At 42.2% G+C, this 241,485-nt stretch overlaps 3 protein-coding genes and 2 non-coding genes across 14 annotated transcripts; 1 reads left to right on the forward strand and 4 right to left on the reverse strand.

Moving 5' to 3' along the window:
* Positions 1 to 4,353: 4,353 nt before the first annotated feature.
* On the reverse strand, positions 4,354 to 4,462 carry LOC135270273 (U6 spliceosomal RNA). The gene has a single exon (XR_010338438.1). It is a non-coding gene; the product is annotated as a U6 spliceosomal RNA (small nuclear RNA).
* An 11,579-nt stretch (positions 4,463 to 16,041) lies between these two features.
* On the reverse strand, positions 16,042 to 89,845 carry ZNF143 (zinc finger protein 143). 8 transcript variants are annotated; one of them, XM_064365185.1, is made up of 17 exons: positions 89,772 to 89,816; positions 83,563 to 83,681; positions 74,411 to 74,529; positions 73,679 to 73,771; positions 72,424 to 72,507; positions 71,810 to 71,893; positions 67,906 to 68,102; positions 66,510 to 66,584; positions 53,383 to 53,502; positions 51,158 to 51,233; positions 49,082 to 49,207; positions 45,340 to 45,519; positions 38,087 to 38,314; positions 34,511 to 34,659; positions 31,972 to 32,133; positions 18,897 to 19,043; positions 16,042 to 17,022 (listed from the first exon to the last, which is right to left on the reverse strand). In XM_064365185.1, the coding sequence occupies exons 3-17, from the start codon at positions 74,520 to 74,522 to the stop codon at positions 16,939 to 16,941; spliced, it is 1,917 nt and encodes a 638-aa protein (XP_064221255.1). In that variant the 5' UTR covers positions 74,523 to 74,529; positions 83,563 to 83,681; positions 89,772 to 89,816; the 3' UTR covers positions 16,042 to 16,938. The 8 variants fall into 8 exon arrangements, with proteins under 8 accessions (XP_064221255.1, XP_064221256.1, XP_012312110.1 ...); XM_064365186.1 differs by lacking the exon at positions 89,772 to 89,816 and adding an exon at positions 88,008 to 89,264; XM_012456687.2 differs by lacking the exon at positions 83,563 to 83,681 and having other exon boundaries at positions 71,810 to 71,890; positions 89,772 to 89,845.
* A 10,876-nt stretch (positions 89,846 to 100,721) lies between these two features.
* Positions 100,722 to 162,203, reverse strand: IPO7 (importin 7). Its single transcript, XM_012456690.3, has 25 exons — positions 161,956 to 162,203; positions 142,787 to 142,868; positions 138,349 to 138,502; positions 135,017 to 135,175; positions 130,968 to 131,124; positions 128,847 to 128,936; positions 126,402 to 126,496; positions 126,208 to 126,292; positions 123,883 to 124,017; positions 123,139 to 123,238; positions 121,716 to 121,792; positions 121,446 to 121,562; positions 118,162 to 118,251; positions 117,596 to 117,761; positions 116,994 to 117,154; positions 115,690 to 115,818; positions 113,421 to 113,487; positions 113,215 to 113,340; positions 112,342 to 112,439; positions 111,107 to 111,202; positions 110,124 to 110,344; positions 109,821 to 110,026; positions 108,127 to 108,333; positions 104,814 to 104,930; positions 100,722 to 102,883 (listed from the first exon to the last, which is right to left on the reverse strand). Exons 1-25 carry the CDS (start codon positions 162,037 to 162,039, stop codon positions 102,786 to 102,788), a joined length of 3,117 nt encoding a protein of 1,038 aa, XP_012312113.1. The 5' UTR covers positions 162,040 to 162,203; the 3' UTR covers positions 100,722 to 102,785.
* On the reverse strand, positions 117,838 to 118,019 carry LOC135270311 (small nucleolar RNA SNORA23). Its single transcript, XR_010338471.1, has one exon. It is a non-coding gene; the product is annotated as a small nucleolar RNA SNORA23 (small nucleolar RNA).
* Positions 162,204 to 205,362: 43,159 nt separating the features above from the next.
* Positions 205,363 to 234,081, forward strand: TMEM41B (transmembrane protein 41B). Of its 3 annotated transcripts, XM_064365190.1 has the most exons (8): positions 205,363 to 205,452; positions 205,789 to 205,911; positions 217,764 to 217,881; positions 222,008 to 222,136; positions 226,924 to 227,017; positions 227,618 to 227,722; positions 228,520 to 228,658; positions 231,294 to 234,081. In XM_064365190.1, exons 2-8 carry the CDS (start codon positions 205,791 to 205,793, stop codon positions 231,461 to 231,463), a joined length of 876 nt encoding a protein of 291 aa, XP_064221260.1. In that variant the 5' UTR covers positions 205,363 to 205,452; positions 205,789 to 205,790; the 3' UTR covers positions 231,464 to 234,081. The 3 variants fall into 3 exon arrangements, with proteins under 3 accessions (XP_064221260.1, XP_064221259.1, XP_012312115.2); XM_064365189.1 differs by lacking the exon at positions 205,363 to 205,452 and having other exon boundaries at positions 205,600 to 205,911; XM_012456692.3 differs by lacking the exons at positions 205,363 to 205,452; positions 231,294 to 234,081 and having other exon boundaries at positions 205,600 to 205,911; positions 226,917 to 227,017; positions 228,520 to 228,607.
* Positions 234,082 to 241,485: the final 7,404 nt, after the last annotated feature.

The following is a 241,485-nucleotide window of genomic DNA, read 5'->3' on the forward strand; positions in this document are numbered from 1 at the left end:
CCCTTGGGCTTCCTCCTAATCCCTGACTTGGCCTCCCTACCAAGTGTAACCACTACTTGACTTCAAATGGCAGAGAATTGTTTAGTCTGTACCCTTGTGTCTAGTTTCTTTGCTCAGCATTATATTTGTGAGGCTCATTCATACTTTTACGTGGAGTTGAAGAACAAACATTCTCATTGCTATATAGTTTAAAATAGTCCGGCCGGTTGCCGTGGCTCATGCCTGTAATCCCAGCACTTTGAGAGGATGAGGCGGGCAGACTGCTTGATTTCAGGAGTTCAAGAACTGTCTGGCCAAGAGGGTGAAACCCCATCTCTGCTAAAAATACAAAATTAGCCGGCCATGGTGGCATACAACTGTAGTCCCAGCTAGTTGTGAGGCTGAGGCAGAGCCTGGGAGGCAGAGGGTGCAGTGAGCTGAGATCACACCATTGTACTCCAGCCTAGGCCACAGAGCTCGACTCTGTTCTGTTTAAAAAAAAAAAAAAAAAAAAAAAAAAAAAGTCTGTTATTCAGTTTAGTTTGTCACTGATTAAAGAGTTGTTTATAAGAACTTAAAAATTTCTCCAAGAGGTTGACTTCATCAGGCTAAGGACCAACTTCCTAGTTTCAGGGGTGGAGCTAGAAACAGATTGGTTTTCTTTAAATGAGTGGGTCTTTACTCATAGAATATACAGTATGAGTAAGAAACTAGCTAAGCTTTATTTTCTCCTCATGATCGTCTGATACTCAATGAGGAAGAAAAGAACCAGTGAGGGTAGTTAAGGGTAACAGGTTTTTCCTCTCCAGGCAACGTGTAATAGCACATGCCTTCTGTGGACATGGGGGCTGAAGCTGTTTTATCAGCCTGTGAGGTCTCAAGGAAGCTGGGAAGAAATTGGCTCCTTCGTTATCAAGTCAAGGGAGGCACAGCACTTCTGTCATGGATCTGAACAGGGGCAAGGTCCTTTTGCATGTCCATTACCTCACTGTCCTGGAGAAGTGGCCAGTGTGTCTTTTCCGTTTATGGGGGCAGCTGGGTGGAGTCCAGACATTGAGAATAGTTGGATATTCAGAGGATAAAGAGGATAAGTAGCCCAAACAAGTATCCATCCATCCTTAAATAATACATTGCTATAGAGTGAGACTCTGTCTCAAAAATATATATATATACATACATACATATGTGTGTGTGTATATATATATATGTTGCTAGAAACCAATCATACTTTTCCACTTCAAACCTAAGATTGGAGCCTAAATTCAAACTACTTTATTATAATCAACTTACGTGAATCTTTTTTTTTTTTTTTTTTTTTTGAGATGGAGTTTCACTCTTGTTATCCAGGCTGGAGTGCAACGGCGCGATCTTGGCTCACCGCAACCTCCGCCTCCTGGGTTCAGGCAATTCTCCTGCCTCAGCCTCCTGAGTAGCTGGGATTACAGGCATGCGCCACTATGCCCAGCTAATTTTTTGTATTTTTAGTAGAGACGGGGTTTCACCATGTTGACCAGGATGATCTCGATCTCTTGACCTCGCGATCCACCCGCCTCGGCCTCCCAAAGTGCTGGGATTACAGGTGTGAGCCACCGCGCCCGGCCCATGAGTCTTATTTAAGATCTGTAGTTCAAATTTGATGACCAAAAGATAGAAAATCTTTTTCAAAATGTTATTTGCTTGAGGTGGAAGGCCTGTCATTTTATTTGTTTCTTTAAAGCAAATAATAATTTTGTTTATTCAGAAATAGATCAGGCCAGGTGCAGTGGCTCATGCCTGTAGTCCCAACAATTTGGAAGGCTAAGATGGGAGGATCATTTGGACCCAGGAGTTCGAAACCAGTCTGAGCAACATGGTAAGACCTTGTCTCTACAAAAAATTTTAAAACTTAGCCTGTCATGGTGGCATGCACCTGTGGTCCCAGCTATTTGGGAGGCTGGGGGAGAATCACTTGAGCCCAGGAGGTTAAGGCTGCAGTGAGCCATGTTTGTGCCACTGCACTTCAGCCTGGGTGACAAAGTGAGACCCTGTGTCAAAAAATAGAAGTAAAAAATAAAATAAGTAAACATAGATCATAAAAAGCTTACAACACAGAACCCAAATGGCATAAAAAAGTATAGAGGTAAAAAGTAAATCTCCCTCTCACTCCTAGCTCCTATCCTATTCCCCAGAGACAATCCCAGGCTTCTTGTATATCCTTTCAGAAATGATCTGTGTAAATATATGTAATCTTTCAAATGCTTTTATCAGAAATTATAGCATATTATGCATACTGTTCTGCTCCCTTCTTTTCCACTTAATATGTATATGTATTTACTGGAGACTGTTTCATATTAATACATACAGAACTGCCTCATTTTTTTTTTGAGACTGAGTCTCGCTCTGTGACCAGGCTGGAATGCAGTGGCATGATTTTGGCTCACTGCAACCTCTGCCTCCCAGGTTCAAGCAATTCTCTTGCCTCAACCTCCCAAGTAGCTGGGATTACAGATGCCCACCCCTACACCTGGCTAATTTTTTGTATTTTTAGTAGAGATGAGGTTTCACTATGTTGGCTAGGTTTGTCTTGAACTTTTGACCTCGTGATCCACCCTCCTTGGCCTCCCAAAGTGCTGGGATTGCAGGTGTGAGCCACAGGGCCCAGCCAGAAAACTCCTTCATTCTTTTGAAAGGCTGCATAATATTCATAGTCTGGATGATGAACCATACTTTTTTTTTTTTTTAATTATTATTTTTTTTAAGATGGGGTTTCTCCATGATGGCCAGGCTGGTCTTGAACTCCTGACCTCAGGTAATCCACCCACCTCAGCCTCCCAAAGTGCTAGGATTACAGGTGTGAACCACTGCGCCCGGCCTTCGAACCATACTTTAAAAAAAAGGTTTTTCTTTTAACAGCCTTTTAGAGGTAAATTTACATACCATAAAATTCACCTACTGAAAATATACAGTTCAGTGAGTTTTAGTGAATTGATAGAGTTATGCAGCCACCACCACAATCAAGTTTTAGAACACTGCTCTCACCCCAGTTTTCTTCTTCCCATAATGTATCTTTTAATCGTTTAATCAAACTCTGTTTTTCCTTTCCAGAAAAAAATTTTCTGAGGTTGAGATTGTTTGTTTTGTAACATTAGGTAGATTTTGGAGTGGTAGAGATGTGTCAGGGGAGCACCTCAAACCTCATACAGTGCTGAGCCTCTCTATTAAACAGTAACTATTGTTCTTTTTATTCAAAGTTGCTACACATTTACAGATTGAGGTATAGCAGATCCTGAACATTCTGCCAGGGAGCTGCTTGCTCTCCCTCCTTCTTTTGCTCTGCATACTTTTTTTTTTCTGTTTTTCTTTTTTTTTTTTGAGACGGAGTTTCGCTCTTGTTACCCGGGCTGGAGTGCAATGGCAATGGCGTGATCTCGGCTCACCGCAACCTCCGCCTCCTGGGTTCAGGCAATTCTCCTGCCTCAGCCTCCTGAGTACCTGGGATTACAGGCACGCGCCACCATGCCCAGCTAAATTTTTTTTGTATTTTTAGTAGAGACGGGGTTTCACCATGTTGACCAGGATGGTCTCGATCTCTTGACCTCGTGATCCACCCGCCTCGGCCTCCCAAAGTGCTGGGATTACAGGTGTGAGCCACCGCGCCCGGCCTGCTCTGCATACTATGATAATCAAAGTAAGTAGAGTCTTTAAATGAGAGACAGGTTGGAGAAGATGAACAAATGTCTGTTTTCAGTCTCCTTCCAGAAGATGGCTGATTGTGATAAGCATTAGCTAAGTTACAATAGCTACAGACTTCCCTTGAGAAGCAGAGGCAAGTGACCTCCCCAAATTTGCTAGTACCCCATCTTGGACAGGCGCTTACCCTTCCTTTAGCAGATTACCCCAAGGCTAATGACAGAGTACGTGTGACTCCCTAGCCCATGGCCAGCGTACAGACCTGCAATGGAATAGGGGCACAGGAGACATACCTGCAGGAGAATAGGTGGTAGCAGTGCCATCACATGGTCTAGAATGTGAAATACGTTAATATCGTCCATTGCTGTGGTTTTTGCAATTCTTTGAATGGGTTCTCAGTTCTACTCACTACTTTCTTGCCTCAGATATAACGTTGTCCACAGTTAGTACTCCAGAACAGAAAATATCACACTAAAATAAATATATGAGGTAAATAAAAATTATTTTCTCCGATCTTGTTCTTCCAAAATTAGGACTTTTTTTGTTTTTCTCAGGCCATTTTTTCTCCTCAGTTCTAATATCAGAGTTACATACCTACCTGTTAGAGACATAACTATAGGTGCATGGTGGTGCGTGCCTAAAGTTATTCCCTACTATTAATCTACCGCCTTATTTATGTTTATTTTCTTCTTTTTTTTTTTTTTTTTTAGTATGGAAGGCGTCACGAATTTGCATGTCATCCTTGCACAGTGGCCATGCTAATCTTCTTTATATCATTTCAATTTTTTACTATATGTGCTGCTGAAGTGAGCACAGTTTTACCTTCCAAATGAGTAATTCTCCAATCAAAGATTAAGTAGATGAATCCTGTTCTCTTCTATCTCAACGGGAAAGAGAGGAGAGCAGATTGGCTGATCAAAACAGGGCTCTAGGGCAGGATGGAGGAAGGGCTCACTTGCTTTCCCTAGTCCTGGCTCCTAGCAGTTGTATCAGACACACCCAGGCTGAAGTCACTGCCTGGTCATCCCAAGTTCTCGCTGAGGGGGCGCTCCCCTCCTGCTGGGAAGGACTCCTGTGACTCAACTTGCAGAGAGATGACTGTCTAGCCAGCACATCTACCTGCTTAGAAATTTAAACTTAGGGGCCAGAAAGAAGAGGAGCCAGGGGAAATCTCTGTAGAAGGTTGAAATGGCAATGGGCCATTGGATACAAATGCCCTTGCTAGAGGTGCCATGTGAGGGAGGCCTCTGGGTGTCTTTCCATGAACTCATCTCTGAGAAGAGCCTGACCACTGTTTCCCAGGGGCCTGCATGTCTTTGCCTTGAAGGAGATCAAACTCTAACACCAGTGAATGTATGGGGGTGTGGAGAGCCAGAAAAGAGACTGGATTTCCCCTTCAGAGGCCTTCCTTGTCCCTGTGCCAGCCTGGGCTGGGCCAGGGACTCTGAGCTCTCAAGGCTAGGATGCCTGTGTCTTAGTTTCCTATTGCTGTCGCAAAAAATTACCACAAATTTGTAGTTTAAAACAAAAAATTATTACAGTTCTGGAGCTCCAAAATCAGAAATTAGTTGCACTGGATTGAAGTCAGGTGTTAGCTGGGCATAGGAGCATACCCCTGTAGTCCTAGGTACTTGTGAGGCTGAGCAGGAGGTTCACTGGAGCCCAGGAGTTGGAGTCCAGCCTGGGCAACATACTGACATGCCCCGTCTCTTAAAAAAAAAAAGAAAAAAAAAACAGAGAAAGTCAAGGTGTTGGTTCCTTCTGGAGACTCTGAGAGGAGGATCTGTTTCCTTGCCTTATTCAGCAACTAGTGGCCTCCTATATTCCTTAGCTTGTGGCCCCTTCCTCTATCTTCAAGGCACATCACTCCAACCTCTGCTGTATCACTGAACAGTTGTCTCCTTGTCTGCTACTGCCTCCTTCTTATACAGCCCATCATGATTACATTGAGTCCACCCAGATTATCCAGGATAGTCTCCCCATCTAAAGAGCCTTAATCAACATCTGCAAAGTCCTTTTTGCCATATAAAATAAGATTCAGCTGGCTGCAGTGACTCATGCCTGTAATCTCAGCACTTTGGGAGGCCAAGACAGGTGAATCCCTTGAAGACCAGGAGTTGGAGACCAGCCTGGGCAACATAGTGAGACCCTGTCTTTACAAAAGCTTTTTTAAAAAATTAGCTGGAGGCTGGACACAGTAGCTCATGCCTGTAATCCCAGCACTTTGGGAGGCCAAGGCAGGTGGATCACTTGAGGCCAGGAGTTTGAGATCAGCCTGGCAAACTGACAAAACCCCATCTCTATTAAAAATACAAAAACTAGCCAGGTGTGGTGGCATGTGCCTGTAGTCCCAGCTACTCATGGGGCTGAGGGAGGAGAATCACTTGAACCCAGGAGGCAGAGGTTGCAGTGAGCCGAGATCATGCCACTTCACTCCAGCCTGGGCAACAGAGCGAGACCCTGTCTCAAAAACAAACAAACAAACAAAAAATTAGCTGGGCATGTTGGTGTGCACCTATAGTCCCAGCTACTTAGGTGACTGAGGCAGGAGGATTACTTGAGCCCAGGAGGTCAAGGCTGCAGTGAGCTATGATCATGCCACTGTATACCAACCTGGGTTATAGAGCAAGAAGATACTGTCTCTAATCAAAAATAAAAATAAAACAAGATTCATAACTTCTGGGAATTAGAATATGAATATATTTGGTGGAGGCATTATTTAGCCTACTATACCTTACACCCAAGAGCAACCTACCCAGCAGCTTCCCACACAGTGCTGAGGTCTGGAAGAGCCTGGGGAAGCATGGCTTTCCCATGATTTATCTAAACAGCTCTCCATTAGGCTGTTTTCAAACTTTTGCTATAATGAGCAATGCTGTTCATATATCCTTAGGATACATTATTAGAAGAAGAATTACTAAATCAAAGGATATATGGACTTTACTTTTTTTTTTTTTTTTTTTGAGACGGTGTTTCGCACTTGTTACCCAGGCTGGAGTGCAATGGCGTGATCTCGGCTCACCGCAACCTCCGCCTCCCGGGTTCAGGCAATTCTCCTGCCTCAGCCTCCTGAGTAGCTGGGATTACAGGCACGCGCCACCATGCCCAGCTAATTTTTTGTATTTTTAGTAGAGACAGGGTTTCACCATGTTGACCGGGATGGTCTCGATCTCTTGACCTTGTAATCCACCCACCTCGGCCTCCCAAAGTGCTGGTATTACAGGCGTGAGCCACTGCGCCCGGCCTGATATATGGACTTTAAATCTATTTTTGGCTGGGCACAATGGCTCACACCTATGATTCCAGCACTTTGGGAGGACAAGGTGGGAGGATCGATTGAGCCCAGTTTTTGAGACCTGCTTGACCAACACGGTGAAACCCCGTGTCTGCCAAATATACAACAACAACAACAACAACAAACTAGCAGAGCATGGTGGCATATGCCAATAGTCCCAGCTACTCAGGAGGCTGAGATGGTTGGATGGTTTGAGCCCAGGAGGCAGAGGTTGCAGTGAGCCCAGATCACATCATTACACTGCAGCCTGGGCGACAGAGCCTGACCCTGCCTCAAAAAAACAAAAAACAAAACAATCATTTTCCTGGTCAGGCATGGTGGCTCAAGCCTGTGATCCCAGCACTTTGGGAAGCTGAGGCAGGAGGAAGGCTTGAGCCCAGGAGTTCAAGACCAACCTGGTCAACATGGTGAAACCCCGTCTCTACTAAAAACAAATACAAAAATTAGCTGGGCGTGATGGCAAACGCCTGTAATTCCAGCTACCTGGGAGGCTGAGGCAGGAGAATTTCTTGAACTGAGAGGTGGAGGTTGCAGTGAGTAGGGATCATGCCACTGTATTCCAGCCTGGGCAACAGAGTGAGATTCTGTCTCAAAAAAAGAAAAGACAAGAAAAGAAAATTTAAAAATTAGCTGGACGTGGTTGTGTGCACCTATAGTCCCAGCCACTCAGGAGGATGAGGTGGGAAAATCATTCGAACTTGGGAGGTTGAGGCTGCAGGGAGCCGTCATCGCCCCACTGCACTCCAACCTGAGCAGTAGACTGTCTTAAACAAAACAAAACAAAACAAAAACCTATTTTCCTGCATCTTTGCCAAGAACATTATCAACTTTTTTGATATTTACCAATTTTATGGGTGAAAAGTGGGATTTCAGTATAGGGTTTTTAAACTTTAAAAAACTTATTGAAATAATTTTGGTATCTTTTTAATGTTAATTTCACTTATTATAAGTGAGGTTATGCATTTTTTATATGTTTATAAACTGCCATTTCTATTTGTTTCCTGTGATTTATTAATCCCTCATGCAAAACCGTGTATCTGAAAGTATAGTCAACAGTGGCAGGCCAGGCATGGTGGCTCATGCTTGTAATCCCAACACTTTGAGAGGCCAAAGCAGGCAGATCACTTGAGTCTAGGAGTTTGAGGCCAGCCTGGCCAACATGGCAAAACCCTATCTCTGCTAAATATACAAAAATTAACTGAGCATGGTGGCACACGCCTATGGTTCCAGCTACTCGTGAGGTTGAGGCATGAGAATCACTTGAACCTGGGAGTCAGAGGTTGCAATGAGCAGAGATTGTACCACTGCACCCCAGCCTGTTTCGTCTCGGATTTTTTTTTTTTTTTTTTTTAGAACTCCTCTGAAGGGTAGAGAATTCAGAAGCAGGAGAAGAGAGGAGTCAGGGTAGTAATAAAACCCCCAGCTACCAGGCTGGATTTCAATGACTCTGAGTCCTTTGGGGTTTTGCTGGAATAAAAATAGCTACAGTTTAGCAAGTCTGGGGACCAGGAGAGATCAAGGCAGAGTCAATCCTCAAGAACAAGGTCAGAGCCCACTTGCTAGACTTGGGTCCAAGGGCAGAGCAGCAATGGGACTTCTATCCCAAGTTCTTGGACAGGAATTTGGCATTTATCCCAAAAGTTTGGTATTTATCCCAAAACTTCCTGTCCAAGAACTTGGGACCCTGTAAACCTTCTCTCTCTCGCTCTCTTTTTTTTTTTCCACAGAAAGGGCATTCAGATAGACCTTCTCTTGAGACTGTAGAAAGTCATGCAGAATGGCAAATACTACAGCAGCCTGGCCTCGCCTTAGGACTGGGTTTAACAGTGTGGAATGGGCCAGGCACAGTGTCTCATGCCTGTAATCCCAGGCATTTTGGGAGGCCAAGGTGGGTGGATCACCTGAGTTCAGGAGTTTGAGACCAGCCTGGCCAACATGGTGAAACTCTGTCTCTAATAAAACAAAATAAAAAATAAAAAAAAAATTATCTGGGCGTGATGATGTGCGCCTGTAGTCCCATCTACTCAGAAGGCTGAGGCAGAAGAATGGCTTGAACTTGGGAGGTGGAGGTTGCAGTGAGCCGAGATTGTGCCACTGCACTCCAGCATGGGCAACAAGAGCAAAACTCCATCTAAAAAAACCCAAAAACCCAGGCACAGTGGCTCGTGCCTGTAATCCCAGCACTTTGATTGGCTGAGGCGGGTGGATCACCTGAGGTCAGAAGAGTTCAAGATGAGTCTGGCCAGCATAGTGAAGCGCCATCTCTATGAATATTTTTGCCTCCACAAAAATTTGCCGGACGTGGTGGCATGTGCCTGTAATCACAGCTACTCAGGAGGCTGAAGCAGGAAGATTGCTGGAACCTGGGAGGCGGAGGTTACAGTGAGCCAAGATCGTGCCACTGCACTCTATCCTGGGCAACACAGCGAGACCCTGTCTCAAAAACAAAAGAGTGTGGATTGTTGCTAGGAATGAGTGGCTGGGGCCAGAGACTCCTTGGGCCTGGCAGAGATTTGCCCTGGAAGTGCCTGTGTGAGAATGATATTTAGTTCTCAGCACCTTCTTGTCACATGATTGCAACTGGCATCTCAGGAGGCCGAATCTGAGCTACTCCTGGAAGTATTAACTTGGTCAGCACTGGCTATAAAGCCAAAAGTGGCTGTCAGATTGTGCAAGGAGACAAAACTAGTCTTCCAGGTCTAGTGAGGGCATTTCCTCTTTTTTTAAAAAAAACTGAGACGGAGTTTCGCTCTTGTTAACCAGGCAGGAGTGCAGTGGCCCGATCTCCTCTCACCGCAACCTTCGCCTCCCAGGTTCAAGCAATTCTCCTGCCTCAGCCTCCTGAGTAGCTGGGACTACAGGCATGCAACACCATGCCCGGCTAATTTTTGTATTTTTAGTAGAGACGGGGTTTCACCATGTTGACCAGGATGGTCTCGATCTCTTGACCTCGTGACCCACCCGCCTCGGCCTCCCAAAGTGCTGGGATTACAGGCATGAGCCACCGAACCCGGCCTTTTTTTTTTTTTTTTTTAAGACGGGGTTTCACCATCTTGGTCAGGCTGGTCTTGAACTCCCGACCTCAGGTGATCCGCCTGCCTTGGCCTCTAAAGTGCTTGGATTACAGGCGTGAACCACCACGCCCGGCCTGAGGGCATTTCCTCTTTAGTGACGTCCGGTAACCTGAGGCAGTCAGGGTTCTTCTCATCACTTGCCTTGTTTTGACAGCCCCTCTCAAGGCACAGCTGGCTAGTATGTCCCAGAAGGAAATGGTGAAGCAAGCAGATGGATTGCTCCCTGAACCTCCACAGTGCCTCCTGCTGGTGGTCGACCCCAGGGCCCATCATCCTGCCTTTCATTCATTAACCAGCTCCTTTCTTTTTGGCTTTGAAATACCCAAAAGTTTTCGTGAAGCCCACCTTTGCAGAAAAAAAAAAAAAGTGCTCCCATTTTTCTGTCGCTCTGACTTTTTTGGTTAAAAGAACATGAAGCGATTTCAGGATATTAGAAAAGCCCTAAGGCAGTAGGGAAACTTGCCTAATGAGTTTTATCTGATAAAACATCAGGTGAGTGTGGGAGCTGCCCTCAAGCAGGACCTACTGCCCTCCCAGGGCCCTCATCAGCACGAAAGCCCTGTCACTAACTTGGAGTAAAGGTTTCCTATTTAAAAAGATAAGCCGTGAAACCCCGTCTCTACTAAAAATACAAAAAATTAGCTGGGCATGGTGGCGCGTGCCTGTAATCCCAGCTACTTAGGAGGCTGAGGCAGGAGAATTGCCTGAATCCGGGAGGCGGAGGTTGCGGTGAGCCGAGATCGCGCCATTGCACTCCAGCCTGGGTAACGAGCGAAACTCCGTCTCAAAAAAAAAAAAAGATAAGCCGGCCAGGCGCGGTGGCTCAAGCCTGTAATCCCAGCACTTTGGGAGGCCGAGGCGGGTGGATCACGAGGTCAAGTGATCGACACCATCCTGGTCAACATGGTGAAACCCCGTCTCTACTAAAAATACAAAAAATTAGCTGGGCACGGTGGCGCGTGCCTGTAATCCCAGCTACTCAGGAGGCTGAGGCAGGAGAATTGCCTGAACCCAGGAGGCGGAGGTTGCGGTGAGCCGCGATAGCGCCATTGCACTCCAGCCTGGGTAACAAGAGCGAAACTCCGTCTCAAAAAAAAAAAAAAAAAAAAAAGATAAGCCAAGCCCCTTAGGGCAGCAGAGATTTTTACCTCTTTGCGTTTTCTTTAGAATTTGCAGTATTTGTGTGGAGGACATTGGCACTAAGTCTGCAGTCCAGATTACAGCTGTTTCCCACAACCCTATCCTAGGCTGGGAGGCTTTGGGGCAGATTAGTGAAGGTGCTTAGGCTTTCGGGGAGCTTTTGTGTGCTGTGACCTGTCAGTGCCAGGGAACCCCTGCAGCAGTGAGGCGAAGTAGGAAGAAATTGAATAGGAGTGGATTTAGAATTGACATTAGAGCTGAAACCCCATTTTCTTTCATCTTGTAAAACAAAACGTGACCATGGCAGATCTCAACTGATTAGAGATTTATTTTGCCAAGGCTGAGGAACAAGAAACCCTGACCATAGCAGATCTCAATTGATTAGAGGTTTATTTTGCCAAGGCTGAGGAAAAAGAATCCCAAGTCACAATAGGATCTGTGACCTGTGCTTTTTCCAAAGAGGATTTGGGGAACTTCAATATTTCAAGAGTTGTAAACCAAAAAGTATCTGAGATAGGTCACAATTAATTTAGAAACTTATGTTGCCAACACTAAGGATGGGCACTTGGAAGACAGGTCTGTGCCTTTCTCCAAAGATGGTTTTGAGAGCTTCAATATTTAAAAGGGAAAAGCAGGCTGGAGGGGAAAGACACAGGGTATGGTCACATGACCAAATCCACATGCAGCAAGAGAAAAGGAGCAGGTAGGGGAAGAGTATCTTTACAGAAGCTAAGGTGAACATAGAGTAGCTACCTGTGGAGATATTTAACTTTTTATCTGTAGCCACCTGCTTAGGAACAAAAGGAAAGCAGCTTCTTGGATAATTCAGCTTTCAGCTTAATATTTTTCTTTTGGCATAGTGAAATTAGGGTCCCAGGTTTTTATTTTCCTTTCACAGAGGAAAGGGCAAGCATGAGGGGAGGAAAAAAAAGGAGGATGGGTAGACAGTGAGGCAAATGGTTACATTCTTGTGAGGCTCTGCCTAGAGTTCAGTGAGTCTACCTTTCACATATGAAAAGAAGGGTAACAGGAAAAGTCAATTGTGCATTAGTCTCATGCTCAGTCAATCTACATTTTTTTTTTTTTGAGACGGAGTTTCGCTCTTGTTACCCAGGCTGGAGTGCAATGGCGCGATCTCGGCTCACCGCAACCTCCGCCTCCTGGGTTCAGGCAATTCTCCTGCCTCAGCCTCCTGAGTAGCTGGGATTACAGGCACGCGCCACCGTGCCCAGCAAATTTTTTGTATTTTTAGTAGAGACGGGGTTTCACCATGTTGACCGGGATGGTGTCGATCTCTTGACCTCGTGATCCACCCGCCTCGGCCTCCCAAAGTGCTGGGATTACAGGCGTGAGCCACCGCGCCTGGCCGCACATTTTTTGTACTATATGGTAAGCATGTGAAATTACAGCTGTTTGGAAAGAAAAGAAAGACCATTTTTGTTTTGTTTTGTTTTGTGTTTGTTTGCTTGCATGACTCAGTTCCCAAGCTTAATTTTCCCTTTGGCATAGTAAATTTAAGTCCCAAGATTCAGTTTCTCTTTCACAATCTGAATGCAGAAAATTGAACAGAAAAAGCTTTCGCCAGGCAATTTTAACTATTCATGCAATTATCCTGAATTTTGAACATTCTTCATTCTCAGCAAGACTTTCTGTCCTTCCATTTTAGCCATGCTCTAGGAGCAAAATGAAACTCCTGGATGGAGAACGAGGAATCTCTCTGTATATCTCAAGCCACATGAGTTTGGAGCTGGAGGGAACAGCTAGAGGTGCCCTGCTACTCTGCAAGGCCTCCAGGAGTTACCACTTAAAGGAGCCCATCATCTAACAAGATGGGCTCCTTTAAGTGGTAACTCCTGGATGGGCCCATCGTCTAACAAGATGTCTTAAAGGAGCCCATTGTCTAACAAGAGATAATATATTCCCAAAACACAGGTCACACATCTGCAGCAAAAATAGAAGGATTAATAGAAGTGCATTCCTCAGCAGGACAGGCTATATAATCTGTGGGGCTCTGTGCAAAATGAAAATGTGTGAGACCTCTTGGTCAAAAGACAGGCCTGCCACCGCAGCCTACAGCAAATGGGCTACCAATGTCTTTAAAACTCAGAGCTGGGACACTGTCAGTAAAGGGCTGGACGAGAGGCTTGCCCCTTTCAAGGCTCAACTAAGGCTGGCTGTCCCCCAAGAGCACGGTGGTGCTGCCAGCCTGGAGTGGGGACGGCCACCACCACGCCCCAACCCTCCCTGCATTGGGATCAGACTCCCTCCAAGGGCACAGGGTGGCAGCAGTTGCAGGGTGAGGGCAAGGAGGGAGAGGCCAGTTGGGGAAGTGGTGGTGAGAGCCCTTCCAGGGAGGCAGGAGCAGGTAGAGCTCTGTGTAAGCTCAGGTGCTAAGCCCCCAGCACATGTTGATACAAGGGACTTCACTTACAAAACACACACAGATAGACATCAAGACTGCAGCTGGGCACAGTGGCTCATGCCTGTAATTCCAGACCTTTGGGAAGCTGGGGCGGGAAGATCTCCTGAGGTCAGGAATTTGAGACCAGCCTGGTCAACATGGTGAAACACCAGCTCTACCAAAAATACAAAAATTAGCTGGGCGTGGTGGAGAGTGCCTGTGGTCCCAGATACTTGGGAGGCTAAGGTAGGAGGATCTCTGGAGCCCAGAAGGAGGTTGTAGTGATCCCTGATTGTGCCACTGCACTCCAGCCTAGGTGACAGAGCAAGACCCTGTCTCAAAAATAACTAATAAAAAGAATTTCAAGACTGCAATCATGTTGCATTAAACCCCAAATGCAGAACCCTTCTGAGTGGAGGTTCTTGTTCAAGCTGTACTAGTCCCACACCCATGAAGCCAGTCCCGTTCCTCAGGCAAAAGAAGAGAGTATTTGGTTGGAGTGTTCCTTAAACACGTCCTGATCCAAAGGAAACCTAGGTATAGAAAGTGCTTATCATGGAGGAGGCTGAGGCAGCTTTTCTCCACTTCCCACCTGCTCCCTTTTCAACACTTAAGCTCTGCCCCCTTCCTTTTCACATCCCACTCCCCGATCACTGCTGAGGTCTCCCAATAATTGACTAGTCTATAATCTTACCTGAGCCAGGAAATACTGGATAGTAAATTCTGCGGGTTGATAAATGGAGTCGTCAGTTTCAGCACTGAGTCCACCATTTCCCAAGTTGCTTCCCTAGTCTCAGGGCTGTCGTGCGGGAAGGCAGGCAGCAAGCACGGGACACTGTACAAAGTTAGTTTGCCCCTGAAGGCCTGGGGGCGGGTAGGAGAGGAAGGAGAGAGCTGGCTCTCTGGGCAGCTGCCACCTGTAGAGAATTAAGAAAGCCATGTTCCTCCCTTACTCTAATTCTTAAGTTCTTACAAGGAGTGCAGACTGCAGGCAATGAACATTTTCTTTGTAGTGACCTTTGTAGTAGCTGTGTCTGGGGCAAAGTGGGGTGGTTTTTTTGGTTGGAGAGGTTTTCCTTGAGCACTGTCTGGATCAAATTGCAGAGAGTTATGCCCCGTCTGGCTCTGTTTGCCAGTGTTTACTCTTATTTCAAGTGCCTTTTCGGGATTTTTCAACCTTGGATGTTTCTGCGGCCTGTACTATGAAGAGACCCCACAGCAGCTTTCCTAGCAACTGTCAGCACACCAGCTGCAGCCTTCCTCCAGAGGAGGCAGGCCACCTCGCTAGGCTCCTGAGGCCCCACTCCCAAGAAGGCAGGTCAGGGAAAACCAGCAGTGCCCCTGGGCCCTTTTCTCTGGGTAGCAGTGGGAAGTCACTTTATTTTGAGCTGAGGGATATTCAGGCTCACCACAGTCCAGGTTGAGCCCTGCCCAATCCAACTGGCAAAAGTGCTGGGAGTAAAGAGAAACACCCTGGAATCTGAGCAAAGTCAGATCTAAGGGCCCATGGGAGGCAGACAGCTTGGTTTTTGGTCCTGGGAAGCACAGCAGCCTGGATGTGTTCAGCGGGTAGGCACTCCTGGCCAGCAGCCAGGACCAATACTGGGAGGCTGGGTGCCACCCTGCGATTTAGAAGATTCTGGTCTTCTATCCCAGCCCGTCAGCCCCTTTCTGAGTCTCAGTGGGCCTCAGGGGGGAGTTCTGTGTGTGTCTAAGTGTCTCTGTCAAGAATGAAGACTGGATCTGTGGGTGACTAGGACTTTTGCTAATGTTATATATCTATAAACGGTTATGAAGGAAAAGCTCTGTCTAGCCCTGAAGGGTTTCCTATTTCAAATGACTAAATCATGATCCTTTTTAGCAAGAGTTCAAAGAACCTGATCAAAGATAACATTTATGTTAAATAAAACAGCACAATGTTTCCCCCTTTCTACTGTAAAGCTTGAAATGAAAAAGCCACATTTCAGCTCTCTGCAAACAAACCACGGTGAACAACAGTACAGGAGGGGCTGCTGCAAAACAGACCTTTTTTTTTTGATCTTGGTGAATTTCCAACATTAGAAAATGGTTTTTCCACTGCTCAGTTCATTAGGCAATCAGAAATCACCAAAGTTCACCAAAGATCTTGATAATCCCTGCCACAAATGAGCATTTGAGGAGGTAACTGTGGTGTAGTGAAAACACATTGGATTTGCAGCCAGAAAGTCTAGGTTCTCACTTAGGTCCTGCCTCTCAAGGGCTGGTATGACAGTCAGCCTCCCTGGACTCTCAGTTTCCTCCTGTATAAAACAGAGCAGTAAATCCATGTCTTACAAAATTGTTGTGAATATATATATGGAAAAGCACTTATTCTGTACTTGACATAAAACATATTCTCAATATGTGTATTAGGTTACACTCCATTACATTTGTGGTATTTTCTGCACCGTTCCCCCAACAACTCCCAGCAATTTAACAAATAAATAAATATAAAAGTATAAAAGTAACATTTTAAAAATCGCTGTATTGAAAATTAATAATAAACTTTGGGGTAAATAAGCTTTAAAACAAAAGTACATAAGCGAAAATAAATAATTTACACCAACCTGCTAACCTAATTTTCAGAGTAAAGCCATTTCCAATTACAACACTGTTATCCTGGGCACCAGCATGTGGTTAAACTTTGATAGTTCTTTTTTTTTTTTAAACAGTTATAAAAACTGAATACTAAGCAAAATCTTTTAACAAAACCACTGGATTTAACTTCTTAAATAACCAAATTTTATGATTTTATACATAATCCAATGTAATGCCAATATAATTAGCATTTCAGCTTGAAGAGCTGCTTTTTAACAAGGATGGGAAGCTATAAATTATTCAAAGTCTGCAAACCAGAAGATACAAATAAAAATGGACAAATATATAGAACAAAATCCGCAGACACTCTACTAACTGGGGAAATATCTGAAGGCTTTACATCCTTTATTATCCATAATGGCTTTTGGAATTATGATTGTGTGACATATAGACCTTTTGACATTTTAGATACAGCCTTTATTTTTTTCATGGGAAGTTAAAAATCCATCATAAGATTCCCATAAGACTTTACTACTCTTGCATGTAGACTCTAGGAGTTTGTGATCTGATAAAAGAGTAACATGAAAATTTACTGTACTGCCCTAATTTCATACTTCCTTGTACACAATGAATCACTTTGAGAATCTATTCCAAAGGGTTATATACACAAAAGTGTCAAGAATAAAATCTTCTTCACTCTTGCATAAAAATGTGTACAGTGTATCAAGAATGGAAAACTTCTAATTTTCCTGGGCCCAGGCTTCATGGATTTCTGTTGCCAGAAAATTAAAGACTCCTGCTTTATTGCTCCATTGTTCTGGGGATTAATCATCCAACCCCGGTGTTTCTCCTTGTTGGATTCTAGACGCTATTCTGATGGCTTCTTCCAGAGATGGCTGTTCTCCAAGCTGAAACAGGAACACAAACATCAAACGCTAATAATTCAAAAACCACATTCAAGAAAATGCCAAAGAAATGTTATGAGAGCAGTAAAACTTCTCTTTGTAATTCTGACACTTGGGATTATTAAGATACTACTGCTAACCCAATCATTAAAAGCACAAAACAATTTCCTGAAGGGGATGATAATGCAATGCAATTTACTTTTCTTTTTTGAATTTAGAATCCTAGGTGCAGCTGAGCGTGGTGATATGAAGAAGTCTCGTCAGGGCATGGTGGCCCATGCCTGTAATCCATCATTTTGGGAGGTGGAGGCAGGCAGATTGCTTGAGCCCAGGAGTTCGCGACCAGCCTGAGCAACATGGTGAGACCCCATCTCTACTTACTTAAAAAAAATACAAAAATTAGCATGGCCACATGCACCTGTAGTCCCCGCTGCTAGGGAGGCTCAGGCGGGAGAATCACCTCAGCCCCCCGGCCGCCATGCCCAGCCTAAAATTTATTTTGAATTTTGATAAAATATTCATACAGTCCAGCCACGGTGGCTCATGACTGTAATCTTAGCACTTTGGGAGGCTGAGGCAGGAGGATCACTAGAGCCCAGGAGTTCAAGACCAGTCTGAGTAACACAGTGAGACCCTATCTCTATTTCTTTTTAAATAAATAAAAACTTAAAAAAAAAAATCTTCATGCATGCAAGAGACAAAAGACACTTATCTCAGTCAAGAAAGATAGAGGGCTTCCTGAGTCTTTAGCTCCTTCTATATCCATAAATTATGTAAAACCAATAGCCAAAATTTTCTGGAGTGTGTTCTAACTCATCAAGTAAACACACATGGGGGAAAAAAAAACTCTCCCTAAGGACAGGTAGTCTGCACCTAACCCCTAGGATTCTATTTTATTTTAAATTCTTACACTTTTGAGACAGGGTCTCACTCTGTCGCCCAGGATGGGGTACAGTGGTGTGATCCTAGGCTCACTGCAGTCTCAACTTCCCTGGCTCAAGGAATCCTCCCACCTCAGCCACCTGAGTAGCTGGGACTACAGGTGCACACCACCACACCTGGCTAATTTTTGTATTTATGTAGAGATGGCATTTCATCATGCTGCCCAGAATGGTCTCTCTTATTTTTTGAGATGGGGTCTCATTTATTACCCAGGCTGGAGTGCCGTGGCATGATCTTGGCTCACTGCAGCCTCAACCTCCTGAGTACAAGTAATCCTTCTGCCTCAGACTCCCCAAGTAGCTGGGCACTACAGACACCCACCACCACAATCGGCTAATTTTTGTGCTTTTTGTGGAGATGGGTTTTCATCATGTTGCCCAGGCTAATCTCAAACTCCTGAGCTTCAGCCATCTCCCTGCCTCAGCCACCCAAAATACTAGGATTATAGGGACGAGCCACAGTGCCTGGCTGCACCTAAGATTCTAAATTCTGTGCCTCCCAGAGAATGATTCCTTCTAAATCTTCTGACATTCCCCACTTTAAAATGGGGGCTGTGCAGGGATTCTCAGAGGAATTATTTAGGGTTTGTGTTTCCACCAGGTTTGAATACCTCTTAAGTGCTTTATAGTCTCCTGCATCATTAAACTTTTATTTTGAAAGTAAAGATGCCTGGCTGAGGGCACACATGGATATATACCTGGAAGGTTTTTTTTCTTGCTATAAATTCCTCTAGAATATGCAAAGACGGATAGAGAACAAAGTGCTGGTCTCTTTGAGTCCACCTCAAATACAGCAATTTTCTTAAAGTAGGCTAGGTGATAGGGGTTATTCTGCACCTTGCCTCCGGTGAAGGTTATACACAAAGCACAGGGTACAAAGTTAAGAGCTATGAGCAGCATTGCTGTCGACTGAGGACAGCCTGCCCTTGTACTCACCTGAACTGCAATCTGGGTGCCATTGGATGTTGCTACTAAGGTCAGAGGTCTGGTTTCTGTGGTTACTAAGTGATGGCTATGCTGCTGGTGCCCCATTTCTGATGAGGCAGTATGGAATGCTGCCAAGTCTTGAGCTACAATTGCAACCTTAAGCAAAACAAAACAAACCATGCACATGAAGGATTAAATCTGCGTTTTAAATAGGTTAAAGTCTACTTAATACAATGGATTGTCTTCAAATTGAAAACGAAAAACTCTTCCGACCATAGACTTTCAAAGCCTAACACAGAAAGGAAGTTTATTTGAGGAAGTTGAGGCTCATTATTTAAGGTTATGAACGGAGCCAATGGTAAAATAGGGTAGAGGACACTGGAGAAATGGATCTGCTATGGCAGGCCCCATGAGCCAGGGAGATATGGTTGTAACTAGGTTCTATTACCCCTAAATGGCTGCCTGGGAAGCTATGCATGTGGACTAATTTGCACCTCAAATGTCCATTTTTTTCCTGAGATTGGAGCATAGGAGAAAATAATTTTTTGCTGTTTACTTGTCATATTTAAAATTAGATATCCATTTAACTAGGAAAACTGAAAGGACCAGTGGTATTACTGACAAACAGCAACATCTCATCTCATTCTCATTTCCCATTTTGACTCCACGGAATCTTTCCATATTCTTCCTGCAGCATCCAGCCAGGAGGATTAAAAGTGCTTTTGTGGCTCTTACATTACAAATACAACTTTTTAAAAATGCAGATAACATGGAAAATGGCAATTAACTACTTCTGTTAGATGATATTCTAAAATTTTACTCAGCCAAATTCAGAGAAAAATAAAAATGAAAACTGCTGTTTTATTTGGCTATTAATCCACTAAAAATGCTACATTTTTTTTTTCTTTTGAGATGGAGTTTTGCTCTTGTTACCTAGGCTGGAGTGCAATGGCGCGATCTCGGCTCACCGCAACCTCCGCCTCCTGGGTTCAAGCAATTCTCCTGCCTCAGCCTCCCGAGTAGCTGGGACTATAGGCGTGCACCACCATGCCCAGCTCATTTTTGTATTTTTACAAAGACGGGGTTTCACCACGTTGACCAGGATGGTTTCCATCTCTTGACCTTGTGATCCACCCGCCTCAGCCTCCCAAACTGCTGGGATTATAGGCGTGAGCCACCACAACTGGCCAAAAAAAGGCTACATTTTAAGCTAATAGATATTTAGCTTGAATCATTCCCAGTAATGTTCCCTAATTCTATAAGAAAAACAGATTTCAGTCCAGCAATGTCTAAATAGCAATGTCTAAATAGCTTATATTGTGCTAACCTTTCTGCAGGTAACAACTAACAAACCCTTGACAAAAATATGAAAAAGCAACTATTTTAAGGTTTTGAGGAGCAATGAAAAGCAGGAAGAAACTAGAGGGGATTCTCGAAAGAAGAGAGTCACACTGTGTTACATCTGTGTTTAAACAGATTTCCCATTGAGGGTACTAACCAGTTTAAGCAGCATGGGGCAACTTATGGTTATGGAGTCCAGAGTTGACAGAATAGCAGTACATTGAGAAGGATAGCCCAGAAAGCAAAGAATATGAGTAGGGAGCCCCTCAACTGTATAAACTGTCCTCAAGTCCTTAAGACCCCTAAACACAATATTTGCAGTTTCCAATAACATTCCAATAAGACTAGCAGCAAGCAACATCTAGAAGGCTGATAAGCTAAGAAGAACCTTCAGTGCAACTCACCTAAGACCTAATGGCAACACTGAAACAGACCTGCCTTAATAAAGTTCAAAACCCAGCTTCAACATGTAACTTAACTAGCTAATAGGAAAAAAAAAATCAATATTCTCCAGAGAAAGGTAACAAAATTCAGAATCTCTATAATGTGTCATCCACAGGTCCAGAATATAATTTTAAAATTACAATTGCTTAGCCAGGCATGGTGGCTCATGCCTGTAATCCTAGCACTTTGGGAGGCCAAGGCGGGCTGGGAGGATCATCTGAGGTCAGGAGTTCAAGACAAGCCTGACCAACATGGTGAAACCCCGCCTTTACTAAAAACAAATACAAATATTAGCCAGGCATAGTGGCTGGCACCTGTAGCCCCAGCTACTCCGGAGGCTGAAACAGGAAAACTGCTTGAACCTGGGAAGCAGAGGTTGCAGTGAGCTGAGATTGCACCACGGCACTCCAACCTGGGCGACAGAACAAGATTCTGTCTGAAAAAAAAAATTACAATTGCTTCTCACAAGAGGGGATTTGAAGAAAAAAATTTTTAATTAAAAATTACAAAATGTGAGAAGAGAAAAATGTGACTCAGAGACAAGAGAAAATGAAGTCAGCAGAAACAGACCTTGAGATTACCAATATGCTGGAATTAGCAGACAATGGCTTTACAGAAGCTATTATAAATATGTTGAAGGGCTAAAAGGAAGAGATGGCCATAATGAATGAATACAAGGGAGATGTCTGCAGACAAATGAAAACTATAAGAAAAAGATATTCTACAATAGAAAATTACAATATCAAAAATAAAAATTATCTGACCCAGCCATAATGGCTTGCACCTGTAGTTTCAGCTACTTAGAGGGCTGAAGTGGGAGGATTGCTTGATCCCAGGAATTTGAGATCAGCTTGGGAAACACAGTGAGACCCCTGTCTCTTAAAAAAACAAACAACTATCTGAATGGGCATAACAGAAGGCAAGATGGCAAACGAATGAGTAAACTGGCTGGGCGCAGTGGCTCACGCCTATAATCTCAGCACTTTGGGAGGCTGAGGTGGGTGGATCATAAGGTCAAAAGATTGAGACCATCCTGGCCAACATGGTGAAACCCTATCTCTACTAAAAATACAAAAATTAGCTGGGTGTGGTGGCACGCGCCTGTAATCCCAGCTACTCGGGAGGCTGAGGCAGAAGAACTGCTTGAACCAGGGAGGCAGAGGTTGCAGTGCGCCGAGATCGAGCCGTTGCACTCCAGCCTGGCACCTGGCGACAGAGTGAGACTCTGTCTCAAAAAAAAAAAAAAAAAAAATGAGTAAATTAACTCAAAGACAAATTAATATACATTCTCCATCTGAAGAACCTTGAGAAAAAGATTGTTAAAAACCCCAAATAGGCTGGGGTCCCAACACTTTGGGAGGCTGGGGTGGGTGGATCACCAGGAGTTGGAGACCAGCCTGACTAACATATTGAAACCCCGTCGCTACTAAAAATTCAAAAATTAGCTGGGCGTGGTGGTGGGTGCTTGTAATCCCAGCTACTTGGGAGGCTGAGGCAGAAGAATCACTTGAACCCAGGAGGCAGAGGTTGCAGTGAGCCAAGATCGTGCCATTGCACTCCAGCTTGGGCAACAAGAGCGAGACTCTGTCTCAAAAAAAAAAAAAGTTTCCAATTTTGGACCATTTTAGACGTTGGATTAGGAATGCTCAACCTGTTTAAGAAGAAAAACAGAAAAAAAAATGATGCACTGTATACGGGGACACAAGAAAAATAAAAAACAAACAAAATATATGTACATTGTTTCACAATGTATCCCTGTATATATTTTTTCTGTGTATATATATTTATATATATATCTTCTGTGTGTGTGTGTGTGTGTGTATATATATATTTGTATTTTCAATAGAGACGGGGTTTCATCATGTTGCCCAGGCTGGTCTCAAATTCCTGACCTCAGGTGATCCACCTGCCTTAGCTTCCCAAAGTGCTATGATTACAGGCATAAGCCACCATGCCTGGCCTAGATATAGAATTTTTGGTTGGCAATTATTTTTTCTTTCAGCACTTTAAATTGTCTACGTCCTTCATTGTTTCTGATGAGACATCCCTGTTTATATATATGTATGCTCAGGAGGCTGAGGCAGGAGAATCGTTGCACCCGGGAGGCGGAGGTTGCAGTAAGCTGAGGTTGCAGTGAGCCAAGATCGCGCCACTGCACTCCAGCCTGGTGACAGAGCGAGACTCTGTTTCAAAAAAAAAATGCTTATATTGGAAAAGAAGGTTTAAATTCAAAGATCTTCTACCTTAAGAAGAAAAATTAAACAAAAGGTAAATGGAAGGAAATAAGGGCCAGGCACAGTGGCTCACACCTATAATCTGAGTACTTTAGGAGACCAAGGCAAGCAGATCACTTGAAGCCAGGAGCTGGAGACCAGCCTGGCCAGTAAATCTCCATCTCTACCAAAAAATAGGAAAACTAGCCAAAAAAAGGGTAGAAGTTTGTCCTGTAAAAGATTAACGCAATTTATAAAGCTCTAGAAAGAGATCAAGAACAAAAGAAAGAAAATGCAAATTATCGAGAATGGAAAAGGGACATTACTTCAGATCCTATGAATTTTTTTTTTTTTTTGAGACAGAGTCTTGCTCTTGTTGCCCATGCTGGAATGCAATGGTGCGATCCTGGCTCATTGCAACCTCTTCCTCTTGGATTCAAGTGAGTCTCCTGCCTCAGCCTCCCAAGTAGCTGGGATTACAGACGTGCACCACCACACCTGGCTAATTTTGTATTTTAAGTAGAGATGGGATTTCACCATGTTGGCTAGCCTGGTCTTGAACTCCTGACCTCAGGTGATCCTATGTTTATTAAAGGGATAATAAGGGCTGGGCGCAGTGGCTCACGCCTGTAATCCCAGCACTTTGGGAGGCCGAGGCGGGTGGATCACGAGGTCAAGAGATCGAGACCATCCTGGTCAACATGGTGAAACCCCGTCTCTACTAAAAATACAAAAATTAGCTGGGCATGGTGGTGCGCGCCTGTAGTCCCAGCTACTCGGGAGGCTGAGGCAGGAGAACTGCTTGAACCCAGGAGGCGGAGGTTGCGGTAAGCCGAGATCGCGCCATTGCACTCCAGCTTGGGCAACAAGAGCAAAACTCCTGCTCAAAAAAAAAAACTAAGAACTCCAAATGTTGGTGATAATATGAAACAAACAGAACTCTTATTTTTTTAGAAGACAGGGTTTTGCTGTCACCCAGGCTGTAGTATAATGAACAAGGCTCACTGAAGCCTCAACTTCCTGGGCTCAAGAGATCCTCCCACCTCAGCTTCAAGAATACCTTGGCCTCCCAAAGTGCTGAGATTACAGGTATGAGCCACTGTGCCCAGCCTATTTAAAAAAATTTTTTTAACCACAAGAAGCAGCACTGAACAAATGGAACTCTTTTTTTTTTTTTTAATTATTATTTTATTCTATGTTTTTTTAAAAGACGGGGTTTCATCATGTTGGTCAGGCTGGTCTTTTTTTTTTTTTTTTTTTTTTTTTTTTTTTTTTTTTTTTTTTTTTTTTTTGAGACGGAGTTTCGCTCTTGATACCCAGGCTGGAGCGCAATGGCGCGATCTCGGCTCACCGCAATCTCCGCCTCCTGGGTTCAGGCAATTCTCCTGCCTCAGCCTCCTGAGTAGCTGGGATTACAGGCACGCGCCACCGTGCCCAGCTAATTTTTTGTATTAGTAGAGACGGGGTTTCACTATGTTGACCAGGATGGTCTCGATCTCTTGACCTCGTGATCCACCCGCCTCGGCCTCCCAAAGTGCTGGGATTACAGGCTTGAGCCACCGCGCCCGGCCCTGTCAGGCTGGTCTTTAACTCCTGACCTCAGGTGATCCGCCTGCCTCAGCCTCCCAGAGTGCTGGGATTACAGGCGTGAGCCACTGCGCCCGGCCAACAAATGGAACTCTTATACATTCCTAGTTGAGTGTATGACAGCCCAACCACTTTTGAAAAATGTTTGGTACTATCGTAGAAAGGTAAATATGCCTCTATTCTATGACCCAGCAATTCCACAAATAGGTAATTATCCAAGACAAATGACAGTATATGTCTACAAGCACATTTTTATAGAATTTTTATTGCCATCTTATTAATAATAATAAAAATTTGGAAGCATTTCAAATGCTCACCAAGGAGAGAACAGATCAACAAACTGTGGTATATTCTTACAATAGAATACTGCTCAGCAATAAAAAAAAGAATAAACTGTTATTACACGCCAATATGAATATGAATATATTCATATATGAATAAATATTCAAAATGTTAAGCAGAAAAACCCAGACACAGGCCAGGCAAAGTAGCTCACACGTGTAATCCCAGCACTTTGGGAGGCTGAGGTGGGCGGATCACCTGAGGTCGGGACTTCGACCAGCCTGACCAACATGGAGAAAACCTGTCTCTACTAAAAATACAAAATTATCCGGGTGGTTGGCACACGCCTGTAATCCCAGCTACTCAGGAGGGTGAGGCAGAATTGCTTGAACCCAGGAGGCGAAGGTTGTGGTGAGCTGAGATAGCGCCATTGCACTCTAGCCTGGGCAACAACAGCAAAATTCTGTCTCAAAAAAAGAAAAACCCAGACATAAAAAGTTCATACTGTGGTTCCATTTATGTAATGTTCAAGAATAAGCGCCGGGTGCGATGGCTCACACCTGTAATCCCAGCACTTTGGTAGGCTGAGATGGGTGGACCACCTGAGGTCACGAGTTCAAGACCAGCTTGGTCAACATGGTGAAACCCTGTCTCTACTAGATATATAAAAATTAGGCGGGTATGGTGGTGGGTGCCTGTAATCCCAGCTACTCGGGAGGCTGAGGCAGGAGAATCGCTTGAACCCAGGAGGGAGAGGTTGCAGTGAGCCAAGATTTCGCCATTGCCCTCCGGCCTGGGCAACAGAGGGAAACCCTGTCTCAAAGAAAAAAAGGCAAAATTCAGCTGGGAGCAGTGGCTCACGCCTGTAATCCCAGCAATTTGGGAGGCTGAGTTGGGAAGATCACTTGAGGTCAGGAGTTCAAGACCAGCCTGGCCAACATGGTGGAACCCCGTCTCTACTAAAAATACAAAAAAATTAGCCAGGCGCGGGAGGTTACAGTGAGCTGAGAACGTGCCACTGCACGCCAGCCAGGGTGACAGAGTGAGATGAGAGGAATGCCCAAAACTAATTCAATCAGAACAGTTTTTGCCTAAGGGGGGTGAGGAATGACTAGAAAGGAATCACAAGGGACCTTTCTGGGGTGATAAAAATGTTCTACATTTGTTTAGGATGTTAGCTATATGGGTGGATATTTAACATAACTTATTGAATTGTAAATTTAAGGCCTGTGCATTTCATTGTCATGTAAATTTGACCTCAATTAAGAAAAAAAAGATTGCAGACAAATATGGAAAACAGGTTTAACTTCACTACTGGTCAAATGAAAATAAATAGAATTTAACTTTTGCCTGTTAATTCTGTAAATACAAAATAAAAATCCTCAATGATAGTAAGAGTACAGTGAAAAAGAAAGCTTTTAGATCCATAACATGATTATTAAACCTTTCTGAAAAATAATTTGGCAATATATAAACAAGCAGCTTAAAATAGCTTAAACCATTAATACAAGAATTTGTTTCCTATGAAAATAACCAGAAACTTTTACAATAATTTGTATAGGTGGAACGAATTAGTAAGTTTTGGTATATCTACTTGGTGGATCATTTTATAAATATTAAAATCATTTTAGATCTGTTTCCCTTCCCTCCCTGAAACCCTTGCAGTGAAAGGGAAAAAAAATTGTTTCAAAAGAGTATTTGATATGAGAAAGTGTGTTAGGTGGAAGACGAGCATTAAAAAACTGTATTATAATCCTAATTTTGTATACATTCACACACAAAAAAAATGAAATTAGGTAGTGCTAAGTTTTGATACTAGTTATTTTAATTTCAAGGGATTATAGTTTTTACTTTTAAAAAAATACTTCAAAAAAACTTTATTGAGGTATATAATTTATGTACCATAAAATTAACCTATTTTATGCATATAGTTTTTAGTAAACTTACAGTTGTTCAATCATTACCACAATCCAGATTTAGAACATTTCCATCACCCCAAAAAGATCTGTTGTGTCCATCTGAAATTAATCCCAGGTCCCATGATCCCAGGAAACCACTCATTTGTTTTTCTGTCTCCATAAAATTGCCTTTCCTGGACATTTTATATAAATTAGCATAATGTTTTAAAAGTTTGGCTGGGCATGGTGGCTCACGCCAGTAATCCAAGCACTTTGGGAGGCTGAGATGTGCAGATCACCTGAGGTCCAGAGTTCAAGACCAGCCTGGCAACACGGTGAAACCCCATCTCTACTAAAAATACAAAAATTAGCCAGGTGTGATGGCAGGCACCTGTAATCCCAACTACTCAGGAGGCTGAAGCAGGAGATTCATTCATTTATAATTTTTTAATTTACCAAATTTTCCATTAAGAAGCACATATATGATATTTTGGGCTGGATTAAAAAAACATATATAGCTAAATTTTTAAAAGTTATTTATTTATTTGAGACAGAGTCTCACTCTGTTACCCAGGCTGGAGTGCAGAGGCACAATGTCGATTGACTGCAACCTCTGCCCCCTGGGTTCACGCGATTCTCCTGTCTCAGCCTCTCTAGTAGCTGGGATTACAGGCGCCTGCCCCCAGGCCCAGCTAATTTTTGTATTTTTAGTAGAGATGGAGTTTCACTATGTTGGCCAGGCTGGTCTCGCAGGCATAAGCCACCATGCCTGGCTAGTTATTTATTTTTGAGACAGAGTCTTGCTCTGTCGCAAGGCTGGAGTGCAGTGACACAATCTCAGCTCACTGAAACCTCTGCCTCCCAGGTTCAAGTGATCCTCCTGCCTCAGCATCCCAAGTAGCTGGAATTACAGGCGTGCGCCACCACACCTGGCTAATTTTTTGTATTTTTTTTTTTAGTAGGACAGGATTTCACCATGTTGGCCAAAATGGTCTCGATATCTTGACCTCATGATCCACTCACCACTGCCTCCCAAAGTGCTAGGATTACAGGCGTGAGATACTGCACCCGGCCCAGTTATTCATTTTTTATTGTGGCAAAATACATATAACATATACCATTTAACCTTTTTTTTGAGACAGATTCTCACTCTGTTGCCCAGGCTCAAGTGCAGTGGCACGATCTCAGCTCACTTCAACCTCCACCTCCTGGGTTGAAGTAATCGTACCACTTCAGCCTGAGTAGCTGGGACTACAGGCGTGTGCCACCACGCCTAGCTAATGTTTGTATTTTTAGTAGAGATGGGGTTTTACCATGTTGGCCAGGCTAGTCTGGAACTCCTGGCCCCAACTGATCCGCTCACCTTGGCCTGGGATTACAGGCGTGAGCCACCATGCCTGGCCTCATTTAATCATTTTTAAGTGTACAATTCAGTAGTATTAAGTACCTTCACAATGCTGTGTAACCATCATCACTAGCTATTTTCTAGCACTTTTGCATCATCTCATTAAGAAACTATCTATTAAACAGTAACTCCCTATCACTCCTTTACCACAGCCCCCTTTTTTTTTTTTGAGACGGAGTTTTGCTCTGTCGCCAGGCTAGAGTGCAGTGGTGACATCTCGTATCTCGGCAACCTCTGCCTCCAAGGTTCAAGCGGTGCTCCTGCCTCAGCCTCCCGAGTAGCTGGGACCACAGGCGTGCACCACCACACCCAGCTCATTTTTGTATTTTTTCTTTTTGCAGCTCTCTACAAGCTACATTTTTGTATTTTTCGTAGAGATGAGGTTTCACCATGTTGGCCAGATAGTCTCAATTGCTTGACCTCATGATCCGCTCACCTCAGCCTCCCAAAGTGCTGGGATTACAGGTGTGAGCCACCATGCCCGGCCACCACAGCCTTTAGTAACCTCTATTCTACTTTCTGTTTCTATGAATTTGCCTACTCACGATACCTCATATACGCAGAATTTTACAATGTACGACAGTCCTTTTGTGTCAGGCTGCTTTGAATTAGCATGTTTTCAAGGTTCATCCATGTTGTACCATATTATCAATATTTTATTCTTTTTTATGGCTGAACAATATTCCATTGTATAGATATACCACATTTTGTTTAGCCACGCATCTGTTAATGGAAACCTGGGTTATTTCCACTTTTAAGCTATTGTGAGTAATGCTGCCACAAACATTGGTGTACAAGTACCTGTTTGAGTCTCTATTATCGATTCTTTTGGGTGTATACCTAGGAGAATTGCTGGATCACATGTAATTCTGTGTTCTGTTTTTTGAGGAACATACTGCTTTCTACACTGGCTGAACCATTTTACATTCTAACCTGCAATGTTCAAGATAATTTTTCCACATTTGCCAACACTTGATTTTTAATAATAGCCATCCTCGTGGGTGTAAAGTGGTATCTCATTATAGTTTTGGTTTGCATTTTCTTAATGACTAATGATGTTGAACATCTTTTCATATGCCTATTGGCCATTTACATCATTTTACACTCCCACTAGCAGCATATGAATGTTGCAGTTGCTCCACAACTTTGCCAGCATTTGGAGGTGGTGGTGGTGGTTGTTTCCTCACTAGTTTCTCAGGAGAAATCAACATTTGGTTTTGTTAGTCTTTGATTTTAGCCATTTTCTTGGGTCTGAAATGCTCTCTCATTGTGATGTTAATTTGCATGTCTTTGATGATAAAAGATGTGCACTTTTTGTGTTATGTATCTTTTGTGGGAGGTCTGTTCAATGAGAAACTAAATGATTTGTACATTTTAAAACACTTTTTTGGCTCATTTTTAATAGCTGTTCATCTTTCTATTGTTGATTTGTAGAAATTTGTTACATATTCTTTTCTTTCTTTTTTTTGAGACAAGAGTCTCCCTCTGTCACCCAGGCAGGAGTGTGGTGGCAAGATCTCAGCTAACTGCAACCTCTGCCTCCTGGGTTCAAGAGATTCTTCTGCCTCAACCTCCTGAGTAGCTGGGATTACAGGCATACACCACCATGCCAGCTAGTTTTTGTATTTTAGTAGAGATGGGGTTTCACCACCTTGGCCAGGCTGGTCTTGAACTCCTGACCTCGTGATCCGCCCACCTCAGTCGCCCAAAGTGCTGGGATTACGGGCATGAGCCACCGTGCCCAGCCTATTACATATTCATAATACAAGTCCATTTTTAGACTTGTATCGTGTCACTATAGTGTGTGTATATAGTATGAATATCTTTTCCTCAGTCTAGGGGTTGTCTGATGTTTTTCTTAACAGTGCCCTTTCGGTGAGCAGAATTAATTTTGATGAAGTCCAATTTATCAGTTTTTTTCTTTCATTGTTAGTACATTTTGAATACAGTCCAAGAAATCTTTACCCTAAGGCTGCAAAACGATTTGCCTCTCTTTTCTTCTAGAAGCTTTATGATTCTGAGTTTTACATTTCAGGGTGTATAAGACTACCAACTTCATTTATTTTTCAAGAGTGAGACTCAACATTGCCTTTAGCACAGTACAAGAACAGTTTTTTTTTTTTTTGGAGACAGCGATTCACTCTTGTTGCCCAGGCTGGAGTGCAATGGCACAATCTCGGCTCACCCCAACCTCCACCTCCTGGGTTCAAGCGATTCTCCTGCCTCATCCTCTCGAGTAGCTGGGATTACAGGCATGCGTCACCACGCCTGGCTAATTTTGTATTTTTAGTAGAGACGGGGTTTCTCCATGTTGATCAGGCTGGTCTCAAACTCCCGAACTTAGGCGATCTGCCCACCTCGGCCTCCCAAAGTGCTGGGATTATAGGTGTGAGGCACCGTGCCCGGCCAAGAACAGTTTTTAAATATATTACGTTATTTATTGGAAATGAAAATTAAAATTACAAAAAAAAATCAGATTGGTGGAAATGAAAATTAAAACTACAAAAAATACATCAGATTGGAAAAAATCCAAAAGTTTGATACTACCATGGTGACCATGCTGAAGGAGAACAGGCACTCTCTCTTTTTTTTTTTTTTTAATTTTTTTTTTTTAAGGACGGGGTTTCACCATGTTGGTCAGGCTGCTCATGAACTCCCGACCTCAGGTGATCCGCCTGCCTTGGCCTCCAAAGTGCTTGGATTACAGGAGTGAGCCACCATGCCCGGCCAGAATAGGCACTCTCAAACCCTGCAGGTGGGAATGGAGACTGGCACAACCCTAGAAGGGAAGTTTGGCAACACTGATAATAATTAACAAATGCACGTATCTTTGCACCAGCAATCCTGCTCTAGGAATTTATCTAGCATATCTACTCACACATGTGCAAAACCACATGTGCACCAGGTAATGTGCTATTTGAAATAGCAAAAGACTTAAAATAAATTACGGCATAGCCATACAGTGGAGTACAATGCAGCTTAAAAAAAGAGGAAGGAGAAAGCTCTCTATATAATGACATAGAAAGATTTTGAAAATGTATTGTTAAGTTTAAAAGACAACAACGAGATATAGAACAGACTAGTTTACTACCATTAAAAAAAAGGAGGCTGGGCATGGTGGCTCATGCCTGTAATCCCAGCACTTTGGGAGGCCAAGGCCTGGGCAACATAGTGAGACCTCATCTCTAAAAAAATAAATAAATAATTAGCCAGGCATGGTGGTGCACACCTGTAGTCCCAGCTACTTGGGAGGCTGAGGTGGGAGGATATTTGAGCCTGGGAGGTTGAGGCTGCAGTGAGCCGTGATCGTGCCACTGCACTCCAGCCTGTCTCAAAAACAGAAAGACAGCCATTATGTTAGCTGTGTGCTAGTTAACAAAAAAGGTAGGGGGAGATGACTATTTATTTGTTTGTATATGCTTAATGACTGGCAGAATACACAAAAAACTGATAAAAGTTGATTATCTGTGGAGGCAAGAACTGAGCTGATGAAGGCAGGGGTGGGATGAATACGTTTCTTTACATACCTGTATATATTTTTTTGAGTTCTGAACCATGTGAATATATGACATATTCAAAAAATTAAATAGTAAATTTTGCAATTATTTCCTAAGTATCTGATAATGATGGTAACAGGAATAGCTACCACTAATAAACACTTAATATATATGTGGGCTGAGTAACTTATATGCATTATCTCATTCAATCCTTCTATCAACCTTATGGGGTAGATGCAACTAACACCCTATATTACAAATGAGGAAAAACAGGCTCTGAGGGTTAAGTAGCTAAGAAGTTGCAAAATATTATTCACTCCAAAGTTTGTGTTTAACTGTTGTACCACATTGTTTATCTGTGTGACAGTTTTGGTACTGATATATGTACTGATTGATATAACAGAAAAAAGTAATTACCTGTTGCCCTTCTGTACCCTCAGCAGTAACCATAGCAACAGAGTGTGTTCCTGCTGAGGAAATGACTGCATCATGGGCAGGGACTGTGATGGGCGTGCCATCCTGCGTTACCATTGTGATGGTGTTGCCAATGGCCTGCATGTCAGCTTGAGATATGTTGACCTGCAATACAGTGAATTTTACAAAGCTGTCAATGTTTCTTCTTATAGCTGACAATCTTACATAAGGACTGGGACTAATCTTTGTATAAGTTTGCCCTGTGAATGTAAATAAGCCTTTTGGAATGAAATAAACACATTCAGTCATCAGAATAAGCAATACAGTATTTCTTTTAAAAATTCTTACTTTATAATTATTCTTTTCAGAAGAATACAAATAATGTTATTCTTCTAAAAAGAATAATAAAAATAATAATATCATATGGGCCGGGCGCAGTGGCTCACGCCTATAATCCCAGCACTTTTGGAGGCCGAGGTGCGTGGATCACGAGGTCAAGAGATCGAGACCACACTGGTCAACATGGTGAAACCCCGTCTCTACTAAAAATACAAAAAAATTAGCTGGGCATGGTGGTGCATGTCAGTAGTCCCAACTACTCGGGAAGCTGAGGCAGGAGAATTGCTTGAACCCAGGAGGCGGAGGTTGCAGTGAGCCGAGATTGCGCCATTGCACTCCAGCCTACGTAACAAGAGCGAACCTCTGTCTCAAAAATAATAATCAATAGGCCTCGCTCTGTTGCCCAGGCTGAAGTGCAGAGCCTAAAACTCCTGGGTTCGAGTGATCCTCCAGGCTTATCCTCCTGAGTAGCTGGGACTATAGGAGTAAGTCATTGCTCCAGGCTAATTTTTTATTTTTATTTTTGTAGAGATGGGTGTTCTCACCATGTTGCCCAGGCTGGTGTCAGACTCCTGGCCTCAAGTGATCCTCCCATCTCAGCCTCCCAAAGTGCTGGAATTACAGGTGTGAGCCACTGTGCCCGGCAGCACAGCATTTCTTAATTGCAGTTCCTCCTCTCCATTCCTATTGCTAACTTAGATCCTTATTTTTCTCCCATCTGAGTTTCCACAATAATCCAACTCTCTCCAGGTACCCAGTCTAACCCTTCCCTAACCATTCTCTACACTGACATCTTTCTAAAACAAAACAAAACAAAATCTTATTATGCTCTCTGCTGAAATCCCTTGTGACTTCCCCATCACCTACAGTTCAGACAACTTTTTTTTTTTTCCGAGATGGAGTTTCACTCTGTTGCCCAGGCTGGAGTGCAATGGCACAATCTTGGCTCACCATAACCTCTACCTCCTGGGTTCAAGTGATTCTCCTGCCTCAGCCTCCCAAGTAGCTGGGATTACAGGCATGTGCTACCACGCCCGGGTAATTTTCTATTTTTAGTAGAGACGGGGTTTCTCTATGTTGGTCAGGCTGGTCTGGAACTCCCGACCTTAGGTCATCTGCCTGCCTCGGCCTCCCAAAGTGCTGGGATTACAGGTGTGAGCCACTGTGCCCAGCCCCAGAATGGTAGCCCAGCCCACCAAATCCTATCAAGACAGAAACAGTCTAATCACTGGGGGTTTCTCAGTAGTAGCTATTTTTGAACTGTAGTGGGAATTTTTCCTGTATAGGGAAGCAGGAGGTTATATAAAACAAACCTCCAGAGGACCTCTGTATATCATGATCTAATTCAAGAAAAAGTGTTAACAGTGATGCAGAATTAAACTTGGTTAATAATCTTGCATGCCAGTCAGAGGACAGAGTATAGTGTGAAATTAGTAACATCAAAGTAAGGAGGGAGAAAAATGAGATGGCAGAAGAGCTTTATACTTTCTAATCCTGAGTATCAAAACAGGGCAGATGAATCATTAAGCTCTAAGAGAGATGGATAAGGAGAGCATTCTCCATGAAAGAGGCAGACACAGAAGGGTAAAGAACCACATTGTGTGTATTTCCACCAGGTATTAAAACAGCCTTAGCTAGAGCTTAAAAATGGAATCAAGGTGGAATTATTTTAGGCTAATGGCATCTAGAAAATAATAAAAAGTTTGGCTATCAGAGAACAACCATTATACTGTGCTTTGCCTGGGAGATACCTTTCTATGGCCTCTGTGAAGCTAGCTGAGTGAACTCTCATGATTCCTCATCTCTTAATGGTACCATAACATGCTGATCACCTCAGCCAAATCTCTGTTTTCTCAGTCTCACCTCCTGGATCTAATCAGCCACCAAATCCTATCCCTTTTCTGAGCTGTGTTTCACACAGATCCAGTACCTTTCAAGCACTTAACCTCTGTGTGGCTGACTTTTATCATCTCACTTTTGAGCTACACCAGTAACACCATTTGGATTCTATAGTCACAAACATTCTCTCTCTCCTAATATCTCTGCATGAGTCTCTTTATTAAGCAGACTACTGAAAAACCTTCAGGGTTTCCAAACTTTGAGCCCTGGTATTTCAAAGCTTTCCTCAATGGGGACCCAGCCTGCCTTTCAAACCCAGGTTCATGGAAATATTTCATTTGTTTGGCTTTTGGTGGATACTTACATGCTGAGTGCCATCTTGGGATATGAGTGTAACTTGTTGACTTAGCCCAGATTGAGTTACTGTGGCTACTTGTGTAGAAACAACATCGTCCCCTTCTACACCCGTAACATATGTAATCTGGGACCCTTTAAGAACATCTTCACCTTGACCTGTTTAAAATAAATGATTCAATTATTTGGCCAACCAACCAATTTATTAGGAAACAGGACATTTTAAACATTAAAAAGAAAATTACATAAATTAAAACGTACACGCATTATATTCTAAGTCACAAAAATGGCTTCCTCCTAGGACCTCCTTCCAATTCCTCTACCTCCACTTTTGCAAAGGCAAACCACATCAAAGCAGACCAAACAAAAAACCTTTCTGCAACAAAATTAAGTGTTCTGATTTTAAGGGACCTATTTTATCCTCTTAGATGGAGTAATTACTTGATACTGGTAGCAGGGAGGTGAGAAACTGCATGGAAAAACTAGCAAATAACCCTTCAAATACAGCACATATGCACTAAGTTCTTGAATTCACTTAAGAAGCTGTTAAAGGCAGGGTGCAGTGGCTCACATCTGTAATCCCAGCACTTTTGGAGGCGGAGGTGGGCGGATCACCTGAGGTCGGGAGTTGGAGACCAGCCTGACCAACATGGAGAAACCCCGTCTCTACTAAAAATAAAAAATTAGTCAGGCGTGGTGATGTATGCCTGTAATCCCAGCTACTTGGGAGGTTGAGGCACGAGAATCACTTGAAACTGGGAGGCAGAGGTTGTGGTGAGCTGAGATCGCACCATTGCACTGCAGCCTGGGCAACAAGAACAAAACTCCATTAAAAAAAAAAAAAAAAAAAAAAAGAAGCTGTTAAAAGTGGTAAGACTATTTTCATAAACATTAACCACAAAACCAGAATGGTTTGTAAACACACCTACTGATACTAAACTTGGTCTTTAGCACAACTGATTGATTGAAAGGCATAAGTACACAATGACCTCACTGTGTAAAGACAATGTATAGTGTGTTATCTGAGTTATGGTTAATAATTTAGTGACATAAAAGGAACCTCCATCTTTATTTCATAAAGAACCAGCAAATAAATGGCAATTTCAATAGTCCACTACTGTTTAATTGTCAACTGAGAAGATTCCTCGTCCTCCTTTCTTTCATCACTTTCCACCTCCCATGAAGTCAGAAAGAGAGGGAAAATATGTCAAAGGACTTGACATACTAATCTAAGAGTACTTCTCAAGTCAGTGGTTAATGCATGCACTCATATGGCTACAGTCATCAGTCATCAAGGTGTAATTTCCATGAGAGACATTACTTCATTTCTTTTTGTTCTGTTCCACAGCTATTTATATACCATTATTTCAATAGGTTACAAAACTCAGGGGATCATGAGAGAAAACAAAAATCTATCCCTATTCTTGGAAAAACAGTGTTCGTTTAGTTTTTTTTTAAAATAAAATATGTATTATTATATTATAGACTATTTTCTAAAATATAAGAACTTCTGATAATCTGAAATATCAACATTGAAGGAAGAGATCTGAGGAAGTTTAAAAAAAGAAGTGTCTTGCAAACTTAAGTTTGATGTCATTAAGACCTGCTTTCTAACTGAAAAGATTCAGCAGTTGTTGTATTATCTTATTTATTTCCTTTCTCTCAGCAATTGTCAAATATATGGTAAATTATTATTAACTGTAGTCACAAACTGTACAAATCTTCAGAACTCATTCCTCCTAACTGAAACTCTACTCTTTGACCAGTATCTCCCCAGTTGATGTAATATCTAACCATGCGCACTTAATAGCGTTTTGGCCAGAAAATAATCACCATCAAGACTGATGGAATTGCTATTTTCTTTTTTTTTTTTTTTAAGATGAGGTTTCACACCATGTTGGTCAGGCTGGTTTTGAACTCCTGACCTCAGGTGATCCGCCCGCCTTGGCCTCCAAAGTGCTTGGATTACAGGTGTGAGCCACCATGCCCGGCAGAATTGCTATTCTCATACCATCACCTAACAAATACCTGAAAAGACAAATCAGGACTACAAGGAATCATCTGAACAGATGATCTGTTCTTTCCCTTATTCTCCAACAAACTGTTTCTACCTGAATGCTTTTCAATGCTTCAATATCACTTGTTAAAAAGAAGAAAATATGTCTTCTCTTAATTTTCAAATTTACTTCATTTAGGAGGTACTCAATTAAACAGTAAGAAAACCTGCTTTGTTCTGTGATTTTTTTTTTTTTTTTGAGATGGAGTCTCACTCCTGTCATACAGGCTGGAGTGCGGTGGTGCAATCTTGGCTCACGATCACTGCAACCTCCACGTCCCGGGTTCAAGCAATTCTCCTGACTTAGCCTCCCAAGTAGTTGAGAGTACAGGCGTGAACCACTGTGCCCAGCTAATTTTTGCATTTTTAGTAGAGATGGGGTTTCGCCATGTTGGACAAGCTGGTCTCGAACTCCTGACCTCAAGTGATCCATCCGCCTCAGCCTCCCAAAGTGCTGGGATTACAGGAGTGAGCCACTGAGCCCACCCATGTTTTGTGTTTTAGAAAAACCTACCTCCAGCTGGGCGTGGTGGCTCACACCTGTAATCCCAGTACTTTGGCAGGCTGAGGTAGGCAGATCATCTGAGGTCAGGAGTTTGAGACCAGCTTGGCCAACATGGAGAAACTGTCTCTACTAAAAACACAAAATTAGCTGGGCATGGTGGCGCATGCCTGTAATCCCAGCTACTTGGGAAGCTAAGGCAGGAGAATCACTTAAAACTGGGAGGCGGAGGTTGAGGAGAATCTTGACTCTTGTGGTGAGCCGAGATTATACCACTGCACTCCAGCCTGGGCAACAAGAGCGAAACTTCATCTGGAAAAAAAAAAAAAAAAAAAAGAAAGGAAGAAAGAAAAACCTTCTCCTTTTACCTCTTTTACCTACTTACCTATGCTTAATAATTTACCTGAAATAATTCAATGTAATTCTCCAAAATATTTTTCCAAGTTTATTGAAATGAATAATTTTGTCTCTTACAATAACATACTTAATGGCACCTGAATCAATGAAGTTATTTGGGAGTACTTCTCTACTATTAAGATTAAGACCAACATTCTTAATGGACCCAAACATCTGGCTACCCCTGCCTTGCTCTCCAGCCTTGCTTCACACCACCTTCCCAGGCAGAACTGCCCTACTGGCCAGGATTCATTCAGCATCTACAATTTACTTTGATCTCTCCAACCTCCCGGCTTTCTGCATGTACCATTCTCTCTATTTGGAACATTTACCTGCCTTTGCTCCCTGCTTCCCTTCCCCACAACCCCGGCTTCTTCAACCAGTTAACCCCTATTCAACCTCTAGATCACTCCAAAAATCCCTTCCTTGACCTCCCAGACTAACATTCCCTTCTATACATCCCAGAGCACCACATACTTTTCTCAATAACACTTACCACAGTTGTAAATTTTGTTTGTGTGATTATACGAATGAAACATTTATGATTTGAGAAAATGCTATGAATCATAACTTATGTTCATAACTGTTGATTCTCAAACTCAGAAACAAAATATGGTAGACAAAACTCTCACCTGGGGGCGGCTCAAAGAAGGCTTCCTGCTCCTCTTCGATGGGCTCAGTGTCGTTGTGGGCTGTCCGTTTGTGCATGGCCAGCGTGGAGATCTGCTTGTATGTCTTCCCACAGTGGTTACAGTTGTAAGGTTTAGAATGAGTGTGGACAACATGATGTTTGTACAAACTGGAATATTCTGTAAACCTTTTGTCACAACCAGGAACTGTACAAACATATGGCTTTTCCCCTAAAGAACAGAACCAAAGAAAAGGTCAACTTGCCGGGTGCAGTGGCTCACGCCTGTAATCCCAGCACTTTGGGAGGCCAAGGTGGGCGGATCACGAGGTCAGGAGATCGAGACCACCCTGGCTAACACAGTGAAACCCCATCTCTACTAAAAAAAACAAAAATTAGCCAGGCGTAGTGGCACGCGCCTATAGTCCCAGCTACTCAGGAGGTTGAGGCAGGAGAATCACTTGAACTCAGGAGGCGGAGGTTGCAGTGAGCCAAGATCGAGCCATTGCACTCCAGCCTGGGTGACAAAGTGAGACTCTGTCTCAATAAAAATAAATAAATAAATAAATAAATAAAAAGGTGAACTTTTACATATGTAGGCATGATCATTCCACACTTCCCCTGCAGGAGGTAAAATACCTCTAAAAATAAATAGTTGCCAAATCCCTCCTCATCCCACCATGAGGCAGCACACAAGAAAAGATTCCCTTACTATGGTTTTGACTTGATTAAAAAGTTAGCATGCATCCTTAGTGTAGTCCCCATGCATCAACACCATGTTCCCCTTTATCTCAAGGAATGGGAAAAGAATGGAGATGTTACCCAGTTTAACTCTAACCTTGATGAAATTGTAATTTCTTGTTTCCCATAACTAGGTAATCTAGATACTGTTAGTGATACTCTACTAATAATGACAATAATAAATGCAAATATTATTGTAACTTATGCAGCTTATCCTAAGAATTTTATAAAGATAATAAAAAAGGATTTTCTTAAAAAGTCTATTAAACATTTGGCCAGGCGCAGTAGCTCACACCTATAATCCCAGTAATTTTAGAGGCTGAAGCAGGCAGATCGGCTGAGGTCAAGAGTTCGAGACCAGCCTGACCACCATGAAGAAACCCTGTCTCTACTAAAAATACAAAATCAGGCAGACGTGGTAGTGCATGCCTGTAATGCCAGCTACTCGGGAGGCTGTAGCAGGAGAAATGCTTGAACCCAGGAGGTGGAGGAGGTTGCAGTGAGCCGAGATTGTGCCACTGGACTCCAGCCTGGGCAACAAAAGTGAAACTCTGTCTCAAAAAAAAAAAAAAAAAGTCGGTAATCCCAGCACTTTGGGAAGCTGAGACAGGCAGATCACCTGAGGTCGGGAGTTCCAGACCAGCCTGACCAACATGGAGAAACCCTGCCTCTACCAAAAATACAAAATTAGCCAGGCATAGTGGCGCATGCCTGTAATCCCAGCTACTTGGGAGGCTGAGGCAGGAGAACTGCTTGAACCCAGAAGGTGGAGGAGGTTGCAGTGAGCCGAGATTGCGCCACTGCACCAGCCAGGGCAACAAGAGCAGAACTCCAACTCAAAAAAAAAAGTCTATTAAAATATATCTAAACAACGTTAGATATATCAATACACCTCAAAGGACAAATGTGTTTCATTTAACTGAACCTGATTTCTTGCATCCAATCAAAAGCTACTGAGTATTCACTAATAGCAAGCAGGCAATACACATGGAAGTAAGTATTTTTTTTCTATGAAAAAGCTTGAGAACATTATAGGCAGTACATATATTTTTAGAACTTTTTATTATAGAAAATTTGAAATATACACAAAAGTATAGAGAAATAGTGTAATAACCCCCATGTACCAATCATCCAGCTTCAACTATCAATTCATGACTAATATTGTTTCTTATATTTACTACCCATTTCCCCCATTCTTCCTCACCAGGACTATTCTGAAATAGTTCCAGATAACATTCCTTTTCTTTCAGACTGTGTATCTAAAAGATGGGTCCCAGTTAAAAAAAAATATGTTAACAAAACTAATAATAATTACTTAATATCACAAACTATCCAAACAGTGCTAACATATGGTGGTGTGCGGACCTAAAACTGAAAGTAAACTGGAACAAATTAACCTAATTGTTTAAGTAAATACTACCCTGAAGGTGAGGGAACAAATAAATTAATTAAAGTAACTCATTTATACAGTATTTGACTTATGCCCTCAGTCTTGGGCTCAGTGGCAAAGGTGAGGGGAAGAATTGCAAACAAATATTCAGCTCTTTTTTAGTAGGTTTGTTCACTGTAGTGTAAGGGTGAAGTGATTCTGAAACTATTTTAGATCAAATATTCAGCTCTTTTTTAGTAGGTCTGTTCACTGTAGTGTAAGGGTGAAGTGATTCTAAAACTATTTTAGATGGAATAAAAGACTGAGCAAATGAGTAAATATTTTCAAATGCTGCTGGAAGGCAGGTTTACTGCTGTGGAAAAAGGAGACTACAAATATGGAATAAGGGAAGGGAAAAAAAGAACCCTGTGGTGAAATGGAATTGGAGGCATTGGTATGAACTCAAACTTATCAAAGTATGTGTACATATACATGTCCTGGTTTATTCTCATTCGACACATTCCTTGAGTAACTGCACTGTTCCCAATGGTTCTAAACACTGAAAACCCATCTAAAAATAAGATATCACACTAACGTACTATAACACAAGTCTTACACATACAGTAATTGGTGTTTGCTTCCTGTACTCTGCCCAGTTCCCATTCTCAAAGCAGGCAGGTTAATGCCTTTGCCTTTGGGAAGCCGAGGCAGGCAGATCACCTGAGGAAAAATCAGTCCAGTTGATATTTAGGCTAGAGCAGAAATTGCCACTAGGTGACACCAAATCACAGCCAAGAGGCAAATGGATTTGGATTATGCTTTTGTGCTCCCTTACTGGCTAGTTGCATCCTCACGTGGGTCATCTGACTAGCCTTGCCAAAAAAAAAAAAAAAGAAAAAGAAAAAAAGGAGTGCATTTCACAGAGCTGAATCTTTACACTCTGCTGGATAGTGTGGGCATTTATTGTAGCAGTTACTTGATCATGAGCCAATCATTTCTTCTAAAGACCTGGGGAACTTTTAATATATCCTGATGCCTGGAACTCACCCCAGTACAATTATGTCAGAATCTTTGCAGACAGGATCTGGGGAATTAGTCTATTTTAAAGAGATATATCTAATATGCAGCCTCATTTGAGAGCACTGCTCTATCTAAATGTTCCAAAGACATCAATATGGCCAAACTTAACGTAGGCATCTCTCTTATTTTGCCTATAAAATGTGCTGAATGGCTAGCTTTCAGATAATTAGTCTGTATTCCATTACTTTTTTTTCTTTTTGAGATGTAATCTATTGCTCTGTCGCCCAGACTGGAGTGCAACGGCATGATGTCAGCTCACTGCAACCTCTGCTTCCCAGGTTCAAACAATTCTTCTGCCTCAGCCCTCCGAGTAGCTGGGATTACCAGGCACACACTACCACATCCAGCTAATTTTTTGTATTTTAGAGACGGGGTTTCACTGTGTTGCCCAGGCTGGTCTTGAACTCCTGAGCTCAGGCAATTCACCCGCCTCGACCTCCCAAAGTGCTGGGATTACAGGCATGAGCTACTGAGCCCAGCTCTATATTCCATTACTTTAAATGAGAAAAATAATATTTTCCCAGCCCATCCAAAAAGCCCCTGCCATTTTCTCCAATTATCACAATAAGGCTCTTAAGCACCTATATTATAATAAGAAGCACTGAAAACAGCAATTATTTATTTATTTAAGTCAGAGTCTCGCTCTGTTGCCAGGCTGGACTGCAGTGGTGCGATCTCGGCTCACTGCAATCTCCGCCTCCTGGGTTAAAGTGATTCTCCTGCCTTAGCCAGTCTCCTGCGTAGCTGGGACTACGGGTGCGTGCCACCACAACCAGTTAATTTTTTTGTCTTTTTAGTAGAGATGGGGTTTCACCATGTTGGCCAGGATGGTCTCGATCTCTTGACCTTCTGATCCATCCACATCAGCCTCCCCAAAAGTGCTGGGATTACAGGTGAGCCACCGCGCCCGGCTTATTTATTTTTTTGAGATGGAGTTTTCTCGTTTCCCAGGCTGGAGTGCAGTGGCGTGATCTCAGGTCATTGCAACCTCTACCTCCCGGGTTCAAGAGATTCTCCTGCCTCAGCCTCCCAAGTAGCTGAGATTACAGATGCCCACCACCACACCTAATTTTTATATTTTTTAGTAGAGATGGGGTTTTACCATATTGGCCAGGCTAGTCATAAACCCCTGACCTCAGGTGATCTGCCTGCCTTGGCCTCCCAAAGTGCTGGAACTACAGGTGTGAGCCAGCATGCCTGGCCATTATTATTTAACAGTAAGTGAACTCATTTGTAGGTACGTGTTTATGTGTAGTACAACAACTGAGTATCAGGGCTGGACGTGATGGCTAATTCCTGTAATCCCAGCACTTTGGGAGGTAGAAGCGGGTGGATCACCTGGGGTCAGGAGTTCAAGATCAGCCTGGCCAATATGGTGAAACCCTGTCTCTACTAAAAATACAAAAATCAGCCAGGTGTGATGGCACACACCTGTAATTCCAGCTACTCAGGAGGCTGAGGCAGAAGAATCGCTTGAACCCAGGAGGTGGAGGTTGCAGTGAGCCGAGATTACAACACTGCATTCCAGTCTGAACAACAGATGGAGACTCTGTCTCAAAAAAAAAAGGTCTTTTAATTTTGAATTAACACAAGATAAGATTACCCTTAATACCAGTAATAAAACTATATTAAAAATTTTCTGGCCAGGCGTGGTGGCTCACGCCTTTAATCCCAGCACTTTGGGAGGCTGAGGTGGGCGGATCACAAGGCCAAGAGTTTGAGACCAGCCTGGCCAATATGGTGAAACCCTTTCTCTACTAAAAATGTAAAAATTAGCCAGGCGTGGTAGTGGGTGCCTGTAGTCCCAGCTACTCAGGAGGCTGAGGCAGGACAGTTGCTTGAACCCAGGAGGCAGAGGTTGCAGTGAGCCAAGATTGTGCCACTGCCCTACAGCCTGGATGGCAGAGCGAGACTCTGTCTCAAAAAAAAAAAAAAAAGAATTTTTTAAATAAAACTAATGCACATCCTGTACTACTCTCACATTTGCCTTTCCATTCTCATCCACCAAAAATACATCCACAAAATGGAGCATCAAAATTAAAAGCTTCTATACTGCAAACAGTATCATCAAGAGAATTAAAAAACCAGCCACAGAATGGAAGAAAATATTTGTAAATTATACATCTGATAAGAGACTTGGATCTAGAATTAGAAAGTCATACAACTCAGTAATAGAGACAACCCAATTTTAAAAATGGGCAAAGGATCTGAATAGACATTTCTCCAAAGAAGATAAACATATGGCTAATAAATACATTAAAAAAATGTTTCAGCCAGGTGCGGTGGCTCACTCCTGTAATCCCAGCACTTTGGGAGGCCAAGGTGGGAGGATCACAAAGTCATGAGTTTGAGACGAAACTGGCCAACATGGTGAAACCTCGTTTCTATTAAAAATGCAAAATTCGTCCAGGCAGTGGCAGGCGCCTGTAATCCTAGCTACTTAGGAGGCTGAGGCAGGAGAATTGCTTGAACCTGGGAGGCAGAGGCTGCAGTAAGCCGAGATCGCACCACTGCGCTCCAGCCTGGGTGACAGAGAAAGACTCTGTCTTGGGGGGGAAAAAAAGATGCTTCACATCATTAGCCATCAGGAAAATGCAAATCAAAAGTCAGAATGATTTGTGCCCACCCAGGGATGCCAAAAAAAAAAAGTCAGAATGAGATATCAATTCATACCTACTAAGATGGCTATAATCGTAAAAGACAGATAATAACAACTGTTAGCTGGGATGTGGGGAACTGGAACCCATATATATTGCTGGTAAGATTGTAAAATGGTGCAGCCACTTCAGAGAACAGTTTGGAAGTTCCTAAAATGTCAAGCACTGAGTTAGCATATGACCTAGCAAGTCCACTCCTAAGCACACACAAGAGAAATGAAAACATGTCCACATAAAAACTTGTACATGAATACTCATAGCCTATAAAGAATACATAAGATATATGTCATCTATTATTATTCATAATAGCCAGAAAGTGAAAACAGCTGATGAATGAATAAACAAAATGTGGTATATCAATATAATGAAATACTATTAAATTACTGAAAAAGGAAATAATTTAAAAGATGCTACGATATGGCTGAACTTCAAAAACATTATGCTAAGAGAACAAAGTCAGACAAAAACCCCACATATTGCATGATTCCATTTATATGACCATGTCCAGCATGGGAAAACCCATAGGAGGGAAAGTAGATTCGTGATTGCTTATAGCTGGCAGGTGGAGTGGGGAAAGGATTCCTCCTAAGTATGGAGTTTCTTTTGGGGGAAATGAAAATATTCTAAAATTGAATTGTGATGATGGTTGTACAACCTTGTGAATATACTAAAAAACACTGAATTATATACTTTAAATGGATGAATTGTATAGTATATGAATTATATTTCAATAAAGCAGTTTACAAAAAAAAGAATATATCCATGGACCACCCTTCCACCTCTCAAGCTTCTCAAAGTCCAGTCTAAGAAACACCTTAACTAGGACAGCACAACACACAAGGCCTCTGGCTACCTCTCAGAACTCACTTTGTAGAAATCTTCTACATGTATTTGATGCTCCTGTCATATGGAACCACTGAGTATCATGCTTTTTCATACCTTTGTGCCTTTTCCCATGACATTTTCCCTGCCAGGAATACCCTTTTCTCATATGTGGCAAACTTCAGGGAAGTCTGTATGTCAAAATTCCCTCGAAAGCATTCCCAGAATGCTTCTCCCAATCCCACAGAAGTGACTGCTTCTTGCTCTGCTCCCATAGAATGTTGTCCACATAATGGGAGACACTCTGCAGCAACTGTGTGTCTACTCTCTCTTCCCAAGTAGCCTGCCCTTGATAATGTCTTATCTCTCTCTATTTGATGCCTGGCAGGAGATATTCAATAACTTGTCTCTTGAACAAATGAATGTATGAATGTTAAGGTGAAACTTTTTTAAGTTGCTTATATCTTTCCACCATGCCAAGTGATAGAAAGGAGGGAAGAGATTAGTTGGAAATGGTTTCTGGAAAAGGCATGAGTTAAACTGAGCCTTGGAAGATTTAAAAAAAAAAAAAAAATCAGAGATTGTTACCTGTGTGTATCCTCACATGGTTTTTATAATTGGTTGCACTGGCAAATGCCCTCCCACATCCTGGCTCTGTGCAGTAGTAAGGTCTTTCTCCTGTGTGTGTCCTAACATGCACTTTTCTGATATTTGATGTTGTAAAGGACCGTCCACAGCCTTCGAAGGGACACTTAAAGGGCCTTTCTCCTGAAAATATAAAGGGTAATAATACATTAAATGGTGCAAAAATATATAGAAGATTGAAACGTCTTATCCTTCAATCCTCCCTAAGATCATGCTCAAGACTCTAGCCTTCTTGTGCTGAGCTTCCCTTTCGAGCATTTTTTTTTTGGGGGGGAAACTGCATCTTTCATTCCAAACTTAAATTTATGTAAGAAACCAGGAATAGCATTCAAAACTAATCACTGATTACATGGCTCTCCAAGAAAGAATCATCCAGGTAGGCAAAAAAGCAAGAAGAAAACATAGGAAATACACAAGAAAAATACAGTCAAGAACATGGATTAAATTAGAACACAGAGTTCCCTAAAAGCTTATCTCCTACTTGATTTATTCTATAATATCTTGAAGGAAAATAGTTTTTGCTCTTTAAAAATATGGTGTTTTGCAGCCGGGCACAGTGGCTCATGCCTGCAATCCCAGCATTTTGAGAGGCCAAGATGGGCAGATCACAAGGTCAGGAGTTCGAGACCATCCTGACCAACACGGTGAAACACTATCTCTACTAATAATACAAAAATTAGGCATGGTGGTGTACATCTGTAATCCCAGCTACTTAGGAGGCTGAGGCAGAAGAATTGCTTGAACCTAGGAGAAGGAGGCTGCAGTGAGCTGACATTGCACCATGGTACTCCAGGCTGGGCGACAGAGTGAGACTCCATCTCCAAAACAACAACAACCAAAAAAAAGGTGTTTTGACCAGCCTGGCCAACATGGTGAAATCCTGTCTTTACTGAAAATACAAAAAATTAGTCGGGCATGGTAGCACACACCTATAATCCCAGCTACTTGGGAGGTTGAGGCAGGAGAACTGCTTGAACCCGGGAGGCGGAGGTTGCAGTGAGCCAATATCGTGCCACTGCACTCCAACCTGCACGACAAAATGAGACCCCATCTTAAGGAAAAAAAAATGGTGCTTTAACTAATATTCAGCAAGATAATGCCTAACATTAACTGTATTAGGAAACAATAGGTTCAACAAATACTTCTTATTGAACCAAAAGAGAAAAAAAAGAAAATCTAGGGCCTAGCATATAATATATGTCAAAAATATCTGCTGGACGTACTCCTCCTCCTCTCATAATCTAAGTTTATGAAAATGTCTGGCCAGGTATAGTAGTGCATGCCTGTATTCCCAGCACTTTGAGAGGTAAGGCAAGTGAATCACTTGAGCCCAGGAGTTCAACACCAGCCTGGGCAACATGGCAAAACCCCAGCTCTACAAAAAATTAGCCAGGCGTGGTGGTGCACACTGGTAGTCCCAGCTACTCCAGAGGGTGAGATGGGGGGGATCACCTGAGCCCAAGAAGTTGAGGCCATAGTGAGCCGTGACTGTGCCATTGTACACCAGCCTGGGCATCAAAGTAAGACACTGTCTCAAAAAAAAAAAAAAACCAAACTGCTTTACCAATTATGTTCCTTTCCTTCATATTTGCTTTATACAATCTTGGAACACGAAAGGTCTTTAAACTGTCAAGCAAGAAGTAGCCTTTGCTTTTAATTCCCATGTACCCTTTTCTAGGATGAGCTCAAATTATGCAAAGAACTCTGAGGAAGGAAAAAAAAAAACTCTCTCTATATAGACAGATACAGATATTTATCCATATATAGTAAGTTTGTTAAACTTTTTGACACGGAGCCTCACTATATTGCTCAGGCTGGAATGCAGTGGCTCTTCACAGGCATGATGGTTATACACTGCAGCCTCGAACTCCTGCCCTCAAGCAATCCTCCCACCCCAGCCTACTGGGTAGTTGGGACCACAGGCATATGCCACCATGCCTAACTAGTTTATTTTTCTTTTTGTCAAATGAAATTATGATTTCCCTATTGGTGGAACCATTCCAAAAGATTTCTTCCTGTTAAGTATGAAATCATTTTGGAATCTTTGATCCTATCTTTAGTAAGTTTTATTCACTATGTCAGCCTAAGGAGAGAACAAAGAGTTTATCTTGGGCAAGTCTCCTCTCTTGGATCGGGATGACCTCTAAAGTCTTCCCAGCTCAGACATGCTATGATAGGGAATCAACTGTTCTAGGATAATTTTCACTGTATTACTACTCTGATTCTGTAACATCGTGTTTTGTTTTTGCACTGAAATCTTCTGTGTTTGTTACAGAAGTCCCTATGCTCCTTACTCAATCCAACACTATACCAATGAAAATATCATGATTTTAAAGCTGTTATATGAACATGTGGTTTGACAAATGAATACTATGAAAGAAATAATAATCCTGACATTTTAAAACCAATATTTATAAAATTAGACTATTTGGTTTTATATAACAAGTTGGTTTTATTTGCAAATCAAACAGAATCTACAGTGGCTTGGAAATACTTGCCTCTGAAACAATAAATAAAAAGTGCATGAATGAGATGGAAGCAGAGACCTACAGCTCTGCTCTTCAATGTTGTAAAGTCAATTTGGGGTCATACTTGAGCTGCAGGTTAAACATTAACAGCTTTGAGAATCCTACATGGAAATTAGCTAAACTATTTCAGCTATTTCTGCACATGAGGATACAGTTATTATACCATGTTTATAACATCTATAGTAAAATCCCAAATTAAATTATCTTATGCTGTATTAGTCAACAGCTTATAAGACCATCTCTTATCAACAGCTTCTGAACTTTTTCTAGTTCCAATCCAAAGCAAATATTTACCTTATTAATACCAATTCCATAAGTAATCAAGTATAAGGAGGAGAGGAGATAGTCAGGGAGATAAGAATAAAGTATTATTGGCCGGGCGCGGTGGCTCATGACTATAATCCCAGCACTTTGGGAGGCCGAGGCGGGTGGATCACGAGGTCAAGAGATCGAGACCATCCTGGTCAACATGGTGAAACCCCGTCTCTACTAAACATAAAAAAAATTAGCCGAGCATGGTGGTGCGTGCCTGTAGTCCCAGCTACTCGGGAGGCTGAGGCAGGAGAATTGCTTGAACCCAGGAGGCGGAGGTTGCAGTGAGCCGAGATCGCGCCATTGCACTCCAGCCTGGGTAACAAGAGTGAAACTCTGCCTCAAAAAAAAAAAAAAAGAATAAAGTATTATTTAGGAAAAGAAGATAAAATTTAAAGAGAAGAAGAAATGATCCTAAAAAGAAATAAGTCTTTTCGTCTGTGGAGCTGTTGGGGTTCACACACTTTCTTTAGTAGCTGCTTAGTAAAGGAGAAACAATTGAATGCCTTAGGTTCTGTCTCAGCTTGGCTACTAATTAGATGTGTAATCCTAAGTAAATAAGCTTGTTGCCCAGACAGCTCCTAAAATCTGAGAGAGCTGGTGGTCTAGAGACACTGTTAATCTTTTCTGGGACATGGACCCTTTGAGAATCTAACAGAGCTATGGGCCCTCATCCTGAAAAGCAGCAGACATGCACAAACAGCAAGTCATGTGGAATTTCAGAGGTTTAAGAGAAGCCATTGATAGTGATTCCCTGAAACTCTTTCAGAGACTCCTTCCTCAAGTCCCCTCCCTGCAGACTAAGAATTTCTGGCCTAAATACGACACTCTGTTTCTACTAGTACCGGTATGAGTTCTGATATGTTTCTGTAGATCTCCTGAAGTTTTGAAAGATTTAGTACAATTATCTTCTGAACACCGATATGGCTTTTCTCCCGTATGAGTTCTGACATGACTTTTTAATCCATAACCTTTAAGAAAAAATTAAAAGAAATTTAATTACACAATACTCCTCTAAACATGCACATTGAGATTAAGCTACTGAAAAATACAGTCAATACCAAGTATAAAATATTAGGCATATACACAGAATACTTAAAATGTACAAAAAGGCTGGGTGCGGTGGCTCACACCTGTAACCCCAGCACTTTGGGAGGCAGAGGCGGGCGGATCACCTGAAGTCAGGAGTTTCAGACCAGCCTGGCCAACATGGTGAAACCCGTCTCTACTAAAAATACAAAAACTTATCCAGGTATGGTGGTGTGCGCCTGTAGTCCTCGCTACTCGGGAGACTGAGACAGGAGAATCACTTGAATCCAGGAGGTGGAGGTTGCGGTGAGCCGAGATCACGCAATTGCACTCCAGCCTGGGCGACAAAGTGAGACTTCATCTCAAAAAAAAATAAAAATAAAAATGTATCACAGCTCAGGACTGCCATGCTGAAAATTGAATAGTTTCATCTCTGTCTAGAAGAGGTTGTGTGTTTCTTTTTTTAAAGTGCCTCAATTTTATTAGATGTTCTCATACTCCAAAAGCTCAAAGTGGAATCAAGACATGGAATGAAGAATGGAAATCAGGAAGTCTGGTGCCAGTCCCGGCCCTGCTGGATGCATCTCTGGAGAGGCCCCATCCCACTACTTAGGTCTGTATTAATGTTAGAGTCTATGGCAGCCTTTAAAGCTTAGCTTTTGGCTGGGCGCAGTGGCTCATGCCTGTAATCCCAGAACTTTGGGAGGCTGAGGCAGGTGGATCACTGAGGTCAGGAGTTTGAGACCAGCCTGACCAAGGAGTAAAACCGACTCTACCAAAAATAAAAAAATTAGTTGGGTGTGGTGGCACATGCCTATAATCCCAGCTACTCTGGAGGTTGAAGCAGGAGAACTGCCTGAGTCTGGGAGGCAGAGATTGCGGTGAGTCAAGATTGCATCATTGCACCCTAGACTGGGCGACAAGAGTGAAACTCCATCTACAGTACAAAAAACAAATGAACAAAAAAGCTTGGCTTTTATTTTCCTGCTAAATATAAACAGATTGTGGAGTGAAAAGTATTAAACACAGCAGGCAGGTCAGGTGCACAGTAGCTCACACCTGTAATCCCAGCACTTTGGTAGGCTGAGGCGGATGGATCACTTGAGGCCAGGAGTTTGAGACCAGCCTGGCCAACATAGCAAAACACCACCTCTACTAAAAATAAAAAATATTAGCCCAGCTACTCAGGAGACTGTGGCACTAGAAATGCTTGAACCTGGGCCGGGCGCGGTGGCTCAAGCCTATAATCCCAGCACTTTGGGAGGCCGAGGCGGGTGGATCACAAGATCAAGAGATCGAGACCATCCTAGTCAACATGGTGAAACCCTGTCTCTACTAAAAATACAAAAAACTAGCTGGGCATGGTGGCACGTGCCTGTAGTCCCAGCTACTCGGGAGGCTGAGGCAGGAGAATTGCTTGAACCCAGGAGACGGAGGTTGCAGTGAGCCGAGATTGTGCCACTGCACTCCAGCCTGGCGCCTGGCAACAGAGTGAGACTCTGTTTCAAAAAATAAATAAATAAATAAATAAATAAATAAAAATAAAAATAAAAAAAGAAATGCTTGAACCTGGGAGGCGGTGTTTACAGTGAGCCAAGATCCTGCCGCTGCACTCCAACCTGAGTGACAGAGTGAAAATGTCTCAAAAAAAAAAAAAAAAAAAAAAGAGAGAAAGAAAAAGAAAAACACAGCAGGCAGAGACAGGTCAGTGGAGAAAAGAACAAAGAGGGGTGTAGAGCAAGCAGGACAAAAGGCAGTTATGAGAGAGACTGAAAAACTGATCATGTGCTTCTACAGATACAGATACAGCCAAAGGGTCAGTTCCTTCCACTGGGCTGTCTCTACTTGACCCCTAACTGGAACCAAGAAAAGAACAAAATTCGTATTTTTACCTGTTGCAAATGCCTTCCCACAGCCTGCATGCTCACACTGATAAGGCCGATCTCCTGTGTGTGACCTCTCATGGACCTGTGATTAAAATGCAGGCATAATTCTATTTCCTTTACATATTCCTCAGGAAGATGGTTGCAACACAGACCTATTTTTTCCCACACTGCTAAATGATTTTGTTGTATACTTTATTTAAAAAAAAAAAAAAAAAAAGGCCAGATTCGGTGGCTCACACCTGTAATCCCAGCACTTTGGGAGGCCAAAGTATGCGGATCATGGGCTCAGGAGTTCAAGACCAGCCTGGCCAACATAGTGAAACCCTGTCTCTACTAAAAATACAAAAAATTAACCGGGTGTGGTGGCAGGCACCTGTAATACCAGCTACTCAGGAGGCTGAGGCAGAAGAATTGCTAGAACCTGGGAGGTGGAGGCTGCAGTGAGCTGAGATCATGCCATTGTACTCCAGCCTCCAGCCTGGGCGACAGTGTGAGACTTTGTCTCAAAAAAAAAAAAAAAAAAAAAAAAAAAAAAACTTCACAAAACAGATAGCCCAATAGTCCTCAATACAGACCTAAATAATAAATATTAAGTTACTTACTAATATTTTAAGTAGGGAACAGCAATGTTCGAGGGCTGAGCTTTCTAGAGTGGTCAAAGGTATTTGCATGAAACATGCACATGATGAGAAACCAGAAGCAGGGGGCTGGGAGAGACTACACAATGTAAGGTTAAAAGTGTGGAGGCTGCCGCTAGAGGGGCCTGGATCTGAGGCAAGGATCCACCAACTGCCTAGTGGTGCTGTCATGGGCACTTACCTTCTCTAAGCCTGAAAGGTCTCTCTAAAAAGTGGGGACACAATAGTATCAACCATAGAGGGTTGCCATGACAAATGAGTAACAATGACAATGGCTAACATTTACTACATCAGGCCACTCTCTTTAGTACTTTATGTGTACCGTATAAACTCATTTAATTTTTACAACCACTCTGAGAGGGAGATAACTCTTAGAATCTAATTTTATAGATGAGGAAAATGAGGTACTAAGGTCAACTAACATGTCAAGGTTACTGATAAGTAATGAAGGTAAGCCCTAGGGCCACTACTCCAAATATGCTAAGCACACACTTCCTGACACATTGAAAGTTATTTAACAACTCTTTGCCAGGCGCGGTGGCTCATGCCTGTAATCCCAGCACTTTGGGAGGCTGAAGCGAGTGGATCACGAAGGTCAGGAGTTCAAGACCAGCCTGGCCAACATGGCGAAACCCTGTCTCTACTAAAAATACAAAAATTAGCTGAGCGTGATGGTGCGTGTCTGTAATCCCCGCTACTCAGGAGGCTGAGGCAGGAGAATCGCTTGAACCTGGGAGGCAAAGGTTGCAGTGAGCCAAGATCGTGGCACTGATCTCCAGCCTGAGTGACAGAGCAGGACTCCTTCTCAAAAAAGAAAAAACCCAAAAAAATAAATCTTAGCTATTATTGAGTCATGGTATGTTCTGTTATGTACAGCAGCAAGTAAAATAAAAATACTTAGCCTAAATATTTATTTTTTAATTTATTTTGTTTTGAGATGGAGTTTCCCTCTTTGTTGCCCAGGCTGGAGTACAGTGGCGCCATCTCAGTTCACTGCAACCTCCACCTCTCCTGTCTCAGCCTCTGGAGTAGCTGGGATTACAGGCACCTGCCACCACGCCTGGCTAATTTTTGTATTTTTAGTAGAGATGGGGTTTCACCATGTTGGCCAGGCTGGTCTTGAACTCTTTATCTCAGGTGATCCACCCGCCTTGGCCTCCCAAAGTGCTGTGATTACAGGCCTGAGCCACCAGGCCCAGCCTTAGCCAAACTATTTAAAAGACAAATTAATACCAACTTTTGCTAGATTTCAGAGAATTAACAGAGATGTGTGATTACACACATGTCTCCAATACAATTATATAAATTTCACACTTGACAACATATATTCAAATATGTAGAGAACCTACAATGTGCCAGGTAGTATGCTGGACATTAGGAATACAGAGATGAAAAAAACATAGTCCAAGCCCTCCAAAAACTGGCAGTCTCTAAAGTCTACATAGGTTTTTACGTATCTGTGTATGAGTGTGACCAAGTGTATCTTGGTAAGTGAGAGAAAACAGTGGCATTTGAATTACACAAAAATATGACCTTAGTATTTAATATCCTAGGTATTCTCATAACTAGATAGAACATTTCTTTTATATATACCTTAAGATGATGAGCTGTTGTATATAATTTTCCACATCCATCATATTCACATCGAAATGCCTTCTCTCCACTCTGTTGAGATTTAGCAGTTACTCTTGTTGCATGTCCTTGTAAAACAATCTAAATAAAATAAATAGTATTATTTAAATTACTTAAGCCAGGCACAGTGGCTCATGCCAGTAATCCTAGCACTTTGGGAGGCAGAGGTAGGCAGATCGTTTGAGCCCAGGAATTCAAGACTAGCCTGGGCAACATGGCAAAACCCTGTCTCTATACAAAAAAATATTAAAAATTTAGCCAGGTGTGGTGGTGCATCTGTGGTCCCAGGTACTTGGGAAGCTGAGGTGGGAGGGTCACCTGAGCCCAGGGAGGTCGAGGTCAAGGCTGCAGTGAGCTGTGATTGCACCACTGCATTCCAGCCTGGGTGATAGAGTAAGACCTGTCTCAATAAATAAACAAAAAATACAAGCTAGGCACTGTCACTCGCACCAGTAATCCCAGCACTTTGTGAGGCCGAAGAGGGTGGATCACCTGAGGTCAAGAGTTCAAGACCAGGGCCGGGCGCGGTGGCTCACGTCTGTAATCCCAGCACTTTGGGAGGCCGAGGCAGGTGGATCACAAGGTCAAGAGATCGAGACCACCCTGGTCAACATGGTGAAACCCCGTCTCTACTAAAAATACAAAAAATTAGCTGGGCATGGTGGCGCGTGCCTGTAATCCCAGCTACTCAAGAGGCTGAGGCAGGAGAATTGCCTGAACCCAGGAGGCAGAGGTTGCGGTGAGCCGAGATCACGCCATTGCACTTCAGCCTGGGTAACAAGAGCGAAACTCCATCTCAAAAAAAAAAAGAGTTCGAGACCAGCCTGGCCAACATTGTGAAACCCCATCTCTACTAAAAATATAAAAACTAGCTGCGCATGGTGGCATGTGCCTGTAATTCCAGCTACTCGGGAGGCAGAGACAAGAGAATTGCTTGAACCTGGGAGGCAGAGGTTGCAGTGAGCCAAGATCATGCCACTGCACTCCAGCCTGGACAACAGAGGAAGACTCAGTCTCAAAAAATTAAAATCGAATAGAAAATAATAATACAGAAATAAAATAAATTATGATTTTCAGAATAAAAAAGATAAAACTGTTATGTGGGTTTCCAATCTCAGGTCATTACTTTACTAGGACTCTCTCACCCTGAGTCAGTCAGGTTAATTCCATTGCATGGTTGAAGTTAGTGGCTCTGAAAGTATAGTAGTTAAAAAGAGAGTCACAAAAACGCACAGCTGGAGCTCACAGATCTGTTCCTACTCTAGAAAATCAACCCAAGTAGCATTTCCATTGTATGCAGGTTTTCCTTGATATACTCAAGTAATCTATCTGCCTGCTTTTTTTTAGAACACATGTCCTAAAAACATTGTCAAAAGTGTTTTCAATTTCAAAAGCAATGAGAAAGACGGGATTAGGTCATTTGAGTCACCTATAGGAAACATTACAATCCATATGATACTAGTCTGTACTTATATTCAATAGAAGATCATTTCTCTGGGATATAATACCATAAAAATCCAAACACTGATTTTTAAAGGCTTTATAAAATAGAAATCAAGATATCATAAAAATTGAAGAATGACTTTCTATTCTGTGGGCCATGTGGTGATCATGTTGTAATATCCTATCTCTGCAGATTGTCACACACGGCACATAATTCTGGGTAATGGCCTACTACAATTAGACACATGCCAGAATGGTAAGGAAAGAGAAAGGAGGAGTTACCGAGGCTAGAATAATGGTGTGGGAATTAAAAAGTACCCTGCATTAGATGACAAGAGTACAGAAAACTTTGACTTTCCCTTGTAATATAAATCAACTAAATAACAAGCAGTAGAGCTCTCAATATAATCATTAAATTACAAGCTATTTATTTTGTCATGCTTATACTGTGGTATGCCCATTAAATGTTGCAGACCATAATTTTCTTAATCAAGGTAGATCTGTGTTGATAAAATATTTGTATAAAAGTATGCATAATTCCCAGTGGGCAAAAGGAAAATGTTTATTATAAACTGAAAAGTGCCTATACAAAGAATGATATAATTCCACATCTTCTCTGCTTAGGAGATTCCATCTCCCTACTTCCATAAGGCCTGTTCTCACCATTCAAAACACAGTGATTCTTCAATTCCTCAGCATACCTGTAATATTTAATTTACATCACTGGTGTGAAACTTGAAACAACTATTGTAAAGATATTTATATTTCCTTCTCTTCCCTATTAGTCTATCAGCTACTTGAAATCAAGGACTGTGTCTTATATGCCTTCATAATTCACAGTGCTAGGTTCACCCTGAAAATGTCACAAGATTTATAAAAGAATTCATACCACTAAAATACAGGAACAGAATCACAAGGAATTTTTCTTTTTAGTGGTATTTTTAAAGTTCTAAAATTAAGATGGTGATAATTGTTCAACTCTTTGAATTTACTAAAAACCACTTAGCTGTACACTCTAAATGGGTATATTTAAACTATGTAGGTTGTGCCAGGCGTGGTGACACAGGCCTGTAATCCCAGTACTTTGGGAGGCTGACGTGGGTGGATCACCCACGTCAGGAGTTCAAGACCAGCCTGACATACATAGTGAAACCCCATCTCTACTAAAAATACAAAATTAGGGCTGGGAGCAGTGGTTCATGCCTGTAATCCCAGCACTTTGGGAGGCCGAGGTGGGTGGATCATCTGAGGTCAGGAGTTTGAGACCAGCCTGGCCAACATAGCAAAACTCCATCTCTACTAAAAATACAAAAATTAGCCAGGCGTTGTGGCGTGTGCTTGTAATCCCAGCTACTAGGGGCGCTGAGGCAGGAGAATCGCTTGAACCTGGGAGATGGAGGTTGCAGTGAGCTGAGATCACGCCACTGCACCTCTAACCTGGGCAACATAGCAAGACTCTGTCAAACAAAAAACCACACAAAATTGGCCAGTCATGGTGGCTCATGCCTGTAATCCCAGCTACTTAGGAGGTTGAGGCAGGAGAATGGCTTGAACCCAGAAGGTGGAGGTTGCAGTGAGCCAAGATGACGCCATTGCACTCCAGGCTGGGCGACAAGAGTGAAACACCATCTCAAAATGAATAAATAAATAAATAGCATGTAGGCTGGACACAGTGGCTCAAGCTCATAATCCCAGCACTTTTGGAGGCCAAGGAAGGTAGCTCATTTGAGCTCAGGAGTTCGAGACTAACCTGGGCAAATGGTGAAACCCCATCTCTACAAAAAAAATGCAAAAAAGTTAGCTGTGTATGGTGGCACCTGCCTATAGTTCCATCTATTCAGGGAACTGAGGTGAGAGGATTGCTTGAGTTCAGGAGGTTAGGCTGCAGCAAGCTGTGTTTGTGCCACTGCACTCCAGCCTGGGTGAGAGTGAAACACCTGTCTCAATAAATAAATAAATACTACAGAAATAAAATAGACAAAATTGTGGTGACAAAGTGAGATCCTATCTCAAAAAAAAAAAAAGTATGTAAAATATATATATATATTTTTTGAGAGAGATTCTTGCTCTGTCCCCCAGGCTGGAGTGTAGTGGCATGATCTCGGCTCACTGCAACCTCTGCCTCCCAAGTTCAAACGATTCTCCTGCCTCAGCCTGCTGAGTATCTGGGATTACAGGCAGGTGCCACCATGCCAATTTTTGTATTTTTAGTAGAGACGGGATTTCACCAAGTTGGCCAGGATGGTCTCCATCTCCTGACCTCATGATCCACCTGCCTCAGCCTCCCAAGTGCTGGGATTACAGGTGTGAGTCACTACGCCTGCTTTTTTTTTTTTTTTTTTTTTTGAGACTGGCATCTTGCTATGTTGTCCACACTAGACTCAAGTTCTTGGGCTCAAAGAATACTCCTGCCTCAGCTTCCTGAATAGCTGGGACTACAGGCATGTACCACTGTGCCCAGCTAGTATGTGAAATACATCTTAATAAAACTCTAAGAAATAGAAATAAAATATAATTGGAATAAAAAGTTTCTTTAGGCCAAACGCAGTGGTTCGTACCTATAATTCCAACACTTTGGGAGGGCAAGATGGGAGGATCACTTGAGCCTCAGGAGTTTGAGACCAGTATGGGAAACATGGGGGGACCCCTATTTCTATAAAAAGTTTTTAAAAACCAGGCCGGGCGCGGTGGCTCACGCCTGTAATCCCAGCACTTTGGGAGGCCGAGGCGGGTGGATCACGAGGTCAAGAGATCAAGACCATCCTGGTCAACATGGCGAAACCCCATCTCTACTAAAAATACAAAAAATTAGCTGGGCATGGTGGCGCGTGCCTGTAATCCCAGCTATTCAGGAGGCTGAGGCAGGAGAATTGCCTGAACCCAGGAGGCGGAGGTTGCGGTGAGCCGAGATCGCGCCATTGCACTCCAGCCTGGGTAACAAGTGCGAAACTCCGACTCAAAAAAAAAAAAAAAAAAAAAAAAAAATTAAAAAACCTAGCTAGGTGTGGTTGTGTGTACCTGTGGTTCCAGCTACTTGGGAGGCTGACGTCAGGAGGATCACCTGAGTCTGGGAGGTCAAGGCTGCAGTAAGCTATGATCACCCCACTACACTCCAGCTTGAGCGTCAGAATGAGACCCTGTCTCAAAAAAATCAGTTTCTGATTATTTCTCATGAAAACAGAAAAGCCTCTATGAACCCTTTAAAAATCAGCTATTATTTTAATAACTTTTTTTTTTCATGTATTATAACAGCAACAAATGTATACTCGAAAAATCTGGATACCACAGTAAAGAATAAAAAGTTCAGTCAGGCACGGTGGCTCACACCTGTAATCCCAGCACTTTGAGAGTCTGAGGCAGGTGGATGGATCACTTGAGCCCAGGAGTTGGAGACCAGCCTGGACAACATGGCAAAACCCCATCTCTACAAAAAAATATAAAAATTAGTTAGGCATGGTGGTACGTGCCTGTCATTTCATCTACTTGAGGGGCTGAGGCGGGAGGATTGCTTGAACTCAGGAGGTTGAGGCTTCAGTGAGCCAAGATTGTGCCATTGCGCTCCAGCCTGGGTAACAAATGAGACCTGTCTCAAAAAGAAAAAAAAAAAAAAAGTTCAAGTGTGCTATAATTCCACTATCCAGGAAAAATTACTGTTAACTTCTTGGTGTACTTCCATTCAGTATTTTTTATTTTTATTTATTTTAGAGACAAGGTCTTACTTTGTCACTGAGGCTAGAGTATAGTAGCATAATCATAGCTCACTGCACCCTCCAACTCCGGGGCTCAAGTGATCCTCTTGCCTCAGCCTCCCAAATAGTTAGGACAACAGGTGTGTACCACCACAATCAGCTAGTTTTTAACAAAAAATTTGTAGAGATGGAGTCTTATCACGTTGTCTAGGTTGTTCTTGAACTCCTGGCCTCAAGCAGTCCTCCTACCTTGGCCTCCCAAAGTGCTGGGATTACAAGTGTGAGCCACTGTGCCCAGCCCAGTTTTTTAAATATACATGTAAGTGTAGAGCTTTATTTTAGTAGAATTGGCATCAGGTTTTATATGATTTGTAAAGGTAGAATTCAATTGACTAGAGACTCCAAATTAAGAGAAAAGAACTCTTCTTGCTATTCTCTCCCCCTCCCTCCTCTCTAAAAGCACTATGAAATCAAAGTGCTTACCACCTTTCCTCATCTGCCAAACTAAGCCTGGCTGCTCACATCTTCAGACTAGGCAGTGGCAGCAAATAATTCCAGATAGACCCATACCTGAATCTTTTCTGTTCTTGTATTGCTTCCTCCTCAGCCAATTTATTAGGAGCTTTGATTCTGGTATGAAAAATATACCCGGAATTTGGCATGTAATTTAGTTAAGCCAATGAAACAATGTAGAATTCCCAAGTCTGTATAATGATAAATATTCAGGAAAGAAGTGATGAAAACAAGCCTAGGATAATCACTGTGGAATAGAAAGCAACAGCTGATTCTACAGATGTTTTAGGGGCAAAAATGGACAGAATCCAAAACTCAAAAGCTAAATTAAAAGGCCAAAACGGTAATATGTACTTCAGAGTTATGCAGCATCAGATATGTGCAATCTCTGTCAAAGAAACAGAAACCTAATATCATCACAAGGGAAAACTCTCAAGGGCTAATTTTGAAGCTAACACCAGAGAAATACTAATCAGCTTCCAAAACCATGTACAGAAAATGACTTCACAGCTACTTAAGCTTAACATATGTTCTGAGTTGGCAGATAAAATCTTACACAGCATTCTACTGTGTAAAACAGACAAAGGAACTAATGCTGCAGGCCTTGGCAGATGAGGGTGGACCAGAGCCCTACTAGTCCCGGACAGGACTCCTGATACCTCAAAAATCCTAATACCTCAAAAAACAGTTTGAAAATCCCATACTAGACAGATAACCGAAGTCCTTTCAGGCTTAAACATTGTAGGAGGGGCTAACCCCACTGGTAAATACAGGACCATTATATTCAAAGGAGGTACAAATCCCAAAGGTAGATACAGGACTAGATCTAAGATTAAATTCCAAGGTACCTCAATAATAGAGCAGTTGCATTTATGTGATGTACTGTGGTGGCTGCTTTACTTATGCTATCTAGTTGGCTCCCATGGCTACTCCCAATGAATTCAATATTATCTATGATTTACAAATAGAAAAAATTAGACTCAGAGTGCATTACGTAATGTAACTTGCCCATGGTCAAAGCTGGGAAGTGAGATTTGAAGGAGATTGGGTCTAGAGCTCAAGCTATTAGCCCACTGGGTATCAGGACGCTGTAGTCCAGTGGAACTTAACTGGCAGAGCTTCTGTAGTTATAAAGCGAGAGACTCAGTAGGGTTGAGGATAAACATTGCATTGTATTGTCTGGTTTAGTACTTATAATATCACTTACTATAATGGCCTAATGCACATGGCAGATATAACTTTTACAATTTGGTGCCTGTTAACATCTATGATGTAAATAATCTATACTCTTAGAAAAAAATAATAATAATCTATACTCTTGGGGGAGGATGAAATAAAAACAACTTGAATTTTTAAAACTGTGTTCTCTCTGAAGAAAGGAAACAATCCTTGAAGTGTGGCACCAGAGGAACTTTTAAGGAACCATAAGACACATCAGCACTGCCAGGAAGATTAAAAAACAAAAACAAGGCCAGGCACAGTGGCTCCTGCCTATGATCTTTAAGAGGCCAAGCCAGGTGGATCTCTTAAGACCAGGAATCCAGACTAGCCTGGCCAACATAGTGAAACCTCATTTCTACTAAAAATACAAAAATTAACTGGGCATGGTAGGGTGTGCCTGTAATCCCAGCTGCTCAGGAGGCTGAGGCATGAGAATCACTTGAACTCAGGAGGCAGAGGTTCCAGTGAGCCGAGATTGCACCACTGCACTCCAGCCTGGCGACAGAGCAAGACTCTGTCTCAAAAAAAAAAAAAAAAAAAAAAGACAGAGGGAAACAAAAACAAAGCAGATTCTAACAATAATTATTATCAAGCAGTAGATCCCTTATTTTTTATTTTTACTAATGTATATTATTTGAATTTTCTAAACATAAACATGATTACTTTTATCTTTAAAAATATATAAAATAGACCTGTGTAAAGATTATGGGTAATTTTGGGTTTTCTTCTTTGTACTTTATCTGAATCAAAAAAACTACTAGGCCAGGCAGGATGGCTCAAGCCTGTAATCCCAGCACTTTGGCAGGTCAAGGTGGGTGAATCACGAGATCAAGAGTTCAAGACAAGCCTGGCTAACATAGTGAAACAAGGTCTCTACTAAAAATACAAAAATCAGCCAGGCATGGTGCCATGTGCTGTGTCTGTAGTCCCAGCTACTCAGGAGGCTAAGGCAGGAGAATCGCCTGAACCCAGGAGGCAGAGGTTGTAGTGAGCCGAGATTGTGCCACTGAACTCCGGCCTGGGCAAGAAAGCAAGACTCCATCTCAAAATAAAAAAACCTACTAAAAATCTTATTTAAAAAAATCTTTTGGCTGGGTGCAGTGGCTCACACCTGTAATCCTAGCACTTCGGGGGCTGAGGTGGGTGGATCACTGGAGTTCAGGAGTTCAGCCCAGGAAGTGGAGGTTACAGTGAGCTGAGATTAGTTTACTGCACTCCAGTCTGGGCGGCAGAGTAAGACTCCATCTCAAAAAAAGATAAAAAAAAACTCTTTTGCCCCTAAGATAATAATCATGGATCTAGTTAATATCTTTCTTTTAGAGGTGAAAAAAGAGACTTAGAAAAGCAAGGTTCAGGCCGGGAACAGTGGCTCACACCTGTAATCCCAGCACTTTGGGAGGCTAAGGCAGGCAGATCCCTTGAGGTCAGAAGTTCGAGATCAGCCTGGCCAACATGGTGAAGGCCCGTCTCTACCAAAAACATAAACCATTAGTGGCACGCGTCTGTGATCCCAGTTACTCAGGAGGCTGAGGCAGGAGAATCGCTTGAACCCAGGAGGCGGAGGTTTCAGTGAGCCGAGATCACACCATCGCACTCCAGTCAGGACAACAAAGCAAGACCCTCTCTCCTAAAACAAAAACAACAAAAAACCAAGTATTGGGTTCTCAACCTCAAATATGGCACTTAATTGTTTTAGAGAATGGTGAAGTCATAACTGATCAAGCAATAATAAAGAGAAATATAATGAGTCACAAATGCAAGCCACATATGTAATTACAAATTTTCTGGCTGGGCACAGTGGCTCACGCCTGTAATCCCAGCACTTTGGGAGGCTGAGGTGGGCAGATCACTTGAGGTCAAGAGTTTGAGACCAGCCTGACCAACATGGAGAAACCCCGTCTCTACTAAAAATACAAAATTAGCCGGGCGTTGTGGTGCATGCCTGTAATCCCAGCTACTCAGGAGGTTGAGGCAGGAGAAAGGCTTGAACCCAGGAGGCGGAGGTTGTGGTGAGTGGAGATCGTGCCATTGCACTCCAGCCTGGGCAACAAGAGTGAAACTCCATCTCGAAAAAAAAAAAATTTTCTGGCCAGGCAAGGTAGCTCACATCTGTAACTCTAGGACTTTGGGAAATCAAGCCAGAAGGATCTCTCGAGCCCATGAGTTTGAGACTAGCCTGGGCAATGAAGCGAGACCCCATCTCTTAAAAAAAAAAAAAATGTAGGAGATCATGGGTGTAATGAGCCAACACCACACCACTGCACTCCAGCCTGAGCGACAGAGCAAGACCCTGTCTCAAAAAATAAATAAATAAATAAAATAGGCCAGGCATGGTGGCTCACACCTGTAATCCCAGCATTTTGGAAGGCCGAGGCGGGTGAACTGCTGGAGGTCAGGAGTTTGAGACCAGCCTGGCCAACATGGCGAAACCCTGTCTCTACTAAAAATACAAAAAGTAGGAGGGTATGAGAAAATACACTCCAAAAAAAAAAAAAAAGGAGCTGGGTGTGGTGGTGCATGCCTGTAATCCCAGCTACTTGGGAGGCTGAGGCAGGAGAATCATTTGATCCCAGGAGGTGGAGGTTGCAGTGAGCTGGTATCATGCCACTGCACTCCACCCTGGGCAACAGAGCAAGATTCCATCTCAAAATACATAAATAAATAAAATAAAACACAAAAATTTTCTAGGAACCAATTGACAATGTAAAAAGAAACAGGTGAAATTAATTTTAGTAATTATTTAACACCATATGTCCAAAATATTATCATTTCAATACATTATCAATATAAAAAGTTAGTATTTTACATTCTTTTTTTCATACTATGTCTTTAAAATCCACTTACAGCACATCTCAATTTGGACTAGCCACATTTCGAGTGCTCAACAGCTACATGTGGCTAGTGGCAACTGTATTGGACATTGCAGATCTAGTCTGTAAGGAACAGGTACAAAAGGCAAAGACGAAAAAGCTACAGTCAAAAAAAAAAATGAAGCGTATTCAACTGTCTCTATTTGTCTACTGGTACCAATACCAAATGGTAATATGTCTACAGATAAAGAGTAATGGGGCTTTTTATGACATTTGCCTCAGCAGTTCTGAATTCCTAGTTATGATATATATTTTTCTGAGACAGGAGTCTTGCTCTGTTGCCGAGGCTGGGGTGCAGTGGCACGATCTTGCCTCACTGTGACCCCCACCTCCCAGGTTCAAGCAAACCTCCTGCCTCAGTCTCCCAAGTAACTGGGATTACGGGTGTGTGCCACCATGCCCAGCTAATTTTTGTATTTTTAGTAGAGACAGGGTTTTGCCATGTTGGCCAGGCTGGTCTTAAACTCCCAACCTCAGATAATCTGCCTGCCTCAGCCTCCCAAAGTGCTAGGATTACAGGTGTGAGCCACTGCGCCCAGCCTACAACTGCTTTTCTTTAAAATATTCTATTATTGCCAGGCGCGGTGGCTCACGCCTGTAATCCCAGCAGTTTGGGAGGCCGAAGCGGGTGGATCACGAGGTCAAGAGATCGAGACCATCCTGGTCAACATGGTGAAACCCCGTCTCTACTAAAAATACAAAAAAAATAATAATAATAATAATTAGCTGGGCATGGTGGCACGTGCCTGTAATCCCAGCTACTCAGGAGGCTGAGGCAGGAGAATTGCCTGAACCCAGGAGGCGGAGGTTGCAGAGAGCGAAGATCGCACCATTGCACTCCAGCCTGGGTAACAAGAGCAAAACTCCGTCTCGAAAAAAAAAAAAAAATTCTATTATTTTAAAATGTAGTTGTCAGTTACCAATAAGACAGAGAACTTACTGGACCACTTCAATACTCCAAGTCACTGATCTATATCTCCTGCATATATTTACCCTGTGTTTGCATCTTAGTAGAATTTGACTTAGCTAGATTTGACATAGAACTGTATAAAAAATATTAAAGTCCGTTCTTCTCTTCCTTTATGAGAGTAAAAGGGAGAGTATACAGTCTGAGTGGTTCCTGTTTTCAAAATAAAATTAAAGTCAGGGGAAATAGAGTCTTGCTCTATTGGCCAGGCTGGAGTGAAGTGATGCAATCAGCTCACTGTAACTTCAAACTTCCGGGCTCAAGGGATCCTCCTGGCCCAGCCTCCCTAATAGCTGGGACAACAAATGTGTGCCACCACACCTTGCTAATTTTTTAATTTTTTGTAGAGACAGGGTCTCACTTTGTTCCTCTGGCTGGTCTCAAACTTCTGGGTTCAAGCAATCCTCCCACCTCAGCCTTTCAAAGTACTGAGATTACAGGCAGAGCCACCACACCTGCCTTAAAGTCTGATTTCATTCATAAAATATGAATATAAATTGAGACCTGAAAATCTGGCTAAGAATCACATACCATCAAAGCTGATGGGCTTAGTGAACTGCAAACTATTTATATTATTGCCACTTTGTGGCATCACTTCAGCTGGTAAACAGAAATATTAGCTATTCAGCAATGTTTAGAAGCATTATTTCTATTTCTTTTTCTTTTTTTTTTTTTGAGAAAGTCTCGTTGTTGTTGCCCAGGCTGTAGAGCAAGGGTGCAATCTCAGCTCTCTGCAACCTCCGCCTCCTGGGTTCAAGTGATCCTCCTGCCTAAGCCTCCTGAGTAGCTGGGATTACAGGCACTCACCACCAAGCCTGGCTAATTTTTTTGTATTTTAGTAGTGGCAGGGTTTTACCATGTTGGCCAGGCTGGTCTTGAACTCCTGATCTCAGGTGATTCACCTGCCTTGACCTCCCAAAGTGCTGGGATTACAGGTGTGAGGCACCGTGCCCAGCCAGGAGGATCATATTTCTACAAGTGATTTCAGTGATTCCTGTTATTTTATCACTTACTATTAGGATAAATGTAAAATCTTCTTGATAACCCCTAACAGTATCACTCATTGTCATTAAGTGATCATGTTAATGCTTGAGGTAATAAATGTGACCCTGAAGTAGTGACTTTAGGAGTTAAATATAATAAAACTCTGAAGAATGCGCCTATAATCCCAGCACTTTGGAAGGCCAAGATGGGCGGATCACAAGGTCCGGAGTTCAAGACTAGCCTGACCAACATGGTGGAATCCCATCTCTTAAAAAAAACAAAACTAAACTAAAAAACTCTGAAGAATGAAAGAAAAAATTACCATAAAGGAAGACAACAAAATATTAGAGATAAGGTCAGGTGCCACTGTACTCCAGCCTGGGCAATAAGAGTGAAACTCTGTCTCAAAAAAAAAAAAAAAAATAGAGATAACTGCTGGGAAAATAAAAAGCAGCAGTAGAGCAGGAATGTATTACAATCACTGTATAAGCTCCAAGAATACCCTCCACACAAACATCCCCCCAAACACAAAACAACAATTCTTGAATAATGTAAGTTTTGAAGATACTCAAGAATGCACCTGTGACTACGACGTACTTACTACAAAACTTTTAGAAGCACTGGTGGTTTAGGCTGTTACTTAGGTAAAGGGCAGCCACTGACTGGACCCAGGGTAAACACCTGAACCATGAGAAGCCAGCCCATAGGCCACCTGCAGACCAGGACACCATCTGGTAGAAAAAGTATAAACAAATTTGTCCAAGAAGAATAATGATAATTAGCTAGTCTGGACTTCCCCTTCAGAAGCTGAAAAGGAAAATATGGAGGGAATCAGTTGGAAGGAGAAGAAATTTAAAAATATAAAAAGCAAAGCAGTGAAGGTTATTTAGAAACAGTCACGATGAAGTCCCAGAAAAAGTATCCAAAAACTGCCATGGATGGGGGCAGTCAGGAAATCACCTGGTCTCCACAACTGCCTTGTCCAGAAAACTGCCTTTGAATTCAGGACACAAGCTCCACCCGGATTTCTGTGATTATTTCCATTTCTTTAGTGTAATTTTGCATCCATCAATGAACATTGGGACCTCAGGCAGTTTGAGAAAGCTGCTAATACATACATTGTTTTTCTGAATTGGTGAGATTTTCCTAGAGAGGTAGTGAGTTACCTATTCTTGTTTTCATCCACAGAAGAGCACAGAAATGCTAAGATAGATTTTTTTTTTCCTTTTTCTTTTTTCTTTTTAAATATAAAGACGGGGTTTCACCAGGTTGATAAGGCTGGTCTTGAACTCCCAACCTCAGGTGATCCGCCCACCTTGGCCTCCAAAGTGCTTGGATTACAGGCACGAGCCACCACGCCCGGCTAGATAGATTTTTATATTAAAAAGTAGCTTTACATACCTGCATTTTTTTCTCTTGCTCATTTTCTCCAATCATTCCAGTACCTGTTACACTTTCACTTCCATCAATGGACACCTAAAGGAATAAAATAAAGCTTTAAAAAGTTTTACATTTTAGCCAGGCGTGGTAGCTCATGCCTGTAATCCCAGCACTTTGGGAGGCTGAGGCAGGAGGATCATGATATCAGAAGATTGAGACCATCCTGGCCAACATAGTGAAACCCCATCTCTACAATTAGCTGGACATAGTGGTGTGTGCCTGTAGTACCAGCTACTTGGGAGGCTGAGGGAAGAGAACTGCTTGAACCAAGGAGGTACAGGCTGCAGTGAGTCCAGACTGTGTCTCTGCACTCCAGCCTGGCAACAGAGCAAGGCTCCATCTCAAAAAAAAAAAAAAAAAAAAAAAAAAAAAAGTTTTACGTTTGATAATGGCTTAGGCTGGGAAAGTACATGGTTCAGGGAGAAGCTTGCAAAAAGAATAAAAGGAAAGAAAGTACATGGGGTTTCATTATCATTTATTTTTGTGTATATTTGAAAATTTCCATAATAGGCTTGGCATAGTGACTCACATGAGTAATCCTAGCACTTTGGGAGGCTCAGGCAGGAGGATAATTTGAGCTCAGGAGTTCAAGACTAGCCTGGGCAAAAAAGCGAGACCTGTCTCATTTTGTTTGTAAAGAAAATAATAAAAGTGAAATAAAAAACCTTTTAAGTTATATGAGAGATACATGTTGAATGCAGGGGAAAAAAATTAACCCTTTTGATATAAAACTTAATTGAGACTTTCCTTTACTTTTCCTATAGTTTCCACTTTTTTTATATATATATAAAGATGGAGTTTCACCATCATGGCCAGGCTGGTCTTGAACTCCTGACTTCAGTTGATCCACCCACCTCAGCCTCCCAAAGTGCTACGATTACAGGTGTGAGCCACCACGCCCGGCCTATAGTTCCCACTTTTTAACTCATAAGCAGTTCCATTTATACTTGATTACTTCTTTTATAGCCCTTCATCCTTGTGTATCTTTTGGTGAATTACCTGCCACTCATTTCTCTTCCCTAAGCCTTTACCTCAACCCATTCCCTTATTATTTTTTCCAATATTTCTTTCTATACTTCACTTATTTTAAGATAAATGATGATCTCTTTGGATACTGATTTTGACTTTGAATTGCTAGTTTTTTGTTTTTTTTTTTAATTTTTGAAATTGAGACAGGGATCTGTGCTCAAACAATCCTCCCAAAGTGCTAGGATTAAAGGCATGAGCCACTGTGCCATGCCTGACTAAAACTGACCAGCTTGTTTTTTGATGAGGTGTACTTTTTTGTTTTCTTTTCTTTTCATGAAAAATAAAGAAGCTATACCTGGGACATTCTTGACACTGTGAAATGCTATACCTTTGCTGCATACTGTTCCAAAGCACTGATGGTGTCGGGGTCAATTGTAGCATCCCCAGTGTGCAGACCTGCTACTGTCCCATCTGCCTGAATTGCCAAGATGGTGTCAGACTGTGGGACTTGCACTGCATGGTGGATATAAGCTGTGGTGCCATCTTCCAGCTGAACCGCCTGTAATGCACTCTGGTCATAACTATCTGAGAGAGTGGAAGAGAATGGCATTAAATTAAAGGTAAAATCTGACATTTACATATTTAATGGAAGAGAGAAACGAGCTTTCACTGAGTGGTTACTCTGAGTAACCACTGGACCATGTATGTGTTATTTCACTAAATCCTCTCAACAATTCTGCAAGGCAGGTATATTTACCACCCTCATTGTATAAGTGGGAACTCAGGTCTGGAGAAGTAACATCACTTTCCTTTGGCATCAGAAAATTTAAAAAACACTAAAAGGCTGGTGCAGTGGCTCAAGCCTGTAATCCCAGCACTTTGGGAGGCTGAGGCAAGTGGATCACTTGAGCACAAGAGTTTGAAACCAGGCTGGGCAACATGATAAGACCCTATCCCTACTTTAAAAACTTTAGAAAATATAATTTAAAACAAAACAAAAACACTAACAATTAACAGTCAAAATCAGTATGTAGAGAAATCAGGATTTGAACTCATGTCAGTTTGACCCCACAGTTCCTCTATGGCGTTTTTTTTCCTTCTAAATATCCACACCAAGATATATCTGTGTCTATACTGGTATCAATATAAAATTGTGATTTTATATCGATATATAGATATGTAGTGAAATAATAAATCTAGCCAGTTACAATGAACCTGTGACTCTTACTGATAAAGAAAAAAGTACAGACTTTATTTTTTTCAACTGTAAACAAATTTATTCACAAATTTATAAATTATTATATATAAAATATATATTATATATAAAATAAATTATATATTATAAATATATTATATATTGTATGTAAAATAAAAAATATATAAATATATATAAATTATATATTATATATAACATATATGTATATACATGTATATGTACATATATGCATATATAATTTATATATATATACATATATATATATTTTTTGAGACAGAGTTTCACTCTTGTTGCCCAGGCTAGAGTGCAATGGCATAATAGCTCACTGTAACCTCTGTCTCCCAGGTTCAAGTGATTCTCCTGCCTCAGCCTCAAAAGTAGCTGGGATTACAGGCATGTGCCACCACATCCGGCTAATTTTTGTATTTTTAGTAGAGATAGGTTTTCTCCATGTTGGTCAGGCTGGTCTTGAACTCCTGACCTCAGGTGATCTGCCTGCCTCAGCCTCCCATAGTGCTGGGATTACACCACGCCTGGCCTTTTTTATTTTATTTTATTTTATTTATTTATTTATTTTTGAGACGGAGTTTCGCTCTTGTTACTCAGGCTGGAGTGCAATGGCGCGATCTCAGCTCACCGCAACCTCTGCCTCCTGGGTTCAGGCAATTCTCCTGCCTCAGCCTCCTGAGCAGCTGGGATTACAGACACGTGCCACCATGCCCAGCTAATTTTCTGCATTTTGAGTAGAGATGGGGTTTCACCATTTTGACCAGGATGGTCTCGATCTCTTGACCTCATGATCCACCCGCCTCCGCCTCCCAAAGTGCTAAGATTACAGGCATGAGCCACCGTGCCCGGCTGGCCTTTTTTATTTTTCAGACAGAGTCTCACTCTGTTGCCCAGGCTTGAGTGCAGTGGCATGATCTCAGCTACAATGCAACCTCCACCTCCTGGGTTCAAGCAATTCTCCTGCCTCAGCCTCCCGAGTAGCCAGGATTACAGGCATGCACCACCATACCCAGCTAATTTTTGTATTTTTTTTTTTTTTTTTGAGACGGAGTTTCGCTCTTGTTACTGAGGCTGGAGTGCAATGGCGCGATCTCGGCTCACCGCAACCCCCGCCTCCTGGGTTCAGGCAATTCTCCTGCCTCTGTCTCCTGAGTAGCTGGGATTACAGGCACGCGCCACCATGCCCAGCTAATTTTTTGTATTTTTAGTAGAGACGGGGTTTCACCATGTTGACCAGGATGGTCTTGATCTCTTGACCTCGTGATCCACCCGCCTCGGCCTCTCAAAGTGCTGGGATTACAGGCGTGAGCCACCACACCCGGCCCTTAATTTTTGTATTTTTACGTAGAGAGGGGTTTTCGTCATGATGGCCAGGCTGGTCTCAAACCCTTGACCCTCAGGTGATCTGCCTGCGTCAGCCTCCCAAAGTGCTAGAATTGCAGGCATGAGCCACGGTGCCTGGCCTAAAAATTGTATTTAAGAGGAAGAAATAGGTTAGGCACAGTAGCTCATGCCTGTGACCCCAGTGCTTTGGGAGGCCGGAGCAGGAGGATTGCTTGAGGCCAGGAGTGCAAGACAAGCCTGGACAACAAGAGCCTATATTTAACAAAAAAAATTAATCAGAAATTTAAAAATTAAAAAATCAGCTGGCTGTGGTGACACACACATGTAGTCCTAGGTGCTCAGGAGGCTGAGGCAGGAGGGTCTCTTGAGCCCAGGAATTCAAGGCTGCAGTGAGCTATGATTGTGCCACTGCACTGTAGTCTGACTGAGTGAGATCCTATCTCTAAAATACAGTAATAAGTAAAATATGAAGTTAACCATTTCAATGTTACCTTGTGATTTTATTTCTTAGTCTTTTTAAAAAGTAGCAAGGCGGCTGGGCGCGGTGGCTCACGTCTGTAATCCCAGCACTTTGGGAGGCCGAGGCGGGTGGATCACGAGGTCAAGAGATCAAGACCATCCTGGTCAACATGGTGAAACCCCGTCTCTACTAAAAATACAAAAAATTAGCTGGGCATGGTGGCGCGTGCCTGTAATCCCAGCTACTCAAGAGGCTGAGGCAGGAGAATTGCCTGAACCCAGGAGGTGGAGGTTGCGGTGAGCCGAGATCGCGCCATCGCACTCCAGCCTCGGTAACAAGAGCGAAACTCCGTCTCAAAAAAAAAAAAAAAAAAAAAAAAAAGTAGTAAGGCTGTTTTTAAAATATGAAATTAAGGCTGGGTGTGGTAGCTAATGCCTATAATCCCAGCACTTTGGGAGGCTGGCTTGAGGCCAGGAGTTAAAGATTACACTGGCAACACAGTGCGACCCTGTCTCTACAAAAAATGAAAAAATTAGCTGGGAATGGCAGTGTGCACCTGTAGTCCCAGCTATTCAGGAGGCTGAGGTGGGAAGATCCCTAAGCCCAAAAGTTTGAGGCTGCAGTGAGCTGTGATTGTGCCACAGCACCCCAGCCTGGCAACAGAGTGAGATTCTGTCTCTTAAAACAAAAGCCAACCAAAAAAACAAAAAGTGGCTTCTACTTTAAGTCTTCCAGGGACCAGTCATTTGGTTTGCTGTTACAACTTGTCACTGGACAGCTCAAATTGTAGGAAAGTTTTTCCTTAAATCATGCTTGAGGGTCAGGCACGGTGGCTCATGCCTGTAATCCCAGCATTTTGGGAGGCCGAGGTGGGTGGATCACGAGGTCAGGAGTTCAAGACCAGACTGGCCAAGATGGTGAAACTGCATCTCTTCTAAAAATACAAAAAATTAGCCGGGCATGTGGCACGCGCCTGTAATCCCAGCTACTCGGGTGGCTGAGGCAGAGAACTGTTTAAATCCGGGAGGCAGAGGTTGCAGAGAGCCGAGATAGTGCCACTGAATTCCAGCCTGGGCAACAGAGCAAGACTCTGTCTCAAAAAAAATAAAAAAAAAGCTTAAATCTGCCATGCTTAAATCTGTACTTCAATGAACAAATACAATTCTTTCCCATGACAACACTTCAGTAGCTAAACGCAGGTCTTCTTCCCCCCGCGAGTTCCACTTCTCCCTTATTTTATTCATACTTTCAAAGTTATTTTACCTTTGGAGGTATGGTGAATAAATGCTGTGGTACCATCTTCTAACTGCACTGCTTGACCATCCTCTAGACGCAAACTGTCCCCTGCTCAAGAACAAGGCTTACATTTAGATCTCATGTTTTCTAGCACATTCCAATTAACTCACTTAGCAACAAGAGTCAGTAAACCATTAACACATTATAACAATCTATACTTGCTTCATGAGTCTTTGAACATTTAAGTAAATTCAGCAAAGCATCTCTGAGTCAGTGCTGAAAGGTAAAAAGACATTAAAATATTGGTTTTAGGAATATATACCAGTGTTAAAGAGAGTTTAAAGAAGGTGAAAAATAAAGAAAATCAGAGACATGTAAGATTCAGCTCAAATAATAGAAGCATTCACTTAGGACTGTTACTCATTTATCTACACAATGCAGTCCATCCAATAACTTCTTTTCTATTATCTTTAAGAGAAAGTCTTGGTTAAGATCCACTTTGTGGCATCTATAATCTCCCTTTACAGAAGGAGGACTTGAGATCAAGACCAAGTTTAGGTAGTAAGAGGGAGCTGCAGGCAGCATATACTAAATGCTGAGAATCAGAAGGGTTTCCTGTGCTGTTGTCTTAAAATACTTACTACTTTTAGGTATGGGTACATGTTGAACATAGGCAGCAGAACCATCTTCCAACTGAATGACCTGGCCATCTATGAGTTTTCCATCTAGAAAAAAAGATTCAAGACAATAAATTAGCACAAACAAAAAATTTAAACTTTATACAATTGCAAAATGATATCAACTATAAAAACATACACAACTTAAGCTTGTGTTCATCTTGATTCTTCCCTCAAATGTTCTGAGGCAATTCAATTAACACATCCAGTGATCCTACAGAAAGCAAAAAATCCTCCCTCAGCCATCCTTCCTCCCCTGCAATTTTCAATCAGATGAGGTCAAGAGAAAGAGTGGCTCATCACAGCAGGCTACATGAGTTGGACTGCTATATACCTTTCAGAGTCACTTAGGATCAGTGACCCTGACAAGGGGGGAGCTGAAGCTGGGAAGACAGACAGATACCTCAGTGTACGTGAGGTCAGTTGTCATTCTCATCCCTGAGGGCTATAAGACCCTTGTTTATGTATACATGTGCTCAGTAGGTTTCCATAAAAACAAAGAGTTTGAGGACTGGGCTGTTTCCTGGAACAAAGCAAACACTAACCAGAGACAATGGGATATAAGCAAAACCAAATGTCCTTTTTTTTTTTAGATGGAGTTTCACTCTTGTTGCCCAGGCTGGAGTGCAACTGCACGATGTTGGCTCACCGCAACCTCTGCCTCCCAGGTTCAAGCGATTCCCCTGTCTCAGCCTCCCAAGTAGCTGGGATTACAGGCACGCACCACTATGCCCGGCTAATTTTGTATTTTCAGTAGAGATGGGGTTTCTCCATGTCAGTCAGGCTGGTCTCAAACTCCCGACCTCAGGTGATCTGCCCACCTCGGCCTCCCAAAGTGTTGGGATTACAAGTGTGAGCCACTACGCCCAGCCCCAAATGACTTTACTCTTATACATATTTGGTAAAAATATGAAATAATAACCTGAAGTAAAAAAGCAAGAAAGATCTTACTAGAAAATAGGTCTGAGACACTCCCTGCTCTCTTCTCTCCCACTAATTTTGATACCCCAGGGTTATCTTCCAAATATCCCAAAGGACGACCCCAAATTGTTAAAAAAAAAAAAAAAAAAAAGTGAGTTAAACTAAAATGACTTCAAATTATCATATGCAATACAGCATCTTTAGGAGAGATAGGAAAGGCGGTATAGCTTCTAGGTGCTCCAACTCAGAGGTTATAAATCACTGGTATTAACCAATCAGCCATATGGGAGGCACATACCTTTAGAATTGTGTTGTATGTAAGCAGTAGAACCATCTGCAAGTGTTACTGCTTGCAAGCTTACACCTTCCATATTTTCTAAGTTGTCACCATCTATTAGAAAAAAATCAGTATTTTCTTTAGACAGCTAGCATATGGACATGATGATTAATTTTAAAAAAAATAAGGATCAGGCAAAAGGTAGATTGCTTAACTTAGACTCAAAATGAGATATTTAGCATTTACCAAAAAAATAGGCTGGGAACAATGGGTCATGCCTGTAATCCCAGCACTTAGGGAGGCTGAGGTAGGTGTATGGCTTGAGCCCAGGAGTTCAAGACCAACCTGGGCAACATGGTGAAACCCCATCTCGACTAAAAATAAAATAATTAGCTGAGCACAGTGGTGCATGCTAATGCATGTAGTCTCAGCTACTCAGAAGGCTGAGGTGAGAGGATCTCTTAAGCCCAGGACGGTGAGGCTGTAGTAAGCCATGATAGCCGTGATCATATTACTGCATTCCAGCCTGGGTGACAAAGAGAGACCTTGCCTCGAGAAAAAAAAAAAAAAAAGAAAGAAAGAAAAATAAAAATTCCCCGCCCTACTGTACCCACACCAAGGTAAAAATACTCACAGAAAGGCCTAAATTTATATTGTTTTCTGCTATATCAGGAACTAGGAAGTTATAAATTTTCATTTTCCCTTAAGATAAATGATATTTCCAAACCCATCCCTTCAAACACAGTTGCTCACCTGCCACAGTAACTGCCTCTGTCAAGCACAGGGTAACATGCTGAGCCTCCATCCCTCCTCCAGGAAACTCTGTCATTCCCTGAGAATCTCGATTTATTTGGGCTAACAACATCTTCTACCTTGAAGAAAAATAAAGACACTTGAGAATAGAGAATGATACATATGAAATAAAAGTTACAAAGAATATTTATGAACCACAAAAAACTGCTGAGGATGTAATGGTGTTGGAAATAAGATGAAATTTCACTCAATATGTAGGGTAAGAACATTTACCCACGGCCGGGCGCAATGGCTCATGCCTGTAATCCCAGCACTTTGGGAAGCCGAGGTGGGTGGATCACTTGAGGTCAGGAGTTCGAAACCAGCCTGTCCAACATGGCAAAACCCCATCTTTACTTAAAATACAAAATTAGCCGGGCATGGTGGTACATGCCTGTAATCCCAGCTACTCGGGAGGCTGAGGCAGGAGAATCACTTGAACCTGGGAGGTGAAGGTTGTAGTGAGCCAAGATCGTGCCACTGCACTCCAGCCTGGGCAACAAGAGCAAAACTCCATCTCAGAAAAAAAAAAAAAAAGAATATTAGCCCAAAGTCCAAGGCATGCTTCTCATAATTCAACAATTCAAACAGATGGGCACAATTCATCAGTGTGCTTGGCAACTTAGCAGCTTTCTTAGAAGCAACTTAGAAGTTTCATATGATCTCTAAAATTCTCATAATTAAGAGTCCTTCGGGTTTGGCATTGTTGAGGATTTCCACTTACAACGTGTCAGCATATTTTGTTGACTTAATCTTCAGAAATCTATCCTGAATCTGGCTCTCTCACAACCTTCACCATCACTTCTCTGATCCAAGCCATAACCAGTCTCTCATCTGCATTAATGTAACAGCATCCTAACTTACTTCCCCGCTTTTTCATTAGCCTCCCTACACTCTCCTTTTGACACAACAGTCAGTGTCCTTTGAAGGGAAAAGTTAGCTCATGTACCTCTTCTGCTCAAACCTTCTGATGATTTCTCAACAGAGTAAAATCCCCAAGTCCTTACACTGACCAATGAGGCCAATGATTTTGCCCCTCATTTCCTACTACTCAGCATCTCATTCATTCCACTTCAGCCACACTGGCATCCCTGCTTTTCCTCAAACATACTGGGTGTTCTGCTGCCATAGGTTCTGTTCATTTGAGGTTCCTTCTGTCTGAAACATTTTCCCCAGAATCTTCATTGTTCATTCCCTCACCTCTTCAAGTCTTTGCTCAAATGGAATGAGAGCTTCCCTGTCCACCCCATTTCAAACTGCATTTCCCAACTGCTCAATCACGGTAAACTCCATCTTTCTTTTCCTATCTATATTTCTGCACAGTACTTATAATTTGACAAATATGTATTTACTTATTTAGTTATCTATTTCTCCTTCCACAAGAATGGACAGAGATTTTTATGTTTGCTCACTACTGACTGACTCTAGTGCCTAAAAAGTGCTTGACCCATAGTAGAAGCACAACAGGTATTGAATAAATGGATAAATGGTCAATTCTTCTATCAATCACCAACACAACCTCCTTCTTCCCTTCTACCTCCAGGACTCCTTACCTCTGTGGACCTTGGCTTATCTCAAACAGTAGTTGGGATAATTTAGCTGCCTTGGGCCAGGGAACTGAACCAGAAGATGTCTTGAGGACTTTTCCAGGTCCAAAGATCTGACTTTAGCATCAATATTTAAAATAACAATATGCAGACTGTAGTAATAATTTTTAATTCTTTTTACCTTTAGGACTGCTTGAAGAACTTTGTCTTCCAAATATTATAAACTGTACCCTCATTAGACCAAAGGTAGGAACTATCGTTCAGATTCACAAAAAGGTATCAGTGCTATGATAAAAGTAAGTTAAGGGTGGGCGCAGTGACTCACACCTGGATTCCTAGCACTTTGAGAGGCCAAGGAAGGTGGATCACCTAAGGTCAGGAGTTCTAGACCAGCCTGGCCAACATGGTAAAACCCTGTCTCTACTAAAAATACAAAAAAAATTAGCTAGATGTGGTGACACTCACCTTTAAAAAAAAAAAGGTCGAGGGGTGACCTTTTGTCTATAACTGCTCACAGAACAAGCTGAAACTTCAACATTTCCTTACCAACTCCAAGGGCTAACAGAGAAGCCTCGAAGTAACACTAGTAGCCTACTGTTAAGACCCCTGGAGAGTATAAAATTAGCACAGGCTAATTTTCAGTCACAAAAAGACAAATACTGCATGATTCCACTTTTTTTTTTATTGACAGAGTCTCACTGTCACTCAGGCTACAGTGCAACGGCATGATCTCAGCTCACTGCAACCACCACCTCCCAGGTTCAAGTGATTCTCATGCCTCAGCCTCCCCAGTAGCTGGGATTACAGGTATGTGCCACCACACCTGGCTCATTTTGTATTTTTAGTAGAGGCAGGTTTCACCATGTTGGCCAGGCTGGTCTCAAACTCCTGACCTCAAGTGATCCGCCCATCTTAGCCTCGCAAAGTGCTGCGATTGCAGGCATGATCCACTACACTCAGTCATGATTCAACTTTTATGAGGTATCTAAAGTAGTCAAACTCTTAGAAATAAAGGAGAGTGGTGGTTGCCAGAGGTCAGGGGAAAACAGGTAATTGTTAAATAGGTACAGAGTTTCAGTCATGCAAAACAAAAAGTTCAAGAGAACTGTTGCACAACAACGTATATATAGTTAGCACTACTGTATACTTTAAAATGGTTAAAACAGTAAATCTTATGTTTTTATCACAATTAAAAAAACAAATGGGGTGCAGCTCATGCCTGTAATCCCAGAACTTTGGGAGGCCAAGGTGGGCGGATCACAAGTTCAGGAGTTCAAGACCAGCCTGACCAACACGGTGAAACCCAGTCTCTATACAAATACAAAAAAACTAGCTGAGCGTGGTGGCACGAGCCTGTAATCCCAGCTACTCAGGAGGCTGAGGCAGGAGAATTACTTGAACCTGGGAGGCAGAGGTTGCAGTGAGCCAAGATTGCACCACTGCACTCCAGCCTGGGTGACAGAGCAAGATCCCGTCTCAAAAAAAAAAAAAAAAAAAAATTCTGAACACATGACAAAATGTAGATTTGTTAAAGCTGAGTTGCTACATGAGTGTTCATTCAATTACTTATATTTCCCTGTATGTGTGATAGATTTCATTATTTATCTATTTGACACGGAGTCTTACTCTGTCACCTAGGCTGGAGTGCAGTGGCATGATCTTGGCTCACTGCAACCTCTGCCTCCCAGGTTCAAACGATTCTCCTGCCTCAGCCTCCTGAGAAGCTGGGATTACAGGCATCCACCAACACACCCGATTAATTTTCTTTTTCTTTCTTTCTTTCTTTTTTTTTTTTTTTTTTTTTTTTTAGTAGAGACAGGGTTTCACCATGTTGGCCAGATGGGTCTCAAACTTCTGACCTCAAGAGATTGGCCTACCTCAGCCTTGCAAGGTGCTGGGACTACAGGCATGAGCCACCGCGCCCGGACCAGATTTCATAATTTAAAAAGTGAAAAATACCCAAAAAAGAACATCTGAAAATTGACAGCTAAAAGTAGTAACAAAATACTATAGAATTCATCTCTTTGTCCCTTAAAAGACAAAAAAAAAAAAGTGTTTCTTCATGGTTTAAAGAAACCATTTCTGGTATACTCCATAGCTTCTAAGTTTTTTTTTTTATGTGAAGCCCTTAGACATTTCAAGTTTGGTCTAACTTGTTAGCATAAATTACCACAAAAAAGTATTATGACAACATAAATCCCATGATCCAGGTATAAAAGCAAGAAATGCAACTACAAATAATCATTACTGTGATAAGTAACGATACAAAAAAAAAAATCTAGATTAAAAAATCTTAGCTATCAGCCAGGCATGGTGGCTCAACACCTGTAATCCTAGCACTCTGGGAGGCCAAGGCAGAAGTACTGCTTGAGGCCAGGAGTTCAAGACAAGCTTGGGCAACATAACAAGACCCAGATTACCAAAACAAAACAAAACAAAACAAAACAAAAAAAGAAATTTAGCAGGGTATGGTGGTATATACCTGTTCTCCCAGCTACTTTGGAGACTGAGGCAGGAGGATCACTTGAGCCCACAAGTTGGAGGCTGCAGTGTCATGCCACTGCATTCTAGCATGGGTGATAGAGCAAGATCCTATCTCTTAAAAAAAAAAAGAGAAAAACCTGGCCAGGAGCAGTGGCTCACACCTGTAATCCCAGCACTTTGGGAGGCTCAGGTGGGTAGATCACAAGGTCAAGAGATTGAGACCATCCTGGTTAACACGATAAAACACTGTCTCTACTAAAAATACAAAAAATTAGCTGGGTGTGGTGGCGGGCACCTGTAGTCCCAGCTAGGCAGGAGAATCGCTTCTACCCGGGAGGTGAAGGTTGCAGTGAGTTGAGATTGCGCCACTGCACTCCAGCCCGGGCAACAAGAGCAAGACTTCATCTTAAAAGGAAAAAAAAACAAAACTTAATGCCTTTTTGCACAGAGACACATGAATCAGGTCTTCAGAAACTGCCAGGGTCAGATTCTAACCTCAGGTTGGTTTCACCTAAATATTTAACAGAGAAGCCATATCTTTCTATTACCTTCTCTCTATTCTAAATTTTCCTTTTTTTTTTTTTTTTTGAGATGGAGTTTCACTCGTTACCCAGGCTGGAGTGCAATGGTGCGATCTCGGCTCACCGCAACCTCCACCTCCTGGGTTCAGGCAATTCTCCTAACTCGGCCTCCTGAGTAGCTAGGATTACAGGCATGCATCACCATGCCCAGCTAATTTTTTGTATTTTTAGTAGAGATGGGGTTTCACCATGTTGACCAGGATGGTCTTGATCTCTTGACCTCATGATCTACCTGCCTCGGCCTCCCAAAGTGCTGGGATTACAGGCATGAGCCACCGTGCCCGGCCCCTAAATTTTCCTTACACATTTACTGTGTACTATAAATAGCTCTTCATTTTAGCTGGGTCACTCACACTGCTTTGACTAGTTTTGGCACAAAATCATCTTTCAAAACTTCTGTTTTATATGTACATAAAACAGAGTGAGACTCGACTCTAAAATATATGTTATCTATATATATTTATAAATATATTTTATTATATATTATAAAACTATTAACTGAACTATTGATGCAAAAATATATTTATAAATATATAACAAAATATATTTATAAATATATAACAAAATATATTTATAAATATATTTTATATTTTGTTTTATATTATAAACATGTTATATGTATGTGTATATATGTATATATGTGTATATGTGTGTGTGTGTGTATATATGTATATATACTTTTTTTTTTTGAGAGAGATTCTTGCTCTTGTGGCCCAGGCTGGAGTGTAATGGCGTGATCTAGGCTCACTGCAACCTCTGCCTCCTGCATTCAAGCGATTCTCCTGCCTCAGTTCCCCCAGTAACTGGGATTACAGGTGCCTTGCCACCATGCCCGGCTAATTTTTGTATTTTTAGTAGAGACAGGGTTTCACCATGTTGACCAGGGTGGTCTCGAACTCCTGACCTCAGGTAATCCACCCACCTCGGCCCCCCAAACTCCTGGGATTACAGGTGTGAGCCACTGCGTCCAGCAAATATATATTTGAGAGTCAAGTCTCACTCTGTCACCCAGGCTGGACTACAGTGGCCAGACCCTGCAGCCTCAAACTCTTTGGCTCATGTGATCCTCCTGCCTCCACTCCTGAGTAGGTGGGATTACAGGCACGAGCCACAGCCAGCCTTGAGTTATATTTAAATATAACCAGAATCTAAGCATGCTCCATTAATTAAAAATCATTCGGTGGCCAGGCACGGTGGCTCACGCCTGTAATCCTAGCACTTTGGGAGGCCGAGGTGGGCGGATCATGAGGTCAGGAGTTTGCGACCAGCCTGACCAACATGGTGAAACCCCTTCTCTTTTAAAAAAAGAAAAAATCATTCAGTGAAGTAATAAGTAATTAGAATGTGCTGCAAATGAGGTAGAGTTCTCACAGACTCCATAAGACGCTAAAGGTTAAACTATGAGGAAAGAATTTATACTGCAAATTTTAATTGGCCCAGTAGAATATCCTATTGGATGGGTGAAATGTTGAAACTTGAAGGCTTTGTGCAGTTCCAGGACTACTCAGAAACTGAATATATGAAACTGACTGGCAGGCAGGTACAGCCTGATACCTTTGAAGTGACAAGTGAGATAGGACCTACCAGGCTTAAGGCTAAAAATACTTGTCAAAAAAGAGCTGAGAGCAGAGACAAGATTTTGGAAATGAACATCTAGGTCCATCAGGTATATTTTGGTGATAGTTTGACCTCAACTGAACTATTCATGTGAATAAGAGCTAAAAACATCTCTCTTAAACTTCAATAAAACAGCACTAATGAACATGGCTTAATAAGGGAACCCCATGCACAGAGCAGTTTGGTAAGCATGTCCTGGTTTGCTTTCAGCAAGACTAGGGAATATGAGAAATAGATGTAGCAGTGAAAAGAAAGAGGTTCTGACATATTCCAAACATCATTTCTGATGCTGCTCTGTTAAAAAGCATGTTGTTTCAAAATTATGATGCTAGATTGTACTTTACTACCCCCCAAGATGAACACTGTATATGCTACTCTTTTATCACCCAAATTGCTCATTTTGTCATAAGTAAGGAAAGTAAAGCATAGACAATTATGAAAATTATAGAAGGAATTCCTGACACACAACTCTTTTTTTTTTTCTTTTTGAGTCGGAGTTTTGCTTCTGTTATCTAGGCTGGAGTGCAATGACATAATCTCAGCTCACTGCAACCTCTGCCTCCCAGGTTCAAGCTATTCTCCCGCCTCAGCCTCCCAAGTAGCTGGGAGTACAGGCATGCACCACCATGCCCAGCTAATTTTGTATTTTTAGTAGAGAAGGGGTTCCTCCATGTCAGTCAGGCTGGTCTCAAACTCCCAACCTTAGGCAATCCGCCCACTTCGGCCTCCCAAAGTGCTGAAATTACAGGTGTGAGCCACCGCGCCTGGCCCACAACTTTTTTTTCTTTTTTTTTGAGATGGAGTTTACTCTTCTTGCCCAGGCCAGAGTGCAGTGGTGTGATCTCAGCTCACTGCAACTTCCACCTCCCAGGTTCAAGAAATTCTCCTGCCTCAGCCTCCCAAGCAGCTGGGATTACAGGCATACACCACCATGCCCACCTTATTTTTTGTATTTTTAGTAGAGAGGGAGTTTCACCATGCTGGCCAGGATAGTCTTGAACTCCTGACCCTGTGATCTGCCCGCCTCGGCCTCCCCACTGCACTTGGCCCCAACACACAACTCTTAACACCTCTAATAAAGTAGATCTTGTCCTAAAAGGACCTTGAAATAGGGCACTTAACATGGATAGTTAAAACATATACCACTACTCAGAAGTAATTGTTTGTGTAGGTTTCATATATATAAAGTACTTTTTAGATTTAACAACTTATTTGATAGTGTTAAAAATACTTGTCTCACATATCCTACTCCTCCTTAAGCCTCAAGCCCCACCTCACTTTCAGCCAATTAGTCAGTACCCCATCTCAACTTCACAGCAAATATAGAAGAAATCAGAGAGGAATTCCCTGCAAACAAACCTATCACCTGTTTGCATTATTTCTTCCTTTTCTCCTACCATATTACCTTCCTACAAGGTAAGATTAATGCCTCCAAACTGCTCTCTGAATTTCATTTGTCTTTTCTCCTTAGGGTTCCCAGAGACATCTTCTGCAAACAATTCCCCACTGTTTCTCCCAGTTCCTTCTCATCAATAACTTAAAAAACAAAAGTGCTGCATTGGAACCGAATCAAACACACACACATGCACAAAGTGGCCGGGTATGGTGGCTCACATCTGTAATCGCAGCACTTCGGGAGAACGAGGTGGGCAGATCACCTGAGGTTGGGAGTTCGAGACCAGCCTGACCAACATGGAGAAATCCCATCTCTAACAAAATTAGCAGGGTGTGGTGGTACATGCCTGTAATCCCAGCTACTCGGGAGGTTGAAGTAGGAGAATCGCTTGGACCTGGGAGGCAGAGGTTGCAGTGAGCCGAGATCACGCCATTGTACTCAAGCCTGGGCAATAAGAGCCAAATTCTATCTAAAAATAAAAAACAAAACACAAAAGTAAAGTTAAAAAAGCAAAAGTTCAGCAGGGCACAGTGGCTCACACCTGTAATCCCAGCACTTTGGAAGGTCAATATGGGAGAATTATCTGAGGTCAGCAGTTCAAGACAAGCTTGGCCAACATGGTGAAAACCCTTCTCTACTAAAAATACAAAAATTAGCCAGGCATGGTGGTAGGCACCTGTAATCTCAGCTACTCGGCAGGCTGAGGCAGGAGAATTGCTTGAACCTGGGAAGCGGAGGTTGCAGTGAGCCGAAATCATGCTATTGCACTACAGCCTGGCAACAAAAGGAGCCAAAAAAAAAAGTAAAATCTCACCTCTCACTCAGTTACTAGTCTCTCCTCCTTATCACAGCTAGATTTCTCTAAAAGTTGTTGCTAAGAATACTTCATGATTTCCCACTACCATCTGGTTTCTGTCCGTAACTCTATTGAAACTGCCACTTTTACATAAAATTTCATGGCTACTCCTCTTGCTATCTACCCAAAAGAAATAAAAATATACTTCCATAAAAAGATTTGTACAACAATGCTCACAGATGTTAATAGGTCCAACTGGAAAGAATCCATCAGTAAAAGAATAAACAAGTTGTCAGGGTGAAGTGGCTCATGCCTATAATCCCAGCATTTTGGGAGGACAAGGGAGGTGGATCACCTGAGGACAGGTGTTTGAGACCAGCCTGGCCAACATGGTGAAATCCTCATCTCTACTAAAAAATATAAAAGTCAGCCGGGTGTGGTGGCATGCGTCTATAATCCCAGCTACTCAGGAGACTGAGGCAGGAGAATCACTTGAACCCAGGAGGTGAAGGTTGCAGTGAGCTTGTTCCATTGCACTCCAGCCTGAGCAACAGAGCGAAATTCCATCTCAAAAATAAATAAATAAATAATAAACAAGTTTTAACAAATCCATTCAATAGACTATTATGTAGCAAAAAAAGAGAAATGGACTACTATACACACAGTAACTATGATTCTCAAAAATATCATACCGAGCCCGGGCGTGGTGGCTCACGCCTGTAATCCCAGCACTTCTGGAGGCCGACGTGAGCGGATCACAACGTCAGGAGATCAAGACCATCCTGGCCAACATGGTGAAATCCTGTCTCTACTAAAAATATAAAAAAATTAGCTGGGCATGGTGGCGCATGTCTGTAATTCCTGCAACTGAGGAGGCTGAGGTAGAAGAATTGCTTGAACCTGGGAGACAGGGTCACAGTGAGGCGAGATCACGCCACTGCACTCCAGCCTGGCGACACAACAAAGCATCTTTTTAAAAAAAAAAAAAAAAAAAAAAGCTGCGTGCAGTGGCTCACACCTCTAATTCCAGCACTCTGGGAGGCCGAGGCAGGCGGATCACAAAGTCAGGAGTTCAAGACCAGACTGGCCAACATGGCGAAACCCTGTCTCTACTAAAAAATACAAAAATTAGCTGGGCATGGTGGCTCGTGCCTGTAATCCCAGCTACTTGGGAGGCTGAGGTAGGAGACTTGCTTAAACTGGGACCTGGGAGGCAGAGGTTGCAGTGAGCCAAGATCACGCCACTGCACTCCAGCCTGGGCAACAGAACAAGACTCCGTCTCAAAAATAAATAAATAAGTCCCAACAGCTTAACAAATCAAATATTTTCATTTTTCCTGGTTTTATTCTCTAGCCCTTGCTATCCATATACATACATAATTTTTATAGCATTGTAATGATCATATAGACAACATTTTGTATTCAGCTTTTTTCATTTTTTTTTGAGACGGAGTTTCGCTCTCGTTACCCAGGCTGGAGTGCAATGGCGCGATCTCGGCTCACCGCAACCTCCGCCTCCTGGGTTCAAGCAATTCTCCTGCCTCAGCCTCCTGAGTAGCTGGGATTACAGGCACGCGCCACCATGCCCAGCTAATTTTTTTGTATTAGTAGAGACGGGGTTTCACCATGTTGACCAGGATGGTCTCAATCTCTTGACCTCGTGATCCACCTGCCTCGACCTCCCAAAGTGCTAGGATTACAGGCGTGAGCCACCGCGCCCGGCCCTTTTTTTTTTTTTTTTTTGAGACAGAGTTTCTCTCTGTTGCCCAGGCTGGAGTGCAATGGCACAATCTCAGCTCACTGCAACCTCCGCCTCCCAGGTTCAAGGAATTCTCCTGCCTCAGCCTCTAGAGTAGCTGGGATTACAGGCATGCGCCACCACTCCTGGCTAATTTTTACATTTTCAGTAGAGACAGGGTTTCGCCATGTTGGCCAAGCTGCTCTCAAACTCCTGACCTCAGGTGATCCACCGGCCTGGCCTCGCAAAGTGCTGGGATTACAGGCATGAGCCACTGTGCCTGGCCTACAAAGAATGTTTTTTAAAAATCTGCTGGGCATGGTGATGTGCACCTGTAGTCCTGGCTACTCAGGAGGCTGAGGTGGGAGGATCGCTTGCACCTGGGAAGTTGAGGTTGTAGTGAGCTGAGATCGTGCCACTGCACTCCAGCCTGGGTGACAAGATTGAAACCCAGTCTCTTTAAAAAGCCAAAGGATTGCTGGGCGCGGTGGCTCACGCCTGTAATCCCAGCACTTTGGGAGGCTGAGGCGGGTGGATCATGAAGTCAAGAGATCGAGACCATCCTGGTCAACATGGTGAAATCCCGTCTCTACTAAAAATACAAAAAAAATTAGCTGGGTGTGGTGGTGCGCGCCTGTAATCCCAGCTATTCAGGAGGCTGAGGCAGGAGAATTGCTTGAACCCAGAAGGCGGAGGTTGCGGTGAGCCGAGATCGCGCCATTGCGCTCCAGCCTGGGTAACAAGAGCGAAACTCCGTCTAAAAAAAAAAAAAAAAAAGCCAAAGGATTTTAAAAATGTATCTATACACACATATACACACACATCCATATAGGACAACCCTAAATGAAACATGTAGGTATTTAAAAGAATCAGATCAATCTATTTGAAACAGTGGGAAACATGTCCAAGATATATTGTAAGTGGGAAAAAGGAAGTTGCGGAAGATACCATATGATTGCATTCATGTTTTAAAAAATTTATACAGATATCGGTATATGCTTGTATGAACATTTAAAAATTCAATGCTTACCTTCCAGAAATGCAACTATGTTATGAGGGTGGAGTGGTTCTTTATTTATTTTAAAAATGAAACCAGGTAGTAGAAGGACAGTTCAATCCAGCCATGCCATCTTTCTATTAAGAACACAATGAACACTTACTTCACAGCAACAACCGAACACACAGCAAAGGACTATGGACATTTTGCAAACCGTGTATCTGGTAATGGACTTCTATCTAGAGCATATAGAGTACTCTCACAACCCAATCATAGTAAGACAAATAATCCAACTTTAAAATGGGTAGAGGATCCAAATAGACATTTCTCCAAAGATTATAAATGATCACTAGGCACAGAAAAAATGCTCAACATTATTAACCATCAGGGAAATGAAAATCAAACCTACAAGAGAAACCATTTTATCAACACTAGGAAAACTATAATCAAAAAGTCTGATGATAACAAGTGTTGGCAAGAATGTGGAGAAACTGGAACCCTTTACACATTGCTGATAGGAATGTAAAGAAGGTGCAGTCACATTGAAGAAGTTTTAGAGTACCTCAAAAGGTTGAACATAGTTACCACATGACCCAGCAATTCTATTCCTAAGTATTCTACTCCCAAGAGAAATGAAAACCTGTGTCCACACAAAAACTTTTGTACAAATGTTCACAGCAGGGGCAGGGGCCACCATGGTGGCCGAGCGCAAGACAAAGTTGTCCAAGAATCGCTGCAGATGAAGTTTATGCAAAGGGGACCGGACTCAGAAACCAAGAAACAACTAGAAGAGGAAGAAAATAAAATTATTAGTGAAGAGCACTGGTACTTGGATTTGCCAGAGCAGAGAAAGAAAATTAATGCTTCAGATGAATGCTAAGCACAAAGCAGTAGAAGTTGAAGATGAAACAGTGGAGCTCGAGGTGTCAGACGAAGGCTAGAAGATATGAGACCTTGGTGAGGACAACTGGGAAAAAGTTTGCCAGAAAGAGAGACCATACCAATTATGAAGATGAAAATGGAGACATACAACCAATTAAAGCAAAGATGTTCTTAAAGCCACAGGATTAAGATGGATGACTTCAGCCATGGCCCACAGGTACTTCATGGAAGTCAGCTGCTTCATGGAAGTCAGAGGCAGCTCTGGAGCTCATCCCGATGGTGTCTCTATAGTTATTAATACTGTAATGTTTACTTTGTTAAGAGATGTATCATCTTAGAAACAGGCTGTTTTTGAAACAGATGTTGATGGATGTTGTACATCCTTTGCTTAATGGTATTCACTCATAGTGGATTTTTAGCCCCTCCCCCATCTTCAAATGTATATTGTTACAGGGCTGCTTCCTGAAGAGTTTTTTTGACCTCAGGTTTCTCTTAATACAGTTCTCCAGTCACTGACCTTGAATTAACTCATGTAAATTTTTTTTTTTTTTTTTTTTTTTGAGATGGAGTTTCGCTCTTGTTACCCAGAGCTGGAGTGCAATGGCACGATCTCGGCTCACCGCAACCTCCGCCTCCTGGGTTCAGGCAATTCTCCTGCTTCAGCCTCCTGAGTAGCTAGGATTACAGGTCCGCGCCACAGTGCCCGGCTAATTTTTTGTATTTTTAGTAGAGACGGGGTTTCACCATGTTGACCAGGATGGTCTCGATCTCATGACCTCGTGATCCACCCGCCTAACTCATGTAAATTAATGCCAGTGTTTAAACGGCCCTTATGTTTATATTTAAATTATTATGTCAAGCCAATTCATACATACATTTTCGAATCAAATGTTGTAAGAATTTATTATGTAAATTCATCAAGAATAAACATGCCTCTCCAGCCTTAAAAAATAAATGTTCACAGCATTATGCATAGTAGGCAACGGGTAGAAACAACCCAAATGTCCATCAACAGATGAATGGATAAGTAAAATGTGCTATGTTCATACAATTAAATATTATATGGCAATAAATTATTGATATATGTTACAACAAAATGACCCTGGATAAGGCTACATACTATATGATTCCATTTATGTGAAACGTCCAGAATAGACAAATGTGCAAACTAGTACCTGGGTGGACGGGAGAACTGAGAGGAAATGGGGAGTAATTGCTAATGGAAATAGTTTATTTTTGAGGTGATAAGTTGTAAAATAATTGATTGTAGTGATGGTTGCACAACTCTGAAGATATTAAAATTCAATTTTTCTTTTCTTTTTTTTTTTTTTTTTGAGACCGAGTTTCACTTTTGCTACCCAAACTGGAGTGCAATGGCACAATCTCGGCTCTCTGCAACCTCCACCTCTCTGGTTCAAGCGATTCTCCTGCCTCAGCTTCCCGAGTAGCTGGGGTTACAGACGCACACCACCACACCAGGCTAATTTTTTTATTTTTAGTAGAGATCAGGCTTCACTCACCAAGTTGGCCAGGCTGGTCTCAAACTCCTGACTTCATGTGATTCACCCACCTCAGCCTCCTAAAGCGCTGGGGTTACAGGAGTGAGCCACCACGTCCGGCGTAAAATTCAACTAATTATACACTTTTTTTTTTTTTAAGACAGGTCTCTCTCTCACCCAGACCGGAGTGCTGTAGCACAATCACGGCTCACTGTAGCCTGGAACTCCTGGGCTCAAGTGATCCTCTCACCTCTGCATCCAAGTACCTGGAACTACCGGCACATGCTGATTTCACTTAAAAAAAAAATTTTTTTTTTTGGTAGAAACTAGGGAGGGCCGTCTCCCTAGGTTGATCAAATGAAATTACACATTTTGAATGGGTGAACTGTAAGGTATGTGAATTACATCAATAAAGCTATTTTGAAAAACAAACGGGGGTATCCGCAAAGGAAAAAAAAAAGGCACTCAAATATCTGTAGACAGCTGACTGATCACAGAATTTCCAAATAGTGGACACTGGTAATTAAGAAAAAAAAAAAAAGGGGGCGCCGGGCGTGGTGGCTCACGACTGTAATCCTAGAACTTTGAGAGGCCGAGGTGGGTGGATCACCTGAGGTCAGGAGTTCCAGACCAGCCTGGCCATCATGGTGAACCCTCATCTTAAAAAAAACAAAACAAAACAAAACAAAACAAGAAAAAGAAAGGATTTCCAAACAGTTAAAATATGCCAGTCAAAATTAGCTATGCATCTTATGGGTGCTTTTGGATGATCTCCTTATCACATATTTTCTTATTAAACGTAAACTTGGCTCTACAAACTCAGCAAGAAAAAACACTAAATACCGTTTTAGTCAACTACAGCAAAACACAAGTATTTTCTAGTAAGATTCAGGACAAAACTGACCACAACCTCGAACCTACAATTTCTCCCCACATCCTCACTTGATTACACCAGCTGATTTAGACACTTTCAAAGCAAAGGCTGGAGCTGATTTTAAACAAATAATGGGCTGGCAATGGTATTCTTTCTTTTTAACTTCGTTATTATGTGGAAAATACAAATGTCAAAAAGCAAAAGGGGAAGGAATAAAAACTGGTTCACGTTCCACCATGTTTCAAAGTGACTTAAAAGGATTGTTTACTCTTTTGGCCAAAACTGGATAAAAGGGAGGATGATAAATTGTACATTTCTAATATTCGATGTTAGGCCTCAGTAACTTTTTTTAATGAAAGAAAGAACAAATCTGCCACGATATGGGTGGGAGGGTAGCCCTAGGTGGGATCGGCAGGCGGGGTCCTGGGAGGGCCTGGGCTAGCCCAGCCGCCGACGCCCCCGCTGCGACCTGGTGTGGCCCGTGGGCCCGGCGTCCCAGGCGGCGGAACTCTGCCTCGGCGTCGCCTGGGGACTCGCTTCGCGCAGATCAGGCCGAGAAATGCGGACAGGCTCCCGAGGGCTCCACCCTCCCCTCTTTCACTCACTCCCCTTGGCGGTCCCCAGAGGGAAACAGGCGGGGCGCATCGCTCTGAGACAAGTTGGGGGGGGTGGTTTGAGTCCTCGGCGAGAAAAGCTCCGCCGCCCAGAGTGGCGGCCGTGGGTTATTAATAAACTCCGCTTCTGCCCAGGCGCCGCTACCGCGGCCGGCCCGCAAAATCGGCAAGGCCTGTAGCGAACGCTAAGCAGTGGGAGCCGGAGCCCGGGCCCAAGCGGGCCCGCGCCGCCGCGCTGAGGGCGGCGGCCTGCCGGAGAATAATGCACACTGGGTAAAAACACATTTATATACGAACCTCCGAGAAAATTTTCCAACAATTCCTTCGTCCGACCACCATGCACCAGGACAGGAAACAGCCGTCCGGCCCCCAGGCCCCGCAACCCGCATAGTCTGTTTGAGGCCCGCCCCCAGCTTCCATTGGGCTGTAATTACATCACTCAAGGGAGGCTTCCGGCTTTCCATTGGCCCAAGTTTCGTCAACGTGAAAGAAAACCGCCCTAGCGGCGCCCCCTCATCTGACGTCAGCCAAGCCTGGCTTTACAGCCCGCCCCTGAGTGGCTCGCGCGAAGTGCAGAATCAAAGCTCCTGTGTTTTACTGGTTGACAAAACTGCTCATCCCAGACCGACACCGCCTCACTGACAAATGAGTTATACCGATTCTGGGGCCCCAGCGGGAGGCGCCATTTTGTAGCGAGGGAGGGAGGCTGGTCCTTGTGATTACCCGGGAGGGAGAAGGGGTGACGGTCGCCATCTTCCCCACAGGGGCGAGGAGGTGGCCTTGATTCTCCTGATGGGCCTGCTGGAGTGCGTTCTGCAGACCAGATAGCCTTTGCGTAGCGATTGTTGAATGCTGAATAGCAGCCCTTTGGGAGGGAAGTCGAAGGGAGGAGTAAGGCAGGATGAGAGACTTGACCTCTCCCTGGAGGCTCTGAGTGCCGGCCGAGGCCCCTGGTCTTGGGCTAGGGCTCTGCATTCCCGAGAGCTGCTGTATGCTGGTGATTGGCTTCCAAGCTTGCCTGAGCTTCTCCAGTCGCCGGCGCGTCGCCATGCGGTGGGAGGGTGAGCCTTCCTCTCCTGCTGAAACTCCAGCGGCTTGGCATCCGGCCGGGGGTCTTGGATTCCGCTGGGAGACACCACGGATGCTTTTGTGCTTTGACGTAGTTTCGGTTCAAAATTTGAAGCCGTCAGAAATGGTGTCGCTATGGTCTTTTGTATGTTCTTGTGTCGCGAACTAAAGGAAGGTCAAAAGGGTGGGAAAAGCATTCGGTCTGGTTCCCTAAAGTTAATAAGAATGGGTACCAATTAGTTGTGGCCGTTGTGGTAATCCTTGTAGCCCTCAACCCAGCCCTTTCTAAACCTTTGGATACACTACTCAGTTCCGAAGGTACTCAGTACAAATTTGCTTTGGCCACTGGGCCGAGTAAAGATGACGTAGGGTGTATTAGACTCAAAATTTAAGTCGGCCAGGCCAGGGGTAGAAGTTAGTTACCAAGAGAATGAAGGGCTACCCCATTATGACAGATTTGGATCCTGCTTAGAAAAACGAGGAGAGAGCTGGACGATGTTCAACTTAATGTCTTGCGTTTCATACAGTTACCAAATGGACGGGGATAAATAAAAAAGATGTTAAAGATAGCCCTCTAAGTGTGGATACTAAATGTTTTGGTATGCAATTAAATCTACTTTGAGGTACGGACCCTAACCAACGGATAGTTGAATAACAGGTGCCTAGACGCCATTCGAAAGAAAATAGGACTTTAAGCTTTGTTTGAACACATGTTAACGAAGAAATGAAGTTTAAATCAGTCCCGATTACTTTTTAAGCCCTTAAAAGAAAAATGTCACACATAAAAAATGGACTAATTACTTTTATTATTATTGTTGTTGTTTTTTTTTTTTTTGAGAGAGTTTCGCTTTTGTTGCCCAGTCTGGAATGCAGTGGCTGATCTGGGCTCATCACAACCTCCACCTCCCAGGTTCAAGCGATTCTACTGCCTCAGCCTCACGAGTAGCTGGGATTACCGGCATGCGCCATCACACCTGGCTAATTTTGTATTCTTAGTAGAGACGGGGTTTCTCCATGTTGATCAGGCTGGTCTCGAACTCCTGACCTCACGTGATCCGCCCGCCTTGGCCTCCCAAAGTGCTGGGATTACAGGTGTGAGCCACCACTGCCCGTCCTTTTTTTTCGTTTTTCTTTCTTTCTTTTTTTTTTGAGATGGAGTTTTGCTCTTTGTTGCCCACGCTGGAGTCAGTGGCCTAATCTAGGCTCACTGCCACCTCCGTCGCCCCAGTTCAAGCGATTCTCCTGTCTCACCCTCCCAAGTTGCTGGAATTACAGCCACGTGCCACCACGCCCGGCTAATTTTTGTATTTTTAGTAGAGAGGGGGTTTCATCATATTGGTCAAGCTGGTCCACCCACCTCAGCTTCCCAAAGTGCTGGGATTACAGGTGTCAGCCACCACGCCCAACAGAGGTTACTTTTAACTGTAGGATTTTGCTCAGTTAAATCAGTCTCCTACCCAATGGATACGTTTTCTGTTATAGAGAAGTAGAGAGCTCAGCTGAAACAACAAACCGTTTTAATTTATACTTTCTGTTCCTTCCACATGTATCTGTATTTTGTAATCAGAAGGGCTTTTTTTTGAGACTTAGTTTCACTCTTGTTGCCCAGGCTGGAGATTGCAATGGTACAATCTTGGCTCATCGCAACCTCCACCTCCTGGGTTCAGGTGATTTTCCTGCTTCAGCCTCCCCGGTAGCTGGGATTATAGGCATGTGCCACCAGGCCTGGTTAATTTTGTATTTTTAGTAGAGATGAGGTTTCTCTATGTTGGTCAGAGTGGTCTCAAACTCCTAACCTCAGGTGATACACCACCCTTGGTTTCCCAAAGTGCTGGGATTACAGTCCTAAATTTACGGTGCCCGTCTCTAATCCTGTTTTTTTTTTTTTTTCTTTTTTTTTAGAGACAGGGTTTCTCTATGTTGGTCAGGCTGGTCTCGAAGCCCGAACCTCAGGTGATCTTCCCGCCTCGGCTTCCCAAAGTGCTGGGATTACAGGCATGAGCCACGGCACCTGGCCCTTTTTTTTTTTTTTTTTTTTTTTCTAATCCCGTTTTTTAACAGCAAATAATTTACATCAGAAAGCAGTCTCCGAAAGTATTTGGGAGTGGTGCAATCTCTGCTCACTGCAACTTCCGCCTCACTGGTTTAAACTATCCTCCTGCTTCGACCTCCTGAGTTGCTGGGATTACAGCCACTCGCCACCAGGTGTGTCCAATTTTTGTATTTTTAGTAGAGAACGGCGGTTCTCCATGTTGGTCAGGCTGGTCTCAAACTCCCAACCTTAGGTAATCTGCTGGCGTAGGCCGCCCAAAGTGCTGAGGCATGAGCCAGCAAGCCTCAGAAGTGTTTTTTAACCAATCGAAATATTTGTATGCAGTTCCACTAAATCGCATCCCTGTGGGCTACTCTTTAAAGCACTGTAGGCTGTGGCTCACAATTCTTTAAAGAGCCTGGACTAGTACTGATTGACAGGGAAACATTTTCAAGCCATTATATATTTCTATACCATATATTTCTATAAATATATTATAGAAATAAATGTGTTTCTATATATGTTTAATGTGGATAGTTCTATATATATGTTTTCTATATATAGAGTTCTCTATATAGTTCTCTATATGTATTTTCAGTATATATCGAAGAAAGATACATAAATCATGAGTTGGCCAGACGCGGTGGCTTATGCCTGTAATCCCAGCGTTTTGGGAGGCCAAGGCAGGTGGATCATGAGGTCAGGCATTCGAGACCAGCCTGGCCAACATGGCGAAACCCTGTCTCTTAAAAAAAAAATGATGAGTTAAGCTTAAAAGCAATTATTTCTGGGGAAAGGGATTATAGGTGACTTCATTAAGGTGTCTGTTTGTTTGTTTGTTTGTTTGTTTTGAGACAGAGTCTTGCTCTGTCTCCCAGGCTGGAGTGCAGTGGTATGATCTTGGCTCACTGCAACCTCCACCTCCTGGGTTCAAGTGATCCTCCTTCCTCAGCTTCCCAAGTAGCTGGGATTACAGACATGTACCAGCATGCCTGGCTAATTTTTGTATTTTTTTGTGGAGACAGGATTTCACCATGTTGGCCAGGCTGGTCTTGAACTCCTGACCTTGTGATCCACTTGCCTTGGCCTCCCCAAGTACTGGGGATTACAGGTGTGAGCCACCACGCCCACCCAAGTTATTTTTAATATATTTGAATATTTTTATTGCGTACTTAATTTATTTTTTTAGTAAACTTTCCTAAGGGTGGATAGATTTTTTAAACACAGAAGATTTAAACGCAAACCAATGGCTTATTCTCCATTGGGAGCTGTGGCTTTAGATTTGTGAATCGACCCAGAACACGTTGTTTCATCTGTAAGGTAAAACTACCCATTATACAATGTGATTGGAAGGGTATATGATAATATAGAGAAGCTTTTCAAGTGCTTAAATGTTAGCCCATCTATACCATTCCCACTTTACGATTCGCAGCAGTGGTTCTTAAGCACTTCAGCAACTCCTTTGAGATTCTGATGAGAGCTATGAAAAATATACTAAAACTTTGCAGTTTGGGCCGTGCATGGTGTCTCCCACCTGTAATCCCAGCACTCTGGGAGGCCGAGGCAGGTGGATCACCTGAGGTCAGGAATTCAAAACCAGCCTGGCCAACATGGTGAAACCCCATCTCTACTAAAAATATAAAAATTAGCTGGGCATGGTGGTGGGCACCTGTAATCTCAGCTGCTCAGGAGGCTGAGTCAGGAGAATCGCTTGAACCTGGGTGGGGCGGAGGTTGCAGTGAGCTGAGATCATGCCACTTCATTCCAGGTTGGGTGAAAGAGTAAGACTCCATCCCCCCCAGAAAAAAAGTTTGCAGGCCAGTTTGCATGCCTGTAATGCCAACACTTCGCGAGGCCAAGGCAGGTGGATCACCTGAGGTCAGGAGTTCCAGACCAGCCTGGCCAACATGTGAAACTCTGTCTCTACTGAAAAAGTACAAAAATTAGCCATGCATGGTGGCACATGCCTGTAATCCCAGCTACTCAGGAGGCTGAGGCAGGAGAGTAGCTTGAACCTGAGAGGCAGGGTTGCAGTGAGCCGAGATCATGCCACTGCATTCCAGCTTAGAGACAGAGCAAGACTCCGTCTCAAAAAAAAAAAAAAAAAAAGGAAACAAATGAACTAATAGCAAAACAAAATAGGGAGAATATGTTCTTTAAGACTTCTTTTTCCTCTAAGGGGGGGACAGCTGCATAACTATAAAACTGTTCTTTTTTTTTTTTTTTTTTTTGAGACGGAGTTTCGCTCTTGTTACCCAGGCTGGAGTGCAATGGCGCGATCTTGGCTAACTGCACCCTCCGCCTCCCAGGTTCAAGCGATTCTCCTGCCTCCACCTCCCAAGTAGCTGGGACTACAAGCATGCACCACCACGCCCTGCTAATTTTTGTATTTTTAGTAGAGATGGGGTTTCACCATGTTGGCCAGGATGGTCTCAATCTCCTGACCTTGTGATCTGCCCACCTTGGCCTCCCAAAGTGCTGGGATTACAGGCGTGATTCACCACACCTGGCCAGTCTTCACTTTATTCGAAGTGTCTTGGGTGCAGTGGCTCACACTGTAATCCCAGCACTTTGGGAGGCCAAGGTGGATGTATCACCTGAGGTCAAGAGTTTGAGACTGTCCAGGTCAACATGTTTTAACCCTGTCTCTATTAAAAATACAAAAAAATTGGCCAGGTGTGGCTCACTCCTGTAATCTCAACACTTCAGGAGGCTGAAATGGGTGGATTCACCTGAAGTCAGGAGTTTGAGACCAGTCTGGTCAACATGGCAAAACCCCATCTCTACTTAAAATATAAAAATTAGCCAAGCATGGTAGTGGGCACCTGTAATCCCAGCTGTTCATGAGGCAGAGGCAGGAGAATCACTTGAACTTGGAAGGCGGAGGTTGCAGTGAGCTGAGATCACGTCACTGCACTCTAGCCTAGGTGACAGAGTAAAACTCTGTCTCAAAACAAAAAAAATTAGCTGGACGTGGCGGCGGGCACCTGTAGTTCCAGCTACTTGGGAGGCTGAGGCAGGAGAATCGCTTGAACCCAGGAAGCAGAGGCTGCAGCTACAGTGAGCTGAGATTGCGCCACTGTATTTTGTATTTTAGCTTGAGAGACAGAGTGAAAGTCTGTCTCAAAAAAAAAAAAGTGTCCTTTGAAGCACAAAATTTTTAACTTTCATGAAGTCCAATTTGATTTTTTCTTTCATTGCTTGTATTTTGACGTTGTATTAAGAACCCAGTCTCTCCTTCAAAGTCATGAAGATATATGCCTGTTTGTTTTGAGACAAGCATCTCACTCTCACCCAGGCTGGAGTGCAGTGCTATGATCACAATTCACTGCAGCCTAAACCTCCCTTGGCTCAGGTAATCCTCCCACCTCAGCTTCCTGAGTAGCTGGGATTACAGCTGTGGGCCACCATGCCTGGCTAATTTTTTATTTTTTTGTAGAGACAGGGTTTCTCCATGTTGCCCAGGCTGGCCACAAACTCCATGCTGAAGGGATCTGCCCACTTAATTAAGTGCTAGGATTATAGTCATGAGCCACCATGTTCAGCCTTATTCCTGTTTTTTCCTAATCGATAGTTTGAGGTCTTACATTTAGACCTTTAATCTACTTTAGTTAATTTTATGTATGATGTGAGGTAAGAGACCACCTTCATGCTTTTGGATGTAGATATCCAGCTGTCTCAGAGCCATTTGTTGAAGATTATTCTTTTTTTTTTTTTTTTATTGAGACAGAGTCTTGCTCTGTCACCTAGGCTGGAATGCAGTACGGTCTGGGCTCACTGCAACCTCCGCCTCTCAGTTTCAAGTGATTCTCCTGCCTCAGCCTCCTGAGTAGCTGGGATTACAGGTGCGTGCCACTACGCCCAGCTAATTTTTGTATTTTTGGTAGAGATGGGGTTTTACCATGTTGGTCAGGCTGGTCTCAAACTCCTGACCTCATGATCCACCCACCTTGGCCTCCCAAAGTGCTGGGATTATAGATGTGAGCCACTGCGCCCAGCAATTTCATTTTCAATTCATTTATTTCTACTATATAGAAGTACCACCAATTTTTTTTTTTTTTTTAAATGGAGTTTCGCTCTTTAGCCTAGGCTGGAGTGAAGTGCAATCTTGGCTCACTGCAACTCCTGCCACCCAGGTTCAAGTGATTCTCTTGCCTCAGCCTCCCAAGTAGCTGGGATTATACGTGCCCACCACCACACCTGGCTAATTTTTGTATTTTTAGTAGAGATGGAATTTTACCATGTTGCCCAGGCTTGTCTCAAGCTCCTGACCTCAGGTAATCCACTCGCCTCAGCCTCCAAAAGTGTTGGAATTACATGCATGAGCCATCGTGTCCGACCAGTACCACTAATTTTTATATATTGATCTTGTGTCCTGCAACCTTCAAGTTACTGGTATGTGTATTTTTTTTTTTTTTGAGATGGAGTCTCGCTCTGTTGCCCAGGCTGTAGTGCAGTGGCATGATTTCAGGTCACTGCAACCTCTGCCTCTGCCTCAGTTCCTGGGGTTACAGGCGCCCACCACCACGCCCAGCTAATTTTTTTGTTGTTTTTTTTTTGAGACAGAGTCTCATTCTGTTGCCCAAGTTGGAGTGCAGTGGTGTGATCTCAGCTCACTGCAACCTCCACCTCCCAGGTTCAATTGATTCTCCTGCCTTAGCCTCCCGAGTAGCTAGGACTACAGGTGTGTGCTACCACACCTGACTAATTTTTTGTATTTTTAATAGAGACGGGTTTCACCGTGTTAGCCAGGATGGTCTCCATCTCCTGACCTCGTTATCCCCCAACTTCAACCTCCCAAAGTGCTGAGATTACAGGTGTGAGCCACCTTGCCTGGCCTGTATGTGTATATCCCTTATGGCTTTCTAGATGTAAGGTCATGTTATTGGTGAATGTAGTTTTAATTTCCTTTCTAATCTGCATGCCTTTTATTTCTTCTTCTTTCCTAATTTCCCTGGCTAGAACTTCCTGTACAATGTTGATTAGAAGTGGCAGAAGGGAGCATCCTAGTTTGATTTTTGGGGGAACATTTTGTCTTTTACTATCAAGTCTATTAGCTTTATGGTTTTGTTTATAGCCTTTTAACAGGTCGAGGAAGTTCCTTTTTCTACTTTCTTGAGTTTGTTAAAAAAAAAAAAAAAAGATTCAGGCTGGGCGTGGTGGCTCATGCCTGTAGTCCCAGCATTTTGGGAAGCCGATGCTGGTGGATCGCCTGAGGTCAGGAGGTCAAGACCAGCCTGGCTAACGTGGCGAAACGCTGTTTCTACCAAAAAATACAAAAATTACCTGGGCACAGTGGCAGGCACCTGTAATCCCAGCTACTAGGGAGGCTGAGGCAGGAGAATCACTTGAACCTAGGAGGGGGAGGTTGCAGTGAGCTGAGATTGTGCCACTGTACTCCAGCCCGAGAGACAGAGCAAGACTCCATCCAAAAAAAAAAAAAAAAAAGATTCAAAAAGAAACCTTTAAAGGCTCCGGTAGTTAGCTTTTAATTATAGGGCTCAAATATTGTATGTAATTGACAAATCCCAATTAATATATGAAAGCAGAATTTTTTTTTTCTGAGACGGAGTCTCACTCTGTCACCCAGGCTGGAGTGCAGTGGCACGATCTGGGCTCACCGTAACCTCTGCCTCCCAGGTTTCAAACACTTCTGCCTCAGCCTCCCAAGTAGCTGAGATTACAGGCGCGTGCCACCAGGCCAGGTAATTTTTGTATTTTTAGTAGAGGCGGGGTTTGACCATGTTGGTGAGACTATTCTCTAACTGCTGGCCTCAGGCAATCTACCCGCCTTGGCCTCCCCTCCCAAAGTGCTGGTATTACAGGCATGAGCCATAGTGCCTGGCCCAGAATCTCAAAATACATAAAGGTCAATTCTTACCTGTGCTTTAAAAAAACCTGGAGCGATCTCGTGATAGTAAGTCTTATGAGATAAAAAAGAAAAAAGAGGGGGCCGGGCGCGGTGGCTCACGCCTGTAATCCCAGCACTTTGGGAGGCCAAGGCGGGTGGATCACGAGGTCAAGAGATCGAGACCATCCTGGTCAACAAGGTGAAACCCCGTCTCTACTAAAAAATACAAAAATTAGCTGGGCATGGTGGTGCACACCTGTAGTCCCAGCTACTCAAGAGGCTGAGGCAGGAGAATTGCTTGAACCCAGGAGGGAGGTTCCAGTGAGCCGAGATCGCGCCATCGCACTCCAGCCTGGGTAACGAGCGAAACTCCGTCTCAAAAAAAAAAAAAAAGAAAAAAAAGAAAAAAACCTGGAGCAAGGATGACTACCTCTCTCTCTCTCTCACACACACACACATGCAAATACTTAAGATGTTTATTCCTCCTAGGTGCTAAAATCAAAGATTTTGCCTAGCTCCTCCTTTTCAGAACCACATTGTCCACTTCTTTTGATAGGCATGGTCATAAGTATATATTTTGACCCTTTATTTAAGAGGCAACAATAAGTACAGCTTGCTGTATTGGTCCCTAAAGGAAAGGGTTGTATTTGCCCTCATTGCTTGTTTTATTCAGTCGTAATACTACAAATTTATTTCTTCTGTTTTATTCAGTTGTAATACTACATAAAAATTCATTAAGTGGTAGTACTACATACAAAGGATGAGGTCCTAGAGCAGTACTGGATCACTTTAGTTAGCTCAGTTACAGCCTGGGTCTAGAACTTTGGAGAAGCATACTGCTTCTGCTAATGCTAGTTTTTGGATTGCCAGGTCAACTTAAAATGTAACTGTTTATGTTAAAGAATCTATTCTCCTAGCCTTTGCTAACTTGGAGGTCTGATATAGATAACTTCCCCAATTGAGACATGATCATACTATCTCCAAGAGCACTTTCCATGTAACTTTTGTTTACCATGAGCCAAAGTGTGAAGTGGCTATTACAAGAATGGCCAACTCAGCAAGGATAAAAGCTGGAATTCAGTAGGCACTGATAAATGGTCACAGAAAAATCTTTACCAAAATTTAAATTACAAAGAACAAAACTGACAGTTTTATAACTGATGTTTTAAATTTGTCATTTATTTTACAGAGACTACCTATTACACTTAAGACATTGTGTTAGATCTTTGCCAAAGACATGGTTTAGTCATATTAATGTAATTCATTTTTTCCTTTAACTTTCCATATTAATGTAATTTTTAATTCACTTTTCTTTTTGCTTGCTTCAGGGGCTAAATCTTGGACTAAACAGCAGCATATGGCCCAAAGGCTGTGGTTTTGCTACTCATGCTCTATATTCTAGCTCTTCCAGAGTTGAGTATAGCAGTCACTATCTTAATACAGTGTGTCACCGTTCTATTTCCTGCAGAGAAACAGATTAACTTCCTTTATTTAATACTGATAAATAGAAAGGCTTTTTGAAAAAGCAAAAAAAAAAAAAAAGATATGTTTATGAAAAAGTGATTATGCTAATATCTGCCATTAACAAAGAAAATACTGAAATCCACACAAAATCAGAAGTACTATAAATTTTAAAAAATTATAGTGTAATAAAACTGCAGGAAAAGCTGTGGGAAAATAGGCCAGATACGGTGGCTCATGCCTGTAATCCCAGCACTTTGGGAGGTCAAGGCGGGCAGATAACTTGAGGTCGGGGTTTGAGACCAGCCTGACGTACATGGAGAAACTCCACCTCTTTTAAAAAAATTAGCCAGGTGTAGTGGCACATGCCTGTAATCCCAGCTACTCAGGAGGCTGAGGCAGGAGAATCGCTTGAACCTGGGAGCTGGAGGTTTCGGTGAGCCTGGGCAAAAACAGTGAAACTCTGTCTCAAAAAAAAAAAAAAAAAAAAAGTCCCTATGCAGCTAATTACAAGAGAATATTGTAAATACATTCAAAAAGTTTTCCAAAAATCCTGCAATTTCATCTAGAAACTGATACATGTTAAGATTCATGATCTATAGCAAACTATAATGTTAAGGAAATCATGCAAGCTAAGGTACATATTTGATGCATTAGAAGCTATCATTTGAACACTATTTAAATAGTTTAAGTATAAGGTCTAATTCCAAGTTAAGGTATGTAAATGGAGATTAGTTTGGATTATATGACAAAGGAGACAGTAAAAAATGTTCTCAAAGACATTGCAATGTATTTTCTTGAAACAAAACCTTAGCAAACAAAAATTTTCATACTGTGCATGGGAATAACTAAAACCTTTATTAGATATGATTTTTCATTAACAATAATGTGAAAATTAGAATTATGAATTCAAAAAGCAGTGAAGTCTGAAAATTTAAAAAGTAGACTAGGTATTAGGGGACAAAAGGTAAAGGAAGACGAGAATGTTTCTTTAATATTCATTATCTCCCCTCTGTACACAATGTTGCATATATACAACTACTTCATTTTTATTGACTTTATATAATAGTGTAATCCCCTTAAGCAACCTAGGGTATACAGTCGGTGTCCAACTTTCAGGGGGTGGGGTGGGGGGGAGTAGAAACACACTTGATTAACAGTTTTCACCCACACATTTTAGATAATTTTTTTTCTTTTTTTGCCAAGATTTTAGTAGTAAATTCATAAATATAGGAAGTACTTTCACTCCTTCAGTGTTAAAATAGAAAACCAAACAGTGCCAACAATAGTGGCTTAATTATTGGTATACAAGAAAAACATAACACCAATGGGTTTTCTTAATTATGCATTTTAAATATCAGTATGTGCATTTGTTTTTACAGTTATTATAAATGTTCTCATCTGTTTTAGACAACAGCTTGTTAATAGTTTTGGATCCATTAAGATGTTGCTTTTCAATTTGAAACATTTTGTGTATACATGTATATAAAAAAATAACCCAATGTATGACTCATCTGACAAATGTTTAAGATCAATAAAGGCTTATTTTTCAACATGCAGTTAGGAAGAGAGGGAAGCAAGCCAACCTCTCTACACTGTCTTTTTGCTGGCTTGTTTTTCCAGTGGTATCAATAGTGGTTTTTGGAGGGAACCATGTGCCTTCAGCCTACCTAGTTAAGATCAGATACCACAATCAACAAGAGGGGTAGAAGAGATGGGGAAGGGGGAGTGGGTAAGTGTTAAATATCAATTTTTTTTAAGTGTGCATTTTGTACTCTTTCTAGGTACAGTATTAAAAATAGGCCAGTGAGGAAAAAATTGTTATAATTAGGAAAAAACTGTAATCAAATCAAGACATAATAGCCGAATTAAGCTCTTTTAATAGATTGCATATATAGATGTTTAGTCATACTCTTAGATCAACTCTTTAAGAGTAGAACTTTATATCCAATTTACATGCTCTAGATACCACCTTTCTTATTTTTTACAGTAAGGTCTGGTATTCAAATACCCACTGGTACACTGACAGCTTTAAGAAAAACAGGACACAGAGGGAGTTGTCATTTTTAGCAGCAATGAAATACCACTAACCCCTTTTTACATACCGAATTCAAGTCACTATCAGAGGTGAGTGCACCACAAAGTCACCAGGTACAAAATTGCTAGTTCATTTTTAAATTAATAACTTGAAATTACCCTTGCCCCCCACCCCATTACATCTTTTTATAAACAGCAAACATTTTGCTATTTTATACATAGGCTAGCAGGCTTGTTTCAATATGAAAGTGCTAATTCATTTACAGATTTTTATAATCAGTTATGTAGTGCTACAATAAATGTCCAATAATCTACATAGGAACAATGATGAATGAAAAATGAAGAATTGAATAAGGCTATCAGATTACCTTATCTTATTTACATATAAAGAATAGATACCCAATGGTAAGGAAGAGACAGAAATTGGACAAATACTCATAGGTGTAAAAATTACATCAACCTTTGAGCTTTATACTGTAAATGAGACATTTTAAATAGTCCTGTAGCCCATGCCTATTTTTTCCTCAGAAAAAGAAAAGCTGCCTTCATGACCTCCCCTCTTGTTTCAGATTTCCACAGTGTCACTTTGAAGCTTCAGAGTCAGGATCTTACTTTCTTCAAAAAATAAAGAAAATACGCCCCCCTAAGGTACTTCCCATCCCCTCCCACCCACAAAATCCCGCTGGTTTCTTTTCCAGTGCCAGGTTGCATGATCAGGTCCCATCTCCTGGGGTTGTTGGCTTTTTCTGTCCATCTATTGATCATTAGTATAGAATAGATAACATGAACCATTTCTGGAACCACTACTAGGAGGAACACAAGCTCTTCACTACAATCACACAGCCGGAAAGAAAGAGATAACTCAATTCATCCCTGGTGCTGGGCCTCCAAAATTGAATGAACTTGGCACAACTGGAGCACTGAATTTGTATCCTCCATGCTTCTCAATCATTTTGGATTCTAGAAAACAAATAGAATTTTAGTAGGGCATTCAATCATCTACTAACTTGGGGAGATACTGATAAAACATTAAACAAGCCAATAGCTTAACCATCATTAGTGGCCAGGAAGTTCCAAAGTCCATGTTTTCTCCAATGTATAGGGGCAAGGGAGCATGCATTATGTAGAGAATATAATCTCTTTTACTGTATGCTGTAGACTTCTTAGCCAATTTTCACTTCCCCATGTTAAGAAGAAAATATTTTAAAACCCCATTTTGAGTCAAAAACACCAGTAAGGGCCATCTCTAAAAGGAAGAAAATCAAATAAATCAAATGCAGGCAAATCCAAAATATAAAATACTTCAGAATGCTATGCTTGTTTATAAAGGTGACCCTTCTTTGACTATGACTGTAAAGCTAGTTTGGCTAATGGTATAGACAACTGGCCGGGCACACAGTGGCTCACACCTATAATCCTAGCACTTTGGGAGGCTGAAGCGGGCAGATCTCCTGAGCTCAGGAGTTCGAGAGCAGCCTGGCCAATACAGTGAAACCCTGTCTCTACTAAAAATATAAAAACTAGTTGGGTGTGGTGGTGCACATGTGTAATCATAGCTACTTGGGAAGCTGAGGCAGGAGAATCACTTGAAACCAGGAGATGGAGGTGGCAGTAAGCCGAGATTGCGCCACTGCATTCCAGCCTGGGTGACAAAGCAAGAGTTTGTCTCAAAAAATAAATAAATAAAATGATCTTTAAAAATTTATTTAAAAATAAGGTCTATAGATAACTATTGTGCATTAACAGTGGTGTATAACCTAAAATGTACTTTAAAAATTGCATACTGAAACATTTAAAGCTGAAAAGTCACATCTGGGAGCTATTTAACATCATAAAGTAAGTTTTTCTTTTTCTTTTTTTTTTTTTTTTAAACAGGGTCTGGTCTCAGTGTAGCATCCAGGCCAGAGTACACTGGTGTAATAATGGCTCACTGCAACGTATACCTCCTAGGTTCAAGCGATCCTCCAGCCTCAGCCTCCCAAGTAGCTGGGACTACAGGCATGCACCACCTGCCTGGATAATTTTGTTTGGTTGTTTGTAGAGATGAGGTCTCACTATGTTGACCAGGCTGGTCTTGAGCTTCTGAACTCAAGCAACCCTCCTGCCTTGGCCTCCCAAAATGCTGGGATTATAGGCATGAGCCACCATCCCTGACCAAGATTTTACATTTTTAATAGCAATTTCTACTGTCTAACCATCCCCATGAGCTAAAGTTATTACATGCTGAAAGTAGTCTTCAACTGTACTTTTTCTTTTTTGAGACAGAGTTTTACTCTTGTCACCCAGGCTGGAGTACAATGGCTCGACCTCGGCTTACTGCAATCTCTGCCTCCCAGGTTCAAGGATTTGCTTGTCCTGGCCTCTCAAGCAGCTGGGATTATAAGCACCACTACCACAACTGGCTGGTTAATTTAGTTTTTTTGTTTTAGTTTTCTTGGAGATGGAGTCTTGTTCTGTCGCTCAGGCTGGAGTACAGTGGTGTGATCTCAACTCACTGCAGCCTCAGCCTCCTGAGTAGCTGGGACTAAGGGCATGTGCAGCATGCCCGGCTAATTTTTTGTATTTTAGTAGAGATGGGGTTTCACCACGCTGCCAAAGCTGGTGTCGAATTCCTGAGCTCAGGCAATGTTGCCCGCCTTGGCCTCCCAAAGTACTGGGATTATAGGCATGAGCCACCATGCCTGGCCCAACTATACTTAAAAATAAGCAAACTGTAGCCAAAGCCAAAATTAAGTTCTCTTGTATTAAATCTCTCAGATTAGTTAATTCCTATCACCTGCAACAACTATACCTTTTATATAATCTTAAATGATAGAAAATTTAAAACCTGTAAAAATTTAAAAGGTATAAAAGTCACTAATTAAATAGAAGTTATGTTTAATTAACATACCATGGGCTGCTCTTCTTTGATCGGCCAGAGTTGCTATGTCTTGTAACTGTTTTCTTTGTTCTTCATTAAGACCGTGAGTCAGAGCCTGATACCACACAGGATTACGATTTTGAATAGCTATCAAAAAACAAAAACAAGGGGAAAACGATATGAATAAGAGAAGCTTGGTAGCTCCTTTCTATTCCATTCCTACTACTACATCCCAACCCAACACTGAAATTCTGATCTATTTTATATTCTCCCAATAATTGTTAAAATTACCTTATTTATGAAACAACATCTATAGGAAAAAAAATTAATTACAGTTTCTCTTTATACTTCCAAAAACGCTAATCATTCTTACGATCCATCTCTCTAGCAAATAAGGATTCAGAGCCTAACTAGTTCTTACATAGCAAGTAACAAACTAGGGAGACGTCAGGAATAAAGCTAACCCAACAATCTTAGAAGACTCAGAGCTAAAAGCAACTTGAAAATGATCAAGGCTACTTTGGTTAGAATTCTCAAATCACTAAATTTAAAAAGAAAAAGGGGAAGCATTAAGTAGGCCAGACAAGGTGGCTCCTCCCTGTAATCCCAGCACTTTGGGAGGCTGAGGCAGGTAGATCACTTGAGGCCAGCAGTTCTAGACCAGCCTGGCCAACATGGTGAAACCCCACCTCTATTAAAAATACCAAAATTAGCCGGGTATGGTGGCAAACACCCATAATCCCAGCTATTCAGAAGGCTGAGGTACAAGAATCCCTTGAACCTGGGAGACAAAGGTTGAAACGAGCCGAGATAGTGTCACTGTACTCCAGCCTGGGCTACAGAGTAAGATTCAGTATTTTTTTTTTTTTTTGAGACAGAGTTTCCCTCTTGTTGCCCAGGCTGGAGTGCAATGGCATGATCTCGGCTCACTGCAAACTCCCGCCTCCTAGGTTCAAGCGATTCTCCTGCTTCAGCCTCCCGAGTAGCTGGGATTACAGGCATGTGCCACCATGCCTGGCTAATTTTGTATTTTTTTTTTTAGTAGAGACGGGGTTTCTTCATATTGGTCAGGCTGGTCTCAAACTCCCAACCTCAGGTGACCTGCCTGCTTTGGCCTCATAAAGTGCTGGAATTACAGGCATGAGCCACCGCGCCTGGCAAGACTCAGTCTTAAATAAATAAACAAGCATTAGGTAGATGCAGGAAAAGGGAAAATGGTACAAAATAAATGCTGTGTTTTTCTAGTCTTGCTTATTCAAATACTTTTCTTCAACATATCTATTGTCTTTCCATAGAAGGGCAGCTTTGCAATTCTCAAGTTAAAATTAAAATGGTCACATATTTTTATATTGTAGCCTAAATAAAGGTCAAACCCAATCTGTGAGCAACAGAGAACAAATTTTCCCCAAATGGCACAAAATCAGGTTGTTAAAATCTCAATCTAACAAAAACATGCACTAGGTAAGTTGAAATGACATATAAGTAAAATGGTCTTAAGTCTGACCATGACCATACATACATAAGTAGCTATACACATATGTATGTGTGCAAGTGGCAGATTATTATCTGTAATAAAGGGTTTCCACATGAGAAATTTCTCCAGAGTATGCCAAGAAGGTAAACTGATTTCCTCATGTAGCAGTGCCAGGTGTATTTTGGTGGGAGAAAACCTGACCTTCAATCACATGATTTTCTATTTCTCCTTTATTACAACTATACATGAGCCCTGTGTTAGAAACCATCCTTTAGGAATTGACATGTGGTGTTTGTCTACAAAGTACAAGGGACAGACAAAGCAAGTTAGGCACCTCAGTCAGTTCTTGCTGCCATGTAGCTCAGAAACCATCACTTTGTGCTTCTGCAACCTTGCATCAAAACTGCCTCATCATGGGCTCAGAAGACTCAAACCCAGTCGGGTGCGGTGGCTCATGCCTATAATCCCAGCACTTTGGGAGGCCGAGGCAGGTGGATCACAAGGTCAAGAGTTTGAGACCATCCTGGCCAACATGGTGAAACCCCGTCTCTACTAAAAATACAAAAATTAGGTGGGTGTGGTGCTACACGCCTGTAGTCCCAGCTATTTGGGAGGCTGAGGCAGAAAGAATCGCTTGAACCCAGGAGGTGGAGGTTGCAGTGAGCCGAGATCACACCACTGCACTCTAGCCTGTCAACAGAGTTAGACTCTGTCTCAAAAAAAAAAAAAAAAAGATTCAAACCTTTGGTAATCAGAGAATGTATTCTATCAAAGAATATATGCATCAGTTCCCGATGCATAGGAAATGATATATATATATATGACAGTAATTAACTCCGAGAGGAAAGGATCTTTTAAATACAGTGGCAATTTAATTTCTTAATGTGGATGGTAAAACACAGACAGATGCTATACCTTGTTGAAATCCAAGTAAATGAAGTCCGGGCATGGTGGCTCATGCCTGTAATCCAAGCACTTTGGAGGCCAAGGCGGGAGGATCACCTGAGGTCAGGAGTTCAAGACCAGCCTGACCAACATGGTGAAACCCAGTCTTGGGAAAAAAAAAAAAAATCAAGTAAATGATTGTTATGTGGCTCCAGAATACTAGGCATATATAATCCAAAAATCTCAGGATTAAATTAGTTGTTTAAAGCTAAAAATTTGATTATACCAAAGGTGCTAATTTACTAACAACAGATTAAACTAGTTAACACACCATAGAACATAGGAAAAAAATAATTATAAGATCATGTAAGAGTGGTTGCTTCTAAGGAAAGCTGGGAGACCGAGAAGTAGTAGAGTCACTGTCACTGTATACCTTTTTGAACTACATTATTTTCCTATAATCTTTCAAAATTATAATTTAAATGTAAAATAACAGGATGAAGAAAGAATACTCAGAAACTATGGCAACCTTAGAAATAATTTTGGTGCCGGGTGCGGTGGCTCAAGCCTATAATCCCAGCACTTTGGGAGGCCGAGGCGGGTAGATCATGAGGTCAAGATATCGAGACCATCCTGGTTAACAAGGTGAAACCACGTCTCTACTAAAAAATACAAAAATTAGCTGGGCATGGTGGTGCACGCCTGTAGTCCCAGCTACTCGGGAGGCTGAGGCAGGAGAATTGCTTGAACCCAGGAGGCGGAGGTTGTGGTGAGCCGAAATCGCGCCATTGCACTCCAGCCTGGGTAACAAGAGTGAAACTCCGTCTCAAAAAAAAAAAAGAAAGAAATAATTTTTGTTACTTTGCCTAACAAGCCTTTTCTAGTCTAGGTTTGATATCCTCCAAACTCCTCCTTTAAAGGGCAGACAGAGACTAGAACAGATTTGTTCAATGAAATGGATCCACATGTAACAAGTTGACTTACTTTGAAAGATAGCTTTAAATATCTGATACTCATCAACAGGGTTATCTTCGTCATCAATGATTGTGGAATAGCCTTCCAGAGCAGTCTCTTCAGCATCGTCTTCTTCCCAATCTTCATCATCTCCATCTTCACCTGCCTGCTTAGCCAGAATCTCCAAATATTCTTGCCCATCTTCATCAATATCATCTTCATCACTTCCCAGTTCCTCTGCCAAGTCATAATATAAGTACTTTTATAACAATGAGATATTTTACTCAACAAAGTGACAGTCATCTCTATCACTGTCAGTAAATTACAAGTCACAACTGACAAGAGAGAGTTCCAAGAATTGGTGTTTAAATACACGTTCAACAATAAATAGAAATGAAAATTCCCGTAGAAGTCCAAGAAAACCAACCATGATTTAATGTATTCTTAATACTAGACATCTGAAAAAGGACTGCATATTATGAACATACTACTGTTAAACCCACCAAACGTTTGGAAGTTTTTTTTCAAGGCTGGATGATAAAAGACAAAAATGTCAATAGCTATCTATCTATGTTGAAACCTTTATAATAATTTCTCTTAATATTTTATTAATTTATACACTGATAGTATATAGTGTCTTATAGATAAAATGTACTTCTCACATTTAATTAATTTTATAGCGCAGGTATGCTTAGGTTTTAGAATTAATAGATAGGATGGATGTCTGCAATAAATTTAGTCAACATTAATACCATAAATCGTTAGCAGTTTAAAAACAAAAACCCCATAAATCTTGTAACAGTACTATAATGATATGTGTACCTTTGTTAACACTGTTAATTCCATTATGCATTACTGAGTACCATCTGCCAAGCACTATGTTAAGTGTTAAGGATTCCCTCATGTAATTCCCACAACTTTTTTTTTTAAGGAATAGGGTTTAGGCTGGGTGCTGTGGCTCATGCCTGTAATCCCAACACTTTGGGAAGCTGAGGCGAGCAGATCATAAGGTCAGGAGTTCAAAACCAGCCTGGCCAACGTGGTGAACCTGTCTCTACTAAAAATGCAAAAATTAGCTAGGTGTTGTGGCATGTTCCTGCTGCCCCAACTACTCAGGAGGCTGAGGCAGGAAAATTGCTTGAACTGGGGAGGCAGAGTTGTAGTGAGCCCAAATTGCGCCATTACACTCCACCCTTGGCAACGGGAGCAAAACTCTGTTTAAAAAAAAAAAAGGAGGGGGATTCACTATGTTGCCTAAGCTGGACTCGAACTCCTGGGCTCAAGCGACTCCCAAGTAGCTGGAACTATAGGCGCATGCATGCCACCTTACAAACTTCCTCAATGCTTAAAAGGACCTATAATCTCTCGCTCTTAAATGGACTCAGCACTCTGTATCAAATATATTACTATATACAGAATTATTTGGCTTTGTAATCCTTTCCCACAGTAGGTAAAAAACTTTTGAAGAAATGCATGACATCTCATTCATCTTTGTATCTACAGTGCTAGGAATGTGTAAAATGAACAAACCATTGTTGATTGCATACTATAATGATCTGAATTGCTCTACATGTTGGTGATACAGCTCAAGTTCCTGCCTTCATCACCGTAGTGAGAAGATAGGAAGTCTTTCTGTGAGTGAAAGCATTTGGGTATGATCCCACATTTATTTGGGAGAAGGGCTAGAGAACAAGTTTTGTCTTCTTCCATTGAAAATCACTTACCAGTTTCATCATCATCTTCAGCTTCATCGTCATCATCACTGTCATTCTCGTGTTCTGCATGGCAGGCATATGCTCTTTTTAATCCATTAAATAAAAGGATAAAAGCTGGCAAAATCTGTCCAGAAACCTGATTTAAAACTTGGGGTATCTGTTCCATATCAATAAGAGCACAAAGTCCAAGAACACACATCTTTCTGTCATGAAGCCTAAGGGAAAAAAAAAGAGATTTTCCATTTTCTTTTCTTAAATAAGCAGAGTTCGTCCCAAAGCAAATTTAGTAAAATTGCAATGTGTGTCACTTACCCCAAGAAACAGTCAACATCATTAAGCCACTGTGTAATAAAATGATTTGTAACTGGTTCAACATTATTAGGGAAGCGAAGATTCTCTAAGGTATTGAGTAGTAGGTGTGGATTATAATACAAAGCTGCAATTGCAACTTGCAGACACATAGTTCGAAGTTCACTTGTCTTAACCTCTCTTGTCAGTCTTTCTAAGGCTGCTTCCACGAATAAGGGAATGCACTACAAAAAAAAAGACAGCAAGATATTCTAAGACTGTAGTTAATAGTATACAAACTATTCTAAAAATATTAGCTTCTTTGTTGCCTCAATTAACCCTATTGTAGCATCAGATGACCAGTATTTACTGCTGAGGCACTGCACGGGGAAATCTAATTTTAGAGAAAGTCTAGTAGTCTCCACACAGCTACTAAAAGCTCACGATGATATCAATCATGGCTTCACAATGTTCCTATTAAAACTGACCATGTTTTAATAGGTGTTGTGGCTCACACCTGTACTCCCAACATTTTGGGAGTCTGAAGCGGGGATCACTTGAAGTCAGGAGTTCGAGACCAGCCTGGTCAAAATGGCAAAGCCTCATCTCTACTAAAAATATAAAAAATTAGCCCGGTGTGGTAGTGCATGCCTGTAATCCCAGCTACTTGGGAGGCTGAGGCAGGAACCTGGCTGTCGTGAGCAACAATTGTGCCACTGTACTCCAGCCTGGGCAACAGAGCAAGACTCTGACTCAAAAAACAAACAAACAAAAATTGACCATGGAAATTACTAAAGGTATTTAAAAGATCTTAAGCCAAAGTTTACCTTTCATGATAACAAAGAAACCATAAAATATTTTTAACTAAAAATATTAGTTGTCTAGATGGCATAATAAACAAAAACATACAGAATATGCAACAAATGCCAAAAAAGGAGGAAAGAGAGTGGAAAGAAAAGATTACCCCTATGAAGCCTCAACTATGAATCATTATTAGCCTCACTGACCTGGTCAATGCCACGCCCTTTGCACTGCAGAATGATGACCTCTAACAATTTTGCTGCATGACATTCTGCATCTTCTCCTGCAACTCCTGTAAGAACCTGATCAACATAGAATATAAATTGCAGTGAGGCTTCATGAAACCTTTAAATCAGATATGTGAATCAAAGAAACAATTTCCCACCAAATATCACTTGAAGTAGCTTAATTAATATGAATAACTGCAATGTTCACTGCACAGATGATAGACTAAAGTACTTCTGAGGATCTGGAGTTGTCTACCTCCTCTCTTTCAGTCTAGCCCTCTGGCATCTTGGTCTATGTGATCAAAGTACCTATCCTGTAGTGCTATTCTGGATTATAGCAAGTTGACAACTACTAACTTCTCATACACAGGTGGTAGCTAAAACACCTAACCTTTCTCATGTAAAGAACTACAAAAACCTAAGATGTAAACAAACAGTAGGCGAGGGAGAAATGGAGAGAGGAAGAGGCAGCCTGTTGAGGGCAACTGTTGCCCTACAAACTCCAGACAGAAACAAACATGGACTTGAAGGCTAGTGAACACTAGATGAGTGTAAATGATTAAGTGTTCAGGAATAGAAATATAAATAGTATAGGTATATCTCCATTCCCAGAATATTAATATAAACAATATAATTGGCAGTAAACAATGACGAACATAACCAGATAATTATGTGTGACTTCCTGTTCAGAGGGGAGAGATGAGTGAAAGAAATCTAAAAACTTCATGGAGCAAATCATTTTCTAATGACCTGAAACAGATATTGCTAGAAATTCAAATGCGACCAATGACACTGACTTTGATATTGATGGAACCCAGTTTAACTATTTGTTTCCCCAACCAAAACTAAAAGGGGACATTCATCCCCTATTTCTTGTAAACCCACAGTCGCTAAGCTTTTCCTTTATAAAACATCTCTATCCATTCCTAAACCGTTTAAAAATCTCTCGAGTTCTTGATTCTTTCCTGCTTTTGATTCCAAAAGACTATGTTAGTTAAACTCCGGGCACTCTAAAATTCAAAAACGAATTCCGTGTCAGAGGGCACACAAAATTATCAAAACTGTGGCATCTAGGGACCAATGACTTTTCATTTTTAAAGCCCTTAATTCTGTCAGATCCATGTTTACTACAATGTGGTACCACATGAGTCTTCAAAATTTCATACATTTTATAGCAGAAGCCTCATGAAATCTGATATATAAAAATGACCTACCTTTTTGCACATACTGTATATCATTTCAAGATACTTGGTATCAGACAGAAGAGTGTCTGTATCAACTGTTACATAGTTATGAAGGAGGGGCATCATATCTATATTAATAAAAAACATCAATTACACATCTTTACTAATACAAATGCTTTATCTTTACTTTTGAAAAATTTCCTTAGAAAAAGGCAAATCTATGAGACCATTTTGTCTCTAACATTCACTTTTTATTTTTATTTTTGCGGGGGGACACTCTCTGTTGCTCAGGATGGAGTGCAGTGGTGAGATTAAAGCTCACTGTAACCCCAAAATCCTGGACTCAGGTGATCCTCCAACCTCAGCCTCCCAGGTAGCTGGGACTCTGGGCACACCCCACCATGCCCACTTAATTTTTATAAGTTTTTTTTTAGAGACCAATAGGGTCTGACCAATAGCCCAGGCTGATCGAGAATTACTGGACTGAAGTGCTCTCTCACCTTCCCAAAGTGCTGGCATTACAGGCGTGACACACTATGCCTGACCTTAACATTCACTTTTAATTAAAATACATTCATTTATAATTTAATGCAGAAATGAACCTATTATTAAAGTGATTTTCTTTGCATTTAGTTAAACATAAAAATTATACACATTTATTTAAATATATATGAAGATTATGAGGGGGTGTGTGGGTATGTGTGTTTACAAAGAATAAACTTAAAATTATAACTAAATTTTATAAGAGAAATCAATACCACGCATCACCAGTGAGCATTAACTTCTACTGATAACTTTTCTGAACAATGAAGCAGTCCCGAACATTCAAAAGTGTACGTTCAAATGATAAGCTACAAATAAAGCAGGGAAAACCCTCAGTATTTCCATGCTGATTTGACTCACCTGTAAAGTAATCAAAGCCATCTTGCTGAAAGACTTCAAATACAAGGGGCAGTAGCTGCCACATCTGTGGAGACACTTGTTGACATGTCAAACTATGCGCTAAAGAGAAGATCTCCTCATAGAATTCTAAAAGAGAAAACTAAGTCATTAGTAAAATGGTTATGCAAAATAGCACTAGATTCTTAGCACAATCAGAAGTATAATACCTAAGACATGCTGTTGTAAAACAGTACCAATGACTTGTAAGCAGATTCCCTCAAGCTGTTGGGTTATCTAAAAGAGAAGAAAAAAAAATCAAATGCAACTACAGCCCACTGAATGACTTAGTAAGATAATGCATACTATAATTCAGTACACTTAAATATAAAGTCAATATTGTGAAGAAATGACCTTAAGTCTTTGTTTTAAAATGACTTAGACATTATGAAACTGTGATCTCAGATAAAAATGTAATGAAGGCTGGGTGTGGTGGCTGATCCTGTAATCCCAGCACTTTGGGAGGACAAGGTGGGCAGCTCACCTAAGGTCAGGAGTTTGACACCAACCTGACCAACATGGCGAAACCCTGTCTCTATAAAAAATACAAAAATTAGCCAGGCACAGTCGTGGGTGCCCATAATCTCGTACTCAGGAGGCTGAGGCAGGAGAATGGCTTGAACCCGGGAGGTGAGATTGCAGTAAGCTGAGATCGTGTCATTGTACTCCGGCCTGGGCCAGACTCCACCTCAAAAAAAAAAAAAAAAAAGGAATGAAATACCATTACGATGAGAAAAACACAAGGAATGGCCAGCTTAATTTACCTAAAAAGGAAAAAACAACATTCTCAAAAAACGAAAACAACTATGAAAATGCAGGAGTCGGTCACGCACAGTGGCTCATGCCTGTAATCCCAGCACTTTGGGAGGCCAAGGCGGGTGGATCACCTGAGGTCAGGAGTTTGCAGCCAGCTTGGCCAACATGGTGAAACCCTGTCTCTACTAAAAATACAAAAAATAGCCGGGTATGATGGTGGGTGCCTGGACTCCTAGCTATTTGGGAGCCTGAGGCCTGGGCCTGGAAGGCAAAATTTGCAGTGAGCTGAAATAGTGTCACTGCCCTCCTGTCTAGGCGACAAAGGAAGAGTCTGTCTCAAAAAACAGTAAGTTAAGTAAAAAAACTTCATGCTGCAAAAGGCAACTTGCTGAAAACATATAATTTATAGACAACACATACATTACAAGCATCTGCATTGGAATTATAAACACCAAATTCATGACAGTGTTACTTCTATGGGAAGAATGTATCTGAAATTGTTTTTGTCTCTCTTTCTCTTGCTCTTTCACCCAGGCTGGAGTGCAGTGGTGCAATCTTGGCTCACTGCAACCTCGACCTCCTGGATAAAGGCGATTCTTCTGCCTCAACCTCCTCAGTAGCTGGGACTACAGGCGCCTGTCAGCACACCTGGCTAATTTTTGTATTATTAGTAGAAATGAGGTTTCACCATGTTGGCCAGGTTGGTCTCAAACTCCTGGCTTCGAGTCATCCGCCCAACATGGCCTCCCAAAGTGATGGGATTACAGCCATGAGCCACTGCGCCCGCCCCGAAATAGTTTTTCTTAACATAAAAGAAATATTTTAAGTGTTAAAAATGTAATGAAGTATTCGTTATAGTTTTCTTGTTTTTTACTCTTTTCTGTATGTTTTAAGTAATTCCATTTTTAAAAATCCATTATTGGGCGGCTGGGCATTGTGGCTCGCACCTGTAATCCCAGCACTTTGGGAGGCCAAGGCAGGTGGATTACCTAGGTCAGGAGTTCAAGACCAGGCTGGCCAACATGATGAAACCCTGTTTCTACTAAAAATACAAAGATCAGCCAGGCGGGGTGGCAGGTGCCTGTAATCCCAGCAGCTCAGGAGGCTGAGGCAGAAGAATTGCTTGAACCCAGGAGGCAGAAGTTGTAGTGAGCTGAGATCATGCCACTGTGCTCCAGCCTGGGCAACAGAGCGAGACTCTCACACACACACACACACACACAAAATCCATTATTACAATTTACTTTTCCAAAAGACAAGTGGAAGAGAACTATGAAGATGGTAGTGATGGCTGCGTTAACAATGTGAATATACTTAATATCAGTGAACTGTATACTTAGAAATGATTAGGATTGTCAATTTTATGCTATGTGTATTTCACCAAAATTTTTCAAACAAATAAAAAGAAAATTAAGAAAAATATATTTTTCCTGGGAACTACCATCCTTCTGGATATGAGAAAACATAATGAGGAGCCAAAATCCTGGGCCCTAAGTTAGTAAAACAAATACTTGCTTCCTATTCCTTCTACTAATGCTTTAGAACTTAAAATATAAGGCACCAATCTTATCTTTATAAAAAGGAAAATGGTAACAAGGTACATGAGACAGCCAGAGACATATTACAGCCCTCCAAAAAGCATAAAATGGCTTGAAAAACTGCAACACTGGATCATCTTCTTACCTCTTTATGATCTTCAACTACACTAAGAAGTGTGTCAATTGTATTCAGAATTCCCATAGCAGTAACTGCTTTGTCATCACTACCTTCTTCATCTGGCCCCGTCTGGATTACTTGGTTAAATGTCATTGCCTAGATTACAGAGAATATAACTCAAGTTTGTCATTGAGGCATTATAAATATGTTTTGGTCTAAGACTTTTAATTTTTAGAATGTTCTCATTGGGATACCACAACAAATCAATGTCTCCAAATTGATTAATGATAATAAAGAGCTTAAGCTTTATAATCAAATGGTCTACTCATTGGGTGACCTTAAACAAGTTACTTGACCTCTCTTGACCTTTTCTGCATGCTACTTCGGGGATTTCATAGACAATGTGTGAGGACTAAGTGAGGCAAGGTATAAAAAGTACTTAATATTGTGAATAATTTTCATTAGTATTGCTCATTAGCACTTGACAACGCCCAAATAAAAGTATATTTAATCATCAAGGGGGTTACTGATTTATCTTTTGTAATATTCAATCGATTATTCTGAGCATTCCAGGCCTCTCCACAGATAGTCATGCCTGAGGTTAAGAACAACTACTATGGGCCGGGCGAGGTGGCTTACGCCTGTAATCCCAGGACTTTGGGTGGATCACCTGAGGGCAGGAGTTCGAGACCAGCCTGGCCAACATGGTGACACCCCATCTCTATTTATATTTAAAAAAAAAAAAAAGAACAACTACTATGAAGGCCCATGTAAGAATCCCACCGCCACCCTGTCTAGCTTAGGTAATTAACTTAACCATTTTGTATCTCACATTTTCTCTGTAGAACGGAATAATTCTTGCACACAATTGTGTTAGAATTAAGTAAGTTAAGTATCTGTCAAGGGCTTTATGTACTACACAGTAATGTCTATCAAGTATTGCTATAAGGCAGGGATCCCTAATCCCCAGGCCGCAGACTGGTACCAATCCATGGCCTGTTAGGACCAGTAGGTAAATGGCAGGTGAGTGAGTATTACTGCCAGAGATTCTCATAGGAGCACGAACTCTACTGTGAAATATGCATTCGAGGATCTAGGTTGCACATTCCTCATGAGAAACCACTGCCTGATAAGATGGGGAACAGTTTCATCCCAAAGCCATCTCCCCTGGACCATCTGTGGAAAAATTATCTTCCACAAAACCAGTCCCAGGTGCCAAAAAGGTTGGGGACCGCTGCTATAAGGTAAGGTAAGCCACTTGTGACACAATCTGGAACATACTGAGAGCTAAATTAAAATGCTTGCAAAAATGATAGGTTCAAACAGCATACCAAATGTTGTGTCATTTCCACCGCAATAGGAGTAACTTCTTCACTATATTCACAGATCATTTTCTGAATTACATTGGTAAGGTCATCATTTTCTGTTTCTCTTATAATATGAAGAAGAGCCTGCATTACAGGTCTGATGAATGGTGTGATATATTCTTTAGCTGTAAGAGAAGGAGTGTATCAATGAGCTTTTTTAAAAAGTACTTTCATGTAAAAAAGGAAGTATGCCAAGTTTCTAGGATTATGCCTTTTTACAATCAGGCATAAAGACACTCATTACTATTTTTTTTTTTAATAAGAGGCAGGGGTTTGCTCTGTTGCCCAGGCTGGAGGGCAGCAGCAATCACAGAACACTGCAGCCTTGAACTGCTGGGCTCAAGTGATCCTGCTGTCTCAGACTCCCAAGTAGCTGGGACTACAGGTACATGCCACAATATCCAGTTAATTTTGAAAAAATTTCTTGTGGCGATGTTGCCCAGGCTGGTCTTGAACACCTGGCTTCAAGCGTTCTTCATGCCTCAGCCTACAAAAATGCTAAGATTACAGGCGTGACCCACCACACCTGGCCAACATTCAGTTTTCTTGACATACAAATCCTTTACCTTTTTCTTGATTGCTGATCAATACTTGAAGGGCAATGGCAGCTTCCACTTTCACAGGCATTTCTCTATCATCAATCAGACATCTTCTTGTTAGCTCTAAGGCTGTTTGAAGGTTCTGATCACTTTTGAACTTCACTTCACAAAAATAGTGAAGCACCCAGCAAGCCTTTTGTAAAAATACAGTGAGTTAGTGTAGATACCTTGCCTTAAATTCCCCCAAGCTAATCTCTAATCCCTGAGTTCTGTGTATGGGACTTTGGAGGCTGGCCAGTGGTAGATGTGTCCAGAGACAACACTAGACCAGTACTATGATCCCAAGTTAGTCTTTGGCTGCATGACATTTGTGTGGATAGCAAGATCTGAATGCAAAACACAGACAGACACTGCTACCAGACACAGATGAAAGCTATGCACACATTATAGCAGCCATGTAATCATGTACATTAAACAGAAACCTAAAATAAATCACAGCCTTCAAAGTGAACATTTACAAGTTTCAATATAAAGTCCACAGAGTCATTCATTACAAGACAGAAGTATATAAATAATGCAGCTTTAAAACATACCCTTGCTCTCATGTAGCCTAGTTCACTGCTGAAGAGAGGGAATACATGATTCTGCAACATGTATTCCATCTGATCTTTATAGATCTTTTTCTGTAAATACAAACAACAATTATTTTGATACAGTTCCAAATACAATCATCTCAATTTCCAAATAGATTAATACTGTTAAAAATGACTATTAACTCCACAACATATTCTCATTTTTTGAATCCCAGGATCCACAACCAATTTTCTTATTCCAGAACTTCACCACCAAAAACCACTGAACACATTGACATGTTTTCACATTCCTTGATTAGAAAGCCTTAATGCCAAATCTTAAAAGCAATAGTGTCTGACTGATTTAAGTTTGCTTAATTTTGTCACCTTACGAATTTTATTTCTTACGAAACTTTTAGAAGGAAAAAAACCTCTCTGGTAAAGTTTCTAGCTAACATGATGTGAAAAAAAAATCCTGCTTTGAAACTAATAAACTGGCTATCTAAAAAGGTGCTACTTTTTTTTTTTTTTTTGAGACGGAGTCTCTCACTCTCACCCAGTCTAGAATGAAGTGGCACAATCTCGGCTCACTGCAACCTCCACCTCCTGGGTTCAAGTGTTTCTCTAAAAAGGCACTCTCAATATTCAAGTTGAGTATTTTCTAAGTGCTAAGAAGCTTTTTGGAAGAGTTCCTTAAACTGCACATTAAATAAACATTAAAAACCTAAGCCACTTATATATCACCACTTACATAATCAGATATGACAACTAAGTGCAATGTGAGACCCTAGACAGGGTTATGGAACAGAAAAAAGGACACAGTGGTAAATCTCGTGAAATTTAAAAAAGATCCATAGACTAGTTGATAGTAACATACCAAAATGAATTTCATGTTCATGATAACTGTGCCTACCTATTTAAAATATTACCACTAAGAGAAGCTGAGTGAAAGAAGAACAGATAAACAAGATACTCGAATGTACCAAGAGAACTCACTTAATTCCCAGCCTCCTATACAACAAATGATTAGAATGTCTTTAATATATACTTCATAAAGTAAGAGAAGGATGGGTGAACAGGTACAGAAAAGATGAAAGATGGCTGGGTGCAGTGGCTCACACCTGTAATCCTGGCACTTTGGGAGGCCAAGGCAAGTGGATCACCTGAGGCCAGGAGATCCAGATCATCCTGGCTAACATGATAAAACCCCGTCTCTACTAAAAATACAAAAAATTAGCTGGGTGTGGTGGCACATGCCTGTAGTCTCAGCTACTTGGGAGGCTGAGGCAGGGGAATCACTTGAACCCTCGAGGCAGAGGTTGCAGTGATCTGAGATTGTGTCACTGGAACTCCAGCGTGGACTGGAGTGAGACTCCATCTCAAAAAAAAAAAAAAATTAGCTGGGCATGGTTGCAGGCGCCTGAAGCACAAGAATCACTTGAACCCGGGAGGTGGAGGTTGCAGTGAGCAGTGATCACGCCACTGCACTCCAGCCTGGGTGAAAAAAAAAAATGCTGCTACTTGGGAGGCCGAAGCAGGAGAATCGCTTGAACCCAGGAGACCAGAAGCTGCAGTGAACCGAGATCTCGCCACTGTATTCCAGCCTGGGCAACAGAGCAAGACTCCATTTCAAAACAAAAAAAGTGGCAGGGTGGGATGGGAGTAAGCAGTTTGAATCAATAGTCTCTAAAAATATACAAATGGACAATAAACACATGAAAAGCTTCAAAGCCACAAAGAGATACTAATTCACGTTCATCAGGATGGCTAAAATCAAAATACACTGCTGGTAGAAATATAAATGGTACAGTGACACTGGAAAATGGTCCTGGTTTCTCAAATTATGACCAGCAATTCATACTCATAGGTATATACCCATGAAAAATGAAAAACATACATCCACATAAAAACTTAAACGTGGGCTGGGCGCGGTGGCTCACGCCTGTAATCTCAGCACTTTGGGAGACCGAGGCAGGTGGATCACCTGAAGTCAGGAGTTTAAGACCAGCCTGGCCAACATGGTGAAACCCCATCTTTAAAAAAAAAAAAAACAAACTTAAACATGGGCCAGGCCTAGTGGCTCACACCTGTAATCCCAGCGCTTTGGGAGACCAACGCAGGCAGATCACAAGGTCAGGAGTTCAAGACCAGCCTGGCCAATATGGTGAAACCCCATCTCTACCAAAAATACAAAAATTAGCCAGGTGTGGTGGCAGGTGCCTGTAATTTCAGCTACTCTGGAGACTAAGGCAGGAAACCCAGGAGGCGTAGTTGCATGAGCTGACATTGTGCCACTGTACTCCAGCCTGGGCAACAGAGCAAGACTCTGTCTCAAAAACAAACAAAAAAACTTAAACATGAATATTCACAGCAACATTTGTAGTAGCCAGAAAATAGAAGCAACTAATGAATGAATAAAATCTGGTTTATTAATATAATGAAATATAATTTGGCAACGAAACAAAAAAAGTACTGAAACATGCTACAACATGGGTAATCCTTGGAAACATTATGCTAAATGAAAGAAGTCACCCAGAAAGGACTCTATATTATGACTCCATTTATATAAAATGTCCAGAATAAACAAATCCATAGAACAAATGTGGACTATAGGTAGCCTAGGGCTGGGAGATTTGTGGTGAAATGTAGAGTGACTGCCAATGAATACACAATTTCTTCTGAGGGTGATAGTTACACAACTGTGAATAATAAAAACTACTGAGTTGTACACCCCATAAGGCTGTTAATTTTTTTTATTGAGACCAAGTCTCTGTAGCTTGGGCTAGAGTGTGGAGTGCAGTGGCATGACCTTGGCTCACTGCGGCCTCCACCTCCAGGGTTCAAGTGATTCTCCTGCCTCAACCTCCCGAGTAGCTGGGATTACAGGCATGCGCTAGCACGGCCAGCTAATTTTTGTATTTTTAGTAGAGATGGGGTTTTGCCATGTTGGCCAGGCTGGTCTCAAACTCCTGACCTCAAGCAATCTGCCCTCTTCGGCCTCCCAAAGTGCTGGGATTACAGGCATGAGCCAACTGACCCAGCGTATTTTTTATTTTTATAAAGATGGGGGTCTCAGTATGTTGCCCAGGCTGGTCTCAAACTTCTAGGCCCAAGCAATCTGCTCACCTTAGCATCCCAAAGTGCTAGGATTACAGAAGTGAGCCACTGTGCCTGGCTGGTTTTTTATTTTTAAAAACTACTTGCACACACCAAAAAAACTAAAAAACAAAAATAAATAAATAAACAAAAACAAAACAAAAAAACTACTTGCACACTCAAGCACATACAAATACACTAAAGAATACCTTCAGAAGTATTTCAGCTAAAGAGCCAATCATATGCAGGGCTCCATCTTTTTTTCGAGGGTCAGCATTTGGTTCTGTAAGAATCTGGTAACAAAATCCCATAGTCTTTTGCAGTACCTAGATTAAAAAAGAAAAGCACTATTATTGAATAGGCCAACAGTACTTAAAAAACACTAACAAAATGACTCACATGACATTTAAAACTGAGTGCATAGTTGAATAAATTTTAAATAATGTAGGAAAAGTTACCTAAACATTAAATAAGCCTACCTCTTTCCTCTTACTACAGGCTGTAAACAAAAGTGTCTGGGCAGCAGTGGTAGGAGAAATGAAATCTTCAAACACATCTAGAGAACAAGTTTAAAATTAAGACAATAAACATTAATTTCTTCACAAAAGCATTAAAAAACATGCTTAATCTTTACCTAAGGTATGAAAATGATCCCAGATTCCCATGTAATTTTGCAAAAGCACAATTCCATGTCTTTCCCATACAAATTAAGTGTTTTTGTTTGTTTGGAGATGGAATCTCACTGTGTCACCTAGGCTGGAGTGCAGTGGGGCAATCTCGGCTCACTGTAACCTCCAACTACTAGGTTCAAGCGATTCTCTTGCCTCAGCCTCTCATGTAGCTGGATTACAGGTGCCTGCCACCACACCCAGCTAAAATTTTGGTACTTTTAGTAGAGATGGGGTTTCACCATATTGGCCAGGCTGGACTTGAACTCCTGACCTCAAACGATCTGCCCACTTCAGCCTCCCAATGTGTTGGGATTATAGGCATTAGCCACCACACCTGACCTGTACAAATTAAATGTTAATCCACCAATTCCTCCTAATAGTTTTTCATTTTTCTTTTTTAACCCAGAACTTAGCAGTTTAAATTATATGTATGAAACACTACTGATGTGAGAATTTTCACAATAGCATCACAGAAGTACAAGCTGCAAAAAGCACAGATGATCTGGTAAGAGAAAGGACCAGTACTCCACATTATTAGCCAAATTACAGTTCTTTAGTTCTGTGCAGGGACTTCATGTGACTCCAGCTTTCAATGTGTTTTCTCATTTCCCACACATATGATGACCAACATAAGATCCGAAAGTATACTTGAGACATTTAGTGTTGAGGTGTAATCTTGAATATCTAACAGTTTTGGCATTCAGTAATAGAAGCTTAACAGTATTGAATTTGTGTCTGCTAAAAATAAGATGATTATCAATAATGAATGGTCCCCAAAACGAATAGCCCCAAAAAGGACTACACATGGGATCAATTACATTAAAACAACAAAGGGCTGGGCGTGGTGTGGTGGATCACACCTGTAATCCCAGCACTTTGGGAGGCCAAGGCAGATGGATCACCTGAGGTTAGGAATTTGAGACCAGTCTGGCCAACATGATGAAACCCCATCTCTACTAAAAACACAAAAAATCAGCTGGGCGTGATGACAGGCGCCTGTAATCCCAGCTACTTGGGAGACTGAGGCAGGAGAATCACTTGAACCTAGGAGGCAGAGGATACAGTGAGCCAAGATTGGGCCACTGCACTCAAGCCTGGGTGACAAGAGTGAAACTCGTCTCAAAAAATAAAAAATAAAGAAGATACCTAATACCCCATAGGTTGGCTACACACAATCACTCTAATCTTACTGACTTTTTTTTTGTTTCTAAAAAAGGTGAATATTTCTTACCAAACTTCATGCGTATATATTCGTAAGGGTCTTCTTGCCAAAGTTCTTCATCAGCATCTGTATAGCACATCAATGGAAAAATAACGTCTTGGATAATGCCCTGCAATTTAAAAGTTAAGAAAACAGTAGCCATCAGTTTTCAAATTTAAACCTTCAAATTTCCTCTAAGTATTAAAACCAAAGTAACACTATGATATTAATTTTAAAGCTTAATATCAAACTTTAGTAATGCATTTAATGTGTTCTAAGATCAACTATCTAACTACATGTACTTCCCCTCTCTGTAACAAGTAATTACAAGATAAGTGAATGTATGCTGCAAATAAGTATCCTAAAAATATGCACATATGTAAGTCTATAAAATTCTACAGCTCTAAATAAAGCAAATAAATTATTCATAGAAATAGGAGATAAGCCACTTATGCTAGAAACTAATCCGGTGAAATAAAGTCCCTTGGTTACTCCAAATTACATGATAAAATGTAATCATAGACCAAGAGTAAGAACTTAAAGCAAGTTTGAAGATAACAGTTTTAGATTAAAAGTTAAGTTGGATAGTCACAAAATATCTCTCATAACTTTATGTCAGAGTGTTCTGTCTCCTTTTTCTGCTATACTCTCAAAACAACCACCAGAAGTAAACTAAGTAACACAACTCAACAAACATGCAAGTTTTCAACCTTTATGGCAATTGATGTTATTTCTATTATATTTGCTATAAAAACATTTCAGATAAATTATTACTTGTATATGGGGCTTCAGATTCTTCCAGGTGAGAGCATGAGAAACTCCTTGATTAATATAATTTAATGTCTGTTGTAAAACTCGAGGAGCCATATATTGCTTCTCCTTGTACTGATATAACACCTTCAATAAAACCTTGGAAAAAAATTTTTCAATCAAAAATCAACGTCCAAATAGAAATTTCAACCACTCACAAGCCAGTCAAAACAGTTAACATATATCTTAATGCCCTGGTCATCAAGAAAAACAACCGCATTCTGTTAAAAATAATTCAACTCATTTCTGATTAAGAATAAATAGAAAAGTATATGATATCTTTTTTTTTTTTCTTTGCTAAAGACAGTGGCTCACTATGTTGCCAGGCTGGTCTTGAATACCTAGCCTCAAGCAATCCTCCTGTCTCAGCCTCCCTAAGTGCTGGGATTACAGGTGTAAGCCACCACACCTGGCCCACATGCTACCTATTGAAAAACTACAGTATTTAGAGAAAGCCCTATCTTGTTAAAGCCGTCTTCTAGAAAAACTGCACCCAAAGCAGTTAACTGCCTATTTAGCATCTGTCAATAGTTCTAATTCTAATTCATGTTTCAGAACACTGGTACTTATAGTCCACAAACCTCTAGTGGTCCCCAAGACTATTTCAGAGGATCTACTAGGTTAAAGCTACTTTCGTAATGATGTTGTCTGCTTTCTTTAAAAATGCTGGGTTTTGAGTAAATAAATATTTGTATCAATGGTACAAAACCACAGTGTTAAATGTTGTGGTGCCTTATTTGAATACAGACAGTATGATATTAAAGTCCCTGTATTCTTTTTTTTTTTTTTTGAGATAGCACCTCGCCTTGCTGCCCAGGCTGGAGTGCGGTGGCACAATCTCAGCTCACTGCAACCTCTGTCTCCTGGGTTCAAGCGATTCTCCTGCCTCAGCCTCCCTAGTAGCTGGGACTATGGGTGAGCACCACCACGCCCAGTTAATTTTTGTATTTTTAGTAGAGACAGGGGTTTCGCTATGTTGGCCAGGTTGGTCTCGAACTCCTGATTGCAGGTGATCCACCTGCCTTGGCCTTGCAAAGTGCTGGGATTACAGGTGTGAGCCACCAGCCTCTTTATACCCATATTCTTACAGAACAAGTTTTCCTTAAGAATAACTTTGATGAGAAGAAAAATTATGATTATTCAGTAAGAAGTATACAGATAGTTGTTCTACTACATATCAAAGTACAATGGTTACAACACTTGGTAAGAGATTGAGTTGCAAGCTGAAATAGTCACTTATTCCACGAAACACTATTTTATGCTTAAAAGAACAACTAAAAGACAATAGTTATTTAGACTATGAATATGGCAGATTTTTTCTCAAAAATGAATAAAACGAACCCATTATTTTAAGGAAAATTGCTGACAGTATGTTACCGGTGTTAAATTTGAGGTTTCAAGCAAAAATTTGAATTGTGGGCTGGGCATGGCAGCTCACGGCTATAATTCCGGCACTTTAGGAGTCCGAAGTGCACAGATCACTTAAGGTCAGGAGTTTGAAACCAGCCTGGCCAATATGATAAAATCCCATCTCTACTAAAAATACAAAAATGAGCTGGGTATGGTGGCGGGCACCTGTAATCCCAGCTACTCAGGCGGCTTAGACACGAAAATCACTTGAACCCAGTGGGCAGAGGTTGCAGTAAGCCAAGGTAGCACCATTGCACTCCAGCCTAGAGAACAGAGCAAGACTCCATCTCAAAAAAAAAAAAAAATTAGAATTCTGTAACTAGGCTGAAGGCGGTGACTCACGCCTGTAATTCCAGCACTTTGGGAGGCTGAGGCGGGCTATACCAGCCTGACCAACATAGAGAAACCCCATCTCTACTGAAAATACAATGCAAAATTAGCCAGGCATGGTGGTGCATGCCTGTAATCCCAGCTGCTCGGGAGGCTGAGGCAAGAGAATCACTTAAACTCAGGAGCAAAGGTTGTGGTGAGCCAAGATTGCACCATTGCACTCCAGCCTAGGCAACAAGAGCAAAACTCTGTCTTTCAAAAAAAAAAAAAGTTTCTGTTAATATGTAACAAGCCTGTTACTATTTTTTAATGATTTGTTTTTAATTTCTAATGTGATAAATATCACTGGGTATAACTCACATAAGAACCCAATGGTATCTTTAGTAATTTAAACATTAAGAGATCCTGAGACCAAAAATGTTTGAGATCTGCCCTGCTATAGGGTCCAAACGTGAACTCTTTAGATACCAAAGAAACCAGAAATAAACAAGACAGAAATTAACTTAAAGATGCCATGTTTCCACTTAGAAAAACCAGTAACAGACTTACTTGCTGGACACCAACAGCAAATGCCTTCAGAAATACTTCAGCAAATTCATTATACTCTTTGGAAACATTGCCAGGGCTTCCATATCTAAAAGAACATCAAAATGCCCATTGTTTCTTTATAATGTTTTATGCCAGGACTTATAAAAGCAAAACCTTAAAAAATTAATTAAATCACCATATATGGATAAGATTACCTTTCAAAAAGCCTTGCTAAAATATGTAAGGCCCACTTCTTGCATTTCCACCATGGTAACTCAGGCCGATCATCTTCTTCAACTTGAAGTGTTTCCTTTGAAAAGATACTTATTTATTGTAAATTACACAGTCTCAGGGATGTCAAATAAAGAAAAAAAAAGATACTTATTTAATGATAGAGAGAATACAACATAGGAGGAACAGCATGAGATGAAAACAGATTGACAAAAATATGAATGCTTCTCTAATGTTGGCCTTTCATAATAGAAGGTTAGACTTGGAAAAGTATTAACCCTAGTTAAATCCAAGAGACATCCTCACTGCTTCACTAGTTGGTTATAAAAGACATGCTTCTTAAAATTCTTCTACAAGCTTAAAACCAAACATTTTAGTCAAGATCTAAATAGTATAGTCAAGGCCATGACAATTGTAGCTTAATCAAAGTCAGTATATTTTATAATAAAAAGAGTATGAGAAACATCATTTCAGAAATCTAGTTCCAGATATGTAAGTATAAACGCACAAGAATTTGTGTATAAGAATATTAATTATAATACTATTTGTAATGGTAAAAAACTGGCAAGAACCTGAACATTCATTAATAAGGGAATGTTTAATTATGTAACATCCATAAAAGACTACTACACAACCACTGAAAGAAGGAACTGGATCATTATACATTGACCTAAGACATCCATGACATTTTTTAAGTAGGATAAGGGAGTGAATATACAGAGCAATTGAATACTCTCATACATCGCTAGTGAGAGCAATGCTACAGTCACTGTGGAAGTTACTTGCAAAGTTAAACATACACCTTCCCTATGACCCAATTCCTTTCTTTGATACTTATACAAGAGTGTAAAAAACATGTAACCATAAAAAGACACGTAAGAATGTTCATAGCGTTATCTATAATACTGAAAAAGCAAAACTATCTGGATGTCCATCAGCATCCAGATGTTGTGATATATCTATACAATGGGCTTAGCAATAAAAAAGAATAAACTACCACTATACAACATGAAAGAATCTTATAAATATATTAAGTGAAAGAAGCCAGCAACAAAAGATTACTTATTAAGTTCTAAAATAGACGAAATCTATTGTGCGGGAAATGAGATGATGGCAGAGATGACTAGAACCAGCCATGAAGCAAACATTCTGAGGTGATGGTTACATGGGTACAAATAATTGTGATAACTCACTGAACTGCTTATTTATAATTGGTGCACAGATTATAAATTATACCACAAAAAGGTGCAGAATATGTATGTGAGACCTTTAAAAGTTGTATTTTATTTCATGCTCTGGGTAAAGGAAAAACAAAAACAAAACAAAAAAGTTGTATTTTATATTTATTAAATGTACACAGAAAAATATACACCAAACTAGTTTCCTGTGGAGTGTGTAGAAGTGTTGTTTCTTTTGCATCGTTTGTAAATCTTCTGAAACAAATCTTTAAAAGAAAAATTAAACTACAAAATAGGACTTTGGACTCACTTATGTGATTAACAGTATTATATTGGACAAATTACATAACCCTCCTAGAAGGAATTTTGAGGGTTAAATAAGTACATATTAATAACAGTGCTTGAAATACACTGGGTCAGCCAGACGCAGTGGCTCATAAGGTCAGGAGTTCAAGACCAGACTGGCCAAGATGGTGAAACCCTGCCTCTACTAAAAATACAAAAATTACCCAGGCATTGTGGCAGGCGCCTGTAACCCCAGCTACTCAGAAGCTGAGGCAGAGAATTGCTTGAACCCAGGATGCAGAGGTTGCAGTGAGCCAAGATTGTAACACTGCACTATAGTCTGGGTGACAGAGGGAGAGACTACGTCTTAAAAAAAAAAAAACACTGGGTATTCAGTAATCTGCAAATTCCCCTATCTCTCTAGAAAACTAGATTATAAAGAAAAATAATAATTTTTAAAAATTTGATTATAAAAATAACACAGCTGGATAACTCTAAATGTACTAAAAACTACCAAGTTGTACTTCAAAAGAGTAAATTTTATGGTAGGTGAGTTATTTCTCAATAAAGTTATTCAGAAAAGATAACATAACTATATAGTTGGCCAACTCATAAATCAAGTTCTTCCTCTGTATGTGGGCATCTGACAAATTAACTAGGCTAAAAGCTAGCTATGAGCTCTTAATTTAAGAACTGAGAAGAAATAGAAGATTTAGGATGAAATAAAAGGATAACAGAAGTGCTTAACCTGTAATATATAAAAAAAAATCACCGTTTACAACTTTTTACACTAAGTAAATGTACATATGTAATGCATATGTAAACAAATGGAAAGCTATCTCTAATCTTGAAAAAAATACATCACAAATTATAAAAGTTCATAGAGAATGTTACAGGAAACACCAGTTAGTCTTCAAAAGACCATTAAATATATTTAGTAATATAAGAGAACATACAGAAACTTACATTAGGTACATCCCTGTTCACAACAGTCTTTAAAATTTCTATCCATTCTGTCAGGTTCTGTTGATTTATCAGTTCCAGTGGTAGTGTATACTAAATAAAAGTCAAGAATTAAAATTTCAAAATCTTTGCTAAAGAAAATCCCACTTCTTTTTATTCTTCACAATACCTACCAAAAGTATTTCATTCAATCCACATTTCCTGCTTTTAGTACACAGACACACTTCTTTGCTTGTTATCTATAATGGTACACGGTGACTGGGCATCCCTGCCATATAGCCATTTTACTGGGGTATCTTATTTTCACTGTAAGGTATGGTATCTATCGCAGACGTCTAATGAACACATTTCAGTAAGCTAAGAAAGATTCTATTCTAGGATTCTTACAGTTGTTTATTTTCTTCAAAGCAGACATGGTTATTTACTTTTATAAAATGCTTTATCTGACATCCATAAAGATGGTTACAGGTCTCTATCTTAATGTGATATAAGGGTTAATTACAAAAATAAATTCTTACTATTGATCCATTCTTGTATTCCTGGAATAAATCCTCTCTCAGTAGGCCAATAAAATAGATATCCAATTTGGGATTTTAGGACATCTATTTTCACAAGTGAGACGGGGCTATATTTTTATAATAGGGTATGCTAGTCTCAAAGAATGAGTTGATAGACTATTTTGTCTTATTCTGTATGCCCTATGATAGTTTTCAAAAAGACCTACTATTTAATCCAAAAGTTATGATCCTACCAGTTAGAAAAAATATTGAAAAGACTAGTGTTGATTCAAATTACTTGAAAGAATCACTTAAGAGTCCAACAGAATGGCATTAAGGTACCCTTAGATTCAGAGTGGGAGATACTTGAATGTCTTTAAAGATCTAGCAAAGACATGAAAAATCCAACCAAGCAACAGAGTTAGGCAAGTATCTCAGTGGAGGTGAAATCCTAGATCTTTCTTCCTTTCTTTTTTTTTTTTAGGGACCAGGTCTCGCTCTGTCAGGATGGACTACAGCCTTGAACTCTTGGCTTCAAGCAATCCTCCCACCTCAGCCTCCAGAGTAACTGGGATTACAGGCTTACAGGTGTGAGCCACTGTGCCTGGCTCTGATCCATTTAAATGAGATTTTTAAATGTAATGGTATGACTTGGACCAAAGGTCTTGGTAGATGAGATAAACCCTTCTACGGTACATGGTACAAAAAGAACCAGAATTTACCTGATTTTTAAAAATCTGCTTTATAAGTAATTACATTTCACTGCGAATACTGACCCAACCATTTCTTTAGTGGCTATCTTTTATCCTAGAAAAATTCAGAGCAACATACAGAAATAATAAAACCCATTACTGTGTGCCAGTAAAGCCCATAGATATAGTGTTTTTGTGACAAGTTTAGGAATAGGTTCTGTATTTATTGAGACAATCTATGTATATCTTGCATATCAGAGTATGTGTTAGATTTCAACTGTAATCAAGTAATGGGTTTTCAAATTCAAAAATTCTTTTCTTTTTCTTTCTTTCCTTTTTTTTTGAGACAGAGTTTTGCTCTGTTTGCCCAGGCTGGAGTGCAATGGTGCGATCTTGGCTCACCGCAGCCTCCGCCTCCCGGGTTCAAGCTATTCTCCTGCCTCTGTCTCCCAAGCAGGCAGGATTATAGGCATGTGCCACTGTGCCTGGCTAATTTTTCTGAATTTTTAGTAGAGATGGGGTTTTCTCCATGTTGGTCAGGCTTGTCTTGAACTCCTGACTTCAGGTGATCCGCCTGCCTCAGCCTGCCAAAGTACTGGGATTACAGGAGTGAGCCACTGTGCCTGGACTAGATTCATTAATTCTTGTAAGGTGAAAGATACTTCCTAAAATGACTAATTTGGTTGTAGTAAATAGCTTAAGAGAATTTGACGTTGCTCGTTTGCAGTTTAAGATTTATTATGGTTATCTACGTATTTGGGGACGTATGCTTGTTTAGACATTATTTTCATAATTTATATTTTGCTAGAAAATCACCCATTTAATGTAGATTTTCAAATGTAACTATTATTCAAATGCTGAAATTCTTGTTAATGTTTAATATGGTAAATGGCAGACTAACTTTTTATATATAAAAACTGCTCTGTAGAAATTACCTGAACAAGAGCATAGAAGATCTTGAATATTTGTTTCTGGATGAGGACAGACTGATCAGACTGGTCAGAAAGAAGCTGGATAAAACGATCCTTTAGAACTGGCAGAAAATGCTGCATTGCTGCTACCAATGGACTCCGCTCCTCTGGCTTTTTATACCTTTGAGTAGGAATACAAACTAATTCTGTAAGAATTTATTTCCACAACTTTATATATATATTAAACTATGCATTTATTTACACAAATATAATCAAATACTTCCTACCCAATTTAGAAAAAGAAAAATATCTAGAACAAAACCATAAAACGAAAGCATCTTAGCCGGGTGCAGTGGCTCAAGCCTGTAATCCCAGCACTTTGGGAAGCTGAGGCTGGTGGTTCACTTGAAGTCAGGAGTTCGAGACCAGTCTGACCAACAAAGAGAAACCCCGTCTCTACTAAAAATACAAAAATTAGCCGGGTGTGGTGGTGCATGCCTGTAATCCCAGCTACTTGGGAGGCTGAGGCAGGAGAACTGCTCGAACCCAGGAGATAGAGGTTGCGGTGAGTCAAGACCACACCATTGCACCCCAGCCTGAAACTCCATCTGAAAAAAAAAAAAAGAAAGCATCTTGAATAAAACCTTGAGAAATTATCCAGTATTTTCTGAACATGTATAATGAGGTCAATAATCTTCAAGGCCCACATGAGCATTCTCACTTTTATAGTTTAAGAAACTGAGGCACAGAAATTAACTATCTTTCTCAGTATTATAGTTAGTCATGAACCTGGGCAACTGAAATCCAAGGTTACTGATCTCATAATAAATGTTCAGAAAAAACTGGATAATCTTTACTCAAGGTTTTATCCAAGATGCTTTCTTTTTACGGTTTTGTTCTAATATTATTCTTTTTCTAAACTGGTTAGGAAGTATTTGATTATATTTGTATAAATAGTAGCAGATGATAAAGAAATAAAACTGATTATATATTACCATCCTTAAGTAATTTACATACCAAGAGCATTAAGGCAGAAGTGGCATGTATAAAGCAGAAAATATTTTATTTCAAAAAGCATCATAAACCAGAAATTCTTCTATTAACCCATAGGGCAACAAAATGTGACCAACAAGCTATCAATTATGAGCCAAGATCATGCCACTACACTCCAGCCTGGGTGACGGAGAGAGACTCCATCTCAAAAAAAAAATAAATAAATAAAAATCAAACAATCAAATTTATAAGTTATAACTACACAAAAACAATTCTAGTTTCTTTTTTTTTTTTTTTTTTGAGAAAGTGCCTTACTCTGTCACCTAGGCTGGAGTGCAGTGGTGATCATGGCTCACCTCAGCCTCAACCTCCCAGGCTCAAACTATCCTCCCACCTCAGCCTCTTAGTAGTAGCTGTGACTACAGGCATGTGCCATCATGCACAGCTAATTGTTATTATTTTTTTTTTTTGCAGGGAGAGAGGTAGAGACGGGGTTCCACTATGTTGCCTAGGATGGTCTCAAACTCCTGGGCTCAAGTGATTTGCCTGCCTTGGCTTCCCAAAGTGTTGGGATCACAGGCTGAGCCACTGCTCCCAGCCCCAACTTCTATTATTAAAGTCAATAGGAAGACTAAATTTGCAAAACACAGATTACTGACTATAGAAATCATTATTCTAAGAGCCACAGCTTATCTTTTTGGAAGAGATGATTATAAAAACAGCTTTAAATTGGTTTTCCATAGCACATCCCAGTTTTATTTATTGGTATCCCTCTTCCTTAAGAGAGAGTATATTCGAGAACTAAGTATCTGAGTACATTTAAAAATGATAACGGGAGACTTTTTAAAAGTTAGATTTTGTTTGTTTGTTTGTTTCCTACCAGGTGAAATGAGTAACAAAGTAAATCACCAAGAATGAAAAATACAAAAAAGGAATTTCACATTAACAATGACTGCTAAAGCTATTAACACAATCTACCGACAAATTATTTCAAATATTAATTCAATGTGCTAAGAAATTATACTTAGCATACATTTAAAAAATGTTATCTATAGCTTTGAGTTGATAAAATAAGAATTCATAAAAGAAAGCCATTTGTACTCTCCAATCTGATTATACATTTATACACAAAATTCCCTTTAAACACTGAAAGTGAGAACTAAATTATGCAGCTTTCTCTATGCAATAGGTCCATCACCCTCCCTAAGAGAGTTTAAATACTTGTTCTATGTCAAGTATTCTCTCCTGCCTCCCTCAATACACTGAACAGTGGACTGGGAGTTGAGTGGTAATAGTTGTTAAGCTAAGATAATGAGTATAAAAGTAATTATGGTACCAAACTTAATCCCTGTAAGACCTGAAAGCATAAAAATATGACACTAATAAAATTCTACTACCACAAGGCTGTGATGTGTCAAACTGGAGAACCATACTCACAGAAAATCCTTAAATACTAGTCTTATCACTGTTCTGCTAAAAAAAAATTCAGTGGTTCTTAGTTTCTAAAAGATTACAACCAAATTTCCCATTCTGTACTCAAAACCCTCTTTAACGTGGTCCCAACTTACCAGTCCAAAATTATCCCCAACCTCTCACTGGAAATTATCAATACATTAAGTAATCTCCTCATTACCCAATAACAGGGTCTCACATTTCCATCTCTTTCTTTGTTCATACCACTCCATATGGTGTCACATGCCTTCCTCTTAAAATGTTCTTTGTGTTTCTTCAACTGATAAGCATTTCCTGAGGATCTATGCTCCTGAAGACCACCACAAATTCCAATTTATCCATGAATTTTCTTAGAACTGCTTCAGTCCACACAGATCCCTTGTGAACACCTTGTGCTTCACAACGAAACACTGGGTGAAAATGAACTGAATTCCAATGATGTAGCAGCCTCCTGTATCTCCCATTTAAAAATCCCTGTCATATTCACTCCTACTAAGATTATGGGACTGGAGGGACTTGAACCTCCTCAATGATACTGACAGCTTATTGTTTTTATTCTCTCTAATTTCAGTCACTCACTTACCAGAACTACAAAAACTGGCACTCTGACAGAGGTTGGAGCAACAGCTGGAACATTCCTTAGGAGGAAGATGGGTAGCTGGTGGGAACACAAGAAAACACCAGTACCAATGCTGTAAATGGTATGTTTCTATCTGGCTCAGAGAACAAAAGCAGCAGTTCATCAGCCCCTTTGAGATGGGACACAAAGAGGGTTTTGGAGGCTAACTACAAGTCCCAGAATTAGAGGGCTCACAATGGCATCTGTGTAGCTGTTAGGACTGGCTATAAAGTCACCATCAAGGTATAAAAGTCTTCTTTATGCCTTCCTCATAATAACTCCACATCAAACTTTTCATGTGCCTATCAATTTTATTACTTTCACCACAGACTTAAAAAACTCCTTCAACATGTAGCTTACTACTCTCAGTGCTGTACCTCAACTTTCCAGGTTAGATCTTTTTTTCCTGATCCCTAAAGCCAGATCTAAAATAATCACTTGGCCTAAAATCTTTTTTCCTAATACTAATCACCTATATGAACTATGATTTGCTTAAATATGCCAACAATGAAATAGGTGAGTGTAAATCTCCCAAAACACACTCATTAAAAAAGATCACATGAAATTCCAATGAACTCTTCTTAAAGAATCAGAGTGAGGTTCTGGAAGTTAATCAAGAACCCAAGTTAAGATAAAAATTCACAGAAGAAAAGCCACAAGTAATAAGGAGCTCTAATGCTCAATGTATTCTGACCACCTTCGCATTTTAGAAAAACTTATCTGAAGGACTTTTGTCAGCACATACTGAGGAGCCCTGCCTCAGATATAACTTAGTTTTTAAATAGGTAAAGAGGCAATGATTAAGAAAACAGCAAGTTTTTTAGTAGAATCAAGAAAAGAAACTGTAGTTAGAATACTACTTCAAAAATAAAAGAATAAATTGAAATTGCCATATAATTCACTAATTTTGGTATCTATGCCCGATATACTTTTACATGTTCAAATTAGCTTAAATTTTCCCAACTTTTCCTACTTCCAAAGATCTATAGGAATTGAAAGAAACACTTACTCATAATTTTTCACAAGCTGATAAAGGCAAAGAAGAATTCCTAGCCAACAAGCACTGTTATCGGACTGAAGATAAAAGCCAATTTTGTCCACAATGGCAGTCCAGCGGCTTGGATAATCATGTTTGATGATGTGATGAATGCATGTAGTAAGCTGTACCCTGAAAGCCAAAAATAAACACTGAGGATAAAATCCTACCTAGATAAGATTTTGCTGACTCATAGAAAGAAAATAGCTGTTTAGACAAAATCTAATTTCAAATAACCCATGTGATTTTAGATGTACATAGAAAACATACAATTCAGAATAAGTCACTGAGCAAAAACAATGTGTTCCTACTGATTTGAAAGAAACCCAAGAAATGTTACAAATGTAAGTGTTTTTACTTTTTATTACTATCATCAATAAACAAGTTTCATTTAAGAATATCAATTAGGCCAGGCACGGTGGCTAATGCCTGTAATCCCAGTACTTTGGGACGTCAAGGTGGGCGGATCACGAGGTCAAGAGATCAAGACCATCATGGCCAACATGGTGAAACACCATCTCTACAAAAAATACAAAAATTAGCTGGGTGTGGTGGTGCATACTTGTAGTCCCAGCAACTCAGGAAGCTGAGGCTGGAGAATCGTCTGAACCCGGGAGGTGGAGGGTGCAGTGAGCTGAGATTGTGCCACTGCACTCCAGCCTGGTGACAGAGCAAGACTCCATCTCAAAAAAAAAAAAAAAAATCCATTGTACTCATTTAAAATTCTGCAAAATCCTGGTGGGGCACAGTGGCAGGCACCTGTAATCCCAGCACTCTGGGAGGCCAAGGCAGGTAGATCACCTGAGGTCAGGGGTTCAAGAACAGCCTAGCCAACATGGTGATACCCCATCTCTATTAAAAATACAAAAATTAGCCAGGTGTGGTGGCAGGTGCCTGTAATCTCAGCTACTCAGGAGGCTGAGGCATGAGAATCGCTTGAACCTGGGAGGCAGAGATTGCAGTGAGCCGAGATCGTGCCACTGCACTCCAGCCTGGATGACAGAGTGAGACTCCATCTCAAAAAGAAAAAAAAATTCTGCAAAATCCTATAAAAATAAAAGTTTTCAAATATCAACACTATAAAGTATATGACGGCATTCTACAGTCTTCTTCATCACCTTTCATCTCATCACAGTATGTTTCACAAATTTTTTTTGTTGTTATTGTTAAAGACAGGTCTCACTCTTTTGCCCAGGCTGAAGTGCAGTGGCACCATCATAGCTCACAGTAGCCCCCAACTCCTGGGCTCTAGCAATCCTCCTGCCTTAGCTCCCCAAAGCACTGGGAATACATGCATGTGTCACTACACTTTGCTAATTTTGGGGGGGGGAGGGGTTGGGGGGAGGAGTTTGAGATCTTGCTATGTAGCCCAAGCTAGTCTTAAACTCCTGAGCTCAAGCAATCTTCCCACTTTCCAAAAGTGCTGGGATTACAGGCATGAGCCACTGAGCCTGGACTGTTTTCACAAGTGTTTTTTTGAGACAGAGTCTTACTCTGTTGCACAGTCTAGAAAGCAGTGGCGCAATCTTGGCTCACTATAACCTCTTCCTCCCAGGTTCAAGCAATTCTTATGCCTCAGCCTCCCAAGTAGCTGGGACTACAGGTGTGCGCCAACACACCTGGCTAATTTTTGTTTTTTTAGTAGAGACCAAGTTTCACCATGTTGGCCAGGCTGGTCTCGAACTCCTGACTTCCAGTGATCTGTTCACCTCTGCCTCCCAAGGTGCTGGGATTACAGGCATGGGCCACTGTACTGGGCCTATTTTCACAAGTTTTGTCTGTTGTTTTTGAGATGGAGTCTTGTTCTGTTGCCTGGGCTGGAGTGCAGTGGTACGATCTTAGCTCACTGCAACCTCTGTCTCACGAATTCAAATGATTCTCATGCCTCAGCCTCCCGATTAGCTGAGATTATAAGTACTCACCATCACACTCAGCTAATTTTTATATTTGTAGTAGAGACAGGATTTCACCCTGTTGGCCAGGCTGGTCTTGAACTCCCACCCTCAGGTAATCCACCCGCCTGGGCCTCACAAAGTGCTGGGATTACATGCGTGAGCCACCACACCCAGCCCACAAGTTTTATATATTTTGTTTTATCAATGTAAAATCCAACTGTAGTAAGAAAATAAATAACAGGCCACGCCAGGTGGGCAGATCACTTGAGGTCCAAAGTTCAAAACCAGCCTAGCCAACATGGCAAAACCCTGTCTTTACTAAAATTACGAAATGGCCAGGTGTTGGGGCTCAAGCCTGTAATCCCAGATAATTTGGGAGGCTGAGTCAGGTGGATCACTTGAGGTTAGGAGTTCCAGAGCAGTGTGGACAATATGGTAATACCTCATCTCTACTGAAAATAAATAGGCAGGTATGGTGGTACATGCCTGTAATCCCAGCTACTCGGGAGGCTGAGGCAGGAGAACTGCTTGATCCCGGGAAGCAGAGGTTGCAGTGAGCTGAGATATTGCCATTATACTCTAGCCTGAGCAACAGAGTGAGACTCTGTCTCAGAAAAAAACAAAAACAGAAAAAAAACACTAAAAACACAAAAATTAGCTAGGCGTGGTAGTGCACGCCTGTAATTCCAGCTACTCAGGAGGCTGAGGCAGGAGAATCTTTTGAACTTGGGAAGTGGAGGTTGCAGTGAACCAAGACTGTGCCACTGCACTCCAGCCTGGCCGACAGAGCAAGACTGAATCTCAAAAAAAAAAAAAGATAGACTGGACAGGAAAAATGTGGCACATATACACCATGGAATATTATGCAGCCATTAAAAACGAGGAGTTCACATCCTTCGTAGGGACATGGATGAACCTGGAAAACATCATTCTCAGCAAACTGACACAAGAACACAAAATCAAACACCACATGTTCTCACTCATAGGTGGGTGTTGAACAAGGAGAACACATGGACACAGGGAGGGGAGCACTATACACGGGGGTCTGTTGCGGGGGAGCGGGGGACAGCGGGGGGGTGGGGAGTTGGGGAGGGATAGCATGGGGAGAAATGCCAGATATAGGTGAAGGGGAGGGAGGCAGCAAATCATACTGCCACGTATGCACCTATGCAACAACCTTGCATGTTTTTCACATGTACCCCAAAACCTAAAATGCAATTAAAAAAAAAGGAAAAAAAAAAAAGATTACAAAGGCATTCTCCTATAATAGCATTTGTTGGGTAAGTTTTCTGCTACAAAAATAATAGGCCTATATATTCTGAAAAAGATCCCCAAAACCCCCCTCGCAAGAAAACAAAACACAGGAAAGATACATAACTGCAGAATGGGTAAATTTTAAAAAATACCTACCTGATGAGCTCAGGAGAATGGATAATGGCTTCTACAATATTTTCTCGAATACAGTGGCGATCTTCTTCTGGAATAGTATAAGGGGATATATCCCCTGGTGTTGTTTCTCGATCAGGCCAATACTGTGTTATCATATTTTTCAAATAGATAACACCTAAAATACAGATCAGTTTGACAAAAAAATGTTTATTGTGAAAGTACTGTGAAAATCCCATAAGTGTCCATATCCTAAGCATTTCTTTCAGACCAGTTTGTAAAGCTATGCTTTTCTAAACAAAATGTTACAATTATTTTTAAAGTTGATAACACACAGATTGAACACTCAGTTACAGTAACGACACACAAAGTTATTACTAATCACATATCGTGAGAAAACTCTGCAAACAACCCCAGAGAAAACTGCTTCTTTTTTTTAACTGTTTATTCACGATACTTTTTACCTTGTTTTCTCCATAGAAGAGTTAAATCAAATCAGTTTTCTAAATGAAGTCTCTAAAGACAAAACCCCCATAAACATCCCAACATAGCTTCTACAACTAATCACACAGAAGTCATAAAAAACCAATTCTTATCACAGGAAAATAATAGCATATAAAGGTTCTTAAATCTATAAATTTAAGTATTTCAATACCATACCACTTCAAATTCAAATTATGTTATGGAAGAATTTACTATGTTCACAAATTACAGATTACTATTTTTCTGTCAGTTATCATACTGCTACCTTTGCATATTGCTATTTGACAAAAGTTAACAAACTGATGAAGTGGCAAAATCTAGGTTGCTAGCAATGCCTTTTAGGCAGCATTTTCAGACAGGGAGAGAAGAGAATCACAAATATGTAAGATGTACTGTAAAGGGAAACTGTCCAAAATTAATTAATTCCTAAATTCTGCAAAACACTGGATCTTCTCTAATTATCAATTCTTATCTTGAGTCCTGTACTTATTTGAACAAGAATAAGTAACTCTAGTTTGCTTTAATTTAGGAATTAAATATTCCATCTTACAGTATTTCAAATGGATTAAGGCTGTATTATTAAAATACCCCTCAACAAGGTTTTAAGACAAACTACACCTACAATAAAGAATGTTGACTCAGCATATAGGACCAACAAAATCCAGGTTAATACTTCTGCAGAATTTTGGTTCTTTATCTCCAAAACAGAACAGAGACCAACATTAAGACCACATAACAGTCCCAATGTCTCTGGATGCAGGCTCTGAATATTTCCATTCTAAGTAAAGGAATAAGATATATGCTTATGTGATTTGTAATTTTAAACATTTTTTTGCCCCAACAAAACAGTCCTTGGAACTGCACTGTAAGGATCTCATGATTCAGTCTACTCTAGCCAGAATGTTTGAGCTCTACTACAAAGATAGAATGAACTAATCATTCAAAATCTAGCAGATGAAACCACCATATGCCATGCACTACAGAATCTCATTCAATTATTCCACAGACATAATTTTTCTTTTTCTTTCTTTCTTTCTTTTTTTTTTTTTTGTTTGGAGACCAGGTCTCACTCTATTGCCCATACTGCAATGCAATGGCACAATCTTGGCTCACAGCAACTTCCACCTCCAAGGCTCAAGCAATTCTCCTGCCTCAGCCTCCTGAGTAGCTGGGATTACAAGTGTCTGCCACCATGTCCAACTAATTTTTTTGTATTTTTGTATTTTTTTTTTTTTCAGACGGAGTTTCGCTCTTCTTACTCAGGCTGGAGTGCAGTGGCGCGATCTCGGCTCACCGCAACCTCTGACTCCTGGGTTCAGGCAATTCTCCTATCTCAGCCTCCTGAGTAGCTGGGATTACAGGCACGCGCCACCATGCCCAGCTAATTTTTTGTATTTTCAGTAGAGACGAGGTTTCACCATGTTAACCAAGATGGTCTCGATCTCTTGACCTTGTGATCCACCCGCTTCAGCCTCCCAAAGTGCTGGGATTACAGGCGTGAGCCACCGTGCCCAGCTTTTTTTGTATTTTTAGTAGAGGCAGGGTTTCACCATGTTGGCCAGGCTGGTCTTGAACTCCTGACTTCAAATGATCCACAAACCTCTGCCTCCCAAAGTGCTGGGATTACAGGATATAATTTTTAAATTAATGATATTTTAAATTTTTTGACCAATTCCATAGTTTAACTGCTTCCAATTCTGTGCATACTAAAACAATTTCCTAGTGGAATTAATTTTTCTAATACACATAACCAAGTCTCTAGAATTTGTTAATATCATTCCTAAATGCCAAACACTTAAGTTCTTAGGTAAAAATTTGGATTTAAAGGCAGATTCTTATCTAAAAATGGGAAAATGTAAACTTCACTAGTAAAAGATAACTGAGACTTGAATATATATAAAAAAGAAACAAGACCAGGCACAGTGGCTGATGTCTTTGATCCCTGCACTTCGAGAGCCTGAGGCAAGAGGATCACTTGAGGCCAGGAATTCAAGACCAGCCTGGAGGCTAGGAGTGGTGGCTAAGCCTGTAATCTCAATACTTTGGAAGCCGAAACCAGCCTGAGCAACACAGTGAGATGCCATCCCTACAGAAAAAAAAAAAAAGAAAGAAAAAAAAAAGACCAGCCTCAGCAACACACTGAGACTCTATCTCTACTAAATAAAATAATTAGGTGAGTGTGGTGACACATTCCTGTAGCCCCAGATACTTCGGAGGCTAAAGCAGAAAGATTACTTGATCCCAGGAGTTAAAGATTCAGTAAGCTATAACTGTGTCACTGCACACCAGCCTGGGCAAGGATCAAGATCCTGTGGGAAAAAAAGAAGGGAAGGAAGGAACAGGGGAAGGGAGGGAGGCAGAGGGAGGGAAGAAAGGCAGAAAAGGGAGGGAAAGGGTCGGGCGCGGTGGCTCACGCCTGTAATCCCAGCACTTTGGGAGGCCGAGGCGGGTGGATCACAAGGTCAAGAGATCGAGACCATCCTGGTCAACATGGTGAAACCCCGTCTCTACTAAAAACACAAAAAATTAGCTGGGCATGGTGGCGCGTGCCTGTAATCCCAGCTACTCAGGAAGCTGAGATAGGAGAATTGCCCGAACCCAGGATGCGGAGGTTGCGGTGAGCTGAGATCGCGCCATTGCACTCCAGCCTGGGCAATGGAGCGAGACTCCATCTGAAAACAAAAAACAAAAAATACAATCATTAGTGGGGCATGGTGGTGTGTGCCATAGTCCCAGCTACACAGAAGGCTGAAGTGGGAGGATGGCTTAAGTCAGGGAGGCAGAGGTTGCAGTGAGTCGAGAAGGTGCTACTGCATTATCGCCTGGGCAATAGAGCCAGTTTGTCTCAAAAACAAAACAACAACAAAAAAACCATATCTGCTTAGTAGAGTCCAGGTTATTTAATTTATTTAAAGTGATAAACAATTTAAATTCATTTATTCCTGAGTACCTATAGTGTACTAGGCAACATTTTAGGCACTGAAAATAAATACACTGTTAACTAAACAGACCTGAAACTAAATTCTGTTTCTAAAAATTGAAACAGTTTACTGCATATGGCATATTATGACAAATTATTTAGCCATTAAAATATGAATCTGAAGACCAAAACTATGTAAAGAAAAGGGAAATGCTTACTATACAACATTAAGTGAAGTGAGGAAAACAAAATTTTTAACAAAATAGGTACAGGGGAAAAGCAAAGCAAGAAATAACACAAAAATGTAATCTGTTATTCTAGAATGATGAAATTACTGGTACTTTGTATTTCCCATAACACATTATATCTGCAAATAAATTAAGAAGAAATTAAGAGGCTGGGTGTGGTGCCCAGCTACCTAGCTGCCTAGCTGTAATCCCAGCTACTTGGAAGGCAACAGCAAAAGAATCACTTGAACCCAGGAGGCAGAGGTTGCAGTGAGCCGAGATCACACCACTACACTCCAGCCTGGACAACAAAGTGAGACTCTGTCTCAGAAAAAAAAAAAAAAAAATGTAAAAAAGAAATTTAAAAATGTAAATGCCATTATTTTTTGCAGACTAATATAATTTTCAGAAAAGTAGCATGCCACATTTTCAGTCTATCTGATACTGAGGGAAGTGGCTCAATATGTTGAACAGGAACTAAAAACAGTATAATACTTTTTAAACTGTTAAAAAACAATGACAAAAGCAAAAAGGTGTAAGAGATGACTATATAAACAAACATGTTTGAGTCTTAGAATCACCCATCAGGGAAGGACTCTAAAAATACATAGAACAAGCTTCTCTTTTAATTCAACTAAATAACAAATTATTCTTTTAAATTCTGCCACCATATATCAAGGTACCTGATGTAAGCTGTAAACACTGAAAGTAAACAAATTACCTGGGGTTGGGGGAGAATCACCAAAGGGCCATCCTAAGACAATTATGCTATTTGATCATGAACCTTTCAAACAATAGATTGCATACACTCAAAATAATTTAGGAAACTTGCCTGCCTGTCTCACAGGTAAATCCAGCTGTTCTGACATAGTAATCTGGAGCAGTGTTGAGACAAAATTCAGAGACTTGTGTGCCTACAAACAAAAAAAGTATATTTTAAATTTCTGCAAATAAATATACTTTAAGATAACAGATCAAAGGGGCTTCGATACATTTCCACTGCTTGGCTCACACAAAAGGCTCTTCATAACTGGTTCCAGCCGTTTTTCTCACTGCTCCCTTATGCTGAAGTTTAAGGAATATGACTTAAATTCTAAAATTTTTGGATGTTTGCATTTGCCTGTATACTACTGCACTACCCATTTATCCCAACTAGCATTTTTTCTTCTGTTTTGAGATGGAGTCTAGCTCTGTCGCCCAGGCTGGAGTGTAGTGGTGCAATCTCAGCTAACTGCAACCTCCACCTCCAGGGTTTAAGCGATTCTCCTGCCTCAGCCTCCCGAGTAGCTGGGATTACAGGGGCGCACCACCACTTCCAGGTATTTTTTTGTAAGCCACCTGCCTGGCTATTTTAGTATCTTCTTACAGACTTTTCCCCAATCTGCAAACACATTCTTATAGAGAATTTTCCGGCTGGGTGCAGTGGCTCACCCCTGTAATTCCAGCATTTTGGGAGCCTGAGGCAGGCAGATCACTTGAGTCTAGAAGTTTGAGACCAGCCTGGCCAACATGGTAAAACCCCATCTCTACTAAAAATACAAAAATTAGCCAGTTGTGGCGGCACATGCCTGTAATCCGAACTACACGGGAGGCTGAGGTATGAGAATGGCTTGAACCCTGGAGACAGAGGTTGCATTGAGCAGAGACCAGGCCACTGTACTCCATCTAGCCTATGTGCTACAGTAAGACTCTGTTTCAAGAGGAAAAAAAAAAAAAGAAAACACAAAGGCTCGCTGCAGTGGCGCACGTCTGAAATTACAGCACTTTGAGAGGCTGAGGTGGCTGGATCACTTGAGGTCAGGAGTTCGAGACCAGCCTGGCCAAAATAGTGAAACCTCATCTCTACTAAAAATACAAAAATTAGTCTGGGCGCAGAGGTTCACGCCTGTAATCCCAGCACTTTGGGAGGCTGAGGCGAGTGGATCACGAGATCAAGAAATCGAGACCATCCTGCCCAACATGGTGAAAATCCGTCTACTAAAAATACAAAAATTAGCTGGGCATGGTGGTGAGCGCCTGTAGTCCCAGCTACTTGGGAGGCTGAGGCAGGATCACTTGAACCCAGGAGGCGGAGGTTGCAGTGAGCCGAGATCCCGCCACTGCACTCCAGACTGGTGACAAAGCAAGACTCTGTCTCAAACAAAAAAAGAAAGAAAAAAAAATTCACATTAGCATCTAGAGTGAAACTTTATTCTTTCAATCATTCCAAAAATTATTTATTTAGGTGTTTGTGGTACAAGACATCATGGCAGGAGCTGACACTACACAGTTGAATACGACAACCAGGCTCTACGATTTCATGGCAACTTACAGTGTTGTCAAGAAATACAAGATAAATACTTAAACAATACAAGTACAGCAACTATTTACATAGCATTTACATTGTACTGAGTATTAAAAATCTAGAAATGATTTAAAGTGTTCAGGGGGATGTGCACAGGTTAAGCAAATACTATACCATATTATATAAGGAACTTCAGCATCCATGAATTTTGCTATCCGTGGGGGTCCTGGAACCAACAACCCCTCATAGATTCCAAGGGACAAGTGTGTAATGGAAGAAGTAGAGAGCAGTATGGAAGAATCAAAAGGAGGATCTCCTAACACAGAAGACCTGATCAGAAGGATTTAGGTGGATGAAAGGGAGGTATTGACCCTTTCCACAACTCTAGATGTAAACGCTGCAAACCACTATCACTTTATTTAAAAACCCTTCCACCTATGCCATTCTGCATACCGTTTCTTTCTAGTCTGTCTCCTTCTCAGGCTCTATTACTGATTTCTCATCCTGTTTAATCTATAAATGCTAGAATTCACCAGGACTTGGTCATAGGCCATCTTTCTTCTCCCCAGCTGATCTCATCCAATCATTATCTTTACAAAGCATCATTTTCCCCTCAAAGTTATTACTCTATTTCCCTGTACACTTCTCCCAACCTCTCATCACAATCTTCACAGTAATTCTCACCACTTTCTTCAACACAGTTTTATATATCAAGTCCTGTCAATTCTAAATCCAGAATCCTTTTTAAAAATGCATCTACTTTCTCCATTCCCATGAACACCAACCTAGTTCAATTGACTATCATCCCTCTTAATTTAACTATTTGTGCCCCCAATCATTCTCCATTTAGCAGCCAAAGATCTTTTAAAATTATAAATCAATCTCATTTAAGCAAACCTTTTAACAAGCTTTCTACTGCACCTTCTAAGGCCCTACATGAAGATATCTTGTACCTGCCATTTTTTTTTCTTGAGGAGGAGTCTCACTTTTGTCCCCCAGGCTGGAGTACAATGTCGCAATCTAGGCTCATTGTAAACTCCGCCTCCTGGGTTCAAGAGATTCTCCTGCCTCAGCCTCCCAAGTAGCTGGGATTACAGGCATCTGCCATCACACTCGGCTAACTTTTTTTGTATTTTTAGTAGAGTCGGTCTTTCACCATGTTGGCCAGGCTGGTCTCGAACTCCTGACTTCAGGTGATTGGCCTGCCTTGGCCTCCCAAAGTACTGGGATTACAGGCAAAGGGCACCACACCTGGCCATCCTTGCCTCATTTTTAAAACCTCTCTCAACACAATCCCACTTCCCTAGCTACAAGCCTTTAGGTTCTTTTGACAAGAAAGAAATATATTTAACAGACACAAAATTACAGCTAGATAGTAGGAGTAAGTTCTGGTGTTCTACAGCACTGTAGAGTAACTATAATGAACAACAATGTATTGTATATTTTCAAATAGCTAGAAGAGCAGATTTTGATGTTCCTAGCCCAAAGAAATGATACACATTTGAGATGATGAATATGCTAATTACCCTGATTTGATCATTACATTGTTGTATACATGTACTGAAATACCACTGTACCCCACAGATATGTATTATACAATTATCATGTGTCCATCAAAATTAATAATAAAAGCAAAAAGAAAGAAACACATTACTTCATTTCAGAATCGTTTGTATATGCAGTGTCTTTCTACTGACAATCATCCTTCTCTTGCATGCTCCACCAGTTAACTGTTCACAACTTCACGTTCTTTGGGTCTCAGCTTAAACATTATTTCCTTAGAGAAGCTTTTTTTTTTTTTTTTAGGGCAGGGTTTCACCATGTTGGCCAGGCTGGTCTTGAACTCCTGACCTCAGGTGATCCACCTGCCTCAGCCTCCCAAAGTGCTGAGATTACAGGCGTGAGCCACCACGCCCAGCCTAGAGAAGCTTTTTCTGCCTGATCACTCAAGCTAAAGTAGGGCTCCCTACTGCTCTCATAACCATTATTTTTCTTCATAACACTTATTACATATTTGTTTACTATATTTGCGGGTGGGTCTTATGCCTGTTTCTCCTATTAATTAGACTCTAAGCCCCTACTGAGTAAGGACTATACTGTTTATATCCCCAGTTCTTCATGACACTTGGCATTTAAGCTATTCAAAAAATCCATTGAATGAATTGGAAGAGCCAACAAATAAATGCCGATGTGATTGCCTAGGGGTAGAGTAGAGTGAGAAAGGTTTTTATATTTAAGACAGATAGATGAGCCCACAAAAGACACTATCATCCATACTACTAGAGCACTTTTCAGACCATTTACATTACATATATCTGATCTCCTGCAACAAATCACAAATTCCTGGAATGAACTGCTGCAATCGGATAGTCTTGGTTGTAAATCTAGGTGATGCCACTTCCTAGAATTCTAAGCCTTCAACAAGTTGATTCAGTAAATCTAAGTCTCAATTACAAAATAAGAATAATAAAAAATGCCGGGCACGGTGGCTCAAGCCTGTAATCCCAGCACTTTGGGAGGCTGAGGCCGGTGGATCACAAGGTCAAGAGATCGAGACCATCCTGGTCAACATGGTGAAACCCAGTCTCTAGTAAAAATACAAAAAAAAAAAAACTAGCTGGGCATAGTGGCTCACGCCTGTAGTCCCAGCTACTTGGGAGGCTGAGGCAGGAGGATTGCTTGAACCCAGGAGGCGGAGGTTGCAATAAGCCGAGATTGTGCCACTGCACTCCAGCCTGGCGCCTGGCAACAGAGTGAGACTCTGTCAAAAAAAAAAAAAAAAAAAAAAAAGAATAATAAAATCTACTTCACAGGATGGCTATAAGGAGTATATAAAACAACACAGAAAATATCTTAGCAAATATCAAGACATAACAAATGTTATATCCTTTATATATCCATGTTCAATAGAATCTCCCTTTCTCAGAGTATGCTCTAACATGAGTAATGTATAAACAGATGTACAGCCAAGTTACCCTATAGTTCCTTAAATCGCCCATAAAGCACATATGTATGGTTTTGTGTATACAACCTCTCTTGAGGTCCCAACACTGAAGCTTTTCCTTAATTTGAAACAGACTACTTTAAGTGATTAGAGCCCCAGATTAAGCTGTTGGTTTAGGTTTGGGATTATGTTAGAACAACAAAAACTGTGCAGCAAAGTGGCTCACACCTGTGATTCCAGTGCTTTGGAAGGCTGATGCAGGAGGATCACCTGAGGTCACAAGTTCAAGACCAGCCTGGACAACAAGCAAGACACCACCTCTACAGAAAATTTAAAAATTATAATAGCTGGGAGTGGAAGCATGCATTTGTAGTTTTAGCTACCCAGGAGGCTGAGGCAAGAGGACTGCTTGGACCCAGGAGTTTGAGGCTGCAGTGAGCTATGATCACACCACTCTACTCCTGCCTGGGCAACAAAGCAAAATCTCAACTTTAAACAACAAAAACCACCACCATTTTTGTTGGCTGCACAGATATGTATAGAGCCACATTATACCAATTAGGGCAGGCAAATCTAATCTGTAGTAACAGAAGTCAGAAAAACAGTAACTTGGAGGAGGAATCATACTGAATAGTAAGAGTACCAAGGAAACTTTCTAGGCCAATGAAAACATTATATGTGTCTTGGTCTGGGTGTTGGTTACCCAGATTTAACATAAAAAAACAAAATCGAGACTATTTTTACCCCAACTTTAACAGCAGCATTACTCATAATAGTCTAAAAGTGGAAACAACCTGTATGCCCACCAACTAATGAAAGTAAAATGTGTCTTATCGATACACACAATAGAATGCTATTCAGCAATCAAAAAACTGAAGTACTAGGCCAGTTGCGGTGGCTCACATCTGTAATCTCAACACTTTGGGAGGCCGAAGCTGGCGGACCACCCGAGATCGAGAGTTCGAAACCAGTCTGACCAACACCGAGAAACCCTATCTCTACTAAAAATACAAAATTATATGGGCGTGGTGGCACATGCCTATAATCCCAGCTACTTAGGAGGCTGAGGCAGAAGAATCACTTGAACCTGGGAGGTAGAGGTTGCAGTGAGTCAAGATCATGCCATTGCACTCCAGTCTGGGGAACAAGAGTGAAACTTCGCCTCAAAAAAAAAAAAAAAAAAGTACTGGCCGGGCGCATTGGCTCACGCCTGTAACCCTAGCACTTTGGGAGGCCAAGGTGGGTGGATCACCTGAAGTCAGGAGTTCAAGACCAGCCTGGCCACCATGGTGAAACCCTATCTTAAAAAAAAAAAAAAAAGTACTGATACATGTTACAACATGCATAAACTTTGAAAACATTAAGCTGTATGAAAGAAGCCAGTCGCAAAAGAATACATATTGTATGATTCCAATTACATGAACTATCTGGAATAGACAAATCTATATAGACACGAAAATAGGATGGTGCCTAGGTCTGGGATGGGGTTTGGGGTGGAATGGGGAGTGACTGCTAAGATATGAATTTTCTTCCTGGGGTGACAGAAATGTTTTAAAGATTGGGTGATGGTTGCTCAACTGTGAACATACTAAAAGCCATTGTATTGCAATACTTGAAATGTGTAAATAGTTAAATCGACAACACTGAACTATGAAAATAAGCGCTCACCACTTTTTGTTTTTGAGATGGAGTCTCGTTTTATCGCCAAAGCTGGAGTGCAGTGGCGTAATCTCGGCTCACTGCAACATCAGCCTCCCGGGTTGAAGTGATTCTGCTACCTCAGCTTCCTGAGTAGCTGTAATTACAGGGGCGTGCGCTGCTACGCCCAGCTAATTTTTGTATTTTTAGTAGAGATGGGGCTTCACCATGTTGGCCAGGCTGGTCTTGAACTCCTGACCTCAAGTGATCTGCCCACCTCAACCTCCCAAAATGCTGGGATTACAGGGGTCAGCCACCATGCCCGGCCATCACTTACCACTTTATTAACCTTATTAATTACCTTCAGAAACATGTAAGTATAGATTTTAAAAGTGTGATTGATGAAAAAAAGCAAAACTTTCAGCCGGACGTGGTGGCTCACACCTGTAATCCCAGCACTTTGGGAGGCTGAGGTGGGCAGATCACCTGAGGTCACGAGTTCAACACCAGCCTGACCAACTTGGTGAAACCCCATCTCTACTAAAAAAAAAAAAAAAAATACAAAAATCAGCCAGACGTGGTGACAGGCATCTATAGTCCCAGCTACTTGGGAGGCTGAGGCAGGAGAATCACTACCAAAACCCAGGAGGCAGGGTTGCAGTGAGCCAAGATCGCACCATTGCACTTCAGCCTGGGGCACAGAGCAAGACTCTCAAAAAAAAAAAAAAAAAAAAGCATAGCTTTTAGACAACTGAGCTACAGTAAGAATAAGAAAGAGAGGACATTTCTGTTAGCGGGAATAGAGCAGGAAAACTCAACCAGAGACATCTATCTAGCTGCTCTATACAAATTTCTACCTACCTGAAATCCCTAAGACAGGAAGCCTTGTATTCTCCAAAAGAAGGTAACAGATGAGGGCTGGGAGTGGTGGCTCATACCGGTAATCCCAGCACTTTGGGAGGTCAACACGGGCGGATCACTAGAGGTTATGAGTTCGAGACCAGTCTGGTCAACACGGTAAAACCCCATCTCTACTAAGAATTCAAAAATTAGCCAGGCATGGTGGCGCATGCCTGTAATCTCAGCTACTCGGGAGGCTGAGGCAGGATAACTACTTGAATCTGGGAGAGGTTGCAGTGAGCCGAGTTCACACCACTGCACTCCAGCCTGGGGGACACAGTGAGACTCTGAAGAAAATCAAAAAGAAAGAAGGTAACAAATGAATTTAGAGCAATCCTAATGGATAACAGACAGGAAAGTCTCATGAAAAAAACTGAGACAGAGAGTATATTAGGCTGGAGGTTGAATGTGGGGGGTAAACTGTAAACTGGTATGAGGGATTTTATTGTGGTGATGGAAATGTTCCAAAACTAGACAGTTGTACAACTAGATAAATCTACTAAAGACCACTGATTGTCACTTAAAATAGACCAACTTTATGATATGTAAATTATACTTAAAGTTTATTGGTCAGTCTGGGTTCCAAAAAAAAGAAAAAAGAAAATTTTAAGATGAAGGAAACAAGATCCAGTTGTATAATTATAAAACAAATAAAAGACACACATTAACTCTTCAAATTAGGGAAAAAAATTCTTTTAGGCACTGGTTTATCTTTAACAACTTTCTGGCATACCTGTAGCAAATTATCACACATTAAAAAGAATGCTTCTAATTTTTATGGTAATTTAAAACATAAAGGGGCTGAGGGTGGTGACTCACACTTGTAATCCCAGCACTTTGGGTGGCAGAGGCCGGCGGATCACTTGAGGTCAGGAGTTCGAAACCAGCCCGGCCAACGTGGTGAAACCCAGTCTCTACTAAAACTACAAAAATTAGCCAGGCATTGTGGTTGGTGCCTGTAATCCCAGCTACTCGAGAGGCTGAGGCAGGAACATCACTTGAAACCAGAAGGTGGAGGTTTCAGTGATCCAAGATCGTGCCACTGCACTCCAGCCTGGGCAAAAGAGCAAAACTCCATCTCAAAATACAATAAATAAATAAAATAAACTTAAGTAAAAATATAACTAGCATCAAACTTTATCACAAAAATCCTTTAAAATTTGGGCAATTATGGTATTATTGTCAACAGTTTGGCAATCATCAACACAGGCCTCAGAATATGCTACAATAGATCTTTTATGAGTCAAAATATAAATGTAATTTCTGGATGCTGGCCCTAATTATATGCCCAGTTCCCTCCTCAAGCTCCTGGATTCTAGCAAAGAACTGAATCAACAAATGAGTCATTACACATCATTAATTAAGGCTAAAACTCCTAATACTCTAGTTTTAAAAGCTCGTAACCATAATACAAAAAAAAAACCACCTTGCTAGACATCTTTCAACCTTCTCTTTATCTGTCATCAACCCAGATAATTTCAATAGTCACCCTTAATTCATCTCATCAAAATTCTTCAACAAACCCAACTCCATTCTTCTTACTAGTACTGACAATGTGCCAGACAATATAGAGTAAAAAGATCAGTATGAAATTATTTTGAGAGTTTAATTCCAGTTGGACTAATTAGTACAATTTCAAGTTAGAACCTAAGGGACATAAACCTGGAAATGGAAGAAAAGACTTTAAATAGGAAAAGTAGTATGGGGTATGTTAAGGAGATTATTAACAGAATTAAAAATAGCAAAAGACAAAAATGAACTGGTATTGTGTCCAACACATTTAATGAGTGTGAACTTTCTGTGAAGGTTTTTACATGATCAGATCTATGCTATAAGAAGATGAGGTCTTGAAGCACTATGAAGAATGTAATTCAAGAATTGACGACTAACTATAAAACATAAATGAAAAACTTTAGTACAATAGGTTGTAGCAATAGACCTCAAAAACCACAGGCAGCTTCCCCGATGCTTTCTCTGTCCCCCAAAATAAGCTCAACTTTAAAAAAAAGAAAAAGAAAAATGTACACTAGGCCGGGTACGGTGGCTCACGCCTGTAATACAGCACTCTGGGAGGCCGAGGCAGGAGGATCACAAGGTCAGGAGATCAAGACCAGCTTGTCCAATATGGCGAAACCCTGTCTCTACTCAAAAGTACAAAAATTAGCTGGGCGTGGTGGCGTATGCCTGTAATCACAGCTACCCAGGAGGCTGAGACAGGAGAACTGCTTGAACCCGGGAGGTGGAGGCTGCAGTGAGCCGAGATCGCGCCACTGCACTCCAGCCTGGAAACAGAGCGAGACTCCAGCTAAAAAAAAAAAGAAATGTTTTGTAATGACAGGGTCTCCCTATGTTGCCCAGGCTGTTCTTGAACTCCTGGATTCAAGTGATCCTCCTCCTGCTTTGACCTCCCAAAGTGCTGGGAATTCAAATGTGAGCCACCGCACCCAGCCTCTTTCAGATCTTTAACAAGCTATGTCATTGCATAACTTCCTGTCTAAGAACCAAAGTACCAAGGGACTTTCCTCCAAAATTCAGAACAGTACTTTGAAATACTCCTGGTGAAGAAATTTTATCTAAACTACAGGCTACTCTGGTCTTCCTAAAATATTTTGCTTAATTTGTAGACATTCCAAATTATCCTACAAATATGCCATTCTTTTACACTTTTCCAGACCTAATATTTTCATCAATGAAATACTTTTAATAAAATGAAATCAAATGAACCATTTATCAGTAAGGTATAGCACACATAGCAGTAATAGTTAACCATTTGTGACAATCCCAAAAGTGATCCAGGATAGTGTGAGATTAAAAAAAAACAAAACAAAAAAAACCCCACAAAATAACAAGAAACTTATCAAATGCAATGAGAAAGTAGCACTGCTGTCTATATATATATAAAACCATTAGACCAGGCACAGTGGCTTAGGCCTGTAATCCCAGCACTTTGGGAGGCTGAGGTGAGCCAAACTCCTGAGGTCAGGAGTTCAAGACCAGCCTGGCCAGCATGGTGAAACCCCATCTCTACCAAAAATACAAAATTACCCAGGCGTGGTGGTGCACACCTGTAATCCCAGCTACTCGGGAGGCTGAGGCAAGAGAATCACTTGAAGCCAGGAGGCAGAGGTTGCAGTGAGCCGAGATCACACAGCTGCACTCCAGCCTGGGCAAAAAGAGCGAAACTCCACTCAAAAAAATATATATATGTGACCATTATATACCATTTTGAGCTTAGGAACTAAGAGTTTAAATGGCTCCTGAGTAAACCCCCTAATTCCACTTACCGCATTTTTCTTGACTGCAAATATAACAGGGAGCAGACTATTGATGCCCAGATCATATCCACCTTAGCCAGACTTAATGGTTTCCTCATCCAAAACTTACATGTAGCTTTATTATAATACCGACCACATGTATTGTAAGGACCAGTAGTGATCATGAATTACTCTGCATCTAACTACTTAGGCTCAGTGCCTAGCACACAGACATTTGCTGTTAAATGAACCAGACTGGGAATTATCCTTCAGAATGAGTATTTCATAAAAATCTTCCTGGCAATACATTTAAAAATCCCGGCCAGTGTGGTAGCTCACGCCTGTAATCCCAGTACTTTGGGAGACCGAGTTAGGTAGATTGCTTGAGTCCACGAGTTCGAGAACAGCCTAGGCAACATGGTGAAACCCCATCTCTACTAAAAATACAAAAATTTCACCAGATTTGGTAGCGCGTGCTGGTAGTGCCGGCTACTTGGGAGGCTAATGTGGGAGAATCAGCTGAGCCTAGGAAGTCGATACTGCACTGAGCTGTGATCGCACCACTGCACTCCAGCCTGGGCAACTGAAGCGAGACCCTAACTCAGAAATAAACAAATAGGCTGGGCGCAGTGGCTCACGTCTTGTAACCCCAGCACTTTGGGAGGTTGAGGCAGGCAAATTACTTGACGTCAAGAGTTTGAGATCAGCCTGGCTAACATGGTGAAACCCCATCTCTACCAAAAATACAAAAAATTAGCCAGGCATGGAGGCGGAGGCCTGGAGTCCCAGCTCCCTAGGAGGCTGAGGCAGGAGATTTGCTTGAACCTGGGAGGCAGAGGTTGCGGTGAGCCAAGATCACGCCACTGCACTCCAGCCTGGGCAACAAAGTGAGGCTGTCTAAAAAAAATTAAAAGTAAAAGCAAATGGCCGGGCACGGTGGCTCACACCTGTAATCCCAGCACTTTGGGAGGCCAAGGCAGGAGGATCGCAATGTCAGGAGTTTGAGACCAGCCTGACCAACATGGTGAAACCCCAGCTACTCAGGAGGCTGAGGTAGGAGTACTGCTTGAACCCGGGAGGTGGAGGTTGCAGTGAGCCAGGATCGTGCCACTGCACTACAGTCTAGGCGACAGAGCGAGACTCTATTTAAAAAAAAAGAAAAGGCCGGGTGCAGTGGCTCACGCCTGTAATCCCAGCACTTTGGGAGGCCAAGGCAGGTGGATCACGAGGTCAAGAGATTGAGACCATCCTAGTCAACATGGTGAAACCCCGTCTCTACTAAAAATACAAAAAATTAGCTGGGCATGGTGGCATGTGCCTATAATCCCAGCTACTCAGGAGGCTGAGGCAGGAGAATTGCCTGAACCCAGAAGGCGGAGGTTGCGGTGAGCCGAGATCGCACCATTGCACTCCAGCCTGGGTAACGAGAGTGAAACTCCGTCTCAAAAAAAAAAAAAAGAAAAAAAAATACACAAAATTAGCCAGGTCTAGTGGCACATGCCTGTAATCCCAGCTACTTGGGAGGCCGAGGCAGGAGAGTCACTTGAACCTAGCGGGTGGAGGTTGTGGTGAGCCGAGATCATGCATTGAACTCCAGCCCAGGCAACAAGAGTGAAACGCCATGTCAAGAAAAAAAAAAAGTAAATAAATTTAAAAAATAGTAAAGAAAAACTTCAATTCAATTGCAACCTTCACTAGAACCATGACTTTTTCTCGTGTACAGTGTTGGATCTCCAGCATCAAGGATGGTATCTGCCTCCTGACAGAAACAATATTTTTTTCAAATATTTTTGTAACAGAAATAATTGTTTGTTGAGTTGCTACTTACAGCTAGTACTCCAAGGTTTTTTTTAAAAGATGGATCTTAGCTGGGTACAGTGGCTCATGCCTATAAGCTCAGCAGTTTTAGAAGCCAAGGCAGGAATATTGCTTGAGCTCAGGAGTTCGATTCCGATTCCAGCCCAGAAAACATGGCAAGACCCTACCTCCACAAAAAATACAAAAATTGACCAGATGCGGTGGCTCACACCTGTAATCCCAGAACTTTGGGAGGCTGAGGCAGGTGGATCACCTGAGGTCAGAAGTTCAAGACCAGCCTGACTAACAAAAATTAGCCAAGCATGGTGGTGCGCACCTGTAAACTCAGCTACTTGAGAGGCTGAGGCAGGAGAATCACTTGAACCCAGGAGACAGAGGTTGCAGTGAGATCGAGATCGTGCCATTGCACTCCAGCTTGGGTAACAAGAGCGAAACTCTGTCTCAAAAAAAAAAACATTTAGCCAGGTATGGTGGCATGTACCTGGTAGTCCCAGCTGCTCGGGACGCTGAGGTAGGAGGATAACTTGAGCCTGGCAGACAGAGGTTGCAGTGAGCCAAGATTGTACCACTGCACTCTGGGTGACAGAGCCAGACTAAAAAAAGTAAAAAAAAAAAAATATATATATATATATCTCCTGATTTAAAGATTTTACTGTCCCACTAGAGCTAAACAAGTTCAAGATAAGTGAACTTTTAGAGTAGGAAGGAGAGTTAGCAATCACTTAGTTCAAATGAAATTTAACAATTAAAATATAAGGAAAAATATCAGATTAGGTGCTAAGAAGATGAGTTTTAAGTTAACATAGTAGTACTACAGAAGGTTAGTGCAGGGAAAGGTCAATGTAAAGCACGAGTATGAAGAAACGTTTCCTGATTTAAAATGGCATTTAAGATGAGCTTCATGAAAGTTAAGGATAGGAAAATTTTAGTTACAGGTAATAGGAGCTTAACAGAGTTTGGGCAGCATGAGTAAAGGTTTGCATATAGAAAGGTTTCCATAGCAGAACACTAGCAGCTAAAGCAGGAAGAAATCCAAGAGACTGTTGTCAATTATGATAATCTATTCCAAATTTTTTTTTTTTTTTTTTTTGAGACGGAATTTCGCTCTTGTTACCCAGGCTGGAGTGCAATGGCGCGATCTAGGCTCACCGCAACCTCCGCCTCCTGGGTTCAGGCAATTCTCCTGCCTCAGCATCCTGAGTAGCTGGGATTACAGGCACGCGCCACCATGCCCAGCTAATTTTTTGTATTTTTAGTAGAGACGGGGTCTCACCATGTTGACCAGGATGGTCTCGATCTCTTGACCTCGTGATCCACCCGCCTCGGCTTCCCAAAGTGCTGGGATTATAGGCGTGAGCCACTGCGCCTGGCCCAAATTTTAATGTTTTATTTTTATTTTAGAAATGAAGTGTGTGTGTGTGTTTACACATGTGTAGGAAAGGGCAGTCTTTGTATCCCCAAGACCAAATAGTCTCTGGAACGTAACAAACACTCAATTGTTTATTGTGTGAATGGATACCAAATGTTACATATTTTAAACAAAAATGCTTTAAAAATTCCACTTCTTAGCTGGGTGTGGTGGCTTACAACTGTAATCCCAGCACTTTGGGAGGCTGAGGCTGGCGGATCACAAGGTCAGGAGATGGAGGCCATCCTGACTCGCTGAAACCCCATCCCAACTAAAAATACAAAAAATTAGCTGGGTGTGGTGGCACACACCTGTTGTCCCAGATACTCAGGAGGCTGAGGCAGGAAAATCTCTTGAACCTGGGAGGCGAAGGTTGCAGTGAGCTGAGATTGCATCACTGTACTCCAGGCTGGGTGACAAAGTGAGACTCCGCCAAATAAAAATAAAAATTAAAATTAAAATTCCACCTTGGCCGAGCATGGTGGCTCATGTCTGTAATCCCAGCACTTTGGGAGGCCAAGGCAGGTGGATCACCTGCGGTCAGGTGTTCGAGACCAGTTGGGCCAACATGGTGAAATCCTGTCTCTACTAAAAATACAAAAATTAGCAGGCATGGTGGTGGGCACCTGTAATCCCAACTACTCAGGAGGCTGAGGCAGAAGAATTGCTTGAATCCTGGAGGCGGAGGTTGCAGTGAGCCAAGATCGCACCGTTGCACTCTAGCCTGGGCAACAGAGTGAGACTCCATCTCAAAAAAAAAAAAAATTCCGCTTCTAGGTTGGGTGTGCTGGTTAACACCAGTAATCCCAGCACTGTGGGAGGTCAGGCAGGAAAGCTGCCCGAGCCCAGGAGTTTGAGACCTGCCACTGCACTCACTCCAGCCTGGGCAATGTAGCAAGGCCTTGGCTCTAAAAAAATTAAAAATAAGCCTAGACAACACGATAAAACCCCTGTCTCTACAAAAAATACAAATATTAGTTGGGCCTGGTGGCACATCCCTATAGTCCCAGGTACTTGGGAGGCTGAGGTGAGAGTATTGCTTGAGCCCAGGAGGGAGAGGCTGCAGTGAGCCACGATGGTGCCACTGCATTCCAGCCTGGGTGACAGAGCAAGACCCTGTCTCAAAAAATAAACAGGCCAGGAGTAGTGGCTCACGTTTGAAATTCCAGTGCTTTGGGAGGCTGAGGAGGGCAGATCACAAGGTCAAGAGTTTGAGACCAGCCTGGCCAACTTGGTGAAACCCCATCTCTACTAAAAATACAAAAAATTAGACGGGCATGGTGGCAGGCGCCTGTAATCCCAGCTACTTGGGAGGCTGAGGCAGAAGAATCACTTGAACCTGGTTGAATAATTAAATAAATAAATTGTTTATTTATTTATTTATTTAAGACAGAGTCTCACTCTGTTGCCCAGGCTGGACTGCAGTGCCATGATCTCAGCTCACTGCAATCCTCCTGCCTCAGCCTCCTAAGTAGCTGGGATTACAGGCATGCGGCACCACGCCCAGCTAATTTTGTATTTTTAGTAGAGATGAGGTTTCTCCATGTTGATCAGGCTGGTCTCGAATTCCAAACCTCAGGTGATCTGCCTGCCTCGGCCTCCCAAAGTGTTGGTATTATAGGTGCGACCCAGCCAAATAAAATTAATTTTAAAAAAGAGCAAAATATGTATGACAAATCAGTGCTATAGAGAAAAGCAAGTGAAGGGAGACAGGGAGTATGGTGGTCAAGAAACTTCTCAGTGATAAGGAGACATTTGAACAGAGATGGAAAGAAATGAGAGAACAAGTTGCAGGGAGGGATAACTATTGAAGGAGTTCCAAGCAGTGTAACAGTTAAGTGCAAAGACTGAAACAGAAGCGCTACTTTGTTTTGAAACTATCTACAATATAAATACTTTAATAACACTTACAAATTTTGCATTGAGTCAGTGATTATTTCACTTAGTGAAAAGATTCACCCAAATGTCAATAAACCTTTTCTTTGGTTCTAAATGAACCAAAACACAGGTTCAGTGGAATGAGAGACATCAGAGAATAATTCCTTCTTCTATCTTCTCCAAAGCAAGAGCCTTTCAGAAACGTTACCTCCTCATTCTTACTATATTCAAGACTTATCTGAGATCTGTCTCCAAAATCAATATTCTGCCACAAGAAAGCCAAAGCAAAAAATATTTAAATGGAAGAGAGAGGGAGAAGCTATGTATTAAAATGGAATGAAAGTAAATATACTAATAGAAAATTTACCTTAGGAAGAATATTTAAAAATCTAGGTGTTGTAATTGAAAGAAATGTATGAAATATAAACAGCTAAGGATTACAGAAATAAAGGCCATAGGCCGGGCGCGGTGGCTCACGCCTGTAATCCCAGCACTTTGGGAGGCTGAGGAGGGTGGATCACGAGGTCAAGAGATCGAGACCATCCTGGTCAACATGGTGAAACCCCGTCTCTACTAAAAATACAAAAAATTAGCTGGGCATGGTGGCGCGTGCCTGTAATCCCAGCTACTCAGGAGGCTGAGGCAGGAGAATTGTCTGAACCCAGGAGGCGGAGGTTGCGGTGAGCCGAGATCGCGCCATTGCGCTCCAGCCTGGGTAACGAGCGAAACTCCGTCTCCAAAAAAAAAAAAAAAAGAAATAAAGGCCATGTAATAAATTTTCTTAGGCCGGGCGCGGTGGCTCACGCCTATAATCCCAGCACTTTGGGAGGCCGAGGCGGGTGGATCACGAGGTCAAAAGATCGAGACCATACTGGTCAACATGGTGAAACCCTGTCTCTACTAAAAATACAAAAAAATTAGCTGAGCGTGGTGGCACGCGCCTGTAGTCCCAGCTACTTGGGAGGCTGAGGCAGGAGAATTGCTTGAACCCAGGAGGCGGAGGTTGCGGTGAGCTGAGATCGTGCCATTGCACTCCAGCCTGGGTAACAAGAGCGAAACTCCATCTCAAGAAAAAAAAGAAATAAATAAATTTTCTTTGACAGATTAGCAGTGTTTGCTGTTTGACAGTATTCCAAAACAGCAGTTTAATGGTTAAGTAAAAAAAGGCTTTATAGCCGGTGTGGTGGTACACACCTGTAGTCCCACCTACTCAGAATGCTGAGGCAGGAGAATCACTGGTATCTGGGAGGCTGAGGTTGCAATGTGCTGAGATCACACCACTGCACTTCAGCCTGGGCAATAGAGCTAGACCCTGTCTCAAAAATAAAAAAAAGGGGGGCTTTGAAAACTATTTTGATCATTTGTTTATCTTCTAAAAACTAACTTGTGAAATACCCCAGGTCTCTATTACAAGATGTCAGTGTATATAACTAGACATGCAATGTCTATTTGAGGAATAAATGAATTTTAGATTTTCAGGAAGTATTTCTCCAATTTTTGTAGAGGCGAACCAACTCTTTCAAGTACTAATTTTTTAAATTAATAATTACACACAAGTATATTTAGCCAAAATAATACCTAATTAGAGCAAAGTCATGACAGAAATGACCATGACTAAACCTTTAGCTTTTCTAGGCTTGTAAATGCATTACTATTTCATAAGCAAAATAATGTTCACCTTAATCCATGTCTACCACAAAGCAAATCAAAACAAAAAGTGATCCATTACTCCTTCCATAGTTTTGTAATGGCTCAAAAATGGGAATTTGTTTCAACTCACTATTTTATATCCAAAAAAATCTAAGCTCCTCCCAAGGTGACTCTGAGTCTAAAAATTTGAACATGTAATCATCACTTAGTATGGTATAATAATGATCCCATTTACATATAAAATATTTATATGTATATATAAATAATACTCTGTCACCCAGGCTGGTGTGCAGTGGTGCGATCTCAGCTCACTGCAACCTCTGACTTCCAGGTTCAAGCCATTCTCCTGCCTCAGCCTCGCCAGTAGCTGGGATTACAGGTGCCTGTATTTTTAGTAGAGATGAGGTTTCACTATGTTGACCAAGCTGGTCTTGAACTCCTGACCTCTTGATCCCCCCACCTCAGCCTCCCAAAGTGCTGGGATTACAGGCATGAGTCACTGCCGCCGGCCAATAGTTTTAACATTTTGAAATAATTTACATTTAATCTGTCTAAACTGTGGATAATCTTGAACTGTAAGTTCCATGAGGGCAGGAATCTCTACTGTAGTCCTTTACATTGAAAAAGTCCAATTAGTAATATTCCTGCTGTTTCTGGTCAGTCAATATGAACAATGTTTTTAAATTATTTACTTACCAGCTAAGAGAACCCTAAAATAGTTGAATTTCAAATTTAAAGTGTGATTTCTTTTTCAGTTAATGGAGCAGTGACTCACGCCTATAATCCCAGCACTTTGGGAGGCCGAGGTGGGTGGATCACCTGAGGTCAGGAGTTCAAGACCATCCAGCCTGATCAAGATGGTAAAAACCCCATCTCTACTAAAAATACAGAAATTAGCCGGGTGTGGTGGCGAATGCTTGTAATCCCAGCTACTCGGGAGACTGAGGCAGGAGAATCGCTTGAAACCGGGAGGCAGAGGTTGCAGTGAGCCGAGATCGCACCATTGCACTCCAGCCTGGGCAACAAGAGCGGAACTCCGTCTTAAAAGAAAAAAAAAAAGTACACTAAAGTTCAGAAAAGCTGACAGATTCAGCAGTATGCCAAAAAGACAGTTACTAACTGGCAGAGAAGTTACAGCAGCCCTTTTAAGAAGGCTTTAAAATACTGATCATTAATACATAAAAATGCAAAAGTTTAGAAACAAACAATGACGCTGGAGATAGTACAATAAATATCCATGCAATGAAGCTGTTTTCCAAGGAGCAGTCTCCCCAAAATATGGGGGTAAAAAACAAAACAAAAGCAACCTTCAGAGAATGCAATATCTGAACTGATAAGGCACTCACGCTTAACACTATCTCACCTGACTGTCAACAGCAACTCTACGGCGTAATTTTATGAATGGGAAAAAACTCAGGATCAAGAGGTTAAGTGATTGGCCCAAGGTCACTCAAGAAATCAGTGGTGCAACTATACCTAGAAGGGTGCACTTCACCTGATCCTTTCAACTACATAAGCCAACTCCCCGACTGAAGCATTATGACAGTAGAAGAGCAGGGATCAGATTCTGTGAGTATCCCGCACTACCCTCGTCCTGCCAAGGAGGCGCGGGGTTTGCCTTTGAAAGCCTTCCCTAGCAACTCGGCCAGAGAGGAGGAAGTTGTGCCCGAGGGGCAGGCCACTGATCAGCCCAGCGAAGTGACAAGGATGACAGGCGCAGCCCCTAATGAGCCAGTCGACATTCCCAGGAGCCCCTCCAAACCCGGTGACGGCGAAGATTGGTCTCAGAAACGTCTGAAAAACCTCCCAGTAAGTTTCGCCCCCTCCTGAATCTAAGGAACGAGCTGGGAATGAGCCAGAGGGCGGCCGGCCACCCGAGCCGGCCATGTGTCCAACCCGTCACGCCCGCCTCGCCTCAGCCGGCTCCTCATGCCTAGACCGCAGCCAGAGGCCCAGTTCAAGATCCGAAGCAAAGGCAGCCTCGGCGGCAGCCACCACCACCACACCACACCGAGGCGCCCCAGCGTGGAACTCGCCGTCAGATGTCCGCCCCACCCTCCTTTTGGGGCCCTCAACGACTCCGTCTGCGCCTCCGGCCAGGCCCCGAGGGCTCGGCCTGCCACCTCTGTCTGCCCGCCTGCCCGCCTGCCCGCCTGCCCGCCTGCCCGCCTGCCCGCCTGCCCGCCTGCCCGCCTGCCCGCCGCCACCGCTAGCCGGGTGTCCTTACTTCATTGAGCTGGCGCTCCGCGGCCTCACGCAGGGCTGGATCCATGGTGCCCCGCAGGGCCTCGATGATGGTGTTGGGGTCCATCGCAGCGCAGACTCGGTCAAACCCGGGGCTCGGGTGCTACTGGGCCAGTAATAGCGCCACTCACTGCGCACATGGACAAGCCGCGCTCCGCAGCGGCAACCGGCGCGAAAGGAAAGAGAAGCGCCAAGGCCCCGGATAGAACCTCTTCGCCTCGGCGTGGAGGCGGGAGATGCTCCAGCGACTTCCTGTGGACGCGCCCGCGGAGCACTTTGGGAGATGTAGTCCACAAACACAGTAGCAGCCCACGTGGCCGTCTGAGCTATCGTTCCTGCAGACAGGTCTTTCTACTCAAAAACGAAAAATGTTCAAATTCCACAGAAAGAAAAGTAAAACAATCAGCTACAAAAGTTTCACATAATATATTCATAATTATCGTAAAGGGAATCAGATATAGTGTGTGGTGCAATCCATTGCTAAAGGTGCGTAGTTGAAGGAAATTGAAAAGCAATTTTAGATGTGTTTCTTTCTCTTTTTTTCTTCTCTTTTTTCTTTTTCTCTTTTTTTGAAACAGAGTCTCGCTGTGTCGCCCAGGCTGGAGTGTAGTGGCGCGATCTCGGCTCACTGCAACCTCTGCCTCCCAGGTTCAAGCAATTCTCCTGCCTCAGCGTCCCAAGTGTCTGGGACTACAGGTGCCCTCCACCACGCTCGGCTAATTTTTTTTTTAGTAGAGACGCGGTTTCATTATGTTGGCCAGGCTGGTCTTGAACTCCTGACCTCGTGATTTGGCCACCTCAACCTCCCAAAGTGCTGGGATTACAGGCGTGAGCCACTGCACCCAGCCCGAGATGTGTTTCTAACTACCATTAAAATGTTTAAACTCTGACCCAGTCATTCCACTTATGAGACTTTATCCTAAGGCAATAATACGGAATATTAAATAAGCTTTATGTGTGAGAAGTTTTTAAAATCACGTTACATATTGGTAATTACCAAATACTGAAATTATGGCTTTTGACTGAGTATCCAAAGTTTAGCTGGGACTTTATATAATCACCTCTTAATGCAGAGTAAAAGCATAATCCCTTTCAAAACTCACCTTCCTACCAGGGTGTAATCCACCCGCTGAAGCAGGAGGATTGCTTGAGACCAGGGGATCAAGGTTGCAGCCTGTGAAGATCATGCTTGTGAATAACCACTACTACACTACAGCCTGGGCTACATGGCGAAACCCCATCTCTTCAAAAAAAAAAAAAAAAAAAAAAAGAGGGAGGTGGGAAAGAAGAAAGAAAGACAGAAAGAAAGAAAAAGAAAGAAAGAAAGAGAGAAAGAAATAAAGAAAGATGTCCTCTTTTATAACAGCCAAAAAAACCTGTTTCAGAAAGGTTAAATAACTTACTCAAGATCACGTAGTAAGAGGTTCACCTAAGATTTCATATCTAAGTTCTTTGTTTTCAAACTTTTCATTGTTTCCACTAAATCACTCAGCCTCTGAAGAGAAATGTTGAACAATATAGGTCTGGTTAAGCAAATAGTAAGAATCCAGTATATCAAATATTTCACAGCCATTAAAAAGTATAATAGACTGGGTTTGGTGGCTCACACCTGTAATCCCAGCACTTTGGGAGGATCACCTGAGGTCAGGAATCCGAAACTAGCATGGAGAAACCCCATCTCTACTAAAAGTACAAAAAATACAAAGTGAACTGGGCATGGTGGCACATGCCTGTAATCCCAGATACCCGGGAGACTGAGGCAGAAGAATCACTTGAACCCCAGAGATGGAAGATGTAGGTAGTGAGCCGAGATCATGCCACTGCACTCCATCCTGGGCGGCACAGTGAGACTCTGTCTCAAAAAAAAAAAAAAAAAAAAAGAGATGAGGTCGGGAGAGGTGGTTCATGCCTGCAATCCCAGCACTTTGGGAGGCCGAGGCGAGTAGATGAGGAGGTTCGAGACCAGCCTGGCCTAGATGGTGAAACCCTGTCTCTACTAAAAACACAAAAATTAGCTGGGTGCGGTGGCGGGCGCCTACAATCCCAGTTACTTGGGATGCTGAGGCAGGAGAATCACTTGAACCTGGAAGGCGGAGGTTGCAGTGAGCCAAGATTGAGCTGAGATCGCTCTAGCCTGGGCGACAGAGCAAGACTCTGCCTCAAAAAAAAAAAAAAAAAAAAAAAAGAGAGAGAGAGACGAAAAACTGCAGGAGTCATTTGGTTGTCACTTGGTTAACTGATCTTATAAACAGTAGCGCTGTTGTTCAAACAGAAAGAAACATATCTGGCTGCAGGTAAGAAAGTGAAAAGGGGAGCTTGAGACTTGAGAAGTGGTCATAATAGTTATAAACTGGCTGGGCGCCGTGGCTTATGCCTGTAATCCCAGCACTTTGGGAGGCCGAGGCAGGTGGATCACTTGAGGTCAAGAGTTCAAAACCAGCCTGGCCAACATGGTGAAACCCCGTTTCTAGTAAAAATACAAAAACTAGCCGGGTGTAGTAGTGTGCACCTGTAACCCCAGCTACTCTGGAGGCTGAGGTGGGAGAATCTCTTGAACCTGATAGGCAGAGATTGATTTCAGTGAGCCGAGATTGTGCCACTGGATTCCAGGCTGGGTGACACAGTGAGACTCCGTCTCAAAAAAAAAAAGTTATACCGTAAGGGAATGGAAATAATTATTCTTCCCTTTACAGCTCCCCACTGGGGCTTTTGTGTGTGAATGCCAATGACAAGACCCTTGATGATAGCTGAAACTCAAAAAGCTCCCTTTTCCCCCTCTCAGAGAGTGCGACGGTAGTGTGGCCAGCTTCTTCAGTGCCCAGCTGCTCAGACCTCTAGGGGAGCATACAGACGGGTAGGCTGTAGGACTCTGACCCCACAGCAGTGTCTAGGAGTGAATGTTTACAGCTCCTGAAGCCTCAGTGGGTGTATGTTACAGGATGCTCTTTTGGTTTTGCCATCTATAGGCAGCTTGTGTTGACCAGCTCAATTAGACCCTCTACCTTGCCGCAAGGACAGAGGGCTTTCTGTATCCCGAGTGTACCGGAAGAATTGTATCACACCTGGGCTTGGAGAATAAATGCAAGGTTTTATTGAGTGGATGTAGTTCTCAGCAGATGGGAGAAGTCAGAACGGGATGGAATGGGAAGGTTTTTCCCCTGAAGTCAGACTCTCAGCGGCCTGGGCTCTTCTCCCACTGACCCTGGGAAACTCCGCCTCCTTCGGTCAGTGGCCTGCCCACCTGCCGGCATGCTGGTACCTATCAGTGCGTCCTTCTTGATGTCCAGCTGCCTGTGTGTTACTCCACTTATGTACTCTTCTCGACGTCCAGCTGCCTGTGTATTCCTCTGTTGATGTGTTTCTCTTGATGTACAGCCGCTTGTGTGTCTGCCTGCTAGAGTCTCAGGGGTTTTTATAGGCACAGGATGGGGGTATGGCATGGTCTTGGGAAATGCAAAATTTGGACAGGAAATTCCAGTCATCACCCAGGTCCATGGGGGTGGGCCCCCTAGCCAGGGACCATGCCCTCCTCTACCCAGCACTTCCCTTCCCTGCTTCCATATCATTTAAAGGGACCACACTCTTTCCAGCACTCCCATATCAACAGTACCAAGCACCCAAAGGCATCTTAAGAGCCCAGGCTGATTTTGTCAAGATATTCCATAGATATTGAAACCTTGCATTCTATACTTTCTGTGTTATACCTATTTTAAATATTCAAAACATGTTAGACAAAGTTTTTCATAAAATGGGGTCTTTTTTCTTTTTTTTTTTTTGAGACAAAATCTTACTCTGTCACCCAGGCTAGAGTGCAGTGGCATGATCTTGGCTCACTGCAACCTCCCCTTCCTGGGTCCAAGCAATTCTCCTGCCTCAGCCTCCTGAGTAGCTGGGATTATAAACACACACCACCACATCTGGCTAATTTTTGTATTTTTAGTAAAGGCAGGGTTTCACCATGTTGGCCAGGCTGGTCTCGAACCCCTGACCTCAAGTGATCTGCCTGCCTCAACCTCCCACAGTGCTGGGATTACAGGTGTGAGCCACTGCACCCAGCCAATTTTTCATTCTATTTTTAAATAAACTAGTCATCATATTCATTTTTATGTGTTGGCAAGATTTTTACCCTAAACTATTCAAAAGGTAGGGGAAAAAAGACATCAATTCTGTTCTGTGACAGTACACACTGTTGCCTCAAGTAGAATGTTTTATCTCACTGGCCCTCATTTTATCTTCCATTCTGTTAAATGAGTAAATAATCCTATCACAGGCTACAAAAATTATTCTGAAGATCAAATAAAGTTTGAAAATCCTTTGCAAGTATAAAATTCAGTATAAATGAAAATTGTTGATGGTTGTCAGGAAAGGGCTAGGGAGAAGGAAGGTAAGAGAGCAAGGAAGAAGAGTTAAAGTGAAGAAACAAAGAGTTTCTGCAGAGCATTGTTCCTGGTAGCTGTGAGTCCTCACATTCAGCAGCTTGATACCATTTGTGCATAAAACAGTATGTTCAAAGGAAGTATAGTCAATCTTGTATCGAACATAGTCACTGAAGACCATTTTCCCTTTTTTTTTTTCTTGAAGGACAGGGCCTTCTCATGTTGCCCACACTAGTTTCAAACTCCTGGACTTATGAGATGCTCTGGCCTCAGCCTCCCAAGTAGCTGGGACTACAGGTGCACACCACCATACCTAAATAAAGTTTTAAATTCTTTGTAGCAATAGAGTCATATTTTTTTTGCCCAAGCTGGTCTTGACCTTCTGGCCTCAAGCAATCCTCCTGTCTCAGCCCCTCAAAGTGCTGGAATTATAGGACTTACAGGTGTAAGACACTGCATCAGTACTTACTGCCAGTAAGTACTTTCTTTTTCTATCTGTTGTTTTTTTTTTTTTTTTTTCCACTCAGCATGTTTCTGAGATTATTTTCTTTTCTTTTTTTTTAGAGACAGGTTTTCATCATGTTGATCAGGCTGATCTCGAACTCCGGACCTCGTGATCCGCCTGCCTGGGCCTCCCAAAGTGCTGGGATTACAGGCATGAGCCACGGCACCTGGCCTGATTATTTTCATGATGTCGAGTGAATTGGGAATTCCCTCCTTCTTGTTGGTAAATGGTAGTCCATTCACTTGATATACAATTATCTATTTGTTTACTGAAGGACATTTGGGTGGTTTTCAGCTTTTAGCTAATGTAAATAAAAGTGATATGTATATTTGTGTATACAAGTGTTTGTGTGAATATATGCTTTCATTTCTCTGGACTGTCAAAGTATTTTGCAAATTGGTTGTACAATTTTATATTCCCACCAGCAATTTATAAGCATTCTGTTGTTCCACATCTTCAACAATTGGAATTCTCAGTCTTTTTAAGTGTATCCAATGGAGAGGATATGTAGTGTTATGTCATTATTCACAGTGTGTATTTCTCTGATAACTGATAATGTTGACCATATTTTCATGTGCTTTTTGTCATTTGTATCATCTTTTGTAAAGTATCTGTTTCAACCTTTTGCCCATTTTAAAAACTGTATTGTTGCCTTCCTGTTACTGAGTTGTTGGAAACTCTATTTTGTCAGGTTTCTTCATTGTAAATATTTACTTTCATTCTGTATCATGTCTTTCCATTTTCTTTTTCCTTTTTTTTTTTAGATGGAGTCTTGCTCTGCCGCCAGGCTGGAGTGCTGTGGCATGATCTCAGCTCACTGCAATCTCCACCTCCCCGGTTCAAGTGATTCTCCTGCCTCAGCTTCCTGAGTAGCTGGGACTACAGGTACATGACACCATGCCCAGCTAATTTTTGTATTTTTAGTAGAGATGAGTTTTCACCATGTTGGCCAGGATGGTCTTGATCTCTTGACCTCCTGATCCGCCTGTCTCAGCCTCCCAAAGTGCTGGGGTTACAGGTTTGAGCCACCCTGCTTGGCCTTTCTTTTTTTTTTTTAGACAGAGTTTCACTCTTGTCACTCAGGCTAGAGTGCAATGGCACAATCTCAGGTCACTGCAACCTCCACCTCCCAGGTTCAAGCGATTCTCCAGCCTCAGCCTCCCAAATAGCTGGGATTACAGGCACCCGCCACCATGCCTGGTGAATTTTGTGTTTTTAGTAGAGACAGGGTTTCACCATGTTGGCCAGGCTAGCCTCTGACTCCTGACCTCATATGATCCACCCACCAGAGCCTCCTAAAGTGTTGAGATTACAGGCATGAGCCACCTCACCTGGCCCCTATTTTTTAAATGGATCTTTCATAAAGCAGTTCCCTATTTTGAAAAAGTATAATTTATCTATTGCTTCTTTTTGGTTGTGCTTTTGTGTTCTATACAAGAAACCTTTCTTATTCCAAGATTGTACATGTTTCTGTTACGTTTTCTCCTAGAAGTTTTATAGTTTTAGTGTTTCTTTTTTGGTCTGGAATCTATTTTGAGTTTTTGCGTATAGTGTGAGATAAGGATTTAAGTTAATTGTTTCTGCATATGAATATCCAGTTAGTACAGCACAATTTGTTCAAAAGTTTATCTTTTGACCATTGAATTATCTTAGCCCCTTTGTTGAAAATCAATTGACCAAATATGTGTAGATTTATGCCTGAACTGTATGCCTGAACTGATTGATTGATCTACTTATCTATCGTGGTACTATACCAAAATGTCTTGATTAATGTAGTTTTCTAGTATGTCTTTCTTTTTTTTCTTTTTCCTTTTTTTTTTTTTTGATTTGGAGTCTCGTTCTGTCACCCATTACAGTGGCATGACCTTGGCTGACAGCAACCTCCGCCTCCCAGGTTCAAGCAATTCTCATGCCTCAGCCTCCCAAATTGCTGGAACTACAGGCAACTGCCACCATGCCCACCTAACTTTTTATATTTTTAGTAGAGACAGGGTTTCACCATGAGGGCCAAGCTGGTCTCAGATGCCTGACCTCAAGTGATCCACCTGCCACAGCCTCCCAAAGTGCTGGGATTACAGGTGTGAGCAACTACACCTGGCCTTGTTATTCTTTTTCAAAATTGTTTATATTAGTCTAGGTTAATTGCACTTCCAAATACAGCTGGAAAATTTAGCTAGCTAATTTATAGTTAAAAAAAAAAAGGCTGCTGGAATTTTGACTGTTTTCAGTTATTGTATTTAATCTATACATCAATTTGAGTAAAATTAATGTCTTAAAAATATTGAGTATTCTGAACCATGTACATGGGATATATATGTATATACAATTATTATTTTTAATTTATTTTGATATGGAGTTTCACTCTTGTTGCCCAGGCTGGAGTGCAATGGTGCCATCTTGGCTTACTGCAACCTCTGCCTCTGGGGTTCAAGCGATTCTCCTGCTTCAGCCTCCCAAGTAATCCCTCCTGGGATTACAGGCATGTGCCGCCACACCCAGCTAATTTTTCTATTTTTAGTAGAGACAAGGTGTTTCCATGTTGGTCAGGCTGGTATTGAACTATCCCCCTCAGGTGATCCACCTGCCTTGACCTCCCAAAGTGCTGGGATTACAGGTGTGAGCCACCATGCCAGGCTGCCAATTTGGTAATTTTTTAAAAGATATCTTCTTTTTTCTTTTTTGAGACGGAGTTTCGCTCTTGTTATCCAGGCTGGAGTGCAATGGCGCGATCTCGGCTCACCGCAACCTCCACCTCCTGGGTTCAGGCAATTCTCCTGCCTCAGCCTCCTGAGTAGCTGGGATTACAGGCACACACCACCGTGCCCAGCTAATTTTTTGTATTTTTAGTAGAGACGGGGTTTCACCATGTTGACCAGGATAGTCTTGATCTCTTGACCTCGTGATCCACCCGCCTCAGCCTCCCAAAGTGCTGGGATTACAGGCATGAGCCACCGCGCCCGGCCCTTAAAAGATATTTTCATCTGTCACCATGAGGAATGTTGATCAGTATTTACTTTTTTTTTTTTATTGCATTTTAGGTTTTGGGGTACATGCGAAGAACATGCAAGATTGTTGCATAGGTACACACATGGCAGTGTGATTTGCTGCCTTCCTCCCCATCACCTATATCTGGCATTTCTCCCCATGCTATCTCTCCTATTTACTTTCCTTAAATGACTTTACCTGGTTTTATTATCAGGGTAATGTTAGCCTCATAAAATTTGTTCCTTACTCCTTTGTTTTTTGAAAGAATTTGTGTAGGACTGATATTTCCTCCTTAAATATTTGACATAACTCAACAGGGAAATCATCTCAGCCTTGGAGGGTTTTGTTTGTTTGTTTGTTTTGAGATAGACTCTCACTGTTGCCCAGGATGGAGTCCAGTAGCACAATTTCAGCTCACTGCAACCTCCGCCTCCAGGATTCAAGTGATTCTCCTGCCTCAGCCTCCCAAGTAGCTGGGGCTACAGGTGCACACCACCATGCCTGGCTAACTTTTGTATTTTTAGTAGAAACGGGGTTTCCCCATTTTGGTCCGGTTATCTCAAAACTCCTGACCTCAGGTGATCCACCTGCCTCAACCTCACAAAGTGCTGAGATTACAGGTGTGAGCCACCACACCAGCCAGAGGACTTTTTTTGTTGGAAAGATTTTGAGGCTTGGAGCAGTGGGGCATGCCTGTAATCCCTATAAGCACTTTGTGAGACAGAGGTGGGCGGATCACCTAAGGTCAGGAGTTTGAGACCAGCCTGACCAACATGGTGAAACCCCATCTCTACTAAAAATACAAAATTAGCCAGGCATGATGGCGCATGCCTGTAATCCCAGCTACTCAAGAGGCTGAGGCAGGAGAATTGCTTGAACCCAGGAGGTGGAGGTTGCAGTAAGCCAAGATTGCACCATTGCACTCTAGCCTGGGCAACGAGTGAAACTCCATCTCAAAAAAAATTTTTTTTTTTGAATTATGAATTTAATATTTTTTAAGACACAAGGTCTCATTATGTCGCCTAGGTTAGATTCAAATTCCTGGCCTTGAGTGATCCTCTTGCCTCAGCTTCCTGAATTGCTGCAATTACAGGCACGTACCACTATGTCCATTTTCATTTTTTCCCCGCCCCGCCCCCAGCACACTCCCATTTTCATTTTTTTAAAAATTTTTTTATTTTTGAGACAGTCATGCTCTGTTTGTTGCCTAGGCTGGAGTGCAGTGGCATGATCTTGGCTCACTGCATCCTCCACCTCCTGGGTTCAAGCAATTCTCCTTCCTCAGCCTCCCAAGTAGCTGGAATTACAGGCAGGCACCACAATGCCTGGCTAATTTTTGAATTTTTAGAAGAGATGGGGTTTCACCATATTGGCCAGGCTGGTCTCAAACTCCTAACCTCAGGTGATCCACCCATCTTGGCCTTGCCAAGTGCTGAGATTACAGACCAGAGCCACTGTACCTGGCCCAAATTTAGTTTTTAATACATATAGGACTATTCAGGTTTTTTACTTTTTTTAAAGTCAAATTTGGCAGTCTGTCTATCAAGGAATATGTCCATTTCATCTAAATTTTTAGATTTCTTTTGATGTCTATACTATCTGCAGTGATGTTAGTATTCCTGATATTAGTAACTTGTGTTGCATTTTGTGTCTTTTTTACTGGATATTGATATGAATTTTAAGTGGTTGAGTGAATGAGTTTTCTTGTTTTCCTATAACAAATGTTGGGCTTTACCTGGTAAGCAATTAAATTATAGAGTTCAGTTTGATACTTCCAAATCTTGTTTAAAAGTTTTTTTTTTTTTTTTTTTTTTTTTTTTTGAGACGGAGTTTCGCTCGTTACCCAGGCTGGAGTGCAATGGCGCGATCTCGGCTCACCGCAACCTCCGCCTCCTGGGTTCAGGCAATTCTCCTGCCTCAGCCTCCTGAGTAGCTGGGATTACAGGCACGCGCCACCATGCCCAGCTTATTTTTTGTATTAGTAGAGACGGGGTTTCACCATGTTGACCAGGATGGTCTCGATCTCTTGACCTCGTGATCCACCCGCCTCGGCCTCCCAAAGTGCTGGGATTACAGGCTTGAGCCACCGCGCCCGACCAGTTTAAAAGTTTTTAAGATCAAGTCTGCAATCTTGGCTCACTGCAACCTCTGCCTCCTGGATTCAAGAAATTCTCCTGCCTCAGCCTCCTGAGTAGCTGGGATTACAAATGTGTGCCACAATGCTCAGCTAATTTTTGTATTTTTAGTAGAGACAGGGTTTCACCATGTTGGTCAGGCTGGTCTTGAACTCCTGAACTCATGATCTGCCCTGACCTCATGATCTGCCTGCCTAGGCCTCCCAAAGTGCTGGAATTATAGGCATGAGCTAGTGTGCCCCACCTGAAAAGTTTTCTTTCATCTGCTCACTCCTAATGTGGGAGAGAGATGCCACTTACTTTGCATAGTCCTTTAATATGCAGAGTCAGCACAACAGGCCTACTCAAGAATAAATAAAGTCAGAATATTTGTGAAGCAGCTTTGGCTCCAATACCCAGAAAACTCTGACCTTAGGTCAGAGTACCCTGTCTCCCAGGAAAGAAGTCTATGGTTGGGTATTTGGTAGCCTTAATTTTCTAGGAAAACAATCTGAGAGATGACCCAGAAACACCAGCTTTTAGGTGGCAAAAATTACTCTAGTCAGTCACAGAGCTTCACTACCATCTTCCTATAGTAAAAGGAGCATTAGTCTCAAAGACAGACAGACTTGGGTTGAATCTGGACTCTACAGTTTCCTAGATTTAACATAATTGTCTAACAAAAGATACTGTAGATTAAGTTAATAGACAAATGGCGACTCTGTAAAGATATTCACCACACCTAAAACCCACAGAGTGTCATTATTAGGTACACACATGGAATTCCTATAAGCCAATACAAATAAGACTGAAACAAGTGGGAAAATGTTATTAATAGTAAATTCACAGAAGGGGAAGCTTGAATTCCTGAATAGGATGTAAAGAAGTATTTAACGTGGCCAGGCACAGTGGCTTACAACTGTAATCTCAGTGTTTTGGTAGGTCAAGGAAGGAGGATTGTTTGAGGCCAAGCTAATTTTTTTGTATTTTTAGTAGAGACGGGGTTTCACCATCAAACTCAGCCTGGGCAATTTAGCAAGAACTTGGCTTATAGTTCCACAGGCTGAACAAGAAGCACAGTGCCAGCATCTGCTCCTGGTGAGGTCTCAGGAAACTTACAATCATGGTGGAAGGCGAAGGGGGAGCTGGCATATCATGGTGAGACAGGGAACAGGAGAGAGGAGAGGAAGTTCTAGGCTTTTTTAAACAAGCAGATCTCACGTGAACTAATACAGCAAGACTTCACTCATTAGAGTGAGAATGGCATAAAGACATGAAGCAAAACACCTCCCACCGAAGTCCCACCTCCAACATTGGGGATTACATTTCAACATGAGATTTGGAGGGGACAGATATCCAAACTGTATCGGCTGTGTTCCCAGTTCTAGGTTTATATTTCAGAGTATATTATTCATCACTTTTTGGTGGTGGTGTTGCATGGGGAAGTAGGTAGCAACCCAGATATCTATCTCTAGGTCAATGGAAAAGACGAACGTAATATATTCACACCATGGAGGCTAGTGGCTCATGCCTTTAATCTCAGCATTTTGGGAGGCTGAGGTGGGAGGATCACTGGAGGCCGGGAGCTCAAGACCAGCCTGGGCAACAAAGTGAGACCTTGTTTCTACAAAGTGAGACTCTGTCTCAAAAAACAAAAAAACAAAGATTCGAAGCAAAAAGTGTTTATTTTATGTATTTATTTATTGGGGAAGAGACAGTTTCACTCTGTCACCCAAGCTGGAGTGCAGTGGCATGATCTCGGCTCACTGCAACTTCTGCCTCCAGGTTCAAGCAATCCTCCTGCCTCAGCCTCCCAAGTAGCTGGAACTATAGGCACCCGCCACCATGCCTGGCTAATTTTTTGTATTTTTAGTAGAGACAGAGTTTTACCATGTTGGCCAAGCTGGTCTCAAACTCCCAACCTCAGGTAGTCTGCTGGACTTGGCCTCCCAAGATGTGAGCCACCACACCCAGCCAAATTTCAAGGTTTATTTTCTTTATCTTTGGTTTTCAGCAGTTTACAAGGACACGGTCACTATTATGTGACTGGGTATGGCTCTCTTTATTTTTTTATTTTTATTTTTTTTGAGACGGAGTTTCACTCTTGTTACCCAGGCTGGAGTGCAATGGCGTGATCTTGGCTCACCGCAACCTCCGCCTCCTGGGTTCAGGCAATTCTCCTGCCTCAGCCTTCTGAGTAGCTGGGATTACAGGCACGCGCCACCACGCCCAGCTAATTTTTTTGTATTTTTAGTAGAGACGGGGTTTCACCATTTTGGCCAGGATGGTCTCGATCTCTTGACCTCGTGATTTGCCAGAAAACAGCAGGTTTGAGGATAGGCTCTTTAGTCCAAATGAAGCAACAATATTTTATCATTTGCTGCTTTTTCTTATATCTAGTTATTTCATTATCTTTCTAATATCTCAACATGAGACCTAAAGGGCTATCAGAGGGGATCTGACCTTCCCCATCATCTTTCTCTGTTTTGCTAGGAGCATTCCACATCTTGAAGGCTTTTAGGTGTTTCCTTGAGCGTGTGTGTGTGTGTGTGTGTGTGTGTGTGTGTGTGTGTGGCTCAACCTCTCTTACTAGAGATTTCTTCTCTTCTCTTTTTTTAGAGGTTTAGCCCCTCCTACTGGAGGTTCCTCACACTCCTTTTCTTTAGCTTTGTCCTCTCTGGTTGCTTTCCCAGAGGGAATTTAGGACCCCCTTAGCATTGGCATGCCAGTATAATCCCCACAGCAGGAGTCCACCCTAAGCTGTGTGAGGTGATTACAGAACTGGAACCACAGATTGGACTCACTCCATGCAGCAATAGTGCTTGTTACCATTCACACATTTTCAAACTCCAAGGTATCCCAGTCATCAAGGAGTACTTCACTACCCCATGGCTTTTCTTACCTTGGTATGTCCTAACCAAGGAATACTTCACTGCTCCCGCAGGTTTTCTTACCTTGGACCTGACCACCAAGGAAACACTTCACCACCCCTGTGGCTTTTTTTTTTTTTGAGATGGAGTTTCGCTCTTGTTACCTAGGCTGGAGTGCAATGGCACGATCTTGGCTCACCTGCAACCTCCGCTCCTCAAGCAATTCTCCTGCCTCAGCCTCCTGAGTAGCTGGGACTATAGGCACACGCCATCATGCCCAGCTAATTTTTTGTATTTTTAGTGGAGATGGGGTTTCACTATATTGGCCAGGTTGGTCTCAAACTTCTGACCTCGTGATCCACACACCTCGGCTTCGAAAAGTACTGAAATTACAGGCATGAGCCACCACACCTGGCCTGAGCCCTGTTTTTACCACTACACTCTAGCCTAGGTGACAGAGTGAGACTCTGTCTCAAAAAAAAAAAAAAAAAAAAAAAAATCATCATAGGATTCCATACAACATTGCTCAGAACAGGCACTCTTTTTATGGCAAAGAAAGTACAACAGAGAGCATGGCTGTAAAAATCCACTGGTCTTTTCACATTCCCCATCATCTAAAGCTATTGCTACCAGAATTGGAGTGGCCTATTAAAGGCTCACCCTAGCCATCAGCTTGGAAATCATCCCCTGTGTGTTTAGATTACTGTCCTTCATGATTTTTTTTTTGTTATTTTGTTTTCTGTTTTTTTTGAGATAGAGTCTCGCTCTGTGGCCCAGGCTGGAGTGCAGTGGCATGATCTCGACTCACTGCAACCTCCACCTTCAGGTTCAAGCGATTTTCCTGCCTCAGCCTCCTCAGTAGCTGGGACTACAGGCACCCGCCACCACACCCAGCTACTTTTTTTTACACCCAGCTACGTTTTTTCTGGTCTTTTTAGTAGATAGAGACAGGGTTTCACCATGTTGACCAGGCTGGTCCTGAACTCCTGACCTCAGGTGATCCGCCCATCTCTGCCTCCCATAGTGCTGGGATTATAGGTGTGAGCCACCGCACCCGGCCTTTATTTTTTTTACAGAGTCTTACTCTGTCGCCCAGGCTGGAGTGCAGTGGTGCAATCTTGGCTCACTCAACCTCCGCCTCCCTGGTTCAGGAGATCCTCCTGCCTCAGCCTCCCAAGTAGCTGGGACTATAAGCGCATGCCACCACACCCAGCTAATTTTTAATTTTTAGTACAGACAGGGTTTCACCATGTTGGCCAGACTGGTCTTGAACTCCTGACTCCAGAAGTTCAAGAAGTCAGGAGTTGCCCACCTTGGCCTCCCAAAATACTGGGATTACAGGCATGAACCACCACGCTCAGCCTCCATGATTTATTTATGTGCTGAACTAATGATGACATGTATCCCAAATGGTTAGAATACACGGGTCTGGGAACAAATGGTGAAAGTAGGATTTGCTGTACTCACTTGGAAAACAAAAAGCTTGAATTCAAAAGTGTAACTTCCATCTTGGTCTCTTTGGACTTCTTTTTTCTTTTCTTTTCTTTTTTTTTTTTTGAGATGAAGTCTTGCTCTTGTCGCCCAGGCTGGAGTACAATGGCGTTATCTTAGCTCACTGCAACCTCTACCTCGTAGGTTCAAGCCATTCTCCTGCTTCAGCCTCCCAAGTAGCTGGGATTACAGGCACCTGCCACCACACCTGGCTAATGTTTTGTGTTTTTAGTAGAGATGGGGTTTCACTACGTTGGCCAGGCTGGTCTCGAACTCCTGACCTCAGGTGATCCACCTGCCTGGGCCCTCTGAAGTACTGGGATTACAGGTGTGAGCTACTGGACCCAGCCGGAACAAGTCTCTTGAGCAATCGGACAGACTGAATAGACTCCCTTAGGTCAATTAGATGTGTCAAAGGTGATGGAGTCCTATAGTATAAAACTAGATGACCTCAGATGGGGCTGTGGGAGTGGAAGACACTTGCTTCAGTACCGGGAATCCTAGGTAAAGCAACTTGGCCTGATCTTAGGTATAGCAAAGAAGAATAAGCCTGAGGTTAGATACTGACAGCAATAACTGCCAGAATCAGTCATTCAGATTTATTTGAGTAGCCCAGTAGTTCTTTTTGTAATCTCCTCAGTACTATTACTAAATGAGATCCATAGATAATATGGATATATATTTCAGAACTACACATATATATTTCAGAAAATCAATATTGTGCACTGTAATATAAAGAATAAAAGGAAGGTGATTTATTATAAAAATATTTCAATATATAATTGCATGGTGGTTCATGCCCATAATCTCAGCACATTGGAAGGCCAAGGCAAGCAGATCACTTGAGCTCAGGAGTTCAAGACCAGCCTGAGCAACATGGTGAAACACCACCTCTACAGTAAATATGAAAATTAGCCAGGTGTGATGGCACACATCGGTAGTGCCAGTAACTCAGGAGGCTAAGATGGGAGGATGGCTTGAGCCCAGAAGGCAGAGGTTGCAGTGAGCCAAGATTGTGCCACGGCACTCCAGCCTGGGCAACAGAGCAAGACTCTGTCTCAATCAATCAATCAATCAATCAAGCAGTAGTCAGTTGCTAGCAACTATACATAGCAAAATCATGCATGTTACACCTGCAAATTCTGATTGATACATGCATGTTGTGCAGGTGACTCAAATACCACTGACACCATTGCCATGAATAATGTAATTTCCTGAAATGGTATAAGCAACCTCTAGGACAGTGTCCGGTACTCAGTTAAAATGCAGCGGGGTTTTTTTGACATGAAAAAAAATTGAAAGCCAATAAAACCCATTAAAGATTTTTAAGGCTGGGCATGGTGGCTCACGCCTGTAATCCAAGCACTTTGGAGGCCAAGGTGGGCGGATCACCTGAGGTTGGGAGTTCAAGACCAGCCTGACCAAAATGGTGAAACCCTGTCTTTAAAAACAAACAAACAAACAAACAAAAACACGATTTTTAAAAGAGAAGTATGTGGATCAGTCTTTAGGAAGATTTAAGTCTCAAAAAATGATGAGCTTCAGGATCTGTGTTACTTCCATCTTTGGCTCATCTCTCATTCCTACCCCATGCTAATAAGAATAGACACTCAATACATGACTTTAAATTGATTTGAATCAAATAATTTCTGCAGCAAAGTGTCCATGGGACCCTTTGGTATAACATTATCTTAGGGCATAGCTCCAGAAAAGTAGTATTAGGGAAGAGAATTACTTATCACAGTGTCCAAAGTCAGTCCTATCTCGATTTCACATGTGCAGGACCCTGGAGTCTAGAAGAATGTTCTCGGTCCAGCTCTGTTGCAAAGAAAGCTACTTTCTATTAGGTCATCCCAAAATTGACTAGCAACAAGAACAAAGGCCCACAATAATAGAAGTCTTTAACAAAAACACACTCTATGTAGCTGGCACACAACATGTTTCAAATTTTGGCTGTCTGTTGGAAGGACATCTTCAGGACCTTAACATAGTGCCTGGGACACAAAAGCCACTTAACAAATATGTGTTGAATGGATGAATGAACAGAAGCAGTTGAAAACAGTGCCTAAGAGAGAACAATGAAATAGCAAAATTCTAGTGTGTATTATACCAGAACCAGATCTGGGATTCTTAGATTAGTTTTCAGTTTGAAGAACTGTCAAGCCCACTGATTCAAAAGCAAGCACTCAGACTACACATCCAAAACAAAACAACAAAAAAGAAATAAGTAAGCCGGGGGCGGTGGCTCACGCCTGTAATCCCAGCACTTTGGGAAGCCGAGGCAGGTGGATCACGAGGTCAAGAGATCGAGACCATCCTGGTCAACATGGTGAAACCCCGTCTCTACTAAAAATACAAAAAATTAGCTGGGCATGATGGCGCGTGCCTGTAATCCCAGCTACTCAGGAGGCTGAGGCAGGAGAATTGCCTGAACCCAGGAGGCGGAGGTTGCGGTGAGCCGAGATCGTGCCATTGCACTCCAGCCTGGGTAACGAGCGAAACTCCATCTCAAAAAAAAAAAAAATAAATAAATAATATATACACATGGTTACAAAGAAGTGCAGAAGAACTTTCAGATGAAAAGGAATAGCTTCTTGACCTTTTTCTTCTCCCTCTCATCCTCAGTCCCATTGCCCAAGACAAAAAGTCTGTGACATTACATCCATTTCCACCATTATCCATTTTTTTCTACATCTAATCACTGATCTGATTAAGAAAGATTGACACTTTGAGGCCAGGCACAGTGGCTCATTTAGGCCTGTAATCCCAGCACGTTGGGAGGCCGAGGTGGGTGGATCACCTTAGGTCAGGAGTTCAAGATCAGCCTGGCCAACACGGCAAAATCCCGTCTCTACTAAAAATACAAAAAATAGCCTGGCATATTGGCAGACACCTGTAATCTTAGCTACTGGGGAGGCTGAGGTGAGAGAATCACTTGAACTCAGGAGGTGAAGCTTGCAGCGAGCCAAGACCACGCCACTGCACTTCAGCCTGGGCGACATAATGAGACTCTAACTCAAAACAAAGCAAAACAAAAACAAAAACTTCTTCTTGTGAACAAAATGTAGGAAAAGAAGCAAAAGTAATTGTGGTTTCTGGTTTAGTGACTGCAATTGAGTGTGTTTCCCCCCTCAATAAAATTCTATAATATAGTTGTTTTTTGTCTAAAAAAGAAACCTGAACAAAATCAATTAAGCACTATTAGACAAAAATGAGTCGTAGCCTCAGTAGTGTAGGAATGGGGAGAAACTAGAGAAAGAGATAAACTACTGAGTCCTGGTACCTCTGACCAAGTTTATCAAGGACCTATGGAAAGTTCCCTCTGCAAAACCCTCATCCCTGTTAAAACTTGTGAACCCCAAAAATCTGAGATAGGGCTTGTTAATTTAGAAAGTTTATTTTGCCAAGTTTGAGGATGCATGCCCTTGACATAGCCTCAGGAGGTCCTGAGGACATGTGTCCAAGGTGGTCACAGCATTTCTACATTTTAGGGAGACGTGAGACATCAATTAACATCAATCAACATATATGAGATCAACATGGGTTTGGTCTAGAAATGGGGGCTTCCAGGTCATAGGTAGATAAGAGACAAATGGTTGCATTCTTTTTAATTTCTTTTCTTTCTCTCTCTCTCTTTCTTTCTTTCTTTCTTCCTTTCTTTCCTTTCTTTCTTTGATGGAGTTTCCCTCTTTGGCAATTCTTTTTCCTCAGCCTCCCAAGTAGCTGGGATTACAGGCACCTGCCACCACACCCACCTAATTTTTGTATTTTTAGTTAAGACGGGGTTTTGACATGTTGGCCAGGCTGGTCTCAAACTCCTGACCTCAGGTGATCCTCCTGCCTAGGCCTCCCAAAGTGCTAGGATTACAGGCATGAGCCACCGCGCCCAACCTCGAGTTCCTTTTTTCTTTTCTTTTCTTTCTTTCTTTCTTTTTTTTTTTTTTTTTTTTTTTTTTTGAGACAGTTTCATTCTTGTTGCCCAGGCTGGAGTACAATGGCAGTGATCTCGACTCACCGCAACCTCCACCTCCCAGGTTCAGGCAATTCTCCTGCCTCAGCCGCTCGAGTAGCTGAACTATAGGCGCCCACCACCACGCCCAGCTAATTTTTGTATTTTTAGATGAGACCGGGTTTCACTATGTTGGCCAGGCTGGTCTCGAACTCCTGATCTCATGATCCGCGCACCTTGGCCTCCCAAAGTGCTGGGATTACAGGCGTGAGCCACTGCCCGGCCTTTTTTTTTTTTTTTTTTTTTTGAGACAGAGTCTGGCTCTGTCGCCCAGACTGGAGTGCAGTGGCTGATCTCAGCTCAGTGCAACTTCTGCCCCCGAGTTCAAGCGATTCTCCTGTCTCAACCTCCCAAGTAGCTGGGATTACAGACCACCATGCCTTTTCTTGTTAAAGAATAAGTGTGCTAATAACTTTGTTAAGCACTATCCTATGTAGCTGTTAGACATGCCATGCTTACAGGCACGTAGTACAGTCTATGTCCTTATTTTCTTTTGGAATTCTAAAAGTTTTAGGCCGGGGGCATTGGCTCATGCCCGTAATCCCAACACTTTGGGAGGCCGAGGCGGGTGGATCACCTGAGGTCGGGAGTTCCAGACCATCCTGACCAACACGGATAAAACCCTTCTCTACTAAAAAATACAAAATTAGCCGGGCGTGGTGGCGCATTCCTATAATCCCAACTACTCGGGAGACTCAGGCAGGAAAATCGCTTGAACCTGAAGGTGGAGGTTGCGGTGAGCTGAGATCGTGCATTGCACTCCAGCCTAGGCAACAAGAACAAAACTCCGTTTCAAAAAAAAAAAAATTTTTTTTCCCTCTTGCATTAAAACAAAAAATAGTGCGTGTGTGTTTCGCTTTAATAATTATTTACTGCATTTTGGAACTGAATCAGGCAAATTATTTTTGTGCCTAGGCAAGTGCCTTTGATCTTCAAAATCTACCCAGTCTTTGAGGCACTGCTGTCTCCTTTCACAAGGTCTTAATTCCCACCGAAACCTGCCTGTAGTATTTGTGGCTTGGGACCACTTCAAGATTTCAAGTTTCAGCCTCAGACTCCAATCCCCGGGCGGGATCCGGGAGACCATTGCCCGACGCGGCCCCAGAAGAGCTGGCGGTGCACCGCGGGAGTAGCGGCGGCGCGCGCGGCCCCCGGCGCGTCAGCCCCTCCCCGCAGGCGTCGCTCGCGTCGCCTGCGCTGACTCAGCTCTTCCGGTCACCGCCGTCACTGGTGGTTCCCGACTGCAGAGAAGGTGCGGACGCCAAGTCAGGGCTCAGTAATGCAGAAGCCGCCAGCGTCCTGAGCCTTCTCCAAATGGGCTGTGTTCCTGCCCCCGCCGTGACTCAGCCGCTTCCGCTGGGGCGTCAGCGGACCTCCAGCCGCGGTCCGCGAGGCTCTGCCGCCTTCCCACTGCCCCAGGGCGGTCACCACACTCCCGCTTCCGGCCGTAGGTGCCCTTCCAAGGCCCTGACAAGGATTGGCAACTTGATAAAGCGTCCCTGCGCTCCAGTACTTAGGCTCTGCCAGGCCCTTCTCAGAACATTGAAGAGCTGAGGCCTCCGCACAACAAAGTATTCCTCACCCTGCGGTGCAGGGAGGAGGTTAGGCTGAGACTATTGAGGCAACTGAGGCCTCGGACAGCCGCGGGTTCTTAGAGCTGGATGGACCTACTTTGGAAGCTCAGCGTTACTGCTTGTGGATGTGTGACACTCCCCACTCCTACCCCAACCCAGTTAACAGAAATGGGGATGATTCCATGCCACCTATGTTGTTGGCATAGCCTAGCACACAGAAGGAACTCAGCAAATTTCAGCTTTTGTGTTTTCTTTGAAATGCCTTTTAGATGTAGTTCTTCTTCTCCATGGTCACTACAAGTTATCTTGAACTCAGTTCTGGACATCACACTGCAGGGTCACTTCAGCAACTTCCTAACTGGTTTTGCCACATTCCCATCCAACCTCACACAATGACCAGGTGCATTTTTATGACACACTGTATTCTACAAGCCATTTTTCTGTGCAAGAAAATGTAATACTCTGTTGTGTTTTGCTTTGAGTGGAAAGTCCTTTCTCTGGTATTTAAAGCACTCCAGCATAGTCTGGCTCTCATCCTTCCCATAAATATTTTAGGCCTGCTCTGCACCTTGTATTGTGGTACATGGATTCCTGCCCTCCAGAGCTCTAGTGAGGGGAGATAAATACATATTCACATTATTATTATACTGTGTAATAAGTACTCTGATTGAAGTGTGAACAGAACAGAGAGCAACTCAGTGAATTGAAGGGGAAGAAGAAAGGCTTCACAGAGGAAGAAATACATGGGGCAGGGAGATGGCTTGATGGATGTGAGGCATTTACCAGCACTCTGACAGATATAATATATAGCAGAGTGTCCTCGTTGCTGTAGATTCTGGAAGGCATCACTGTGCTCGGCCCTGTTGCTGTTACAGAAGGTTCGAAACATCTAGCCCCATCCTTTAATCTTCTTGCATCCAGAAGCATTGTAGGAAATAAAATTTGGATTTAAAAATGATTATCACCTGATGAAATATAGATTGTAGAAAGAAATAATGGATTCCTTACAGGAAAAAATCTGTACCAGGGATACCCTTACAGGGAGTAGAATTGGCCGCAGGGCCTGAGTGCTAGAGAAGACCATGTTTGTGAAGATTCCATAAGGCTGTACTTGAACCTGCCCCAGGTTAGCCCTCTGGGGTCCTCTTATCAGTCCTAGGAAGGAGAAGGCTGTGTACTAAAACGGAAACCATCGAATCACCAGGGGCCCAGGTCCTCTTCTTTGTGGCTTGCTGAAAGAATTGAATTATTAACAACCCAGCACACACTCTGTGGGAATGCATGTAATAAACGCATTTACCTACTGGCCAGAGAGAGATGGGTAGTGGAGGTCTGCAACTTGTCAGTCACAGATTCTAGGTGTCAGTAGTAGAGAGAGCTGAGACTCCAAGGGGACCTCAGGGTCAAGGACACCTCAGGGACACAGCAGATGGCCCAAGTAGCATTGATATGGGTAGTTACAGGCAGAGAGGACAGGGATCACAGAGGTGATGAGAACTGCTGTTCAGACAAGGTCTGCAATTACAGTTTATTTTAATTTCTTTTTATTTTTCTGAATTGAAGTTGTCCATGGTGAATGTGTTTTTAATATCAGAAAAAAATTTTTTAAAGTTATTACCCAGTGTTGGTGCAGATGAAGTAAAATGGGCCCTCCTATCAATAGAGTTTTATAAGAAAGAAATCATAGGCCGGGCGCGGTGGCTCAAGCCTGTGATCCCAGCACTTTGGGAGGCCGAGGCGGGTGTATCACGAGGTCAAGAGATCGAGACCATCCTGGTCAACATGGTGAAACCCCGTCTCTACTAAAAATACAAAAAATTAGCTGGGCGTGGTGGCACGTGCCTGTAATCCCAGCTACTCAGGAGGCTGAGGCAGGAGAATTGCCTGAACCCAGGAGGCAGAGGTTGCGGTGAGCCGAGATCGCGCCATTGCACTCCAACCTGGGTAACAAGAGCGAAACTCCGTCTCAAAAAAAAAAGAAAGAAATCATAGTATATTTCCTGACTCATCTGTTGAAAATTACACATATTAATCATAGTGTAAATGCTTATTATTGATGTGAACCAAAATTATGATTTAACTACTTTGAGAGACTGCAGAAGGAGAAATGGTGGTGGGTATGTGGTATATTTGTAGGAGTGCTACAACCTCATCTACCACAACAGGAAAACAATAGATCTCGTTGAAAACAGATACATCAGGAAATAGCATAAGCACATTATTTTGATGTATGGAAGTAAATACCCAAAACAACAGTGAAAAAAGTGGAAAATCATTGCCTTTGGGCTATGAAGAGGAATGAGGCAGAAGACTACTTTTTTTCACTACACACTTCTTGGAGCTTTCAAAAATTTTTTTAACTTCTTGCATTTTTAAATACAGATAAAAGTAAAAGTGTACACTGGGTGCGGTGGCTCACGCCTGTAATCACAACACTTTAGGAGGCTGAGACGGGTGGATCACGAGGTCAAGAGATCGAGACCATCCTGGCTTACACAGTGAAACCACATCTTTTCTAAAAATACAAAAAATTACCCGGGCATGGTGGCACGCATCTGTGGTCTCAGCTACTCGGGAGGCTGAGGCAGGAAAATCACTTGAACCCAGGAGGCGGAGGTTGCAGTGAGCTGAGATTGTGCCGCTACACTCAAGCCTGCACAACAGAGCGAGACTCCATCTCAAAAAAAAAAAAAAAGTAAAAACGTACAAACCTATCGTTCCAGTAATTTCATTTCTATGTAGGTATTCTATGGCAATAATAGCAGATGTGGGTCAATATTTATGTATGCTAGTCACTGCAGTATTTTTTTACATTCTAAATATCCCATTTTTATTATTTTTAATTTTTGTGGGTGCATATTAGGTTATATAGGGTTGTTTAATTAGAAATTAAAAACTGGCAACAATGTAAATGCCTAACAATGTAATAACTTTTTAAAATTATGGTGCATTTGTAAAACGATTTTTTAAGTTACATTTTTGAGCATCATTTAATTTCATTGTTGAAATGCTAATTTAAAAACAGTGAAAATACTTGAGGTCAGGAGTTTGAGACCAGCCTGGCCAACATGGAGAAATCTTGTCTCTATTAAAAATACAAAAATTAGCCAAGCATGGTGGCAGGTACCTGTAATTCCAGCTACTCTGGAGGCTGAGGCAGGAGAATCATTTGAACCTGGGAGGCAGAGGTTGTAGAGAGCTGAGATTGCACCACTGCACTCCAGCCTGGGAGAGAGAGTGAGACTTTGTCTCAAAAAGAAAAAAAAAAGCCGGACATGGTGGCTCACGCCTGTGATCCCAGTACTTTGGGAGGCTGAGGCAATCGGATCACCTGAGGTCAGCACTTCAAGACCAGCCTAATCAACATGGTGAAACCCTATCTCTATTAAAAATACAAAATTAAGAGCCGGGCACGGTGACTCATGCCTGTAATCCCAGCACTTTGGGAGGCTGAGGCGGGCGGATCACCTGAGGTCAGAAGTTTGAGACCAGCCTGACCAATATGGTGAAACCTTGTCTTTAAAAATAAATACAAATACAAAATTAGCTGGGGATGGTGGTGCATGCCTGTAATCCCAACTACTCAGGAGGCTGAGGCAGAAGAATTGCTTGATCCTGGGAGGCAGAGGTTGCAGTGAGCTGAGATAGCACCATTGCACTCCAACCTGGGCAACAAGAGTGAAACTCCGTCTCAAAAAAAAAAAAAGGTAGTGAAAATAAAAACACAATACAAAAGTATGTATGTTCAAAGCAAACAGACTAGAAAGAAGTACTTCAGAATGTTTATTGTGTTTATCTCTAAGAATTAGGATTATAGCCTTAAGAGCACACTAGCTGAATTCTCTAGGCAGCTGATGCTGAGCTGGAGTTAGGAGTGCAAAACTTTGGTTGGGGAGTAACACGAATGGAAAAAAGAGGAAGCAGTATGGGCAGATGGAGCGGTCAGACATGATACAAAATCTCTACCAATGGAGAGCTCTGGAGCAAAGATTGCCTATTGTAGGTGTCTTATGATGCATGGGAACAGCCAGGCCTTTGGTCTACCACCTTGCAGTCATTGGTTGGGGCTACCCTGAGGAGTAAGTCACCTTGGCTAGAAGGCTGAGAATGAATAAGAGTTTAACAGCTGAGTAATAAGTCCTATCTTTTTTTTTTTTTCTATTTTATAAGTCCTTTCTTGAATGAATCTGACCAGTGTATCTCTCTGCAACAAAGGGTGACTTTTTTTTTTTTTTTTGAGACAGAGTCTTGCTCTGTCACCAGGCTGGAGTGTGGTGGCACCATCTCAGCTCACTGCAACCTCTGCCTCCCGGGTTCAAGCAATTCTCCTGCCTCAGCCTCCCGAGTAGCTGGGACTACAGGTGTGTGCCACTATGCCTGGCTAATTTTTTTGTATTTTTAGTAGAGATGGGGTTTCACCATGTTGGCCAGGCTGGTCTCAATCTCTTGACATCATGATCCACCTGCCTTGGCCTTCCCAAGTGCTGTGATTACAAGCGTGCGCCACCATGCCCGGCCGGGGTGATATTTTTTAAACCTTATTTTGTATATTTTTTAATCTAATTTTTGGCACAAAATATGACTTTTATTTTTATTTATTTTTTTATTTTATTTTGACTTTTTTTTTTTAATAGAGATGGAGTCTTGCCATATTGCCCAGGCTGGTCTCAAATTCCTAGGCTTTAGCAATCCTCTCGTCTCAGCCACTCAAAGTGCTGGGATTACAGTTGTGAGCCACTGCACCCAGCCTAGAAACCCCAGCAGAAACCAACTCTTTTCCAAGAATACCAGTAAAATTCCCAGGTAAGACTGCCATTGGCTCAGCTTGGGCCATAATACTTCACTGTACTGCCACTGTACTCCAGCCTGGGTGACAGAGCAAGACTCTGTCTACAAAAAAGAAACACACACACACACGCAACTGGGACCTGAGTTCAGCCTAGCAACAGCCTTGATAGAAAACCTCAGAGTGAGAAAAAAAAAGGGCTGGGCACGGTGGCTCATGCCTATAATCCCAGCAGTTTGAGAGGCCAAGGCGGGCGGATCACCTGAGGTCAGAAGTTCAAGACTAGCCTGGCCAACATGGTGAAACCCTGTCTCTACTAAAAAAAAAAAAAAAAAAGAATTTTGCTGGGCCTAGTGGTTCAGGCCAGTAATCTCAGCTACTTGAGAGACTGAGGCAGGAGAGTCGCTTGAACCCAGGAGGAAAAGGTTGCAGCGAGCCAAGATCGTCCCATTGCACTCCAGCCTGGGCCACAAGAGCGAAACTCTGTCTCGAAAAAAAAAGAAAGAAAACCTCAGAGTTCGGATTGAAGCGCCATAAATTCCTCTCACCTCTGGGCAAATTTTGTCCAGTGATTAAATCAAGACTGAGCCTGCAGGTGGTATTGAATGTCCCCAGCTAAGTGGAAAGTGGAAAGAAGGAGACAGAGGCTGGTCCTACAAGGTCTAACAAACTCAAAAAGAGGTGTATGTTCTCTCACTGGAATACATAACCTAATAAAAATTAAATTTAAAAACCTCACCTGGAATGCATTAAGAAACAAAACTGGGAAAGAATAAATGCTGTTGAGGCCGGGCGCGGTGGCTCACGTCTATAATCCCAGCACATTGGGAGGCCTAGATGGGTGGATCACGAGGTCAAGAGATCGAGACCATCCTGGTCAACATGGTGAAACCCTGTCTCTACTAAAAATACAAAAATTAGCTGGGCATGGTGGCGCACGCCTGTAGTCCCAGCTACTTGGGAGGCTGAGGCAGGAGAATTGCTTGAACCCAGGAGATGGAGGTTGCGGTGAGCCGAGATCACGCCATTGTACTCCAGCCTGGGTAACAAGAATGAAACTCTGTCTCAAAAAAAAAAAGAATAAATGCTGTTGAGACAGGATGTTAAATTAGATTTTCCTATTTTCTTAGTTTTGGAGCTCAGACAATAAGTGCAACTACCCCCATATAAAGAGACATATCTGATCATTTATGCAGGACTAGCTCAAAGGGTAGCCTCCAAATTGGTTCTGAAACCTGTAGCCCCTTACCCACTTTTGGCCTGAGAAAAGAAAATCAAGGAGAGGAAGTTTGGAAAGTGAGGATTTATTTGAGGAGAACTATCAGAGTGCTATGGTTTTCTTGCTCCCAAGTCAAGGGCAGGCAAGGAGTGAGGAGTGAGTGGGAAAGATTAGCATCTCATGGTGATGTGTGCTGAGTGGAAGAAACGCTCTGTGGCTACTGGCAACTAGAGCAGAATATGGTGAGAAGATTTCTTGGGACAGTGTGACAGGAATGCCCTGACTTGTGAGGTAGAGAGATTCATCTGTTATCTCACCTGAGAGCTAGATGAGAGGCTTGCTGGAGGACAGAAAAGACAATAGGGTAAAGGGCTAGGGGAGGGGAAGTCGCAGTGAGTTTGAAAGGTACTGAGAAAGACTAACAGTAGTTAGTCTTCCTTTGACAAAAGATAAGAAGCCTAAATTCTCTTTTCAGCACTACCAGAAATGAGTTGTGTTAATGTGGAAAAATTACTTGAACCCTCTAGGTCTGTTTTCTCTTCTATAAAAGGAAGAACTGAAGCTGGGCACAGTGGCTCACACCTGTAATCCCAGCACTTTGGGAAGCCAGGGGAGAATTGCTTGAGGTCAGGAGTTAGAGACCAGCCTGGGCAACATGGTGAAACCCTGTCTCTTCTAAAATACATAAAATTAGTTGGGCGTGGTGGCAGGTGCCTGTAGTCTCAGCTACTTAGGAGGCTGAGGCAGGAGAATCGCTGGAACCTGGAAAGCGGAGGTTGCGGTGAGCTGAGATTGCACCACTGCACTCTAATCTGGCAACAGAGAAAGACTCAGTCTCCAAAAAAAAAAAAAGTCCAGGTGCAGTGGCTCACACCTGTAAACCCAACATTTGGGAGGCCGAGGTGGGAGGATCACGAGGTCAGGAGATCAAGAACAACCTGGCCAACATGGTGAAACCCCATCTCTACTAAAAATACAAAAATTGGGTGGGCGTGGCAGGAGAATCTCTTGAACCCGGGAGGCAGAGGTTGCAGTAAGCTGAGATTGCATCACTGCACTCCAGTCTGGTGACAGAGCAAGACTCTATCTCAAAAAAAAAAAAGAAAGAAAGGAAAAATTGGACTACTTTAGGGTAGGGATCTTCTATGACTCTAGTTCTACAGGTGTATTCTGATGCGCTCCATGGTGACTCATGGACTGGGATGAATTATTATGGTATACAAATGGTTTGTGATTTATGATGGTTCAAGTGGTCTGTGATTTATGATGGTTCAACTTAGGGTTTTTGACTTTAGGATGGTACCCATACAATCATTCTGTTTTCACTTTCAGTACAGTATCCGATCAAGTACATGAGATATTTAAGACGTCATTATAAAGTAGGCTTTGTGTTAGATGACTTTGCCCAACTGTAGGCTAATGTAAGTGTTCTGAGCACGTTTAAGGTAGGCTGGGCTAAGCTCTGAAGTTTGGTTTAGGCTAGGTGTGTTAAGTGCACTTTTTTCTTTTTTGAGATGGAGTTTTGCTCTTGTCACCCATGCTGGAGTGCAGTGGCACAGTCTTGGCTCACTGCAACCTCCACCTCCAGGGTTCAAGTGATTCTCCTGCCTTAGCCTCCCAAGGAGCTGGGATTACAGGCATCTGCCACCATACCTGGCTAATTTTTTTCTTTTTCTTTTCTTTTTTTTTTTCTTTAAGTAGAGACAGGATTTCACCATCTTGGCCAGGCTGGTCTCGAATTCCTGACCTCAGGTGATCCACCTGCCTCGGTCTAAATGCACTTTTGACTTGCTAGATTTTCAATTTAAAATGGGTTTATCAGGACATAGCCCCATCATAAGTTGAGGAGCTACTATAAATACATTCCATTATATTAGGTCCTAGAACTTTCAGGTCTCAAGGGGACAGCATTCTCCCCTCCCTACCCTTTCTTCTCTTAACATTATTTAAAAGATGAATTAATTTTAAAATTTCCAAAAAAAAGTTATCCATAATACCACCACCTGACACATTACTAATTATATTTTAGTGGATGCTTGCATTTCCAGACCTTGACCACCTCTCCTTGTATTTGCTCCAGTTGCAGTCACTAGCACACACTTTTTGTGTTCTTACAGCACACTAGTTCAGTAAACTGTGTATAACCAATGGGAGTGAAGTTTGAGGTGCTTCCAATCATTGCACAATAAAAGGAGTCAAGGAACAACCTGGCTTTTAATAAAACAGTCTTTGAGGACACAGAACTACTCTGCTGTGGCCTCTCTAACTCCTTAAGTCCCTTGCCCTCCCCATCCTTACTTCCTGATCCCTTCAGCAACAACAGCAACTTAAGAGGCCCAGTAAGTCGAAGCCACAGCAGCCTCTGACCTACATGACACTCACTCTGAGGCTGCATCTGGTTTAGAAATGCCAGGCAATCCATTTAGCAGACATTGCAGCACACAAAGAAAACAGATATCAAAGGGATGTGGATATGCGCTGCTGATTTTGCTATTGTTAAGACAGGTATCCAGAGATGTTGACAGAGAATCAGCAAGGTGATAACACTCCACCCACCTTACTTCCAACTCTTGTGTCTCAATTCCTGTGACCTCAATCCTATGACAGGAACACACCTGAATCCAGCCCCAGCAAAGTCAAGCTTTCTGGAGAAGTCTTTGTACATTCTCATCTAGGCATAGACACAAATGGTTTAGACGGGGTTTTGAGGAGCGATCCCTTAAAATTTAGTCTAATGTTGTGGAAGTTTAAAGAGAGGTGAGAGGTAGAGAGCAATGGGATAGAGAAGCAGGTAGGTAGGGATTGGTTCATGAAGTCCTTGAAGATTACAGGGGATAAAGAGCCTCAGATAATTTGGAGCAGGGATGTGTACACTCAGATCTATGTTTTAGAAAGATCACTCTGGTAACAATGTGAGCAATGACTTGAATAGGGCAAGCCGGGAGGCAGAGACCAGAGGTTATTATAATAGTTAGGACTAGCTGGACGCGGTGGCTCATACTATAATCTCAGCACTTTGGGAGACTGAGGCAGGTGGATCACCTGAGGTCAGGAGTTCGAGACCAACCTGACCAACATGGTGAAACACTATCTCTACTAAAAATACAAAAAATTAGCCGGGCATGGTGGAAGGCGCCTGTAATCCTAGCTACTTGGGAGGCTGAGGAAGAAGAATTGCTTGAACCTAGGAGGCAGAGGTTGAGGCTGCAATGAGCTGATTTTTCGCCATTGCACTCCAGCCTGGGTGACAGAGTGAAACTCCGTCTCAAAAAGAAAGGGATTTGTTCTTGTTTTGTTTTGTTTTGAGACAGGAGCTTGTCTGTTGCCCAAGCTGGGATGTAGTGGCATGATGATAGCTCACTGCAGCCTTGAACTCATAGGCTCAAGCCATCCTCCTGCCTCAGCCTCCTGAGTAGCTGAGACCACAGGCATGCACCACCACACCTAGCTAATTTTTTAATATTTATTTATTTTATTGAGATGGAGTCTCATTCTGACACCCTGGCTGGAGTGAAGTAGCATGATCTCAGCTCACTACAACCTCTGCCTCCAAGGTTCAAGCGATCCTTCTCCTCAGCCTCTGAAGTAGCTGGGACTACAGGCATGTGCCACCACACCCAGCTAAGTTTTGTATTTTTGGTGGAGACAGGGTTTCACCATGTTGGCCAGGCTGCTGACCTCAGGTAATCCACCTGCCACAGCCTCTCAAAATACTGGGATTACAGGAATGAGCCACTGCACCCAGCCCTATTTTGTATGTTTTGTAGAGACAGGGTCTTGTTGTATTGACCAGGCTGGTCTTGAACTCCTGGCCTCAAGCAGTCCTTCCACTTCGGCCTCCCAAAGTGCTAGCATTACAGGCATGAGCCACCACACCCAGCTGTAGTTCAGTTTAAGACATCAAAATTTCTAGGAAAGCACGGAATTTCATCATTAGAAGAGGAAAAAGGGGTCAGGTGTGGTGGCTCATGCCTGTAATCCCAGTACTTTGGGAGGCCAAGGTGGGCGGATCACAAGGTCAGGAGTTCAAGGCCAGCTTGGCCAACAAAGTGAAACCCCAACTCTACTAAAAATACAAAAATTAGCTGGGCATGGTGACAAGTGCCTATAATCCCAGCTATGCCTAGAGGCTAAGGCAGGAGAATCACTTGAACCCAGGAGGCAGAGGTTGCAATGAGCCAAGATTGTGCCATTGCACTCCAACCTGGGTGGCAAGACTTTGTCTCAAAAAAAAAAAAAAAAAAAAAAAAAAATAGAGGAAAAAGGACAAGATGCACTAGAAGACAGAGGAAACTTGATCACCTTGGAGAGCTCCATGGGTAAAATAACTTTTTTTGTGTGGCATTTATCATTTTAAAGATATAAATATTTGTATATGTATTTCTGATTACAAAAGCATTTATACTCATAATAACTTCAAACAATTCGGAAATCTTTAACTTAGGAAGTAAAAGTCCTGCACAATTCTACTTATAAGAAGTAGAATACCTTTCTCACAGTGGGAAATGCTGCTCTTACCAAAGGATTTGAAATGCCTCATTCTCAAAAGGCAATGCAATGCTCAGGTTCCCTGAAGAGTAAATGATGAAAAATTATTCAGAGGAAGAAAGAGGCACAGAATAACTGAATGTAAAAGTTCAACTGCTGAAAGAGCTAACTAATTCTCAATTATATTTTCTGCTGAGGTGTTTATTTGACTGAAGTACTTGACTAAGTGGGTGTCTAGTGGTTAGTTTTGCAGAATAATAAGATCTAGAAGTTTATTATTGGTAAACAGTTCATACGTTCCAGTTTTCTGTTGTAAAGAAGAGTGTTAACACAAAAATTACCTGGGCGTGGTGGCAGGCACCAGTAGTCCCAGCTACTCGAGAGGCTAAGGCAGGAGAATTGCTTGAATCTGGGAGGCAGAAGTTTCAGTGAGCCAACACTGCGGCACCGCACTCCAGCCTGAGCAACAGAGTGAAACTCTGTCTCAAAAAATAATAATAATGGGCCCCAGGCATGGTGGCTTATATTTGTAATCCCAGCACTTTGGGAGGCCAAAGCAGGAGGATCACGTGAGGTCAGGAGTTTGAGACCAGCCTGGCCAACATGGTGAAACCCTGCCTCTACTAAAAATACAAAAATTAGCTGGGTGTGGTGGTGTGCACCTGTAGACCCAGCTGCTAGGGAGGCTGAGGCAGGAGAATCACTCGAACCTGGAGGTGGAGGTTGCAGTGAGCTGAGATCATGCCACTACACTCCAGCCTGGGTGACAGAGCAAGACTCTGTCTCAAAAGAAAAAAAAAAAAGTGCCAGGCGTGGTGGCTCACGCCTGTAATCCTAGCACTTTGGGAGGCTGAGGTGGGTGGATCACCTGAGGTCAGGAGTTCAAGACCAGCCTGGCCATTATGGTGAAACCCCATCTTTAAAAATAAAAACATAAAAAAGAAAAAAGAAAAACAGAAAAAAGAAAAGGAAAAAAAAGGCCAGGTGCGGTGGCTCACATGTGTAATCCCAGCACTTTGGGAGGCAGAGGTGGACAGATCACCTGAGGTCAGGAGTTTGAGACCAGCCTGACCAACCTGGAGAAAACCCATCTCTACTAAAAATACAAAATTAGCCAGGTGTGGTAGCATATGCCTGTCATCCCAGCTACTCAGGAGGTTGAGGCAGGAGAATCACTTGAACCCAGGAGGTGGAGGTTGCAGTGTACTGAGATCGCACCATTGCACTGCAGCCTGGGCAACAAGAGCAAAACTCTGCCTCAAAAAATAAAGTAAAATAATAATAATAAAGGAAGAGTGTTGTCCAAAGACTGGAAGGGGTTTTTTATTCCTAGCAGAATAATTTAGTATTTGTATGCCCATTTGCACATATCAGATTGGGATAATAATAACTGTCTGCCTCCCAAAGGAGATGATAAGGCAATTGAGAGAGTTCTTCTTGGTCATGTGCTTTGAAAACATAGAAAAAAATGTCAACCAGGCATGGTGGCTGTAATCCCAGCACTTTGGGAAGCTGAGGTGGGTGGATCACTTGAGTTCAGAAGTTTGAGACTCCCTGGCCAACATGGTGAAGATTGGCCAATGGTCTAAGTCTGTTGCCAAAAGTAAAGAGAAGTGCTCAGAAAACAGATACTTCATTTTGGAATTATCCATCATAATGCTGTTCAATCCATTTTACTTCAGAAAGATTTGATTTTTTTTGTGGCTGTTTATTTTTATTTATGGTTTTATTATTTTTTGATTTTTTATTACTAGGTTTTTTTTTTTTTGAGATGGAGTCGCACTCTGTCACCCAGGATGCAGTGCAATGGTGCAATGTTGGTTTACTGTAACTCCACTTCCCAAGTTCTAGCAATTCTCCTGCCTCAGCCTCCCAATTAGCTGGGATTACAGGCTCCTGCCACCACACCTGGCTAATTTTTGCACTTTTTCTTTTTTCTTTTTTTTTTTGAGATGGTGTCCATTCTGCTGCCCAGGCTGGACTGCAGTGGCACGGTCTCAGCTCACTGCAACCTCCGCCTCTGCCTCCCGGATTCAAGTGATTCTCCTGCCTCAGCTTCTTGAGTAGCTGGGATTACAGGCACATGCCACCATAGTCAGCTAATTTTTGTATTTTAGTAGAGACCAGGTTTCACCAAGTTGGACAGGCTGGTCTTGAACTCCAGACCTCGTGATCTGCCCACCTTGGCCTCCCAAAATGCTGAGATTATAGGCGTGAGCCACCGAGCCTGGTCTATTTTTTGCACTTTTTAGTAGAGACTAGATTTCACTATGTTACCCAAACTGGTCTTGAACTCGTAACCTCAAGTGATCTGCCTGTCTTGGCCTCCCAAATTGCTGAGATTGCAGGCGTGAGCCACTGCACCGGGCCGGTTTTTTATTATTAGTTTTTTAATGAGATGGAGTCTCATAAGATGCTTCCCTGGTTGGAGTGCTATAGCTCAATCACAGCTCACTGCAGCCTTGACCTCCTGGGCTCAAGCCTCAGCCTCCCAAGTAACTGGGACTACAGGCTCTTGCTACCACACCTGGCCAATTTTTAAAAAATTATTATTATTGGCCAGGCACTGTGGCTTACACCTGTAATCCCAGCACTTTGGGATGCTGAGGTGGGCAGATCACAAGGTCAGGAGTTCGAGACCAGCCTGGACAATATGGTGACACCCCATGTTGTAGAAACCCATCTCTACTAAAAATACAAAAAATTAGCTGGGCGTGGTGGCATGCACCTGTAATCCCAGGTACTCTGGAGGCTGAGGCAGGAGAATCGCTTGAACCCAGGAGGCAGAGGTTGCGGTGAGCAGAGATCAACCCATTGTACTCCAGCCTGGGTAACAGAGCCAGACTCCATCTAAAAAAAAAAAAAAAATATATATATATATATATATATATATATATATATATATATATATATAATTTTCTGTAGAGACAAGTTCACACGATGTTACTCAGGCCTGCTGGGCTCAAGCCCAGGCCTTGGCCTCCCAAACTGTGTGGATAACAATCATGAGCCACCTCATCTGGCCTGCTGTTTATTTTTAATTCATTTAGCAGAAACCATAAAGGAGCTTGCTGTTTTAATTAAATCTCTTTAATTATATTTGCTCTGTCCGCCAGAATCAACAAAATTAAATCCAAAAGGACAAGAGTTGCTGGGCGCGGTGGCTCATGCCTGTAATCCCAGCACTTTGGGAGGCCAAGATGGACAGATCATCAGGTCAGGAGTTTGAGACCAGCCTGGCCAACATGGTTAAACCCCGTTTCTACTAAAAATACAAAAAAAATTAGCCAGGCGTTGTGGCAGGCACCTGTAATCCCAGCTACTCAGGAGGCTAAGGCAGGAGAATCGCTTGAACCCAGTAAGTGGAGGTTGCAGTGAGCCAAGACTGCGCCACTGCACACTAGCCTGGGCCACAGAGCGAGATTCCATCTCAAGAAAAAAAAAAAAGATGGCCAAGAACATTGTGTTACTACATGTTGAAACATTCATGGCCAGGCTGGGCGTGGTGGCTCACACCTGTAATCCCAGAACTTTGGGAGGCCAAGGCAGGTGGATCACCTGAAGTCAGGAGTTTGAGACAAGCCTGACGAACACGGAGAAACTCCATCTCTGAAAGGCCAAGTTCAATCACCTACTAAGAAGAGTTAAGAGGGCATCAGCTCTATGTGCTTGCTATTGCTGTCTCTCTAATCCTCCCTTTTTTTTTTTGAGACAGAGTTTAAATCAATCTCATTATTGATTTAAAGCTCTCTGCCTATCTAAACCAAGCTACACTTATGGCAAGAAGAGATTGGTTGGCATTTTCAATCCTTCTCCCACTCTAGTGCCCTGGAAGGCAGGTGGAGGCCAGGCCATGCCCTGGTACACCTTGTTCTCTTCCCTGTTCTGGAAAAGAGGTCAGGGAGAGAGATGACGCAGTCAGGGTTCTCGCATAGCTAGTCGCCTGTTGTTTGAGAGGCATACCTGGTGTCTACCACTCTGGTTGAGTTTTGTTCTCCTACAGATGGTGGCCTCTGATGAAGCTGTAGCTTCTCTCCAGATGGGGGTAGTCTCCTTGTGCACACCATTTAGTTTTGTCCCAGCCACCTACTTGGTGTTAGGTCACTGTAGCACAATCATGCTGGAAAGGAGGCTGGAAACAGTAAAACAATTTTTGTTGTGTTGTTATTGCTCTGAAGAGCGGGGACAATTTACAGTCAGAGCACTCTTGTTTCCCATGTTGCCTGCTGAATAACCTCTGTGTAACAGAGCTCAGAGTGGCAGAAGCAGGTTAGAGACAAGAAGGCCAGAAGCTAAAAGGCCTTCTGGATTTTAAGGGTTTTACAGAGAGCAATACCCAAAATAATATTGTTTGGATAGCTACTAAAGCTTGATACTTAGTATACATTATACCTTCTCCATGTAATAAGGATTATAGCTCCATTTTACAGATAAGGAAAGTGAAAGTAAGAGGAGTTAAGTCAATTGCCAAGGTTGGAGAACAGTTGAGGAGCCAATCTAGAATTTGAATCCAGACTTTCTAAGTCCAGTTCTCTTTCCACCTCTCCCAAAGAGGATGGCAGGGAGGGAGAAGCACCCTGCTGATTTTCCTATTAATTTTTTTAAACAATAGATTCCCCAAAGCCTCACCCACATACATGTCTGCATGTCTGAGTATATCTCATTGACTTCACCCATGTCATCTGGCCACATTTACTGCAAGGGACCCTGGGAAATCAAGTTTTCTTTTCTTTTTCTTTTCTTTCCTTTCTTTCCGTCCTTCCTTCCTTTCTTCTTTTCTTTCTTCTTTCTTTCTTTTCTTCTTTTTTTTTGATAGAGTCTTGCTCTGTCGCCAGGCTGGAGTACATTGGTGCAATCTCTGCTCATTGCAACCTCTGCCTCCTGGGTTCAAGCAATTCTCCAGCCTCAACTTCTGGAATAGCTGGGATTACAAGCACCTGCCACCATGCCCGGCTAGCTAATTTTTGTATTGTTTTTGTTTTTGGTTTGAGATGGAGTTTTGCTCTTGTTGCCCAGGCTGGAGTGCAATGGTGAAATCTCGGCTCACCACAACCTCTGCCTCCCGGGTTAACTGATTCTCCTGCCTCACCCTTCCGAGTAGCTGGGATTATAGGCATGCGCCACCACACCCGGCTAATTTTCCAGCTAATTTTGTAATTTAGTAGAGACGGGGTTTCTCCATGTTGGTCAGGGTGGTCTGGAACTCCCGACTTCAGGTGATCTGCCTGCCTTGGCCTCCCAAAGTGCTGGGTTTTCAGGCATGAGCCACCTTGTTCAGCTGGCTAATTTTATTTTTATATTTTATAGAGATGGGATCTCCCTATGTTGACCAGCTGGTCTTGAACTTCTGGGCTCAAGTGATCCTCCTTCCTCAGCCTTCCAAAGTGCTGGGATTACAGGTGTGAGCCACCACACCCGGTGATTTAATGCTATTATCTAATGTTAAATCTATACTAAAATTTCCCCACTTGTCCCAATAGCATCTTATAGCTGATTAGTTTTATTGTTGTTATTTCTTTATTTCTAACACAGGATTGAATATTATATGGCAAATAGTTGTCACATTTATCTAGTCTTCTTGAAGAAGAAAACAAAGCTGAATCAGAGCCTAAGAGTGTACCAGTCCTGCTAAGAAGTTTTATTCTCAGCCAGGCATGGTGGCTGACGCCTGTAATCCAAGCACTTTGGAGGCCAAGGTGGGCGGATCACTTGAGGTCAGGAGTTCAAGATCAGCCTGACCAACATGGTGAAACCCCATCTTTGGAAAAAAAAAAAAAAAAAAAAGCTGGGCGCAGTGGCTCACGCCTGTAACCCCAGCACTTTGGGAGGCCGAGGCGGGTGGATCACGAGGTCAAGAGATCGAACCATCCTGGTCAACATGGTGTAACCCCGTCTCTACTAAAAATACAAAAAATTAGCTGGGCGTGGTGGTGCATGCCTGTAATCCCAGCTACTCAGGAGGCTGAGGCAGGAGAATTGCCTGAACCCAGGAGGCGGAGGTTGCAGTGAGCCAAGATCGCGCCATTGCACTCCAGCCTGGGTAACAAGAGTGAAACTCCGTCTCAAAAAAAAAAAAAAAAAAAGTTTTATTCTCATGAAGGTAAATTCTAGGAAATTTGATTTTTTGTTGTCTATGCTTAGTACATCACTTTATTGATAACTAAATATATTCTGATATAAAATAAAAAATAACCACTTTGCCTTGTATATTTGTGCTTCTCAACAGAATTTTTTTTTTTTAATTTTTTTTATTTAAAAAAAAAAGACGGGGTTTCACCATGTTGGTCAGGCTGGTCTTGAACTCCCGACCTCAGGTGATCCGCCCGCCTTGGCCTCCAAAGTGCTTGGATTACAGGCGTGAGCCACTGTGCCCGGCCCTCAACAGAAATCTTATAGTAGACTTTTTACACTTCAGGCAAACTGCTTCTACCAATCTTTCAACACAATAAAAATAGTTTTCATATGACTATGTCTTTGGAAGTCTGTGCAAAATGTGATTTCACTTAGTGATTGTGGTGTGACAGCTGTAAATTACTACATTCCAGGTTAGTGCTTTAACATTGTATTTTCAGTGTGACTGTGATGCTGACTTCTTCTGGCTTTGACTGCCCTTTCCATAAAGCTGGCTCTCAGACAAATCCCCCAAAGAAGAGGGGATCAATACTCTCACAAAGAGGTGCTGACAGATCACTGTCTCTCTTTTTTTTTTTTCTTTTTTTTATTTTACAGTGAGCTGAGTTTTTCATGCAGGCAGACAGATCACTGTCTCTTAGAGGTTCTAACTGGGCAGTGTCCCATCCAGACGTGCTGGCCATGCGTATGAGTGTCTGTCTGCTGGCCTGCAGGAGAGTCTTGTGATCCTGCTTGTCTGCTCAGTAGTCAAAGGCTAAGATCCCCTTTGGGTAGGAGTTCTGCCCTGAAGCCACATGCTTTGGTAGGAAGGCACTGGGCCAGTTTAATAGGGCAGGGAGCCTTATTCAAGGAAGTCAGAAGTCCTGAAGCAGCCTGCAGTATCAAATTCCTCTTTGCAGTATATTATTGGGTAGTTGTATAAGTCTTCAATAAATAAATGGTAGAGTGTTCAGGCATGCTTCTGGGTATTTGAGGTGCATAAATGAATGCCTAACTCAAGGAGCTTACCCTAACTTGTTTGGGGAAATAGCCTACAGCTGCCAACCCTTCTTGCTAACTATGCCACCCCAACTTCAAAACTGCTTACAACTCATTCAGTGAATTTTCAAATATTATTTATTAAGTACTTCAATGTATGCCAGGCACTGTGTTCTGCTTAGGATATATAGAAGTAAAGACAGATTGTTCTAGGATTAATATTGCAATTAATATCGCACACAGAAATCTTATAATGGCTGTCTTAGAGAAGTGGAATTAGAGATAAGGATAGGGACTCTGGAAAGTAAAAAGCTAGATTTAAAAAAAAGTAAAACAAAAAAAAGGATAGGGACTCTTAATTTTTATTTATTTATTTATTTATTTATTTATTTTGAGATAGAGTCTTGCTCCATCGCCCGCCCAGGCTGGAGTGCAGTGGCGTGATCTTGGCTCACTGCAACCTCTGCCTCCAGAGGTCAAGTGATTCTCCTGCCTCAGCCTCCTGAGTAGCTGGAATTACAGGTCCATGCCACCATGCCCAGCTAATTTTTTAGGAAAGATGGGGTTTCACCATGCTGGCCAGGCCGGTCTTGAACTTCTGACCTCGTGATCCACCCACCTCGGCCTCCCAAAGTGCTGGGATTACAGGCATGAGCCATCTCGTCCAACCAATTTTTACTTTTTTTTTTTTCGAGACAAAGTCTGGATTTTGTCCCCCAGACTGGAGTGCAATGGCATGATTTCAGCTCACTGCCACCTTTGCCTCCCAGGTTCAGGCAATTCTCCTGCCTCAGCCTCCCGAGTAGCTGCGATTACAGGCAGGCGCCACCATGCCTGGCTAATTTTTGTATTTTTAGTAGGGATGGGGTTTCACCATTTTGGGCAGGCTGGTCTCAAACTCCTGACCTTATGATCTGCCCACCTCAGCCTCCTAAAGTGCTGGGATTAGAGGCGTGAGCTACTGTATCCAGCCCTGATTTGTTTTAAAACACCTTTCTAGAGGTTGGGCGTGAGGGCTCATGCTTGTAATCCCAGCACTTTGGGAGGCAGAGGCTGGAGGATCATGAGGTCAGGAGATCGAGACCATCCTGGCTAACACGGTGAAACCCTGTCTCTACTAAAAATACAAGAAATTAGCCAGGTGTGGTAGCCCGTGCCTGTAGTCCCAGCTACTTGGGAGGCTGAGGCAGAAGAATCGCTTCAACCTGGGAGGTGGAGGTTACAGTGAGCCAGGATTATGCCACTGCACTCCAGCCTGGGCAACAGAGCAAGACTCTCTCAAAAAAACAAAACAAAACACAAACAAAAACAATAAAACATAATCACACACCCATCAACTCCCTGACAGTTCCAGGAACAAACAAATTTGGTGTAAAAATAGGTGGCAACTACTCCTTAAGTACACCTGCACTCCCCTTTCTTCAGTGTGTACTTTTCACCTTGCAATAAATCCTTGTAGTTTCACTGTTCTCTGACTCATCCTTGAATTCCTTCCTGCAATGATGTCTAGAGCCTACACACTGGCTGGGGTTGTGGTCCCACTGTTACCACATTCAGCCTCCTAAACCAGAAACTTTCCAAACGCCTAATGCCTTTCCTCTCACTAACATCTTTGAGGACATTAAGTGACGCTGTTCTCTAGATTCTACTTTTTAACTTTTTTTTTTTTACTTTTTAACATTTTTAATATCCCAAGAGGAAAAATTCCAATATTATAATTATCTATGGATGGTGGTATTGTTACAGTAGGTAGCTAATCAGACATGAGTAGGGCAGGAGAGGGCCTTTCCACTTTAGCAGGAGTGTCAGGCAACCATCAGGTGATGGTTAGGTAGCTGTTAAACTGCCTTTCTGAAACAATAATTGGTTGCAGCCGGCACCAGGGAAAGGCAGTCTCCCAATAGATAGAAAAAAACCTGAAACTGATGATCAGCAGCTTCTCAGTAAGCTCTCTGGCTCAAGCATGCGCACTAAGAGGCAAAATAGCTGAATTTAACTGGTGTATGATCTTCCTCTAGGAACACTGGACTGGTAAGGGAAAAACTGCCTCGTGTGAGCACGTGTGCAACTTCAGTAAACACTTTGTGCATGCAGCCCCTCCCAAGTGCTGGCACACCACTGCACATGTGGACAGCCCATCCCGAGGGAAGAATCAGGGGAGAAATAACCCGGGGCCAATGTATAAGACCCCAAGTCAAAGGTCAAACTGTTCACTTGATCTCTCAAGTCACCTGTTGGTCCTCTTCCAAGTGTACTTTACTTCTTTTCATTTCTGCTCTAAAGCTTTTAAAGAAACTTTCACTCCTCTAAAACTTGTCTACATCTCTCACTCTGCCTTATGGCCTTCGGTCAAATTCTTCTGAATCGGCAAGAATTGAGGTTGCTACAGACCCATACAGATTCCCCGCTGCCAATGTATGAGAGATGATTTTAATAGTTTTTTTTTCATTAATGTTTTGTTTTTGTTTTTGTTCTTTGAGGCAGGGTCTGGCTCTGTCACCCAGGCTGCAGTGCAATGGCACCATCTCGGCTTACTGCAACCTCCACCTACTGGGCTCAAGCCATTCTCCCGCCTCAGCCTCCTGAGTAGCTGGGACCTGCCACCATACCCGGCTAATTTTTGTATTGTTTGTAGAGACAGGGTTTCACAATGTTGCTCAGGCTGGTCCCAAATTTCTGAGCTCAATCAATCTGCCCTCCTCAGCCTCCAAAAGTGCTGGGAGGACAGGCATGACCCACCCTGCCTGGCCTTAATGTTTTTCTGTGTGATAATTTGCTTTTTCAATATTTGTCTGTAGGCCGGGTACGGTGGCTCACGCCTACAATCCCAGCACTTTGGGAGACTGAGGTGGGTGGATCACCTGAGATCACGAGTTTGAGACCAGTCTGACCAACATGGAGAAACCCTGTCTGTACTAAAAATACAAAATTAGCTGGGCATGGTAGTATATGCCTGTAATCCCAGCTACTCTGGATACTGAGGCAGGAGAATCACTTGAACTGGGCAGGCAGAGGTTGCAGGGAATAGAGATTGCACCATTGCACTCCAGCCTGGGCAACAAGAGCGAAACTCCATCTCAAAAAAAAAAAATTATCTGGAATGACTATGTATGTATTCTTTTTTTTTTCCAGCTCCCCCTCTCACTGACTATGTATATAATCATGTAATTAAAGTAATAAAAGTTTAGAGATAGTTCTCATAAATCATCTTATATCTGATATCCTCTCTTTGTTTCCAGTACATTAGGCCGGGTCAGGCCAGTATTATTATAGTAACCTTCTAACTTTTCTTTCTGCTCTTGGTTTGGCATTCTTTCATAGGCAGTCAGAATAAGCTTTGAAAATACATTTTTTTTTTTTTTGAGACAGACTCTCACTCTGTTGCCAGGCTGGAGTGTAGTGGCACAATCTCGGCTCACTGCAACATCCACCTCCCGCGTTCAAGTGATTCTCCTGCCTCAGCCTCCCAAGTAGCTGGGACTACAGGTGTGCACCACCACGCCCGGCTAATTTTTGTATTTTTAGTAGAGGCGGGGTTTCACCAAGTTGGCCAGGATGGGCTCCATCTCTTGACCTTGTGATCTGCCCTCCTTAGCCTCCCAAAGTGCTGGGATTACAGGTGTGAGCCACCACGCCTGGACCTGAAAATACAAATCTTAATAAGTCCCTCTCTGGTTAAATATCTTTGAGGATTAAGTTCAAACTTTTAGCAGTTTATTATAAGGTCCTGGTCTTATATCTTTCATATCATTTCTTTTTTTAAAAAAAGATGGGGTTTCACCATGATGGCCAGGGTGGTCTTGAACTCCTGACCTCAGGTGATCCACCCACCTTGGTCTCCCAAAGTGCTAGGATTACAGGTGTGAGCCACCATGCCCAGCCTCTTTCATATCATTTCTTTCCATTCTTCCACCCTTCGCTTGAAGCACTTTTTCTAATATAAGCAGTAGCTTCTTTTGAAAAAGCTATTTTCCCCCCTTTCAGCTTTGTGAATTCCTATTCATCCTCTAAAAATCAGTGTTAATCCTGCTTCCCAGGAGACCTTACAGCTCCACTGTAATTTAAATATTCCTCTCTTCTGCTATTGGAATCTGTGCACCCCTCAATCACTCTTACCACACTGTACTGAGGTTGTTGATCTTTTCCTAATTTTTTTGAATGTATTCATTTTTGGAGTTGGCTTTCCCACTGCACACTCAGGTGTCTTAAACACATTTAATTTTTTCTTCTGTGTATTGGCGATTCATGTTCTTTGCTCGTTTTTTCTGTTGAGTTGTGCTTTTCTTTCTTTAGTTTTTTTTTTTTTTTTGAGACACAGTCTTGCACTGTCACCAGGATGTAGTGCAGTGGAACGATCTCGGCTCATTACAATCCTGGGTTCAAGCAGTTCTCCAGCCTCAGCCTCCTGAGAAGCTGGGACTACAGGCGTGCGCCACCACGCCCAGCTAATATTTTTTTTATTTTTAGTAGAGACCAGGTTTCACCATGTTGGCCAGGATGGTCTCAATCTCCTGACCTCATAATCCGCCTGCCTTGGCCTCCCAAAGTGCTGGGATTACAGGCGTGAGGGACCGCATCCGGCCCCCCCCCTTTTTTAGACGGAGTCTCATTCTATCACCAGGCTGGAGTGCAGCGGCGCCATCTCGGCTCACTGCAACATCTGCCTCCCAGGTTCAAGGGATTCTCTTGCCTCAGCCTCCCCAGTAGCTCGGACTACAGGGGCCAACGTCCAGCTAATTTTTGTATTTTTAGTAGAGACAGGGTTTCACCATGTTGGCCATAATAGTCTCGATGTCTTGACCTCGTGATTCGCTCACCTTGGCCTCCTAAAGAGCTGGAATTACAGGCATGAGCCACCACAACCGGCCTTTTTTTTTTTTTTTAATATTATTTATTTTCATACACTGTTTTGAACTAAAACACCTGGCCTTTTTTTTAATAGTTATCTCTTGGAATGTTTTCCCATAAGCATCGTCCAATTTAATGGGTTTCCCATAATTTACTTAACCATTTTTATTTAGTGTTGGATTTTTAGATTGCTTTCATTTTTTTAGTTATACTACTACAGAAGGAATTATTTATGTTTATTTTCATGGAATAATTTCCTAGAAATGTAATTACTGAATAGGAACAATCAGTTTTTTGTTTTTTTTTGAGTTGGAGTCTTGCTGTCGCCTCTGCTGGAATGCAGCAGTGCAATCTCTCACTGCAACCTTAGCCTTCCAGGTTCAAGCGATTCTCCTCAGGTTTTCGCGTAGCTGAGATTACAAGCCACCATGCCCAGCTAATTTCTGTATTTTTAGTGGAGACGTGGTCTCATCTCACCATGTTGGCCAGGCTGGTCTCACACTCCTGGCCTGAAATGATCCACCTGCCTTGGCCTCCCATAGTGTTGGAATTACCGGCGTTAGCCACCGCGCCCGACCTCCAAATTGCTTTCAAGAGGTAACCAAGGTTTGTAAGCTGAATGTGCTCTGAGGGGTAGAAGCAGAAAAAGTTAACTGTGGAAAAGGCATGTTTCCGCTTAAGTATAAGCCAACTGTAGCAGTTACTTGGGTTTAGCAGTTTTAAGGGGCAACAGCTAATGCAAAACAGTTAGCTTTGGGAACAGGACAACCTGGATTCTAAGCCCATTTTTGCCACCCTGTGACCTTCAGGTGGTAGGTAGCCCTCTCTGAGCCTTAGTTTTCCGAAATTCAGGTAGGTTTTGCTCAGCCTTTATATCTTCCACCATCTTTAGACCAAACACTCTCCGGCGCTTCCAAATTGAAGACAGCAGCTGCGGAACTGACGTAATGGGCTGAATCAGCCTCAGCCGCGAAACGCCGACTAATCACTCGCAGGCACTTCCGGCGGCCTGGACAAAAGGTTTGAAGTCCCTGGGGCTGCACTTCCGGATAATTAAGGCTGCGCTTAGATGCCGGTGCCAGCTAGCCGCAGCCGGGTGACTTGGGTGCTGCAACTGCGCATGCTTCCCGCGGGCGCGGGCGCGGGGCGGGGCGGAACACTGGAGGGGGCGGTCCAGGACCCTGACTCGTCTCGCGGTTACTGGGCCGGCGCGAGCGCGCGAGGCTTGGGGGCGGCACGGGGTGGGGTTTAGTTTGGGGTGGACGCTGCGGGTCTTACCTGGGCGTCGCTGTGCTCGCGGTGCTGAGGTTGTCTCGGGTGAGGAGGTCGCGCCGGAAGTGGCTCTGGCGGTGGCCCTTTGGCGTCGTAAGGAGCGTGCGACGTAGTTTTGTTGTTTAGGGGGCGCGGCAACACACCGCTCCCTCCACTTTCCTTGCTGCAGCCATGGCGAAAGGCAGAGTCGCTGAACGATCGCAGACAGGCACTCACCACACAATCCCCGTCGGGGACGGGGCAGCGGGAACGCGGGGTCCTGCGGCGCCTATCAGCGGAGACCACCAGAAGGGTGAGTGGACCTAGGGACCAGAGCTGGGACTGGCCCGAGACATCTGTGTGCCCGGAGGGGCTCCAGAGGGGCGAAGAACCCCAGATGGTCTCGGAGAGTTGCTAGGAAAGAGGGAGCCTGCTGACGTCGGGGAGAGAGCAGCGACCGTTGGGGAGTTGGGCTTGGGCGCTCGCGCAGCAAAAGGCTGGACACCTAGTAGGTGCTTTGTAAATGCTGTTTGAGTTGAATTCAGTTAAAAGAAGGGATGACACTGGCTTGTTGACGCTCAGGTAGATTGTAAGGTAGATAATAACTACGCTAGGTAGAGCTGGAAGGAGCTACACTGTAGCATTCGTTGCGTTTTTACAGATGAATAAACTGAGGTCCAGGGTGGATATATGACTTATAAAGTCATAATGCCAGATCAATGAAGTTGCAGTTAGGAGCAAGGACTTAAAACTTCCAGGCGGCAGGTACACCTGGGTTTGAGTCCCTGCCCTACTGTTTACTTTTGACCTTGGACTCGGTAACTTTCAAAAGCTCAGTATCTGAACTGTGAAATGGGGATAATAATAATATCTACTTAACAGGTGGTGTGTGGGTTAAACGAAATCACGTAAAAGATTGAGAGTAATGCTTGAATATGAAGTGGGGGCTAAATAAATATTAGCAATTACTTAGTTACAGCTAAGGTCAGTCATTCGAAAGTTTTTTTCCCCACTGCATTATCCTGACATTTCTCACGGTTTTAGTTTTGATTTTTGCTTTCTCTTTATTCCTACTGCTTCTATGATTGCAGAATCTCACAGCTTTCAATATTGTTTTAAGGAAAACACTGTACCTAGAAACGAAATACTTTGATTCCGTGTTGGTATGGAATTGTTCTTCAAATGATTTTAAAGCTCAGAAGCTTGAAGTGATTCTAACAAGTTTGTCTATAAGTCACATAGATGTGTTCCACCACCAGTGATGGCTAAGGTGAAGAACTTTTAAGAATGTGTAGCAGAAAATGTTAATGTATTTTCAAATAATTTAAAATGTCACTGCTGGGCACGGTGGCTCATGCCTGTAATCCCAGCACTTTGGGAGGTTGAGGTGGGCGGATCACGAGGTCAGGAGTTCGAGACCAGTCTGACCAACATAATGAAACCCCGTATCAATTAAAAATACAAAAAATTAGCCAGGTGTGGTGGTGTGCGCCTGTAATCCCAGTTACTCAGGAGGCTGAGGCAGGAGAATCACGTGAACCCAGGAGGCGGAGGTTGCAGTGAGCCGAGATTACACCATTGCACTCCAGCCGGGGTGACAGTGTAAAACTCTGTCTCAAAAAAAAAAAAAAAAAAAAGTTACCAACAGTCTAATTGGGCTCTGTCAGCTTTATGTATCTGGGTATTTTTCCAGCTTATGGACAGTGGAACCAGGTAACTTTTTTTTTTTTTAATTTTGTTTTCTTCAGTGAAAGATCCAGAGGAAGGAACTAGGTAACTTAATATAACTTCAAAAACTGAGAAATGAATTGTTGTTAATGTGTAAATCTACTCTGAATTAAAGAAAAATTGTTTTGAAGACTCTACTACTGAAGATGACAATAATCCAAGGTCTGGGTTTCCTTAAAGTGTTTTCCAGATAGGGGATCCCTAAAGATTGACATCTTGCTTGAGATAGCAGCCAGTTGTATTATTCATGATTTTTACCTAAAGCTATTCAAAAAATAAAACCTTGAAACTTCCTAAGTGCTCTTTATCTTATTTTATAATTACAACAAAACATTCAACACAATTATTCTTTTTTTTTTTTTTTTTTTTTTTTTTGAGACGGAGTTTCGCTCTTGATACCCAGGCTGGAGCGCAATGGCGCGATCTCGGCTCACCGCAATCTCCGCCTCCTGGGTTCAGGCAATTCTCCTGCCTCAGCCTCCTGAGTAGCTGGGATTACAGGCACGCGCCACCGTGCCCAGCTAATTTTTTGTATTAGTAGAGGCGGGGTTTCACCATGTTGACCAGGATGGTCTCGATCTCTTGACCTCGTGATCCACCCGCCTCGGCCTCCCAAAGTGCTGGGATTACAGGCTTGAGCCACCGCGCCCGGCCCTCAACACAATTATTCTTATGATGCTGTCACATGACATCTATAGATCACAAATCTATAGAAAGACAGGGAAGAGATGTGAAGACATGCCTTCATGGTGAAGTAAGGCTTGTTTTTTGTGGCTCGAGACAGGGGTCTCACTGTGTCACCCATGCTGGAGTGCAGTGGCGTGATCATAGCTTGCTGCAGCCTCAGCCACCTGGGCTCATGTGATCTTCCCACCTCAGCACCCCCCACCCCACCAAGTAGCTGGGACTACAGGTGTGTCACCATGCCCAGCCAATTATTTCTTTTTTGTAGAGAAGGGGCCAGCGTGTCTCAAAGTCCTGGGCTCAAGTGTCTTCCTGCCTTGGCCTCCCCAAATGCTGGAATTACAGGCATGAGCCGTTGTGCTTTGCCAGAGAAGTAAGGTTTGGATAAGTAGAGACAAGGGAAGAATATTCCAGGCTAGGAGAAACAGAGTAGTAGGCTTGAAGGTTAGTGTGAAACTTTTATGTGTTTAGGTAAGGATAACTTGTCAGGAGCAGAGGGTTTATGTTGGATGGTAGTAGGAGATGAGGTTGGCCTATTTAGAATGGTGTCAGAATGTTCCTGTCAATTCCATGATACTTGGGAATGAATTTGTATTTTATTAAGTGACACGTATGTAAATTTGACAAATAAGTAGTTGTGATCATATGTGTGTTTGAAATATTTTACACGCTATCTGCAATGTTTGGTACATTTAGTGGATTCTGGCCTCTTGTCTCAGAGCTGAGCCTAGTAGACTGGACCACTTTGAAGACTTAGGTAAGGCAGAAGTAACATGGAAAGTCTAATTTTTGCATGATGAAGATGAGAGAGCAGACAGGAGGTGGAACTAGTTAAGAAGCTCTTAACCTAATTTATTTGATGGTGACTGGACCAGATTATATAAACTTTTTTTGTGGTGTTTGCCCAACCTATCTATTACTAGCAGGTTCTCTATTTTAATTTAAGAGAACTAGTACTATTTTTTTTCCAGTGTATAAGTCATGACCTTTGTGAGGAGTATGAAATCAAAAATAAACATTTTTTTTTTTAAATAATATATAGAGACGGGGTTTCCCCATGTTGGCTGGGGTGGTCTTGATCTCTTGACCTCGTGATCCGCCCGCCTTGGCTTCCCGAAGTGCTGGGATTACAGGCGTGAGCCACCATGCCAGGCCAAAAATAAACATTTTTTAAAAATGGAATAGAGGGATGAACCTGGAAAACATCATTCTCAGCAAACTGACACAAGAACACAAAATCAAACACCACATGTTCTCACTCATAGGCGGGTGTTGAACAAGGAGAACACATGGACACAGGGAGGGGAGCACTATACACGGGGGTCTGTTGGGGGGAGGGGGGGGATAGCAGGGGGGTGGGGAGTTGGGGAGGGATAGCATGGGGAGAAATGCCAGATATAGGTGAAGGGGAGGGAGGCAGCAAATCATACTGCCACGTATGCACCTATGCAACAACCTTGCATGTTTTTCACATGTACCCCAAAACCTAAAATGCAATAAAATAAAATAAAATAAATAAATAAATAAATAAATAAATTCTGATGGTGCGCCTTACCAAAAAAAAAAAAAAAAAAAAATGGAATAGAGAAAATATCAGTGCTTTGGGATTAAATGCTTTTATTTTTTAATCTTTTCTTGTTTTTTTTTTTTTTTTTTCGAGATAAAGTCTCACACTGTCTTCCAGGCTGTAGTGCAGTGGTGCAATTTCGGCTCACTGCAATCTCCGCCTCCTGATTTCAAGCAATTCTCCTGCCTCAGCCTCCTGAGTAGCTGGGGATTACAGGTGCATACCACCACGCCCAGCTAATCTTGTGATCCGCTCGCCCTGGCCTCCCAATGTGCAGGGATTACAGGCATGAGCCACTGAGCTCTGCAGACTTTTTTGAGATCTCCTGGGCTCAGGCAATTCTTCTGCCTCAGCCTTTTGAGTAGCTGGGATTACAGGCATTCGCTACCACGCCCGGCTAATTTTGTATTTTTAGTAGAGATGGGGTTGATCCATGTTGGTCAGGGTGGTTGTGAACTCCCGACCTCAGGTGATCTGCCTGCCTTGGCCTCCCAAAGTGCTGGGATTACAGGGGTGAGCCACTGAGCCCTGCACTGGCTAGACTTTTTAATCTGTGTTTAGAAGTCTAAACTCTGGGTTTGTTAGAATTATACCCAAGAAGGATTGTTGAATTATAATTGTCAGCATTCTCTGTTTACCAGTTTGTGTGAAAGGAGAATCTCAAAATGGAATGTCACTAGGCTTTATTGCATCCTTATAAGTTGTTTTATTGTGTTACTATTGAATGCAATGCTGGAGAAAGTTTGCCTAATTTTAGAGAGTGAGGAAAATATCAAGTTAAACCTATGTGTTAATTTTGTTCAAATGTCTATATATTTCATCATTCAACTATAGTAAGACACATAGCAATTACAGACATGTCCACTCAAGGAAAACTCAGGGTAACTAATGTTCTTTAGTCCAGTTAAACACTGACTCCTTTTTGCTCATCTTTTTTTTTTTTTTGAAGACGGGGTTTCACTATGTTGGTCAGGCTGGTCTTGAACTCCCGATCTCAAGTGATCCGCCTGCCTTGGCCTCTAAAGTGCTTTGATTACAGGCGTGAGCCACCACGCCTGGCCTCCTTTTGCTCATCTTATTCCTTATTTTAGGACTGGTGAATTCATAATGTGAAGAAAAATATGGTAGACTAAAATCCTTATTTAATTTTAACTTAAGAGGACTACATTAGTCTGGATGTGATCGCTCACACCTGTAATCCCAGCACTTTGGGAGGCCAAGGCAGGAGGATTGCCTGATCCCAGGAGTCTGAGATCAGTCTGGGTAACATAGCATAATGGGACCCCGTCTCTATTAAAAAAAAAATACAAAAATTAGCTGGATGTGCTGCACACCTGTAATCTCAGCTACTTGGGAGGATAAGGTAAGACGATCTCTTGAGCCTTGGAGATACAGGTTGAAGGGGGATGTGATTACACCATTGCACTCTAGCCTGGTTGATGGAGTGAGACCCTGTTTCAAAAAAAGAAAAAAAGACAAAATATTACCTGTGTAATATTTTAAAATGTTTAGCTTTTAAAAATGTTTAGCTGCCAGCTGGGTGCAGTGGCTCATGTCTGTAATCCAAGCACTTTGGGAGGCCAAGGTGGGTGGATTACTTAAAGTCAGGAGTTTGAGACCAGCCTAACCAACATGGTGAAACCCCTTCTCTACGAAAAATAAAAAAATTAGCTGGGCCTGGTGGCAGGCACCTGTAATCCCAGCTACTCAGGAGGCTTGAACCCCGGGACAAAGGTTGCAGTGAGCCAAAATTGCACCACTGCACTCCAGCCTGGGCGACAGAGCAAGACTCCTCTCCAAAAAAAAAGAAAAAAAGGCTGACTCTTTTCTCATCTTTTTTTTTTTTTTTTTTTTTTCCTTGAGAGTGAGTTTTACTCTTGTTGCCCGGGCTGGAGTGCGATGGCGTGATCCGGGCTCACTGCCTGCAACCTCCACCTCCCAGATGGAGTGATTCTCCTGTCTCAGCCTCCTAAGTAGCTGAGATTACAGGTGCCAGCCACCACACCCAGCTAAGTTTTTACATTTTTGGTAGAGACAGGGTTTCATCTTGTTGGCCAGGCTGGTCTCCATCTCCTGACCTCAGGTGATCCACCTGCCTCAGCCTCCCAAAGTGCTGGGATTACAGGTGTGAGCCACCGCACCGAGCCCTTTTTCCCATCTTTTAATCTTCAGTAAAATGTCCACAGACTCCATGAGTCTTGCCTTCACTCCAGCCCAGTGATCTGTGCCCCTTTTAACTCTACCCTTCCATGGTGAGGGGAAGGGAATTCTAGCTAGTTAATGGTGGCATCAGCTTCTAAGGAGCAGAGAGTGAACAAAACATTTGGTACCTAATAGATGCTTAGCAGACAACCCTAAGCAACTATATTTAAGTACATAGCTTGCATAGCAGAAGTTCTAAAGAGAGGTTCTAAGAAAGGGGGAAAGATCTGCCATTCTTTCTTAGAAGTCATTCTTATGTATGGAGATATCTTCAAGATAAAAGAAATTATTAATGGTTTTTAAGGGTATAAAAGATGCTCATAGGCCGGGCGCGGTGGCTCACGCCTGTAATCCCAGCACTTTGGGAGGCTGAGGAGGGTGGATCACGAGGTCAAGAGATCGAGACCATCCTGGTCAACATGGTGAAACCCCGTCTCTACTAAAAATACAAAAAATTAGCTGGGCATGGTGGCGCGTGCCTGTAATCCCAGCTACTCAGGAGGCTGAGGCAGGAGAATTGCTTGAACCCAGGAGGCGGAGGTTGCGGTGAGCCGAGATGGCGCCATTGCACTCCAGCCTGGGTAACAAGAGCAAAACTCCATCTCAAAAAAAAAAAAAAAAAGATGCTCATAATATTAAATTACTTGTGTTAGTCTTTTTTATACTCTGGACCTGGTTCTAGCAGGAACGTTAGTTAAAACTGGGCTGGGGCAAGTTAATTGGATTTAAAAGTAGCATACCTTTAGATGGATTTAAAAGTAGCATAGCTTTGCTGGGGGAGGTGGCTCATGCCTGAAATCCCAGCACTTTGGGAGGCCAAGGTGGGTGGATCACGAGGTCAGGAGTTTGAGACTAGTCTGGCCAACTTAGTGAAACCCTGTCTCTATTAAATATACAAAAAATTAGCCGGGTGTGGTGGTGTGCGCCTGTAATCTTAGCTACTCAGGAGGCTGAGGCGGGAGAATCATGTGAACCTGGGAGGCAGAGGTTGTAGTGAGCACCACTGCACTCCAGCCTGGGTGGCAAAGTGAGATTCCATCTCAAAACAAAAAACAAAAAAACTACCATACCTTTAAGAAGTGTATATTGTGAAGTATCTCTCCAGAACAGTTTAATATCTCTTTATAATTAGCCTATAATTGTAATTTTTTTTTTTAGATGGAGTCTTGCTCTGTTGCCCAGGCTGGAGTGCAGTGGCACACTTTTGGGTCACCACAACCTCTGCCTCTTAGATTCAAGCAATTCTTGTGCCTCAGCTTCTCCAGTAGCTGGGACTGTAGGCGTGCACCACCATGCCTTACTAATTTTTTATATTTTTGATAGAGATGGGATTTCACCATGTTGGATAGGCTGGTCTCGTACTCTTGACCTCAGGCAATCTGCCCGCTTCGGCCTTTCAAAGTGCTGTGATTACAGGAGTGAGCCACTGCACCCACCCTATAATTGCGAATTATCATAATAGACATCCTCAAAAAACATAGGCTACTTATGTGTATAATGTGTCTTTGCTTTGATGTCAGCCTATAGAAAACTCTGCCCCAAAAGTCAGTACTTACATATATGTATTACCCTCATTTTTACTTACTTTATTGAATAGATTTTTATTCAATAAAATAGAAGAATAACTATTTTAACCTTGTGAAAACAGTTTGTGTTTAAAATAGGTTTTCTAGCCCAGCTCAATGGCTCACGCCAGTAATCCAAGCACGTTGGGAGGCTGAGGCAGGAGGATCGCTTGAAGCCAGGAGTTCAAGACCAGCCTGGGCAAAATAATGAGACCTGGTCTGTAAATACAGTTAACCAGGCACGGTCAAAAACAATTGTGTTTCCAGCTAGTTGGGAGGCTGAGGCAGAAGGATTGAAGTTGAAGGCTGCAATAAGCTATGATTGCACCACTGTACTCCAGCCTGGGCAACAGAGTGATAATGCCATCTCAGAAAAGTAAATAAATAAATAATAAACAAATAAATAAATAAATGGGTTTATATTTAGAAACCAAAACAACATTTTTTTATTCAGTTGGTTTTAGTACACTCTGATGTTTTTGGAACTTTTTGCTGATTATGCTTTCCTTTTTTAGAGAATATAACTTATGAGTGACTATAACTTGTTAGGAGGCCTCAAAATATATGCATTGGATTAGATGCAAAAATGTAATGGACAGTTCGGCATATGTTATTAGAAGATTCTGCAGAGACCTTTTCATGTTTGACCTACCTCAGATGTTTAAAGTGTGTTTTTAATTCTCTGTGCTCCAAAAAAGCATACATATCAGTACATCTGTAGATTAATGAACTAGAGTACTAAGAGACAGGTGTGCTTGGTTTATTGTTCCATCGAAGATACCTTATGTACTATTTTATGATCCTATTCCTTCCTGCAATAAATTTTAGAAGTAAGATATGAGCAAAACTCCTTTTTGAGATTAAGATGAAACACAACAAAATTAGAATAGTAGGGATTAGTTGGAGGCTGGGCGTGGTGGCTCACACCTATAATCCTAGCACTTTGGGAGGCTGAGGTGGGCAGATAGATCACCTAGGTCAGGAGTTTGAGACCAGCCTGGCAAACATGGTGAAACCCAGTTTCTACTAAAAGTGCAAAAATTAGTCGGGCCTGATGGTGTATGCCTGTAATCTCAGCTATTCCAGAGGCTGAGATGGGAGAATTGCTTGAACCTGGGAGGCGGAGGTTGCAGTGAGCCAAGATCGCAACACTGTACTCCAGGCTAGGCGACAGAGCAAGACTCCATCTCAGAAACAAAAAAAAAGGGCCCAGCGTGGTGGCTCACACCTGTAATCCCAGCACTTTGGGAGGCCGAGGTGGGTGGATCATGAGGTCAGAAACTTGAGACCGTCCTGGCTAACATGGTGAAACCTTGTCTCTACTAAAAGTACAAAATGTTAGCTGGGCATGGTGGCACATGCCTGTAGTCCCAGCTACTTGGGAGGCTGAAGCAAGAGAATCACTTGAACCCAGGAGGTGGAGGTTGCAGTGAGCCAAGATTTCGCCACTGCACTTCAGCCTAGGCAACAGAGCGAGACTCCACCTCAAAAAAAGAAAGAATGATAGGGACTAGTTGGAAAGCTAAATTGATTATTTAGATTACTGAAAGTTGGAAAAGATAATTGAGTTTTTCACATAACTAAAACCTTATAGAAAACTTGCTATATTTAATGAATAGGTAAGAATAATTTATATTTAGTATTATTAAAGCACTAACAAGCATTCTTATTTCAACAGAAATTACAGGTTAATTATAAATAGATATTAAAATGCTTTGGAAATATACTTCACATTATTTGGTTCCCTTGAGAGATAGGGTCTCACTGTGTTGCCCAGGCCGGAATCAAAGTCCTGGGCTCAAGTAATTGTCCTGACACAACTTCTTGAGTAGTCGGAAATGCAGGTGTACACCACCACCACACTGGCTCAGGATTTTTTTTTTTTTTAATAGATATATATTGCACTCTCCTTCTTTGGGCCTCTTACCTGTAAAAGTGGGCCAGATTTTTGCTTTTCAAGCTTTAATGTGTGTGAAAATCACATGAGTATCGTTAAAATATGGAATTTTGCCTCAGTGGGAATATGAATTTCCAGCAAGCTTCCTGGTAATGCTGATTCGTGTAGTCTGCCAAACAGTCTTTGAATAGCAAGGAGCTAGTTTGTTTCTATTTCTCCATGTTCAACATAGAATTTGGTAATGTCTAGCCAGGGCTCGGTGGCACATGCCTGTAGTCCCAGCTACTTGAGAGGCTGAGGTGGGAGGATTGCTGGAGCCCAGGAGTTCAAGTCTAGCCTGGACAACATAGGGAGACCCTGTCTCTTGGGGGAAAAAAAATTAGCAAAATCTTACTAATTCCAATTGTTGTAGTGAGACAAGGGATAAAATGAAGCTTATCTTTTATAGTCAAGACTTTTTGGTTGAAAGGAATAGAAATCAGTTTAAGAAAAATAAAAAGGAAGATTGTTGTAACGAGAAAAAGAAAATAAGAGACAATCTCACTGGCATTTATGAGCAAGAAATATAGCTAGGCATCAGGGAAAGTGGAATGTTAGGAGTCAACAAGTAGGTTAGCTATATTTCCCAGTTCTGCTTCTCTTGGTTTCTGTTCCAACCTCTCCTATTTTCTGGTACATATATATATGTCTTCGGCTTACCACTTTGGCTTACTGTGGCCTCCACTCTAACTTTTTAGCTCCAAGTCCCAATATCCCTTGACAACCCATATCTCCCTTAGTTCAAATTATCAAGAGAAAATCTGGTCAGCCAGTAATAATTTGTTTCTACTTGGATCAGGTGTCCAACCTTGGGTCAGACAGTCTTCTGGGTTTGGAAGGGTAGAATGTAAGAACAGGGGCTGCTGAGATTGGCCCCTTTATGGAACAAGGGAAGGGAGATGGGGTAGAGCAGCAATGATAGCTATCTAATGCACATTTATAAACTTTTATGAAGAAGGATTTGCTAAATTAGTATAGTATAGGCAGTTTAATACTTTTAGGTTACTTCATAAAAGCATGTTTGAAAGCCACATGGGCAGTAGTTGAATCCATTCTCAGGGAACTAAAAATGATAAATCTGAATTATAGTGTACATATTTTTACATCCTCTTGAGTATTATCAATGTATACAAGGGATAATGATAAATGTAGGCAATAAAAATTGAGTCACCCATTCCTGCCTCTTTCCCAGAGAACACAATGTAAAGCTATCCTGGCCTCCACACTATTGACCAGTTCCTGGCAAAACAGGAACTTTCTTCCACTCACTGTTTCATGGATCTCATTCCATACTTTTATCTTTCATGTAATTTTTTAAAGATAATACTGAGATTACCTTTTGAGGAACTACAAATATTCTCCTACTGTTGGAGTTGCAGAACTACCCAGAACATTTGAGATTCAAGTTTATATTCTGATGCCTTTGGTATAAAGAGAAAGTATAACATTTCTCCAGTTGCATTTGTGAATATCTATGTTCTTAAAACAGTTGAAGTAATTGCCAAATTACCTCATTTTTCCAAAGGGGCCATTTTGTCTATGCTGTTGGCTTCCAGTATAGAAATATGAAATTGACAGTATGTGATAAAATTTTGAGCATTTAGAACAATGTTCTTTTTTTCGCCATCTCATTCCCTAGTCATCTATACTTCAAAAAGTATTACCACCATGGAAAGTTGCCCAAGCCAGAAACTTAGATATGATCCTTTATTTCTCTGTCCTCACCCACCATACGAATCCATTGAAAAGTCCTGCTGAGACTATCTCTTGAACATATCTAACCTGTCCACTCTATCCATCTTTTCTTTCCCCACCTTAGCCAATGTGCCAAGTCACCTGCCGCTCTCGCCTGTGCCACTGCAATGGCCTCCTGATCTTTCTGCTTCCCCTGTTGCTTCCTTATTCCCCTTTGGTTTATCAATAAGTCAATGATACAGATTCTGGTGTTGCACTTTTTCATACTTTTAAAATGGAGATGTCTCCAAAAGTAATGTATCCAGTTAATAAACGTCAAGCACTGTACAGTGCTTAAGTTTAATGTCACATCGTTTTAGGCAAAAGTGGGCATCATTTTCTGGAAGGAAAGCGTTTACAGAAATTACTTGCTGGCATGTCTTCCTTTATTTTATTTTGTTTTTTTTTTTTTTTTTGAGGCGGAGTTTTGCTCTTGTTGCCCAGGCTCGAGTGCAATGGCATGATCTCAGCTCACTGCAACCTCTGCCTCCTGGGTTCAAGCGATTCTCCTGCCTCAGCCTCTCCCAAGTAGCTAGGACTACAGGCACCTGCCACCACACCCAGCTAATTTTGTATTTTTAGTAGAGACAGAGTTTCTCCATGTTGGTCAGACTGGTCTCCAACTCCTGACCTCAGGTGATCTGTCCACCTCAGCCTCCCAAAATGCTGGGATTACAGGCATGAGCCCCCACCCTGCACAGACATCTTCCTTTATATTTATCTTAATTATGCCTTTTTTTTTCTTCCAGAAAAATCCTGGGCAGAAGCTGGATCAGCAAGAATGTCACTCCTTATATTGGTGTCCATTTTCTTATCTGCAGCTTTTGTTATGTTTTTGGTATATAAAAATTTTCCTCAGCTTAGTGAGTAAGTATACTGAGAGATAAACTGAAAATGTATAGATATTTATTTATTTATTTTAGAGATGGGGTCTCACTGTGTTGCCCAGGCTGGAGTGCAGTGGCTGTTCACAGGCGCGATCCCACTACTGATCAGCACGGGAGTTGTGACCTGCTCCGTTTCTGACCTGGGCTGCTTCACCCCTCCTTAGGCAACCTGGTGGTCCCCGGCTCCCAGGAGGTCACCATATTGATGCCAAACTTGGTGCAGACACCCAATCAGCATAGTGCACTACAGCCTAGAACTCCTGGGCTCAAGCGATCCTCCCATCTCAGCCTCCCGAGTAGCTGGGACTACAGGCACGTGCCACCACGCCCAGTATGTATATTTATAAGATGAAAGTGAATTAAGGCCAAGTGCAGTGGCTGATGCCTGTAATCTCAACATTTTGGGAGGCTAAGGTAGATGGATTTGTTGGGTCTAGGAGTGTGAGACCAGCCTGGGCAACATGGCAAACCCATATGGAAATACATATATGTGTTTATTTATTTATTTTTTTGAGACAGAGTCTCACTATGTTACCCAGTCTGGAGTGCAGTGGCGTGATCTTGGCTCACTGTAACCTTCTCCTCCCAGGTTCAAGCAGTTCTCCTGCCTCAGCCTTTTGAGTAGCTGGGATTACAGGCGTGTGCCACCACACCCAGCTAATTTTTGTACTTTTAGTAGAAATGAGATTCACCATGTTGGCCAGGCTGGTCTTGAACTCCTGACCTCAGGTGATCCACCCGCCTCAGCCTCCCAAGGTGCTGAGATTTCAGGTGTGAGCCACCTTACTCAGCCTGGAACTATATTTCAGAAGGCCAAAATATCCCAGAGCCATTAAACCCTAGTAATACCACCCTGGTATAATCATAGATTAGATAAAAGACTAATAAAATGCAGTTAGACTTTCAACTAGGGCCGGCCTGATGTGGTAATGGAGAACTGAAATGCGATTTCAAGTTATCAGGAAGGTCATGTTTTCTTCAAATTGCTTTTATTCACAATTCTTTTTTTTTAAAAAACGGGGTTTCACCATGTTGATCAGGCTGGTTTTGAACTCCCGACCTCAGGTGATCCGCCCGCCTTGGCCTCCAAAGTGCTTGGATTACAGTGGTGAGCCACAGTGCCCGGCCTTCTTTTTTTTTTTTTTTAAATTGAGACAGTCTCACTCTATCACCCAGGGTAGAATACTGTGGTATTGATTTTGGCTTAATGCAATCTCCGCCTCCTTGGTTGAAGGGATTATTGTGCTTCAGCCTCCTGAGTAGCTGGGTTTATAGGTGTGCCCAGCATAGCTGGCTAATTTTTGTATTTTTAGTAGAGATGGGATTTTACCATGTTGGCCAGGCTGGTCTCAAACTTCTGGCCTCAAGTGATCTGCCCACCTTGGCTTCCCAAAGTAGTGGGATTACAGGTGAGAACCACTGTGCCAAGCCCACAACATTTTTTTTTTGAGATGAAGTTTCGAGATTGTTGCCCTGGCTGGAGTGCAATGGCGTGATCTCAGCTCACTGTAACCTCTGCCTCCCGGGTTCAATTGTTTCTTCTGCCTCGGCCTCCCAAGTAGCTGGAATTACATGTGTACACCACCACACCCAGCTAATGTTTGTATTTTTAATAGAGATGGGGTTTTGCCATGTTGACCAGGCTGGTCTTGAACTCCTGGCCTTGTGTGATCTGCCCACCTTAGCTTCCTAAAGTGCTGGGATTACCGGCATACGCCACTGTGTCCAACCTAGAGTCTTTTTAATTTTATATATTTTATAAGTAAGAACTTTTAGTTTACTAGGTGTCTTAGAGGACTTGAGAAAGCAGCATTGGGGCTTACACCTCTTTTTTTTTTAGACAGGGTCTTGCTCTGTTACCCAGGCTGAAGTGTAGTAGCACAATTACGGCTCACTGCAGCCTCAACTTCCTAGGCTGAAATGATCCCCTACCTCAGTTTCCCAAGTAGCTAGGACTACAGGTATGCACCACCATACTCTGCTAGTTTTTAAATTTTTGTAGAGACAGGGTGGGTGCTGGGATTACAGGTATGAGTCACTGTTCCCAGCTCACACCTGTAATCCCAGCACCCACCCTGTCTTTACAAAATGTAAATGTAAATGGATCAGTTACATTTTTTATCATGTAAACAATTGGGAGCTCATGCCTGTAATCATAGCACTTTGGGAGGCTGAGGTGGGAGGATCACTTGAATTCAGGAGTTTGAGAACAGCCTGGGGTCACATAGCAAGATCCCATCTCTATTAAAAAATTTTCTTTTTGAGACAGAATCTTGCTTTGTCACCCAGCCTGTAGTGCAGTGTCACAGTATCTGCTCACTGCAGCCCCGCCTCATGGGTTCAAGCATTTCTCCTGCCTCAGCCTCCCAAGTAGCTGGGACTACAGGTGTGTGCTACCATGCCCAGCTAATTTTTGTATTTTTAGTAGAGATGGGATTTCACCACAATGGCCAGGCTGGTCTCAAACTCCTCTTGATCCACCTGCCTTGGCCTTCCAAAGTGCTGGGATTATAGGCATGAGCCACAGCGCCCAGCCTATAAAAAATTTTAAAACTAGGAGAGCATAGTGGCATGTGCCTGCATTCCCAGCTACTCAGTAGGCTGAGGTGAGAAGATCACTTGAACCTAGGAGATGGAGGTAATAGTGAGCTATGATCGTGACACTGTACTCCAGCCTGGGTGACAGAGCAAGGGACCCTGCCTATAGAACAAACAAAAAACACAAATGAGCATAATATGCATGAAACACAAAGGTGATTATTCGAGGCTTTCCTAAGCAAGTAATCATTCAGTTCCAAAGTGCCAAATATAGAGTAAAAGTAGTAGAAAACTGTTGCAGCTTTTTTGTGAATTTTGATCTGTGATATTCAAGAAACGTTTGAACTGTGAATTTGTTACATTTTTACTTAATCTTCATTGTAAATTATTATTTAGTTTATTGTAAGGATTACCCAAAATGATATTAAATGTTTTTTGGTTTTTTTTTTTTTTTCAAAAAGACAGGGTTTCACCATGTTGGTCAGGCTGGTCTTGAACTCCCGACCTCAGGTGATCCACCCGCCTTGGCCTCCAAAGTGGTTGGCTTACAGGCGTGAGCCACCACGCCCGGCCGACGTTAAATGTTTTTAATTTACTAACATCAGTGGCTCATTTCTTATATTCAATTTAAAATTTCTATCAGTCTTGGCCTTTAACCTTTGTTTGCGTCATCCAGAACTTTCATATCTAAATTACCTGTCTCTGAATCTGCTGAGACATTAAAAAGAAAAGAAGAAAAAAATTGCCTGTCTCATGAAATTATCTTAAAGCATTAAAAAATAATTTATAGCCAGGCATGGTGGCTCATGCCCATAATCCCAGCGCTTTGGGAGGCCAAGTCGGGCAGATCACCTGAGGTCAGGAGTTCGAGACCAGCCTGGCGAACATGATGAAATACTGTCTCTACTAAAAATACAAAAATTGGGCCAGGCGCGGTGGCTCAAGCCTGTAATCCCAACACTTTGGGAGGCCGAGGCGGGTGGATCATGAGGTCAAGAGATCGAGACCATCCTGGTCAACATGGTGAAACCCCGTCTCTACTAAAATTACAAAAAATTAGCTGGGCATAGTGGCGCGTGCCTGTACTCCCAGCTACTCAGGAGGCTGAGGCACGAGAATTGCCTGAACCCAGGAGGCGGAGGTTGTGGTGAGCCGAGATCGTGCCATTGCACTCCAGCCTGGGTAACAAGAGCAAAACTCCATCTCAAAAAATAAAAAATAAAAATACAAATACAAAAATTAGCCAGGTATGGTGGCATGCTCCTATAATCCCAGCTACTTGGGAGGCTGAGGCAGGAAACTCACTTGAACTTGGGAGATTGCAATGAACTGAGATTGCACTTACAATGAACTGAGATTGCACCACTGCACTGCAGCCTGGGCAACAGAGCAAGACTCTGTGTCTCAAAAGAAAAAAATTATAGACTTTTAAACTTAAAAATTGTTAGAGTTAAGATACCATAGATCAAGGCATCAAATCATTTTGGATAAAACTTCATGTTTTGAACTTGACTTTAATATTATCTTGGCAAAATTCTGTTCTAAAATGTTTCACTTTATTTCTTCAGAGAAGAAAGAGTGAATATGAAGGTTCCCAGAGATATGGATGATGCCAAGGCTCTAGGAAAAGTTTTATCCAAATATAAGGACACCTTTTATGTTCAAGTACTTGTAGCTTATTTTGCTACATATATTTTGTATCCTTTTAACTGAAAAAATGTTTTCTAATTTTGTCTAAGAAAAAGTTTAAAAGGTCTGGTCTTTGCTTATACATAAGTATTTTCCTTTTAAAATTTATTGTGACAGTGTAACAATATTAAATAATTGAAAATTTAAAATGGAAAAAAATGATCACTTTAATCCTATTTCCTGAACTAATTGTTTTTATGTCTGAATATTTATTACAAGTTCTTTTGTATTCTGCTTTTTTTTGCTTATTAAGCATTTTCCTTTACAGCATATTTTTAAGATGTTTATTTTAGGTATTTGCTTTATAATTGTATTCATTAACTGATATTAGTTTATATAATTTTTGAATTACTAGTCACCATAGTATTTTTACAGTTCTCTTAGATTTGGAAGTATAATTTATTATTTTTATAGCTGTATATTATGAATCTCCTTTGTTCATTATTTTTTTCTTGTGTTGTTTCCTTTGCAAAAATTCTTAAGAAGATATTTATTCAAAGGAATGAATGTTTTTCACGATTTTTGATATATATTTATTTTATAGAAATATATTACATTTTGGGCCGGGTGTGGTGGCTCACGCCTGTAATCCCAGCACTTTGGGAGGCCGAGGCGGGTGGATTATGAGGTCAAGAGATCAAGACCATCCGGGTCAACATGGTGAAACCCCGTCTCTACTAAAAATACAAAAAATTAGCTGGGCATGGTGGCGCATGCCTGTAATCCCAGCTACTCAGGAGGCTGAGGCAGGAGAATTGCCTGAACCCAGGAGGCGGACGTTGCGGTGAGCCAAGATCGCGCCATTGCACTCTAGCCTGGGTAACGAGTGAAACTCTGTCTCAAAAGAAAAAAGAAATATATTACATTTTAACTAGTCAGGAAAATACCTTTATTTCAAAGTTCTTATGCTGCGGGTGCTTAATTTTGCAAATTGTGGACTTTAATTTTCATTTCTGATTTGCTAATATCTTTTATTCTTATCCAAGCTATTTTCCAAATCTTCTCAGTTAATGAAATACATTATTTATTGATGTTGTAAAACTAATCATTATCTTTTGTAAACCAACTCTTTTTTTTTTTTTTTTTGAGTTGGAGTTTCACTCTTGTCACTCAATGGTGCGATCTCTGATCACTGGAACCTCCCTGCCTCCTGGGTTCAAGTAATTCTCCAGCCTCAGTCTCCTAAGCAGCTGGGATTACAGGTGCCCAACACCACGCCCAGCTAATTTTTGTATTTTTAGTGGAGACGGGGTTTCACCACGTTGGCCAGGCTGATCTTGAACTCCTGACCTCAGGTGATCCGCCCACCTCAGCCTCCCAAAGTGCTGAATTACAGGCATGACCCACCATGCTCGGCCTAAACCAATTTTTATTTTAAAAAGGCAAATTAGGCTGGGTGCGGTGGCTCACACCTGTAATCCCAGCACTTTGGGAGTCCAAGGCAGGCAGATCACAAGGTCGAGATTGAGACCATACTGGCCAAGATGGTGAAACCCTATCTCTACTAAAAATATAAAAATTAGCTGGGCATGGTGGCACTCGCCTGTAGTCCCAGCTACTCGGGAGGCTGAGGTGGGCGGATCACCTGAGGTCAGGAGTTCAAGACCAGCCTGGCCAACTGCAGATGGCAGGCACCTGTAGTCCCAGCTACTTGGAGGTGGGTGGAATTGCTTGAACTGGGGAGGTGGAGGTTGCAGTGAACCAAGATCGTGTCACTGCACTTCAGCCTGGGCAACAGAGCGAGACTGTCTCAAAAAAAAATTCAGAATAATATTATCAGGGCCCAGCGTGGTGGCTCATGCCTGTAATCCCAGCACTTTGGGAGGCCAAGACTGGCAGATCACTTGAGGTCAGGAGTTCGAGACCAGCCCGGCCAACATGGTGAAACCCTGTCTCTACTAAAAATACAAGAATTAGTTGGACATGGTGGCACATGCATGTAGTCCTAGCTCCTCTGGAGGCTGAGGCAGGAGAATCTCTTGAGTCTGGGAGGTGGAGGTTGCAGTGAACTGAGATCTTGCCACTGCACTCCAGCCTGGGCGACAAAGGGAGTCTGTCTCAAAAAAATTCTTGATATAGACCCAAAATAATTGAAAGATTAAAATTTAGCAGGGTCTTGAAGAGATATTTGTACACTGTGGTCATAGCAGCAACATTCACAATAGCCAAAAGGTACAAGAAACCCCATGTCCTTTGACAAGTTAATGAATAAACAAAATATAGTATATACGTACAATGCAGTATTACATGGCCATAAAATGGAATGGTCATAAAAGGGAATAAATACTGATGCATGCTACAGCCATGGATTAACCTTAAAACATATTAAGTCAAAGAGGCTAGGCACAAAAGGGCGAATATTGTATTATTTCACTTATATGAAATAGTTAGAAATGGGCAAATTCTTTGAGGAAAAGACTTCAGAGAAATCTTTGTTTTTGTTTTTTGAGACAGAGTTTTGCTCTGTTGACCAGGCTATTCTTGAACTCCTAGCCTCAAGTGATCCACCCTCAGCCTCTCAAAGTATTGGGATTACAGGCATGAGCCACCGCGCCCAGCCTGAAATATGTTACTATAGGGCATTATAACATTAGTTTCTCTACTTTTATATATGTATGAAACTATCCATAATATGATCTTAACCCTAAAAGTGTGTGTATGTGTGTGTGTTTTGTTTTTAATGGAGATACCTTGGAAATGAGTGGAAAATTTGAGGCTGATGACTCAAAGAGTTTCGAGTTATTGGTACTATATGTGGTTGATAATTGAAGCCATGAAAATTGCCAAATTTATCAAAGGAATGGGAGAGTGCGGCTAACAAAATGTTAGAGAAATTTCATATTTGAGGGCAAAGAGAAAAACCTAAAGAAGAAATTACTTGTAATATAGAAGAAAACTTACAGTTCAGTGAAGCCATGTTTCATGCGGGATGAAGCCTAATCCTATGTAGGGATCACTGAAAGGTGACTATTGATAAAAAGTTATTAATATTGGCTATGAGGAAGTTTCAGTATCATAGTGGATAGGTAAAGTAGGTCACAGGGAACAAGGAGAAAATTTCTTCTGAGAAAGTGAAGGTAAGGAGCAGTAGCTGAATAGGATACCTTGGTTGAGGAAAGCCTAGATTTGTAAGTTACAGGCAACTGAGTGGTTTTGTAGAAGAGAGATCCTGTGAAGGAGAACAGAGTTGAAGGTGAAAAAACCTAGGAGGAAGGAGGAAGAGATTGAAATGAGAACATGAATAAAATGGGAACTAGAGAAAAAGGAATAATGAGTAAAGATAGAAATTTTAAATTAGGCTGGAGAGATGTTGAGGGAATTCACTTTGACTTGTGAGTAAATCATATTAGAGGGGAAAAAGTAGGTTTAGACCAAAACTGGAAATGATAGAAAAGTAAAAAAAGATTTCTATTTTTTTTAGACTGAGTTTTGCTATAGCGCAGTCTTAGCTCACTATAACCTCCCGGGTTTAAGCGATTCTCCTGCCTCAGCCTCCTGAGTAGCTGGGATTACAGGCATGCACCACCATGCCTGGCTAATTTTGTATTTTTAGTAGAGAGGAGGTTTCTCCATGGTCAGGCTGGTCTTGAACTTCCGGCCTCGGGTGATCCACCTGCTTCCGCCTCCCAAAGTGCTGGGATTACAGGCATGAGCCACCACACCCAGCCAAAAATCATTCTTTTTCTTTTTTATATTTATTTTTTGAGAAAAAGTCTCGCTCTGTCACCAGACTGGAGTGCAGTGCAGTGGCGTGATCTCAGCTCACTGCAACCTCCACCTCTCGGGTTCAAGCGATTCTTCTGCCTCAGCCTCCTGAGTGGCTGGGACTACAGGCACGTGCCACCATGCCGGGCTAATTTTTGTGTTTTTAGGAGAGACAGGGTTTCACCATGTTGGCCAGGATGGTCTCAATCTCATGACCTCGTGGTCCGCCTGCCTCTGACTCCCAAAGTGCTGAGATTACAGGCGTGAGCCACTGTGCCCGGCCAAATCTATTTCAAACACAAGATTTGTGGCCCGGGCATCATGGCTCATGTCTGTAATCTCAGCACTTTGGGAGTCCAGTGTGGGAGGGTTGCTTGAGCCCGGAGTTCAAGAGTAGCCTGGGCAACCTAGCCAGACCTCATCTCTACAAATAATAAAAATTGATGTAGTGACATGCATACCTGTGATCCCAGCTACTCGCAAGGCTGATGTGGGAGAACTGCTTGAGCCTAGGCAGTTGAGGCTGCTGTGAGCCATGAGTACGCCACTGCATTCCAGCCTGGGCAACAAAGCAAGATTCCCAGAATAAATAAGATTTGTGACTTTTACTGTATTTTGTAATTTCTTATTTTCATATTTTTTCCCTCTTGTAATTCCTATTCATTTAAAATGAGTATTGAATTTAGGTAAATCTTCATAATTAACTTAGAAATAATTATATGTATATGATTTCCCTGAAAACATTTGGGAGTAAAATAAAATGTGTTAGAGAAGCACTAAAAGATTATGGAAGACCTTTTCTCTTTTGTTTTTTCCCTCCCCCAAAGTGCCCATTTCCTCTCTATCTAGTACACATTGGATTTTTGTCTAGGAAACCTTTTAGTAGCACACACTTACTAGTATATATGGTACTGTTTAGTAAATGGTCAACTTAGAGGCACTACTGCTCAAGAGTTGTATATTTTTTAAATGTTTGAATATTACTCATTACGTGATAATTTCTGTATTTATACTTTTTTTCCTGAAATGTTACATTTGTCTTTTAAAATTCACTTAATTATGTTCTAATCCTTAACTTAGAAGTTACCAGCTTGCAAACATTTGCTATTCCAGGCTCCATATTTCTCAGTATACTCTCAGGGTTTCTTTATCCCTTTCCACTAGCCTTATTTCTTGTTTGTTTGGTAAGTATAAAAAAATAAAATTGGGAGACTCAAAAAAAACAATAGAACGATGAAGATGATGATGATATTTTAGTACCACTAGTCTATGTAAGCATAAACTTATTAGTTTAAGAGGAGTTCATGTTAAAGTCCCTCCACATGGAAGTGTTATAATTTGTTTTTCCCCCTAGAACAGATGAGTTATAGACTTAGTTGCATTTATAAGCTGTGTTTTAGCTTTTCTTTCCTATTGGATTTTGTAACTGGTACAGTCCAAAGAGTGTTGGTGAGCACACTGAGTTAAGTCCCAAGGCCAGAGGTGGTGTTTTCAAGCTTAGAAATTGGTGGGGAGAAAATTAGCTCCTGAAATTTTATTCTTAGGTTAAAGCCTAGCATTAATTATTTGGATATAGTCACTAGGTGTAATCACAAGTGCCAGTTTCTTTTAGCCAATCTCATGTGAGTTATAATTTGGTCTGAGAAAGTACACAATAGATGTCATGCAGAGTGCCCTCCCTGCCTCTGAAAGTAGTGAAGTAATGAGCTTTTACTCAGGTGGATATATCCATGTGAATAAGATGGAAAAATGCAAAATGCTTATGGCTTCTTGTTGTTTTCCAGTGTTCTGGACTTGGTGCCTCTTTTTGTTACATGCTTTCCTATTTAGTCGGGAGACCAGTTGTATACAAATACCTAACAGAAAAAGCAGTAAAATGGTCACAGCAGGTAAACATGTATTTTTAAATTATTTGATGTAACTCTTTGTTAATTGGGAGGTCAGTATTTAGTCCCTACATGAATTAACTACATGTATTAACACAACATAAATTAACTCCTAAGTTAAGTAATAAGAATTATCTTCTGACCAAATAAAAATAGGTGGTAGGCAAGTATGAATGTTAATAATTTCCAATACAAATGTTTTATATCTGTGATGGTAATTTTAATTCTTTATCCTAGTAAGTTCAATCAGTGGAGAAGTCAAAGTGTCAATATAAAGGCATCCACATAGTTAGATACCTATCTGTTTTATGTTGATGCAGCATGCTGTGCATCTGTTATCAAAAAACTTGTATCTGCTAACTCCTAATGCTTTTTTTTTCTTTTCTTTTTTTTTGAGACGGAGTCTCGCCCTGTCACCCAGGCTGGAGTGTAGTGACGCAGTCTTGGCTCACTATAACCTTTGTCTCCCGGGTTTAAGAAATTCTTGTGCCTCAGCCTCCCAAGTAGCTGGGATTATAGGCGCACACCACCACACCCAGCTAATCTTTTGTATTTTTAGTATAGACAGGGTTTCACCGTGTTGGCCAGGCTGGTCTCAAACTCCTGACCTCAAGGTGATCCACCTCAGCCTCCCAAAGTGCTGGGATTGCAGGCATGAGCCACCACCTGGCTTTTTTTTGATCATTTCTATTGGGTATACTCTGAAGTATCAGGAATGAGAATTTGAAATAAGGTGTTTATATTAAGCAACTTATTTTTGAAGTTGTCCTCATTTGATGCTCTTTTCTTTCTTATGACAGGTTGAACGTCATAGAGAACATCTCATTAACTACATTATATTTTTGAGAATAACACCATTTCTGCCTAATTGGTTTATTAATATCACATCTCCTGTGATAAACGTGCCATTAAAAGTTTTTTTTATTGGTACTTTTCTAGGTAAGGTCTTGCTGTGTGTGAGCTAACTGTGTGCATATCTAACTGTGTCCAGCTGGACTAGATTGCGTGCATGTTCTCTGCAGATATGCCAGTATTATCTAGAACTCTTAGGCACAAAGCCTGGCTGTATAAATAGATGCTCAGAAGTGTTTGTTGCATTGTGTTGATTTAGGTTATTTTTGTGTCGCCTCTTTAAAGAGGAGCACTTTCTACTCTATATCGTTTTAATAATACAGGGTTAAGCAGGACCTTTACCTCCAGTTGCTCTAAGCGGAGAGGAAAAAAAAAATTGCCTTTTTTGAGCAATTTTCTCCTGCTTTTTCTTTTTTTTAAATGTTGCTTTGGCAAAATATTTCCTTTGTGGTTTTTTGGTTTTTTTTTTGAGACGGAGTTTCGCTCTTGTTACCCAGGCTGGAGTGCAATGGCGCGATCTCGGCTCACCGCAACCTCCACCTCCTGGGTTCAGGCAATTCTCCTGCCTCAGCCTCCTGAGTAGCTGGGATTACAGGCATGCGCCACCATGCCCAGCTAATTTTTTGTATCTTTAGTAGAGACGGGGTTTCACCATGTTGACCAGGATGGTCTCGATCTCTTGACCTCGTGATCCATCCGCCTCGGCCTCCCAAAGTGCTGGGATTACAGGCGTGAGCCACCGCGCTCAGCAACATTTTAATACTTGATTAGAAAACAAAGGAAGGGGCCGGGCGTGGTGGCTCACGCCTGTAATCCCAGATACTCAGGAGGCTGAGGCAGGAGAATTGCCTGAACCCAGGAGGCGGAGGTTGCAGTGAGCCGAGATCGCGCCATTGCACTCCAGCCTGGGTAACAAGAGCGAAACTCCGTCTCAAAAAAAAAAACAAAAAAAATACCACAATGTTAAACTTGAATTTTCAGTAGAGAAGTGATCCTTTTTTTATTTTGAGACGGAGTTTCGCTCTTGTTGCCCAAACTGGTGTGATCTCAGCTCAGTGCAACCTCACCTCCGCCTTCTGGGTTCAAACGATTCTCCTGCCTCAGCCTCTCGAGTAGCTGGGATTATGGGCATGGGCCACCATGCACAGCTAATTTTTTGTATTTTTAGTAGAAATGGGGTTTCACCATGTTAGCCAGGCTGGTCTTGAACTCCTGCTGACCTCAGGTGATCCACCTGCCTCCCCCTCCCAAAGTTTTGGGATTATAGGTGTGAGCCATCACGCCTGGCCCTTATTTTTCCTTTTATTGAAACCAGCCTTGGTTCTTTGTAGGAATATTTTGCTTTTCTATCCAATTAGAGTTGAATTGTTTTGATGTCAGAAAATGAGCAGATTTCTTAAAGCTTAAGTTAATACTTGTAAGAACATATGTTTTTGAAAAGAATAACCAAAATCAATTATTCATTGCTACTTATTGACAAACTTACATCAGCACGGAGAATATTTAATTTTGTTAAATGTCATATCCATAGAATCTAAAGAGTTTTTGTTTCTGTCTCCATTTTACAGGTGAAATCCAGATATTTAATTTCAGATTTGGCTAAAGTAATTTTTTTCCATTTGTTTTGATTTTTAATGAAATGAAATCATTCTGTATGTACTTTTGTATATACTGCTCATTTTACTCACACTTTGGGTATCTTTCCATGTTAATATATCTCCTACTATTTTAAACTATCTGTCAAGGATAAATGACAATCTACTCAACCTTATTTTTGAACATTTAGATTGTTTCCAGGTGTTTATATTATACCTCATAGATATTATTATTTCCTAAACTTGAAATTGCTAGAATAGAGCACATTTTTTTTTTTTTCTTTTTGAGACAAGAGTCTCTTTCTGTCACCCAGGCTGGACTGCAGTGGCACAATGTCGGCTCACTGCAACCTCCGCCTCCTGGGTTCAAGTGATTCATTCTTCTGCCTCAGCCTTCTGAGTAGCTGGAATTACAGGTGTGTGCCACCAGGCCCAGAAAATTTTTGCATTTTTAGTAGAGACAGTGTTTCAGCATGTTGGCCAGGCTGGTCTCAAACTTGTGACCTCAAGTGATCTGCCAGCCTTGGGCTCCCAAAGTGTTGGGATTACATGCATGGGCCATGGTGCTGAGTCTTTTTTTTCTTTTAAGGTTTTCTATAGGCTGGTTGCTGTGGCTCACGCCTGTAATCCCACCACTTTGGGAGGCTGAGGCAGGTGAATTGCTTGAGCCTGGGAATTAGAGACCAGCCTGGGCAATGTGGCAAAATCCCATCTCTTGACAAAAAATACAAAATTGGCTGGGTGTGGTTGCACACACCTGTAGTCCTAGCTGCTCAGAAGGCCAAGGTGGGAAGATCACCTGAGCCTGGGGAGACTGATGCTGCAGAGAGTGATGATTACGCTACCGCACTCAAGCCTGTGTGACAGAGTCAGACTGTCTAAGGGGGAAAAAAAATTTTTGATAAATGTAAAATTCTCTGGGTACTTTTCTTGAGTTTTTAACATTTATTATCCTTAAGAGGTGATTATGAAAGATCGAATTCTTTATATGGATATAAACGAGCTTTAAATTCTTAATTTTTTTTTTGTAAAATGAAATAGCTATATTAAACTTTATGCACACAGAAAATTTTGATTTTTAAAAACAGTTGGTGGTTTTTACTGCATGTTTTTATTTTTTATTTCAGGTGTCGCACCTCCTTCTTTCGTAGCCATTAAGGCAGGAACAACACTGTACCAACTTACAACAGCAGGGGAAGCTGTTTCCTGGAACTCAATATTTATTCTGATGTTCTTGGCTGTTCTTTCTATTCTGCCAGCCATCTTCCAAAAAAAACTAAAGCAGAAATTTGAGTGAAAAATATCATCTGATTTTTTAGTTTTGCTATCATCACCATCTCAGGATTAACAGGTGCATCCATTTATGTTTTAAAATCACCTCTTTAGTAATTAAAACAAGGAATTTGTAAAATAAAATTTCCTAGCAGAGTTAAAATAATACATTTAAGTGACAAGGGGAGAAGAAAGTAAAAATGGAAATTGGTAGGCCGGGCGCGGTGGCTCAAGCCTGTAATCCCTTTGCTCAAGCACTTTGGGAGGCCGAGGTGGGTAGATCACGAGGTCAAGAGATCGAGACCATCCTGGTCAACATGGTGAAACCCCGTCTCTACTAAAAATACAAAAATTAGCTGGGTATGGTGGCGTGTGCCTGTAATCTCAGCTACTCAGGAGGCTGAGGCAGGAGAATTGCCTGAACCCAGGAGGCGGAGGTTGCGGTGAGCCGAGATCGCGCCATTGCACTCCAGCCTGGGTAACAAGAGCGAAACTCCGTCTCAAAAAAAAATAAAAAAATGGAAATTGGTATGCTGTAAAAAGTGCTATCGATAGTTAACATAGACATCTTAGACATCTTATAAAATATTATACCAATGGTAGCTATAGATAATAGTAGTGTGGTAGGAAATTGTTGATCCAGCTAATTCATCCAATTTAGTATTTTTCTCTTATTGCTAATAAGGAAAATAGATATTTTTAAATTCTAGATCTATCCACCTCGACCTCCCATAGCGCTGGGATTACAGGCATGAGCCACCACACCCAGCCTGGTATTGATAATTTATACTCAGATAATTCATTACAGTTCTTTAATATCTCAAAAGGGGCTCTAAAAAGCAAACACTCAAGAGTATGTAGTTTTTAGACATTAAGTTATTTTATATTTTAAACAGTGACAGCAAAACAAGTAGTTAAATATAGTTTATTTGTTCCAATGACTATAAATTTTACCTCCTTTATTAATCTGTTCATTAAGGAATATATTAAATATTATGTAATCATTCTTTTTATGCATGATACACCTAGAAAAATGCCTTTTGTTTCTATTGATGGCTTTTTTCTTTGGAACTGTTTTTGATTACTTATTGCAGTTTTCCAATTTTGTCTTTTTACTTTTTCTAACTCACAAAGTAAAATTAACTTCTCACATGGCAACTACCATATTTAAATAGTTCTGGAAGGCCGGGCATGGTGGCTCATGCCTGTAATCCCAGCACTTTGGGGGGCCGAGGCGGTCGGATCACGAGGTCAAGAGATAGAGACCAACCTGGCCAACCTGGTGAAACCCCGTCTCTACTAAAAAGACAAAAATTAGCCGGGCGTGGTGGCACGCGCCTGTGGTCCCAGCTACTTGGGTGGCTGAGGCGGAAGAATCACTTGAACCCAGGAGGCGAAGGTTGCAGTGAGCCGAGATTGCACCACTGCACTCCAGCCTGGCAACAGAGCAAGACTCCGTCTCAAAAAAAAAAAAAAAAAAAAATATATATATATATATACACACACATATATATACACACACACACATATATATATATACACACACACACACATATATATATACATATATATATATACACACACATATATATATATATATACATATATATATATAGTTCTGGAAAAATGAAAGTGCTTTTTGCTGCTTGGTTAATGGGTAATGCCCTTGATTCCTTGATTCTCAAACATAGCTAATCTAAAGTACTCTGTCAGTTTTACCTTCACCCACAACTGTCATTATGTTGAAAAGTACTTTAGCTGTGTGAAATCCTTGTATGTTTTTATTGTGAGAGATATAATCATCCTCAAAGCCTGTTTTTACTACATAATGTGGACTGATTCATTATTTTTTCTATCACAGTATTAACAGATGGATTTTATTGTAAATACAAAGAAAATATATTGATTATTATAGTATTCTTATGTCACCTGGCCTTTTGTGTGAGATTATTTATTATTTCTAGCAAGGCTTTCTTTCTTTCTTATTGCCCAGAGACTGAGTGATGAATCTTTTGTTATTTTTACAAATAAATTAAAACATAGCCTTTTTGGACAAATTCGCTAAATATTACTGTATAAAATGTAATTGGGTAAATTTTTCTCAGAATTTTAAAAATAAAAGAACTTAGACTCAGTAGGTGTCACTATTTACTCCAGCGTGTGTAAATTGTATTTACTCTATTCTCAGAGTATATTTCCTGTCCTTACCATTGATTCTTTCCCTTTGCTAATTTTTTTTTTGGTAGAAAATTGTAGCTGCGACTTTAGGTGGGGTATATTTTCTTCTAAGAGAATAGACAGTTTTTCTGGATTCATCATTATTGACTCAAGAAAGGACCCTTCAATAGGCTATACCGTCAGTGCAGTTGATGACCTGTCTTTATGGATTCACAGACTTGGCCTGATGCTACATGTAAATTCCAGCTTTGACTTGACAATTATGTGGTAATAGCCACATGAAAGCAAACATCTGTGGTGTGTAGACAAGCAGGCTAAGTAGAAGTTGAAATGCTGAGAAAGTGAAACTGTTCTTAGTTAATGGTCTTTCTCTGGAGCTCTGTTACTTTGAGTATAATATTTCCATGACACCAATGCAAGCTAAAATGTAATAATAAATAATAAATTGTATTGTAGAAACGTAAATGTCACATTTGGGATTTATTTCATGGAAGTATTTGGGTTAAAAAACTCTGGCTGGGCACAGTGGCTTATGCCTGTAATCCCAGCACTTTGAGAGGCCAAAGTTGGTGGATCACCTGAGGTCACAAGTTCAAGACCAGCCTGGCCAACATAGCAAAACCCCGTCTCTACTAAAAATATGAACAATTAGCCAGGTGTGGTGGTGCACACCTGTAGTCTTAGCTACTTGGGAGGCTGGGGCACGAGAATCACTTTAATGCAGGAGCTGAAGGTTGCGGTGAGATGAAATTGTGCCACTGCACTCCAGCCTGGGTGACAGAGCAAGACTCTGTCTCCAAACAACAACAACAAACTATTCACTGAATAAAATAATATTTTTTAATTCTGATGTACATTTTTACCACTAAGAACAATGAAATGGCCAGCCACGGTGACTCACGCCTGTAATCCTAGCATTTGGGACCAGCCTGGCCAATATGGCGAACTCCGTCTCTACAGAAAATACATAAATTAGCTGAGTGTGATAGTGTACGCCTCTAATCCCAGTTACTTGGGAGGCTGAGGCAGGAGAATTGCTTGAACCCAGGAAGCGGAAGTGAGCTGAGATTGCACCAGTGCACAACAGCTTCGGTGACGGGGAAGACTCCGTCTCAAAAAAAAAAATGAAATTTTAAAAACTTAATGCTTGGCTTTTGAGAATTCTAAAACAATTGTTTAAATTGTTAAGGTAAGGCCATGCACAGTGGCTCATGCCTGTAATCCCAGCACTTTGGGAGGCCAAGGTGGGCAGATTACCTGAAGTCTGGAGTTCGAGACCAACCGGGTCAACGTGGTGAAACCCTGTCTTGGGATTTTCCTAAGACACCAGACATGCCCCTCTCCCTTAAAACAAAGCAAAACAAAAGGCCAGGCGTAGTGGCTTATGCCTGTAATCCCAGCACTTTGGGATGCCGAGGCGGTCGGATCACTTGAAGTTGGGAGTTAAAGACCAGTCTGACCAACATGGAGAAACCCTGTCTCTCTTTGTTTTTTTTGTTTGTTTGTTTGTTTGTCTATGGGCTCACCAAGGGAAAAGAAACCCTGTCTCTAAAAAAAGAGAGAGAGAAACCCTGTCTCTACTAAAAATACAATTATTTGGTGAACATAGTGGTGAACACCTGTAGTCCCAGCCATTCCAGAGGCTGAGGTAGGAGAATCACTTGAACCTGTGAGGTGGAGGTTGCGGTGAGCTGAGATAATACCACTGCACTCCAGCAAGACCCTGTCTCTAAATAAATAGTTGAGGTAAGTAAACATTTCTAGTACATACAGTGATTTCTTTATAAAGGAATCTTTTTAAAGTTCTCTGGCTTTTTGAAAATGAGTATAATTGGCTCGGCGCGGTGGCTCAGGCCTGTAATCCCACACTTTGGGAGGCCGAGGTGGGCGGATCACGAGGTCAGGAGATGGAGACCATTCTGATGAACATGGTGAAACTCCATCTCTACTAAAAATACCAAAAAATCAGTCGGGCGTCGTGGCACACACCTGTAGTCCCTGTTAGGAGGCTGAGGCAAGAGAATTTCTTGAATCCTTGAAGCGGAGGTTACAGTGAGCCAAGGTCGCGCCACTGCGCTCCAGCCTGGGAGACAGAGCGATATTCCATCTCAAAAAATAAATAAACTACCCTCAAATTAGCATGAGAACATTATACTATGAAAGCAGGGTGAGGGAATACATTGTTCCTTTATTTTGTATATTTTACATGGGAAACTAGCCATATTTTAATACTGTCTCAACTTTCTAGGTTAAATCTGTAAAAACTCATCATGAGTCATTGGAAGATGGTGTTTTTGCCCATCATTAACTGACACTACTAAAAGCATATTCTTTCGTGGCAACCTACTAAAGATAACCAGTTTTTCATCCTGCTCATCATTTAAGTTAGATTCATGAGGATGATTCAAGTGCCCCTCAGGTTTTTGTTGGAGTCTGTTTCTACACTGGAATTGCTACTTGTAGACTCTGAATCCTCAGCAGATATTAATGTGTTAATTCAAAACTCCTGCCTTTCACCTCTGAGACAGGATTGCCTAGTGACTAAATCACTAGGGTGGACTTTTTTTGGACACAGAGTCTGGCTCTGTTACCCAGGATGGAGTGCAATGGCAGGATCTCAGCTCACTGCAACCTCTACTTCCCAAGAATCAGAACATTGCTGGTACTTTTATCTACCTATGTTCTCCCCAATCTGATTCCCCCAACCTATACATTCCTTTATTTTAATTTTTTTTGAGACAGTTTCACTGTGATATCCAGGCTTGAGTGTAATGGCGCAATCTCAGCCCACTGCAACCTCTACTTCCTGGGACTATAGGCACTTGCCACCATGTGAGGCTAAATTTTTTATTTTTAGTGGGTGGTGAGGGGGTGGGTTTCGCCATATTGGCCAAGCTGGTCTTGAACTCATGACCTCAGGTGATCTGCCTGCCTTAGCCTCCCAAAGTGCTGGGATTACAGACGTGAGCCACGCCTAGAGTGGACTATTTAATTGGTGTTAGAACACCAGCCAAGGGACCAGGCTCTGTGGCTCATGCCTGTAATCCCAGCACTCTGGGAGACCAAGGCGGGTGGATCACCTCAGGTCAGAAATTCGAGACCATCCTAACTAACATGGCAAAACCCCGTGTCTACTAAAGATACAAAAATTAAGGCCGGGCGTGGTGGCTCACGCCTGTAATCCTAGCACTTTCGGAGGCTGAGGTGGGTGGATCACCTGAGGTCAGGAGTTCAAGACCAGCCTGGCCATCAGGGTGAAACCCCATCTTTAAAAGAAAAAAAAAAAGGCCGGGTGCGGTGGCTCAAGCCTGTAATCCCAGCACTTTGGGAGGCCGAGACAGGTGGATCACGAGGTCAAGAGATCGAGACCGTCCTGGTCAACATGGTGAAACCCCGTCTCTACTAATACAAAAAATTAGCTGGGCATGGTGGCGCGTGCCTGTAATCCCAGCTACTCAGGAGGCTGAGGCAGGAGAATTGCCTGAACCCAGGAGGCGGAGGTTGCGGTGAGCGGTGATCTCGCCATTGCACTCCAGCCTGGGTAACGAGCGAAACTCCGCCTCAAAAAAAAAAAAAAAAAAAAAAAAAGATACAAAAATTAGCTGGGTAGGTATGGTAGCACACACCTGTAGTCTCAGCTACTAGGGAGGCTGAAACAGCAAAATCGCTTGAATCTGGGAGGCAGTGAGCCAAGATTGTGCCACTGCACTCCAACCTGGGTGACAGAGCTAGACTCTGTCTCAAAAACAAAAAGAATTATATGCAATCTCAAAAATGCAAATACCCATGCCACTGTAGTGGAATGTGTGACTCCATATAAGGTATTTGGTTATGTGGATAATTGCCAGGAACTACACGTATAGCTTCTGGCTACATAAAAATATGAAAATAATCTACCTGTATGTAAGGTCTAGATTTTACATCAAGTCATATGGTAAGCGTGCTATGAGGTGTACTTTGGAACATCTGGCCAAATTGGATTCAGACTCTACAAGTAGCAATTTCAGTGTAGAAACAAACTACAACAAAGACCTGAGGGGCACGTGAATCATCCTCATGAATCTAATTTGGATGATGAGCAGGATGAAAAACTGGTTATCTTCAGATAACAATTCTGGGCCGGGCGAGGTGGCTCGCGCCTGTAATCCCGGCACTTTGGGAGGCTGGAGGCGGGCAGATCACCTGAGGTCAGGAGTTTGAGACCAGCCTGGCCAACATGGTGAAACCCTGTCTCTACTAAAAATACAGAATTAGACAAGCGTAGTGGCGCACGCCTGTAGTCCCAGCTACTCGGGAGGCTGAGGCAAGAGAATCACGAACCTGGGAAGTAGAGGTTGCAGTGAGCCAAGATGATGCTATTGCACTCCAGCTTGAGCAACAAGAGTGAAACTCTGTCTCAAAAACGATAATAGGTCAGTCATGGTGGCTCATGACTGTAGCCCCAGCACTTTGGGAGGCCCAGGCTGGTGGATCACCTGAGGTCAGGAATGTGAGACAAGCCTGGCCAACATGGTGAAACCCTATCTCTACTAAAACTACAAAAATTAGCCAGGCATTGTGGTGGGTGCCTGTAATCCCAGCTACTCGGGAGGCTGAGGCAGGGAGAATTGCTTGAACCCAGGAGGTGGAGGTTGCAGTGAGCTGAGATGGCGTTACTGCACTCCAGCCTGGGGGAGAGAGGAGGACTCCGTCTCAAAAAAAAAAAACAAAAACAATTCTAAATAGCCTTATTGGAAAGAGAGCCATCAGTTAAGATCTGAGGAGCTGGAACTGAGTTCAGAGGCCCAGTGAGTTAGGTTTTTGGGAGATGTGAATAAACATTTCTTGGTTTTGGTGGAAGTGCTGCCTACAGCAAACCTTGGGCATCAGTTGACTTCAGCTGTGAACGTGTGGGAAGGGTTGGTTACAAATCAGACGGGATCTGAGAAGGCCTTAACATATAGGGAAGATTCTGGGAAGACCAATGGCTACCTGAGTCAGGTGTGGGGCAGAAACATTAATTTGATATGATTGTGGTGAAGCTAGGCATTTGGACCAGGCTGCACTCATGTCCTTATACTCCATAAAGTGTGGCTGTTGTCAGTGAGGGTTCATTGATTGCCAGCAACAAATGCTGGCTGGCTTAAGCAAAAGGGACAGGCTAGGACCCAGAAATGCCTCATAGCAGGATGGAGGTCGGGCTACTGCCAAATAAAGTGCAACCATCTTGTCATCACTTGCTCAGCATTTGCATGCCAGGGGTCACATGCCTACGTTGGTTGGGGGAGACAGGACACGTGATTACAATTCCACCAGATGAATGTAAAAAGAATTGGAAGGGGAAAAAAAGAAGAAATTGAGCCTGGACGAGGTAACTAACACCTGTAATCCCAGCACTTTGGGAGGCTAAGGCAGGAGGATCACTTGAGCCCAGGAGTTTGAAACCAGCCTGGGCAACATTGTGAGACCTTGTCTTTAAAAAAGGAAAAAAAAACAGACCGAGGTGGGTGGGTCACCTGAGGTCAGGAGTTTGATACCAGCCCGGCCAACATGGTAAAACCCCACCTCTACTTAAAAAAAAAAAAAAAAAAGCCAGATGTGGTGGCACATGCCTGTAATCCCAGCTACTTGGAAGTCTGAGGCAGGAGAATCACTTGAACCCAGGAGGCAGAGGTTACAGTGAGCCAAGATTGCACCATTGAGCTCCAGCCAGGGCGATAAAATGAGACTCCATTTCAAAAATAAAAAAGGGAAAAAAAAAGTCCAACCAACATGGCAAGACCTCGTCTCTAGTAAAAATAGCCAGGCATGGGGGTGCACACATGTAATCCCAGCTACTCAAGAGGCTGAAGCGTGAGAATTGCTTAAACCTGGGAGGTGAAGGTTGCAGTGAGCTGAAACTGTACCACTGCATTTTGGCCTGGGCAATAGAGTGAGACCCTGGCCGCCCCTCCCCTCCCTGCCAAAAAACAAAAAGAAAAGAAATTGGAAATGAGCTGGATTGATCCCTGTGAACAGAAATCTTGTAGGTCATATTATATCCTTCCCCTTAACAGTGATAGAGACCCTGAGATTAAACACTAAAGCAGTCAGTGATATCCCCTGAGATAATGAGGGACAGAGACAAAAGAGAGACCTGTTTCTGAGGGTGGGGATAGTGGGAGAAGACTCCACCTGGGAATTCACCCAATTTGGGGATTACTTTAAGATTCCAATAGTGCTGTTTCATGCAAAAAGTGAAACAAGGCTCTACAACAGAGTCCCCCTCAGTTTTGCTTCTCAGTCTTCATTTTTAAAATAGCTCCACCAGGCATAGTGGCTCACGCCTGTCTGTAATCCCAGCACTCTGGGAGGCTGAGGTGGGTGGATCACCTGAGGTCAGGAGTTTGAGACCAACCTGGCCAACGTGGTAAAACCCCGTTCTCTACCAAAAAAATACAAAAATTAGCTAGGTGTGGTGGAGTGAGCCTGTAATCCCAGCCCCTCAGAAGACTGAGGTGGGAGAATCGCTTGAGCCCAGGAGGCTAAGGTTAAAGTGAACCGAGATCACTTTAATCCAGCCCGGGCAACAGAATGAGACTTTGTCTCAAAAAAAAACGAAAAGGGGGGCCAGGCGCAGTGGCTCACGCCTGTAATCCCAGCACTTTGGGAGGCCGAGGAGGGTGGATCACGAGGTCAAGAGATCGAGACCATCCTGGTCAACGTGGTGAAACCCCGTCTCTACTAAAAATACAAAAAATTAGCTGGGCATGGTGGTGCGTGCCTGTAATCCCAGCAACTCAGGAGGCTGAGGCAGGAGAATTGCCTGAACCCAGGAGGCGGAGGTTGCGGTGAGCCGAGATCGCGCCATTGCACTCCAGCCTGGGTAACAAGAGCGAAACTCTGTCTCAAAAAAAAAACACAAAAAAAACCCGAAAAGGATGCCTCCCCCGCCTTTTTTTTTTAATCTGTGGAGATGGGGGTGGAGTGCTGGGTTTCACTATGTTGCCCAGGCTGGTCTTGAACTGGGCTGAAGCAATCCTCGTAGCTCGGCCTTCCAAAGAGCTGGGACTACAGGCATGCACCACCGCGCCTGGCCAGATGCCTCTTAAGATACTTTACTGCCATCTATTGGAAACTGTCATCATAACTATATAAATTAATAATGCATACAATGATGGTGTCTCATGGTAAGATGTACACAAATATGAGCAGCAGCCCTGCCTGTCACCTGCAGGGCCCCTGGGGCCAGATTACATATGCTCATAACTCACAACTCGAATCTAGCAAACCTTGAGGGTGGCAGGCAGGAGTTGAGGCAGCAGGCCAAGGAGTGGCCCAGCTACATCACCCCTGGGTCCCAGCCTCAAAGGTGCTCAGTTCAGAATCAAAACCAGTTGCTCATCACTTTGTTGTCTTGCCCCTGGCAGCCCATGTAGATTGTTTTGGTGGGGGCTTTTGGTTGGTTCCAACGTTTGACAAAACCTACTACATAGGAAGGGCGTTTTTCTGGGAGAAGTTTGCATAGGCCTACCAAAAAAACTATGTATTTTTACATTTGAGTGGAATTATGTTAACTTTTGTGATCCGAATGTCTGTATTAGTTAAAAGATCTGAGACCCGGCACGGTGGCTCATGCCTGTAATTTCAGTGCTTCGGGAGGTCGAGGTAAGCAGATTGCTTGAGGCCTGAAGTTGGAGACCAGCCTGATCAACATGGCGAAACCCTGTCTCTACTAAAAATACAAAAAATTAGCTGGGCATGGTGGCGCGTGCCTGTAATCCCAGCTACTCAGGAGGCTGAGGCAGGAAGAATTGCCTGAACCCGGGAGGCGGAGGTTGCGGTGAGCTGAGATCACGTCATTGCACTCCAGCCTGGGTAACAAGAGTGAAACTCCGTCTCAAAAAAAAA

Source organism: Aotus nancymaae, unplaced genomic scaffold (genome assembly GCF_030222135.1).
Source record: "Aotus nancymaae isolate 86718 unplaced genomic scaffold, 86718_ANA_hifiasm-v0.15.2.pri h1tg000059l, whole genome shotgun sequence".
Classification (NCBI taxonomy): Eukaryota; Metazoa; Chordata; class Mammalia; order Primates; family Aotidae; genus Aotus; species Aotus nancymaae.

Excerpts from the sequence above, each read along its gene's own strand:
- ZNF143 (XM_012456686.2), bottom strand. The coding sequence starts at position 74,522 with ATGTTGTTAGCCCAAATAAATCGAGATTCTCAGGGAATGACAGAGTTT. Across the intron at positions 72,508-73,678 it reads CATACAACACAATTCTAAAG|ATGGAAAACTCATAGATGGC; the intron begins GTATGTGCCTCC and ends CTTTTTTTCTAG. Across the intron at positions 38,315-45,339 it reads CCATGTGAGGATACACACAG|GGGAAAAGCCATATGTTTGT; the intron begins GTAACAATCTCT and ends TCTGTTCTTTAG.
- IPO7 (XM_012456690.3), bottom strand. The coding sequence starts at position 162,039 with ATGGACCCCAACACCATCATCGAGGCCCTGCGGGGCACCATGGATCCA. Across the intron at positions 138,503-142,786 it reads TTTACCTGTGAGACAGGCAG|GTGTTATCTATTTGAAAAAT; the intron begins GCAAGTTTCCTA and ends TCTGTATTTTAG. Across the intron at positions 102,884-104,813 it reads TCAAAGAAGAGCAGCCCATG|AATCCAAAATGATTGAGAAG; the intron begins GTATGTTAATTA and ends TTTGTTTTCTAG.
- TMEM41B (XM_064365190.1), top strand. The coding sequence starts at position 205,791 with ATGGCGAAAGGCAGAGTCGCTGAACGATCGCAGACAGGCACTCACCAC. Across the intron at positions 205,912-217,763 it reads CAGCGGAGACCACCAGAAGG|AAAAATCCTGGGCAGAAGCT; the intron begins GTGAGTGGACCT and ends TTTTTCTTCCAG. Across the intron at positions 227,723-228,519 it reads CAGTAAAATGGTCACAGCAG|GTTGAACGTCATAGAGAACA; the intron begins GTAAACATGTAT and ends TTCTTATGACAG.